Consider the following 205229-nt stretch of genomic DNA (forward strand, 5'->3'; position numbering starts at 1 on the left):
GTATGACAGAAAAAGGAAATTAAAAATATATATTTATATATATATTTTAAAAATATATCTTTATTGATTTCAGAGAGAGGGAGAGATAGAAACATCAATGATGAGAGAGAGTCATTGATCGGCTGCCTCCTGCATGCCCCCCGCTGGGGATCAAGCCCTCAACTCAGGCATGTGCCCTGGCGGGAATTGAAGCGCGATCTCCTGGATCAAAGGTTGATGCTCAACCGCTGAGCCACGCCAGATGGGCAGAAAAACGAAATTTTAAAAAGAGTTCCTGTGTGGAATACAGTGGATACCCTACAATATTCATTGTGAAATGCAAGTAAAGACTACAATTCCTTTTAATCACTTTTGCCAAATGGACTCTTTCCTAGAATGCCACTCTATGCAGAGAATAGGCCATTTGGGTTCCTGGGATATATTCATCTTATAAGCTCTATCATTAGTAGCCACTTACTAACATAATTCACATTTACCCACCCCTGAATATTGTGTATGTAAGTTTGCTCCTATAAAACCTACTGGTTCATCACACACAACCAGACTGGAGCTCTCAGTTGAGGTTCAACAGTAAATCCTAAAACACAGAAAAAATATTTCTTGATGTTAAGTCAATGATATATTTTGATAGAGATTTAAATTATTTTGAAACAGAAAAATATGACAAAACAAATGGCTGATTTAATGAAAATAATCCACCTGTTTAACTGGCATTGCATAGTAGACAAACACACTTTACAAAAACATTGATTACAAATTTTGTTTCCTACAGGTTGTGTTGGTGATAGTCTGGGAGGCAAGTATGTTTGAGAAGACATTGTATAGTAAGGAGAGGACTTGGCACAAAACCTGGGTCCCTAACTTCAGAGAAAATTGGCTTTTACTGACTACTGAGGATGATCACCCTCACGAAGAAAGGAAGAAAAACCGTATCTGTTTCTCTCCTCTGAAGTTCCACAATATCTCATCTCTGCCCCTCTTGGGGCCTTTGTCATTGGGCCGTTTCTAAGTCTTATCCCCAGGGGCTGCAAATTTTTAAAGATCTGGATACATGTTTGATTCATCTTTGAGTCCTTTGCCAGGATCTAGCACAATGCCTGGTATAACACACATGCTCAGTTAATATTTGTAATTGGATGAAGGATGGATGGATGAATTCCAATTGGTGCCTTGTCCTAAATGTCTGATACACGATCTATTTTACTGCAGTATACAAAGGAACTTTATGAAAAATCCATCACAGGGGTAGACAAGGTTTGAGCCTAGATTGTGATTTTAAGCATAGAAATATACTTTTGTCTTTTTCAGCTCTGTTATTTAATTAGAGATTGTGTAATTCTTGCCCAGAGTTCATAGCTATTTTGCTGATTTATAACTCACAATGTAATTAACTTGAGTAAGTCATCTTATCATGGACACCCACATTAAACAGAAAAACCATGGCCATGTTAGGGAGATTTGATTTGTAGCCAAATCTCCTTATAGCCCCTTGAAAACAAAATCTGGCAGAAATCCAACTGCTCAAGTCAAATAGACATTTAGCTACACTGTGCATTAGTTATGCCTGATGACCTCAGAAACACACACAAATGGAAATGCTAGCTTAGAGAACTATAACATGATTGTAGTGCAGAACAAAAACTTAAGAGCAGCCATAATCTCTGTATTTTATCTAATGTGTATTTGAAAATGTATTTTAAGCCTATAAAATTTCTAAAAGATCTGCTATGCTATTTACTAGGAAATAAAGTTTTCTTTTAAACATGTATTCAAAACAAATTAAAGACAGGCCTTTTTACCCTTTCTTTTTTCTTAGCCACTCTAAACCAAAGGTCATTTTAATATGTCAAAATAAATTATATCATAAAATTAGAAAAACAGGACCTGTGGCTTTTAGAGGACTCTAACCTAGGGTTTGTAGTAACACCTGTGGTTCCATCACCTATTGGACTAAAATTTCCTCTTCAAGCTGAGAAATTAACAAGAAATCTATTATTCTGAGTCAGGGATTGAAAACCTTTTTATTCTGCTTTTGAATTCAAATCCCTTACCCCCCTCCACACACCTCCACACCTCCACACACACACACACACACACACACACACCCCTTTTACAATCAGTTTCTTTTCCCTTTGGAAGCGATATAAGGACTGAGCAAGCCCTGCTTAGCATAATGCAATTTCTCAGTAATACGCAATTCCAAATCTGTGCCTGACCAGTCAATAGTCATCTCCCCTTTCAGCATAAATTTAGTGGGATTCTTTCCTGCACTGTGTAGGGGAACTGAGAAGGCTTTCAATTCTTAAGGATTCTTAGGTATTTTTCAAAGTTTATTTCATTTCTAAGACCCAAGATTACGCCCATGGATATAATTTAGGCACCCTCTTGTGGTCAACAGAACACAAGTAGGTCTCCTAAACATTACCTTGAATTATTTGAGCATAAAGGCCAATTTTCTACTTTATGACATAAATATTCTTTTTGCTTTCTGTGGTCTAAATCTTTAAGACAAATGCCTCCAATACCTGTATGTATATGGCTTTGCCCCATGAAAGTGCTATTTATAAATCATGGAATACCATGCAACTATCAGCTAAAGTATTAATTAAGGAAGCCTCAGATAAAAGAGTGGGGAAGGCTCATCTGGATTAAGTGTTTGAGGAAAACGTTATTAAAAACAAACCAAATCTAAACAAATTCACATTGTGGACATGAATACTTCAACTGGTAATGTAAATATAGGCTAAAGAGAATGTCGCATATTGTGAATATTTTAAATAAATAATTTAAACTTTAATCAGCATAACTGGGGAATAGAAAATGTTTCTATCACATTAGCAGAAATATGCTTTGTAATTCTTTTTCTTCAACAGCAAACTTCTGCCCTATTTTGGGAACTGCGCTAGGAGTACTGGTATTGCTAATGTTCAAAGCTATGTTGACATGATAGAGTGCTATAATTTTAACTTGTTATTGTGAGGCAGAAATCACCTCATTAATTTCTACTTCATTCAAAACTGAGGAACAAATCAATATTTACCAATGGGAACGAATCGAAAGGAGTAACACAAAGAAAACACAAAACACTTGTGATAAATCGTTAGTTTGAAATGTAGAAAAAAAATTTAAAGGGTTTTTAAAGTTCTGTTTAGTCAACAAAACTTAAAAATGAAAATCCATTTCAGTAAATTTGAAATGGATTTTTTTAGTGCATACTTTAAATTTTGATCTTGTTAAACCTGAAAAAAAGGGTTGCTATCTATACAATAAATAAAATGTTAGTATAAGATACTGTAGACGAAATTGCAGTATCAATGTTTTAATAAAACATGACTTCCTTACTACACTAGGTATTTATGAAACTAAGGTCTGACTCAGGCTTACTAGATAAACTACCACTTTAAATATATTGAAGAGTCAAATAGAAATGCCTTGACTTACCCATAATCCAGTTAATTTAAATATTTTAAAATATCACAGAATGACAGCTAGATGTAAAAGGGACATTAGAGATAACTTAGTCCCATCCCTTCATTTTATAAATGAGGATGATAGAACCAGAAGGAGTAAAACATTTGTCTAAAAATTTAACAGACACAGAGCAAACAAATCTGGCTCTTCTAGGTGCCTGAGTGTCAAGCACAAAATTAAATCTTTGAATGAAAAATAAATGTTTTGAAAAATCAATTCATTCTTTGCCCTATTTAATAAACAACCTAAGGCACCACCCATGATAATCACCCCCAAGTGGTTAGCGCCCTTCCTCACATTGAATCTGTAGCCAGAAGGCTACTGCTTTATTTCCACCTAAGTGAGAAAAGAAACACTCTGTTTTTCATCAGATAATACAACATTATAAAACAAATACTATTTTCAAGACACAGCACTCTGATCAAGTATAGAAAGCATTTTGTTAGAGCATCAAACCATCAGGAAATCAATCCGTAGAAAGGAACCACTTTAGGAAAACTAGGTGCTTGAAAAGGAAAACATGGCAACATTCAACCTATTGTTTCAAATAGTCTCCTGAAAACATCTGCCAGGATGCCCGCGCGGCTGCGTTTTGGGCGTGGGACTCATAGGACAGGGGGAGGGGAAGAAGGGCCCCATTGGGGCCTAAGCTGAGTCTGTCACTAGGATTCAGCTGTATTTGGCCACAACTAAGTGAGTGCAAAGCTGCTCTGGTAACCAGAGCCTGGTACCATGGGGGTGAAGCTGAGCACAGGGCTGTTAACTCCCCTGACTCCCCTCCAGGGTAACCCCAAGGGACAGAGAGAAGGAATTACCAGCAAGCTGAGCAGTAGCTTTGGAGCTGTATCACCAAAACCTTGATGCTCCGGGACCTCTTTATGAGAGAGCTTAACAAAGAGGGAGAAAAGCAGCTTCTTCTCTTAGCCTGACTGGACACGTCGTTCTGAGCAGAGGAGCCTGTGAATAAAGACTGTTTGGCACAAAGTTCAGCTTCCCAAACTATAAGACCCAAGCATACAAAAATGGCTGAGAGCTAAATAACCCCCTTGCTATTCTGCTGCTAATACTAAACACATTTTTCTTTTTAAATTCAAACCATGGCCCCTCTAAATTGGTGAGGAATGGAGACTGGGGGAGGTGGTCAGGGAGAGCAACAGATGCCTAAGATTTTCCTATTAATTTTGCCACTAAATAGGTATAAACATTTGGGAAAATCTTTTGATTGCTGGACCCTCAGTTTCCTTATCTGTAAATTAGGGTAGTTTGGTCCCTTCTTGAGAATTCCATGCTTTTATGTGAAAGGAGAAGTCTTTAAAATTTTTAATTATAAAGGCAAAACTTTGAGATTACAAAGGGTATCTACTGAGGGATAAACTAAGGTCCCCGGAATAGTCCATAATCCCCTTCAAATTGTGTGAAAAATTTTTGGTGAGTCTATGTATGTACAATATTTTTATTAGCGCCTCAAAGGGAAATGGGGTCCCTTCAACCATCTTTGGTTGAAGAACACCAGTTGAGACAGTAAAGGGTTTAGTTTCTGATTTATCTGGTTGCAGAGCAGACTGGCAGCAATCTTTACATGGTTATAATATCTGTCCCACAAAGCCTTCTGGAGTTTCTCATTTATCTTCATGAACTGTGCTTCTGTGATGTTTCATGAGCAGAAAGGCTGTTCAAAATCAGGAGTCCTTTTCATTAAAGATTTAAAATTTGGGGGATTTCAAGATTTATTTTGATAGTAGTGGCTAAAGGAGAACCATTTTACTATATCAGAAAATTTCAAACATGTAGCATCTTACACATTTGCCCATTCATGTTGAATTATTTTACGATTTTTTTTTTCCTTGAGTTAACTGACATGAAACAAAAGGCTTGGCTCCTCCTTCCAACCTGCTTTTCTTTTTCTTCTGATATTTGAGTCAGCTGTGAAATGATAAACTAACTGTGGTTCTATTTGAACAAGCTCTTTATATAACATTCTTAAAAGAATTAGTTGAAAATTAGAAGAAGAAAAAGACATTAGGGAATCTGAGGGGCTGAAAGAGGAAAGATGCACGTAGGAAAAAAATAAAAATCAAAGAGAAAATCTACATGATTAGATGCAGAAAGAGTATCAAATCCCTAAGCAGACACACAAGAAAAAAGGAGGAATTTTTAAAATGGGAAACAAATATAGCAACTAGAGAATACTGGATTTTTGAATACATTAAATGAAAACTACAAAAAAAATCATAACCGAGCTTTCAAGAACATCTTTTAGCTGATAATCTCAAGGCCTTACATGGCTTCTCCTTAATTAAAGCAGAGACAGAGGCCAGCAGAGAACATCACAGAAAGAATGGTGTTGCCAGTGATTCTCAGATAAATGCAGAAGCTCAGGGGAACAATCTTTTGTGCTAAAGGAGAAGTGCCAATTAGTGAGAAATGTTGATTTTTCCTGAGACAATATCAAAGCGGTCTAAAGTAAAAGGAAGAAAATTAGGCTTAAACATTGACCTTGCAACTATTTTAGGTAATCCCCGACGCTCTGTAACCGACTCCCGTTTCCTCACATATGACAATCTGATCAGAACTACTCCTAGTGGCTCCTAAATCCAAATGGAAAGGAAAGCGACAGTCGGTGCCTCTGTCTTCAGGCTCCAGGCTCCCGTCCCGAGCCCCGCAGCTTCAGGTCACAGGCCCGACTCTCCGCTAAACCCCCGGCGCCAGGGCAGCGAGATCCTCAAACGACCCCAGCCCCAGATGACCCTGGCCGGGCCCCTGTATTCACGGAGCATCTTCCTCTTTCGAGTAACTGCTCGGCTTTTCCCCTCGCTTCGCCCCAAATCCCATTCAAGAAAAAGACCTGGGATTTCAGCTAACACGCCCCCCCAGCCAGACGCCCCGAGGCCGCCCGCCGGCCCGGGGCAGGAGGGGAGCGCGCCCCCGACCCCGCGCGCGCCCGTTGCCAAGGGAACGCACGCGGCTCTGCCGGCCGAGGGGCGGGGGGAGGCGCGGCGGCGGATCCAGGGGGAGACGCTATCGCAAGATGGCGTCTGCCAGGCCGCGGGATGCGGAGTGAGCGGCCCCGCCGGGGGCTCCGCGAGGCTGCTCCTCTCCCCGCCGCCGCAGCCACTGCGACGCCGCCTCTCCGCCGGCCCCGCGCCGACGCCAAGCCTCCCCGCCCCGCAGGTACCGCCGCCCGCGCGCGCTCCGCGTTGCGCACCGGTGGCAGCGACAAGTGCGGGTCCGCCGAGGGCTAGCGGGTCTCCCCTTAGCCGGGTGCGTCTGACCGTAACGCGTAGATAACTTTTTCTTGCAGCGGCCCCCCGCGTCCCGGCCTGCAGCCTCCCCGCGCGCCGGCGCCCACCACGCCCCTCCGCCTCCCGCCTCCCGCCTCCCGCCGAGGTGTGAGCGCCGCGGGTGCGTGCGGTGACCTCCGGCCGGCCTGGGAGGAGCGCGTGGACCGGCGGGCGCAGCGAGCACTCGGCGAGCGCCTTTACAATGGCCCTGACCCTGTTCGGTAAGTGCAGCCCCTCGCCCGCGCCGCCGCAGGTGGGCCGCGCCCCGCAGCTCCGGGCGGGGACCGGGGGCGCCCCGGGCGCGGGCGCCTCGCGCGGTGCCCGCCGCCGGCCGGGGCCGGGGCGTTGGGCGCCCGGGGCGCGGGGCTCGGTCCCTCGCTCCTCTCCCATTGTTTCCTCTCCGGGTAGGGCCGATGGGCGTGTGCTCCCCTGGCCAGTTCTGGGACGGGAAGGCTCTGAGGTCCTGGGTGTTCTGTAAACGGAGGATTCTCCGAGATGCCAACTTGGGAGCAAAGTTGGCTGGTTGTTTCCCGACCTACGTTTCTCTAGTCGGCAAATAAAGATCCTGGAAAGTTTATTTATTTTGAACAAGATGTCTGTGCATCCCATCCTCTCTGGAATTGCCAAATGCATGTGTTGATTCCTGTTGGATTTGGGGCGGGGAGGGGGCGGTTTGGACTCTGTATATTCTGTTGGGAACTGGAGTAGGTGGTGAACTTAATATTTGTAAAATTGAAAATGTTTGCTCTAATATATGACAGACAGAAGAAAGTTGGTTATTGGAATAAGTAATCTCAGGAGATTATTTTTGAGTGTTTCAGGAAAGAAATGTTATTTCTGTGATGTAATTACTGCAACCCTATTGTTTCAGTGGTTAAGACTAAAAGGTGTTTGTTTTTCTAGAGTCAGAAATGACAATGGGTTGGAAAGAAGGGCTGAAAAGATATTCCTTTTACAGAAACAGATTAAGGTACATCTATATGTACCTTGCTCTCAGAAAACTCAGTACATTACAGTATGTGAAAATTTGCGTGTTCAAAGTATTCCGTTTTTTAAAGAAACAAAGTACAGTGATATGTAACTGATAGCTACAAGGACAGTCTTAGTAAGTTACTCACAATATCAAGTTTCCAGTTACGTTTTAATAATGTCATTTGATCAAGCATCACATACCACAAATGCCTCTTGATGTAAATACTTAAGAGCAAATTAATCTGCTGGAATCAAAGAGTTACTTTTACTTAACCATCTTATTTTATAAATTAAATTTAGACCCAGAGAGGTTTTATCAAGGTTATATGGCCCTTTTGTGGCAAAACTGAGCCTAGAACATAAGTTTGCCAGAGTTCAGCCTGGGGCTATGTTTGCTTTGTCAAAATACCCACATTACTAGAAATGACGTTTCTTATTTGGTGTTTTTTTCTGGATAGGTGCTTTAAAAAATGTTTTTTCTTTCTCTGAAAGAATAAAAATCTCACTGTTTTCCCAATACATTGTATCTAATCTGCATTACTTAGACCCATTTTCCTTAAGTGTGGATTTTTTTATACAAAGTTAAAAATGATGGAAGGCTTTACCCATAGTTATTTTCCTTTGAAGAAGCATTTATCTTACACTGTTGGAGCTATTACATAGCAGTAAGGTTTCCACAAGTAGATTTCTCTTTAAAACTGTTTCTGACTAAATTTATTGTCCTTCCTAAGAGATAGTCTACATTTTCAAGGTTTGTTTTTAAAGGTTATGTTTACAAGTTAACCACTTTTAGAGTAGTCACATTCTTGATGAGTAAAACAGATAAATTGAGGAGTATGTGATAAGGCTCTTTAAGGGATTCCTAAATTGCAAAATCTTTACCTGCTGAGTGGAGATGAAGAAAGAACATGGAATTTGACCTTTAGAAAAAGTTATAAGCAGCCATCCCACCCCTCAAAGTGAATAAAGTATCTTTAAAATTTTAAAGTTATCTTGTGAGAAAATATAATTTAGTTTACAAAATCCAATTTGGTTACAATTTTTAAAAACATTTCGGTTATAAAGCAAAGTACACCTGTGTGCAGAGGCTCTTTTTTTCAGTAATGATAGAGCAGCAGCTGCTCTCAAAAGTGTGGTTGCACTCCACTCATCAGTCATTTGAGATGTCTGTTAAAAATGTTGATTCCTTTGCCAAAAGACAGGCAGCATCTGCCTTTGGGGGGGGGGGGACGATTTTAAAGGGCCTCCCCCTGTGATTCTTATGCACACTTGAGTTTAAGAACCATTGTATTAAAGATAGGTACTGGATTTCCTCAAACTTGTCCAATTCAAAGTAGATTTTTATATGTTAGGAGCAGCCCTCAAGGGTTAGAAGAAATTGACTTTATTTTAGATAGTAAAACTATTTAACTAGTTGGTCTTAGTCAGAAATACCTCCTGTCCCTTCATATTTACTCTTAATGACCAATTTACAAGAGGAGCAATGAGATAATAAGGTTCTGTGAGTTGGTGGTGAAGAGAAGGTAGGAACAAGAAACTAGACAAATGTGACTTCTCAGTCTTCAAAGTCAGATCTCAATAGATTTCTCCCTGAGCCCCCATAAAGTAACCATTGTCAAGGGCCCTGTTTTGTGTATCATCTCTGTGTTAGTTGGTTAGGCCAGTCTGCTTGGATTGCTTTAGTAAAATACCATAGATTGGGTGGCTTACACAGTAGACATTTATTTCTTTTTTCTTTCTTCTTTTTTTAAAATATATCTTTATTGATTTCAGAGAGAGGAAAGGAGAGGGAAAGAGAGAGATAGAAACATCAATGATGAGAGAGTCATTGATTGAGCCCGCAACTTGGGCATGTGCCCTGACCGGGAATCGAACCCTGATGGCCTGGATCCCAGGTCGACACTCAACCGATGAGCCACGCCCTGCCGGGCCACAATAGACATTTATTTCTCACAGTTTGGGAGACTGGGAAGTCCAAGACCAAGGCAACAGCCTTGGTCTCTCATGGTGGAGAGAGAGAGAAATCGAAAGCAAGCTGTCTGATCTCTTTTCAGAAGGGCACTAATCTCATCGTGAGGACCCCACCCTCATTACCTCATCTAATCCTAACTACCTCCCAAAGGACCCATGTCCAAATACTATGACATTGAGGGTTAGGGCCTCAACATAGGAATTTGTGGGGGGGATACAATTCAGTGCATAGCAGCTAGCAATAGAATCTAGTGTTATTGCTCTGTGTTTTACATTGCCATCCAGGTTTTTTATAATTGTAAAGAGTGTTCTTTTTATAGGAAGTTAATGAAAGTTAGCTTCATTTTTAAAAATGAGAGCTTCTAAAATTATCTACTACAATTTTACATTTATATACATTAATTTTTTTCCCCATAAGCATGTTGTAGGACCTCAGTAAAGGAATTATCAAGTTAAATTAAAGAGTGAAGAATCTCTTACCTCTTGTGTACACTACTAATCACCTCCATGATGTGTGAAAGGATATTTTTAATGCACACTTCTGCTTTATTCTGTGATACAAGAACCAGTCTTTCCTGACTTTATAGGCTTATTTGAAGGTTTAGGAATTTTCAGAATTTTTATTCACTTTTCAAATAAACCCACCCCTCAATCATCAGCATTGTAGATAATATTTAAATCCGCATATCAAAAAATTATCCAAATGTAGTTCATACACTGCTCACTCACCTTGCTTATTCGTTCAACAAACATCTGTAGTGGTCTGCAAGGGACATGGTCCCTGTCTTAGATATTACCTTCCAGCTCTTAGGCCTAACCACCTAATTCTATATAGGCTTTGTTAGAACTTCTCTAATAATTGCTGGGCTTGAAGGAAAGTCTCAGATCATCATATTTAAGACTTTTTAGCTGGTGTACCTGACAGAACATCCTGATTGGCCACACCAATGGAGCCCTAGTTGACAGAGCTAGGTGAAAAAGCATCCTTCAGGTCATCTCTTGGCAGGAATTTCTGTCATTTATAACTAAGTGGAGCTGTGGTATACAGCCCAGGCCAAATCATGAGATTGGTAGCTCAGTTACAGTTCAGCTAGGCTGGCAGAACTCTGAATAACTCTCGTCTCTGTGTGGGTAGAATTCACCCTGGGGTTGACCCCTCTCCCTTCTTCATTTTTCTCTCATTACCATATAGTCACCGTCATCACTGCCATAGATCACTTCTCATACTAATTTTATAGGAAATTCCCACTTAAATATATTCTCTGCTGATAGTTTTATTTTTCAGATGTTGCTCATCAAAGAGGATGGGAGTGCGTTACCTAAGCAGCAGGGTGGTCCAATGATGAGAGCCCAGCTACTTTCCTAGAATGTCTCATCTTTTCAGCCATCGTTAAAATCACCACTCTTATTTAAGTACTTGTGCATATTCCTTCTTTTACTGGTGTCAAAACTTAATATTTCAGCTTTAAAGGTTTTCTTTTAATGTTCGGAGATTTGGTCCTATGTAAGAGATTGAAGAATTATAGTTGCTGTAATTCCCATAGTCACCATCTGTGTACAAGAAATGTTGGCGACGCAGTTTTTTGACTCACATCTGTCTCTGCAAATAACCATCCTATAGCAGCCTAGTCTTTGAAGATAGTGATGTATGTAATTATAAAAATTTGACATTTGTCAAGAAAAGTTTCTTGTACATCAGTAGTTCTCAACCTTTTTAAAAAAATTTATTTAATTAATTAATTAATTTAAAAATATATATATATCTTTATTGATTTCAGAGAGAGGGAGAGACAGAGATAGAAACATCAACGATGAGAGAGTCATTGATCAAGCCCGCAACCTGGACATGTGCCCTCACCGGGAATCGAACCCCAGTCACCTGGATCCTAGGTCCACGCTCAGCCGCTGAGCCACGCCTGGCCGGGCTCAACCTTTTTTTAAAAAAAAAATCACTCTCCAGCCCGGCCGGGCTCAACCTTTTCTTTAAAAAAATCACTCTCCAGCCCGGCCGGGCGTGGCTCAGCGGTTGAGCGTGGACCTAGGATCCAGGCGATCGGGGTTCGATTCCCGGTGAGGGCACATGTCCAGGTTGCGGGCTTGATCAATGACTCTCTCATCGTTGATGTTTCTATCTCTGTCTCTCCCTCTCTCTGAAATCAATAAAGATATATTTAAAAAAAAAAATCACTCTCCATAAGATGCCTTTTAAACCTTCTTTCCTTATAATATAATAAACTTTAATATAATAAAGAGATATATTATCTGTGTACAGACTGTATGTATATCTACTTTATGTTAAAAGGAGTAAGTTATTTTGATTCTGAAAAGTCAGCCTTTGCTCAAACCTTGAGGGCATTGTTACCACCCATTGAGAATGCATGTTTCAGCAGTCGTAAGGGAAATAGGCAGAAAAATATTGTTTGGTCATGCTTTGTATGTCATATAATATAGTTCTGAAGGAATGACATTTGTATAATAAGTTACACCTCAGAATGAGTAGTTACTATCACCTTGAGAACAGCCATGCCAAAGAGTTCCTTGCTGAGGTTGGGGTGTGTGTAGCTTTTCTCAAAGTCCCTCTAGTAATAATACCCTTTGATATGGGTAGTTGATGTTTTCTCAATCTTATGTGAAGTATCAATAACAGCACCTTTAAAAAACTCTATTATTTGTCTGCAGTATATAAAACCAAATGAAGTTATTGAACTTGATGTGCAAACACAGCGTAAGATAAGTCCTGGAGCCTGGCATTACAACCAAATTACCAGCTGTAAGTCATTAAGTAGAAAATGATTCCCATAAATTTTTATTTTTATTTATTAATATAATTCTACTATCCTAAAAGAACAGAATAGGAGGAGACTAGGAAAACAGGATGGCGTGACCATATTTTACATTGAAAAGTCTGAGAAAATAAAGTTACAAATACACATTTCTGATTTGGCTCCTTATTTTTAAAAACAGATTGAGTACTTTGTGAATATACTAAAACCACTACATTGTATACTTTAAAAGGGTAAGTTTTATGGTATGTGAATTATATCTGAATATAAGCTGTTACTAATTAAAAAAAATCACGAGAGTGTGGGGGCAGGGAACAGATTGACCAGAAGGAAACTTCACTTTGTGAAAAACAGAAAGTACTATTTTTAAAAGAGTGGTTTCATATCCGGGGACCGTTAGGACTTTTCATGGTTTTAGAAAGATTTTTCCTTTTTATTTCCCAAGGAACAAAAAACAAAAGTAAAAATCGATAGGTTAAAAATGCCTCTCCCTGTTTTGAATTGTTTTAAACTTAGGAAATTAAGCACTTCTTGGAAGAGTTAATTCGGACAGTTGAGTAATTGTGGGAGGAGGGAAGGCGAGTCAGGCCAAGCGGGCGGCCAGCTGCTTGCTGAGTGGCGTGGCAAGGCGCCATCGCATTGTGTTTTATCCAGCTGCCCTGAAGGTTGTTCCTTTCCCTTTCCACTCTCCTTTTACCTGTGGATTTCATTGCACCATATATTTCATGGTGTAAAGCAAGCAGATAAAGGATGTAGTCCACGAAATATCTCTCTGCTTTGATAGATTTTTATGACCACAAACGTCTGACATTTCAAAACCCGAATGGTCCTCTTTAAACTGCTAGTCTTTCCTGGTTTTCCCATTTCTGCCATTAGCGCATATCTTCAGCCTGTATAGCATGTGTGCCGTTACATAGAACTTTGTTGTTGTTTTTCAGCTCCTTAATGGCAGTGAAATTAGTTTGTCAGAGATAATTTTGGGATTTGAAGTGACTTTCGCGAGGTAGGACAGGTGACAGGCGAGTCGTATGGATGTCCATTTGAGTGATATGTAAACATTTGTCTAACTAAACTATTTCCCCTGCAGGCCTTCCCTGGTGAGTGAATTGTACACATTATATTAAAGTTAAAGCATGATCTTTAGCATGTTACCTATGAGGAATAACGTGCTAAATATAGATACTTATCTTCATATAGTATGAAAGAATGATTTTAATTTATGGCCTGAAGATCTTAAAGTAGTAAGACAGGGCAAGCATTCTGACTCAGAGCTACACCATAAGACAAAAGAAAGTGGCAAAAGTATTTATTTAGAGGTTGGGGCATTGCTAAAAGGGACCGTAGTGGGTATAAAAGCACAGTATATAAGCACAAAACAGTATAAAAGCACAGCACATTTGGGATTGAGGGAAGGAGTGGATGAACCATAGAGTGAGAGAAGGAAGTAGTGTAAATTAATTCATAATTTTTTTCTGAAGAGTAGCTCTGAGGCTTGGTATGTGTTTTTCTACCTTGTGATTTGTTTACTGATCTGTTCAGTGAATTTTGGGGGCCAGGTATATATTAGTTTCTGTGTTCAAGGAACTTATGTTTACAGTGGAGGGTGACAGATGATTAAAAAAATGTATAATGTGCCAGGTGGCTAGTGCTATGAAGAAAACCAAGCAGGCTGAGGGGGATGCGGCTAGCTCTGTGGCAGAGCATTCAGGGATGACCTCACAGCTAAGGTGGATTCTGAGCAGAGACTTGAAGGAAGTGGGCGAGTGAGTCATGTGAAATGGGGGAGTCACCTCATGGAACAGGCTTTGACGCAGGGATGTGCTGGGCAGTTTTGAGACTAGAAAGAAGGGTAACGTCGTTGGAGTGGAGTAAGCAGGGGAAAGTAGTAGGAGGCGAGGACGGAGAGCTACCTGGGGATGAGGAATATTGTGGTCACAGATTATGTAGGGCCCTATAAACCATGGTAAGGACTTCAGGTGAGTCCTTACCTCACTGAGTGAGATGGGAAGCTCGTGGAGGATGTTTCCATAGCATGTGGAATTAAATAATCCTTCCCCTGCCAAGTGTCAGCTATACGTTCCAGTCTCGTTTTCCTCATATGTAAACAGGGGTTATTAATTCTCTTCTCCCATTCCCACAGAAATAAATGAGATAAAGAAATGTATGTTAAGGTCTTTAATACCGTGATTGAAGATACATAGTAGCTAATATTGTCACTAATTGTTATTATAAATATTAGCAAAGATCCAAGATACCAGCAGAGTTTCTTCATTCCTTCATTACACAAGTCTGTTGACTGACTTGAAAAAGTAGTTCTGCAATATTTCTGTTTATGTGTGTGGCTCAATACATGCCATGTGCCATTGTAGACTTTGTCTGAGAATGCTCTGGTGGGGACATAGTTCAGGGATATACAGTGTAGACCGGATACACTTCTGATAGTGCTGGACACTTGATACTTTCTGCTGCACTCTGAAAATGTGAAAAATACACTGGCTAATAGGCAATGCTTACTTTCCTTTAGTAGGTAATCCAGAATGTAATCAGATCTAGCCCTGCCCTCTTAAAATACATCAAGAACTATGTGCTCAATGTCTGGCACATCATGGGTGCTCAGTCCAAGTTTATTGAGTGAATGAATGAATGAATGAATGAACATACAACAAGGAACTATCACTCTATATACTTAGCCTATGAATAACATTGATTCAGTTTAAATATTTGCTTTCATTTATCTTTTTTCCTCTATTATTTTGGGTTATTCTTGTTTATTATGTTAGAGTTCATAATTGGAAACTTAAACCTGCCTCTTAGAAATTGGCTTGTCTAACAGTTCACTTCCCTACTTTAAAATCCTCCAGTCAGTTCCCAGCTTGCATGTAAGGCTGTCAAGATAGGACTCCTGCTTACCTGACTGTCCTCATCTCTTACCCTCTCCTCCTCAGCACCTATACTTTAGCCATACTGAACTACCTCTAAGTGTCCAGAAGAGATTGTACTCAGTGTGCCTCTGACACCATCATTTCCCAAGCCCTCTTTGCCCTCACTCACCACTACACATCTTGGCAAACCTCAGCTTAAGTAGTCATCTCTTCTAAGTGGTCTTTGTGAGTTATGCCTTTTCTGCATCCCTAATGCCCTGTACACATCTCTGCACTGCCATTTCTCACGTGGTGATTTAATGGTTAGTTTATATTCTCCTGTCTTCCCCATTAGGTCAAGTTCTCTAATGGGAAAGCCATAGATGTCTTTGTATATTTAAAAACTGCCAGTGTCAGCCAGACTAATCAAGAAACAAAGAGAGAGGACCCAAATAAACAAAATCAGAAATGAAAGAAGTGAAATAACGACCCAAGAGAAATACAAAGGATTGTAAGAAAATACTATGAACAACTATATGCCACCAAGCTGGAAAACCTGGATGAAATGGATAAATTCCTAGAAAAATACAACCTTCCAGAACTCAGGAACAGTCAGAAAGCCTAAATAGGCCAATAACTGCTGATGAAGTTGAAGCAGTAATCAAAGGGCTCCCAGCGCACAAAAGTACTGGCCCAGATTGCTTCATAGTGTAGTTTTACCAAACATTCAAAGAAGAATTAACACCTATCCTCAAACTATTTTTAAAAATCCAAGAGGAAGGAACACTTTCAAACTCTTTTTACGAGGCCAGCATTAGCCTAATTCCAAAACCAGATAAAGACACTGCAAAGAAAGAGAATTACAGTCCAATATTCCTGATGAACATAGATGCTAAAATCCTCAACAAAATATTAGCAAATCGGATCCAGCAATATATTAAAAAGATCATACACCATGACCAAGTGGTATTTATTTCAGGGATGCAAGGCTGGTACAATATTCGCAAATCAATAAACGTGATACATCACGTAAACAAACTGAAAGACAAAAATCACATGATCATATCAATAGATGCAGAAAAAGCATTCAACAAAATTCTACACCCATTTTTGATAAAAACTCTCAGCAAAGTGGGAATAGAGCGATTATACCTGAACATAATAAAGGCCATATATGACAAACCTACAGCCAACATCATACTCAATGGGCAAAAACTAAAACCATTTCCCCTAAGAAAAGGAACAAGACAGGGGTGTCCACTTTCACCACTCTTATTCAACGTAGTACTGGAAGTCCTACCCACAACAGCGATCAGACAAGAAGAAAACATAGAAGACATCCAAATTAGAAAGGAGGAAACAAAACTGCCATTATTTGCAGATGACATGATACTGTACATAGAAAATCCTAAAGACTCCGCCAAAAATCTACTAGATTTAATAAGTGAATTCAGCAAGGTAGCAGGATACAAAATTGACACCCAGAAACCGAAGGCATTTTTATACACCAATAATGAACTCTCAGAAAGAGGAACTAAAAAAAAACCCCATTTACCATTGCAACTAAAAAAATAAGATACCTAGGAATAAACTTAACCAAAGATATAAAAGACCTTTACTCGGAAAACTACGGGACACTGAAAAAAGAAATAGAGGAAGATAAAAACAAATGGAAAAATATACCATGTTCAGGGTTGGAAGAATTAACATCATTAAAATGTCCATACTACCCAAAGCAATCTATAAATTCAGCGCAATCCCTATTAAAATACCAACAGCATATTTCACAGATCTAGAACAAACACTTCAAAAATTTATATGGAACCAAAAAACACCCCAATAGCCACGGCAATCTTGAGAAAGAAGAACAAAGTTAGAAGGATCATAATACCAGATATCAAGTTATACTACAAAGCCACTATAATCAAAACAGCCTGGTACTGGCACAAGAACAGACATATAGATCAGTGGAACAGAACAAAGAATCCAGAAATTGACCCATGCCATTATGGTCAATTAGTATTTGACAAAGGAGGCAAGAACATACAATGGAATAAAGACAATCTCTTCAAATAATGGTGTTGGGAAAGCTGGACAGGTACATGCCAAAAAATGAAATTAGACCACTAACTTACACCATACACATAATTCGAAATGGATAAAAGACTTAAATGTAAGACCTGAAACCATAAAAATCCTAGAAGAAAACATAGCAAAATCTCGGACATCTCTCATAGCAATATGCTTGCTGATACATCGCCTAGGCCAAGAGAAACAAATGAGAAAATAAACAAATGGGACTGCATCAAAATAAAAAGCTGCACAACAAAAGAAAGCATCAACAAAACTAAAAGGGAGCCCACTGTATGGGAGAATATGTTTGCCAATGACATATCTGATAAAGGATTAATATCCAAAAAGTATAAGGTGCTTATACAGCTTAACAAAAGGAAGACAATCTAATTGAAAAATGGGCAAAGGACCTAAATAGACACTTCTTTAGAGTGGACGTACAAATGGCTAAGAAACTATGAAAAAATGCTCAGTGTTGCTAATCATCAGAGAGAAGCAAATTAAAACCACAATGAGGTGTCACTTCACGCCTGTCAGAATGGCACCATCAACAAGTCAATGAACTACAAGTGCTGGCGAGGGTGTGGAGAAAAGGGAACCCTCGTACACTGCTGGTGGGAATGCAGACTGGTGCAGCCACTATGGAAAGCAGTATGGAGTTTCCTCAAAAGATTAAAAATTGACCTCCCATTTGACCCAGTGATCCCACTTCTAGAAATATATCCTAAGAAACCCACAACACCAATCGCAAAGAACTTATGCACCCCTATGTTCATAGCAGCGCAATTTACAATAGCTAAGATCTGGAAACAGCCCAGGTGCCCATCAGTAGATGAGTGGATAAAAAAGCTGTGGGACTTTCACACCATGGAATACTATGCAGCTGTAAAGAAGAAGGATCTTTTATCCTTTGGGACAGCATGAAGAGAACTAGAACGTATTATGCTAAGTGAAATAAGCCAGTCAGAGAAAGACAAGTACCACATGATTGCACTTACATGTGGAATATAATAAACAAAATAAACTGATCAACAGAATGGATCCAGAAACATAGAAGCATGGAACAGACTGATGGATCTCAGAGGGAAGATGGGGGGGAGCAGTGGGTGAGGAGAGATTAATCAAAGAATTTATATGTCTATAAGCGTAATAAATGGACACAGACATTGGTATGGGAAAAGCCTGGGGGTGGGATGGATGTTGGGTGGAGGGGATCAATGGGGATAAAAAGGGGACATCTGTAATATTTTCAACAATAAAGATAAAGAAACTTTAAAATAAAATAAAATAAAAACTGCCAATGTCTGATGCATACCAGCTACTCATTAAATGTTTGAATGAATGTTATACATTACAATAGTCCACTGTATTTCTTAAATTTGGGAGTTAATTTAAAAAAAAATTTTATTAATCCTCACCTGAGGATAAATTTTCCATTGATTTTTTTTTAGAGAGAGTAGATGGGAGGAAGGGAGGGAGAGAGAGACATTGATGTGAGAGAGAAACATTGATTGATCGCCTCCTGCACATGCCCCAAGCCAGGGATCTAACCTGCAACCCTGGTACGTGCCCTTGACCAGGAATGGAACCCATGACCCTTTGGTCTGCAGGCTGACACTCTAACCACTGAGCAACACCAGCCAGGGAATTAATTTTAAGGCCCAGATTCATATTGAAAGATGAAAGGGTGGTGGTACATGGACAGGCTAAATAGCCATCTCAGACAGGTGAATAAAGAAATATTAAATTTATTTCAAGGAGATGGGGATATCCAAAGGCGAGGGCTACACAGCACTGAGCCAAACAGTATTGAGTCCATGATGGCAGAAAAATATACTTGGGACTGTGAAACAAGAAAGAGCATAGAAGAAGCAATGGGAGAACCTAGGCTCGGCTGGTTTGGCTCACTGAGAAGTCAGAGAAGGGGGCCTTGAGGAAAGGTTCAGGGGGTAAGCCTGGGAGAGCTGCCGCTCCCCTGCTTGCAAGTTTTAGAGGGGTGGAGATAGTGCTGGTGTATTCCCTTGGTGGGGAGCACTCACTAGGTCCTTTGTTCTGAGCATATTTATCTCTTTCTTACGGGCAGGAATCTCAGGGGAGGTCTCCGGGGAGAGTCTTAATAGAATACTCATCAGCTTTCCAGGTGTACTCTTTCAGGATCTTGGTCTCCATTGATTGGTGGGTGCCAGGGCAGGGGTCATTAGTCAGTGTATCTGGTCCTGATCAGCCATGATGCCACTTGTCTGGTTTGGCTGCATACCTGGGCCTGGAGCTGAAATACCACTGAGGCCTAGACGTTATCTTTAGGGAGGAACCGCCCAGGGGGCCCAAACCACATGACTAGGGACATGCTAGGGGAGGATAGGTTACCCTGGGGACAAGGTTCTTGTTTTCCCAGTTTCACCCCTCAGCATCAAGGGCTCCCTGCCCTGGTGAGTTTTAGCACCTGAGTTTCTGTACCTGACCCACCTCTAACACATGGTACACTCCTTTTATTTTTCATTATTTTTTGTTAATTTGTTTATCTTTTTTTTTTTTTAATTCAGTAAATGTGTCATTATATTCATCCCTTGGTTCCATACTCTGACATGGATTCCCCAACTGGAAGCTCACAAAGGCTTGAATAAAATGGAAATCTCTCTGGGAGCAGATTCTTTGAGGTTTAACTGTAGCATTACTAACCACCAGCAGATGTTTGTAAATTATTTGACATAATTAGATAACAAATTCCACTTCATTAAACTATTGTTCCTTTTCATTTCAGTGGTACAAAGGAATCGCACATAAATTAGCTTGGTTTGTTCATGTTTTACCCTCACTGTAGGCAAGATAATCAGATTGAACAGGAATTCAATATGAAAATGGCTAACTTAACCTTCTAGAGGTCTGAAAATAAAAACAACATAATATTTCTCTCATAGTAATAAATTTGTGTATTACATGAACATTCCCTATTAGTTTTCATGTTTATTAGGAGAGCAGATGTAAACAGCAGTTTAATCATTCACATTTTTAAATGGATAAAAGAAATTTTTTACTTATTAATACCTTTCATTGCTCAAGAAAGAATTTGAGGTGGTTTACGGAAAGATACAATGCAAGAGGATGGAAAGCAATAAGCATGGGAATTGGTGTTTCTCTGTCTTGTATCATTAGTTTCTTCCTCTCCTCTGGATCACTTCCCTTAGGCTACAGCCTTGCTTTCCTGTTCTATGTGAGACAGCCTTTCCTCAACTTTGGAACCTCCCGAGCACCATGAGCACCATCATGAGCTGCTGGGGGCTCTCCTCTCACCAGAGGCTTACTGAGAGCATGTGATATGCCCACTTCCTGCAGGCCTGCCCCTGAACCCCGTCCACACCATCTCTTCCAGCCACCGTGCTCTATCATAATTATGTAGGAGGCATTTGGGAATGCCCTCGGGCTCTAGTGGAAAGAAAGGTGGGCAACTGTGAAAGAAAAAAATGTTTTGACACTTGTTAAAACAACAAGGAAAACGTTATTCAAGATGCTTTCAAATGTCAGTGCTTTTTCAAGAATAGACCTCCCTCTCTCACTTGGGAATATATGGGCTTTCAAAGTGAACTCTGTGTGGATGATTCGCAAGTCTCCATCTCCGGCCTTGCCCTTCCACACCCTCCAAATCTCCATCAGGATTTCCTGCAGACGCTTCAGACTCCATGTGCCCCCAGCCCCCAGTCCTTAGCTTGCATTCTCCCATCCTCTCTTCCCCTGCCTCTAATACCCAGCCAGCTGCTAAGGAACTCTGGCAGCTTGGTCTTTGCAATAGCTTCCATGTCTTTTTCTTTCTCTTTATTTCCAACTCTTGCTCTGCCCTTTTTTTCAGTAGTGAAATCCATACCACCCCTACCCGCCACTCTGCCCCTGCCACCCATCCAAAAGGAAGCTCTTTATCTTCTGAATTCTTTATCATTTTATCTGCGAATCTCCCTTCCTTTTATTTTTTTTATTTTTTATTTTTAAATATATCTTTATTGATTTCAGAGAGAGGAAAGGAGAGGGAGAGAGAGAGATAGAAACATCAATGATGAGAGAGTCATTGATCGAGCCCACAACCTGGGCATGTGCCCTGACCGGGAATCGAACCCCGGTCGCCTGGATCCTAGGTTGACGCTCAACTGCTGAGCCACGCCCAGCGTGTTCCTTTTAAAGTAGTTATGTATCTTTATGATGTAGAGTCATTCTTTCTCATTTCTGTACTCCTTACTGTACTAGGCGCAGTGCTTCACACATAGTAGGTACTCAAAAAATATTTAAGTGAGTAAAATAGTTCTCAAACCACAGAACTTCTGTAGTTTAACAATTCCCAGGACAGAAATATAAAGCATTCTTTAATTTTGTATAACTTTATAATGTTTTAATCAAGATAATAGTAAACATGTCTCAAAATCTCTCATATATTGTTTTTGTTGCCTAATGATCTTATTTTCATTCTTTAAAGGAAGAAATACATATATTCCTGCAATATTGATGCATGTCTAGGGCAGATATATCATTTACTTTGGGATTTGTTGCTTTTGCCCACTTGACTTTTTTCAAAAATTTCTGCTGAAATTCTGGTTGTATTTATATACTGCTTTATATTCTGTGAAAAGCCCCTTGGCCCTTCTTTCAACTTTCAAAGCAGAGAAGGGACACTAAGCAGTATCTGCAAACATGGCTTGTTAATCCAGGCTGATTGGCTGGTCTCTTCAAATTGCTGCATGCCCAGCACTCACCTGGAAACAGACTTCTTGTGAGACTGCACCATAGGTAAGGAAAATGTTGGGTGTGTCTTTTGATACCTGTACTCTGTTCTTTTAGACTTTTTCAGACCATTAGCAGGGAGATGGTGAAGGGCAGTCCTTTCTTATTCCAGCTCCCTTTCAGGGCTTGGTGGGTTAGGCAAGTTCATAGGATGTTGGCATATTATTCTTCAATTTAAAAACTGTCTTATTAAGTGTTTTTAAAGTCACTAAGGCCCAAATAGCTCATGTCAAAAGATTGTTTTCCAGAATATGGTGAAACCCTAAAAGAAAGATGAAGCCAGTGGCTTATAGGTCATTTCATGTATTGCTAATAATATTTCATTTCATGGAGAAAAAAATTTGATGAAATTGACTTTGCAACTCCTATAAGTTGTTTTTGGTGATGCTGCCTATTTAAGTATTTGGATGGCACTTGTTAATATTCTCAGATTTGGGTGTTATATCTGTGTGAAAAATATGTAAAGTTGAGAGCCATAAAAATACAAAGTACAATTCATGTTTTGGGTTTTTTTTTTTCCCTTCATCATAATGTTTAAAAGTTAACTAGAGACTTTAGGTTATATTCACTGAATAAGAAATGATTCTCAACTTGTCAGGTCACTCTTAGTTGAAGTTAAAAGGATACTATTTCAAAAGAACAAGAAAAAGGAACACGATGGATGAGTGATGCACTAAAAAGGAAGGCGGAAACAAACGAGGCTTTGCAAGTAAGGACACTTGCAGAATACTTAGAATCCTGTCATCCTGAATTTTCCAGACAGATGGCTCTGTAGTTCTCTGGGGAGATAGAAGCCCCTTTCCCCCATCTGCTGTTCTTAAGTCTCTCCAGATAGAGGAGCTCTTGCTCTCTTTTAGTATTTCTCTCTCTCCCTCCCTCCCTCCCTCTCTCCCCCCTCCCTCTCTCCCCCCCCTCCCTCTCTCTCTCTCTCTCTCTCTCTCTCTCTCTCTCTCTCTCACACACACACACACACACACACACACACACACACGCGCGCGCGCGCGCGGCTGCACTTCAGGAAGGATGGGAGGGAAGGAGCCGTGATTGCACAAACAGGTCTCAGGACTTGTTCCTTTGGTGTGAGACCTCATTCAGCTTAAGCTAATCAAAACTTTTCTCCTTTCATCTTGTTTTTCAACTACAATAGTTGACCTTAGGGAAAATAGAGGTATTTGAAAATTTAAAAGCAACTTTTTGAAATAATTTTAATTTAATGAAAGTTGATAAAAGTCTCAACAGAAAATGTCCAATATTTTCAGGTCTTATAATAAGCTATTTTCCATTACAAGGGGAAAAAGGAAAATTAATGTATGTTAAGTGTATCAGTGTTAAATCTGTCTCAAGGTAATTTTTTTCATTAGTAAGGTTACATTTAAAATAAATATGCAGTTCTAATATGTTGCTTTTATGTATTTTTAGTTGCCATAACTAGATGGCAAGGTATAATTTTTAAAATTTAAACGGAAGGCATATGGAAATATTCTTAAAATTCATTTAATAATCCCTAGATTTAGAGACCAGGAATTTATAGTAGGTAAGTTTTATCTAAATTTTTTATTGAGAAAAATGCAGCAGCTTTAAATAATAAATATTGAGAAGCACTTTTTCAAACTTATGATTTTAAGGCAGACTTAGAATTGGTAATATAAACTGAAATGAATGAAATCTACCATTTTAAACTCTCAAACTCTCATGTTCTGTATTTCAGATCTAGTTTTTAAAATTACAACTATCTGAAACTTTTTCCTAATTATTAAAATACATTGTTAATGCCGAAAGCATGGATGAACTGGTGCACCTAACACTTTTTGTTGTCACTTTATATACTTTCTCTTTTTTAAGAACTCAAACCAAAGATGAAGTTTAATAGGCTTCACATTTTATTTTCCAGGGCCTTATTATAGAAAGATTCCCTAAGAAAGATGCTGTAGAAATATTGTCTGTCATACCATCGCCAGGCAACTAAATATATTAGGGTAGTTATGTTGTAAATAATCACTTTTAAAACTCTAATATGAAAAAAATCATTAGCAACACTAGCAGAATGGTATGCTATGGGGTAATTTTATTAAAACAGATGTGGGAGGTTATAGAAACTTAAAATGCCATCAGAGCTTAAACCAATTTAGACTTCGACACAGTAATGTTCTCCCTCGTCTCCCCCCCAAATATTTTGTCTTTTTTTTCCCCTTTCGTGAAGTGAATGTCAAACCATAACACAAATCTTCCTCATTCTTCCAACCAGTGGTAGGCTTGGGCTTCCCTTTACAAAGCAGAAAGTTTCTCAGACTTTTGCACCTCAGAACATAGATTTAAAAATAATGTTTTGTAAACCTCCATCAGGCATTGCTGTATCATCAACCAGTAGCAGAATTTGGATGAAGCACCCTTAAGTAGAAAATTGGGGAGGTATCCTCAAGCAGTTAGCATTGCTCCCTGAAATTATAAGACATGAGCTTGGTTGCCGTTAAGCATCCCCCCCCCAAAAAAAAAAGAAAAGGGTACCAGGAGAAAGAACCCTGAAGAGAAAATTAGGGAAGTTAAAAAAAATGTAAACCAACGGCCACAACTTGGATGCCTATGCTGAGCAGGTAAGTAACATAGACAAAAGGGAGTGTTGAGGAATTTCCTAATTTTGAATGCTGGTAATTATTTTGGGTCTTTAAAAGCACTGTGTGGGCCAAAGAAGATACATCGTTTGGCTGGTAGGTGAGGCAACTTCAGGCCACTATGTAAATTAGAATATTAATATTTCTTCAATATTATATGAAAAATAAAATCATGCTATTTTTAAAGTCTATAGAGAGTCATGACCATGACTTTGGGGTATTTTCTTTTCTATTAGTCTTTTATTTGTTGTTGTTTTTTCATCTTCATATACTATATACCTTAACTCCTAACTCAATTTGTAAACTTTTGCTTATAAGATGTGTGCACGCACACACACACACACACGGATCTATGGATGTATCTATTTATTAGTTCCACTGAATTTTAGAGTTCTTGATGAGTTTTTTTAATTTAGGTTTTATAAACAACAAAAGGCCTCTATTTTTTAAGGCAATATTCTGTGACTTTTCTACACTACAAAATTAGAATCATTCTAACTTCTTCACTGAGTAGATGCTTTTTTAATTCCTTTGGTAAATAAAATTCTCAAGCTTCATTATTGTATAATATATCTCTCCAGGCTAACTCCTAAGGATGTTATAAAGGTTAAATGTGATGGTTTGGCTATAAATACTTCAAGTGCTCTAGGAGAGGAATCTTACCTCAGATCCACAAATGCACTTCATTGTGGCTATTGGTATTTGGACCCTTGAAAACTAACCTTTGGTGAATACTTTGATTTAAATTAAAGTAACATTTTGAATATGGAGAATATTGTATTGAATATTTATAATGATTTAGCTCTGGAACTGTACTGAGGGAAAACATTTTCTAGGGAATCCACAAGATGGCACTTGCTAACCTATTTCCTCTGTTTTTCCTTAGCTTAAGGAAATTTGATAATTTGAGAAGGAACATCTAAATATTTATGTATTTTAAATAATATTAAAGATGTCCAGAAAGCTTGACTCCTTAAAATTGATGAGGTTCAGTTTAACATTTTGAAAAGTGCTCATTTTTAGTATAGGAGCTGTGAATCTTTATTGAAGATTTTAAGGTTATTTTGAAAAAAGTGGGGTCTGTTTAATACTGAGGACTACCTCCATTCATTCCATTTGCCTTTAAACACTTGTCTTTAAAGAATATATATGATTTATGAACATGTGGCCTATATGCATAGTTTCGGTATATCTTAAAATATTGACATTTATAAGGACCTGGCCATTAGTAATTGTTCTAAAGTATTTCTGCTTTCTATTTAAAAACATAATTTCTAATTATGAGTGGGATTTAATAAGTGGAACAGTAGTGAAGGGCAGCAGGAATTTACCCAGTCATAATACGGATTACATTAGGCTTCGTTTTTACCTCTGGATATTTAGTGTTTCATTAATACTGTTTTACATGTTTACTCTTTACATTAACACTGTTGTCTGGGAAGGAACGTATGGAAAGTACGTTGAGGTTGGTAAGGGAAGTTTTATATTTGTCTATTGTTTTGTGAAATCCTGCTCATAATTTCAGTGAAAAGAGCTATATTCATAAAAGAATGAACTAAGAAAGTATATCCAGTAAAATTTAGAGCAAATTAGGTTTAGGTCTATAGCATTCCATAGGTCGGATTTTTCTCAACCTCCTCATACAAGTGGCCAAACAGTAGAATGAAAGGCATAGAATCGAATAAGAAGAGCAAAAGAAACTTTCTTTTGAAAATGGACTCAGACTTGAAAAATCTAAATTGAAGCTTATAACCAAATATTTTAGATGTTTGTGAAAGTAGTCATTGTTTTCACCATTCTTATGAAGGTTTGTGAAGAAATTATCGTATATATGAAGGCAGAATTGTGAAAGGTTTCTTTTTAAAAACAATTTTAGTATGGACTGGCTGTGCTTGCATGATATGTGTGTCCTGTGGGTGGACTGCACACTGAAGCCATTCCTTTGTTAGCTTGCCCTTTCCTACATCAAGGGTTTGTGTTGGGTTTCAGGTTGCTCTCATTTTCATCAGACCATTTTGCACAGGATCTCCTTTAAAAAGGCTTATAAAACAATCTCTTTAAAGTTCAGTAATTTTCATTAAATTTATGTAAACATAGAATTTAAGCTAAATTAGTTTCTGAGCTAAGAAACTTCTGGAGAAACATGCGTCAAATAAATGTAACATGGGAGCAGACGTTGGGGATGTACACGCAGCACACAGGGCTGATTCATCCATTGGCATCTTTGCAGACTGAGACTTTAGGATTTTATTTTGAAGGGGCTTTGATCATTTTTGGATTGGTAAATGGAAATTATGGTTTCAAGTGGGCCCATTTTCAGTTTTTTTGTTTTGTTTGTTTTCTAGAATTAAATTCCAAAAAGCTTCTGAAACTGAAGTGTTTTGGGTGAATCTTTTCCTTTGTGGGTCTTTTTCTTCACATCTTTAGAAATGTAGACATGTATGTAATTGTCCAGGAAAGGATTTGTCTTTTCAGTTGGTTGACTTTTTTCTGATTGCGTGAGTTCCAAAGCTGGAGTCGAGGCACAGATAAATTGTACTCACTTCTTCTACTCTCTAGCCATGGTGTGTTAAATGTGCATGAGGCCTCCCTGAGATTGTTTGGCCCATGACAAGCACTATTTGAATAGTCATTTACCCTCCTTACACTTGATCAGTAGAACTGGTGATGTATCCTAACAATAGTGGAACTGTAAGGAGCCATGTTTATTTATTCCCCAAGGGATTTTCTTTTCATTTTTAAAGTGTAACATACATACTGAAAGAAACACAACGCTTAGCCTATTTGAGTAAAATACACAAATAAGTAAATAAATAAGTAAAATACAGAAGTCATAGCTTGACGAATTATTACAAAATGAACACACCTATGTAGCTACTACTCAGGTCAAGAAATAGAACATTATCAGCATCCTAAATAGCCTTCTTTGGAACCCCTCCTAATCTTTATCTTTTTCTGCCTCCCTGAAGCTTATCACTATCCTGACATCTAACACTATACATTAAATTTGCCTGTGCTTTTTTTTTAACAGCTTTTTTTAGCAGTGGTGGTTAAATGCTTTTTTATATCAGAGTCTTTAGTAGAATCAAATTCTACTAAATTATATTGCTTTCCCTTTATATTTGAGCATTTCATTGTTGTTGGGAAAACATTTCCTACTAACATATTTGCATTGACTTTCAAAAGTATACCAAATATTTAAGTTTATGAGAAAACCGAATTTGATTTCATTATCACTTGTGAACTGTAAAAATTCATTTATTTTTATTATGATAATATAAGAATTTTAAATACCTTACTACAAATAATTCTTTCTCATAGACTGATAAAGTTACATGGAAATTGCTGTCTTTGTGCTTGATGTTGGTTGGAATCAGATTAAGTCTGTTTTCATTTTCCAATGAAGGACCTTTTGTTTTCCAATCTGTAGTTTTCGGCATCCTTGAGGGCATTCTAACAATGTTGGTCCAGTAAAGCATGTAGATAGTATTCTCAGCAGCATGCTTGCTCACAGCTGCGTGGCATAAATCACTCAGTGTTTTCCGAATAACAAATAATGTTGCTTGTTAGAAAGCTGCATCAAGTCTTAAACAAAAGAAGACTACTTAAATATTTAAAAACAAACATTATTTACCTTTTCATTTTGGTAAACCTATTGGACAATAGCGTTTCATGTGTGAGGTATGTTGGGCATTGGCACAGTATTCTTTCCGAGTCCTGAAGTAGAGTTAGGGGAAAAAACAAGTGATATCTATTAAATAAGGACATTTAGACAATTCTTTAAAGTGTGGTACAGTATCCCCCTTTCCCCGTTTTTTTACCCATGGTCATCTGAGGTCCAAAAATAATAAATGAAAAATTTCAGAAATAAGCAGTTCCTAAGTTTTAAATTGCTCATTAGTCTGAGTGGCATGATGAAATCTTGAGTTGTCTCTCTCCCTCCCACCCGGGATGTGGGTCATCCCTTTGTCCAGTTCATCACAGTGTACATTCTACCCACCCCTTAGTCACTTAGTAGCCATCCCAGTTACCAGACCAACTGTCACTGTATAGTAGTGCTTGTGTTCAAGTGACCCTTATTTTACTTAATAATGCCACACTCACATAACTTTTATTACAGTATATTGTTATAATTGTTCTATTTTATAATTGTTAATCTCTTAATGTGCCTAATTTATAAATTAAACTATTGTAGGTATGTATGTATAGGAAAAAAAACAGTGTATATTAGGGTTTGATACTATCCCCAGTTTCAGGCATTCACTGGGGGTCTCGAAATGTACCCCCCATAGATAAAGGGGGGCTACTGTATCTTGAGAAACTTCTAAGTATTCTGTTTACGTGGTAGTCCTCATTTCCCATTAGAGCTGGTAGGAATTGAGTTCTAGCTATGCTTGTATAAGAGTTCCCTTGTACTGCTGTACACTTCACATTTCTTCATAAAGCTTTAACCAGTAACTTTTCCCACTGTGCCCCATGCTTGATTATATATAGTATGTGTATATATGTATAATTGTCAGTATACAAACATATGTATTGTCATATATATGCCATATATATAACTGTCATGTGCATGGGGCTGAAATCATAACGGACTGATATTAGCTAGAATCAAATTGGACAACCTTGGCTCCACATCAAATGACACTTTTTGTTAAACAGTTTGCCATTCGTGCTATAGAAAGCGTTCAGTAACGTAGGAAATGCTCACTGAAGAATGACCAAAGGAATGTTATTCTGTAATGGCGTAGGCTCTGGCATCTTACATGTTCTGAATACTGAAAATCTTACTAGTGATAGCTATACTTCTTTCCGGAGAAATTTCCTTAATATCAGGTAACTCAAGAATCAAGTTTAAAAAAAACACTTTTTTTGCTAAAAATAATAATAACAGCTAATACCCATTTGTCCTGTTGACTTCCCACGGTCAGACTCAAAATTAGTAAGTTCTAGTAAAGTCAGGTTTCCAAACCCCCAGAGCCCACACTTGTAACCACTACCCTGGCATCAAAGCTAGTAGCACAGAGTGAGGCAGGTCCTAGTCAGCACTGAAATTCAGTCAGCCTGGTGGTCAGTATGTAATTCCTCTTCTTCCTAAGCACCCAGGGGTGATCGCTCAGGCAGCTTTGTTCTTTTGCTTGTTTGATGTGTTCATAGAGACATCCCAGAACATTGTTTCAGTCATTATTTTCCTGAACCTGATGGATATATTGTCATCTTCTGCTCCAGGTTTCTGCTTTTCCTAAGAAAATGTGTTTTGTGACCAGCCTTTGAGCAGCCTAAGTTCGCCCATTGCTGTCATGCAAGAAGACCACAGTGCTCTGTGCAATCTAAATTCGAATAACTGGGTTTCATATGCATGTTTTCTGTTTTATGATCTAGCAAAGTGCTGAGTCACTATAGTTCTGTGCGCCATATGTTGAAGCGTGGGCTGTGCAGGAAGGAGACATGATGACTGGACAGCAGCCCACTCGACTCTGGGAATACCAGAGGGCATAGCCACTATCCAGCATTCTCTTTCTGACCTTAGACTCTTAGTTTGATGACCCATGTAGAAGAATTTGTGGTTGAGGCACGAAAGGGTTCCAAGGCAGAAAATAGTGTTAGGGTAACCCTGGATCACTAATGAAGCTCTGAGAGCCCTCCTAATGTTCCTTGTATATTCACTGACATTAAATGAAGAGAGAGAGAAAAAAGCAGTTGTTGTTATCATTCTTCATATACCAGGAACATTCAGGACCTTCTTCACCAGAATTTTGAGAATATGTTTATAAATTCGTTTTTTTTCCCATTGCTGCCAGTATTATGCATAGCAAGAGGTTATATTTTTCGATTTTTGGTCTTCTATACACATAGCTGAGTCAGAATTTTTCAAACCTCGCAGTCTCAACTCTGAACACATTACACGTAGGTGAGCACCAGCCTGCATTTACGGCCCCCCTCCCTCCCAACAGAGTGAGCAGCCCCGGGATTTCACTTGCTTCCTTCGCCCTGCCTTCCATGGTTTGTCTGAGAGCTGCTGAAACGGTGGTGGCTGCTCTGCCACTCCCTTCACCACGCTCCTCTCTCGCATCCTAGGTCATCCTAGGTCGCTCATTTTGTGCGCATCCCTAGCAGAAGTGATTCGTGGTGTAAATATTAGAGGATGTGGAAAACTTCAGGATTGTAGGAAGTTGTTTGCATATTCTAGCAGGAATTTTAACTAGGGAAATTAGAAGTTGGGAAGGGATTACTGCCCTTGACCTTGTAGGACTCCTTCATAAAGTGCATGTGGTAAGTTACCTTCCTGTTACTAATCCCATCAGGACGATGAAGCCTCAGGATACCACCCTACTGTTGTGGGCCTTGGAAAGCGGGCCTTCTTGGAGTTGATAGATTTAGTGAAATGGAAACTCTCTTTGGACATGGGAGCCAGAGATTATCCTAAATATTTCCTTAAAGATTATACTCACGCTTGAGCTACAAGGAAACCAACAGTAGCAAGAAGACTTTAATAGCATCATGAGTGAACCTGGCCATAAGGATATCAGCTTGTTTGTACTATCCTTGGGTCTTGAAGCTAAATAGACATCTCAGGGCTTTTATTGTCCATTTTTCAGTCTAGTGGTAGTTGTACTCGTTAGTTGCACTTGAATTACTTCCTAAGACATCTGCATTCTGCATCTGAGAAGTTGTCTTGCTTTTCTTCTCACATGAACTGCCTTAGATTGTTTTTCTTCAATCTCCAAGTCAGTTGGCTTTATTTAGGGTTGGACAAAAGTAGGTTTACAATTCTATGGAAAAGAATACAATAATTAATAATAATATAAGAATAAACTTTTATGTTTCTCGTACTCAAAACTGTAAGCCCTCGTGAAGTTTACATTCTAGTGGGAAGAGACAAAAACAACATAAGTTGGTAAAATGTTGGTATTTTAGAGGTAAGTGCTAAAGAGAAAACTGCAACAATAACTGAGAACAGAGGGGATCTGAATTGTCAGGGAGGGCCTCACTGAGATGACTTTTTAATTTAATTTTTAAATTTTTCAATTACATTTGACATTCAATATTATATTAGTTTTAAGTATACAGTGTAGTAGTTAGATATTTATATAATGTATGAAGTGATCCCTGCGATAAGCCTAGTACCCACTTGACACCATACGTAGTTATTACAGTATTGTAGACTATATTCTCTATGCTGTACTTTACAGCCCTGTGACAGTTTTGTAACTACTAATTTGTACTGTGTAATCCCTTCACCCTTTTTCCCCAAACTGCTTCCATCTGGCAACCATCAGTTTAGAGAAAGTGACTTTTGAGTAAAGAACTGAAGGACATGAGGGAGCAGCTCACAGAGATACCTGGAGGATGAATATTCCAGTCCAAGGGAGCAGCTAGGTGGAGGTGTTCCTCGTATATTTGATGAATGGCAAGGAAATCAAGGAGACTGGAGAAAAGTCAGTGAATGGGAGGGAAGTAGGCGATAAACTCAGCAAAGTGAGAAGGACAACCATCTAAGGTCCTGTAGGTCAGCGCCCCTGAAAAAGCAGGCACATACCCATCACCTGGGAACCTTGTGAAAATGCAGATGCTGATTCGTAGATGGACATTCGGTCCTGCAATTTTGTATTTCTGACAAATTACCAAGTGCTGTCAATGTTGTCCTCTTTGAATAGCTGTACTGTAGGCAGTTATAAAGAGTTTGGCTTTTATTCTGAGTGGCAGAGGAAGCCATTGGAGAGGATGTGGCAGAAGAGTGTCATGTTCTGACTTATGTTTTAACATACTAGCTGTAAGTATTAATAACATATTAGGTCTGTAATCCCTTGTGCCTAACCCTTGGTAACAGATGTGTGTTATAATTCAGAATATTTTAGATTTTAGAAAGGTAATATGTTTCTCATATATAGAGTATATTTTATAATATCCCAGTAGTCTGAGACATCACTCTAATTACACATTAATATTTCTGCAGTGAAACAAATGAACAGTTACACTCTGTGGAATAAATAAAGACTGTAAATATTCTCTCATCTGTTCAGGTGAGGTTTCTGCCATCAAGTGAGTTATAAAGAATTTAAAAATAGTTTCGGATTTAGGTCAGACCAGAGTTTGCTGCAAAATGAATTACAAAAATACCTTCACTTTATAAAGCATTTGAGTTTTTAAATTAAGGAAAGGTGGGACTCTGTTACTCTTTTACTTTCAGTTAGCTGCCGCTCATGTCCCCAGACTGCAGGAAGTTCTTTAAGACAAATAAGTCTCATACACATGTTCATTTTAGGCCTTATTGAATACAACTGTCGGCAAGAGAGACCACAACCCCAGCTCTTTCGTGCCCTGGGCTCTTCTTTCAAAGGAGGAAAAATAGGTACCTATCAATTTGGAACACAAGTTCTCATTTCCAGAGAAGTTTTGCATTTTGGCAGCCTATACTGTCATGTGTGCAGTCAAAGCAGTTAATTAAAACATGCTGAGCATTTTATTATACCTTGGGACAGTTAGCATGTGCTTAGAATTATCCAACTGTGCTCATTTGTGGTTGACACAGTATTACTTCTCTGACTCCACTTTCTTTCCTACAGCTGTGAGCTGCCCTATTCCACATTTGGCTCCACATTTGGTTCCACATTTGGTAATCTAAAGCAAACTTCTCTGTGTTCTTCAAAATCCACTTTTTTTTAAAGTGACTGATTGGTTTTCCGAGAAAAGTCCAGTTTAAAAGAAGTGCTTTAGGAAGTTATCATGGTAAGATGAAGAATGTTGTGATCTTTCCCATCTCAGTTATCTGTGATGTCAAAGTACAGTCATCCCTCAACATCCTTTGGGGATTGTTTCTAGGACCCCCCCCCGCCCCTCCAGATGCCAAAATCTGGGGATGCTCAATCCCCTTATGTAAAATGGCATAAGATTTGCATATAACCTGTGCACATACTCCCGTATGCTTTGACATCTCTAGATTATAATGTAGTACAATGTAAATGCTGTGTACATCGTTGTTACACTCTATGGTTTTGGGAATAATGACGAAAAAAGTCTGCACATGTTTAGTACAGAGCAATTATCTTAGGCCTAACTACATAGTACATGTCAGCAACAACATAACATTTAAAAGATATTCTAGATCCACAGTTGGTTGAATCTACAAATGCAGAACCCACAAATACAAAGAGCCAACTATATTATATTAGTAAAAGGAGCATTATCTCTCTTTTTCTCCATGGAGTTTCATTAACGGGTTAATATATCCTATATTCTGGGTACCTGTCCTCTTGATAAAGCTTGAAAACACTGATGATGTAAGGCAAGACTTTGAATGGTTGTTGTTTTAATGTTTGCTGACAAAATGGTTTATCGACTGTCATCATTGGGAAATCCCAACTATTCTATGAATCTGTGTCAAAAATATAATGCACATTCTAATAAACATATTCTATTGCATACTCCTAAGCCTGAGAATATGGTGATAGATTCCTTTGCCAAGGGCAAGGATCCAAGTGAATCACTGCTACAGAACTGTGTTAGTGTATGAGAAATTCGTGGGTTAGTGATACTTCCTCCCAAAGGATGAATAATAACAAGGAGAAAAACATTGTTTGCAGCTTTCCTTCAAGAAAAGAACAAGGAGGATATATATATACTGTGTCTATTGAAGGTGGTGAGGGCATTGTTGACAGCTGAGTAGGACACTGAAAGTATAGTTTTAGTTGATTATTTTCCAGGACTCATATTTATAAAAAGTAAAAATTCTATACGGTTACATTTTTATATCTGTAATTTCAAGTGCTCTCGATGGTTAAAAGTCTAAATTGCTGCATTTGGGAAAAGTATTTATCAGATATATTCTTTGTGTGTGTGTGTGTGTGTGGTGAAGTGTATATACTATATGGTATATACTTTTAAGGATGAAATGTAAGAACTTCATAACAATTTGATTTATTGTTTAATTTTAGACATTTGAGATGTGGAGAAATCAACTGCCATTGTTGTGATTGTGTATTCTATTTTTTGTGGTAGAGGGTCTTAGAAAATGCATCATATTATTAAGATGAATTTTTATTTTTACCTAACTAACAAAATTCAAATGGAAGCCATTTGGAAATGTTGAGGTGTTGTTGAGAGGCTTGGCAGGAGCTAAATAAATCTCTTCTAGAAGTTCTCTGTTAGAAAACTTGTGGTTAAGTGAGCCTATCTGAGGACTTACTGTTAATATGCCAGCGTGTTAGGATAAATATTATCAGAAATTATCAAATCCTTTAAAGAAAAAAGCCTCTGATGTGACTTGTCTAGAAGAAGAAATAGGTTAGATAAGACTGTCAGCTGATTTCTCAGCAGAAACTTTGCAGGCCCGAAGGGATTGACATGAAATATTCAAAGTAATGAAAAGCAAGGACTGTCAACCAAGATTACTCTACCCAGCAAAACTATCATTTAGAATCGAAGGACAGGTAAAAAGCTTCCCAGACAAGAAAATGCTAAAGAAGTTCATCACCACCAAACCAGTATTATAAGAAATGTTAAAGGGTCTTCTTTAAGAAGAAGGAAAAAAATATGAATAATAAATGGCCATAAAAAAGAATAAAATTTTACCATTTGCAACAGCAGGGATGGAACTAAAGGATATGTTAAGTGAAATAAGTCAGACAGAGAAAGAGAAACACCATAGGATTTCACCTATATGTGGAGTCTAAAGAACAATATAAACAAATAGAAACAGACTCATAGATACAGAAAACAGATTGGTGGTTGCCAGAGAGGGGAGAGGACTTGGGGAATTGGGTGAAAAAGGTGAAGGGATTGAGAAGAGATTGGTAGCTACAAAATAGTCATGGGGAATTAAAGTACAGCATAGGAAATAGAGTAAAAAATATTGTAATAACTATGTTTGGTGCCAGTTGGGTACTGGAAATATCAGGGGGAACACTTTGTAAAGTATGTGATTGTCTAACCAGTATGCTGAACACCTGAAACTAATACAAAGTAATATTGAATATAAACTAATTTAAAAAATTTAAAAGAAAAAAAATTTTTTTAAAAGAAAATAGAAGTAGTAGGTTGGAAATAACCCTTACCTTTTAATTGAGTTGAATAAGTTCCAGTGTATAGCTTTTTGTTTCCAGGGGTACAGTGAAAAGATTGGAATAAGCAAGAGGATTTTGTTTGTGTAGTTTGCTTGCTAGGTCTGCCAGGCTGGTTAGAGGAAACACTGTTAGGTCTTTATTAAAAGCCAAGCTTGAGTTTTAAAAAGGAGAGGTTTCCAAGTTTGGTTCACATTACATTTAGAAGGCTTTGTTGTCCAAAGCAAGGGGCCATGGCAAAGAGTTGAGCACTGCATTTGCAGAAGATTTGTTTTGGAGATCTTTGAAGGAGTTACCTGTGAGCACTGTATTTGCACAGTCTCAAAAGTTTTTTTCCGTATACAACAGTTCTGGGTCATTATTCTCCAAAGAATTAAAAACAATTATCTTTGGTTTTAAAAATAGTTTATTTCTGTCAGAATTGTATCATGACACATCAGTTTTCAGCTTGGAACCATTTTAAATTACTTTTCCTTCTAAGGGTAAATTTTACTGACCTGATTTGGCCATGACTTTGCATAGTGAATTTTAATTATCTTAGTTGAAATGCTTGCTTTTCCACGTTTTGGATCATTTCCTAGGAAAGAAGTTTAGTCAGGATATGAGGTATCTAGAAACCTAGCAAAGCTATTTTTATTTGTTTCATCCTTTAGAATTGTATATGTTATTATGAGCATTTTAACTTTTGCTGTGAATTTTTATGTTCCAAGAAATACATTTCTTTTAGAGTAAAAAGTTTGATTGTTTTCTTTGTGACTCTTTCAAATATTAAAAAATAGTAATTGTTTGGTATTTATTGTGAATTTTATGCCCTTGTTCTTTTAACGGGTTACTTTGTAGTGAAATAGATTTTTGTGGTCACAAGCATGTCATTATTTTGGTATGCCAAATTTGGTACAGAAACAGAAAAGCAACAGGTGGGGATTAATCATTTCTGCCTTGCATTTTCTGATTAAAGCAGGACAGGGAATCTTTTGCCAGTTAGTTGAAAGGTGAGTCTTCATTTGAAGGAAAGAAATGCTCTTTCTGTCAATAAATACCATTCTTTTTTTCAGAAATCAAAATTGTTAATTTTCAAATCAGAGGCAATCTGAAACAAACGTGCTGTAAAACATTAGTCACATGGTTTTTCAGTGTTCCTGTGTCATTAGTGTAAACCACATTTAAAATGCAACACAGGCCTTTTTGAGAAAATCTATCATATTGTTAAAGAGTTATAAAAGCCTTTTTGGTTTGAGCCTAAAACAACAAATAGCTTAAATTTAACATTCTAGTCTTTTCTGGAATGAACTATTTATTTTTTTAAATAAAAAGTTAAGCAGGTTTAAACTTTACCAGAATATTGTTCTAAACCAAAAATTTATAAGATGTAACTATGTAATGATACAAAAAACTATGAAAACAAGAAACTTCCTTTGGTTTCAAAGGTCAGTCATTTTCAGTGACATCCATAGTTATACTGGTTATAAACAGGTTCTACTTGGAGAGAGCATCAAGATTTACTCAGTCATAAAATGTTTTAAGTTAATCTAAAAGTTCAGAACATTAGGGTATTTATACATACATTTAATCTTATCAGTCAATAAATGAACACTTTACCTCCCAAATAGCTTTAATATTATAAATTATACTATATTATATAATATCAAAGATACCCTAGATATATTTTACTAAGGTTTGTAAAATTATTGCCTAAAGGTACAGATAAATATCTTGAGATTTTTAATATTTAAAGGAAAAATGAATGTCCTGAAAATGCTAAGATTTAGAGAAAAAAAGGAGTACAAAAGGAAATTATAGGCAAAAATCTTTAATACTAAGTCTTGCTTAAAATCTGTATCTTTGAGTTTATAAAAGCAAGAAAAAATTGGAGTTATTTTTTATAAAAATAAAAATATAAAAGATTTCTTTGCCTCACAGTTCTAGCAATTACACAAAACTGAGTGAAAAATTTAAGAAACTATTGTCTTTTCCATAATGAGTGCTTGCCATTCAGCAGGTTCAGTTAGAACAGGGACAAGAGATAAATGAAAGACCCCCTAGGAGTCCCTGGATTTGTTGTTTCCACAAAGTCAAACTATTTTAATAATAATAGGACATTATTTGCCTTTTCACTGTTATTCTTTCACAAGTGTCTAGTTTAATTTTCTAGAATACATGGCGGGTGTTATTGCAACATATTAAATACAGAAGCAGATATGAGAATCTTGGTATCTTCAGTTACAACAGACATTAAAGAGATTTGCCAAATGTAAAACACATTTTTGTTTTGAAAAATAAAGTTATTTTCTTATAACAGTGTTATGTTAAGATACAATGGGTTTATTATTTTTTAAATAAGTTAGTAAATAACTTGAGTTCTCAGTTTAAATTTCTTTTGTTTTTTTAAAAATATATCTTTATTGATTTCAGAGAGAGGAAAGGAGAGGGAGAGAGAGAGACAGAAACACCAATGATGATAGACTCATTGATCGAACCCACAACCCGGGCATGTGTCCTAACTGGCAATTGAACCCCGGTCGTCTGGGTTCTAGGTCGACGCTCAACCGCTGAGCCACACCCGGCTGGGCCTCAGTTTAAATTTCTAACATGGCTAATATTGATAGATACTGAAAGCTCTTTGTAATCCAGGTTTTTTAAGTAAAGTTTAAGAGCCACTTGTTTAAAAGACTTAAGAGAACAGACTTTCTCACACATTACAAGTTGTTCTATTGTTGGGCATTTAGGTTGGATTCAGTTTTTTAGTTTTAAATGTAATATTGCAACAGTATTTTCTTAACATTCTTAATTATTTTACTGTAACTTCCTGGAGATAGAACTGCAGGGCCAAAAAGATATGCAGAAGGAACTGGCCTATTATGTAAATTCAGGGGCCAACTATGCACTATATTTTTTTAATTAGTGCTCCAATTAGTAGGAAATTCAGTATCTTCCTCTTTAGACAGCCTCCTTTTCCAGGTTTGAACCCCAGGAGGCTTACTTTGTCCCGAAGTGGCCCATCCTCTTCCCAGCACCAGAAAGAGAACAGTGTAACATACACTATTCATCTTCTCTTTATCATGTTCTGGTCAGTGTTAAAGACCAGCCCATATTGTTTGTTGATAGTTGCTTGTCTGACTGCTGCTAGGACGATGTTTCTGGTTAGATGTGGCCCAGGGCACAGTAGCGACCCCAATTGGAGGTCATGATTGCAGTTAGTTCGCACTCTTACACAGTGTACTCAACAATTCAGTGTCCCAGGGAAGCCGAGGTCAGAGACCTTTCTGGCATCCGCCTCATGCAGGGCCAGAATCTGTCCTTAAAAAACCTATAAGCCCTTGTGTGACCCTAGATCACTAGTTGCAATTAATTAGTCTTCAAGGCCGTTTTATTGCAGGAGTGTGTCTGCCTTTTCTTGCCAGTAGAACTTGGTTTGGGCTGAGTTTCTTCTGACAGAACTCCCTAACTTTGGATCTGAGGAATCAATGATTGGGATATTGTTTCTTCCCTAACAGAAGGATTTAGGGTACAGGAAAATTGGTCTCTCTGCCTCTAGCAACTAATTCTGCATATTAAGAGGTTGAGACATGCTTTTCCAAACCATCCAGCTTCCCCTTCCACTGGGCCCTTTCCCAGGTACCTAACAGTGGTGCCTGCCCTTTGCCTAGCTTGATCAACGGGAAGATCCACACTAAGGTGACCTAAGGTCTCTACCATTGAATGTAAGAAAGACTCACAATTTTTAAATTTCAAAGAGCATCTCACTTAAGCTCTGCCTTAACAGATGCCTGTTATACACTTTTAAAGTCTTACGTATCACCAATTGCTCTCCAGAGAGGTTATGCGAGTTTACACTCCCATCAGCAAAAAATGATTACTAGGAGTCAAACTGTGCTCTTAAATGTCACATAATTAGGATTGTTTTAACACTAAAGGAAACTCAACTTTTCTTCTGATAGTTCTTGGTTATTTGCTAAATACTCATTTTATTTGGCCACATAATTGTGATCTGTAGCTCCTTGAGTAACACTTCTGTAACAGAGTAGGTGTACAAGGAAGAACACCTGTGTAGTAGAGTAGGTGTACGGGGAAGAGCAAAATAGTAAGATGCACGGCTGAAGTCATTGACAGTGACTTCAGGCTTATACAGTAACATCATTGTGTTTTTACACTCATTTTTGGTGAGGCAGGAGAGGGTACTCATTTTCTAAAGGTGTCCTAAGTAAAAGGCACTTTCAGTATGATACCTAATTCAGTCCTCACAACAAATCTGTGTTGCCTCTGTTCCCATTTTAGATATTGCTATTATGTTTTATAAAAAAATTAAGATTCAGAGAAGTAGCAAATTTCCTAAAGTCACACAGCAAGTAAAGATGGTGGTTCTTCTAATAAAGTCCAGTCTAGGACTAGATACACAGTTCCTCAGAGACAGGACTTTGCATACGAGCCTCTTTCTTGCTTACCTTTGCCAGAGTCAAAGCAATCTGCAGGAGGCCCTCAGTGTTCATAGATACAGGGTTTGCAAGGAGTCAGGGCCAACTACAGAGTTAGGGGGCACAGTCCCAAAGACTTCCCTCACTTCTCACACCATCTGCAAGTTGGAGGGGTTTCCCCCAAAGCACCCTCAGGTTTATAATTTGCTGAAAGAACTAACAGAATTCATTGAACATTACACTGACAGTCATGATATATTACAGGGAAAGGATACAGGTTGAGATGAGCCAAAGGAAGAAGCACACAAGGCAGGGTCCAGGAGAAGTACAACACTCAAAGCTCCCCTTGTTCTCTCTCCGTGAAGTCAGGTACATATGCTTCCAGCACTGATGTGTGACAGTACACATGGAGTAGGTTTTTCATTGACATTTTTTGGGCAACATCGGTTAATAAAATTATATGGGTTTTAGGGCCTGAAAAAGGTGAAGCGATTAAGCAAAAACCAACAACAACCTTATAGACAACATTATGGTGATTACTAGCGGGAAAGGGGTGGGGGAGAGGAAAGGGTAAGGGGAATGGAAGGAGACTTGGCTTGGGGTGGTGAACACACAATACAATATATAGATGATGTTATAGAATTGGACACATGGAGTATTTCAAACCAAGGAAACTCCCAAGCCTTGAGCTCTTATTGGGGCTTTATTATGTACACATGGTTGATTGATTGTCCACAGTGGTTAATCTCACTCTCTAGGTCGGCTGATACCTTGTGACCCAAAGCCCCACTGTAAGTCACATTGCTGTTCTCTGGCCAGCCTGAGGCTCACAAGCAAATAAAATTACCTCTTAGGAGCTGAGGGCAAAACCAGACCTCTTAGGGTAAGGTTAAATTCTTTACTCTGGGCCCCAGCCTGGTTGAGTGCCCTTCCCGTTCCTGGTCACACATTGGTGTCTTCTACATGGTGGGTTAGGAGGTGCCTGGTCACTGCAGCTTATGCTGATCACACCCCGGAAAGGGGGCTAAGACACACATGGAATACAGGCAATTGCCGAGGGAGTGAATGTGTGTTCTCCTGTTAATCCCTGAACCAGGTTAGGATAGCATTCATGTGTCATCAATGAAATTGTAAATTACTTGAATGCTCACAGGCAAAACTTTTAGTATTAAAAATATATAACTGAATTAACTATAATTTACTTATTAAGACAAATGTCAATATAATTAAACCTCCCCCCACACCCTAGCAGAGTAAATATGTATATATATGTGTATATCACTGCACGTAGGTCATATTTCATCCTAATTTTATGTCATTACTAAGCCGATTCACCTGAGTTGGCTTTTTTCTTAAATAATTGCTCTTTCGTGTGTAGTTAATCCTCATTATTCATGATTCTGTATTTGCAGATTTGCTAGCATTTATTTGTAATCCTAAAATAAATACCTGTGACATTTTCATGGTCATTTGCCAATGATCGCAAAGTGACAAATATTTGAGTTGTATGATCTGCATATTCCCAGCTGAGGTCAAATGAGGTGACCCTCTGTCGTCTTTGTTTTAACTCTCATACTGTAAACAAGTGTCATCTTCATAGTCTATTTAGTGCCTCATTTTTTGCATTTTGTGGGGGTTTGATTGGTGATTTTGCTGTTTAAAATGGCCCCACGCATACTGCCAAAGTTCCCTCTGAGATGTATCTTATGGAGAAAATAAATGTGTTAGATAAGCTTCATTGAGGCATGAGTTATAATGCTGTTGGCTGTGAGTTCAGTGTTAATGAATCAACAGTATATACTAAATGAGGTATTTTTAAACAGAAACACACAAAAATACAGTTATGTATTGTTCGGTTGATGAAAGGATGGCCAGAGGCACACAGGAACCTAACCTTATGTTTCTTCTAGGAGCAGTGGTTCAGTATTTAGTCAGTCAGTGTTTGAGGTGACTTTATAGAACATAACTACTGTGAGTAATAAGAGTCAACTGTATTTGCTGCATTACTTTATTCTGTATTCATTTATTCATGTAATCTTTTATTCTTTAAGAAAACATTTGAACACTTCTGCTCGGTGCCAAGCAACTTCTGCATGACTTACACTTTCCCTTTTGTGTTCTTATGCCCATTAAGTAGTCTTGCTGTTGCCCAGTGACTCAAAGTATTTGTGTGGTTTATGATCACACATCATAGATGAAGTATCAGATTGCATTTAAAGGTTGGGAGTTGAGTGCTCAATGTTTTGAGACTGAGCATATTTACTTTAGCTGCATATGCTAGATTCAGACTTCTCTAGAAACTTTCCAGGAATTGTCTTGCCTTCTTGGAGACCAAGATTTTCGGCATCAGATTTCTTAATGGATTCGTGTTGGATGCTAGCAGAGCCAAGCGATGTGGCTGGCCACACCTTCCCACGCCAAAATGCTGTGTCTGCTAGTTTGGCTACGTGGCCTTGCAGGCAGAGTTTATGACTGGCTATGTTACTCCTCAGCGATGCTTTACTGATGAGAAACCAGACCAAACAGGCCCCTCTCCTCTAATTCCCCATCCCTCCCATGTGTTTGTATTTCCATCTCTTCCCACCGTCTCTTCACAGTGTCTCCTGCATCTGCACTAAGCAGAGGGAGGGGAAATGGACTTGAAGAGCAGATGTTCACCTCATGGTCTTGTGGCTCCCTGGATACACTGTCTTCCATGGAAATGTTTCTCATGTCCCAGCTTTCATTAGCCAGGATGTGTGCGGACTAAGATTTGTACCTTGCTGCTGCTCTCCTCCCCTGATGTTTATAAAACCGGTTATACTGGAATTCCCCAAATGTGATGAGGGGAATATAGAAATACATTTCTGAGGATTAAAATTGTTATCTGGTCAATTTGACTGAAAAAGAAAACTGCCAATGAGTTCAGGGATCTTTCAGTGAAATAATCATAGAATTAAGCCCAAAGAAGCAAAGACATTTTTGACCATTATTATCTCAGTAATCGTAAGAAATAAGTGCCAGCAGTAAAATTAATCTTATTTTTTATGTGATAAGTAGCTAAATACAGTAATTGTCTTTGAACATCATTGAAACTGTACTCCAAGAAAGTGAGGACCAAGACTTAAAAAACCTTTGAATGCCCGTTAGTGCCTAGTAGAATGCCTAGGACAAATAGACCTCCATGAGTATATATTAAATTAATTAATGATTAGAACTTCTCATTTTAAATGTAAATGTTCAGTAATGTTAATTTGATGTTTATTCTTTTCAGATACAGATGAATATAGGCCTCCTGTTTGGAAATCTTACTGTAAGTATACAAATAACTTTGAATTGTGTGGGTTATAGTGCTTTATAAATAATACAAAAATATTAGGATCATTAGATAAGGAGTCATTCCATTTTATACCTATTATTGAAAATTAATTCACAGCAGCATTCCAGAATAGCATAAAGTAATTTGGGGGAAACAGGAGTGTTTCCACAAGGTCTGTATATGGTCTGTACGTGTGGAATGCATCTCATCCTTCTGAGCTTGCATGGGCTGTCCTGGAACTTGAGACTGCTTGTTGACAATGGCTGATAAAACTAATGCACAGAGAAGCTAGCTAAGAATTCAAGCAATTTAATTATTTATTCTCAGATCCTGATTCTTTATATGAAGAATCTATTAATGATGTTAAGTCAGGAGGCTATCTTGATAAAAAGAATGGGTAAAAAGCAGCAAAGAAAAGTAGTCTTCTTTTTTAGAAATTGTCTTTCCAAATATAAAGGGAGAGGCATTTGGATTCTGTATTGTTCTTTAAACTTTGCAGTAGAATACAGATTTCTTCAAAAGAGTCTAGGTTATTAGTCTTTTATTTTCTTTTTCTTGTTTCCTAGAGAATATTATTTCATCAAGAAAAAGATGTATATTTTTAAAAAGTGGAAGTAAGGTTAAATATAAACAGAGTAGTTTTTAAAAAATTATTGATTGCACTATTGTAAAAGCCAGTACTGTAAGCTTTTGTTTGTTTCTATAGAGTTGAGTAAGCAGCCTAAGAAACCTGTATTTTAAATATAGATTATTAACATTTCAGAGATGTTGAATTACTCTAAATTTTAATATTGGTATGTTTCTGAAACTTGCTGACTGAAGGAGCAGCAGTTCAGATTCTTGTAGGTTTTATGTTCCCAGAACAACAGAAAGTTTTATTTTAATGTGTTGTTACTTTGGGCTAATTATAGTAAGCAAAATGTGAACAGTTTCTGAAAATATTGCCATAGATGCATTTTCCCCCACCCCTGCTGGTGCCTTTTGTTTCTGGAGAGTATAGTTCAAAAAATGTATAAAAATGTCTAATATTCTTTAACCTCTTAAAAATTTTGTCTTATAATCTCATTGGCAGGAAGCCTGTTGAAAAATTTCTGCAGTTTTTGGTTTTCAGTTTATCTTTGTTTCCTTTGCTCTGACTTGTGCCTTACACATTTTTTATGTTAAGAGCATTTATGAAGCCTCAGACCGTTACTGAATCATGGTGGTGATTTTGCTCCACCTGAGGAATATCGATTACTAAATGTAGTATATGCAGTGTTTTCTGTATCTTCATATGTCCTACGATGGCTACCATTTGTCTTTAAAAATGGCGTATTTTTTTTTTTGGTGAGAATACTGCTACTGAGTTTTATGGTTTCTTTTAGTGACTTCAATGCCTGAGCTCCCCCCCCCCATCATTTTAATAGAAACAGGGAGGAAACTATTAGAATAGATTATCTGCTGACCATCAAATGAAAAAAACTTCATTCCACTTGAAGGAAATTTTATGATTAAACTGTGTTAAGCCCATGTGGAAAAGGCCATTTTAAAAATTGGTCATTTGAATTTTTCTTATAAAATTATGATGTCTTCCAAGAATTTGAATATGTACAAATTTTAAATAATAAGAAAACAGATAAAGATTGCATTTTAACACAGAAGTAATCGTTATGATGATTATACAGATTGTTCAATGTGTTTGTCAAAATTCTCATCCTAGAAAAAAATTATGATTTAGGTTGATTTTTTTAATTTGCTTTTTATTTGTTTTGTTTTTGCTACTATCAGACAATTTTACAGGTTTTATTCAGCCAGCTGTAAATCATCTCCAGTAAGATATTTCATAGTATCTTAAGCTCATCTGCCCAGGCCTCTGTGTGTTTTAATAAGAAAAATTTTAAAGACTGACAAGCCCATGACATCCTTACTTCATTAACTGAGACTGGAATTTTAAGTAACTGGAGTTGTACGCCCTGGCCAGTACCCTTATTGAGCCATGACATTTTGTTTAATTCTGAGGTCAGACCTGTACATACCTTGTTTAGAGTTGATAATTGACAATAAATTCTATGACAGTATTTGGGACTGACTAACCATATGCATTCATCATTTCCTCTGTGATGTAAATTAAATTTTGTCATTAAAAATTTTTCAAAATGGTAATAAAATCTAAATGGATTGAGATTTTTAAAAAATGAGTTATATTAGTCCATGTTAGGAGGTAAAGGCAAAACAAAAACTACTCAAAATGTTTTGATTGTTAACTTCTAGTCTGTATTACATCTGTAAAACTAAAAGTGACAGTTAAATTTTAATGTTAAAAATTACAGCTTATTAAGGTGTTTTGTTTTGTTTTCTGTTTAGCATGGCGGGATCTCTATAGCTTTTCACAGTGAGATTCTATCAGAAACATTTTCACTGTGATTCTGTAAGGATCTTATTTTACCCATGCCTCTGTTCTTTTTCCCAGTTTTGGTTCAGTTAAGCTTGTGAAAATGTAATTTTAAAGCCTTACAAACACAAACAAATGAGAAAATAGAATTAGCAAGAAGTCTAAGTTGAGGACTCTCTTTAAATAAATAAAATTTTATTGCTTTTTGATAGATATTGCTTGAATTAAACCAGGGACCTAACATGTAGTAAGTGAGGCAAGTGAGCCAAGTGGGGACTGTGAGAAAAGAGCACGAACGCCCTGTCTGTAGGGAGTGGCCCATAATTAGCCCCCATATATTGTGGTCATTCACCTAAAATTCTTAAAGAGAAGCTGGAATTCTCTTTTGCTTTTATTGTTGATGTTAAAGCTCTTAATTTTTAAATGTTAAAAAGAAATTTAAACCAAACACATGTGAGCTGATTTTGACCTCAAGTTACCAACTTGTGATCTTGGAGCTTGATTGAAAATGTATTGCCTGTAGATACTGAGAAATTCATTAATAAGTATAAGCATTGACAGTTCTAAGGTGGTTGCAAAATGGTAAGTACTTTAATCATATATCTTCTCACTTAATAATTTATATATTTTTGGTGAATCAGTCAGTGATTGTGCAGTTTAAATTTCATCTGAGTTTTAGTTTAAATTGCCAAAAATTCTAAATTTAGAAGGGCCTGAATTAGTCTTTATTACTTGTATAGTTTTTAAATGGCCCTTTTGATATGTGTTCCCTGAAATCATGTTATATTCGGTTATACAGTATCCAAATAAATAACTTATTTATTTAAAACGATTCTTAAGGATAGTCTAACCATAGGTAGCCAGTGAGGAGGCATTTGTCTAAAAACTGATTTTCTCCATGAATGTGACTATAACCTTTAAAACTAATAAAAATGAAGATTGACATTCTCATCTGACAATATTGTCACTTTTTTTTCATACTGGCTTATCTTTTAATGTTTGCTTACTGAATAGGTAAATATTTCTGATGATAACCAGATACTAAAGTATTTGTTCTTTGAATTAAAATCACTATTTTTACTTTGTCTAATAATTTCTAATGTCCTTCTTTACTACCATTCATTTCTCATAATTGAGTTTCCATAGGTTGCAGTACTTTCCAAAGCATTTTTTTAACAAAGGAAAACAACCAATCTCTTGAGAATTACTGATCAAAACAGAAATGTGAACTGAATTTTCACATCTTAGAGTTATAGTTACCAATGTGGAGGAACGGGCTGAAGAATCCTCCCTTTCGTGCCGTCATGTTTTGGCTTCTCTCGGGAATGGCGAGTTACAAGTATCTCTGCCGATCCACGCGTGCGCTACTCTCAGGGCCAGGCAGATTTGGTTTCAGCACTCTCTCTGTTCCCTTCCCCACCTCAGAGTTCCTCTCTTCATTTAATCTTTTTAACCCATAAAAATATATTCACAGGAATATTTTTGAAAAACTGACAGTAAAATATAGGTATCTAAAACTGTTTTAATGTGCTGTCTTTCTCAGGGATTTTTGCAACCAGGAAGAAATAGCAAAAGAATACATTTCTATCAGTAGAATTTCAAACATTACTAAAGGAGGAAGGGCTTTGTTTATTTTTTGACTTTTAAGCAGCAAAGTTGTATCTTCTCTGTGCCTTTTCAGTTATAGCCTTACCATAGTATTGTTTGGGTGAACTAACTCAAGATGCATTCTGGTGATCAAATAGTAAAGAATTTTTTGTATTAATATCACTCACCTACATATAATCATAACTAATCTTTATTGAGTGTTTATTTTGTGCCAAGGACTATTTTGTCTTTTACATATAGTAAGTTATTTAATCCTTTCAGTATTCTATGAAGTAGAAACTATTTTTATCCCCATTTTACAAATGAGGAAAATGGAAGCTCAGAATGCAGTGTTAGTGTCTGAGCCCAGTGTTCAGACAAACCCCAGATGGTCTGGTTCAGGAGTTCACATTCTTAGATGCAGTGCTCTATTGCCTTTACCTAGCAATACAGAACAGTGATATATGTCTGTTTTCAGTATATGTGTTGTATGTATATCGATACACACACATACATATATATATATATATATATATATATAGTATAGCTATATATGTGCATATATATAGTTTAATTGTATGTATTTATATATGTTCCTGTGCTACATATGAATGAATACAATCAGAGGTGGAGCCTATATAATGATATCCAGTTAAAATCTGAGTTATTTATTATCTGACAATACCAGATGCCTGGGTAGTTTGATGTTACGGTGAAAACATGTATGTATTTAAATATAGCGTTAACTTAAATTCACTTATATGTGATTATGCATGTTGAAATAGAAAACAAATTCCCTCCTAGAGATAAATTTAGACATACATGAACATACTTTCTGTAATAACCACAAATTCTATTCATTTTTTCCCCATTTCTAATCAAAAAGCCAAAGAGTCTAGAAGGTATGGTATTGGTATAATTTTCACTGATCCATTTTTAAATAATCTAAAAATTATCCTCTCTTTGGCAAATTATTTCAGTGCCTGAATTTTTTTTCTTTTCGCTTTATTTGCCCACATTAAGTGGCAGTAACTTTGGCTTAGAAATTTTGTTTCACAGGGAGATTATCTTTGAAGATAGATGTTCACAATATAAATAGGGGAGAAAAACAGTGTATCTAGCCATTAAATTCTAATTTTTAGTTTCAAGTTTGACACTTAATAATGTATTTAAAAATATATAACCATTATTGGTTTGTATCAAAGAGAAGCTTTATGTAATATAGCCACAAAAAAACTGGGAAAATAAATGACCAGATTATGGAGAACAGAGCCAAGTATGCAGTACTGATTTGTTATAAGGTAGAAAGACAATTTTGTGGATTATGACTTTTCTACTTATGTTTGTTCCTGGGCTTTCACTAAATTTAGATTGGTTTGCTTTCTTTGCTTTGTTCATAAAAAATAGGACTGTACCACAGTTTTCTTGTGAACATAAAAATACAGTCAGTTTGTGATTCCTAATATACGCATTCAGAAGTTCTACATAAGAGAAACTGACATTTTTACTTTCTACCTTCTCGCAGTATATCAGCTACAACAGGAAGCCCCTCATCCTCGAAGAATAACCTGTACTAATGAGGTGGGTGTAATGAAACTATTACAATGAAATGTCTCTCAATTATTTGTTTCCCAAACTTTGACCTTCTTCAATGGCTTGGTTATTTGTGGGATTAACCGTTTATAGTAGTTGACATCGTAAAATTGTAACCTGAATGCATTTTCTTAACATTCTTCTCACTTGAAATAGCTGTCACTGTTTAGGTGGACTGTCTGGGAACACACTATAGAATATGACAGTATAGATTTAAGTGATGGTAATCTTTTTAGTTCATACATTCTTCTTCCATTTTTTGTTTTATTCTTTGCTTTTTAAAACAAAGTTTGAAGGCATTATGGAAGTATCATTGGAGTAATTTTTCCATTAAAAAGATCTAAATCATGATGTAAGAAGTAAGCAAAGACATACAGTTCACCAGAAAAATAGGACATATGACAATATATAGGAAAAGATGCTCAGTTTCATTAATAATAAGAGAAATGCAAATTAAAATACATAGACCACCCTCACCTTTTGGACTGGCAGAAGTTCAGAAGCTTAGAGTATACGTAGTTGGTAAGCCTGTGAGGACACAGACACTTATATATTGCTCATGGGAATGTGTCATGCTGCAATCCTATGATAATTTTGTGATGTCTAATAAAATTATATCGCATTTTTGGCCCACTTGTCCAAGGTATGGGGATTTACCCTGATGAATTACCTGTACAAATATGGAGTAACATATGTTAAAGTTTTTCACTGTAGTACTATTTGTAGTAGAGTATTGGAAAAAACCCCTAAATGGCCTTTTTTAAAAATGGCATACACTCAATATCGTTCTAATGATTAGATTTGTAAATGTAGATATTGAAAGTATTTATAAGCCACTATTGCTCACAGTCTACTTATTTTGAGCAATATTCAATCAGGTTAAATCACTATAAAACAATCAAATAACCTGGAAATCCATTGTAAATTAAAATAAAGGATTAATTAGAATAAGGTGGAACTAACCTAAAAATGCTTTTTGGAGAACGATCATTACAGTCTTACAAGTTTTGGTTTGGAAAAATTGAAGGTGCTTGGGAATGGTGAACACTACCAATAAAGACGTACTGCAGAACCACTAGATGTTCAACCTCATATATTTAACTGAGGTTTTAGGACATTAAGCACTTGGTGGACACTGTGTTTTAAAGGGAAAATGCCAGCGAGATTCAATTACCACTGATACAAGAGAGCAAAATAGAAAAATTAATGAATAGGTAAGTTGATGGTTGTTTGAAATAAAAGTTATCTGTGGGCACTAATTATATTATAGAAATGGATCCATTGACTTTGTCTTTAAGAGTATTTTCCGACGACAGTCAGGAAAGGGAGAACTGACCTTGGTCATTTGCATGTACACATTCCGTTCCATTTTCTCCATCCATAGCATTGTATCACAGATCGTATATTCAGGGGCTGAGGGATTAAGCCGCACTCAAAAGGAACATGCATATAGAGACTAGCCATGTATGTAACCACCTCTTTTGGTCTAAGCCCTTAGTTCTGGTAGTAAACTCCATGCTCAACTGAATTTCTGTAGTATTCTTGAGACCAAGATGAATAGTACCTTATTTTAAAAACTGAATTATTCAACTGTTAAATCATAATTTATTAGAGGCAGAACTCTAAAACATAATATATCTAACAGTAAGAAGTAACATAATTTGACAGAAAATGAAATGGTAACTAATGCATTTTTTTCTAATTTCAGCAAATTTTGCCAGTTGCCATTGTGAATGCCAAAACAGAAGATTTTTAAAGGGCTATTATTAACAGAAAATTTTGAAATTTTAAATATAAATAATCCTTTTTAAAGCGGAATATGTCTAGGTCCACAACTAACTGTTTTAGGCATGGCTTAGAACCACGCAAATACTTAAAGGCGGGAAAATTCTTAATGATGCTGTTACGTGATGCAGTTGTAGCTTATGGTAAATTCTGAAGTTAGCACAGTAAAGTGAAAGTCTTACATAATCAGAATTACCTTGAAAATCCCTTATCACCTATAAAATGTGTACAACTCTGTGTCATCATAAATATGTATAAATATATAATTCAGTGAAATGCTGTACATAATAAATATAAAATTACTTATGCCATTTTTAATTATGTCAAAAGTGATTTTGTTATTTTATATCAAGCACCTGGTTGAATTAGGTTGTGTGTGTGTGTGTGTGTGTGTGTGTGTAGAGACAGACACAGGTATAAATTACATAAGTATTTGAGATAGATATATACTTAAATATAGATATCAAAATAGTTCCGTATCTTTAGTTGATTCATACCACTACATGTAAGTCAAACCAGTTTGGTATTTGGTCATCCTTAAACATGGAACCTTGAAATGGGAAAGTAGTTAGAACTTTTTAAACACATAAAACCATCTCTACTCTCTGTGACACATTTTTGGAGTTGCTGTTGCAGGGAGCTGGATCGATTTTTGAGAACAGCTCCTCATCTTTGTTAGAATTGTGGTGGTGTTTTTCTAGGCAATGTGGGTAAAGCTTTAGGCTTAGAAAGCACATTCAGGCTGCAGTGTGGAAGATGGACATTTTAGAGGCAAAATACTGGTTTGTCATATATGGCCTTTATTATGTTGAAGTATGTTCCTTGTATTCCCACTTTGCTTAGAGTTTTATTATAAATGGGTGCTGGATTTTATTGAATTCTCTCTGTACATCTGTACATCTGTTGATATTATTATCATGTGGTTTTTATCTTTCATTTTGTTTATGTAGTGTAACACATTTATTGATTTGTGGATATTGTACCAACTTTGCATTCCCAGAATAAATACCACTTGATCATGGTACACGATATTTTTAATGTACTGTTGGATCTCCACCTCCTTCACCACCCCCAGTAAATGTTTCTTAAGTGAACCAGAAAATACTCTTTCAGTCTACCCCAGTACAGATATCTTAGAATCTTTTCTGCAGGGCCTTTCTTTATCTACATACAGCCAACATCCCTGCCATGAAAAGCTAGAGGAGATGAACTGTGCTGAGGGTACAGGTTGGTGGGAGAACAAAAGGGGGCAGGATTATATTGAGATACTAACAGAAGGGGGAATGTGGAGTATCAGGAAAAAGATGAGAGAGAAAGTCACAATATCTTATGACAAATGGTGGTATTACGTTTCTAGATGTCTTATTTTATTTTTGGATAAAGTGATGTAAATATTTTTTTCAGATTTATAAAATCCTAGAAATGAAAGATAATTTAGTCCAACTCTTTTTATAGACAAAGTGTTTTATAAGTAAGTGACCTGTCCAAATGGCACCATTAATCGACTGGTAGAACTGGAAATCCAGACTCTGATTTTTCTTTTTCTTAGTATATGCTTTAGTTTGTCACATACACAAAATGTTAATAATGTTCTGAACATTTGAATTATCACAAATATCTTTTTTTCTTTCTCAATAGGTAGAAAACAGACCAAAGTATTATGGAAGAGAGTAAGTATGGATTATCAGAAAACATTTTATAGACTGGCGTATGTAAAAGAGACAGGTAAATGGACGCTTTTAGTAAAAATGAAGGAGGTATTCAAGTTTGGATGACCGAAATTATTTTCTGATTACAAATGTAATTATTCCAGTTGGTGAAAACCAGAAAATAAAGATAAGTGTAGAGAAGAAAATAGCATGGGGAAATGTATGCAATAATGTTAAAATAAAGATACAAGCTATACAAGTAAATAAATAGTCCTAGATGTATATGAGGGGAAAAAAATATATATACACACACACATATATCTGTGTGTACATGTATATATTAAGCATATAGATATATGTACACATGTGTGTTGGAGTATGGGTGGGTTAGTCTGTATTTATACTTTTTGTTTTGTTATTTTTCCAAATTTTCTGTAAGTAGATTCATGCTACCCAGAAATAACTAATGTAAACAGTTTGAAGTATTACCTTCTAAAGATCTATTTTTTGAACTGTTTTTACAAAATAGAGATATACGTATTTTTGTAGCCTTATTTTTTCACTTACTATTAATAATGAACATTTTTATATTTTATGAAAAATGTTATAATCATTTTTAAAGTCCTTAATTTTTCTGACTATTAGAAAAAGGAAATATAGCCGTTTGGGGAAAAGCATAAAAATCACCTATAATCTCATCATTCCCCAAATAAAATAATTTGTTTTTCAAGACTTAATATCATATCAGATAATGTATATAGCAAATATTTAAAAATTATTTAAAATTCTGTTTAAGTTTTCAATAATCTTGTGAAGAGAACACGACACTTTCGAGTTTGGGGATGCCACTGGTGTTCTTTATGGTTATACCGTAATTGATTCATTTGTCTGCTTTTGGCATTTAGGTTGCATTTAAACACTGCAGTCATGTGCTGCATAGTGATGTTTCAGTCAGTGACAGATCACATACACAAAGTGGTATACCATATAGCCTAGGTGTGTAGTAGGCTATTCTGTCTAGGTTTGTGTAAGTGCACTCTAAGATGAAATCGCCTAATGATGCAGCTTTCAGAATGCATCCCATCATTAAGCAGTGCATGACTATACTATTAAAGGCCACACCATAAGAAACATCTTACTGCATAGAGCTTTTTTATGGGTTGGAAATTTTTTTTTTTTTTTTTTTATGGGTTGGAAATTTTGGGTCAACTGTTATGAATAGTTTTAAGATTTTTAAAATACCTTTGTCAATTTTTGTTACAAAATTTGCTTTTTTGAATGGCATTCTTCTTTAAATTGAGTTTTTTAAAACACATATTAAATTTTACTAACTTTATTAATTGATGGCAGGTAAACTTAATATATCGATATGCTAATCTAATGGTAGGGGATAGGTTATCATCATCTTGCTCCAGCAGAGTCGGGGTGGACCTGGTTCTGAAAGACTGAGGAATTTGTGAAGATTAGAAATTCCAGGCCATTGCTAAGCCTAGCTGTTCTAATTGTCATGATTTGAACATACCTACCATGAACAGTCTTAACTTAAATTGAGACTGACTATTTCCCTGAGGAAAAACTCCCCAAAAGTTGTTGCTTGCACCCTAGTAAGGTTTCTAAATTATTAAGGTACCATTTCAGGGTCTTTTAATAATAATATTCCAAATTTAAGAGACTATTGTTTTATTTTACCAGTAAAAGCAGCAAAGGTTCACTAGAGCAATCACTCCATTCTATTATTTTTGAGTTACTAAAAGGACATCATGTTATGTGTAAGTTCTCTGTAAATTGTAAGTCCCCATACAAATGTAAGGTAGTTTTATATTTTTAATATTAATCATCAGTCACCACTGACATACCTTTTCTTTTTCAGTGTTTTAGGCCTGAGTGTTACAGAAGAATCTACTGTGTTTGTGTTGAGTGTTTTCCTCCCTCCTTTTTTCTTCTTTAATCAAAAATGGGTTTTAGCAGGGAGTGAAAGCAAGTGTTACGGTTCACTGCTTGCCTTGAGTGCCCAGTGATGCAGATTATGCACATTATTGGACAATCATGCCAATTAAGGGCAACCCAGGGTCCTGGAAAAGTGCCAACATAGACTGTGAGCCAAAATTTTGGAGCAATGTTATTAGTATGAAGAAAGGAAATGGGACACATTTCTGTATATTTTTCAGCATGTCCATATGGTCAGACCAGCTACATAAGAAGGGCATTGTCCTCTCGAGAGGCGGTTGGTCTTCCTTTTGATGGATGTGAATTTTGATTTTGTGATTGTTAAATGAATTGGGTAGTGACTTTGGTGCAGTTTTTATCACCACAGAGAAGCTGGCCAGGGGCCCAGGCCTGGAAAAACACTAGCATAGTTAAACTTAACTGCTCCCTTTGATTATATGGGAGCACTGTCTAGAAAACAACAGGAAAGGTGGGGTTTGTTTTGTCTTGTTTTATTGAAAAAGGTGGAAGGCGTGCAGTTTCTGAATTGACTTCGTTTCTCAGGTTTCATGGCATGATCTCCCGAGAAGCAGCGGACCAGCTCCTAAGTGTGGCTGAGGGGAGCTACCTCATCCGGGAGAGCCAGCGTCAGCCAGGGACCTACACTTTGGCTCTAAGGTTGGTCATGGACCTGTAATTATAACTATGCTTCATTTAAAGCCCTCTTCATAGAGGGCTTTAAATTTTAAAAGCATCCAGTATGTAATTGAATTGGTTCTTGTTTTCTTGGGACCTAATTACCATTTTAATAGCTTCGAGACCCTTAAAAAATTCCTCATGAATGGTAGCACTCCCTGATTAAGAATTGAAGAACTCTTAGAGCATTTTTATCGTAGCTGCTTTCTTGTATTTCATCCTGTGTTCTTTCCCATTTGTCCTGCTGTGTCAGCTCCCATCTATTTCTTGAATGAGAAAGAGAACTGAGAGAAAAGATCTTTGTAGCTCATAAAATTAAAGCCAGTGTCATTTCTCTTTGGTTGGCTTTTGGTTGAAGCAGTTTTTCTTGGGAGCTCTCAGCTTTTTCCTATCAGCGGAACTTTGCCTAGTGTTTTGGCTGTTCTTAACTTACAGTACTGTGCCCAGAAACAGATATTTTCATTAGCCCTGCAGTAATAACAGAACAGTGATGTGTTTATCCTTTGGGCTTACCTGATGACAGGCCTCTAACCTCATTTAATCTTCACAACTCTAGGATCTGTGGACTGTTTCCTTCTCCACTTTACAGATAAGGAAACAGAAGCAGTAGAGGTTGAGTGACTTGGCCAAGGTTATACATTTAATAATTCGTGTAGCTGGTATTTGAACCCAGACACTCTGGCTTCAGAGCCTGTGCTCTTCTTAATCAGTCTACATTGCTGCCTCTCCAGAGGCCTGGAATAATTATCCGTTGTCTTTGTCCATCTCTTCATTTGTTCATCAATTCTTTGGAAAAGCCTTAAAAATAGAAACTTCCCAAGAAAGAGGTCAAAGAAATGTTTCTTTTTTTGGCCACAAAGAGTAGAAAGGTGAGGTGGTTGTTCAGGACTCTAATATGACCCTGTCTAACTTCTTCACTCACTGATGCCTATGTGAGTGAGCAGGGACTGCTCTCAGTCCCACCTGCCAGATTTAATATTCATCTTTTTGAGAGAAAGAATAATATAATTCAGTCTTATTTCATACCGAATGCCAAATTAATTGCATACTTGGAAAACAGCTTTTTATAGGATTTCATGGAAATTTGCTTTTTATGGCAAATTATGAAGTACAAGTCCTCCTTTAATTATTTAACTGGGTTGTTTTTCAGGTTTAGATTATAGCATACAGGGAAAAAAATCTGGGCTGGGAATTCAAATACCTATTTATTTTGCCACTGAATGAACTAGAAGACTGATTTGAGACCAACCACAGAACTCCTTAAAGTCAGTTTCTTCATTTTTCTACTAACATTTTATAATTTTAGGATTCTACAACATCACATTTCCAAAAACTCTGGTCATTTGAATGTCTGGGGTGATAAGCCTTGATGTAAAGGCTAGCGGGTCAGAATAAGGAAAGGAGCTACCGTGAGAGGCGGGAGAGAAACCTGCACAGCGCTCTTCCTTCCCCCTTTGTTGCTGTCTTCTTCCCTCCCCGCGAGACCACATAGTAAGTTACAAACTGGAATTTGAACTCAGTCTTGCCTCATTGCAGTTTTCGTATCTTCATTGAACCACATTGCCTCTCATAACACGATATCAGGCAGTTTTCACTTAATGACACCAGCAGACACAGTAGGGCCAGGATTTAGTTTGGAAAAAAGTAGCACCCAAACCCCCAAGGTCTTCCTCATTCCCATACCCTCGCTCTCTCTCATGCTTCATGCACCTGTGTTGTCTAAGAGTGAGGACTTTTTATTCTTGCTTATCTCACACAACCAGACCTAACAATCTTTTATATCTTAAGTTTTTCTCAAAGTTTTCCCTCCTTTTCAACTGCAAGCCACTTCCTTGACTAATTCAGTAACTGCCTAAGAAATCTTCCTGTATCCAGCCTTGTCCCTCCAGTATATCTTCCACAGTATCATAAATGTCAATCAATCAATCAATCATAAAATGTAATGCAGTGATCAGCGAGGTTGTAGTGTTGAGTAGAGCACAAGGTTTTAAAGATTACACCTTCTTTCATCATTGACATCTCCCCCATACTTGTGGAGGCCTAATCCTTCACTGATGATCTTTGTGACCTTGTAAGGTATTACTTAGGGGAGTATGTGATGTATATGTGCTGTCACAGTACCAATTGTCTGCAGTCAGAAAAGAGATTCTCATTCCATGACATGGAAGGTATTCTGCAGGTGACATTCTACTCTCCTCTTCAGCACCATCTTCTTCCATATTCCATCTCAGCCTAGATTTCAGGCCAGGCCTTGTCTGGCATTTCTGCCTTTGCCCATGTCGACCCCTTGGTTCAGGAAAAATGACTGTTGCTCAGTGAAAGGAAGCATATGGATAGGCATCCACATGGTTGGAGTGTGTAATTGAACATGCTAGACCAGGCATCAGATAATACCTCATGAAGAATTAGATGTTTCAAAGTGACTTTGGGATTTTCTGTATGTTTTTGACATTTGGATTAGCTATAGTTTAGTGAGATACTATCAGTATCAGTTATGTGTAAACTTAAGATAATTTAAGAAGTTTGATTGAAAACATTTTTGCCCGGCCAGCATGGCTCAGTGGTTGAGTGTCAACCCATGAACCAGGAGGTCATGGTTCAGTTCCCAGTCAGGGCACATGCCCAGGTTGCGGGCTTGGTGCCCAGTTAGGGGGCTTGCAGGAGGCAGCCAATCAATGACTCTCTCTCATCACAGATGTTTCTCTCTCTCTCTCCCTGTCCCTTCCTCTCTCTGAAGTCAATCAATAAAAAAAGAGAACATTTTTTATGATTTTTATAGTTTTAAAATTAATCCTTTAAAAATGTATTTTGTCATCATGTAATTTTTCTCACTAGAAGAAAAAATTATTACGTTTACTGTTGTACATGTGGAGTGACAAATGAAAAGGGATAGAACTAGTGCATGTTTTCTATGATCTTTTATTAAATGTTAAGTATATACAAAAGAATAACTTACAAGAAATATATAAATTATTAAATATGATCCTATAACTGTTGGGTGCTCAGCGTGTATCTTAAGAAACAGCCATTGCCTTGGAATCTCCTGTGCACTGTGTTTCCCTCCCCTTTTTCCACCTGCTTCCTCCTGTTCCTCACATTGGCAGCCTTATCCTGATTATCAGTCCCCTGCCTGCCTTTATAAATTTATAACATTTTGTATCCCTACACAGTACATTGTTTTGATTTGCTTGCTTTGAACTTAAAATAAATAGAACATGTAGAATGTATTGATTTTTCCCCACTCAACATTATGTTCCTGAGATATATCCTTACTGTAGAAGATGGCTATAATTTATTCATTTTCACTGCTATATAATAATCCATTGAATAATTATACAATGCTTTTATTTGTCTGACCTTACTGTGTATATTTAACCTGAGTTTTAGTTGCCTCTTGTAAAATGAGACCTTTTAAGAGTCTTTCATTAGCAGTATTCTGCTTTGAAGAATCAATTATCTATTTAGATGCTTCAGCTGCAGGTATTATCTGATACTCAAAATATGCAAACTCTACCTGCTTAAACAACAAATTATTTAGGTAATATCTCACATAATGAGAAATTCAGAAATACATCAGTATCCCAGTGATGTTACTGAGCACTTGTGATCTTCTTTCCATTTCTGGCCACTCAGCACCCGCTGCAGTCTCAGGCTGATGGTCCTTGCGGTCGGAGTGGCTGGCAGGAGGTCAGAGCTGTGTGCTTCCTTGTCTCTGAGCCTGTTCTCTCTCTGCCGCGTGCATTCTTCCGTCTGGGTTGATCGGGCCTTTCCCAGCCCTCGGCCAATAACAGTCTACAGGGAAATGCATGTACTGATTGCTTGTCCAACCAGTATTGGAGGGCCCTGGACCTGGAGATGGGGTCAGCTTCTACTGGAAGATGAGACTTTGGGAGGAAGTCTGGATGACCAAACAAGTTCTGGTTTTCTTTTCTTGTTTTAAAAGAAGGAAGAAGATTGGAGTTGGGGGTGGGGGGATGGATACAGTTACACTATTACAGCATAGTAGGCAGTCATTAAAGTAATTTCCAAGTTAGACAGTGAGGATAAGTCCATGGTGTAATTCTTTAGATATTTTAGTCTTGATCAATTTCTTATTAAAGTAGTATATCCAGTTTTGTTAATAGTAAGAAAATGTGGTATGAGTTCCACAGAAAGTTTTGTGAAGCCAGATACCAAAGTTTTATAAATTGTTTTGATGATTTTTTTGCCTATAGTATTTTTAAAACTTAATTTAAAATATTTTTCAATCTGACTTAAAATAATTTACTATTTTAAAGGTGATATGGAAAGCCTAATTATGTTAATGATTTTAGCACAATGAAATCCATTGTACTTTTGACTAATAATATTCCTTAAAATATTTATCCCTGGTATGTCACTAATATGTGTCAAGGCCTTTCATAGAAAGCAAGATCTTAGTCTTCATTGTTAAATTTGGAAATTAACATAATCTCCCAGATAACTGCATCAACAGTAGCAGCATTTATTGTGCTTCTGTATTCTGCCAGGGACTTTCCCAGTGGGTCAAGGAAGAAGACATTTAAGCTGCTGCTTAAAAGCAGAGAAGTTTGCCAGGTAGAAGGATAGATGTGATGAAAAATTAGCTTTTTTGGGAAGAAGAAACAGCCAAGACTGGAATGTGTAGAACAGCATAGAACATGTGGTGTAGGCTCCAGATTTGGCAATTCCAGAGACATTTCTTCTGAGTCTGATTCATTTTTCCTTCTGTAAGTTGGGCGAAGAACAAGATGACATATGGGCAGGAGTCGAGAATCCCAAATCCTGTATCTGGATATTCCAGGGCAGAATTGCACATAGTCCAGGGAGTACTTTACCACAGTGCTTGCACATCAAGACAAGAATTATGTGAAGACAAGTGTAGATAGTGGAGAACAAGTGAGAATTTTAAAACTGAGAAAGCGTAGTGTGACTCTGTGTTTGGACATGTTTATAATATTTTCTTTTAAAAATATATTTTTTATTTGATAAATTCTGAAACATATATAGCCTAAGTTAATCTGAAAAATAAAATTTATTATACAGGGCATTATGTATATTATCATACTACTTATATAAAGTTAGGTATCTATTGGGTATATATGTAAGTAGAGAGATGTCTAAAAGAATGATCACCAAAGTGTTCATAGTGTTCATCTCAGAGTGATGAATTTAAAGGTGATTTTTTAGTTCTTTGTACCTTCCTGTGTGCCTGGTTCTTTTTTACAATGCATGTATATAATTTTTATAGTTGACCAAAGAAATCAATAGGGCTGTCCTCATGTTGAGAAGTACTAAAACACTAGCTGCAGTCTTTAATCATAGTGGAAGATAATACCTCCTATATCTCTGAAGATTTGACTCTAAGTGGGATGTATTAATGAATTTAAATAATTGTTCAGAAGAATTGATCATGCTTGGGGGCAATAGAAAAGGAAGTCATAGAGAACAGTGTTCTAGAGTCCAGGGTCTGTGGGAGAGCAGAGCCTACACCAACACTGGCAGTGCTATTTCCAGTGTGGAGATGAATACAAGGGACCATATGAGTATTGTTAATATAACTGTACTGCATTTCCCAAAATCACACTTTGAGAAATATTCCATTAAACATTTGATTTACTCAGTTCCTCTTTCTCTGGACTTCACGCTCACCAAGCAACCTTCTAATTAAAGGCTTCCCATGTGGTCTTTCTATAGGGAGAGAAAACTTAAAATGTATAGGTTGAGTATTAAGAACCTTTGAGTTATTTCTCATTTTCAGTTAACAAATGAGAATTAAATACTGGAAGTTGAGGGGGGGAAAGAAGGGAAAAAATCTACCAGGTTTCTTCTGTTTGGTAAGTTAAGAGAGACATCTTTCCCATTTTTTCTCTTTCTTTTATACCTCTTTTTGATAAATAAGCCTAAAGGCCTTCTCACTAAAGTGTTAAATTGATAGATAAATTTTAAGGGCTGATTGCCTCACCGATTCTTTTTCTTCTTTTCTGATTTTTTTTCCTGAACCAAAAAAGATTTACTTCCTGTCTAAAGAGTGTTCTAAAACATCTACCTGTGGCAACCAAGCACCATTTTTATGTTTTAAAAAATTGCAATTTTTTTTCTAACTTTATTTGCAGGCTTGGCCTTTGCATGTTATGGTCTCTTACTCTTTTTTTTTTTTTTTTAAACACACAAAAAAATTATTTAGTTATAAATAACATACCAATTTATCCCTTTAAACTGTACAATTCAGTGGTTTTTAGTGCATTCAGAAAGTTATGCAACAAAATCCATTTTAGAACATGTAATCACCCTAAAAGGAAACTCCATACCCATTTGCAGTCACTTCCCATTTCTCCTGACCCTCCTGGCCTCAGGGAACCATTAGCCTACTTTTGTCTCTATAGAGCTATGCATCCTGGATATTTCAAATAAATGGAATCATCTATATATAATGTGTTCTTTTGTGACTGCCGCCTTTCCCTTAGTATGTTTTTAAGGTTCATTTGTGTTGCTGAATGTATCACTACTTTATTCCTTTTTATTAAGGAATATATAAATAATGCTCCAGTGTTTGCATGTATACCACATTTTGTTTATCCATTTATTGGTTGATGGACATTTAGATTGTTTCCACTTTTTGGCTATTATGAATAATGATGCTATTATGAATAATCCTACTCACAGGTTTTTATGTGGACATACATTTTTATTTCTCTTGTATATATACCTAGGAGCGAAATTGCTGAATCATATTGTAACTTTATGTTTGACATTTTGAAGAACTGCCAAATTTTTTTCCAAAGTGATTTTACCATTTTATAGTTCCACCAGCAATACATCCTGTAAGCTTAGCTTCAGGTCCTATGATGGGGGTCGATGATTGGTGATAGAATGTACAACAAGATGATAAAATGCGGCTCCTCTATGATATAAGTGCAATTGTGATTTATTGTGGCTTTGAGTTTAGAATGCTGGTAAGATTTTGTTAAGTAAAGAATTCCTGTGAGAATGTTATTTGATCTTTATTGCTCTGAAAATTTAGCATGAAGAAACTATTGCTACTATATTAGAAAACAATAAAATGCATTGAAATAAAAAGTGTAATTTTGCTAATGACTGAAAAAAAACCCCAATAATTTTTTGTTGAATCTCAGAATATTTGGTTGACTTTTAAAGTGAACTCAGCCAAAGAGTTCCTGGGTAAAGTCAGAGAATTACAGTGTATTGGTAAAGGAGCTTCCACATTTTAAAAATATGAACACTGGTTGAAAGGTTTTTTCATGTTTAGGCAGAAGGATCAAAAGGGTCTGGGGAAGGATTATGCTGCTGGTAGGCGTTGACAGGTAATGTACTGTGTGTTCTTTTGATCTGATAGCTCAGGATAGGTTTAGTTGGTTACCATGGTTTCCTTTCATTTCCTGAAACCTTCTTGTTGTGCTATTTGGAATGGAATAAGTGGAAAATAATGTTCTGTGGAATAATTTTTTAAAATGGTTTTCTGCTTCTCTTAGTTAAGATTATGAATTACCTTTTGGGAAATTCTCTGGATATGAGAGTGCGTGAATAGCACACATGGTGACAATAGAATTTAGTAGTCGTGCAATATTGGGATTGGGATTGATGAAAAGAATAGCATAACTTACTTGCAAAGGTAATACCATGTTATCAGCTCCATAAGCTTTTAAAAAATATTGGTATAATGATTCCAGTTTATATGAGACTGTCAGGTCAAGTATGCTTTAATAAAATAAACTGTTGAAAGTAATTGATACGACACAGTAGGGAGTGGATGGTTTAATATAAGGCTTCCCTTGAAAACAAAGATGTGTTTCTGAAAGTGGTCACAAATGGAAACATGTTGTAAATGTGCAAGAGTTCATAGCTGTTTTAAAAGATTATTTAGTTTTTTCCTAACATATATACAATACAGAAAACATTTAAAATGTAGAAAAGCTAAAGGAAAAGCAAAAAAAAAAAAATCACCTTTAATTCTACTATTGAGAGATAAGCACTGTAAGAATTGTAGTGTATGAAACTCTTAGTACTTTCCTGGGTTAAACACATGGTTCCAAACCAAGTATACTTTTCATGGTATACTTTAAAAAAAAAAAAGTACAGTCATGTTTTTCACAATACTAATCATATGGTCAAAAGTGGAGAAATTCATGGTATTTTTTAATTAGCTATATATCATGAATATTTTCCATGTCAATAAATATGTGAGAAGTTTGCTATTTGAATTAATTCTTCATAAAGTCAAGCTTTACCTCCCAATTTTTAAAAACTCTGGTTTTCACTTATATTATTTAAATTTAGGTCTATCATAAACTTGTTTTTTATTAGAATGTGCAGTGTAGAAACGGTAAAATGCAGAAATGTAGGAAAAGAAAAATATTACCTATAGTATCACTGGCCCAAAAATAAATAATATTTTTGGCATTTAAACAAAGGTATTTTTTGTTGTTCCTTTTTTATTTTATTTTTTTAATATATCTTTATTGATTTCAGAGAGAGGAAGGGAGAGGGAGAGAGAGAGATAGAAGCATCAATGATGAGAGAGTCATTGATTGGCTGCAGTCCGCAACCCGGGCATGTGCCCTGACCGGGAATCGAACCCTGATCACCTGGATCCTAGGTCGACTCTCAACCGCTGAGCCATTCCCGGCCCGGCAATGTTGTTCCTTTTTTAAAAATTTGATCTCAGAGGAAGGAAGGGAAAAAGGGAGGGAGGAGAAAATGGGGGAAGGGAGGGGGAGAGAGAAACATGGACCAGGACCCGCCACATTTTGTTGTACAGGACAATGGTCCAGCCAACTGAGCCACACTAGCCAGGTCTTTTTCCTTTGTTTAAAAAAAATTATAAAAATGGCTTCTCTGCCTTTTGACTAAGATCAAGTGTACTAAAAAAATTATGATACTCTTCTGGGTGCTGGGGATACAAGGATGAACAAGGGAGTCAAATCCCTGGCCATCAGGGAGTGAGAGGATTAGACTTTAATGAGATTGTCCCACATAATGTAGAGTTAAAACTGAGGCAAGCCCTGTGGAGGGCAGGGGACAGGAAGTATGGCTGTATAAAGGAAAATCTTGTATAAATTCAAGGAATGTAATATTTGTTTCATCATATTTTGTCTTATTTAGAGGTAGGTCATTCATTTTGGGAAATACTAAAAGCTGGTTCTTCTTCCCTGCCTCCCCCCCCCCTTACCACACACGTCTTTTTCTTCCTAGTCCCAGAAGAGAGTAAATTGTGATCAGTTCAGAGGAGCCTATTCTCTCTAGTTTGTCAGAGCTCTTTTTGTTTAGCAAGCTTTTAGTTCCATTGTAGTTACTTTTTGTGTTTTTTTTTTTTTTATCAAGTCATGTGTTTGTTTCCAAAATAAAAGTACAGATCTGTATTTCATCTAGCCACTGGACAGGTTGACGAAACTTCTCAAGGGATGCTTTTATCCCAGGGAGCTAAACTTTGAAGCCTTTCAGTTTTTTAACTTATCCTCCCGATAGAACTAGCGTATCTTAGAAATGTGTGGAATAAATACGTTTAGATTGTATATATATAGACATCTCTCATACACCACACACACAAACATGCAGGCACAGATCTCTTCCTCTGAAGATAATCTTGTCATAATCCTAAGGCACATATCAGTCTTTTGTCATTTATGCTGCCAGTGGCTGAAGGATAGGCTTCTGTCCTATTAAAATACAGAAGAATGAATGATTTTTCACTCAGAGTATAATGTACAAAATAAAAAAATGCAGTCAGTATACAAAGTGATTAAGATATTGCTTATTTCAGGAAAAAATTATCTTTTCCTTTAAATTTCAGTGGATTTCAGAAACTAGAACACCCATTTTGAATAAGAAAGGCCATGAGGTTCCAAATAATTATACAGCTTTTTCTAGTCAAATTTTCCCAGAACGCACAGATTTCAGAATTTCGGAACACACCAATTTTAGATTTGCCAGAATATAGCAATAGAAAATGGGAAAAGGAACTTCTCTCTTTTTTTGCTTCACTCCTCCCTCCTCTATTTTTCATATTTATTTATAAGCTATTTTACTAAAGTATATATATGATTTGAATGTCAATATTTTATATAAAAGTATAATTTATACATTATATGGCAGTTCTATATTATACAGCGTGTCCCAAAAAATGTATACACACTTTGACAGCTGACAGCTCAATTTTGAAAATGAAATGTATTTTAATAAATACTGTCTTTATAATTATTCAAAGTGTGTATATACATTTTGGGGGGACACCCTATATATATGGTTGATGATATACATTAGAGTTTAACTAGTTAAGTCTGACATTTGAACAACAAATATGAATTTTGAAGATGTGAAGAAAAGAGGTTTGTGGTTTCCTCTTTTACAAGCTTAATCTTCATCATACTGGATACATAGAGAAGTTAATGACTTATGTAGCAGTATTTAATTCTATCTGAGGAATGTAAACCAGGCTCTTTGTAAAGAGTGTTTTTTTTCTTACTAATTTTAGATTTGGCCTTTGTGACTTTTCATTTTTCAACTGATATGAATAAAAAATATTGAAGCCAAAAATAGTTGAAGACCTTATTAATGTCATGTAAACGTTCATAGATGTGACTAGAGTCCAGAATAGGTGTTATTTTTAGTTAATTGGTGAAGTCTTTTATTTTCCCTTGTACCAGACATGTTTCAGTGTCTAGATTCAATCACACTCATGTCTGTCCTCTACTAATTAAAAATGTTACTAAGTCTCCAATTCTCCTCTTGTCAGTAAAAATAATTTCTGTGAGTTGAGCTCAGGGGAAAATGGAAACTTTTCATATATATATGTATATAAAATGAATAATTATAGTAGAATTTTTCAGATTTCCGAATCCTCTGCCATGGATAGGGATAATTTTTCCAGTTGCCACATGTTATGGATGATAACCTCTGTTGTCTTGTATGCAGAGCTGTGCTGGATTTGCTGAGGAAAGAGTAGTTATGGGAGCTCCGCTGTACAGACGTCATTTCTCCCAGCTGTTCTGAGGATTCTTTCTCTGTCTGACTTTTGACAGTTTGTTTCTGTGTCCCAGTATGAGCCCTTTCACTGACCTTGTCGGAGTTCTTTGAACTTCCTGAATTTGGGTGTCCATCTCTTTCCTCTGATTTGGGACGTTTTCAGTCATTGTTTCTTCAGATTCTCCCTCTGTCCCTTCCTCTGTGCTGCCCTAAGTCCCTCTGGAGTTCCACTTTTCCTCAATCTTTTTTTTTTTTTGTGGTTCTTTCTCAATAATTTCAAATGCCTTGCCTTTGATTTTGCTGAGTCTTCTGCTTGATCAAGTCTGATGTTGAATATTTCTAATTATTGTATTAATTAGCTTCAAAATTCATTTTGTTCTTTTTTTATACTTTGTCTCTTTGTTGATTCTCTTGCTTTGTTCATGCATCGTTGTCCTGATTTCATTTCATTTAGTTGTCTATCTGTGCTCTGTTTAGATCAGAGACTCCCTAAGAAAACTATTTTGAATTTTTTGTCAGGTAATTAATCTTTGTTCCTTTGGGGTTGATCTCTGGAGATTTATTTTTGTTCCATTGATTGGGTCATGTTTCCCTGGCTCTTCATGTGATTTATTTTATTTTATTATTTTAATTAATTAATTTTTAAAGTTTTAAAAATATGTCTTTTATTGGTTTCAGAGAGAAGGAGGGAGAGGGAGAAAGGGAGAGAGAGAAATACCAATGATGAGAGTCATTGATCTGCTGCCTCCTGCAGGCCCCCATTGGGGGTCGAACCTGCAACCTAGGTGTGTGCCCTCACTGAGAATCAAACCTCGATCTCCTGGATCATAGGCCGATGCTCAACTGCTGACCACATTGGCCAGGCGATTTTATTTTATTTTATTATTTTATTTTATTTTAATTTTATTTCTGAGTTTTATGCATTTTTAAAAACAGCCACTTCTTCAAGTTTTTATAGACTGGCTTTTCACAGAGGAAGACCTTCACCAATCAGCCCAAGTAAAGAATTGGGGGGCCTCTGACACATTTTGCGGGGTGTTATGTGATTTCTCTGGGTTTGTGTGTGTGGTTTACCAATTAGAGAGGTTGTCAGTTTGTCGTAATCTCTTACACTATCTCGTGTCTGTGGTACTGCGGGCTCTCTGGTGCTATAAGGAGCAAGCTTCCCTGCTCCCCTTTTTCTCAGTAGCCCTCAGACATCCAAAGTATGCCAGCTCCCTATAAGCTCCCTAGATCCAGCAAAACAGATACCGGTCCCTGGGCAGCTCTCTGAAAAGCTGGACACATGTTCCATTCCTCTCCCTCCCTCATGAGGGAGAAGTGACAAGTTGGGCACCTTCTTCTGATTGCACCAAATCATGCCAACCTCTTTCCGAGACACCACAGGCGCGCTGATGCTGCTGCAGGCTGCCTCTGCTTTCCCTTGCTTCCAGCACCCAGACTCTGCCGGTTCCGTTAGAACTCTAAAATAGGCAAGACAGTGACCAGTCCCTCGGGCAGCCCTTGCAAAGCCAGATGTTAGACACATGTTCCACTGCTCTCCCTGCTCCTTCCTCCAGTACCCAGAGAGAAGCCACAAACCAGGCTGAGCTGTGCTGACTTGGGGAAAGGGCAATCATGGATAAAATGAAACAGCTCTTCTATTTCAGTGCACTTGTTCTTGGCTTCGTGCTTTCCTTGGGCACTACAATGTCTTAAGTGGTTTCTGGAGATGTCATACAGGAATTTTGGTCCATAGATTGTTAATTCAGTGTCTTTGAGGGGAACAGGGACGGGGACTTCCTATTTCTCCATCATGCTCTTATGTATGTTTCATAAGCATGACCCTTATCAAATATACTGAATGTTCCTTCTGGTTTGTCCTTCCTTCCACCCCTCCTTAAACTGTCCTGTCTTCCCTGAGTCTAGTAGAACAGATCTCTTAGGAATATCTCAGGTTATCCCCAAGCTAAAATAGCTGCCCTATGGCTCTTGTCATTGTTCTGGGTGAGTGTTCCTCCCTCCTCCTGCTGCCCATCTGCTGGTTTCAGACAATTGTGTTAGCTTTTGGCTCTGCTTCTGCTTTCAGGTGCAGTCATTCTGCAAGCTACAGATGAACTCCTCTTTCAGAATTTTTCCCAGGGGTTGCCAGGTTTTAAAGCTTACTTAGAAATCTATCCATGAGTTAGGTGTTTTTATTTTCATAGATGTCATAGGCTCTCTGTTGGAATATACGCCAACGTAAGTAGGCAGGACGGGTGGAGTTTGCAGAGTCAGAAAGATCAATCAGTAAATAAAAGTTTAAATGTAAAGGGAGATTGAAGACTCAGATAATTGTGAAAGTTCAGCATGGATGAGTGTGTGGGTGGTGGTAAAGGAATGGTTTCCTGAGGGGAAGGAGAGCCGAGAGGGTTGGTAAGTCTGGCTGGGGACCTGTTGAATTGGCAGTGCTGAGGGATGCCTGGGAGAACGGTGCGCATGAACTCAGGATGGGCTGGGAGGCTTCCAGGGAGAGACCATAAAGCAGTCCTTACCAGTGGAGAACCACCACCAATTTACTTTAAACGATGGATTGGGGGTTTTTATTTTCTTTTGTTTAGCCTATCTATTTTACTGAATCTATAATGTGAGGGGATCAGATTAGATGCTATTTCTCAAACTTTAAACCACATAGAAATCACCTCGGGATCTTGTTAGCAAGGCAGATTGTGAACCTGAAGGTCTGGGGTGGGACCCAGGGGCCTGAATTTCCAACAGACATTACTAAATTTATATTCTTCTTTTAAAAACAAATTTATATTCTTAAGTTTTATAGTGTAACACACTTGTAGGGATTCTGTTTCCTATTGCTTTTCTTACAGACCAAGATTGTTGACTGTCCTTTGGATTGTACATTCTTTTTTCTTTTTAAACAAAGTTATTGTAAAGTAAAACATACATATTTTTTAAATGTATTACATTTAAATATATGTAAATGTATATAATCCCTACTACATCAAAATATAATAGTAGTTAGAAATTCCCCATGTTTCCCTTATCACTATCTCTACCTTCCATATTATATTTAACCACTCTACTCACTTTGTAGTTATCTTTTAAATGTTTTCTTTATAGTCTTACTACACATATATACATTCTTCTAATGCAGTTGAATTTTGCTGCCTTTAGGCTTTATATATTTGAACTACATTGTATATATACTTTTGTGACTTGTTCTTTTTTCCTCAACATTTTAAAAATTCATCCATGTTGTTGAATGTATCTTTTCCTGGCTGTATAGTATTTCGTTGTATTAGGGTTCTCTAGAGAAACAGAACCAATAGGATGTGTGTGTGTATATGTTTGTATGTATATGTGTGAGTATATATGTATATGCATACACACACACATCTGGAAAGGGATTTATTATAAGGAATTGGGTCACATGACTGTGGAGACTGGCAAGTCCAAATCTATAGTGTAGTGAGCTGGCAGACTTGAGACCCAGGGGAGCCAATGGTGCATATAAAATCCAAAGGTGGTCTGCTGGATAATTCCTTCTTGCTCAGTGAAGTCAGTCTTTTTGTTCTATTTAGAAATAGCCTTCGACTGACTGGATGAGATCCACCCAATTAGGGAGAGCATCTGCTTTACCCAGAGTTCACTGATTGGAATGTTAATCTCATCTGAAAACACACTCCAAGTTGACATATAAAAATAACGAACACAGTATGTATACCACAGGTGTTTTTTTTAACTGGGAATTTATGTGGTTTCTAGCTTTGGGCATTTTGAACATTGCTGCTTACTGTGTGTGTGTGTTTTGTCCTAGTGCACATAATCACTGGCCTATCACCCAGGCTTTTTGGGTTACTAAATAATATAAAACCTTTGTTAAGCAATATGCCAGGTGTTGATTATATTAGATATTCTTGCTACTGCTTGGTATTGTCAGACTTGTTAAATGTTGCCATTCTGAGGATTTGATTTGCATTTACTGGACTACTGATTTATGTTTACCCTCTTGATGTGGGCATATTTTTGTTTATTGTGTAAGCTAGTGTTCTTCAGTTATGGTAAGTTTTCTTGAATTATCTCTTTGGTTTCTTCCCCTTCTATTTTCTCTGTTCTTTCTTTCCAGAACTCCTATTATTTAGATTAGGAGTAGGGAACCTTTTTTCTGCCAAGGGCTATTTGGATATTTATAACATCAGTCATAGGCCATACAAAATTATCAAGTTAAAGATTAGCTGTGAAAAAAGCTCCTACATTTATTGAATTTTGAGTTGCGCCTGCAGTTGTCTTGGCAGGGCCAAACCAAATGATTTCGTGGGCCATATACAGCCTGCAGGCCAGATGTTCCCCACCCCTGATTTAGATATTGGACTTCCTGGATTAATTATCTTATTTTTTTCTCATTTTTCATCCTTTTGTTTTTTTTCTCTTCAGTATTTTCTCAAGTTTATTTTTTATTTATCCTTTTAAGATTTTTCATCTCCTTGCATGGTTTGTTTCCTTTAGCTTGCTTTCATTCTCTGTGTCCTTCATGAGGGAGATGTTTCTTGGATGTCAAGTCGTCCTTGGCTTATGGCTCATATTTAAATTCATTTGGCACTAAAAAGCTCACCAGTAGTTCTGAGAGCTTGAGAGAAGCCTGCCAAGTATCATGTAATGTCTCTATTCTCAAGCCTTTTCAGTTGGGCTGATCAGATTTCCCAGAGAAGAATCTTTCACTCTCTTATCAGGAAAAATACAAACCTTCTGAGAACTTGGTGGGGAAGAGAGATGGAGGTCTCAGTCTTCAGCATTTAAAACTTCCACTTAATTTTTAGGATTATACCTCTGCCTTCAACTCTTTCCGGTGTTCCTCAGTTCAGCTCTCCTTATTTTATCCTATGTAGAAAACAGAACTTAAGTCTTCCATCAGAGTGGGGAAGGGGTTGCATTGGGGACAGGATTGGGGAGGGTGGGGGAAATATCTAACTGCTGATGCCTTTTTTTTATTTTATTGATTTCAGAGAGGTTGGTGGGGAGAGAGAGAGAGAGAGAGAAACATCAGTGATGAGAAAGAGCCATTGATCGGCTGCTTCCTGCACCCCCCACTGGGGATTGAACTAACGGTGACCTCCTGGTTCATAGGTCGATGCTCAACCACTGAGCCATGCCGGCTGGGCTCTAACTGTTTCTTAAATAGACCTTCAGCTAATCCTGTATCATTTCCAGTTCCAGAGCCACCTGGTGCTGCTTTGGAGGTTTAGTTAGGCACATGGGTTTGTTTCTTTCCTGAGATGATTTATCCTACCCAGGAACTATCCGTCATGAGTTCACATATTGTAATACTTTTGCCCACTTTACCATCCAAAATTATATAGCAATATAGACAAATGTATCCTAGTAACAGTTTTAGATGTAGAAAATATTTTAAAATTATATTTAGCTGTGTTCTCTCCTTAACCCTCCCTAGTCCATCCAAATTCATTTTCTGGTGTTTAAGTGAATGCCTCATCATATTCTTTTCTCAGTTTTAACCTTTCTTCTAAGGGTATGTTTATGATTAAATGAATTTATGAGATACTTGTATTTCACCATTAGATTAGCTTCTTTGACTCTGATAAACAATACACAAATATATATTATAAATAATTGTATGTTGGTTTCTGGAAATAGTTCTAACATTTTATTGTTAACTTAGACAAGTGTGTTGTATATGTTTTATTTTGTTTGTTAACAGAAAACATCTGTTAGCTTGGAGCTTTCCTTTGAAGAGATACTTCCAAATACTTTCGCCCAAATCAGAACTAATTCTTGCTTTTAAAAAAAGTAAAGTATAATCTCAAAGGCTATTTTTTATACATATTTCATCACTTTGTACCCCTAGAACAAATTTCTTGTGAGTATGATTTACTTGCTAAAAAATAGAAAGAATGGTATTAAGGGCTTTGTTCACTTTTTAAAGCTGATGTTAGAATTATGTATTTTGAAATTCATCTGAATGCAGCTGGGCACAGCATTAAACATTTTTTTAAAACATGAAAACCAAAACCTGGAACGCTGGAGAAAAGACATTCTTTCTAGAAAGTGGTAATTATGTGCAGCAGCAGCAGTTCAAAGCAGACTATCACGGTCTCTCTATTCTGTTTGTTAACTGTGGCTCATACTGTTGAACTCTGTCTGGGTGAGAGTTGGGCCTGTACAGTGTCAAACATGTTCACCAAAGAATAAACAGCTATTTAAAAGAAAGGGCAGAGGCAGATGAAATTTTTCTTATAAAAGTGGAGAAAATGGTTTAGCTTTAACAGTTTGTACAGATCAGTAGTCTGCAGTTTAGAATCAGCAGTCATCACTAGACCATATAACACGTCTCCCTTTCGGTATATTTACTGACCTTTGTCCTTTAAATTCAGAGACCTAACTCCCCGGGCACAGTGGTCAGCCCTGCGTGCTTCTCTCCTGCCGCCTTTGCGCTCTGTTGTAGTCCACTCTGTTCAACGAAGTAGCCCTTACTCGGGGCCCCCGGAAGGAAAGCTCACAGAGCTCTTCCTTGCCTGTTTCTTACTGTAAAATTACTCGGTGCAGAGGTGTTCCTGGACAACCAGTGTTACCAGTTATTTATTGAACCCCCTCAATACGTATTTACTGAGTGTCTTTTCTCCTTTACTTTATTGTTTGCTAACTCTTTCTGTCCCTGTCTGCAGTGGCTAAGCTAACAGAGGAGAAAGAACCACCACTCATTGAACCTACTAGATACTTAGCTTTGACTTAAATATTCAGTGCAGTCCTCACAACCATGTGGGGTAGAGTGATACTACTCCTATTTTCAAGATGTGGAATCTGAAGAATGATTTCCCCAAAGTCACCCAGCTAAGAAGTGGCAGGTTCAGGATTTAAAATTAACCTGTCTGATGCCAAAGCCCAGGGTTTTCCATTGAACCCAGGACTTGCCTGCCTCTGGCCAAACCCTATTTCAAGACTGCAAGGGGGCTTTTATATTTGGACATATGCAGCAGCTCTGAGATCTTATGTAAGCCGCGGGGGTTGCATGCTGAGATCTTACTAAGCAGTGAGTTTCTTGGTTTTCACAGTGAGGGAGATACTGGGTTCACTTGGTTTTATGAATCACTGTATAGAAATATAACTTTTCTATATAAGCACAAAGTTATACACTTTTAAAATCACTTTTTAGAAATCAAAGATGAACTTTTTAAAATTCAGCATTTCTTCTTGTCTTTGTATTGACTCGCTTTTATGTTTTTCTATTTCCCATTGAGATTATCAAGGAAATAGGAACTTTATTATGTACTATCTAATATTTAACATCGTTCGTGGTGTCTTATTAACTGTTTGTTGAATAAATGACAGTCTGTGAGTGGTAAACTTTTGTAAGAAAGGATTCTTTCTTTGCCTTTAGATTTTATATCTCCCTTTTATGGCTCCTCTTTGTAGAATAGACATACCCATTTACCACCTCGCTCAGAGATTTTTCTTTCATGCCTTTCACATCAGGGAAGGAGAGAAATCCCTGTGGGTCTGTCCTGTTACGCTGTTCTTTATGTAACTTCCAGAGCAGAAGAGAGGACAGTACAGAGTAGGCAAAGAAAGGGTACAGTTCCTTTGGTAAAAGTAATACAATTTTTCCTTAAAAAATTATAATTCCAAAATGGAAATTCATATTGTTATCCTTTGATGTTAAGTTTTAATCAACCTATATTGTAAGTTATTTTAGTTATCTCATCAGCTCCCTTTAGACTGGAAGTTTGATTGGCCCGAGAGCTGAGGAGGAATTGGGAATCGTGCGTAGGGTCTCTTGAAGTCACTGTGAGAAAAAGTGAAACTTAGTCTCTTTCACCCAATAATCTAGAGGTAGACAGGAAACCCTCTCCTTGGACAGATTAGAAATAGCCCCATTGTTAAGCACCAGGAAGTCTAACCCAGACTTCTACTCTTTCAGCCTAACCATCCCAGCCCAGGTGAGGCCAGTTCAGAGCCCGTTTCCCTTCTGCCCTATGCTCCCATACCTCTCAGATTTCAGAAGACAGTTGAGTGATAAGTGCCGACCGCCATTGATTGGATAGCCTATAAGTGCTATGCCCATTGTGGAAATTGTAAAAACATAAGTCCCTGCAGAAGTAAAATAGCATAATCCCTCATTGAAATGCCCCTGAATCCATCTGAAATATGGAGGGACTTCATGTTAAACAATGTTATATTTATTGTTGTAAGAACTTATAAAAACTATCAAATGGCTTTCTATGTTGATTTCTCGATAACAGATAATGCAAAGAGGAAATAATAAAGCAGCATATTAAACTGAAAAAAACTTTTATATTTAACTTTGGAGTAGAAATTTTACCTTCTAATTTTTTAGACTTACATTATAATGACAATTTACTTGGGAGAAACACATCTTTAACATTAGAGGAAAATGGAGAATGGGAAAGTGGAATTATGTGGATCATACACTTGCGTGTGAATCAAATTTAATTGCTTCTAAAGAACCAAAAAGTGAATAAATTTTATTTTAGAGAAATGACCAGCATGGATAGAATGTTGGGTTTTAGATTAAATAATTATTAAATTCTAATTTGAACTACATTAGGTATGTGTCTAATACCTCAGGACATTATAAAACATGATGCTTTAACTTTTTAAAGGACACATTAAAAGTAAAATCTTAAGTTTCTGACGCCTTTCCTTCAGGAATAAAATCTATACTAGAGGACTGTTTTGCATAAGTTCAAGGTTCTATTTAAATACTTTATTTTAGTATTAAACAGGGTATTATTTTAGTATTTTAGTTTGCCTCTGTTCTGTGTATTTTTAACAGTGAAATTAAATATATTCTTTATGATTTTTTTCCTTTTTAATTATGTACAGTCAAGGCTACATTTCAGAGACCACAATGCTAGTCCTTGGTGCCTTTTGGCGTCAGCTTTTATTAAAGTCAGTGCACGTTCTTGCCATTGTCTTGCAAGGACACTGGTGTTAGTTGTGCCAACTTGGATCCATTTCTGAGGTTTGCTGCAGGAAGCAAAAGACTGAAATTATCATAAAACTAAACCATTCTCTTCCAGATTTTAAAGTATGTCATTAAAACATAACTCAAAAGTGAGAATGGAATTTCAAGAGTCCAGTAGTTTATGACTTATTTGCCATATATATTGCAGATGTTTCATGCCCAGACTCAACAAGCAAACACAGAAAAATGACTGTGTAAAATGGAGGAGCGAGTCATTGACCTTTGGCTAGAAATAGCTAAAGTATGTTCCTCTTGCCATCCTGCCCCACTGTTTGACATAGGTTCTGGAATCAGTTCTACTTTAAATGAAGGCTGACGTCACGCTCAGGTGAGCTCTAAATGGAGCTTTCCCGTTAGAAGACAGTAATGCTGGTGTCTAAAGTGCATTGAATATTTTTATTGATCAACTTGAAGAGAACATGTTAATATAGAAATTTCATATATTGCAGAGTTGGCCAATTGAATATAAAGTGTGTTCTAATAGGATAGTAGGTTTATTTCCCCTCTTTTTTCCCTATAGGCATAATGCAGTGGCTTAAAAGATAAATAAGAACAAGTTTTTCCTTCTAGGGCAGACGTGCTATCCCTAGTTGTTGCAAGTTCACTCTTTGTGTTCAAAAGTTTAATTTTCTATATTCTAGATGATTCATAGAGATTAGCCACAGTTTATTTAACAAACAAAGACACACAGACCAATGGTTGTTGTTTTTTCTTTCAGAAAGAATTCACTTGCTTACTTTTCCTAAAAACATCTTTCCCATTTCATTGAGGCAGATTTGGAAGTCAAACCAGAAACTTCAGGCTCTACTACGATGGAAAGCACTTTGTTGGGGAGAAGCGCTTTGAGTCCATCCACGATCTGGTGACTGATGGATTGATTACTCTCTATATTGAAACCAAGGCAGCAGAATACATTGCCAAGATGACGATAAACCCAATATATGAGCACATAGGATACACAACCTTAAACAGAGAGCCAGCATACCAAAAACATATGCCAGTCCTGAAAGAGACACATGATGATAAAGATTCTACAGGCCAGGATGGGGTATCAGAAAAAAGGGTAAGCTACCATGAAACCACACTGTATCTTCTTCTCTTTGGGGTCCTTATAAGAAAGTCATGATTGCCAGCAGAGACTGACTTCTCCACAGCGCTTTGAAAAGAATACGTGTTTTCCTTAATGTCTAGTGTCAGTGGTCCTGAGCTTTGCATATATCTAATTCTTACTTAGTTAAAATATGTCAGGTGTATTTTTGTGTTCCTGATTATTTCCTGTTTTACCATTTTCACAGTTTTAAAAATATGTTGGGAAAACTCCCTGGTAAAAAAGTTAAGGGGTTCAGTTCAGAAGCATAATTTATGGCGAAGAAAAGCTTGCTATATTACGTAAGAGGTTGGTTATTTTTTGTTTCCTTTAAAGATAATTCCCCATAGGAATAGCTCTGATATTTATAAAATGTGATATATGTTCGTATTTTTAAAAATATTATTAAATTCAGTTTATCAATAACACACTATTTTGATAATCAGGAGGATGTATTTCATTGTGGACTATTAGGAAGTAATTTAATCAGGAAGATTTGCTTTTATTAATTATAAGAGAATTTAAGTTTTCATTTGTCATTTTTAATTATAACATACTTAAGGTTAACATCAGAGCTTTTAATTCCTTGCACTAAGATTATTTTACTTTGAAAATGTCCCTGCTCTCCCCTCCACCCCAAGAAAAAGAGTGAATTTCCTGATGTTTTCTATTGAGTGGGATTTAGTTGGTGGAATTTTATGTATTCTTATTGGAATCATGTTAATTTATTATATTTTTTAGAATCTTCAGTTGCTATATTAAAGAAATGCAGTAGTGTGTAGTGGTTTGAGCTTGGATTCTGTCACAAAATAGATTTGTGCACAGATCTTTCCATTTTCCCAGCTGAGGGAACCTTAGCAAGTTACTTAAGTTTTCTGTGCTTTGATGTGCTTATACGTAAAATTGTAATAATTATCAAGTTGTAAGGACTGATAGAATAAGATAGTATGTGTAAAACAATCACTCAATGCTAGGCACATAGTAAGCACTCAATATGAATTTGGTGATAATGTTGTTGTAACAACTATATCACCTCAAGGCAGCATACTCCTAAAATACTCCAGTTATCTTGGAGTATTCAGGTACAGAATGGAAATTTTAAATGTTCATTGTTCAGTCCAAATTTTAGTTTCTGGCAGGTCTTACTTAGAGTAGCATTTTGTGGCTACAGAGAAAGCAACATCTTAAATTATAGACTATAGAAAATTTGTAGAAAATGGCTTTTCATATACTCATTTGTTCGGAACCATAAATCTTTTTTGGAAGTAACCAGAATTTAGAATCCTAAGTGCATGCTGTATTTAATGTTCTTTTCACTCTCTAGTTCCCATTTTCTCACTTTGGGTTTTTTCCATTCATGACATTTTTCAATAATGCTTATATTTAAATATCTAAAACTGATAATTACATCTTATGCAGATGTGCTTGAATATTCTAAGTCAACATTTGTGAGATATTTAAAAATATGTACATGTGAGTCTTTCAAAGTTGATCAGCCTAATGATAACCTTCGCAGATGTGTTCTCTATATACTTTTCCTCAACAAGAAACTTAAGCTAAAGACACTTAGCTATATAACATTAACTTCCTGGGACCTGGGTGATCCCTCCTACAAAGTAAAAATAATATTCACAAGAGGCAAGAGCCTGAGGTAGATAATGCCTAGAGGACCCTTTTAGCTCTAGAATCCATGATTCCCAATGCATTCTGGCAATATTACATGTCATATAACCTGGATTTTCTCATGCTGATGGCCAGTGATAGCTACATAGAGTGAAACAGTTGGCACTGGAAAATATCTCTATCCAGCAGTACGTAATTAAGAATCATTTTAAAAATTACTCTTTGCTTTAAACTGCATGCATCTTAAGTCTAGTTGACTTAAAATCTACTTACTCAAAAATAGATTTATTTTATTTACAGGTGTCATCCAACAGGACAGGGATGATGACCTGTTGAACAGCTTGAAACATTGATTCCCTGTCACAGTGGATGACATTTGTAAGTAAAGACAATCATGTTTAACTGATTTAAAATACCTATTGACTCAAGTATAGCTTAATAAATATTTTACTGGGTCCTAAATAGCTGAAGCTCTTCCTGTTCATCACTCCTTTTCCTTAGAGGTAAAAAGAATTGTTTTGCAGGAGTTAGTATGCCATGGCAGAAAGGACACTGGTATTGGAATTAAGAGCTGGGTTCTAGTTCTAGGAATTGAACTAGTGTGTCAATTTGGGTACAGTGCTTTACTTCTGTGAGACAGTATTTCTCCACTTTTCATAGGAGGACTTTGGACTAGATGATCTCCAGCGTTGCTGTTATAGTGTATGATACCTCAAGGACTGCAAGTGGTGTAGGAGAGAGATGACACAGGACTAGAAAGAACACTGAAGTGTGGTACTGAAAGGAGAAATGTTTTTAGCTTATCCACCTATTAACTCTATGACCTTGGGATAATCTCCTAGCCTGTCTGGACTTCAGTTTCCTCATATATAAGACAAGAGGTTTTCTATAAAATATTAATTTTTTTGCAGCTGCATAGTATTGCATGGTGTGAATGTCCCACAGCTTTTTTATCCACTCATCTACTGATGAGCACTTTGGCTGTTTCCAGATCTTAGCTATTGTAAATTGCGATGCTATGAACATAGGGGTGCATAAGTTCTTTCTGACTGGTATGGAACTGGAGAGTATTTTGCTAAGTGAAATAAGCCAGTCAGAGAAAGACAGGTACCATATGATCTCACTGATATGTGGACTATAATAAACAAAATAAACTGATAAACAAAATAGATCCAGAGACATAGAAGCATGGAACAGGCTGAGGGATGTCAGAGGGAAGTTGGGGGTGGGGGAGTGGATGGGAAGAGATTAATCAAAGAACTTACATGTTTATATGCATAACCCATGGACACAGACATTGGTATGGGGAAGGCCTGGAGGTGGGGGGATGCAGGGTGGAGGGGATCAATGGGGAAAAAAGGGGATATCTGTAATACTTTCAACAATAAAGATAAATTAAATATATATATATTAGTTTTACAGGATTTTATTAAATACTTACTGGGGGAAAAAGGAGTTCTGTGCTCAAATAGGTTCAACAAAATTAAATCTCTGTTTTTAAAAAAACCTATTTCTTTTCTGTAGGCTTCTTGGCTTTGTTAATAACCTAAGATGCACTATGACTCTCCAGGAGTGCTCCTGGGCTTCCTGAGTCGTTTGCCTCCATTCAGAACATTTTAGAAAAGTAATGTTTCCTGAAACCCACTTTGGGAAATTTTTAACCAGATGATCTCTTAGGGTCTTTCCTTGTTCTAAAATTGAAGGATGAGAATTCCTTATATATATATATATATATATATATTTTCAGTCTTTAGATGTAATTGGGCATCTGAGCTTTTGTGGAAGGTTGGCAAGATGGTTTTATGCCATAAAGGTTTTTTTGCCGCAGGAAGTGAACCCTGAAGATTTGTAGTTGTCCCTAGGAAACCTGGGGCCTATTGTGAGGGGGAAATTTTTCCCCCCAAGTGATGTCTATGTCATTTTCTCATTTGCAATTTAAGTTGCTTCCTCTGCTTGAAATGCCAATTAGAAACGTTAAAAAAATCAAAAAATGTTGAGAGACATTTAATCTTAAAGTTGTAGCATGTTGAAAAATCAGACTCCTGTGCTTCTAAAATAGTTTAACTTTAGCAGCACAGGCTGGCCAAGAGCCTAGCTTTTATTAGTTACTTTTAGAACTGTATTTAAACAGTTTTTCTTCCAAGTAATGAATATAATATGTTTGGTTCAACAGATACTGGACCAATGGCTGAATGCAATAGTTTTTATGATAATTTTACAAAATCATGCTTTAAAAATGTCTCATACAACTGTTAACAATATAAACTGTCAAATAAAAGATATAAAATTTGCATTTCAGAAATTATACTGTGGGTCAGATCTCTGAATCTAGCCAGAACCTCTTTACTTCTGGATGTAGTTGTCCCAGCACAAAACCTCTCTTTCATGTGAGGATGACCTGTGATTGCAAGGGTGTAGAAAACCAATTGGTTGGTTTTATGGAGCTTCACCAAACGAAATAACCTGTATGTGCCTGTGTGTGTATTTTTTTCTTTCCCTGGAAGTTTGAAATGAATGCAGTACTCGGCATATTGTCATATTAATATATTTTTAAGGAATTTCTTTTACATTTAAATCCCATTTTTTAAAGACATCTTTAGGGATCACCAGATTGCATATGTGTTGAAAAGCTTAGTGAAATTTGAAGTTGAAGTGTAACTGGGGCCCCATCAAAAACTGCCATACTGCTGGAATTCTTTCAGTCCCTCCGTAAGTGCCAGGAGTCTCCGTCCCCTGAAACAGCGGAAGGAGCACAGGCAGTTTGGTCTGCTGATTGTCTCTCTCTCACGAAGCAGATCTGCTAAACGTTTTTACTTTGCTGAAAAAATAAGTAGCACATTTTCTGTATCTATATAATCTTGTGTAGAAATCGGCAAGAAGCACATACTTAAACTTACCCATTATAAAAGTAACAATAACAGAGGAGTGGGTGGCATGAAGCAGGCTGCGGAAAACTGTGTTTGACTTCCCAGCCTGCGGAGCCTCTCCTGTCCCTCCGTGCTCCTCCCCAAACTGCTCTGCTCTCGTTCCTAGACCAGCCTTGCCAACATCATCTCTTTGTCCTATAGTCAAATTTAATTGGTCAGAGTGAACAGGCACTTAGAGAACTGCCACATATGCCCAGGGGCAATTATTTGCATTAAAAAGCCAATTTAATAATTTACCAGAAAGACTACACCTTCCATACAGAACTTCTAATAGTGGGTTTGTCCTCTGTAAGCACCCTTCTTAAGAAATCAAGTAGAGTTTTAAAAAAAAAAAGGCTACACGGTCAGTTATAAATATATATTGGTCTATGTGTGTTTTTTCTGTTGTGCTCTTAAGTTCCAGTATGAGTTCTGAGTAATAAGACGAATTTGTTTATATAGACAGCTCATTAAAGACTTCAGAAAATAAAGTGTGATGATATAAAGGCAAAAGAAGGAAAGGGTTTACCCAACTGGAGATTTTTTTTAAGTGTTGATGTGACAGGTGACATCCTATTTAATGTTTTAGTTTCCCACATTTATGTGCTATCTTACCTTTATCTTTTATCTTTTTATGTATTATAAAAACATCGCCTTATTATCTTGAAATACTTTCCTTTTCTGATTTTAGATGTAGAATTTCTCAGGTCATATTTTTTTAGGGAACAATGAGCAACAAAGGAATTATTGGTGTGCAGCAGTGATTGCAAGGCACTGTGACTTGTTGAAGATTTCAGTCCTGTCCTTATGGCCTGCACACTATTTAATCCTCAGTAACGACCTCAGTGAGTTTGGTACACGGTGCGAGAGGATTCTTAAGGATGGGGAGGAGCTTTTCTGCTCTGCTGGGGTCTTGGACCTGAGCCAGGAGCACTCAGCAAGCGAGACCGGGCCAGCTCTCCTCTAATCACTGGCTGTCCCTGGGCCATTCCTCTCGGCATAGAATAGGTTCCACAGCAGGTGTTAATCATGGTCACAGCTGATGGGAAATTAGTGTCCCTGTTCTCTGAGTGTGAACTGTACCACACGGTACCAAGTATCACAATGAGAAAAACTACTATTTTGCTTCCCCTTCGTAGTCTGTTCAGGTGGGAAAAGGCTTTCCTTGTGGCTGTGGCAGGATTCCAGAATTCCCTATGGAACACCGCTAAAGAATTTCTTTTCCGCCTCATTGAGCTCAATAAGCCATTTAGATTTCTCTCCCTTGAAAGTGTGCAGATGCAACCCACTCGAGTCCTGTAGACTAGAGTTCCCCTTTCCCCAGTTCCAGGTGAAGAATGCCATTCTCTGTGTCACAAGCTCCCACGGGTGGACCAGGGGTTGTATACAATTCCTAGAGAAATGGTTATAACTTTTCTCCTTTCTCCCTCATAAAACCTTTTGGAATGTGAGTGAATGAGGGAAATGTTAATACAGGCAGAACCTTGACTTCCTCCTAATTTCTTAAAACTAGATTAACTCATTTGCATATTAATTTTAGTAATTTAGTAATTAATTACTAATTACTTCAGTGCACCTTGACTAGAGTAGGCCCTCTAGTGATCTGGAACTGCTCTCTAAGCAAGCACGCCTCAGGCTCAAAACTCTCTTCATATGACCCGCTTTTGGAGCTCTGCATAGTTCGTTGGCCAAATTCCTTGAGGCTGGGATGACTGGAAGTAGTGGTGCAGAGAAGAGAGTACCAGACTGTGCAAGTGGTAGAGAATTGTAGAAATGCTTTATCTACACTATCTAGATGCCCACGTTAGGCCAATATAGATAAGTGATATTTGTGAACAAGTCCCGTCACGTTACCTAACACTGCTCTTACAGGTAAAAAATGAATCATGTGTTGATGTGTTTAATTAATGAATTCAAGAAAGTTTTTTCCTAATCTTAAAGAAATACATGTTCTTCATAAATAATTTTTAAAATATGAAGTAAAAAAAAAGAAGAGAGGGAATTAGTCATAGGCCCACCATCCAAAGACAACTACAGGGTGTCCCCCAAAAATGTATATACACTTTAACAGCTGATAGCTCAATTTTGAAAATGAAATGTATTTTAATAAACACTGCCTTTATAATTATTCAAAGTGTATATATACATTTTTTGGGAAACCCTATATATGTTAACTTTTTGCTGGATTGGTTTCTTTCTAGTCTTCCTGTATATAGATTATTTTAAACTTTCATATCTTTACTGTACAAGTAATTCATGTTCACTGCTTACAAAAATAATAAAGCAGTGAAAAACAGTAAGAAGATAAAAAATCACATAAATCTCACTTTTGATGGATAACATAACCAATCATACTCTGTTGTTTATCCTTCCAGAGAGAGAGAGAGAGAGAAAGAGGGAACACATTTCTTCTATATAAACTACTTTATAATTTGCTTTACTATTAGGTTATAAAAAAATCTTTCCATGTGAATAAATATATTTCTGCTTTATTTTAAATAGCTGTATAATACATTGTGTTTGTATACAGCAGCTATTTAGCCAATATTATTTATTTGTTTATTCTATAAATATTTAGGGAGTAACTGATTCGGGCTACTGTGTCCAGTACTGGACAAGACAACCATGGATCTTCTTATCAAGCTAAATATACCCAGAATATTAAAAAGAAACTTAAAAATTTTCCTTATTATTTTCAATGATGAAAAAACAGGAGTATACCTAGAGAAGCTCATTTTGTAGTGCAGTCTTATTCTTAATGACCGGTAATCAGTGCTCTCCTGCCTGCTGCTCATGTCATTATTATACAGCTTCCCTAAGTAGTATTTTTAAAAAAACATTAAGTTAAAACTTTTTTTTTTTGCTTAGTTCAGATTACTCGAGTCATTTTAATAGACTTTCTAAATTCAAAATTTTGTTTATTCTTGCAAAATGGCTTTTTCCCCTTCAAGTAAAAGATTTGTTTCCAGGATAGTTAATGCTGTAAAAATCAATATTTCTTTAGCAATAAGGATAACCAAAAATTTAAGTTTATAAGTTCATTAACTTCAGGGATAAATTAAAAGCATATACAGTTGTTTTTCTTGGAATAATCTATATCTTTAAAATCTACAAAGCTTTTACATGAGAGAAACATTTCTGAATTTGTTGAATAGAGAAAGTTATACATTAGCTTAATATGTAATCATAGCCAAGCTTGTGTACCCTTTAGAATTACTCAGTTCTGAATTAATGAAGCTTTTTGAGGGTAAAGGATTTCCATAATTTCCATCTGCAGGGTGCACAGGGGCACTTAGCTGAAACCATTATTTAAAACAGAACTATTTGGTATCATTTGGACATAACATTGTAATTACCAATTATTTCAATGTGAATAGTGAATACCCTTTGTTTCTTGTAGATAAAGGCCCCCCATGCCTTTGCTTAATTAATGAATATGACAGATGCTTTTTTAAATTTTATTTTTCAATTACAGTTAGCATTAAATATTATTTTGTATTTCGGGTGTACAGCATGGTGGTTAGACAATCATATACTTCACAAAGTGTTCCCCCTGATATTTCCATACATAGTTATTCCAATGTTATTGACTATGTTCTCTGTGTGTAGCAGATGCTTTTATTTAGAAGCAGCATCCATAGTTACTGCGAAGGGGTTGATTTTGTTTCATTTTATATACATATATATGGTTTAAATTCATAGTGATATTGGATTATAAACAAGTGTTTTTAATATTTCACTTTTAGTTTCATATAAAAATATTCTTAACTTTTAAATTGAATATTTTCTCTCTCTATGACAATACTTAAATAGCATTGGATCTTTAACATTCGATCTTGTGTTAAGACTCAAAGGGAATTCTGTCTGTAGTCCTATATGCTAGTGTTTGGTCATAGCTTTGGAGCAGTCCACAGCATCTGGTTCAAATGCTTTCTATGCTATTCCTTTTCTCTCTTAATTCCTTATTTTTTTGAGATGTGTTTTCCACAAAGATCCACTTGACTCCTCAAATAGGAGCACTTCAAAAGGAGCTCTTATTAACTCATGATCTCCTGTTTAGCCAACCATTCCCACACCCCTCCCTCCCCTAAAACAACTAGTTTTTTCATTGGGCATCTTCTTGGAACAGTTCTGGATCCTTGTCTTGTGACTTGATATCATTGTTAACATGCCATTAACCTTGCTGGACCTAGGCTGTGAAATGAAGGACTCAGCTTTCATAGATGACATTCAGGTCCCTTCTGGCTGTCACGAGTCACTACCCATAAGTTGTCTTTGTTAACCCTCAAGAGGTTTTCAGAGGTAAGATTCTGTACTCTGAGAACGTACTCTTCTAAGAGGTAGAACAGGCTGAGAACATGCAGATTTAAGTATAGGCTTGGCTCTGCTCTGACTAGGATTGTGTCTTTGAGCCAGTCACATAATTTTCTTTGGCCTCAGAAAATTGAAGGTCTCTTCTAGCTTCCCAGGGTACATTGCTCAAGGTTATAAAACTAAGAATAATAACAAAAATAACTAACAATTATTAGGCCTCCATATGTCAGAAAATATACTAGGTACTTTACCACATTACCTGCTTTACTCTTTATAGCATACTTTTGAGGATAGGTATTATAATACGGGTATCTTTGGAGGTGATAGGTTTATGGTGAGTTATCAAGGGATTCTTGGGGGGTGTTTTAATAGTGCACCTTTATTTTTAAAAATGAAATCAGAGGACAGCCAGACCCTATTACCAAATGCCCCTTGGTGTCATTGTAAAAACTAAACAGTAGACTGTGTTAGTATGTAGCCTAAATGGATCACTGTATTTTGAGTAATTAGATTACTCCAAAGGGAGATGTCAGAACATTCTGGAACTTGTCCTAAGGAAGTTGCAGCATGGCTCAGATGGGGGCTGTCACCCTAGAACTGCAGCTCTTCTGTTCAGTTGTTTAAATAAAGTCTTATTAAATGCTAAAAGCATAAAAAGGTTCCACTTTACAGAATTAGAAAACCTATGATGATTGGATTTTTTAATATTAAAAAAAGAAACACAAAATTTTTCGTGATGCTGTAACTTCATTCTCTAATGGCTACTGTGTTAAGTGCAACCCTCCCTTCTTTACCTTTAAGTACCACAGAAATGTTCAAATTCAAATGGTTTGTTCCTTTCACAATAAAACAACAAAAATGAGAAAGGATTTGTAATTACACGATAGTGTAAATTATATAACTGTGCAGAGCTGTCAGTAATTTAATTCAACATGCGAATTTAAATAGCAGTATACTTAGAGTGAGATCTGGATAAATTTCTTTAAAGTGTTTATAATTGAACCCAGTTGAATAATTAACATAATTCATCTATGTATTAGAATAATGGTAACTAAGATTTATAATATAATAAAGCATGTCACATGTATTATATTTAAGATAAGTCAGCACACTTTTACACTTTCAGCAGTTGACTTAAATTCAGGCTGACATCTTCAGGTTTCCATCCGTTCAGTCTAAGTGCTTATTAGCATTTCACTGTCAAAGCTGAAGCTTACTTAGCTCTTTAAACTGACAAAAGACCTCTGAATTGACAGTCACCTCCTAAATAAACAAGATTTTTTTTAAGGCACTTGAAGTGTTTTTCAAATCAATACTGTAGAGACTATAAGTAAAACTTATTGTAGTGAGTTTCTTATCATTTAGAAGCAAAAAAAGAGAAATGAAGCAAACAACAAAACCCTTTCAGTGTTTTAATAGTTTAACAGTTTGTCATTTTCCCTGATATCTCTCAGAAGCAGGGAAGCCAATAACATGAATAAAGATTTGCATTTATAGCAATAAAAGAAGAAAGATACTACTGATACTACTTTTGAGAAATAAAATAGTGAAGAAAATGAAAAAAGTAACAATGTAAATAAACTTTTGTGAAGTTCTAAAATATGTAGTCAAAAGTAATTTTTGATTGAAGAGCCAAATTGGATCAGTGTTCTCACCAGTGAAGCTTTATATACAGTAGAGACACCTGCAGAAATTTCCATTCAGTAAAATCAACATGAGGCCAGACATATATTAATATATTTGTCTTTCTATATACGTGTGTGTGTATATAGAAAGACAAATACACACACGGGGGAGGGGGAGTCCTGTGGCACAGTAAATGTTACAACTAATGGGTTAGATCAGTGATTCTCAAACTTTGTAGACTCAGAAGCCCTTAACTGACACTTTAAATATTGTTGAAGACCTCAAAGAGATTTTATTTATGTGGGTTATATTTATTGATATATACTATATTAGAAATTAAAACAGATTCTTTAAAATATTAATTCATTTTTTAAAAGAATAAACCCATTACATGTTAATATAATATTATTATTAAGATAATATTTTATGAAACAAATTCGGTTAGAAGAGTGGCATTTTTTACATTTCTGTAAATCTCTTTAAGTATGTCTTACTGCTAAAACAGTTCTCATAAATGCTTTTGCCTTTGATCTGTGGTGATATGTTAATTTGGTTGAAGTATGTGAAGAAAATTTGACCTCATACAAATATGCATTTGGAAAAGAGAGGACTATTTCAATAGCATTTTCAGATAATTGTGGATATTTCTCTTTGATATCACACCAAAACTAGATAAGTGGTAGTTTTCTAAAGGTTACTTGCAATGTAGAATCTGAAACCCTATCAATTAGCAGTTCTTAATTCTGTTACACTAAAATCCTCTGGTCTGTTTTGAACTCTGAATGAATCTTTCAACTATGCATGGTCTGTAACATCATGCACTGGTCATTTGGAAAATATTGGTTCACTGAGTTATATAGGTTTTTAAACATTGACACATTCCCTTATAGGATATCACAATATTACATTTTTAATATAATTTGATCTCATCAGAAAAGTCATTTTAGTAGTGGGAACCTTTCAAGTTCAGTGTGGCAGATACAAATATCCAAAATTCTTATTTTCACTTGAAAGTTTGAATTTTATCATTGACTGTCAGTTGTTTTTTGTAAGATGGTAGGCTCACTTTTTTCATTTTTTAGAAAATGCCAAGTCTGAGTAACCAAAATTTATGTTAGTCGTTCTTCCAAGTAAAAAAATGATATTCCATGGTAAAAAGCAGCTAGGTCATCTAGCAACTCAATATTTTTCCTCAAGAAAACCATCCCTAAAAGCAACCCAGAAACCTATTACATCATTTGGTATGAGGCTCTTTCTCTTTTGGAGAGTTTCTCAGATGTGGAGGTGTAAAACTCTAAATTTAACATAATCTACAGCAGAAAAGAACAGAGGTGACAGAGTTAGGGGGAAAACTGTTGAAATGCGTGACCCACATTAGCTAATTTAGTAGGCTATCGTTTATTAAAATCAGCACCATTGGTATAAAATAATGCTTTAAGTTCTAGATTTTGTGTATCAAAGACTGGCTTCTTCTAAAAATGGAAACAACAAAAAAACATTATTTAACTGATGTCTTAGTTTGATATTTCTAACAGAGAAACACATAATGAAAGCATCCAGTTAAAAAAATCTACAGCTGATCTTGCAGGAGGAGATATTTTAGGCAAGTTATTTTTTTAACATCAAACTTCTTATTTTAATGTCTTCCTTATTAAGACATGCATTTGAAAATAGTTTTATCTTGCAATTTTATAGCAAGTTATGGGTTGGAGTTCTTAGGAAGAAAAAACATCAAACTTGAAATTAGGTTTACTAATGGTAGATTCTGCCCAAATCCCCTTTCCTTCTAACATTTTCTTGCAACTCATCATTACAGGTTTTTATTCATCTATAAGTTTTCATGGCACTTTGCACTATTCCTCCAGTAGTGGTTGTTTTGGTCCTGGGCATTAATTTAAACCACAGTGATTCAACAATCTTTAGAATTGAAAACTGCAGTTTATAAAGCCCAGCATCCTTTATCTTTCAGGTGGCACCTGTTTTCTTAACAGAACAAATGTTTTCAATTCAGTTTCATCCTTTAGTCAAATATGTTGCTAAGATACCTATGTTGTCACAGATTTTCTCTCTAACATGTTTCAGTTCATAGTTGCATACATTTGGCTATCAAATGAGGAAACAGTATTTAAAATGCACTTCTTCCTTGCACCACTGGCCAACCATTACATTTTAAAAAACTGATCTATAAGATACTTTAAAGAATGGTCACTATAAGAAAATGGCCATTTTCTTGGCATTAAATCTATGCTGATAGTATTTTTAGGGCAGGAGGCTGGACTCATTCAGAAGGGCACTTATCTATGTGTGGAGAATTCAGTGAGGCTTACAAATGTGCTATGGACTGGGATGCTTGTCCTTTCAAGACTTAGCATCTGCTTTGTGTTAGGCGATAAGGCTGATATGCTAATAATGACAGCAGTGTCTGTGCATGCTAGGTATTGAAACTATATGCTTTATAGACACTTCGTGCATTCTGTGTGTGTTATCTCTTCCTCCCAGCCACCCTTTCAGGTAGGTACCATCATCATTCCAATTTACAGGTGAACAAACTGAGACTTTTTCTAAGACCCCATAACTAGTAAGTGGAGGTGGTACTCTTTTACAGATAGTCTTTTAACCACTTAACTGTAGATAATACAGCTTCAGTTAAAATTTTTTAAATTGTTTTAGCTCTTTATGGAAAGGGTGGTTAAGCAGATTAAGGAGGATGGTTTATAAACAGCAGTTCCCCGTCTGCATTTTTTCAGCACACTACCCTGTGCTTTGGGCATTTTGAAGGCTTCTGAAGACACCTCCATACTGGAAGGAGAGAGAGATCTGGGGTGGAGAGATGTGTAGGAGTCACCTGTTACAGTCTCAGAAGGACCACGAGAGGAGGAAGCGCTTGGAAGGAGGCATGGAAATAGATTTCATGAATAAATTTAACCTTTGTTAGAAAATGTGACTATTGGGGTTATAATAGGATTGAAAAAAATCCATTACCCATCTAATACTTATCTCAAATATAATTAATCATTAAATATATATGTGTTTAATATCTGGTCCTTGTGAAAATAGCATAGGGTACTGTTCTCTATTTGCCACAATTTCACTAATGCCTAGAACATGGTAGATACTGAATAAAATATTTATTGAATGAAGACTATTTAGGAGAGCCTTGTATTGTATTTACAGATGGTCCCCAACTTACTATGATTTTACTTAACCAGTTTTTCACCTTATGATGGTACAAAAGTGATACCCATTCAACCACTCTGATTTTCACTTTCAGTACAGTGTTCAATAAATTACATGAGATAGTCAACACTTTCTTATAAAATAGGCTTTGTGTTGTATTATTTTGCCCAACCGTAGGCTAACTTAAGTATTCCGAGCACATTTAAGGTAGACTAGGCAAGCTATGATGTTCGGTAGGTTACATATACTAAATGCATTTCAGTTTATAATATTTTCAATTTATGATGGGTTTATCAGGACATAACCCCATTGTAAGTCAAGGAGCATATGTATATACTTTAACGATTTCTGTATTTTCTTTTTTTCAAAAAATATGTTTTTATTGACTTCAGAGAGAGGAAGGGAGAAGGAGAGAGAGAAACATCAGTGATGAGAGAGTCATTGATCAGCTGACTCCTGCACGCCCCCTACTGGGGATCAAGCCCACAATCTGGGCATGGGTCCTGATCGGGAATCAAACTGTGACCTCTTAGTTCATAGGTTGATGTTTAACCATTGAGCCACGCCAGCAGGGCTTTATTTTCTTTTAGTGAATTTGTGAGTATTTATACTTTCTCATGCCACATTTTTAGAACCCCAAATCCTTATTTTTTTGTACTATATTACTTTAAAGATAAAATATATCTTAATTATGTAATTACTCCCGCATTCGCCATTCTGGAATCTCTGTTATAAATATAAGACTTAGTTAATTGTTTACTCATGAGATTGGAGTGGCTTTTCACCTTGTAAATTATGTATGTCTGTTTGGTGAATTTTAATTTTAATGGAAAGCTTAATTACCTGTTTCTAAAGACAGCCTAATTAGTTGCTCAAGAGACTACTCTCTCAATTCCTTGGTTTGGAGGGTAGTTTTGTTGATTTGTTTTTATTTAAGGAACAGGAAAAACCAGCACAAAAACAAAAAAGGCACACAGCTCAGTAGTTCTCCTTAAAGCCCTGGTAGTCGGTTGACAAAGGATCTGCATGTATCTAAGCATGAGCCAACGTATTACTTTACCCACCACCATCAAAATCATGAAAAAGGCTTTTGAAAATGCCAGAAATTAATTACTAAGGCTGACTTCTCTGTATACTGTAAACCATTTGTCATGCTTAGAACTGAATTGGGGGGTGGTCATTGTCAGCTGTAAATGTTTCTGCTGACTGATGGACATGGGTCTTTGTGGCCCTCGTTCTTACGTAAGGCAGGAGTCAGTCTTGCCACATGTTGAGTGATCATATGCCAAGTCGAGGGAAGCACAGAGGAGTGGATAGAGGATAGGGTGTGCAGTCAGGGGGCCAGGTTTCCATCATGGCTTCTTTCCTTAACTATTTAACTTCCTCTGAGCAAATGCCATAGCATCGCTGAATCTTTATTCTGAAAAGCAGGAATGGGGTGATATAGTGACAAAGAGCTTTGTAGAATCTAAAATTCTACACAAGTGCTACTGATTTGGGGGCAGTGTAAGTGCTGGGCCTGTAATTTTTTTAACCAAATGGGAAGAAGAATATAGTAAGGTTCTGGTGAAGTGGGGGTAGAACAGTATTATTAAGGCAGTTACCTCACAGATTATTTCTGGCTGTGCAGTATGTGATAGAATCAGGCCTACTGCTGGAAGGGCTGGAAGGTCTCCCTCAAGGTCACCCAAGCCTGCTCTGTGGAATCTAGATTATGCATTTCCTGCTCCCCAGCAAGGATATGCTGAACCTAAAGATAAAGATGACACATCTTCCTAGAGCATCAGTTTTACTCAGTAATTGATTGAACACATTTTGTATTAAACATTTTTATGTATATGTATATTGTGGGGAGCTTAGGGAGCTACCCCGGGCCCCTGCATACCCTGTTCACTGTGGGTTGCTCTTGGGGACATTTTGGTGTTCCCAAGAAAGGGTAGTGAAATACTAGCCTAAGCTGGCCAGATAGCCTTAAATAACATTTCACTTTATCAACTTAAGATCTTCAGTTGCTTTTGAAGTGATCTCCCATTAACCTACCCTTTGTGGAGGAGAACAGCGGGGTGGATCCCTGTCTGTATTAATGTCACTGAGTTCGCCTTTCATCTTCTCTTCCTCCTCACAGGAAGTTGATTGCAGCCTGCCTTCCTGTGTCTTCTTTTCTAATGTTCTGATTATTTGTGGGCCTGGTCCAGATGCCTCAAATTGCTCTTCAGATGTCGAGTTCCATATGGGACACGGTATATATATGAATCTAATTATCTCATGTGAAGGAGAGCATTCAAGTTAGAGGTTATTAATGTTTTCTCTTAATTTCATTAGGATTCTTTGTACTAAAAGAAATTTCATGAAATAAAATACTGTAGACATATTATGAAAAGTTTATTTTAGAAAATGCCCAGATGCAGTTATTTTTTTAACGTCATTATCTTGATGTAAACCATGCTGTATAGCAGTGTCACCTCTGATTGGTGCAAGTCATCAAAGGCTTCATGGAGAGGGGGTGTTTGCATGGAGCTTAGAGGACTGCATGGTCTACTGCATGTACTGTCTGCTAAACTAGAGATCTACAGGTCTCAGTTACTGTCACTTTTCTTACCATCCACTGTTACTCATTGCTTGCTCTGTCTTACAGTCTATTGCTACTCCTCAAAATGGAAAAGAAAATAACTAGAGAAACTACCTTGAATAGATCAGAGAGAAGAAAACAACTACCCTCAGACTTCATCCAGTGTCCTCATTTAGGTGGATACAGCATAGTGTTGAAGAGCCCAACTCCTACCCACCGCCTGCTAGCTGTGCAGCTTGGGGAACTGGAGGCCTCGGTTCTTTCAACTATAAAATGATAAAATATATGCCTCCTAGGCATTTTTGTGTGGATTTAATGGGACTGTCTATGTAAAGTGTTTAACTGGGTTCCTGGGCCATAAGGACTTAATAATCAATAAATGACAACCGTAATTAATAGGTGCTATAACTCTCTAACACATATATATGGATGAGTGGTATGCATTTGTCTGGAACATCAGAACATTAATATTGGTTCTGAATTTTAGAGTGAGCACTTATGACTTGAGAGCTCTTCAGCAAAATCAGTGCAGAAATGTAGTTGCAGTTATTGAAGGCATAATGGTGACCAAACCCCCCCATTTGAGGGTAGCTGAGCTTTTTTTTTTTACCTGAGCTGTTCTCTTACCTCCTTACTACCCTGGGTAACTGCCCAAGTTGTAGTTAATCCAGTATTTCTTGATAAGGTACAAAAAGTGTTCAGGAGGAACAGTGTGATTCTGCAGAGCCTACCGTAGACTTTGCCTCTCAATAACAAATGTTCACTTTTACCCAACCATGAATTTTCTGGGTGACTACCACTAATACTTGTATGCTTCGTTTGAATTTTAGTTACTACAGCTGAAATACTCAGGGTGACCTATAATAAAGGCCCTGGATCAGAAATACTCAGGAAAAAAAAGTAGAAAGCTACCTGGGTTATATGAGTGATTGCTTTCTTTAACTTAGTAACTTAAATGTTGTGTTAAACATTGCGGAAAAAAATTACTGTTAAATTTGCCTTTGGCGTCTGTTTTTATCTGATGCCTACTGAGAATTGGGTAACTTCTCTTTAGGTTGTACATGACCGAAGAGTCAGTTTTCCTTTTTATTTTTAGTCATCACGTGAGCATCTAGGTCTAAGCTGAAGAGTAATTTAGGTTAGGCCAGGAAAATTCTTTCCATTGTATTTCCTCTCGGAATTTTTTGTCTCATATTAATTACATAAGAGTATATAAATATAGAATAAAATATCCATAGATGTAAATATTAACTTCTGCCTTTAGTTACTTAGAAATGTTTTTAAAAGAATAAACCGTTTTAAAAGAAGGGACTATATACTCAAGTAAATAAAAAAAAATTAGGAGATATTGAGAAAATTATTCACTCAGTATTTCCAATACTTAGCATGGTTTGAGGACCACTTCATGCCCTAATTAAACGAGAATATGCATTGAGCTCATACCCCCTACAGATTATGAAATCTGAGATAAATTGCACTAAGCAAATGGACTGAATCCATTTAAATATAGAGTTTTAGCTTTTTTAAATACAGTGTTATATTAGAATCATAATGGGTTAAACTTAATTACTATAGTATGAGGAAACTGATGGGAGATGTTTAGGGAACCAGTATGAGAAAACAAGGTTCTTATAGCACCTTAGTAAAAAGTATAGGTATTACTCTTAAATGGAGTGGATTTGTGTCTATTACCCAGCCACCCCCTTTCTTTAAAAAAATATATATATTTCCAAAATATTTTTAATGATTTAGTTTTAATTCTTAAATTTATTTTTAATTATAGTGGACATAACAATTTATATTAGTTTTAGATATACAATAGTGATTCAACATTTATACACCTCATGAAATAATCACAATAAGTCTGGTAATCATCTAATACCATACATAGTTATTACGATATTTCCTATGCTATACATTATATCTCCATGACTTACTTTATAACTAGAAGTTTTTCCTATTTAATCTCCTTCCCCTTTTCTGTCCATCTTCCCACCACTCTCCCTTTTGGCAAACATCAGCTTCTTCTCTGTATCTATGCATTTGTTTCTGTTTCGTTTTGTTTGTTCATTTGTTTTGTTTTTTAGATTCCACATATAAGTGAAATCATACAGTATTTGTCTTGTCTGTCTGACTTATTTCACTTAACATAATACTCTCTAGGTCCATCCATATTGTCTCAAATGGTACAATTGCATTCTTTTTTATGGCTGAGCAATATTCCATCGTACATATACATATACATACATATACACATACATACATATACACACCCCCAAATCTTCTTTATCCATTTATCTATCAGTGGACACCTAGGTTGCTTCCATATCTTGGCTACTTAGAAATGTTTTTAAAAGAATAAACCGTTTTATTCTTAGCTATTGTAAACAATGCTGCAATGAACATAGAGGTACATACTGTCTTTTCGAATTATTTTCATTTTCTTCAGATAACTACCCAGAAGTAGAATTGCTGGGTCGTATGGTAGTTCTGTTTTTAATTTTTTGAGGACTCTCTATACTGTTTTCCATAGTGGTTGCACTAGTTTACAATCCCACCAACAGTACAGAGTTCCCGTTTCTCCACATCCTCGCCAACACTTATTTGTTGTCTTTTGATAATAGCCATTCTAATGTGTGAGGTGGTAGCTCATTGTTGTTTTGATTTGCATTTTCCTATTGATTAGTGATATTGAACATCTTTTCATGTGTGTCTATTGGCTATCTGTTTGTCTTTGGAGAAATGTCTTTTCAGGTCCTCTGCCCATTTTTTAATTGGATTGGTTTTTTGATGTTGAGTTTTATGGATATTTAAATATGTTTTGGATATTAACCCCTTATTGGAAATATTTGTCATTATCTTCTCTCATTCAGTAGGTTACCTTTTCATGTTGTTGATGGTTTCTTTCACTGCACAAAAGCTTTTTAGTCAGATGTAGTGTCATTTACTTTTGCTTTTGTTGCCTTAGCCCGAGGAGATATATTCAAAAAATATCACTAAGACCAGTATCAAAGAGTTTACTCTGTGTGTGTGTGTGTGTGTGTGTGTGTGTGTGTGTGTGTGTGTGTGTGTAGGAGTTTTATGGTTTCAGGTCTTAGATTTAAATCTTTAATCCATGTTGAGGTTATTTTTGTATATGGTGTAAGAAAGTGGTCTAATTTTTTTTTTGCATGTACCTGTCCAGTTTTCCCATTACCATTTACTAAAGAAACTGTCTTTTCCCCATTGTATATTCTTGCCTCCTTTGTTATAGATTAATTGACCATATAAGCATGGGTTTATTTCTAGGTTCTCTGTTCTGTTTCATTGACCTTCTTATCTCTTTTTATACCAGTACCATACTGCTTTTATTACTGTAGCTTTGGAGTATAGATTAAAGTCAGGGAGCATGGTGCCTCCAGTTTTGTTCTTCTTTCTCAAGGTTGCTTTGGCTATTCAGGGTCTGTTGTGGTTCCATATAAATTTTAGGATTGTTTGTTCTAATTCTGTGAACAATGTCATTGGTATTTTGATAGGGATTGCATTGAATCTATTGATTGCTCTGGGTAGTATGGGCATTTTAACAATATTAATTCTTCTAATCCATGAGCACCCCAGCACCCCCCTTTCTGCATCAGCAAACATCCAAGGGTCCTTCCTGTAAACACAGTTACGCTATATTTGGGACCTGTGTACATGAATTATTCCCAACGCTCCTGTTATGACCTGGCCTCAAGCTCTGAGTGATGAACATTGGGACTAAGGATTAAAATATGGTTAGATCTCTTTAAGTATAGACCAACAACAGAACAACTCATAATAGGGATACAAAACTGACCACTTCGGGGTGTTAGCAGTATTACATGCATGCTCCTTGTTTTACATGAAAATAGAGATACCTAGTTAAATTCCTTTTCTTGTTCATCAAAATACTTATCAGCTTTTACTTATCTTTCATAAAATTTGCTTTTAGTTAACTAACCTCAGTCCATATGCACAAAGAAGGGTGTAGATCAGCCTTTCGTCATTTACCTGGCAGTGGTGCATTCTTTTTAAAACCTGGTGCTGCATGTTAATTTTCCTTTGCTTTTAATAGAAAACAGTATATTCCATTTTGTAATGATGCATGACTCAGTCATTGCTCATTGTCTTCCCGCTGTGGGTTTTTTTTCCTTGAGCCAGCAAGAAAATCTTACGTGAGAGGAGGAGAAACCGAGACAGAGTTGAGGAACACGGTACTTAAATACTGTCGCTCGCCTCTCATTGGCTCTCTCCTTTCTTACGGAGCCCAGTCCCACCGGCCTCCTGTCAGGGCCCTCCCCCCACCCGCCAGGGCTGCACCGGGTATCTGTTGCTAGAAGCTGGTTGCAGGCAGTATGTAGGCATCTTTCATTCAGAATGGACGTTAATATATTCAGTAGCGAAGAAGGCTTTTAGAAATGTGTCATTTGTCAAAATTGGATGGCTTCTAAAAAGGAACAGAGAGATGCTAAATGTTTTGTATGTTAGCACCGACTCTTTATTTCTGTTCAGACTCAAGTTTTCAGAAGCTTAAATATAGAGCCCTTTAAAAAAAAGGAAGAAGGAAGAATTTTTCTGGTTAGCCGACCTCTTTTTAAGAAGTGCTTCATCATCCCCCACCTCTGCGATGCTCCTCGGCAGCTCTCTGTAGGTTAGGGTTCTGTGTGCTGGCAGAATGCTCATTTGTTAGCTGAATAGAGTTCATCGGCAGACATAGATCAATATAGGTTTTATTTTTTCCTGTGAATTCCAAAAATGCCATCCAAAGAGTCTCGGTCGAGTAGGAAAAGTAATAGAGCTGCAGCTCGCAAATCAAAACAAGAGGGCCGTCAGCAAGATTTATTGATAGCAGCCTTGGGAATGAAACTGGGTTCTCAAAAGTCGTCTGTGACAATCTGGCAACCTCTGAAACTCTTTGCTTATTCGCAGTTGACATCACTTGTTAGAAGAGCAACTCTGAAAGAAAACGAGCAAATTCCAAAATATGAAAAGGTTCACAATTTCAAGGTAAGAATATTTTTTTAACCTTTTCTTGTAAGAAAGGAAATGTACATTACTTGAAATACACAATATTAAGGAATATCTGCTGATGTCTTTTTAAAACTAGGATGACCGGACTAAAATGTTCTTGCTATTTAAGGAATGAAGATGTTTTAAGCATGCTTTTAAGCAGAATAAAGCTAATAGAATCCAACCCCTTTCTCTAATGCTGATTTAGTATTCTGTTTAATCTGTGTATTTCAGTAGTAAAAGTATTGACTGATACTTGAAAGGTCTCATTTAATGATTTTGGCGTTTTTTTTATTTGTGATGCAAATATGTCTGTCTTTTTTCGGGTGTTTTGTGAGAGGATTAGATCTTATCTCTGTTCCTTTTCGGTAAAAAGCTTTGGCTATAAGAGTCATGTGCTGTTGCATCTGGATGGAGCAGATGGTCTGCGTTCCCATAGTTTCTGTCTTCCTCCCCCGTTAGTGAATTGGCCATGATGAAAGGAGACTGCCTGCCGTGGGAATGCTGCGGCCGCTCACACCAGCAGCTTCTTTTCAGTTTCTGAGTATTTGCTTCCACCTTGTGTGTATGTAGTTCTGAATTACTATGTTAATGTGTTTTTACCAACTATACTTTAATCATCTTTCATCAAAATGATGTGTAGTGTTGATTCAAGCTGTGTGTAGATCTTGTCTGTATTTTTAGCATGATATAATGCCTTGAAGTTCAGTCCTTTGCAACCTAATTCAAAGAACATATAATGTGAGGCCATGCGTGAGACCCAGTTACACTTAATGGGTGAGTGGATGCTCTGGCATTTCTATAGTAACTTCCCAATAGTTAAACAACTTTATGAGGAAGTTCTTGAAACATGAATAATTTTAGTTTAGGGTCAATGTCATTAGTTTTGACATTGGAGGTATCTGGTTTCAAAAGATGGTAAAGCTTGAAACCCTGTTCTTACATTTGTTTATTAACTTATTCAACATTCATTCAACAGATAGAATGCACCAGGCTCTGTAGTTGGAAATTTAATTCCAAATTTGCCATTCATCCTTATTTTTAGCAGCAGCATTAATTTTACTCAAATGCTAAATACAAAGCTCCCAATATGCTCTGTTTTTTTCATAGTGAGGAATAGATTATGATATTCAGATCATTTGGGGATGAAAGATAAATTCCACAATGTATGGGCTGTGTAAAGATGTTAATATTTCAAAATAAACGAAATAGCATTTTCTTCTCCCTCTTTAATCTTAAGGCCTCACCTTTCAGCTGGTACCTTTGATTTAAAGTGACACTGAGACCATTTACTATGTGTATTAAGCCTCAACTACATTGTCCGTTTATGAACCTCAACAACACATGCAGGTTACTAAGCCTCAGCTTCTTGCACAATATACAACTTGGTCTTACAGGATTTTTATGAGGAAAATGATCCCAAATAAGTCCTTTTGCAAATACAAAGTTTATGTGCTTGTTAAGTCACAGAAATAGCCATTAAGGTTCCTAAGCAAGAAACTAAGCATACTGCTTAGAAATAGCTGAGGTTTTAAAATATATTGCTAAAGATACACCCTCCGGTGTGTTCATCAGGAACAGACTGACCTATTAAGATGCCATTTTAGTGCTAAGTCAGGTTCACTGTACATGCTTGCTGTCAGTATTGGTTAACGGCAGAGAGTAGGTCTTTCCAAGGATTTGCATAGACAAGCATATATTCTCTATCTTTTGATTGTAGTTCAAGTAATTTCTCCATTTTAATTTAGCACATGGCTTTAATGAGGAAATTTTGTACAGCCAGAAAGTGCTGACCCTGGGACCAGTTGTGACTCTTTGCTTGGTACCCAAACTGTTTTAAAGATACTTGTCTTAAAAAAAAAAAAAAAGCACATTAAAAAGTAGAAGTCTGCTTCCTTCTCTGGAACTAAAAAATTAAAACCAGCTTGAGCATACTATGCTCAGGAAAGAGCTTGTGTTAGTGAGTTGCATTACATATTTTTTAGAGTTGCTAATAGGTCAGAAGCCTCAGAACTTGACTCTTTCCATTGAAATTACTCTTTGTTATTTAAAATATGTTTCTGTAGGGTGGCATTATGAAAAAAGAAAAGGGGGGGTTATACTTGGCTTCCAAGAACATTCCCGAAAGAATTTAGACTCTGTGGCTGAAGCAGTTTTCTCCCACACAGATGTTCACTTAGAAGGTCACTGCTGTGATATGTAAGTGTATACTGTTCAGAGATTTATTGTGGGAAAAACCCTGGGCATTTACATAATAAGGGTTCACGTGGCCTTGCCATTGACTGTTTTCTATGTTGGTAAAGTGTATTCTGCCTAACCGCAAGCCCACTCACCAAAGCCTCGTTTCAGTGTGGTTTTCTTTTTGCTCCTTGAACTGCCTTGTTATGTAACGTTGCTCTGTGGTGTTGAACAGCTGCCAAACCTTTTTCCAGAGAGGGAAGCCAAGAGTGTCCTATACCTTGGTGAAAGCATTCACCAAGGTGAAAGCCAAAAACTAAATAAAAAATCAGCTGGGCCTACTTCCAGACAGGTGTTTGTTTTTAAGATTTTTTGTTTTGTTTTGTTTTGTTTTGTTTTTAAGGAAGAGGAAAGAAATTAAACAAGAATGCTTCCCATTTTGCTGTGTTATGTAACGTGGTCTTTTTTTTCCTGTTGTTTCATAAGGATTTGATAAAGAATTGACTGCAAGAAAGATCATTGTCTCTTTTGGGGGGTTATCATTTTAAAAATAAATGTACCACTTTTTTAAAAAAATGATTAACCTGTAAGTTGTCAACATAACTTAGAGAGGAAATAATTTTAACTGTCTCCTGGATCAACCTCTCCTGGATCAGCCTCTCATTTTAAGAACTGCCCCCATCCTGACACAAGAAAGAGCGAGCAAGCGAGCTCATTTCTGGAGCAGACTTTAAACAAAAAAACCTCTGATATTAAAAGTAAGATGCAGGCACCCCATCAGCAGTGAGTGCACCCACATCTGAGGCTCTCTGGGCAGAATGATAACTGCCCCCGCCCTTGCCCTCAGGAGCTTGCTTATTATTTGTATGACTTTGGCAGATTGCTTCATCTCTCTAAACCTCTGGTTCCACATCAGAAAAATTGAGTTCCAGGTATATGTAGGTACATGGTATTCACTATTTTTGTTACTACAAATTACCCCTAAATGGATAATGTTTCTGAATCCATACCAAGACTCTTTTTCTTGCCCAGTTACAGAGGTCATGATGCAGTTGAGAACCCCGGCATGATTGTGGGGGCCATAAAAAGCTCTAGTTTCTTTCTTAAGCTCCCAGGCAGAGTTAGTTATATAAGAACAGTTGCATTTTCCTGCACCACAGAATATAGTGAAATCCTCAGTATCTCTTTTAGTCCCTCCAAATAAAACTGTTCAGTGTTTCATTTGGTATGTTTAATTCAGATAGCTCTATAAAATAAAATCAAGATTGCAGAAACCTGGCTACTTAGGCAAATTAAACAATTAAAAAGAAAACAACATTAAGAAGTTCAGTGAGTAGATACTTTAAAATATGAGTTTAGTAAGTGAATACTTAATCTTTTTAAAGTTAGTCTTGAAGTAGTGACTGGTTGGTTTTAGAGTTTCAGATACTTGCATTCCGCATATAAATGGAAGATGTAACATATTATATTAATAGATTTAATGTTGCCAAGATAATATGCAAGCAGCGAATCCCAAAATGTGAATTGATGCTGCAATTAAAACACTGACATGAACCTTGTAATATGTAGTAAAATTACTGATTCAAGACCTACTGGGATAAAGCAATAATAGTGAATCTGTCAGTCCCGGCCAACAGACCAGACATCGTGTGTTTTGAAAAACTGAAGGGTAGGAATCACCAGCACTCCTGCTGAAAGTGCTCTTTTCTTTTCTTCTGAGGATACAGACAAATTCAAGCTCTATGGTCTTCATTCAATTCACATATGAGAATTAATACAAAACGAACTGGCAAATAAATAGATATAGCTTGAAACTTAGAGTTAAACTATGTGATCTATAAGTTTTCTTATAGCTCTAAAATTCTCTGATTGAATTATAATGAGAAGTATTCAATTTGTTAATATATTGTTATCCATTATTAAAATTCTATTAAGGCCCGTATAGAGACCAAAGCAATCTTCAGCAATAAGAACAAAGCTGGAGACAGCACACTTCCTGATTTCAAAATATATTACAAAGCTATAGTAATCAGAACAGTATTAAAACAGACATATAGACTAATGGAACAGAACAGAAAGCCCAGAAAAAATCCATTCATCTACGGTCAACTGACCTTCAACAAGGGTGCCAGTAACAGCAAATGGGGAAACAATAGTCTTCTCAATAAATGATGTTGGAAAAACTGAATATCCATATGTAAAAGAATGAAATTGGTCCCTTATCTCACAACATATACAAAAATCAACTCAAACAGATTAAAGACTTAAATATAAGCCCTGGAACAACAACATAAATTAAAAAAACAACTAGACAAAAACATAGGAAGAAAACTTCTTGACGTTGGTCTGGGGCAGTGGGTTTTTGGATGACACCAAAGCACAGGCAGCAAAAGCAAAAAAAGACAAGTGGGGCTACATTAAACTAAAAAGCTTCTGCACAGCAAAGGAAACAACACAGTGAAAAGGCAGCCTATGGAATAGGAGAAAATATATGCAAACCATGTATTTGATAAGGGGTTAATGTCCAAAATATATAAGGAACTCATACAACTCAATAGCAAAAATCCAGATAACCCAATTTTAAAATGGTCAAAGGACCTGAATAGACATTTCTCAAAAGAAGATTATACAGTGGCCAGTAGGAATATGAAAAGGTGCCCACCGTCACTCACCAGCCTCACACCTGTTAGAGTGGCTACCAGCAAAAGACAAGATACCAGGTGTTGAAGAGGGTGAGGCGGAACGGGGAACCCTTGAGTACTGTTGGTGCAAATGTAAGTTGATTACAGCAATTACAAAAAACGGTATGGAGGTTCCTCAGAAAATTAAAAATAAAGCTACCTTGTGATCCAGCAATAGGGGTGCCTTTTAAGTCTGCTGATTGTTTCCTTTGCTGGGCTGAAGATTTATCATTACATGGAGCCCCCATGTCTGTTTTTGCTTTAAAGTTTGGTGAGAGATTTGGAAGTTTGTCTAGCTTTCTTGGAGGCTGTTAGTGGAGTTTATTGTGTGTCCTATTTCTTTTGTGGAATTAAAAAACAAACTTAAAAAATTAGAGAGTAGTTTAAATTTGGGGAGAGATTTACAAATTTGTCTTTCTCAACAAGAGGCTGTTAGTGGAACATTAAGTGTACTGTTTCTTTTATGTAATTAAAAACAAACCCCCAAAAAAACAACCAAATCTCAGGCCAGCCTTTGAAATTAAGATGCAGGGTTGCCACATTTAAACACCTAAGGAAGACCCTGGTGCTGTCACCAGAACCTACCCTGAGTCTTTCATTCCCAGGCAATATCTTCATTTGAGGCCCTCTGGCAGGCGACCGCAGGTAATGTGGCATTCATTCTTTCCAGCGTGGATAGCCATCCTGCTGACTTAATGTTTTAGAAGACTTGGTATCCCTAAAATTTCTACCAAAGTAGGGAAGCAGCCTGGCCTGTGACTTCTGACACAATGACATGTTAGGGATATAAACCCACAGGAACAACACACACTTTTAGAAAGTCACTTCTTCCAAAATTCTGTTCTCGTAATACTTTAGTTTATGTGTCAACACAATAATCTAATCCTCAGGGATTTTTTTTTTTCCCTTACATTTGGGACATGCTGGTACTTTAAAGGCAACTTTTATAATCACTTGTATCATATGTCCGTTCTCCCCTTCCAGATTTATCTGAGAATTAAGTCTTTTTTTTTTTTTTTTTTAGTATGTCTTTATTGATTTCAGAGAGACAAAGGGAGAGAGATAGAAACATCAATGATGGGAGAGTCATTGATCGGCTGCCTCCTGCACGCCCCCTGCTGGGGAGCGAGCCCACCACCCGGGCATGTGCCCTGACCGGGAATCGAACCCGATCTGCTGGATCCTAGGTCGACGCTCAGCCGCTGAGCCGCGCGGGCCGGGCGGAGCATTGTCTTAATTCTACCCGGCTTATTCTGTAAATTAATGGGAGAAATACATATGTAATACTTCATATCTCTATTTTTCAAAACCTTGTTTGACAAATTATGCTGTCATACTTCATCTTTGTGACCCACTATGTCAACATTCCTCAGAGGAAAGAGTCTTACTTAGGAGGGAGGCCTGCTGTGAGTTCAGTGAGATTGTCAAAGGATGTGCCTAAAAACTATGCACGTCATAGTATTTACCTCAGTTACTGTCTATACTGTCAAGTTCCCTCTCTCAGTGCACTTACTGTCATCATTAGGCAGCATTCATTATTCGTATAGTATAGTACCTGACACAAAAATGCCATCGCCTTCCCCAAAGAGCCCGAAGGGCAGAGGGAAGAGAGACATGAGTCTACAACAGAGGAAGTGGAATACAAGTCTAAGAAAGATATTTTAAGTAAAGAGAATACACGCAAATATTGGCTTTTCTTTCTTAAATATTTTACCACAGTAATGCTGGTATCTGGGAGATCACTGCAAATTATTTTCCTTTTCTTTTTGTTGGTTAACCCTCACCCGAGGATATTTTTTCCACTGATTTTTAGAGAGAGTTGGGGGAGGGGGGAGAGAAACATCAATGTGAGAGAGACACTTCAATTGGTTGCCTCCCACACTTGTCCTGACTGGGGCTGGGGATTGAACCTACAACCCAGGTATGTGCCCTTGATGGGGAATTGAACCCGTGAACTCTCTGTACACCGGTACACTGGCCAATGCTCTAACCACTGAGCAACACCAACAAGGGCCAAATTATTTTTTTGATAAACACCAATAGTTTTTTTTCCAGGTTTACTCTTGTTAAATTATCTTAAGATTCTTCTGGTAGCAAAATAGGAAAGCTAGAAAAGGAAGGGAAAATATCATTACTCCAAAATTCTATGACATTGCTTCAGTGTGTCTTTCTTAAAAATCCATTTGGAACCCATGACTGGTATTTACCATTTGATGGAACAGATAGGAGACTTTCCATTTCAAGTGTCTGCAAACTCAACCCATGGTCTCTAAGGCAAAAAAGGAAATTATTGGCTCACATAAGTAGGAAAAGTGTGGTGTTAGTTGACCCAGAGCTTCATAATGCCATCAGAACTCTGTCCAAGCTCTGTCTTCATTTTTAGGCTCCTACTGGTGACAAGATGGCTGGCAGAGGCTCCAGCTCTATATATTCTCAGATTCTAGTCAGCTATAATAAGAGACTGTTTGAGCAGAGGGTCTGGGCCTGGCAGGCATTCCCCCAAGTATTTTATATGCCCTTCTCTGAACCAGTAGCTTTGGTTTCAGGGGAAGAAAATGTGCTTATTGACTTAAATCTAGATCACATACTCTCCCCCGGAGCTGGGGATAGGGCCAGTTCCATACAGTTCACATAGACTGAGGACTGTTGTCCAAGTATAAGACGCTTATTCTGTGTGGCTAAAAAATAAGAAATGCCCACTACATTAACTGACAAGTGAAATAACCAGTTACAAGATCCTAGTATACAACCTACTGAATACGTTAACATAACACTTTGCTGGGAGAGATGTTCTTGTAGAGCACAGTGACAAGGATTCTAAAGCCATTCAGCTTAGATAAGGGACACTGAGAATTGCTGATTAACATTATTTTACACATGTAGAAACTGAAGCCTAGAGAAATCAAAGGTTCAAGCTCACATAAAAGATTAGTTTTAGAAACAAGAATATAGTCTGAACTTCCACTTTGGGCCTCAATGGAGGAAATAGATATACTGCACCTTCCCATCTTAAACAGCTAGCAAACCAGAAAAAGCATATAAAACAATAGTTAGACATTGAACATACCTGAAAGAAGGATCACAAACAAGATGAGTCTTAAGATTGCTCTTGCTTACTGCCTGAAGAGTTTCCAGGCCTCGACAAAATGGAGGGGGGATCAGAAAAAAAACCAGTGGTCTAGCTAAGTTGAGGATACGGAGATTGGTGTTTGGCGAGGCAAAGTAGCTAAAATTTATGAGACAGAGTACCTGGGGGGACAGAGCCATACACAGAAAAAGCTCTGGAGATCTGTATAAGAGTCTTCTGTAGTCTTTGAATACTTATCTACATATTCATGAGAGCAAATTATTGGAAAACCATCAGAAAGCAATAGGCTGAACAATTACTGAAATTCACCCAGGACTAGAGAATAGTTTTCCCACCAGTAGGAGTGGAAAGACATGGTAATACATGAGGCATTGTTTAGAGGTCTTAGAGGGGCATCTTAGTAGCATGACTAAATTAGCAGTAGACCAAAGGCGGCAGTGAGGAAAGAAATAGAAGCTATTTAAAATGATGCAGATGAAATCGCCAGAGATGAAAAATACACATAAAATGAAAAATACACTGGGTCTTACTAACAGCATGTTAGGCACCACAGAAAAAAAGATTAGTGAGGTGGCAGACATGGCAATAGCAAATATCCAAAATGAAGGACAGAAAGAATTTTTTAAAAAAGAGCACAGCATCAGTGATCAGTGGGACAATATCAAGCAATCAAACTTAAGTGTAATTGGAGTCAAAAGGAACAGTGATGGGGGGCCAGGGGACAGAACAATTATTTGAAGGTACAGTCATGGTTCGCTTAACAATGGGGATACATTCTGAGAAATGCATCATTAGGCAATTTCATTTTTGTGCAAGTATCACAGAGTGCATTTACATGTACCTAGATGGTATAGCCTACTACACACCTACACTCTATGGTATATATAGCTTATTGCTCCTAAGGCTACAAACCTGTACAGCATGTTACTGTACTGGATACCTTAGGCAATTGTAACAGAATAATAATTTTTGTGTATCTAAATACATCTAAACATAGAAAAGGTACAGTAAAAATACAGTATATAAAAGAGAGTGTGTGTTCACACATTGGGGAGTCAGGGGGAGGGCTGTGGAGGGAACTGCCTTTGGAGAGTAGATGTCAGGAGGAGGGAAAGAGGAAGGGAGAGCAGAGATCAAAAGAGACCTGGAGAGGTAAAAGAGAGAGGGAAAGGGAGGAACAGGGCTGGGAGTCAAGAGAGACAAAGAGAAACTGAGAAAAGAGAGTTTGTGAGCACAAGTGTGTGCTGATGTGCACACGCATAGGCAGGGGCAAGGCAGGTGCACAGTAACGCTGAGCTGCCTCATGTATTTAAAGCACCCCAAGCTAGCAGTAAATGGAACACTGTAGTTGGGTTCAGCCTTTTTTTCAATATTGAAAACAAACTTTTGCTTATAGTCCATTATAATCTTATAGGACCACCGTCTTCTACACAGTTCGTCATTGATAGAAATGTCTTTATGAGGTGCATGATTGTATAATGACCAAAATTTTGTAAATTTGCTGAAAACCACAGATACAAGAAGTGCAGTGAACTTCAAATAGAAAAAATATGAAGAACACAACACCATGGTACATAATCAAATTGTTAAAAACTAGTGCTAAAGAGAAAATTGTGAGAGCAGCCACAGAGAGACAGAGGGAAACCAGGATATGGGGGAAAAAGTGTTCTTCCTAAAGTGGTACTTTGCCTCAGCCTGAAAAGTGAAGTTGCTCATCCCTCGCGTATGGTAACAAAGTGTACAGAAGACGTTTTCTAGGATCTAGAAATTAAGCATGTGTCAGGTTTCTCTTGAATTTTATTTTCACATTTCAGCTTCTTAATGGATTTATAGTTTTATAGGATATTAAATATGCGTACACACACACAAGAATACTGTGTACAATTTTTTTTTTTTTTTTATCCTTACCTGAGGATACTTTCTCTGTTGCTTTTCAGAGAGAGTGGAAGGGAGAGACAGAGAGAGAAACATCGATGTGAGAGAGACATATCGCCTGGTTGCCTCCCGCACTTGCCCCCACCAGGTCGGGATTGAGCCTGCAACCGAGGTCCGTGCCCTTGGCCAGAATCAGACCGGGACCCTTCAGTCCTCAGTACGACACTCTAACCACTGAGCCACAATGGCTAGGGCTACAGTGTACCATTTTTTAAAGACGAGAAATTACTTTTATACTTGTTTTCTTTATTAACATCTTTAAAAATTACTTCAGTGTAGGAAAAATAAGTCAGCAGAAGAAACAAATTATTTTCCTTTGTCACTGGTACTCCTACATACCTTTAAAAAGTGGGGGAGAGGAGGATACATATTACATACAGATAAATAATGATAGCAGAATTTTCATCAGAAACTGTGCAGAACAATGGAGTGACATCTTTAAAGTAGTCAACAACAAAAAACTACCAACCTAGATTTCTATATCCAGCAAAAATATCTTTTAATAATGAAAACAAAGTAAAAATACTGGTTTTTTAAACAAAGAAAAGCTATAAACCTATCACCATGAGACCTGTACTACTAGAATATTAAAGGAAGTTCTTTAGACAGAGAAAAATAATACCAGATGGAAATTTAGATCTATACAAAAGAATAAAAAAACCAGAAATGGTGAAGATGTGGGTAAGTGTAAAAATTGTTTTTTCTTCATTCTAGTGCCATTAAAGGATAATTGTTTTAAGCAAAAATAATGATATATTTTATAGTTCTACAAGTAAAATGTATGATAGCAATAGCATAAAATATGTGGTTGGGAGACTGGAAGTATACTAAATTCTGTACCTGTAACCTGCAGGGCCCATTAGGCAGGGGCCACTCTTGCATGTACAATAGAACGTTGGCACCAGAAACGGGGTGTTGTAGCAAGTTCACATGTCTGCACCACAGCCACTCAGCTGTCATTTTAGAGATATTTCTCCCTCACAGGGATAGGGTTGATTTGAGGGGGCAGGTTAGGAGGGGATAGGTATATCCTCAAGGAAGCTATGAGAAAATTTAAATCTAGAATTACAATAAATGGGTTGTCTGAGTGGAATTGATAATTACGTATTCTTTACATGTTTACTTTAGGTACTGTTTTTTACACCAATCAAAAAACCTTTTTATAATGTTACTTATGTGGGACCAGAACTAAATTACTATGTTGCCCAGGTAGTTGCCCTACTAGCAAAGTAAGGCTAGTCTTGTTATAGTCTGACCATGTTCTATCCATTTTTTCCTGTAGTTATTTCCCCTGTTTAAGGGAATATCATTTATTTGTGGTACGACCAATGTATGTCTAGCAGGCTTTTATGGCTTCTACCTTGATTTTGAACAGTTTTCTCACTCTTGAAACATTACATTGCTGATTTTCTGTCATGTGTCATCTTTTTCAAAATGACACTTCTGACTGTGTTAACTACTTGTGTGGCGGTGCCTTACAGAGCCCCCATGAACCCCCCTGCGCAATGAGCGGGGGCAGCTTCTAGTTGTAGAAGCTCTTAGCACCTGGCCCCCTTCCAGCCGCCCATCCTCTGAGCACAGAGCCTCCCCCATTCTCACTGCTGTTGGCCCGTGGGTGTGCTGCTCCTCCTAGTCCTGGCACTCACCAGCTCCAAGCATTGCTTGAAGCCTTGTTTCAGCAAGTACCTGGTGCCTTCCTTCTGCCTTTCCTGCATCCATCAGGACCGAAGGAGTTGGAATGACCAGCAGGATGTCAGTGCCTGTGGCTTAACCATATCCAAACCGCACTGTAATAGCTTTTCCCTCAGGAATTAAGACCACTAGTAGTTCTGACTAGATTTGACTAAATAACAAGGAGGTATTGCCTTGATACTAAAGACACTCCTATTTTAAAAGTGCCCCCTCCCCACCTGTTTCAGAGAATTCCTACACAATTTTGTATTTGTTGCTAATGATCATAGCCAATGCTATGCATTCTCTTCTCATGGCTTAATAGTATAATCAAAATACTTTAACTGAAGTGACAAAATTAGGATCAAAATTCTAAATTCCAAATCCTTTGGATCAAAATTAAGCCATCTTGGTGAGACTAAAATTGGCTGCTTAAAAGAGTACGTTCTGGTTGCCCTAAAGATAGAAATGGAAGAAAGGGGGAAACGCCTTTCCTGCCCACCTGTCTGCCTACCTACATTTCTTTCGTTTTGGTTTTGATCATCTGTTCTCTGCCTTCATCACCCAATACCGTGCTGGAGAACTGACTCATCAGAGCCTCACAAATGAAGAGCGGCAGCTGAAATGTCATCCCACCTTCCCCAGCAAAATTTCACTTCCCCTAATGTTCTGTCACCTCCGACCTCGCTTGCATTTGCAGCAGGCTGTGCATGCAGGCGGTCTCTGCGGCTGTTTGTGTTCATGCTTGTTTCTAGAGGTAGTGATATGGCTTGGAAGGAGTGATGAAGATGGGCTGATTTCTTTTTCTCTTTCCATGGCATGCATACATTCTCGGCTCTATCGCTGACATTCAGACTGGAGATGTGAATGTCAGGAACATTATGAGAAGCAGAAGCCAGGGTTTTGGTTGGTATAACAATAGGTCCAGTTGAGAATGGCTTCGTTGTTTACTTAGGTTAGTACCCAGGAGACACACACCCTTGGCCTGAGCCACCCAGGCCCCTCAGTAGTCCAGTTGCAGAGGAGAAGAGGGCTTTAAAACCAGCTCCTATGCCCTTTGTTCATGAAGGTTTAATTCATGCCATGTACTCTGTTACTTTCATTTGTCAAGATGCACCAAAACCTTTGGAGGTGGCCTAGAAAAGATGTCTGTGGCCAACTTACAAGGTTGCTTTGCTCAGAAGCATCCCTGAACTCACTGATAATGTTTTATGCTGAAGCTGATTGTATTTTTGGATCTTATCCAAACACCCTCCCCAAAGAAATCTTTTTTTAGTAAATTGACCAAGTGATTCCTTTGAACAACTCTAAGGAAGAAGTGGTGGTGTTTCTAAAGGAATCAATGTTTTCCACCTTGTAAAGCCAGTGTATCTTATTAAGGCTATACAGTAAACAGAGGCAGCTCCTCCTTGTGAGAAACATTAACAAAGACTAGTGGATGTTATAGAATAAAATAAGATGCCACTAACACCTCATTCATTGCAAGACTATGCCCATCAACCTCAACTATAAGAAACAGAGGCAAGAAGCCAAAAGGTTTTCTTTGTTTAAAATAAGATCTCACTTATATGTTGAATCTAATCAACAAATTGATGAACAAAACAGAAACAGAGGCATGAGACTGACAGCTGTTAGAGGGGAGGTGGTAAGGGGACAGGATGAAAGAAGGTGAAGGGATTAGCCAAAGAACATGTATACGTAACCCATAGCCGCAGACAGCAGTGTGGTGATGGCCAGAGGGAAGGGGGGGCGGGAGCTGGGGGGAGGTGGGCAGACGGGAAAATGGGGGGGCATCTCTAATAGTGTCAACAATAAAAATTAAGTTTTTTTAAAAAAAGCCTTCAAGAGGAATACAGATGACACATTTTCTTGATTTACGTCCAGTGCTAGCCAAGTTCTCTTACAGATATTGTCATTCACATCTAAGAATCCACAACTGGAAAAGAGAGAAGGGGCTGAGGAAGGAGGGGAAAGAGCTGACAGCCTTGGAGAGGAAGAGACAGGAAAACTAAGAACTCATGAGAACACATGTCTGGGGCCATTTAGAATAAAAACCCTATTATAAATGACACATGGAAAATATCACTCAATGAGTGTCTGTTGGTTGTGTCTGTTGTGACGACATCAATAATTTGATTCCCTGAATGCTGACCAGCTGCAGATCACTAAGGGCTGTCTATTGCATTACGGGGCATCCAAGCAAAAGTCTCCCTCTTATAATCAAAGGCTTTGGCCTGAGCCCCTGGACCCCTCGAGACCACTCCAGACCCCCTTTCTCCCAGATGCCACCCTGGTTCTTTCTTAGCATCCTCCTAAGCAGAAAGAATCCCGAAGGTGCAACTTCTGATCTTTTATTATATTTTGAATGCCCGTTACATTCTGATTTAGTCATTTTAAGACAGGTAATCAGAATACAACCATGAAGAGTCAACAAAGTTTTCGGCAGGTGGCAGTGTCCTAGAGCCTTGTCTGCAGGAATAGCATCCTGTTGGCATCGTGCTAGACAGCAGTACAAGCGAAGAGCTGTTCTACATTGTATAATTTGTCCAGTTGATTTTTTAAGATATCTTTTTCTGAGTTGGTAAAATACATGATATAAACATCACTGGTTATGTAAAACTGCATGCAGAGTAAAACATTTAAAGCTCAAATTTAGCACAATCACCCTTTTAAAAAAAGGATCTGTCATTTTCCTTTAATGCACTTGACACTTTTACAGTATGACTTGGTGCCATTCAGGAAAGAAACCTGCTTCCAAGTCCAACAGCCTTTCTCTGAATTTCTGGCACATTCCAGTTCCTATTCCCCACTTTGCCCAAACTCCTCATTTGCTTAGTACCCAAACTGATGTCCTAAGGTACGGAGACTACAGGCTAGGAGTTCTTAGCTCCCTGGCCTCCAGGCCCCAGCACTCCTGCACAGCCCCCCTCCTCCCGCTTACTCTTTCTAGCTCAGAGAAGGGCAGAGCTAACTTTCCTCTGCCTCAGAGCTTATCCCTCTACCCTGGATCCCATCTCCATTTGCCGCCTTCAGAAACCGTACTCCATGAGTGAGTTCCCTCTTTCCCAAAAAATTTCAATTAGCCATTCCCTTCTCTCCCATTGTTTTCCTCCCAAACCTATTCCTCTGCTTTGTTCCTTATGCTAATGTCATCCTGCAGTCACCAAGCCTGAAACCCAGCAGTTAGCCCGGGTGCTTCCCATCTGCAGACCTTGCTGATTCCGCAGCCTCAGGAACCAGAGTTATCCCTTTCTCTTCACCACTGCCTAGTTCAGACCATGTCATCTGTTGCCTGGACCACTGCCATAGCATCCTACCTAGTCTGTCTGCTTCCAGCCTTCTCCATCAATGTGTCACTCTCCTTAAAAATCCTCAGCGGCCTCACATCGCTCAGTAGACAGTGTGCCCTGGTAGCATGGAGAGGCCCCGCCTGCCTCTCGCCGGCCGTGCCTGTCATGCCCCCACCCTGCCTTGGATTTCCTTGTTACAGCCTGTCCTATGCGCCCTGCACACGCACACCCTGTGGGCCACCTGCCTGGCCCCGCTCATCCCTGAGGCCTGGGCAGGGCCCCTCCCCCAGCTGCCCTCACACTTGGCAGACGCTCTCCGTGGAGCATTTTCACAGTGTATTTAATGGGAGCGACCTACAGTGCATTCCTTGGCCAGTATCCTTTTTATCTTTGTATATGTCATCACTTAATAAGTGTTTATGAATAATAAAAATAATTAATGAACAAAGTCTGTTTTTATGACCTCTAGGGGAATAAAAAGGAGAAAAAGGCCGCAAAACTCAGTTTTTTACAAATGCAATCCAGAGTTGTAGAGCCATAGAGGTCACAAAACAAAATTTAAGAAATATAAATTTTAGATATAAAAATTTGAAAGGGAATTCAGGTAAACCCTGTTATACAAATAGAAGTTTTATAAGCTTCTGGTATTTCGGTGCCAATTCCTAGAACAGTTTCTTGGAGAGCTGTATAAGCAACTTTCCAAACGGCTTAAAAAAAACAAGGCAAAATTAAAAACAACAAAAACCAGCCCCAAATGGCTCAGGATGCCTTTATTAAAAGCTGTCCACAAAGGAAATATGTAAATAATTTCCTAAAGATCGCTTTCTGAGATAACTGTGTGATCCTTTAATTAGAGAACATTGGGTCTGCTTGGACAGCTAACCCCTTTCTTCAGCATGTGTAATATGAAGAAATGTCCCAAGATTTGCAAAACGCCACATTCACTACTACTTTTGTGAAGGCAAGGAAGATAATTAGTTCTATTATAGCATCTCAATACTAGGTGCTATTTGCAAGAACCCTTTATAAAGTAATTTCACATGACCTACTCTACTTCTGTGCTCCTAGTGTAACATGAAGACCCTTTGACATGAAAAGACTGGCACCTACAAAACTGGGACCTCTTCCACACTTCAGTCGCTTTTTATTAACTGTACCAAGTTAAGTGAGACTGGACTGTCCTGAAGTCCAGCAACCTAGTGGCCAGTTTGTATCCTGGAGACTCCCTAAAAATAACTTCACCGTTCTGTAGCTGTTCGTGTATGTCACTCTTTCCCCTTTTTTGTGAGTCACTGCTGCCTGTCACTCACTCTCCTCAGAGCGAAGAAGGAGTGCATAGTTTATCCAGTGTCATTCTCTCAGGAACACGGGCCACCACAGAGACATCACGGTCTAGCTGCATGTTGATCTTGGGCTCTGCTTCAGGAACTCCAGGGCATACTTTCAGTTTACAGACTCTGAACATTGTTAGCAATCCAGAGGCAACTGTGTCTGCATTTCTGATGCTTTTCCATAAAAGACATAATCGGGATTATGGCCTTCTTTCCAAAATCAGCACGACATTTAGTATGCTCACGTGACAATAACCAGAGTTACCCAATACAGCCGTACATGGATATTTTTCTAATAGTAGTAGTTTGAATTCTGATACACCATGTTCCATTCATTCTAATACGTACTCTTGTTTCCTTTTAACGTCTCTGAAATTGGCATTTATCTTACAGTCAGTGGCTTGTCATAATTTAATTGGCATGGTTTTTCAAAATGGAATATACAGGGTGGGGCAAAAGTAGCTTTGCAGTTGCAAGTACTTGAAACAGTTTATTCTTGTATTATTTATTAATTGCTGTAAACCTAGTTTTGCCTCTATGTGTCTTACGTTTAGTGTCTTATATTCGGTAGCATCTTAAGTTTGACGAAATGAGTTTCATATAAATAAAATTATATATCTCTTAAAAATAATTTCCTTGGTTTCTAAGACCTATTTTATACATAAATAGAACAGTAGTAAAAATGACAATTTTAGCTGTGAATTTCATTATTTGCAATGACTGTTTCAACAGATATTTATGTTGGAATCAAATCGTCACACTCTGATACTCTCTTGTATTACTGTTTTCTGCAGGAGGAAATCATATATATAAGAAATTATCTCAAGTAAATGTAATTTGATACAGCTCAGTGGCTTCCTGTTCCCTCTCTCTTGTCTTTTTACTTAGTTCTGGAGTGCATTTTCAGCCAGTATTTGCTCAGAAATCTTGGAATATTAATTTTTTTCCTACTCTAATGTTTGGGGTTTGGATTCATTACTTTCCTGTGTTACCAGTACTTTTGACCTGAGCTCAGGTAGAATGCTTTTCCTTCCCTGTACATAAAAGTCTATAGGTATCTTAGCTCTGGGACCCTTTCTTCTTCGGGTTCCTTCCTTGGGGACAAAGGAGTCAAATGCAGTGTAACCTTTACGAGCTGGACCGATTACTAATTCCTGTGCTAATCAGGGTTCCTGCTAACTGTGGTTTCTAAAATATACTCATGCTCTTTGCTGACATTATAAGCATCAAATAGTTTTGAGCAGAAATTGGCCCTTTTTGATGATTCAGTTGTGACCAGTCACTAAGTATCACCTTCAACCTCTGTGGCCGACAGTGGTCACAGACGACAGAAGGTGGATCATCCAGCAAAATCCTTCACGTGCTCTACCTGCCCCTCCCCCTCTTCATGCCACAGAGCTCAGAAAATGCCAGTGCTTGTATAGCACACAGGTGAGGCTGTGTACAGCTAAAGGGAAAGTTGCAAAACTCCAGCGTAGGAGTTATTTTCAAAAGTAAATTGCAGAATATTGGTTTGATTTACCACCATTTCTAAAACAGAGGAAATCAAACTCTAAGCAATTTTAACTGCTTGTCAGTTCGACTCAATTAAGGTTTTGCCGAACGTAACCGTAACATACCTCTTCAGGACTAACTGACTCATATGTGTATTAGCACTTGAAGGGAAACAACCTTCTCACCCGTGCATTTCCCTCTGGCCACTTTGTCACTACTCTTTTTCAGGTCCATACGTTCAGAGGGCCACACTGGTGTGAGTACTGTGCCAACTTCATGTGGGGTCTCATTGCTCAGGGAGTGAAATGTGCAGGTAAGAGCTCTTCCCTCTCACTGCATTGAGTAAGCTGTGAAGTAGGCTTAAGGAGATTTGCTGTTATGCACACTGGGCTGGGTCCTGGCTTGCTCTTCACACACATGCAGTAGTCTGTATTTTTAGGCCACCACTTTGGAAATTGATGTTTTATCTGCCCTTAACCTTGTACTTAATGAACAGCAGACTAGGGATCTGGTGTTAGTCCATTAGGAAGAGAGAAGTCAGCTTGTTCAAAAAGCCTGATAAAAGGAGATAAAAGTAAGGCAGTTATATTTAACTGTTGACTTTGATGTTGCAGGAACTAAATTTATAAAAATGATTTTTTTTAAAAAGCAGTATACAGGAACCTATGATTGTTGCCTTGGAAACTGAATTTTAAAGATAACTTTTTAAGCTGGATTGTCATTGCTAAATTTTTGTGAAATGGAGATGAAGCTTTAAAAATCTGTGAATTTATCTTCAAAGAGGGTTACCAAATCTGAAAAAAACCACTTAGTCACTAGTATTTTATTTGTGACACTTTGAAATTTTGAATATGCCAGATCTTTTTTATAAAGTATGACCATAGTATTTTTAGATTTAAAGTTAGAAACTTTGAAGATTTACACATAAAGAAATAACCAACTCAGGGATTTGTTGAAATGCTTTGTGAAATAAGTAGTTATTCACATCACATGAAATTCATTGGTCTATAACTACTATACAGAGTACTGGCCATTTATTCAAACTACTCTAAATTCTGGCATAAGCTTAAAGATAACCACTTACATTTTAAATACATAGTGTTTGCACATAGAAGTTTCTTTCTGCTATTTAAATTGTAAAACTGAAAAATGCCTTCTTACATGTCGTTTAGCATGAAGATTAACATTAAAAATGTATACTAAGAATAAAGTATTTCAAGATGGCAACTATAGTAATTCTGTCAAATCTGTCACTGTAAAAACCCACATTTCTTTTGTAGCATGATTTTTAATGGAATCTTTTGTTTTCCATTATATGTAGAAACTCCTAGGGTCTGATTCTTCTTATTTCTAAATTGCATTTTCGTTAAACAACAAGGTGTGATATGCATTGCATGTAAATGTTCCAAATCACCCTTCTTTCAGTTCTTATTCCTGTAGTATTAAGGCACAGTGAAGTTCCAGGCACACATCACTAGCCAAATCCATTCAAGGGCCTGCTGCAGGGAGGTCCACGTGTTGACTTTGACCTGTGCAGAGGTGTCCTCTAAGGAGAGCCTCAGCTCAGGTCCAGTCTAACTCCTCCGTTGTCCTAGAGGGACAACAGCCCCATTGCAAGTCTCTGCTCAGCGAGTCAAGAAAAACAATGTTATCATTCTGGCCGGTGGCTACCCAGAGTCAGGATGAGGAACGGTCACTGGGAAAGCTGTTTGTGAGCTTTTGAACCTGCAATGGGAACACAGTGGAACGTAAAGTGTTGATGAAGTGATGGTGTTAGACCATCAACATTGTTGTGGTTTTTCAAAGGCAAATGGAATATTCTTTCTACCTGCTTAAGGAGTGATGGGCTCAATAAGCCTGGGTTGCCCTTATGACACAGTCTTGACCAGCTGAGACTCTGCAGCGGTTTCTTAAACACTTTAAGATTGTAACTAATTTAAAAGCTTTCCTTTTACTAGAGTGTGTATCGTTTACTTTTTGAAAGAGTGAAGGCCACTGCAAAAGAATTCTGAGTCAGCTTATGAGAACAGGTACAACACATCTGAATAATCTTTAGCAATATGCTACATTCCCAAATCATGTTTGAAAGAAATGCTTGGGACACTTATGATAGTCATAATACGAAGAAAAGGAGAGAGAAAATGACTCAGTCCATCCCCAGCCACCTGCATTAATAGCCCTCACCTCTTGGTATGAGCAAAGGGCAGGGACTGAAAGAAAAGCCTTGAGATTTTTCATTTTATGTTACATCTTGTCCTTAAAAGCATCATTCTGTGTGATTTGAACCGTATTGATGTGTAATATAAGAACAAGTCAGCTCGTTTTTTAAAATGTGGAAGGTTGGGATTTCAATTAGTTCTGTTTTTTATGGCAACTAATTACATTTGGATTGACAGTGGGATTCTCAGATATGAAGTGGCTCATCCTGACCTTTGAGCCATCCACTTTATCTCATACAGAATGCAAAGAATTAAGGCGTTAGAAAGAGAGACAGAGAGAGAAAGAGAACTGGTAGGCTGAACAATGGCTCCCCAAAGATTTCTATATCCTAATCCTTGGAACCTGTGAATATGTTATTTTTTGTGGCAAAAGGGACTCTGTGATGAAGTTAAGGATTTTGAGATGGGAGAGTCTCAGGATTGTCAGGTGGGCCCGGTGTAATCACTATCATGAAGGTCATTATAGGAGAGAAGTAGAGAGGCAGAGTCAGAGAAAAGATGGAAGGACAGAAGCAGAGGTCAGAAAAGAGAGATGAGCTATGCCTCTGGCTCTAAAGATGGGAGAAGAAGGCCACCAGCCAAGGAATGCAGGCAGCCTCTAGAATCTGGAAAAAGCAAAGGAAAGAAACAGATTCTCCCCTGGAGCTTCCAGAAGGAACACAAGCCCTCCAACAACTTGCTTTCAGCCCAGTGAAACTGATTTTGGACTTCTGACCTCCAGAACTGTAAGATGATAAAACCCATGTTGTTTTAAGCCACTAAATTTGTGGTAATTTGTTACAGCAGCAACAGGAAACTAATGCACTGGCTACTGAATATTAAAGATACTACTTCCAAAGAAAAATGGCAGGCTTACTGCCTGTCAGAAAAGAGATGTGTTTATCTGCCTTTGATCCCTAAGACAGCTTGCTTTGTTCTGGTTTCTTTTTTCAAAATCCACCAAGGCAGAGCTTGTCAGGAATTTTTAAAGGAGTGTTGGCCAAAAGCAGCAATTTTGTATCCCATCAACCCCCCCCCTTTTTTTTAACATTAAATAAAATGTTGGGTGGTGTTGCAGTCACTGGACTGGCAAAGTTGCCGTAGGAACCAGACTGAATCCCCCTAATAGCCGGTCAACTATCAAAACTCCAGACTTGCTGCTACGCGCTGCACAGCCGGCGGGGACAAGTGAGGGGCAGCAGGGGAATCAAGAGAACACCGGCCATTACAGACACGATCTTTTCAAAGCCCCTCAGCACAGGGTTCCGCAGCAGGTGTTAAACTCTCCTCTGCCGTGTCCCTTACATTCTTTATAGTGAGTAAAATGATGTTACAGGAGAGCATCTCACTGCAGCTTGGGAGTGGTGCTCCTCCTCCTCAAATATTTATGATGAAATAGGTAGCCTTTAGAAGTAAAGTTCAGAGGATCGTCATTGCTCAGATAGTTTCCCAAACCACTTTTCCCTTCTTTATGAAATGCACGCTCATAGGTTAAAGTAATCTATTATTATATAATCATTGAGATGGCCAAACATCCCTGCCACCAAAAAGACTATGAAAGCATTCCTGAATTGCTTTCATTGCAGCCTCACCAGAATATTCTAAGAAATTAGCTAGATAATTTTGTTGTAAATCAGACATATCAACTTAGTATTGGTTATTTATTAAATTGACTTCATTTTTTCAGTGTATTATCATTACTACCAGCCCCCAAAAGACAATAACAGCTGTTTTTTCCTAATAATAAAATGTTTTATTGCTTCAAATAGACAAGCATTGAACTTCTAGGTAAAAGAAAGGAGGGGAAGTAATGTCGTTTATTGTAACTATTGCTCTGATTAACTGTACCTAAAAAATTATATTTGTTCTGTAAGCTCAAAAGAAAATGGCTGGACTTGCTTAAAACTTTTATGTAGCCCCTTTCAATTAAAAGTAGTAATTTCATAAATATCGCAAAGAACGAGGTATTTGTCTTAATCCTTCTTATGTGACTTCTGATACATATTAGAAATAGATTATTCCCATTTTTCCTGGATGGAGGGTAGATGGGGAAGACAACTAAGAAATATCTTTAAAAATAGAACTTTTATTTGCAATTATTTAAAATATGAACACTCATAGAAAAGAATGAATATTATCTTTACTTTCAAAGCACATTAACATTACCCTTTAATCCTATCAATAGAGTGTAAGTAATATCAGCTGTTTATTTCAAAAAGCAGAATTCTGTGCTTGCTAGGTATAAAGCAGAAATTATATTTTTTAGAGAAATCAAGCCCTAGAAAATCTCAGTAACCTAAAGTTAGTAGTCTAAGCAATACCAATAGTTTATTAATAAAGGACAAAATAAAATGTGATTTGAATTTTTTATTCTTCCTTTCATATGTTTATTTTATGCTTATTAACTTGAATAATTGGGAGGGGGAAATGTGGTTTAATTGTAACATAAAAATAACCTACCAAACCAAAAGATGCAACAAATGAAATGATCTTTTATGGACTTATTTTTTCATTTATAGTATAGATCTTCCCTGGGAGAAATGGAACTATATAAGAGTTATATGACTTCAATAAATAAGTATGAAAACCAAATAAAGTCTTAATGGCAAACTGAAATACTGATATACTGCTAGTCCTTGAAGCAGCAATTTTCAGAACAAGCTCAGAGCTGGTATATTGCACTGTGACCTTAAGGGTATAAAGATGCTTTATTTCAATGACCTTGCCCAATCTGTTGGTCTTCTGAAGGACTTCTTATTCAATCCTGCCAAAATTTGGCCTTTGACATTTATTTATAAAATTGAGCACAATATATTATTTCATAGTTTAATTTTATTCAAATGGAAGAAAGAATATTAGTTTAAAAACCTCTTTCCTCTCCCTTAAATACCTAAATCTAAGCTTGGCCATTACTTTATCCAGTTTTCACTGAGTCACAAATTATTGGGGTATTAGAGAAGAATTGTGTGGGCAACAGAAAAGCCAACAACCTATAAATGCCAACAAGCACTGGCAAAAAATAATCCCAGGAAAAGCTTACTCTTCCTAGCTAAAGCCCTGGGAAAAGGGCAGCCCATCCGGAGAGAAATCTTGGGACTCTGCTGATGTTTAAAATGGGAGATAGCTTCAAACATTCAAAGGAAAAAAATTAATATCAGACCATTAGTGCCATTCAGATGTTTTGATATTATGTGGCTGCATCAAAATTTACTATTTTGCTTCCTACTGTATTTCCATTTAGAGTTTATGCAAAGGAAAAGACTATGACAAAGCAAGAATATATTGGATAGGTTTTACCACTGCTTTTTAAAAGTCTTTGCCAAATCAGGCATTTATATATACATATATATAAAATAGTAAAATATAGCAGTGTCTTTTAAACTCAAGTATATACACAAATAATGGGTACAATATACATTTTTGAACAGGAAGTTAAGAACAGCAAGTTCACCTTCAATGCTGAAAGCAGTAACTCGGAGCACATGGTGCACTGCCAGTGAAAGTGGCGTATCACTCGGTGGGGAGAGCACAGGCCTGGAGTCAGGAAGCCAAGCTTAAAGCTCAGTTCCACCGCTTGTAGCTGAGTAACTCTTTATTGTCTTTGTGAAATGACACTTGGATAGGTTGTTCCCAACAACTCTTTCCAGCTGGATCTGTGACTTCTGTGAACACACTTTAAAAGTGTGAGGCACATCAACATTATTAGATTATGAACCTCTGCTGACTTTGAAAATACTATGTCCATTTCTGGACATGATGAATAAATATGTTTGTTTTTTCCCCTTGCAATAATAACAACAGCCCGGGCGTGGCTCAGTGGTTGAGCATTGACCTAGGATCCAGGAGATCAGGGTTCAATTCCCGGTCAGGGCACATGCCCAGGTTGCGAGCTAGACAGCCAATCAGTGACTCTCATCATTGATGTTTCTCTCTCTCTCTCTTCCCCTTCTTTCCTCTCTCTGAAATCAATAAAGATATGTTTAATAATAATAATAATAACAACAAAATTCCCTGGACAAAATATATATATCAACTATTAGAGGGCTCTGAAAGTTAGAGAAAAGAAGGCAGGCTGACTAGAGACTTCAGGACTCAGGGAACCCAGGCATGAGTTGCCTCATGGTGTTTTGGGATTTGTTTTGTTTTCTTAACCTCCTGTGTATTCCAGCCTGGGCACTAGAGACACTCACAACCAATTAATGCCAACAGGCACAAACAAAAAATAATCCCAAGGAAAGCCTGCTCATCCTAGCGAAAGCCCTGGGAAAAGCACAGTTTAGTCGGACAGAAATCTTGTGGCCTTACCTACCGTTCTCCACATGAACACCATGAAAAAGCCACATTGCTACCCCTCCCCAGTGGGTGCGCAGCAGTGGTCTGGGTAGAGCCTTTCATGCCAATGAAGTGTTTTAAGAACAGTGTGGGTGAGGAAGCGTCCGTAACCCCAGGCACCCAAGTCCTTTTCAGGGCCTGGGCTTCGCACTTGACAAACAGGATGGGCCTGGAGTTCAGCTTGGCTTCTGACCGTAAGCTGGTTATGACAACGCCATCCAACAGCCCTGGACACCGCGTAGGAGGGGCTTCTCCAAATGTTTCAGAAATAACAGCATAGTCACGGTAAATACTTAGGATTTACTTACGTGGAAGCACTTCACATGCATTAATATTGAAGCCTTAGGCGAACCTAATAGAGAACAATTGATCTAATAATGGATAAGCACTGCCGTTCCTATTTTGTATAACTGTTATTCCTATTATATATAACATTCAAAATTGCTCAGCTAATAGAGTCTAGATCTAACTCTAAGTTACGGAAGTTATACAAAACATTAAAGTGTTCAGGGGAAACTTTAAGTGGACATTTTGCCATTGATTTGCCTTATGATTGAGTCAGAAATCTTATCTGTATCTAATATAGGTCTGAAGAGGAATTTGGGGTTTCAGTTATGTATTCATTAGGACATTATTTAACTCTGCAGAATGGTGTAGCATCGTTTCTTCAGGTGGTACAGATCAAGCTCTTTGCTCTGGAAGCCTTCATGTGTTCAAAGCAGCAGCTGTTCTTTAGCAGTGTTAATGTTTGGGTACTGTTAGCACTGGCCGAGCCATCTCCAGTGCTGTCCACTTACACACGTGTGCACAGGCTCCGCTTCCCTCTGCACCTGGCCTCTGCACATGGAAGTGCTCAGTGCATGTGAATTCCTCCCTTAGAGTCACCACAGGCCTCAAGTTCTTATTTGAAGTTGGCAGTGTCTATATATTTAATGAAAGAACAATTCCATTATATGTCTTGGCTAATTTTCCTTGTCTCTGTTCATTGTTACTGCCGTATATAACTAGGTTGCAGCGTTACTGAAAGTCATAATAATGAAGATCACCAGCATTTGTCTAACATTTATAATATGCAAAGCACCTTGAGTGCATTGGTTTGTTAATTCTCATAACAGTTCTGTGAGGTCAGTGTTATGCTCCCCTTTCTGCCAGAACAGCAAGCAAAACTGAAGCTTGGCCAACGACCACAGACAGTTGTCACGGCATTGTGTGAATATCAGTGGTTTTCTTAAATGGTTTATTAAGACCTGGTTAGAAACTGTGCATACCCCACTGGGATCAGATTTACAAGACGTCAGCATCAAGTTTTCATGAACTTAAGAACACACAGGTTATGTTTTGAAAACATAAAGATGACATTTATTTTAAACTATTCAGCTATGGTCTATCACTCTTTAGTCTAATTTAATGAAATATTTGTATTCCTCTCTGTTCCATATTTCTTGTTGAAAATAAATATTACCTAGAAAATATTTGGGTTCTAGCATCTTAGAAGTTATAACCCAGTAAAATTACAAAGCAAAGGAATAATTTCAGTAGAGGCAATATGGTGTAAGTGTTATAATCACAGACCTGAAAATCGCTGTAGGCTTGAATCTCAGCTCCCTACTTGGTCAACGCACGACCTTGGGTAAATTACTTAACACTCATATGCTTGGTTTTGTTAGGTTTATAAAATGAGAATAATAGTACTCATTTCATAGAGTTTTGTGAGTTTAAATGAAATAATAAATGTAAAGCACTTGGAATAGTGTTTGGCATTAGTGAGCTGGAGATAATAGTAACAAATAACTAGATCTATTTTTAGCTATTAAAATGCATTTATATCCCACATTAAGTATATTTTTATGTAACTTTAAATAAATAGATAAAATTTTAGTTGGCTGATTGGCATAATATTACGTTTTGTAGACATTTAATTAAGCACTTGTTAATTTGGTTTGTTTTGGTTTGGGTGGTTATTTTCCTGAGATCATGCAGGAAGTAAATGATGAAGCCTAAGCTAGAAGTTTGTTCTTTCGACTCAAAACCGAAAAAATTTTGCAGAAGAAGAGATGGGAAGAATAGGAGCTGCTGGAAGCTCGTCCCCTTTTAAACCTAATTCAAGCTGGAGTGTCTTTTGCTAAAATAAAAAGTCCAGATTGCTCAAAACTCTAAAACAATCATGAATTTTTTCTTTCTTCATTCTCGTTTTAGATTGTGGTTTGAATGTTCATAAGCAGTGTTCCAAGATGGTCCCAAATGACTGTAAGCCAGACTTGAAACATGTCAAGAAGGTGTATAGCTGTGACCTCACCACCCTGGTGAAAGCCCACATCACCAAGCGGCCGATGGTGGTGGACATGTGCATCAGGGAGATCGAGTCCAGAGGTGAGGCGCCAGTGCGCTCAGAGCGCCGCTCACGAGTGCGTGTCCGGGTGCTGTTTGTGTCCTCAGTGCACAACCCAGTTGTCTTTGAAAGTTTAGAGGAAATAATTTCAGATGGCAAATGATCTGAAAGTTTGAAATGAGTTAATTTAACAAATAATGAAAGAGCTCGATTTCTAGGTACATTTAGGTACATTTAACCAGTTATAGGAAGTATGCGTAAAAGTATATTTATGGGGATGTTTCCATAAATGTTTAAACGTTGACATGTAGATACCAATTCATTTTTCCATTTTTATATTTTTTTCTTGGTTCTAAGAAGCAAGGGTGTGATGCTCTATTAAAACTATCCTAGGCCAAAAACCAGAGCTGCACCCTAGGGAAAAATTGCTACAGGACTATTAATATAGTTTACCTCAGTCTTCTGTTATGTAAAAGAATTTATGGTATAATTGGGGTGATGAATTATTTCCCTTAAGACTTAACATCTTCGATCTAATTAGACAAAATGATGAGCCAGCTCACAAATATCCAGGTGGCAGCAGGTCAGAGTTAAAGAACTGTGAGTGAAATGGTTTATTTTAGGAGAAAAGTGTGAAGAGGTTTCTAAACATGTATAATTTGTCATTCTTTCTGACACGTTACTTCCCCAGTCTGAAGTATGGCAAGAAGTTAAAAGTTGAAGAAAAGGCACAATTCCGAGGAGACTAATTAGCCCCTTGCTTTATTTTTGCAGGTCTTAATTCTGAAGGACTGTACCGAGTGTCAGGATTTAGTGACCTCATTGAAGACGTCAAGATGGCTTTTGACAGAGGTATGTTCTTTAGCATGTCCTTAACTCAGGGCAGTTATACTCTTTGCCGAAAAGGCACAGCGCCTTATGTTATTATTTGCATTATTTTTCTAAACTATTGATGCCTGTTGTACCAAATAAAAAGACTTAGCTTATGCTTTTTTAAATTATTTTATCAGTTGTAAGTATTAAACTGTTAAATTTCAAGGTGAGAAAGAAGCATAAAATTTAACTATTGTACCTATATTTGAATATCCAAGGCTGGTCTGTGTTAACCAAAATATATGCAGAGCAATTCAGTTTACAAAAAAAACAGAGGAAATGGGAGTAGGGGGCTCTGAGTCATTGCAGATCTCAGATTTGCCAGGTTTGAGTGACCCATCTAACTGCCTGTCGTCCATGCACCCTTATCACCACCTTTGACTGAGTGGAGACCCAGGTCCTGACTCTTGTGTTGGGACTAGAAGCTGAGGAGCTGAGGACCTTCTGGCACAGGACCCATCCTGCTGTGGGAGGAGGGGCCCAGCCAAAGGAGAGCTCAGTGGGCTTATTGTCTTTAACACTAAGTTTAGATTTGTCCCTGTGGTTCTCCGTTTTGTCTTTAAGTACTGGAATAAGGTGGTACCAAAGAAGACCTGTCACCTTGAATGCAGGAAATGAAACAGAAAGATCCTCTGTGTTTTGCAAGTATATATTTCTAGTTCCATTACACTCCACTGCCATCACAAAGCTCGTAAGGCCAACAGAGGCAGACGACAAAAATAAATTATTATTACCAACCTGATAGGACATCTAGGCCAGCCCAAGTATTTGATAAAATCAAAGATGTTGAGAGGAGGTAATGGTATATTAAATCCAAATAAGCATCAAGAATAGTCCGGAATCAATGCCTAAATGAAGGTTAAAGAGGCTTTTTGTTTCCCTCCAGAAGGTAGCAACTGAGCATGTCCATTCCCAGTCACTGGCCAGGGTTCTCCCAAACAACTCACACTGACAAAGAAACTGAATGTGTCCATGGGGCCCAGAAAGCAACTAAGTGGCAGCAGTTTTCTCATTAAAAATACAAGACAATCTTTTTGCACCCTGAAAACACTAATAATAGATTTGAAAAATCTTGAAGAGCTTACCTTGGCTCCATATAGCCAACCCTTGGATCCAGGTGATCACTTCTGGGAGGCTTATTAACCTTGAAATAATGAGATCCATGGGGAAAAAAGGCAGGCTCCATAGAATGCTAGCATGAACTCATTCAATTCTAGTGTCAAAGTAAAAAGGCAGAATTTGGAAAATCTTCGCTCACTCAGGAGATAGTCACTGAATGGAACACTACTCCAAGGTCAGCATGTGTCATTAGAGCCTTGCCACGTTGTATCCGGGCAGAACGGCAAATATTTATGTACCCGGTACAGTGAGAGGCCCCTGGGAAGGTTAGAGCAAGTAAAAACCCTTGAGCCTCCCCCCCCGGAGAGCCCCAGTCTGAAGAGTCAGGGGCCGAAAGTAATAAAGCAGTCAGGGGACAAAGGACATTACAGTCTGTGCTGCTGCATCAGAGCCCTACTTAGAATGTAGTATCTAGAAATCAAATTACAGAACGCATTTATATTACTTCAAAGTACATAGAAGAGAATATATAAGATTCTTTTCAAAAAGCAGGTTTTAAACGAATCAGTTTAAGAATAATATGCCTAGCAAGTCCCAGAGTGTTAATAGTTTAGTCTCCTAGCTTTTTTATTTTTTATTTTCTTTATTTTGTTAACCCTCACCCAAGAATATTTTTTCCATTGATTTTTTGAGAGGTTGGAAGGGAGGAGGAGGAGGAGGGAGAGGGAGCGAAACATTGATGTGAGAGATACACATCGATTGGTTGCCTCCTGCATGAGCCCTGACCAGGGCCAGGATCAAACCTGCAGCCCAGGTACGACGTGCCCTTGACTGGGAATGGAACCTGTGACCCTCCGGTGCACAGGCCAGTGCTCTAACCACTGAGCCATGCTGGCCAGGACCTGGCTCCTAGCTTTTTAAAATCTACTCTCCAATGATTCATTAACTCAGAAACATTTATGTTACAGCTGCTGTGTTCTTTACTTTAGATACAGCAATTAACCATGTATACTTACTTGGTCCTTGAACTCATGGACTGCTCACATTAAATAATCACACAATGGTTACTGATTTTATTTTAATAGATGCTATAAAGAAAAATATTACTAACTGGGGAACTTAACCTAGCCTGTTAGGGTTGGAGGTGGGGAGGATGCTGGAGATCATAACAGGCTTTCCCAAAGAAGAAATATTTATGCATCTATGCTAGAGTTCAAAGGATGAATAGGAGCTGGCTGTATATTGGTTGTAACAAAGACCAGGATATATAAAGGCCCTGACAACAGAGCAGTCTGTGCAGAGGCCCTGAGGCTGACCTTGTCAAGACACTAAAAGGTACTGTGGCTCAGAAGGAGAGTGGACTGAGATGTAATGAACAAAATATTTTACCATAGAAAGAATTATCTGAATGGTAGAAGATTCTCAGGCCAACCTCCAGATTCTGTTTAACACTGTCCGGTAGCTGAACTATATTACCTTTTCCTTCCAGAAAGCACTCTATCCCAACTTGTACTGTCACTGCATTTGATTTCAACCCCAGTGTGAAAGATGGGCACTGATTATGTAATTCACACTTGAATGTGAGTGTCTAATAGGCCAAGGTATTTGCATTTTAAAAGAGGCTGCAAAAAAAAAAACAAACAAAAAAAAAAACCGTTAGAGTAGCTTTAGGTTTGCCCAAAAAATTGAACAGAAAGTTCAGAGATTTCCCATGTAATTCCTCCTCTCATGCTCCAGCCCACAGCTTCCCCTGTTGACATCTTACATTAGTACAGTACATTTGTTAGAGTTTATGAACCAGTATTGATACATTATTATTAACTAGAGTCAGTAGTTCACATTAGGGTTCACTTATTAAGGCGTGCAGTTCTGTGGGTTTTGACAGACGTGTAAAGTCATGTGTCTTCCTGACAGTATCACACAGAACCTTCACTACCGTAAAATCCCCTGCGCTCTGCCACTTCACCCCTCCTTCCTGCCCTAGGCCCCTGCAGCCACTGATCTCACTGACTCTGGTTTTGCCTTTCCCAGAATGTCATATAGTTGGAATCACAGGAGCCTTTTCAGACTGACTGCTTTTACTGTTTTACTGTAAAGTTCTGTGTCTTTCTTCACATGATAGCTCATTTCTCTTTATGACTAAATAATATTCCATTGTCTGGGTGCACCTCAGTTTATTCACTTCTTGAAGGACATCTTGGTTGCTTCCAGTTTTTTGACAGTTGTGAAGCTGCTATAAACCTTTGTGTCCGGTTTTTGGGCGGACATAGTTTTCAGCTCCGTTGGGTAAATAGCTAGGAGCACTGTTGCTGGATTCTATGGTAAGAGTATGTTTAGCTTAGGAAGAAACTTCCTCTCTTCCAAAGTGACTATTCCATTCTGCGCTCTCATCAGCAGTGAGAGCTGCTGTCGCTCCGCAGCCCTGCCGGCCTTTGGTGTTATCAGTTCTAGATTGTAGCCGCTCTAATAGGTGTATGGTGAAGAGGCTGCTGTTTGTCCATAGAAGTCTTTCAACCAAATGGAACAAAAGAAATTTAGCATAAGATCTAGCTCGGAGTAGATGCTAATTAAATCTTCAGTAGATTAAAATCCAGGTATTTTAACCAAGTAAAGTACTGAGTGCACAGGGGAGTGGGAGGGGCCACTCTAAAGGAAGGTAGCTCTGCTTGAGAGTCTCGGGGCCCAGCACCTCTGAAATGTGGCCTCCCATTTGTAATTCCTTCTCTTCTTGTTATTTCAACACTATAAGGTTTTGGTTTGGTTTTTTTTTTTTTGGTTTATTTCCCTCTTCTCACCACCTCCTCTACCCACAGGACTCAGGCAAGATCCAAACATTATGTGTGGGAGCCTGGGGTGGTGCAAAAGCACAAAGAATAAAGGCCTTTGGGGCTAGGGGGTCTTCGTAAGTTGAGTGTGCCTCTTATTTTTTGCATTCTCTATGTTTGCTTTAAAAAGGAAAAAAAAAATTCATATTATCCCCCTAGGAATTCTCAAGTAGCCATGAAATACAAAAATATTTCTGTTGACCCCAGTCCTCTTCTGAATTCCCCCTCTGTAAATAACATGGAAAAATAACTTCAGGATAGAAAATTCAAAAAAATAGAGTCTGCTTTTCACAGCATATCAATAATTTATATCACTTAGCACACTGAATTTGATGTTAAAAACTTAAGCATTGCTTATCTTTAAAAACAGTATACAGAAATGTCATTTATAAAAACAGTGCTGTGGCTCCAAATATTTCCTTTTCTTTCTTTTAACATCCTTCAAAGATGGTGAGAAAGCAGATATTTCTGTGAACGTGTATGAAGACATCAACATCATCACTGGTGCGCTGAAACTCTACTTCAGGGACTTGCCCATCCCACTCATCACGTACGACGCCTACCCAAAGTTTATAGAGTCTGCCAGTAAGTAAGCGGGCCCGGCCCGGGGGCCTGGCAAACTGCCTCTCCTGGGTAATCGCTTCTCCTCGTTTTCCGCTGAGCATCTTGAGTGCATTTAATGAACTGTTTTCTCCTCACCCTCTGCATGGTTAAGGTGCCCACAGGAATTTCGAGCCCCTCTCTAGCATAAGTCACTTGCGACCTCTACCACCAGAACTCTGTAACGTGCTGGCCCCCATTCTCCAAAGGCAGGCTGCTGCCAGCGCTCCTTCGATGTGGACCAACACCTTGTAAAATAAAATTAAAAACTGGAAAAATAAAATTTAAAAAAGATCAGCAATTTTGTTGTTAGGTACAGCAAGCGTAAAAATTACTGTCAGATTTCAGTAAAAGTTTCTAAATTCTTACTCTCAGTTTCCATACTTAACCCTGTGATGGACCATCAACAGTGTGTAAGCCAACACTGGCCCGCAGATCCTGCTTTCAGGAGTACTGCTTTATGTCAGGTTGTTCTTTTTTAAGTTAAGATGAGAATGAGGAAAAGCAAAGGCTCATTTGCTAATTCTTTTAGCAAAAAAAAAAAAAAGTCATACCTGCAATTCCTGCTCCATTTTTTTAAAGGGAATTCTGAACAGATTTTAACTGTCAGCATTACCATCTTTATCTTTAAATAATAACATTATTTCCTTAGTAACACTGATTTGCTTCTTGACTTTGAAATTTCATGAAGCACAAACTTTCCTTATTTTAATTGTTAGTTTTCCCGTTAGAGCTTTTGTTGAGAATTTTTGTGGTTAGTCCCATGGAGCCTTGATTTCTCCTGGGTCAGCTCAGCCCTCATGTCGAGAATAGCCATGAGAATTGCCCTGATTTTTACAGATTTGCTTGTTATGAGCCTGAAAGGCTCTAGATCTCTCCCCTGGGAATTTAACTCCTCTCATTTGGGGATGGATTTATTGCCGAGGTTCTTGTTTCGTGGGGCAGGCGTTTCCTCCCACAGAGATAAGCCTGATTGGCACTAATGTGGAAAGCACTGGACACACACTTCACTGAGGGCTATTCGGTCAGTCTGCAGTTTGCTCTGGCCCCAGGACAACACCGGGGCTCAACTAGATGGTGCTCCTGTCCCCATGTTGCTTGGGATAAAACTGAAACTTGGAAGGGCATCTAAATATTAGCAGAGAACACAGCAGTGATTAAAACCCACGTTCTGAACTCTACACACTGCCTCATCTACTTAGAAGAAAAATCCAAGCCCTGCTTGCTGGATTTCAAGGCCTTTTGCCCCACACCCCCAAATTACCTCAGCTGCTTTGCCCACACCCACCTGGGTGGCCGCGGCAAATCTCCCCTTTGTCCTTCCAAACTATTTGTCATCGTTCTGAGATTGGTGTCTGAAACAGACTTATCCAAAAAGCAGCAAGCCCCCTCACCCACCCCTCAGAGAGCTCTTGAAAGCACATCCTAAGAAAAATTTGCCTAAATCAAGGTATATACGTGTCTGAATTTTGTGTAGTTACATCCTATGTTTCTAATAGCCAATTTCCATAGTTACCAGACTCGAGACATTCAAGTGAAGAAACTGTGTGCTCTCCCCAAAAGCCCGTAGTATTGCCACATTGAAACTAAGCCTTTGGAAATCTGAGGCTTGAGCCTTAAAATATTTTCCAAGGCTGAGGGCAAGGATCTGTGAGAAAGCATTTCTTACATTTTTAAAAGACCAGCACAGTAGAATTAAATGAACCACTTGTACTAGTCGCCTATAAGTTTTTCTCCTTGGTGTTCAACTTGCTCCCTTAGAAATTATGGATCCTGACGAGCAATTAGAAACCCTTCATGAAGCACTGAAGCTGCTGCCGCCCGCCCACTGCGAAACCCTCCGGTACCTCATGGCGCACCTGAAGAGGCAAGTAGCAGACTGTGACGCTTATACTTTACTGCATCCAGAATTTAAGAATGAAATGAAATGAAACCAAAGGTGAAAGAAAGGACAAATGATCCATTGAGTGAATAAATAAATGCATGGTTATGTTGTCTTGTGCAAAATTGCACAAGTTGAGAAGGAATGCTAAAAATATTCTGCACTGCAATACTGAACGCACACTTGATTCAGACATAAACGTATTTACAATTCTAGCATCGGTTGGCAAATATGTTAGAAGTACTAATATTCTGCCAAGGACATGCATTACTTTCTGTGAAAAGGGACAAGATTGTTGCAGCTGTGGGGACATGAGCATTAGCACAATAGAGAGCAAAGCAACCTGCAAGCAGGCTCCTTCCTGCTCCAAAACCGGCACTTCAGACTTGGTGATAGGACTGATGTTGCCAACACTAAAAACTGCTGTAAAAAATGATGGAATCAAGTAAGGGGTAAAGGGAGGAATGGAAAATAAAATATTTCGTTACTCTGGTTTAATGTTTTAAAGTGATTGATGGTGATGTAGCTTCATTTCCCTGTTCAGTCACCCTCCATCTCCACCAGTTGAAGCAATGTTTTTAAAATTATAGGACCAAGATTTAGCGGTTTTAGGGTTTTGAACTATAAGACCAATCAACAACAAAAAAGATCAGAACTTGGCATCTATCTTGTATGCCTTTAGGCATGAGTTATCCAGAAATGAATATTTAATTCATGGCGCTTTTAATATTTACATGTTTCTCCTCTTTAAAAGCACCGTGAGTTAAAACTTTTATTTGCTTACAACTTCACTTGTAAATTCAAGTTTGCTTGTTATCTGGATGCAGTTAAGTACTCCACACTAAAACAAAGAAATAACTCTCAAATCATAGTCTCTGTGACTTCTCTGTAGCAGTAAAAGAATATAAACACTTACTCTCTCTCACAAGGTTGCTTACCCTGGGCCATTTCCTATTAATGTCACTACCACTTTCTCCCTAGACACTTGCAAAAATAATCTGTAGGAAACAAGATAGCCAAGTGAAGGGAGGAAAGGAGGGCTGATGGAACAATCAAGAAGACCCAGTTCCTTCTCTGCTATTTGCAGACATACCCCTGCAGCTCTAGGCTGTGGCCAGAGAATCCACAAATAGAACTGAACCCACACAAATCTTGTTTTTGTTTTAGTGCCAAAGCACAAGGCAGAACTACATGGCTTACACAAAGTCATACTCCTTTACTTGTATTTTTCAGAGTGACCCTCCATGAAAAGGAGAATCTTATGAATGCAGAAAACCTCGGGATTGTTTTCGGCCCAACCCTTATGAGATCTCCAGAACTAGACGCAATGGCTGCACTGAATGATATACGATATCAGAGACTGGTGGTAGAGCTGCTTATCAAAAATGAAGACATCTTATTTTAGGTTTTTAGTTTGAGGCGGAAAAGAAATGTTTTACAGATGAAGGAATGTTTTATAGTAATTTAATTGGCTCTTATAGCTGAATTATTCCTTGGTTAGAAGTTTGGGCATATAACCAGTTTAAAATGAAGGAACTTTCCATTTTTGTAGCACCGCTGAGCTGTCCTTGTAAAACTGATCACGCGCTTTCCAGTCCTAGTAACCCTGGGTGTTTATCATGTTAAGAGAAACTCAGGCTATTGCATGATTAGCCCCATTTGGCAAGGGAGTCCATACAAAGGAGACAGCAGCCTGCACCGCTCTTCGTCCTGGGTAGTCTGTGGTTGTAATTTGGCATGTTCGCAGAGTGAATCTGTCGTGACTTCACTTGGGTTCTATGTCATTGGTTTCTGACGCTTACGTAGACATGCACATCAGTGGATGACACAGCACCTGTGGCCGCTGCATTGCCATAGACTATCACATATGCCTACTTTTCTCCAGTGCTTTATTCCTGGGTTCTCTTAGTTCCTCTCTAACATAGTGCTTTCCAGCAAAAAAGCAAAATGTTTTCAGATTTGTTACTTTAGTAAATGATCCGCACCAATAAAAAAATCCAATGCAGAACATTTTCTGTTAAATTATTATTGGGTTTTAGTTGTAATTTTGTGGTTTTATCTGGCATGCATTTATTAACTTATTAAATTTGGTTTTTTGAAATTAAAAATATTGATAGCTTGCTTTTTTCCCATGACTGAAAATATTTAGAAAAATGTGTTCAGCCATTTAGGTAACACTGAGCAATCCCTCTCACCTCTTTTGTTTACTATTGAAAGTTTTGTGTTGAATTCCTAAAATAATAATTCAAATCTGCTTAGAATAGGAACACCCATTCATTGGATTTGTTTTTCTTCTTGCATATGACAGAAATCTAGAGTATTTTCTTGACTTGTGGGGGTGGGGGCACCAGCAGGAGTTCCTTCTAGAACCATCAGAAGAAGAAAAAAGTCTTAACTAAAAAGAGTGACTTTTTGCCCAGCCGGGCGTGGCTCAGTGGTTGAGCATCGACCTAGGATCCAGAAGATTATGGTTCGATTCCCGGTCAGGGCACATGCCCGGGTTGCGGGCTCGATCCCCAGTCAGGGGCATGCAGGAGGCAGCCAATCAATGACTGTCTCATCATTGATGTTTCTCCCCCTCTCTCTTCCTTTCTGAAATCAATAAAGATATACTTTAAAAAAAAAAAGTGACTTTCTAAACACTTGGTTTGTTGGATATGATGGTGTTGACACGCAGCTGAACTGACAGCGCTGCCTGAGATGAGTCGCAGATAGCAACTGACAGCTGGGCAAGAGTGGGCTGCAGAAACCCAGGGAATGGGCCTCATCCTGTCACTAGCCGCCCATGTGGCTTTGAGCAAATGACCCTCCAGACTGTTTCCCTGTCTGTGGACTGAGCATGTGCCCTTTCAGAACTACAATTCTGCCCTGCTTTAAAAAGTAAAAAGATAATACAAAACATTTCCATTTTGCCATTTCAGTCCTTGATACTTTGAAGACGATCTCAAAGAGAATGGAAACTGACAGAAATGGCGAGTTTTCCCATATTTTTGCCCCTTAGCTATAGTAGGGATTAAGTAGTATGTTTTAATGTTTATATTCAGAAAACTGGTTATTCAGGAGGTAGTTTATCCTAGCCACCTTCTTAGCCACAGTCTCCTGTGAATGACATCACACCAAGCAACATCGGGTGCACAGATGAACCAAATACAGAGATTTGTTTTATCTAACAAATTTTCTTTAAGATGGAGGCCACTGAAAGACACTGTACACTGAGGCAGAGCTTTTGACTCAGGAAATACATTTGTCAGAGAAATCTGACAACATGACTCTGTCCCTGGGTTAGGTAAACCAAGTGAATTCTATGTGCTCATGGCTGAAGTTCTTTTTGCACGAAGTTCTGTTTGAACAAAGTCTCCTTTTAAAGGAGAAGTTCAGTAAAGAAATTTGTAAAGAAATACGCTTTATTAGAATGTAATCACCTTGGTTTTTTCCTAAGAGGAACAGATGTGGTTGACTCGAGTAGGCACTTACTGGGATTAGAGGTATACCCAGAGCAGAAGCAATGCCTGATAAGAGCAAATATTAGGCAGATGTTCAGATAATATCTTGAGTACGTATCTAGACGGGTTACAGTTTATCAGGTCTGTGAACAAGGACACTTGGTAGGTATAGTTTTTTAATATGAACTGGGTATTTTTCTAAATTTTTATTGAATTTATTGGGTGATGCTGGTTAATAAAATGATACAGGTTTCAGGTGTACAATTCTATAATACATCATCTGTATATTGTAGTGTGTGTTCACCACCCCAAGTGAAGACTCCTTCCCTCACCATTTATCCCCCCTTTCCCTCCTGGCCCCCCCCAGCCCCCTTTCCCTCTGGTGTGATTTTAAACTGATGGATGTGTGCTTCATCCCCTCAGGATGTGCAGATAGCTTACAGCTGTGTCCTTTGTGAGCGCTCCTGGGCTGCTGGGTGACACTCCTTGGAATGAAGAAACATTTCCTAGTCACTCAGGGAGGCTCTTACTAACTAGCTGAGTCTTTTATACGTGTCTTTCTGTGACTAATGGGAGATTTCTGAAATCATGACCTTTCAATGAGGCCGCAGAGGTTTCTGTTTGTTTCCACCAGGGTCAGAAGGCGGGACCAGCACAGCTCTCCGTGAGCCCCCGCAGACTCACTCGCAGCGCTGCAGGCGCTCTGCCCTGAATGTCAAGTCCCTGTCTTCCCAGTGTTCTGCCTGTAGTTTTAAAGAAATTATTGAGAATTCAAAGATTTCCCCTTCTGTACATTTCTGTTAGGTTTTAATGCCAGTCAGTTATACCAGCTGACAGAGGAAGTCATTCTTCCTGAACTGAGTGGAAGAACGGATATTTCTCAAAATGTTTTGGGTTACTCGATGAGCTCAAGTAGAAGGCCTCTGGATGAATTAGGTTCAGGGTTCCAACACTTCATTTTAACAAAATATTTTAGAGTTTCCAGCCCCAGTGCTGGTTAGGTATATTGGTAAGTCCATTTAAAGAGCAAAAAGGTTTTTTTAATGCACATTGGAAAAGCAGGATACCCAAAACCCTTCTCCCAACTGTACACTCTAGTCCTCGGGAAGCTAACTTCCTATGGACTCTTCAAGCATCTCTATAACATGATTTGCCTGTAACGATACAGCATTCACATTTGCCTATTAGTGTTAAGTGAAAGGCATTGCCTTTTATGGGCTGACATCATAGTGATCCTTACATCTCATTTCCACTGAACATCTGGGCGGTTCCGACCCTCCCTGGTGTGCGTTTGGCGGGATGTAGGAGATCGTGGCAGCATCAGGAGGGACTGTCCACTTCCTAATTTGTAGAGAACTAGTTCTCACTTGCAGCCTGTCTCCAAGCCCAGACCCGCGTCCCTGGGCGTGTCCGCACGCCATGCCACACCGATTTCCTGCCTGCTCCCTGCCGGCCAGGCGCTGTGCTAAGCCAGGGAACAAGACCAGCTCCAGTTCTCAAGGAACTGACTGGTCCATCTGGCCTGGTCAAACGAAATTTCTCCTTTTTCTCATCATTTTATTTCTTAGGGGCCTCAGCCCTGGACGACAACCGAAAGCTAAAACACAACAGCATGGATGTACTTGCCTTTCTTTGAGGAACTGTGAGCACATGAAGCCACACTCTTAGAATTACATTTGATACTTTTAATTGACTGTAAACATTTATTTCACCAATAAGGAGATGTGACATGAAAATGACTTCACACATGCCCAGTGTGAGCTTATTTGGAAGCATCGAAAGATCTGAAATGGGACGTGAGAGAATGAAGGAGCCCTGCCATGTCATCCTCAACCACGGGTTCACTAGCCCCTAATTTCCCTCCGTCACAGGAAGCTGAGCAGCACTACCACCGTCCATTGCAGCCAGGTGCACCTGTCTCACTCTGGCCAGTGCCATGCACACTTGGTGTCATTCTGGATCTGGATCAAGAAATGGTCTCAACCTGACAGCTCAGAGTCTCACCACTTATCTAAAACAGACTGACAATCTTTACGTATCTTAAATAGTAATGATTGGGGGGGGGGGGAGTAGTTATTTTTCCCTGGTTTTGTATAGTCAAGGAATTAGGTTATAACTAACCCACCAAAGAACAATTAGCAATTTTATTGACGGAGGTTGTATTAATACTTTTATCATAGATTCAAACATTTGTTAGTTTTAACACATTTGTCTGCCTTGCTAAAGTCATTGGGACTTCTCAGCAAATGCTTAAGTAATTTTTAAAGTAAAATTATTTCACTAGATCCCCGGTTAGGGCACATGTCCGGGTTTTGTGCTCGATCTCCCGTGGGGGGCGTGCAGGAGACAGCTGATCAATGACTCATCATTGATGTCTCTCTCTCCCTTCCTCTCTCTGAAATCAATAAAGATATATATTAAAAAATATATATTTCACTAGACATGCAGATCACACAGGGATCTTGCATCAATTGCTGTTTCACAGATTAAAACCAAAAGTCAAGAGAGAACCAAGTTAAAAATTATGATTTATTCATCACCATGTAGTGTAAGGCAAAGCCTTATTTATGAGTTTTATTCTTCTCCACTGAAGAGATTATATTTTAATACAGCTTTTCAGTCATTATACAGCTCACAATGTAAATGTTTTCCATTGCTTTTTCCATCGAATAGCACAAAACAACACACGAAGTATAAGCCCCGTGTTGTGTACCTAGTTTTTGGAGCTCTGGTGAACATGGGAAGTGTTGGGGGTTTTATTATTGTTCAGATTCAGCCACAATTACATTGTAGCAGGAAACACCAGCATGTGAAGCTGAAAAATCTAGGGATTGTTCTTGGTAGTTACGAAACATAACTGCTTGACTGCCCATGTCACCGTGGTAACACAAAAAGCAGAGGAAGTAACGCTTAGAGATCAAAATGACTCATTGAAGGAAATTAGCAAAAAGGACTTCCTAGAGGTAAATGTGGGATGGTCTGAAAACATAAAAATCTTCTGGTTTTCAAGCTCAGACCAGTGAGTTCCCTCCAGTGTGTTTACAGTACAACTTGGGCACAAGCCGGGGCTGGTCCATGCGAAAAAAGCAAGGCCTGGCCTGATACTGGGGCGCTTCTCCATATGAGTGGACAATTCCTAAGGTAGTTTTTCTTCTTACCAAAGAAAATCCATAACTGGAATAATTTGCTCAAGTATTTTTAAAGTTATAGCCAAACTATGTGAGAGACTGACGACGTGAGTATACAGAGGTTAAGTTCAACATCAGTGTCACAAGATTCTAGGAACATGGTAACATCAAAAACATAAAATGTGGGCTGCAGGGAGTGGAATAAAAATGTGGGGCTTCCAGAATATGTTCAAGCTTAAATTCATATCTTTAACTGTTGCTGGTGGTTTTATGTAAGCCTCATGCTAATGACAAAGCAAAATCTATAGTCGATACAGAAAAGAGAAAGAGAGGAATCTAAGAAAATCACAAAATCGCAATGGAAGAGAGCAAGAGAAGGAACAGAGGAACTACAAAACAGCCAGAACACAATTAAAACTGCAATAAGAAAAGGGGGATATCTAATACTTTCAACAATAAAGATAAATTTAAATAAATAATAAAAAATTGCAGTAAGTACACACATTGATAATTACTTTAAATGCAATGGACTAAATTCTCCAAAAGACACAGAGTGGCTGGATGGATAAAAAAATAAGACCCATCTATGTACTGCCTACAAGAGATTCATTTCAGATGTGAGGATACACAGACTGAAAGTGAAGGGACAGAAAAGATATGCCATGCAAATGGTAACGAAAAGAAAACTGGGATAGCTATGCTTACATCAGACAAAACAGGCTTTAACACGAAGACTATAGTGAGAGACAAGGGTGGGTGTCATGGAGTGATAAAGGGGTCAATCTCATGAAAGACTATAACTTTTGTAAATATTTATGCACCCAGTGTAGGAGCACCAAATATATAAAGCAAATATTAACAGACCTAAAGGAAGAAATAACAATAAAATAATAGTATTGGACTTTACTACCCCACTTTCACAAATGGGCAGATCAGCTGGATGGAAAATCGGTAAGGAAACGTTGGCTCTAAACAACAGGTTAGACCAGAGGGACTTACCAGGCATCTATAGGCACACCTCATTTTATTGTGTTTCGCTTTACTGTGCTTCACAGATGTTGCATTTTTTACAAATTGAAGGCAAGACCTTCCACCGGCAAAAAGATTCCACTCACGTTATTGTGGTGGCCTGGAACGGAGCCTGCAATATCTGCAAGGTCTGCCTGCCCGTACAGGACATTTCACCCCATCAACAGAGTGCACGTTCTTGAGCACACACGCACATCCTCCAGGATAAGTCACGTTAGGCCACAAAACAAGTCAATAAACTCAAGAAGGTTGAAATCATAGCGAGCATCTTTTCCAACCACAATGGTATGGAACTCGAAGTCAATTATAAGACAAAAATGAAAATTCACAAATCTGTGGAGATTAAACAACACGCTACCAAACAACCAGTGGGTCAAAGAACTCAAAAGAGAAATTTAACGCCCTGAGACAAATAAAAGTGGAAATACAACATACCAAAATGTATGGGATGCAGCAGGTCTAGGAACAGAAGCAGCTGCAGGTCCACACCACACCTCGCCCAGCCGTAGCGCTCTCCCTTGCTGCCGTGAGTTCTAATCTACTTAGATTGTGTTATTAGCAGACTGTCTCATAATACCTTGGGGAGCTCCGTGTATTATTGGGAGTTATTTCAAGAACAAAGGGCTCTCAAGTTACATAAGCTTGGGAAACACTATACACCAACTTCACCTTTATGAAGATTGCGATCGTGTTAGCACACTAAAGCTTCTGGAAAGTTCTGCATTGAAAAGAACTTTACAAGATTAAACAAACTGGTGACCTGTTCAAGGGAAGCCTTGATTTTCTGCAAACTAACTCCTTTAAGAAAAATGTCCCCCTTAGCACCAGTTTTTAAAACATTAAAGCCATGAATGATTGATGAGCCCTGAAGGACTGCTGGCACATGAAGTGTCACTCTGATATCCTGGAGCTAACCGTGAGTGGGCAGGCTCCAGGCTTCTCCACTGCAAGTGCTCTCACCCCCTGCCCGAGCCTCTGTGCTGGGCCGGCTGCCCTGAGGAGGGGAGTTTCCACATTTTAATGGTTCCTACGTGATTAATGAGGGAGTGTTTATTGGAATCTACCAGTCTGTCTACAGAAGGCCAGTCCCTGAGGCACCGCCAAGCAGGGCGTCTGTCCACTGACAGCAGGAGGCGTTAGGACGCCCTCTTGCCCCGCATTCCCAAGGCCCCCGGCCAGGTGCTCACAGCCCAGGACCGCGCTTTGCAACAACGAGCCTCAGTGATGCTCCCCAGGCAACAGTTCCTACTCCTGGTCGCACTCCTGACAGGTCAGAGGAAATCCCCATCTCGGCCCTCCAAGGCCTTCTTAGAGATGGGAGACATCGGTCAGGCCGGCTAACTTCCCTGTGGCTCTCATTCTGGAAACACCCTGTTTTGTCCCAGATCTGGGAGAAATTAATTATCAGAGAATTTCAGGATCTAGTGCATTGTCTGTGAAATAGGTGACCGGGCAAAGGGAAGAATTGACCTCACAAAAGTCAAGGTTATTCAAATTACCAAAGAGCATTTTGCCAGTGCATTCCTTGACGTGTCCTCATTAAAAATTAATCAACATTAATATTAATTGCATTAATATTAATTACTCTCCCTCTCCTCCATGCTACTTCTCTGGCTTACTGCTTGCATCTTGGATTGTGTAGCTGTCCATCTGCAGAGGTCAGCCAGAGGTCTTCATCCTGCAAAATCCATGGTGCTCCAGGTCTACTGAGCTGATTTGAGGTTATACCAAAAATTTGTTTTCTTGCTTACACACCAGAACCACTCTGTTCTTTCTTCCTTTTCCAACTTTATGATGGGGGAAGCAGAGTTAGGTGGAAGGTCATTCTGAGGGAGCTGGGGATTTCTCACAAGGAGTAGATGCCAAATGGCCCTGCATTGCCCTCAGTGGGTGTTGAGAAGCCTGGGGAGTGATCCAGAGGAGGACTGACCCAGTTCAGCTTTAGCCCAAGATGCAGAGGAACAGCCTGTTAGGAAACACTTCCCCCTCCTCCACTTTGTATGTGCTCAAGAGCAAGGAAAAGGGGTAAAGGGGAAAAACACCTCTGTTATCCACCCACAACATGGATAGCTGCTCTCTTTCATGTATGTTTTCCTTGTGCCCTGGCCTGATCAAACATAATCCCAAGGACAAACATACTACACTCCCAGAGTGCCTGTGGCTTTCTGCAATGTTATGGGAAAAAAGACTTCAGGCCTGGAATTTTAAAACAACACTTTCTAATTATAAAAACTGCATTGCAGGAGAAATGAAGAGAATGCTGCCCAGCTCATGGCTCAGGGCCCTGAAACAGCAAAATTGCAAGCTTTCTTTTCTGTTCCCAATGCCCTGCAAAGCTCTCTATGTATCAGCAGGGGAAGGTGACTGCTGGGAAAGGTGGGCCTGCAGCCACTCCCTCAGGGCAGTGAAGATGGCCTTGTCACAGGTCAGCCATCTCTAAATGGGATATGAAAATGGTGCTGAGAACATACTTTTGAAAGAAGTACTTGTCCTGAAAGATCCAAGGGGAGGATTACATGGAAACTATAAGAGAATCTTGATATCTGTTCAAGGGAATAAAGATTAAGGATCTAATTTCTTAAGTGAGTTCTTGCAATTACCAAGTGGCTGAATTTCTGGTCAGTGCTCATAACTTTCGAATCCCATCCATTCATCCCATCACTTCGAACCCCTGAGAAGGCCTCAGGGGTCCTGCATTTCCCAGGATGATGACTTGCCCATAGTCCCCTGCCTCTCAGTGACTTCCAGGAAGAGCTGGCCCCCTGCCCCAGGTTAGATGGGTCTCCAGAAAGTTCCTTACAGACTAGAACAGAGCCCTCAGCTGTCAATCCTGGAGCCATCGAGCTACCACACAGTGGAATCATCTGGGCTCCATGTGTTTTCTGGGAAGGGCTGAAGAGCTGAGGCTTAGAAATAAGTGGGTGACCTCAGAGAGATGCATGGTCACAGTGGAATCTGGTTGCCATGGGAATGTGAGGTTTTCTGCTCAAGCTGTTTGAGAAGCAAATTTCCCATCATGTGTATGTAAACATACTGCAGCATCTTTAGTTTTTAAATTCATTTCCTTTTTCAAATAGCATCCAGTGTGGGCTCATACAGAAAAGAATTGTAATTTCATACAGAAGATAGTTTTCTAGGGGACAACACCTTGGAGGGTATGTGGGTCCCAGCTTTGTTTAAAGCTTGAGTGTAGGAAGGGTGGGGCTACTTTTCAAGCAGCAGCCAGGTCTACCCAAGTCACTGGGGGCGTCTCTGAGGCTGCACGGGGCCAACATAGGAGGAGCTCCAGGGAGAGGCCACGGGCAGCATTTTCTTCTCCTTCAACCTTCAACGAGGACATTTTACCTTGTGTTCTATCTTTCCTGGTACCCAGTAAATGACTTCACAGCCCTCTCTCCTCTAGCTCAATAAGCAGGAAGACATTTTTGAGGCTTAGTCAGTTTGGAGCTGCTAAAACAAATTTTCATAGACTGGGTGGCTCAAACAACAAACATTTAATTCTCACGTTTCTGGAGGCCGGAAGTCCGAGATGGAAATGCCGGCAGCTCTGGTGTCTGGTGAGCAGCCCGCTTGCTGGTTTGCAGATGGCCACCTGCCTGTCTCCTCCGGTGGCAGAGAGGAAGCAGGTTCTCTCATCTGTAAGAGCTCTGCTCCCAGCCACGAAGGCTCTGTCCTTACGACCTCACTGCCTTCCCTAGGCCCCACCTCCTAATACCTTTACTTTGGGGGTTAGGATTTTAAACACATGAAATCTGGGGGACATATTCAATCCACAATAGCCCTTTGGACTTTTTCCCCGGTGTGTAGTAAAATATATATAACAAAACTTACTATTTTGAAGCATGCCAGTCAGCGGCATTAAGTGCCTTCACAAGGTTCTGCAACCATCACCACTCTATTGCTAGAACTTTTTCATCGTGGCGACAGAAACCCCATATCCGTTAAACAATGACCCCCCATTCCCGGTAACCACTGTCCTACTTTCCATCCTATGCATGTGCCTATTCTGAGTACTTCATTTAAATGGAGTCACGCAGTACTTGTCCTTTTGTGTCTGCCTTGTTTCATTTAACACAATGTGATCAAGGTTCATACATGTTGTAGCGTGTCTCAGTACTTCACAGCATGTCTCAGTACTTACTTCCTTTTAAAGGCTGAAGAATAATTCCGTTGTACGTATATATCACAGTTGGTTTATCCATTCATCTACTGAGGGACCCGTGGGTTGTTTTCACCTTTTGGCCCTTGCAAATAATTCTGCTAACAACATGGGTGTGCAAATATCTGTTTGCATCCATATTTTCAATTCTATGGGACAAACACCCAGAAGTAGAATTGCCGGACCATATGGTAATTCCATGTTGATTTTTCTGAAGAACCCTCGTGCTGTTTTCCACAGCGAGCCTCTACAGACACATTCTTTCACCTAACGCATTCACTCACCTATGTTTCTCTGAGGGTTTCTACATGTCTTCTTAGTTCAATTGTCCTCTATTGACTGTTCAGGCTATAATGTGTTTGGGGGCAGCAGATTGATCTACTGATTGACCGATAGGCCTAGACTAGCAATAAGGTGGTAGTGGAGGGGGAGTTTAGGGGGGCACTCATCTTGGTTTTCCAAACCCTCCTGAGCCACTCTGCCGATCCAGCAATTCTCCGTTTTCACTACTCACCCACGGGGACCTGGGCATCTGGTCAGGCCGACCTCTTTGCCCTCCCCCAACACTCCATGATTTCCTGCCACCATCCACACCATCCTTTCCTTTATCACAACGCCCTTTCCCATGCCCCAAGCCTGCTTCTGTCTCCAGCCAACCCCTCCCTCCCAGGAACAGCAGAAGCAGAACCGCACCACACAAGCCTTCACAAAGCTCCTTCTCCTAAGACCTTCCCCAGCCCTGGAGTCTCTCTAGTCTGGCCCAGTGTTTTCACTGTTATTTCTAATGTTTTGCCCCACCAGTACCTGGTGCAAGGCTAAGCTCACAATAGAACTATAAGAGCACACTGATTTATGATCCTGGTTAGAGACTTGGACAAAGATCTGCCTGAGGCCCCTGCAATGAAGGAAGCCTGTAAGTACCAGAAGAGGCTGTTTCTAGGTGCAGAGGCTGGAAGATCCCTCTACTACATTTCACTTTTTTCTTCAACAGACACATCCTTGACCTTAGCAACCCTCAAACCCAAGGACACTTGGAGATCCTTCCACAGGAGCCCCTACCCCAGTTTTGGGGTGGCAGGGGTGGAAGAGATAGGGTGCAGGGATAAAAATCTTAGGGGCAGCAGGGACCCAGCGGCTTGTCACTGTTGCCCTGGAGCTGTGAACTGCAGAGCCCCAGCCAGCCAGTTATAAAATGGACATCAAAGCCTCAGGATGTTGCTGGCTGTGGGTTTCAACAGAGCCCAGGTGTCACCTATAAACTCCCTCTCTGCTCCCCGCTGAGCTGCACACCTGCCCTGAGCAGGGCCTCAGCACTCAGCCTCAGTGTAACCCAGCGGGGGGCGGAGCAGGGCCCTGAGGTCACTCTTGCTTGATCTTGCCAGCTGGGAGTGCTCATTCGGGCTCTGTGACTGGGGCCACCCCTGGAATAGAGCAGAGATCCCTACTACTCCTTTTAAAAACGTGCCTCATTACTACAAACTTCAAACAATGGAGCTAAGTACAGAGAAGAGCACAAAGGCATTTGAAATCTCACCACCCAGAAATAACCATCACACACTTTTGGTGACCATCATTCCAGATATCCTTCTGTGCAAATATACAGATGGAAGGATGGATGGAAGGGTAAGAAGGTGGATGGATGGGTGGATGGATGGGTAGATGGACAAAGTTATACCTTAATTTTAGGAAATTCCTACTGTCCAATGTAATTTGAAAATAAAAGTGTATTCTCTTTACAAACAAATATTTGTTGATTTCTTCTTCTAATTACAAGAGTAGTATATTCTCAGTGCAGAAATCTGGAAGTCACAGAAAATAAAATTCATCTGCATCCCACCACCAGAAGATTGCTATCAACACATCTGCATATATGTACATATACAGTGTAGTCCTCATTTATTAGTAATGTCTTTATCAGAAAAGCACGGCAACGCACCACTCTCACCACATCCCATGGCTCCCTCTTAGCTGTTCATACTGCACAGTGGCCAAGCACTCCCTGGCAATGCTGGTCTCCGGGTCCTAGGCTCGGCCAACTCAAATGACTCACCCACATAGAGCTCAATAATTACCAAGCTCATACTTTCCAATAAGGAGACAAAAGAAAAATTGAACCAGCCTTCACTTGTCAAATGGTAGGTGGCAGCATTTTTTCTCAGCTTGGCCACAAACAAATATGCACTTGAAGCCAAACAAAGCCGAACCTGACCAGTATGTATGGCCTTAAGCAGTCTATAGATCTGCATCACTCAATCCACAGAAAAGACCAACAATTTTTAAATAGTAACTATCACTGTAATTAGAATCTTATTGGGACAAAAACCTCTATTAATGCTCTCAGAGCACAGACACTGCAGCTCAAAGTGATGGCCTTTGGTGACTGTCCACCCAGACCAGATGTGGCAGCCCCCTGGTATGGTGCCTAAAAGCACAAGACAAACCAAAGGTTGAGACACGGTATCTTGTTTCCATCACTACAGGACCTTGAACCAAATTTTATTTATTTTAATTTTTTTTCTTTATTGTTGAGAGTATTACAGGTGTCCCATTCCCCCCCCCCCCCAATGAGCCCCCTCTACTTTGCTCCCACCCCCTCCCCAGGCCTTCACCCCATTATTGACTGTGTCCATGGGTTATGCTTATATGCATATAACTTTTTTGGTTAATCTCTTCCCACCCTCCACCCCCCTTGCCTCTTTCCTCTGAAATATGATCGCCTGTTGCATGTGTCAATGTCTCTGGATCAGTTTAGTTCGTCAGATTCTTTTGTTCATTAGCTTCTTCTTAAAGAAGACCCTTCAACTTTTCCTGTAGTGCTGGTCTGGTGGTGATGAACTCCTTTAGCTTTTTCTTATCTGAGAAGCTCTTTATCTGACCTTCAGTTCTAAATGATAGCTTTGCTGGGTAGAGCAATCTTGGTTGTAGTTCCATGTTTTTCATCACTTTGAATATTTCTTGCCACTCCCTTCTGGCCTACAAGGTTTCTGTTGAGAAATCAGCTGACAGTCGTATGGGTGCTCCCTTGTAGGTAACTAACTGCTTTTCTCTTGCTGCTTTTAAGATTCTCTTTGTCTTTAACATTTGGCATTTTAATTATGATGTGTCTTGCTGTGGGCCTCTTTGGGTTCCTCTTGTTTGGGACCCTCTGTGCTTCCTGGACTTGTAAGTCTATTTCTTTCCCCAGGGAGGGGAAGTTTTCTGTAATTATTTTTTCAAATAGATTTTCAATTTCTTGCTCTCTTTCTTCCCCTTCTAGCACCCCAATAATATGAATATTGGGCCTCTTGAAATTGTCCCAGAGGCTCCTTATACTATCTTCATATTTGTGGATTCTTTTTTCTTTTTGCTCTTCTGGTTGGGTGTTTTTTGTTTCCTCATTTTCCAAATTGCTGATCTGATTCTCAGCGTCCTCTACTGTTGATTCCCTGTAAATTATTCTTCATTTCAGTTCATGTAGCCTTCATTTCAAATTGGTACTTTATTATGTCATTGATTTTCTCAGTTGTTTTCATAATACTCTTACTAATATGGTTGAGCATCCTTATAAACAAAATTCTGAACTTTATATCTGTTAGCTTGCTTGGATCTATTTCATTTAGTTCCTCTCCTAGAGATTTGTTCTGTTCTTTCCTTTGTGACATGTTTCTTTGCCTCCACATTTTGGCTGCTTCCAGGTGTTTGTTCCTATGTATCAGGTAGAGCTGCTATGTCTCCTGGCATTTGTAGAGTGGCTTTGTGTAGTAGGTGTCCTATAGGATCCAGTGGCTCAGCCTCCCCCGTCTCCTGAGCTGGGCCTTCCATGTGCTCCCCTGTGTGGGCTGTGTGGACTGTCCTGTTGTAGTTGAGCCTTGGTTGCTGTTGGCATCACTAGGAGGAATTGACCCCCAGGCCAGTCAGCTGTGAGGACCAGCTGCAACTACAGCCAGAGAGCTGCTGTACTGGAGACACCCCTATGGATCAGGATTTACTTCAGTGGGGCTTTGGTGTTCATCAAGTGCGCCCCTTGAGTGTGTCACTCGTGGATGTGGTGGGGTTGTAATCCAGCATGGTTGAGTCTGAGCAACAGGTGCACTGTCTCTGGGGCCTCCTGGGAGGTGCAAAGTCAGCCTGTGCCAGTGCCTTGCCCAGGGCCACCCAGCATGAGCTACTCAGCAAACTGTAGTTGGCTGCTACTTGTGCTAGGCTTGGAGGTGTCCAGGGGAGGCCAAGCTATGAACCAGTGCAGGCTGCCACTAGTGCCAGGCCTGGGGACATTTATTAAGAGTTATGGGGCACACTGCTGCTTGTTTGAGAGATTTTAGGAAAGTCCTAAGCATAAGGCTCAAGAGGCCACTGGCACAGAAAAGCCACTGGAAATGGCCTGGATGAGCTGCAGGTAGGGAGAGGCGGGGCCTCCGGGAATCACAGGAGGAACAATGGCCTCTGCCAGCCCTTCTGCCTGGGAGGAAGCCGCCCCTCCACCTCTTGCCCAGATTTCAGGCAGGTTAGTTCCTCCCCGAGTGTCCCAGGTCCTTTCAGGCTGCTGCCCGGCGCTGGGCTCAGAGGGAGCGTCTGAGTGAGTCTGTGCCGGGCCCTTTAAGAGGAGCTGCTGGGGCTCCCGCAGCCTCCGCCACCCTCAGCGACAGTCCCTGCTGGTTTTCACAGCCCGAAGTTCTGGGGTCATCTCTTCTGGGCCTGGAGCCTTGGGTTGGGAGCCCGATGTGGGGCTGGGACCCCTCCCTCCAGGAAACCTCCCCTGCGGAGATGTCCTCCCGGGTTTAACCCGCGGCACTGGGTGTGGGCCCGCGGCCGCGCCTCCACCATCCAGCCCCGCCCCGCCCGCGTCTCCGCCCCTCCTCCCGCTCTCGGTGCTCCTTCAGCTCCCTGGTTGTGGGGCGTCTGTTCAGCCAGATCTCAGGAGGCTCTGAGTGACGGTGGTTCTGTGTTTTAGTTGTAATTTTGATGTGGCTGCGGGAGGCGGCGGGTACAGATGTTACCTACACCACCATCTTGTTTTTCCGAATGAAATTTTAAAACAAACCATTTAGGAAACAGAAACAGTAAATAAAATTCTTCTTATGTCTGTTCCCAGAACCAGCTGGGGAGCCACTTCTCCCCTACGAAGTGCGTTGGCCTCTGTGCTCCCACCACCATCTCCATGGCCAACACTCAGCCCAGGAGTTGTCTGGACCTGTTGTCAAACCCAGGGTCTCCTGAGAGGCTTTAACAGAGCTTGGGAAAGCCAGGCCCCATGCTTCTCGGCTTCTCCATGCTACAGAAAGGCTGACTGCGTCGATGTGGTCCCGAGGCCCTGTGTTGATTAGTCCCAGACCCAATCCCTCCCTCCTCACTCATCCCAATCTCCCTGGGGCTCCTTGTTATCCAAGAGCCTCATGTGAGCCCCACACACAGAACACACACCACTGAAGGCCCTCCCCATGCCCCTTCCATCACATCAAACTATCACCAGCTCTCATCCTCAGAACTGTCCCATAGCCCATCCTCAGTCATCCAATGGCCAGCTCTGTGGAGGGTCCCCAGCTGTCCATACATTACTGTTCCCAGGTAATAGGACTGCATTTCAGCTGGTCCTTCTGAAAGCAAGGCTGTATTCCAAAAACATGCCTCCCCCCCAAGCTACTGCCCTGAGCCTGACTACTGGGGCTCTGCTCGGGGCATGCCAGCTGTGGGGACCCTTGGAGCATACTGTGTAGGGGCCACCTACTCCCTCCATGCCTGAGACCAACTGGAGTCCAAGGAGTTGGGGGAAGGGAGAAAAGAGAGGGTCCCCCTCCATTCCTGTCCCAGCCCCTCTCTGTGGGAACGCAGAGCTCTCTCGCTCTGTTCAGCCTAGCCACAGCACCAGCTGGTGAGCTTGCGAGATCTTTTTCTATCCCCCATGCCACCTCCTCCTCTCACCTAAAACGGAAGGAGAGAGGAGGAAAGTTTTCCTTCTGTGCCGAATTTATCCCAACTGCAGACTGGCTGCAGAAGCTGGGGAGAAGAAAAACAGAAGTCTTGTTTTAATCTTTCAAAACCTCCCAGTGTTCTCCAGCCCACTCCTTTCCCTTCCTACCTTGTTGGGGGAGGAGTTCTGGCTTCTACCCCTCCATCCTACACCAGAAAGGTTGTCTCCTTGCTCATGGAGGCTCTCCCACTCCCCATGGGAGCTTTGAGCCCCAGATGAAGTCTGTTTCATATATTGGGACCGAGAATTTTGACAGGTGCTTAGCATTTTCTAACCAGTGCTCTGCTTTGCCTCATTCGCTACAGGCACACCTTGTTTTACTGAGCTTCACTTTATTGAGCTTCACAGGTATTGCGATGTTTACAAATTGAAGGCAAGACCCTCCACCAGCAGAAAGATTGTGACTTGCTTTATTGTGATACTCACTTTATGATGGTGGCCTGGAGCCTGACCCACAATATCTCTGAGTAATAGTCATAGTTGCCCCTGAGTTCCACCGGCCCCTGGCAACTTTCTCCAGGGCAAAGGCATATTCGATGTTGCCCCATATACCCCCTCTCACTGTGGAGGCACTGAGGAGAGAGATAAAATGGCACCAAGTGGACTCTCAGGCTTGGACACAAGGTGACTGGGTGGGTAGAGGGACAGGATCAGAGAACCTCCAAGGATCAGGATGTTGTCTCCTTTCATCCTCATGAAAGCTCATCGACAATTAAAGAGCAATCAGTAGTTTCCCTGCTAGAAATCGGGAGAACTGGCGTTAAAACTCACGCATATGGGTGTTTATCCCCTTGCGGTGGGGCACAGGCAGGTGGTCGGTCTTGACCATTTAGGCGCCCCTGGACCTCAGGGTGGAGCCAGAGCTGTGGCATGGTGAGGCAGGAACCTAGAAGAACTGTGGCAGAGGGGTGGGGTCCTGTGTCTGCAGGACCCCAAGGCAGTTGCTATGGCCACAGTGGCCAGGTCCAGCAGCCCCAGTACCTGGAAGAGCTGTGATGCCCAGTGGTCACCAGCAGGGGGTGCAGAGTCCCTGCAGGACTGGGGCTCTGGTGTGACTGCCTGTAGGCCTGGCTGTGGCTCCACCCATGCATGCCTCTGTTTCCCCAGCTTGTTCTCCAGCCCTCCCTTCATTCTGAGCCACCCCATAACCACTCAACACACTCCTTTTCTTTTTTTAAGTATATGTTTATTGATTTCAGAGAGAGGAAAGGAGAGGGAGAGAGATAGAAACAGCAATGATGAGAGAGTCATTGATCGAGCCCGCAACCCGGGCATGTGCCCTGACCGGGAATTGAACCCCGATCACCTGGATCTCAGGTCGACGCTCAGCCACTGAGCTACGCCCAGCCGGGCTCCTTTTCTTTTTCAATCAGCAGTGTGGTTTATAGGTGAGAGCTCCAGCAGACTCCCCAGGCCGCTGGGCTCTGATTCCAGAAATTTCCACCTTACTGCTTTCCACCAAATGCGTTCTGCCTGCGGAGCACCCCACATGTCAAATAGAAGGGAGAAATGCCTTTAGACCTGGCAGCAGCCCCGCAACCCTGCCCGGATAGCTGGGCTTCCTCCACCCCATGGCTGGGCTTTCCTACTAGTCAGTTGCAAAGATTGAGGGGTAACATGTCCTATGGGCAGCTGAGGACACCTGTAGCCTTGTAGTAACATGTGATGTCCTGAGAAGCCTCCATGCCAGCCTCCTTCCTGCATGGCTTCTGACCGTACGATTCAAGCCCAGCTGCTCTAGTCACAAGGTTATTTCTAAGTGGAACTTTGAGTCATAAAAACGAGGTGCCCAGAAGGTGGAGTACCTCTGCCAGCATTCCCGTTCACTCTTCAGTGATTAATAATCACCACAATCCCATCAAAATACGCATTTGAAAATGAGGCAAGCATTTCCTTTTGTGTTTGCCTGTTTGCACTGGTAGTTTTCTCTCTGCACATGCTTTCAGCACCCGCCTGGCAGCATTAAATATTTAAACTAAGGTATAGGTGGGCAGCACATCCCTCCGTGCTCTTGAAATGACCGGTTTGCTTCTGCTCTCAGGAGAGTCAGAACATTGGATTCCTTAAGTCCTTGGGGGGAGGGTCAAATAACAAGAAACAAAGGGTTTCTAAATCCAGTCAGATGTGTGGGAGGACGTTGTGGAGGGGACCAAGGGGCGGTACTTGAATTAAGACCTGGACGTGTCCCTTTGAACATCTCTGGCCTCAAAACAAAACGGTGATGCTCCCAGCCCAGAGGCCTCAAGCAGAGAGAAGCCGGTGTCTAATTGTTCGTCCTGGAAGACCATGTAATTCACCCACCAAGGGGGGCTCTGAGATCAGCAGAACATGTGGGCTCTTTGAGATGCCAGTCCCCCACAGTCCCTGGGATCCCACCTTTCTGGTGACATCCAGATATGTCACCATTTTCTGGGTCTGATTAGCTGTAAAATGTGCTATTTCCATGTTCCCAGGATTCATCTGAGTTAACTCTGCTGCTAATTGGGTTTGTATCTGGCAGTGGTGACATTGGAAAAAGCTTTTGTAGTCAATTACTTTCTCCTGGAACACACAGAAAAGGGTTGTCCTGTCAGTGCTGAAGTGGTCCCTACCTTAATGAACTGCCCCAGACAAAGGCACGAAAGGACATTATGGTCCCCAAGTTCCTGTCTCTGTGGCTGCTGTTAAACAAGCAGTTGAGCTCTACCCGGTGCCATGCGAGCCAGCATCCCTGCACCTTTGGTTCACCTGCTTCCCATGGAACACATCTGAATTCGATCAGGTGCGTTAGAGCCACTTTAAAAATCACCCTCAAGACAATGAAATGCACAAATGCTCTTCCTGTGGCCTAGTGACCCAGGATTTGGCTAAACTGCACCAGAGCCAGGAAATGGACACTTACTGGCTCCACTGCCCTCCACACAGCCACATGGCACACACCTGGGGGGAGAGGAATGGAATTCTTCCTGCAGGGTTTTTCTCTGGTCCAGAGCAAACCGGTCTTCAAATGCTTTAACATCCTGAGTGTGGGTGGAAGTGATGCTTACTTAGTCTCATGGAGAAGATGGTTGTTTATAGAAGGATCAGCTGGCTGGCTGTGGAGGCCACAGGAAGGGCTGGCCGTTGCTCAGGGAAACAGCAAGGCCTTGGCTTTTTTCCCCCCCTTAGGGTCTTGATGGGTCAACTTCGGCCACATTTTTAGAATACTGGGGGTTTCCAAACCTCTGCCCCAAGGACCTGGAGTCGCTTCCTGTTCACAGGGAAATGGATGTGGAAAGCTCCACATTACTGGCTCCGAAACAGGCCCCCAGGGCCTGGGAGTGGCTTGGAGGAAGTGGGCTCTCCATGGGGCATGCGGCTCCCTCTGGGCAGTGGGGAGCCCCAGGGAGAGTGACCTTCAGAAGAGGTGGCTTCAGTCACAAGCGGTGGTGGGAGTGAGCGAGGCTGTGGTCAGTCCGTGGTGAGCAGGGTTCTCTGTACAGCGGGCAGCACCCACACGAGCCCTGCCAGACCAGCCCGGGCCTGAGGTCGGCTGCCCTGTTTGCTTTCAGGATCCCATGACCATCCTATAAATGGGATACAATGTGGTCCAACCACTCCTGCTATGGGAACTGAAATTGCACATTTCCTGCCTTTCATCTAGACATGCTGGGGATGAATATGTCGAAATAACCTAACCACGGCACCGTCACTAGGGCAAGGGGCCGGGCTGTGGCTCTGGGGACGCAGGGAGGGCTCCAGTTGCGGTGTGGACAAGCCTCAGGCAGCAGTAGAGAGGAGACCGGGACTGTTGTACCAGCACCACCTGCCCACGCCAGGGCATGTGAGTCCTGCTGGCTGAGGACAGGGCTGTTCCCCAGACAAGGTGCCCGGCCTCTGTGGGACAGTGTGCTGTGGTTGATCAAGCCAGATTGCTAATTCTGGCTTATCTCTGGGTGGTGCTGGGAAAGCTGCACTGAGAAATTTTATCATTAGCTAGAGACCATGGGGCCCTCCCTTCATCTCCTGCCAGGGTGGATTTTTGGAGAAGAGCCTGGCTTTGAAAAGGCAAATCCAGAGAGCATAAAGGCAGGCCATGAATATGCCAAGCTAACTTTGGGGTAGTGAAATTGACTTTTTTTAAAATTTCAGGAGATAGTAAATACGGGGATAGTCAGGGGTCCTTGAAGAGCACGGCACTGCCTGGCTTGCTGAGTTTTCACCTTAATCCCAGTTTGCTTTCTCTCTGCAGCTCCCCACCCCCACCCCACATCACCATATCCACCCCACAGGCAGCAGGTTTGCCTTCAGCCTCTCATCCTCGAAAGCGTGGCTCTTTCTCCCTGATACTAGGCCTCGTGGAACGATTCAGGTCACACTCCCAGGAAGCTCCCTGGGGTGTCTCTCTTGGGTCTCTGACAAAAACCTCTCATTTCCAGAACCTGTCTGTGGTTCCTCCTTAGAATTAGCCCAGCCCATTTCCCTGGTTTTCTTAGCTCGGCTCCTCCAACTCTTCTTTGCCCTTCCTAAGCCATATGGTAGGAGGCAGCTGATCTTTCTCCACCTCAAGGATGAATCTCCACCTGCAGAGTTTCAGCCTTCATGCACATGGTACTAGAGAGAGCTACAGTTTAGGGCAGAAAGGGAAATACACATCCTGTCCCATGTGCTTGTCACAGAGCCAGACCCTGGAAACACGTTCTGAAGGTGACAGTTCCGATAAATGTTAACCAACATGCTGAGCAGCCTCTGGAACACAAGCAAACCCAGATGCACGATTCTCCAAATTTGTTAATTATTCTTCTCTTGGAAACAGACGTCAAAGATTAGTCTCCAGAAAAGTATATTTTTAAGAGGCAGAGCATGAGGGGCTCGCTGAGAGCGGTCAGACCCTTCCACCGTAATCGAGAATTAATTGAAATTGGGCCTGGAACTGGTCTGGCTGTAACCAAAGACTATCACATTCAGATCTCCAACTAGTGACTTCGATGGGGCATTTCTTCCCACCCAAATGTATCCTGAAAGGCCTCAGGCAGGAGGAAGGAGGAAAAGGCCAGGTCATGCGACAGCAGTGGTTTGTCCAGGACAGAGGCCCTGGTCATCCTCAGACCTCTCTACCCACTGACAGCCTCATGCTCAGAAAGGCTTCTCCTGCCTGCCTGGACTCCCTGAGTTTCTGTCATTTCCCCCATAAGAGGCTGGAGCTGAGGCTGTGTGTGCTGCTGTGCAAGTCACCACAAAGAAGTCCAAGTGGGCCCCGGCCCTGGCCCTGGCTGGGTAGCTCAGTTGGTTAGAGCATCGTCCTGATTCGCCAAGGTTGCGGGTTCAATTCCCAGTCAGGACACATACAAGAAGCAACCATTGAATGCAGAAATAAAGTGAAACAACAAATCAGTGTTTCCCTCTCTCTCCCTCTCTCTCTCCCCCTCCTTCCTTTCCTCCCTCTCTCCAAAATCAATTTTTTTAAAAAATGGCCCCTGGGCCCTACCTTCTGCTCTCTGAGTTCAGGCTCCCTGCACCAGCCAAGCTCGCTGTATCTTGCTGGAAATGAAAAGCAGTCAACATAAAGTTCAGTTTCACCGAAACAACTTCAAATACTTCTGAAAACAATTTTACAGAAAAAAGCTGACACAACCATATTGTCAGCCCAGTAAGAAAGGGGGCTGCTTTTATTCCTCTGACATTTTGTACAGATTGGGAGGAGAGGGTAAAGGCCTCGCACAGTTACAGGCAGGATGTATGGGACTGTATGGAATTTCCCCTGATTCCAGCAGGGCACGAACCCTCTGAAGAGCATTGTCTACAAATTTGGCACAGAACTTCACATGTGGGCTGTCTCTGTTTTGCAGGAATGAACCTCAGAGTTTCACTTCTCAAACGTGCCTGCTGAGGGAGCAGAGGAAGATGAATAGGTCCCCCAGGGGCCCAGGGATTGCTCACAGAGTCCACAAACAGCACCTCGAATCTTAGACATTCATGTGAATCTTGCATTTGTATTTATTTTCCCAGAAAAATCTAGCTTTAAACTCTTCTTTGGTTGAACCCAGTCTGTAGTCGTAGGAGTGAACCACGTGGACCAGGGTCAAGGGCGGGAACTCTCTTGCAGGCTAGCACTGGACCTGAGCAAGGCTGTGTTGCACACAGTGGACAGGCTGGTGAGGGGTGGGAAATACCATTAAGGGGTGCTGCAGATTTGTCCCCATCAAAGGTAGATACTTGAGCACCAAGAGTTGGGAGGCATCATGGCAAGGTCTGAGAGAGTAAAGGGGACAGTTCTTAGAGGATGTCACTGTGCCTCAGGGATTCTGCCCAGCACAGGCTTAGCTGAGGTTAGAGGAATCATCCTTATGGCTCTGTCCACACTCAGCTGGTCCAGGTTTTTTAGGATCTCACCTAACAGATGGGTCCTGCTCCCTTGGGTTGGAGGTTTCCTTTCCTCCCAATAGTCCTTGGAGTTCCTGTCCAATGACAGGGGACTTTGACAGGAGATAGGAGCAGGAGGCTTTGGGCAGCCTCACCTGGAGGACCAGGTGGGGCTATGTCCCATCACTCTCTCAGAACAAATGTCATATTTTTTCCTCAGCGTCATGCGTTGGTTTCTGGCTGGAACTCTAACAGCTAAACAGACACACTTCTTGGTCTACAAGTTGTTAGTCTATCACTGTAAGTATAAATCAACATTTGGTTTTTAGTCATAATATAGTTAATGCATAATTTTGCTTGCTTCACAGCATATTAAATAAAGACTTGGCAGCACATTAAATAAAAGATTAAATTGATTAAATTTTTTTCTCCTAGTTTCAAGTGAGATCAGAGCTCCAGGCCAATATACCTGTCTATCCAGGAGCTCCAGACACCCGGAGGACTGCCAACATGCCCGGGGCTGTGACAAAACTAAGTTAGTACCATTGATGCATCAAGTCAGGGCATAAAGAAGAGACACGTGCATGCTGGCAACTTAAATAGTACCTATGGTGGCCAAATAGGCTAATGTACTTATAATTAGTAAGACTAATGAAGTAGTGCTTGAATAGAAGTCTTGGCTGGCTAATCTTAAAACGTCTAGCTAGGTAATTATGGAGCTGACATGCTCCTTAATTTGTTGTGAGGCATCTATGACAAAAGGAGATGGTAAATCTCCATAAATATGTAAATACATCTCTCTACAATGAACTGCTAAGTAACTCTGTTGGTTGTGCAGTAACATACAAGACCCATCTTTGTAATCTGTAATTAGCCAAGTGGTCCCGAGACCAAATTACATAGTACTTGAGAAAATGATGAAAATGAGACTGTAGGCAAGATTCAAGCTGATCACTGCGCTTGGCACATGTGTGGTGCATGCTGCAGGCTGTCCCTGAAGAAACCCTCTTGTGCTCCTATGACTTTATAGGTTTTGGGCCTAAACTAGAGCATCCTTGGATTAGTCTCATGAGCAGAATCCTCACAGGATATTCTACTGATGTATCTGAAACCCTCACTGAATCTGCTTTGATCTTGGCCAGATTTTCACCCAAAAGTATTCAGAAGGCTTTACTCGCTTTGGAAAAGACCAAGGGCTGGCCCTAATATTACTAGCTTTTTAAAACTTGGCCACTTTTTAGCCAAAGGGATGTGTGAGTCTTTGTTAGAATAATGCACCAATGGTTAGGGGACAACTAGCACCATTGTCTTAGAGGCCAGGGGAGGGGAGAGGGGAGACTCGATTAAAAAATTCCAACAATATATTTTAATTTGTTGTACTGTCTGCTTTATAATACTCTGGGAGCCCTGACAAGCTTTTCTCTTTGGCAGGTTTTTAGGTGAATGGATTACTGCTCATCATTTTCACTGTGTAACTGTTTAGCTAGACAAGAGGCTTTAAGGCTCCCGACAGCTGCAGATTTCACTGCATTTCTTGTACCCAGGCAAGTAATCTACTGAAAGATAAAACCAATTCCATTGTGAAAAATGCAGGAGAGGTGAAAAAATAATATTTAAATAACCTCTTTACCAATGCAGTTGTTGCTCTGAGAAACATAATTTAAAAACAAACATAAATTTTAAATTAACAATCTTTGCTGAGAGTGATATTTTAAAATACTATATTAGTGCAAGTTTTTTTCTGAAGTGAGTTCTTTATTTTATTTTTTATAATTTCTATCCCCATGTCAACAGTACAATATTCTTGGTCCAAATTAAGGCTAATTGAGAGTTAATTAAGGAACACAACTGAGTTATAATGTTTAGCAGCACCTCTCAGAGCAACTCAAGGAGCAGACAAAAGGGAAGCTGAAAGGGATCCATGGTTTCCACTCTGCTGGTCACAGCAAAGGCTGAAGTTTCTGTCCCCAGCACAAACCCTGGGCCCTACCTGGCCCGGTCCTGGCACTGGCCCAGACCTGCAGAAAAATCTAATTAGGAACCAATCAAATCTATTCTGTCTCTTGAGAAAGTGCCAAAGGTGGGAGTGTGTTTGAAACATCCAGCAAAGCTCCTTAAAAGTGCTCTTGGGCTTCTGTCTCTCCGCTCCGGGCTCTCTCCTCTGCTCCCCCAAGGGCTCCAGAGACCAGGCCCAAGGCTCTTCGCTCTCCACTCCCTCCTCTCGCCTCAGTCCCAGCTCCTCCTCGGTCACTCAGCGTGGCCTCCCAGGCTTCACAGTTGTCCTCCAGATTGTGTTATCCAGACTGGGCAGGACCGAGAAAGTTCCAACCGCCCTGGGCCGGCGGCCGAGGAAGCAGTGGGGCGCCCGGGTCTGCAGGGCTCCACTTGCCCGATTCCCGTCCGTCCAGAGAGGCCGAGGAGCTGGCTGCAGAAGGGCTTTGCCTCAAAGCATTTCCTGAGTTAATCAAGTGGTTAGAGCCTGGAGCTGCGGGGCCAAGGCCTGGCTTTCGCTTCCTGTCAGCGTTGCCGAGCCTGAGATCACAGTTCACACTCAGTTCTGCCCCAAGTCCGCGGTGGCAGAAGGGACCTGAAACCATGCATCCGGTGAGAGGATTCTCAGAATTTTTTCTCTCATTATATATATCTATATATAAAATCTTTCACTTTACATATATATAGAGAGAGAGATCTTTATTTTTTTTTAATCAAAATGCAGTTGCTCTATATGAAGTGAGGGTGGGAGGCAGGAAGCACATCCTTTAGGCCACATGTCCCCATTCTACCTTCCCTCCTCTGGGGCCTCTCTGAGGGGCTTCTAGGAGTGCAGTTTGGATCTTTGGTGTAGTGAACACAGCACCATATTTGGAATTAGAAATACTGAATTGCTGCCGAGGTAAGCTCTGCTACTTATGACCTACTGAGCTTTGACACATTGCTGCAGCGCCCGCCCCACTGGGCTGCAGTGACAGTGAGTGGTGGACAGAGGGACTGGAGCAAATGGTGACTTCCTCCTGGCCCTTTATCTCAAGGGAACAAAGAAGGCAATAAAGCCACATGGGACAAATCTATCACTGCCCTGGGGGGGGAAAAAACACAACAGCACCAACATGGAGAGGACCCAGGAGTGGACAGCAACCTGTTTTGTATGTGATCAGAAGCCTTTATGTAATCCAGTGATTACAGATCCACTAATTCCTATTAGACTATCAGCCTGAACTGCAAGGTACTAAGCTTAGGCTGAAAAAAAAAAAGAAGAAACAAAGCAAGCTGACCATTTCAGAAGGAATGAGACAGTGACAGAGGCAGGTCAGCTGGTGTGATGGATAAGATCGCAGAGCCTGAGGAAGCCCAGATGTTCAGATGAGTTTCATATGGCTCTTGAGCTGTCTGCTCTGGAGTCCCTCGGAACTGTAAACCCTGCAAATGCAAAAGCAGAGTCGGGCTCTCTCAGGGGCTGTAAGCTGACCCCCGTTTCTCTACTCTTCTGAGGAGAGACCACTGCTCCTGGGGACCCTGGGCACGACCCTGAGCAGCCTGCCTCCCAGGAAAAAACCCACTGGCTGGCCTGCAGGGCTTTTTCAGGTGGACAGAGCCCTGACAGGCCCTGGGAACATTAGGCGGTGCACATCCCTAGAGGCACCCCATGCCCAGGGCCTCTGAGGCTCCTCAGCCACTTTAATAACCATCTGTTGCCACCTGCTGGCCACTGGGAGAAAGTGCTCAGACTGGAAGCTGGAGGGTTTGGCAAGGGGTAGGTAGTTGCATCAAAATATAGACTCAGACGGAGTATTTTCTCCAAAGGAGTGACCTTGGGAGGACTCACAATGATTTCATTAGTTAAGCCACACAAGAAGGAGGACTGTTATAAAAGCAATACACTTCATTCATGTATTATATACTTAATCAATTACAAACACTTTTGAAGCTATGTACCAGGTACCCTGCAAGGCACTGTCCAGTGATTGACAGTCACACCTCATTAATCCCCAAATGACACTATCCAGTGTGATCATCTACCTTGTTCTTTGAATTAAGCTTTTCGTTCATCCATTTAGTCATACACAATAAATGACTGAATGCCTGCTGTATGACAGGCCCAGACCCCAAAGCTGAGGAGACAGCAGTGAGCAAAAGCAGGTGCCATCTCTGCAGTCCCTGGTTTACATCTAGCGGGAGAGACAATAAGCACACAATCACACAAATGCAGCAGTGCACAACTGCGCTATGTATTATGGGAAAATATAATTGCGATAAGGGTTGGCCTAAACGAGTTTGATCCATTCTGAAATGGTGGTCTGGGCTATTTGATGTACATTAAAATGATTTAAAAGGCTTTCATTCTCTGACCCACGACTTGCACTTTTAGGAGCTTACTGAAGGGAGCAGTCACAAAACTGGGCTGGTTTATATGTATAAGGATATCTACTGCGTGATTGTTTATAAAAGCGCAAAAAAAAAAAAGATAAAAAGGGAACATTCAAATGTCCAGTAATGAAGCGTTAGTTAAACAAATTATGGTCCACTCAAAAAACAGAATATTCTGCAGCCACTAAAAATGAAAATGTAGAGGCACATTATTTGACTAGGGAAATATTTATTATATATTTTGCAAGTTATAGGAAAGTATTATAGTAAATCCCATTTATGAAGACATTTCATGAGTATTTCTTTCAGATCCCTGCTACACAGTCAATGTTTTATTGTTACTGTTGATTATTATAATCATCATGCAAATATGCTGTTATTTCTTCCATTTGAAAAAGGCAGAAAACAAAAACTTCAGTTAACTTCTATTGACCCTACTTCCCCACCCACTGTCACCTCATTTCTTCGTATCCTTTGCAGTAAAGCCCCTCTGACTTTTCCCCTCTTAAACCTACTACAGGAAGGATTTGTACATGTCAAGGTCACCAGCGGCCTTCGCAGTGCTAAGCCCACAGTCCCTTCTGTCATCTCCCGGGCCCCATTAGAAGCTGTAACAGCGGACCCGTCCCGGCTCCTAGCAGGACTCCAGCTGGCTGCCGGCGCCCACCCTCCCCTGCGCCTCCTGCCTCTCCCCCTTCTTCCCAGTGTTTTCGTGTTAGTTCTCTCCTCTCCTCAGCCTCTGCTCATGCCTTTGACCTTACCCAGCCTTGGCCTTCAGCACCATCCACCCCAACCCGCATCTTTCCCCTAAACTCCTGACTCATACATGCAACCATCTGCTCAGATAGCAAACAGACCCGCAGACTCATCACGTCCCGCACAGAACCCACGCCCCGCCCCGCCCATTAACCCTGCTTCATTCACGTTTGGCACCTAAATCTTCCCTGATACTCAGGCCAAAACCCAGAAACCCTCTTTAATCATTATCCTTTCTTTCTCGCACCCAGATCCAATCCTTCAGAAAATGCTGTTAGCCTAGGGTCGGAATATATTCCCAAATCCAACTGCTTCTCGCCCGCACTGCAACCACTCTGGTCCAGTCCACCACCATCGACCGCCTGGATTACTGAGCAGCACCTGACTTCTCTCCCTTCCAGCCTCTTCTCACCACCGGAGTCTGAGCTGTCCTTTTACAACATGTCAGATCACGTCACTCCTCTGCTCCAACCCCACGGAGGCGTCCCCCCTCACACAGAGTAAGGCCTACCAGGTGTGCACGCCCTCCTGCCCTGGCTGCTCCCTCACCTCATCTTCTAAACGCCTCCCCATCACTCACTCCGCTCGGGCCTGGCTGGCTTCCTTGCTATGTCCTGAGCACACGAGGCCCGTTCCCCTTCAGGACTTTTCCCGCTGTTCACTCTGCCTGGAATGCTCACCCCACAGATCTCTGCACCTCCTTCAAGTCTTTGTTCAGATGCCTCCTTCTCAATGGAGCTCACCCCTCTCCCACTGTCCTGGTCCCCCTCACCTGCTCTGCTTTTTTTTTTTCATAGCATTTTTCACCCAATAAAATACTAAACAATTTTCTTATTAACCATATATATATATATAATTTGTATATATATAATTTGTCCATTTATTTTCTCCAACTAGAATGCATTTTTCCTGAGGAACATTTAAAAATCTTAGTTCTGTTTACTGATGCATCCCAAATGCCTAGATCTATGCTTGGCACATAGCAATGCTCAATAAAAAAATGTTTAATAAGTGAAAGCATGGGGGGAATCTTTTCACAATGTATGCATATATTAAACATCACATTGTATACTTCAAAATCTTAAAATTTTATTTGTCAATGATACCTTAACAAAGCTGTAAAAAGATTAATCTCCTATAAATAGCATTTCCTTAGCAGTAGGTAATCCACAAAAACCTAAAAATTAAAGGAAATCTTTGGACTTTAAGTAATGTGAAACAGGGATTTGGGATAGTAAAATGCATATATATATGTATACATACATACATGGAAAGGGTCTAAATGGATATAAAATAACCTATTAACCATGGATATTTCTAGGTAGAAGGACAGTGGGTAAACTTTTTTTTTGGCCATCTGTTTTTAAATTTTTTATAGTAAATTTAAATTACTTGAATAGTAAGCTTCTTAATGGGGAAGAAAAAGCTTTGCTTCCGAGTAAGTTTAATATTTTTCTTAGTCTACTTTTCACCTCCAAAGGAGAATTAGTAAGACACTAGAAATGAGGAAAGGGCACCCATTTGCATCGCTGTGAGGACCCCCTGCCTGGACGGTGCAGGAAATTGTCTCGATCTGAGTTCCCCAGAAGCAGGCCCTGTGCAGAGTGTATGTGAGAGGCGGCGGGATGGGGAAAGCGAGGCAGAGGCGGCGGAAGGAAGCCAATGAAGGGAGGGTGTCCAGTCATTTCCGCCACAGGCAACAGGGACTCAGTCCCACAAATGTTCGGAAGAGAGTATGCCTCAGTTACCCCATTACAAGGGCGAGGAAGCTGGGGCATTTTCCCTCCCACAGTGGCTGAGGGCCATTTCTGGGGACATTCGCTCTCTTGAGCTTCCAGCTCGTCTCAAGTGTTCCTACAGCCAGAAAGAAAAAATACCCTCAGGCCCGGCCGGGCGTGGCTCAGCGGTTGGGCATTGACCTAGGATCCAGGCGATCGGGGTTCGATTCCCGGTCAGGGCACATGCCCGGGTTGTGGGCTCGGTCAATGTTTCTATCTCTCTCTTTCCCTCTCCTCTCCTCTCTCTGAAATCAATAAAGATATATTTAAAAAAAAAAAAAATACCCTCAGGCAGAGGGCTGCAGGTGTGGGCAGTAAGCAGGGTTCTCCAAGCAGAGGTGACCCATGGGGACGTGGTGGACACAGAGAGGATCTGCAGCAATTCCTTGATTAGACTCTGGTTTGCTCTCTGGGAGGACACCCCTTGTGGCTCCAGTGGCTCCTGGCTATGCCCCTGGGGGCCTCTTCCTTTTCCATTCGCCTCCACGGCCACGCCTGCAGTGACAATGCAGAGGGTGCCCTCTTGGGAATCCGTGCAGAGGTTGTGGCTTGATTTCTGCCCATGCATGTTTGGGGTACCCAAGAACTGTTTTAGGGCATGAAGCATTTGTAGTCCAGGTTCATGAACTCTCTGGCAATACAATTCCTTCAAATACTTAGCAAGTTTCTAAAGTGTTTGCAGTCATTTCCATGTGCCCATGTGCACACATAGGGTTCTTTCCTAGTCATAATTCTCAAGCTTGATTAACTGCTTGCATTGCAACCCCTATGCCTCCCCTTCAACTTGATGGCAACCATCTTGAAGCCATCTGGAAAAAAATGGGCTTAAGTGTGAAGAAAGTGCCCTTAAACTGGCCTTTGCTGCAGTGGTGAAACTATCTGTTGAATGAGAATTCTTAATGGGGCTTTTGTTCCTTGAAGCCTTTTTCCTGTGTTATCACTTATTCTCTGGGGCTCAAAACAGAAGGCTCCAGATTTCTAGATTCATCATCATATCCCTTTTCATTTCTGCTCTTAAGCCAGCCAGTTCTTTCTTGAGTTTCACTCTTCCTTGTACCTACTCGCTAACCAAAGCCAGTAAAAATCAGCGAGCACTAACTTTGGATTTCTGACCTCTTCTCCTGGAGCCACGGGCTCAGTAACCCTTTGCTCACTAAGTAATTAAGGAACAATATTATAAAATAATCCACTATTATATAACACGAGTCTTCATCTTCTCAGCCTCCAATGCCCATTTTCTTGCCTCCCTCTGCAGTGCTACATATTTTAGGGTTGGTTCTTACCCACAGGACCCCAATGCAAGGGAGTCAATTTTGTATTAATAATGATAGCATCAGCTGCCGAACAAAGAAACCCAAGAATGTGAACGGCTTAACACAATAAAAAGTTTTGTTCTCATTCGTGGGGAGCTGGCTGGGGACCGGGACAACGGGGTGCCCTCCTCCATGAAGTCACTCAAGATCCGGGATGTCAAAAGCGAAGCCCCCTTCAACACGTGGTTTCCAAGGTTACCCTGGGGGTCACGTCCGTTCCCAGCAGTCAGAAGACGAGAAGAGCATGAATAGCTCCAGTGGGAGGTTTGTGATCTCATCAAATTTCTTCTCACATTTTATTTTCTAGAAGTCCGTCCCATGGGTCCATCTAGATGAACGGGGAAGGTGTGTGGGGGGTGGGATAGCTCCTGTTGAGCGGTCACAGTGCCAGGCTATGTTGAAGGGAGACAACCACTTTTGTTAATGGACGATTACAAACAGAAAAATTATAAATGTGAACTTTCAGCTCTCTCCTCCACCCTCCAAGTCCTTCCCTTAATTATAGTGGACTTGTCAGAATTGGGGCTTGAGGTGAAGGACCTTCCTCACCTGACTTGATTTGGGGGGCCCTTCTCTGAGGTGGAAAGGGGACAAGCGGGGTAAGCTTACACAGCGCTCCTCCCTGTTTCGGTAAAAACACCTCTCAGGCTGAGCAATTACTAACTGCTGGCTTTTAGGGTTTTTTTTAAAAACAAAGGAATTGAAAAGCTGAAACTCTCTGCTCTTTGGTTCCCTGAGTGAGAGTAGGCAGAGGACTGGATGGAAAAAAGTAGGAATCTGGAACAACAACTTAAGCAGCGGGACCCTTTGCCATTAATTACTGCTCACTTGAATAACAGTATGTGGGGTGGGCAGTTTGCTCCAGCTAATGGCCCGCCCTGGGATTGCCTGTCGCAGAGAGAGGGGCTGGAACAGCCACCCAGGAAGCCAGGAAAACCAATTTTATGGAAAAAGCCTTCTTTGTTAAAAACCAAATCCAATCAAACCTGGCTCTCCAACAGCAGATTCAGTACCAACCACGCTCTTCTCAAATTCATGTTGTCACCAGAGCCCCAGGCTGAGAGCCTGGAGGGAACTGGAGCAAATGAGTTTTCCTGTGTGCACGTCTGTGATTCAGGATGATCTGTGTCAGACACAGAGCTGACTGCCTACTCAGGCCAGTGACCCTAATCAAATCAATCCACAGAGCTGAGGTTCTGGTTTTCACAAGAGGGGGAGGGTTGCTCACCATTCAGAATAAGTCTTTCCCTACTATAAGTTTTTTGTTTTCATTAAGATCTGACTTGTGGTGCATTCAAAACACAATGCAGTTCACACTCATCTTGCCAAGGGTAGAGCAGTTGTGTAAAGCGAGGCACTCTGTAATACGTAAGGCGCTCAGCGACTCCCTGGGCTCCAGGGCTCTGGGCAGCCCAGCTGTCCCTGCCGCAACAGGTGGTGTAAAACAATACCTCCATCGAGCCGACTCGCTGTCCAAACCCTCTAGCAGCCAAGTGTCCCGCCAGAGCGCCCGCGAGCAGCACAGGTCACCCACCAGTCTGCCACCAGTCCACACCAGTGCCCACAGCCCATGGAACCCCGGCTGCTCCTCCTGCTCCTTGGCCTGTGCTCAGGTAAGTGCCGGTGTTGGGGACTCTTCTTTGAGGCTGAAGCACCAGATGCCCCCATACCAGAGTCTTGCTTCTTTAGTGGGAACACGGAATGGCAGGCCTCAGCAGCCCAAGACCACTGTCCGTTTCTCACCAATGTTGGCTCGATTGGGTTTGTGGATAAAGAGTTTTAGTTTGTGTTAATCCGATTAAACTAGGAGTTGCTTGGTCAAAGGCTACAGAGTAGACATGCAGGTCTTTCCCTCCATCAGAGCCTGGCCTCCGACGCACTCCCATGATCAGATTCAGGGCCACTTCTCCCTTCCAGAGCAGCTTTCACATTTGAACAACCACAAAGACTTAAGAGCTACGTCTTACAAAGGCAAACAATAGGTTAACAAGCCCTTTGATCGCTCCTGGAGAATTCTGGAAATGAAGAGGATTGATTGACAGCTCCAGGTGCCTGGAGAGAGAGACCCATTCATAACTGTAATTAAATTCTCTCTGTGAGATGAAATATTTTGTAACTTTTTAAACTTCTGAAGTTAAAAAAAAAAAAGTTTATATGAACGCATTCTTGCCTCCTTTATTTTTTGAAGTACGTTACTATATGCAGGTTTGGGTTTGACTTGAAACCATGAAACCCTGCACAGCCCTTGGCCTGTATTCGGCTCTGGCATGTGTCACAGCACGTCAGCTGAAACGCTATCTGAATCCCAAACTTCCGGTAGAGGAAGGCAGAGGTTTGCTGGTTGCTTCACATAAAGGTTTACTGGTGATATCATCCCAAGTGAGAGAGCAGGCAGCTGACATTCTGTGATTTCTCCTCTCTAGTATTGCTCTGATAACACAGGCTTTCTGGGCAAAAGAGGTAAAGAGCTTTATTAATAATGTTTTTCAATAGCAGAGTTGAGGGAAATAGCCTGACCTCTAGTAAATTCAGATAAATTATATCCTGTGGGATTTGGGCTTGATCCAACCAAAGCTGGCCTGGTGGTGGTGGTGGTGGTGGTGTGTGTGTGAGTGTGTGTGTGTGTGTGTGTGTGTGTGTGTGCAAACACTACACACAGTGAAAATTCCTAAGTGATATGCTTATGTATAAAAATCCTTAGGAGATCTCTTAGGACACCAAAAACCTCCAAAAATGCATGTTTAAAAGGTATGTGATATGTATTAGATCAATCCTAGACTTTGCTAGTGTTGATTTACATGGGTGAATATAGAGCTAAGGAGGCATTTCAACATCTTCAATTTTGTATTATAGGGAAACTGAGGCTGAAAGACATGAACTGACCTGCCCAAAGCCACTTAATTTATAAACCTTGGAATATGCTCATGTGGAGGCTCCGTTTGTTCTGTGCACAGTCAGAAACCAGCCTGAAATTGCCAAAGGTGGCAAAATAACTCGGCACCAGGCTGAGATAGGCATCACCCAAGGTGACTAGTAACAGTACAGAACTCCTTTGTCCAATCCGGTGGGCATAAAAACACAAATCGGGCCAGTATGTACAACAGAACACTTTGAAATAGTAGTTGGGTTCCCCTACTAAGAATCAGTCCTTTGTGGGCAAAATTTTCATTCATATCAGGGACACATTTTCCTGAATTAGCTTAACACATAACGATCTCTGTTCTATTTACACAGCATTTTTTATTACAACCTTTCCTCTCTTCTGTCTCAAGAATCCCAGCTACTTTATTGCCACCTCTCTTACAGCATATTGCTTTCCACCTTGTTCACAGTTACTTATGTAAGCGACAACTGTCCGTCTCCCCGAGGGTAGGAAGGCAGGATTAATGTCAGATGCAACGCTGAATGCATCTCAAAGCTCTGACACAACGCTTTGCAAATGCACGAGTATTTGATGAACAAATTATGGTTACCGCCATCTGAATAAGGATGATTTTGCCCAAAAAGGAGGCTTTGACCCTAGTTATTTGTTCGTCTGGGTGAGTATTAATTTACACCCTGCCTTTTAAGGAAGGTATTTACTGTGATTCACTGACTCAGTGAGGAGTTGGTCCCATTCTCCAGACCATGCAGGAGTTAGGAACAGGATTATAGATTCTGCCGCAGGCCCTGTAAGTTTTCTATCACTCTGCCGTGCTTCGAGGAGGAAAGAAAGGACAGAGTACTAATGAACCCAATCTGAGAAATGGAGCCCCCTCGGAAATGCCTGAGAAATTCATTGCGGAAGGGCCCTGGGTGTTGGCGAGGCGGGAGGCTGACCGCGCCCGTCTCCCAGCGGGCCCAGGGTTGGCCTGCGTAGTTTTCCTGCTACAGAACGCTGACCATCTGCTTTATCTGTTGCTTTTTAGTATGTTCTTCCTGTCACGCCGGAATAAACTATCGCTTGAAAATAAGCAGCCCAGGACAATGCCAAAGGAACAGCTTCACATTCAGTAGCCAAGGCACTCGGTGACCTATGCCAGTCCCCTCCCCCCTGGGCTGAGCAGGGCCCGGGATAGACAGGCATGGGGGAGAGAGGATTGCCGGGTCCCAGGGGCTAAACGGGGTGACTACAAATGCTGGGTCTCTCTGGGCAGAGTTCCCTTGAAGAGTCCTCCAGTGCAGGTGGTTTGGGGACACGCCATGTGAAAGCTCTGCATGGACCCTTTTGGATTCAGAAAACTTGGGAAAGTAGAAGAGGCAAGCCAGGTCAGGGGTTCCCCACATGGAGTCCAGGGAGGTCATAATGAAGAGATGGAATTGAGGCAGGTGCCTGTAGGGGGATGGTGAAGAGTGGGAGCTAGTGCCAGATGCCCCATTCACAGTCCCGCCTCTAACTAGCTGGGAACCATGAACACTGCTCAAACTGTCTAACCTCAATTTTCTCATTTTTAAAACAGGGGTAAAGACTTCCCTCGTAGGACTGTTAGAAGGATTTAATCAATTAATGCAAAGACAAGGTCTTTAATAAAGCTCTAAAGACTAATTACAGAACACTTTTATGGGGATAAAAATGTTTCAACTTATTGCACAACTTTGGCTCTTTCAAGCTGATCCAAAGTTCTGGATGAGAAAAAGTGGCCAAGAGCAGGGCTTTGGGTTTGAATACCGGCTCCACCCCTTTTGAAATCTAGGCAAGTACTTAACCTCTCTGTGGCTCTGTTTCCTCATCTGTAAAATTAGTACCTACCACACCCTGTGATGAAGCTAGAAAAAGTTAGTGTATACAAAGCGTGTAGAAGAGTGGCACAGAAGTTGGATATGTCAGTTATTTTCATTAATAAAAATAGAAAAAGTAATTACATTTTACTTTATAATTATTTTGCTGACAAACTTTTTCAAACTTAAGATCCATGGAGAAAAATAATACAGAAAAAATAATAAGATGTAGTAGGTTAACACTACCGGGGAAAAGAGAGCATCTCTTTCGTTCCATTTTTAAAGTTGCCTTGGCCCAGGCAGAAGGTGTGGGGGTTTGGGCAACAAGCTGCGGAAAGGGGAGATCTGGTTACGTGAATCAAGGCAAACAGATCCTGTGTCTGCTTCCTCTCGCGGCCCTGAGCAGGCAATCCCCAATCCACGCAAGGCTTGAGTTACAAAGATTCCTCGCAAGGCACTCGCTGGAATCCGGAGGCCTTTTTCTCATCGGGACAATGTTGTGCAGTCTCCGAGACAGCCCACAGCACACTCCTGATAGTAAGAGTTGGTGCAGGAGCACGAGGCAGAGCGACAGGCTCTAACCCCAGCTCTGGCCTAGCCGCACCACCCTGCACAGGTCCGCCAGCCTCTCGGGGTCTCAGGTGAAATGCCAGCCTGCCTGTCAGAGGCCGGTGAGGACCACCTGACATTGGCCATGAAAGGGCTGTGAGTCCTGAGAGTGCTGATGATACGGCTCTTCATCCTGAAAGAAAACTCAGTAAAGATTCTTAGGAGTCACTTATGCTCCAAGTCAGAGCCCCAAACCTAGGCTAGCAAAGCATAGAGTTTTCACTCTGTCTTAACAATTTCACTGGCACATGTACCCACCAGCAGTGATTTTTTTTTTTTAATTATAGTAAAATACACATGATATAAAATTTACCATGGTAAAATGCACATTACATAAAATTACCATTTTAAAGTGAACTAATTGGTGGAATTAAGTACATTTAAAATGTTATGCAGCCATCACCAGTATCTGGTTTCAGAACTTTTTGTCACTCCAAAAGGAAACTCTGTACCCATTAGCAGTCACTCCCATGCGCCTGTCCCCCCAGTCCCTGAGCACTGTTAGTCTGCTCCCTGTCTCTCTGGATTAACCTATCCTGGACATTTCATATAAATGAAATCATACAATATGTGCTCTTTTGTGTCTGATTTCTTTCACATAGCATAATATTTTCAAGGTTAATCCATGCTGTAACATGTATCAATACTTTATTCCCTTTTTTTGGCTGAATAATATTCCACTGCGTGGTTATACCACAATTTGTTCATCCATTTACCTGGTGATGGACATTTGGGTTGTTTCCATCTTTGAGCTATTATATATAGTGCTGTTATGAACATTCAGGTACTAGTTTTTGTGTGAACAATTCTTTTGGGATATACCCCGAAGTGGAATTGGTAGGTCGTACGCTAACTGTATCTAACTTGCGTGAGTAACCACCAAAATGTTTTCCACAGTGACTGCGCCCTTTTACATTCTCAGCAGCAGCATCTAAGGGTTCCTGTTTCTGCACAGCATCACCAACATTTGCCATTTTCAACTTTGCTAATTATGGCCATCCTAATGGGTGTGAACCACCATTAATTTTTGGCTGTCCCTAGCATCTGAGGCCAGCCAATCCCGAGATTTCATTACACCATGACCAGGCTCTGAAATACTGAGACAGGCTTTTGTGGGGACCTTTCTTCTTGTTTATAGATGTTCCTGGCAAACATGATTCAGCCAGAAGTTGTATTAAGGAATGTGATCTGTCTAGAGTTATAAGTGTCATGACAATCTGGCACCCCCTCCCCCCCCACACTGAGAAGGGACCACACCGGCAGTGTGCTTGGAAAGGACTTTAGGCAATACTAGATGCATTTGGGAGCCCTTCAACAAGGGGTCCCTCGTGCCTTCTGTAAACTGGTCACGCCTCAGTTACTCGTGTTAGTGTACATGAAGTAGGGAGCAGAATCTAACAGCACGCATGTCGTCATTTGCTTCCTCAGCTGGCCTCGTTCTAGGCTCTGAACATGAGACCCGTCTGGTGGCAAAGCTATTTGAACAATACAACAGAGTGGTGCGACCAGTGGAAGACCACCGCAAAGCCGTGGAGGTCACCGTGGGCCTGCAGCTGATACAGCTCATCAATGTGGTGAGGCCAGGGTGTCCTGGGCTCCCCACTGCACCCACACCTCTCACTCTGGAGCATTCTCCCCTTGTCCCCCCTCTGCCCCCTAATGATGGGCTCTTGTCTTTTTTCAGGATGAAGTAAATCAGATCGTGACAACCAATGTTCGACTCAAACAGGTAATTCAGCTACACAATTGCATTTGTGTTGTTTGTATCCACCCCGAAATTTAACCTGGGCCCACAGTAAATCAATTTGGGTAAAAGGGATATATACCAAAATGTTCAAGTAAATATTTGGGAGCAGTCGGATTATGGATCATATTAATTGGTGTGTGTTTGTTTTTGATGTTGTGCTTTTTCTGTGTCTTAATTTGCTAGGGCTGCCCTAACAAAGCTGCATACTGGGTGGCTCAAACAACAGAGATTGAGGCCAAAGTCCAAAGTCAAGATGTCGATGGAAAGGGTTTCTCCCGAGGGCTGTGAGGGAGAATCTGCTTCAGGCCTCTCTCTAGCTTCATGTTCACATGGCATTCTTCCTGAATATGTATCGGTCTCAAATGTCCCCTTCTTATAAGGACACCATTCATATTGGATTAGGGCCACCTTAATGACCTCATTTTGACGTAATTACCTCTGTAAAGACCCTGTCTTCTAATAAGTTCATATTCTGCAGTACCAGGGGTTAAAACTTCAACATGTGGATTTTGGGGAGGCACAATTCAATCCATAACATTGTGTTACCCAGATTTGCTTCATTGGGCATATATTACTTTTATACTGTAGGGAAAAAATCTACTTTCAAAACATGATGCTGCCTGCTTGAGGAAAATGGTCCCAATAGGGTCATTCTCCTTTCCTGGGCGGCAGTGTGGCCTGATAGATCTGCCACCACCTAGTGGTGAAACTTGGAGGTACCTCTGCTTTCCCGTCTGTAAAATGGGGTCAATGATCACTCTTACCTCATGGGATTGTTGTGAGAACTAAACAGTCAATATCGGTCACATGCTTAGCACAGTGCCTGCATGTAGCCAGTCGGTGTGTGTTTGCTGGTGTTGCTAAAGGAAGGGAAAGCTGAATTCTGAAGCAAACCTTTCTTACTATAACATAGTTTCTGTCGCTACCTGAGTTATCATACCCAACAGCTCTTGATAACTCTAGATTGTTTTAAAAACTGTTTTTAGCTTTCTAACCAGCTAAGAGTCTTCATTTCTAGCAATGGGTGGATTACAACCTAAAATGGAATCCAGAAGACTATGGCGGCGTGAAAAAAATTCACATTCCCTCCGAAAAGATCTGGCGCCCAGACTTAGTTCTCTATAACAAGTAAGCAAAACCGACAGGCTGGGGAGGGCATTCCTGGGGGAGGGGGAGCCCTAGTGCCCTAACAGAAGGGACTCTCTTCTCGGTATGCTTCGGGAACCAAGAGCCAAGTTGACATGCTAGGGTGCCATATGGCGTCTCATGTTATGAAGAAAAACAATTATCAGAGCCAAATTGAATCAGGGCTGTGGGTGGGGGACATTTAATCCCTGGGAGCTCCTGAAGGGTGTATGGCAACTATCCAAGGAAACCAACCTTCCTATAATTGCCTTCCTGGGAATTAAATGCCCTTCCCACCGTTAGGCCTGGAACTCCCGGGGTTGTTATTCGTGGAGCCCTCATGGCATCCCAAGACACCATGCTGCCGATGGCCTCGGGGTGCCTGTGTTCCAGCCCACCCATGGGCTCCAGGACAGACTGCGTGTCATGAAATTATAATGTGATTCAAGACACTCTGCTTTAATGACATGTTCACTTTCATGCATCTTTCATTTGCCAGGGAATGTGCATTTCAAAGTGCACCCTTCCCGGGCATGGGGCATTCAACACTGGCCTGGAGGATTTGTGCCTGACGTTCCACAGCACGTTGGGCCTGCAGGCTGTGTGCTAGCAGACTGGCCAGGGAAGGTGGCCACGGCTAGTGAGTGGAAATGATGCCTTGTATGGCCGATCGCCCCTACTTCGATTTTCTACTTACATATTTTCCATTTGTAACTGGGATTCAAGCTTGAGCCAGATTATCCAGTCATTTGTGTAAACTTTTCAGACCATTATGCTAATAGGGCCAAGTGTCTTGTGTTAGATAAGTTTCTCTTCCAGTAAGAATGTGAGCAAAACAATTAGCTCCTCTGGTCCTTTGACAAGCATGTTCAGGGACATCTGGTGGGGGGAGAACCGAGTCTGACCAGCTTATAGGGAGAACCTTAGAGGACCCTGTGGCCCTCTGCTCCTTGATCAGGCCCAATAGCACCAAGTTTTCTGGATAGAGCCCCACCTCCATCCTGAGGACAGTTCAATGGGAAGAAAATCTCCTGACTTATGGAGTGAGGCACCAATAGATACGCTGTGCGTCCCTGAAAGCCCACCGAGGCAGACCCCACCCACCTGTTTCACACCTTGCCCTCCCTTTGGATAAGGCCTGGGACACAGGCTGTGTGCAGGACAAGCGACTGCTCACTGAGCAAGGCCTGCAGAAATGGCCTTTTGTTATTTTTAATATCTTCCATGCTGGATATTTTTAAATAAGAAATTAGTGCCAACATTTGAAAATTTGGAAATATTACATCAAAATCTGGGTTTTTAGCCTCTCTAGAAAACTCTAACATTCAAAAATATGGAAACTTTAGGTTTAAAAATGCAGATTTTTAGCTTCTGAGGAAAAATCCAAATACCTGGCAACACTGGGCCTTTGCTCCCACCGGGACACCACAGGCAGAGCTGAGTGGCACCTTCCTCAGAGGAGAGAGGGGCTGTCCCTTCACCACAGCCTCACCCCCTCCTCCTCCCTCCCCTGCCTGACCCTGGAGGCATCTGAGTTGTGATCCCACCCCACTGAGTCTGAAATAGTTCTCAAAAAGGTAATGGACACCTTCCTTAACCTGTTTGTCATAGTAATGAGCCACGGACGTATTTATTTAAAATTCCTAGGTTTTTCCCAGCTAACTTTCTAAGTATATAGGGAGGGGATAGATGGAAATTCTCACAAATACTACAAAGCCCTGGGAAGAAAAGGATCTGGGATGCAGTGGATCAGTGTTACCTGATATTTCTTTAAAACTGATTCAGTGCTTAGATGGTGCTCAGGAATCTATATTTTAACATGCACCCCAGTGATTCTTATTGTCAAATTTGGGGAACATTGACACAGGTAAGAAGCGACACTGCCTGAAAGAAAGCTTCTATAATTAGCACCTGAGTAATTACCAGCTGTCTCCCCCTTTGTCCCACCGTAGTGCAGATGGTGACTTTGCCATTGTCAAGTTCACCAAAGTGCTCCTGGACCACACTGGCCACATCACGTGGACACCTCCGGCCATCTTCAAAAGCTACTGCGAGATCATCGTCACCCACTTTCCCTTTGATGAGCAGAACTGCAGCATGAAGCTGGGCACCTGGACCTACGATGGCTCTGTGGTGGTCATCAACCCGGTAGGTGGTGACCTCATGTACTGAGGCTGGATTCAGGCAAAGTGTGACTCAGGTCTCCAACTCTGCCCCTTCATGATCATGGGCTCTCAACACCATTGAGAACGTGGGGGGATCATCTAGTTCGATGGTTTTCAACTAGTCGGTAAGGTTCCTGGTGCGCCTGTACATGAGAATTACCTGGGAGCTAAAATAAAGTCCCAAGAATTTGGATTTAATCCATTTGGGGTGGGGCCAGGGCACCCACTTATTTTAAGGCTCATAGGTGACTTGAATGTATAGCCGATGTGGAGAATCCCCTTGTTCAGACCCTTGTTTTACAGGAAGGGAACCTGAGATCCAGCAGTGGAAGTGGCCCAGGGTCCCACCGGGGTATGTGACAGCCCCGGAACCTGTGGCCGTGTCACAGGCGACCAGGAAACCCCACCCCTCCTCCGGGCGATGCGGTTGGGTTTTCAAAGTTTCCTTTCATCTCAGGAAAGCGACAAGCCAGACCTGAGCAGCTTCATGGAGAGCGGGGAGTGGGTGATCAAGGAGTCCCGGGGCTGGAAGCACTGGGTGTTCTATGCCTGCTGCCCCGCCACCCCCTACCTGGACATCACCTACCACTTCGTGATGCAGCGCCTGCCCCTCTACTTCATCGTCAACGTCATCATCCCCTGCCTGCTCTTCTCCTTCCTGACCGGCCTGGTGTTCTACCTGCCCACCGACTCAGGTGGGTGTCCTTGCCACGGCTCTGACTGCTCGTGCTAGCCGAGCCTGTGCTGCTATTTTGGGAAAAGCCAGAAATAACTGTAGGCTAATCAACCGGACGGGAGCCAGACCCAAACCGTCATCCCCGGGGGGACGCGCCCACCGAGAGGCCGCGCGCGGGGGCGAAAGGCCCTGTGGACGGAGCTCCCAGCTGGAGCCCTCAGAGCAGGCAGAGAGCTGAAGGTGACCCTGAGGATGCACATGCGTCGCTCAGTCTAGTTAATGTGAATAACCACCAATTCCTACCGTGTGCCCCGGAGCGTGCTGGGTAAGGCGTGGGTCACGGACCCTCCTCCTTGCCCCTTGCCCTATGCAGTCACTAGCTCTGTACTGACCAGCCCAGGTCTTGCCTCTTTTACTCACCCCTGGCCACTTGAAAACGGCTTTTCCGTGTCTGTTTTCCAGATGGCAGCGTCTTTATGCACAAGACCACACTTCCCAAGTGGCAGTGCCTCCTCACAGGTCAGCCCAGACCGCTTACCCCCACTGAGTCAGCACGCGAGTGACAGTCTCACCAAAAACAACAGGAAAAGGGCGTATACATGCCTGCCAGCAAGTCACTGCTGGAGCTACGGCGAGGGGGGCAGGGGGGGAGATGGTACAGACAGTCCTCAAACTCACGACTCAATTTTATCAAAATGACAAGGAGAAAACTCACAAGTCTAAACCCAACTCTCCCACAAGGAATAAAACCACTATGCGTTCATTCCCTCAGGCAACATAAGCACTTGCTGAGCAGCTGACGTGGCAGGAATACAGTGGAAAACAGGGCAGAATTCACTCCCACGGAATGGACGTTCTAGTGATTGTACTTGTTTTTAAACAGATGATCACGAATAAGTATTTTTTCAACTTTTTAATCAAATGAAACTTCTTAAAGTGAAGGGAGAAAACACTAAGTCGGGCAATACAGAAACTAATCACAATTTCTATACACGTTCAATGATTTATGCTTGGAAAGTATTTAAACACTGAGACACCTGATGAATGGTAGCTATTATTATTATCACTATTGTTAATCAAGAAATGTGATGTAACTCGATCAATATTTCATGTTTACAATTTTGTCTTTTTCACTTTTAAAGGCTTTTCTCCTCTCTAAGTAGAGTTCTACCCACTAGGTAGAACTGGAAATTTCTTGTTTGCACCTGACCTGTATCCTGTATATGCTCCTAGCTTCTGGAAGCATCCAGTGTGTAGGGGGTGGGGGGCAGGAAGCTCCATACTGGAAAGCAGGGTAACACAAGGGTCTCCCAGGACACACACAGCAAGACCAGCCAGAGGGAAGTCCCTCCCAGTGGCTCTCTACTGCATCTAAGGGGGTCACTCCTCACAAAATCATCCCGATGCCCTTCAGCCCTGCCCTTCTTGTTTGCCCCACCTGCCTAACGAAGACTGCAACCGGGACTTGTTCACCCTGAAATTGTAGGGCCTGGAGAAAGGAGGTGGGGCAGGGGACTCCCTGGTCCCTTAATATGAAAAACTAAACAAAAAACGATCATCCTCTTTAGATGAAAGTAAGTGGTGTGAAGTCATTGACTCTGTTTTCTCAGCTTGGGTCGTAAAGCTTGCTCCCATGATGAGAAATTATACATGTACCTCTGGACTGCCCAGCCCTCTGCAGGCTAACAAGCAGGCCAGGCCGAGGTTCAGTTATGTGAGGTTTATTATGACATTCTGCTCAGATGGAAAAACTGCCACATGGGGTCTAGTGTGCCACCCAGCTTGGTGTCACTTGGTTCCCTGGGCTCCATCAAGAAAGGGAATTCTGGGGCATGAAATGAAGTAGTCATTTTCTCTAAAGAAAACACCTACCACTGTGTCAGCAGAGTCAAGGTGCCAAGGTCTCATAGGAGATTCTGCCCCAAAATGTCCCCAGAATGATGCTTTGGGAAATGCCTGTCACATTCCTCTCACCCGGGGGGTTTCAGTGGTGTCTTGGTCTTCAAGGGCAGCCATAACAAAGGACACGGACTTGTAGCTTCAAAAACAGAAATTTATCATCTCATAGTCTGGAAGCTGGAAGTCTGAGATCAAGGTATCAGCAGGTTGGTGTCCTCTGCAGCCTGTCTCCTAGATGGCGGTCCTCTCCTCATGTCTTTACGTGGTCTTTCTTCTCTGTGTGTATCTGTGTCCTCATCTTCTCTTCTTAAGAGGACACCAGTCATATTGGATGAGGGCCCACCCTGAGACCTCATTTTAATTTAATTACCTCTTTAAAGGTATTATCCTCCAAACACAGTCGCTGAGGTGCGGAGGCTTAGGGCTTCAACGTATAGATTTGAGAGGAGCAACAATTCAGGCCATAACAGGAGGGTTGCTGTGTTTCGTCTTCATTTTGTCCAGGAGAGAAAATGACCCTGAGCATCTCTGTCCTGCTCTCCTTAACCGTGTTCCTGCTGGTCATCGTGGAGCTGATCCCTTCCACCTCCAGTGCTGTGCCCTTGATTGGGAAATACATGCTCTTCACCATGGTGTTTGTCATCGCATCCATCATTATCACTGTCATCGTCATCAACACACACCACCGCTCCCCCAGCACCCACGTCATGCCGGAGTGGGTGCGGAAGGTGAGTGAGCGAGGCCCCTGCAAGGTCTGCTCAGGGCAGTGCCCCCTCGGGGTCATCTACAGGGTTCCCCGCCCCCTGCCTCCCGGTGGCCAGTGGATCTGGCTCACCCCTGTGAGTACTCGGAACTGAAAGTCCTTTCTGGGCTCGAGGGAACATTCTGGAGTCTCTTTCTAGAGATAAAGAACTCATGTAGCTTCCCCAGAAAGAGAAGAAAAGAGAGTTAACAAAGCTCACCCCTAATTCAAGCTTAAAGAATCTCTTTGATTAGAGAAGATAAATAAGTCACTGTTTTTTTTACTCAAATGCTGAGATTTCTGTTTGTACATCTTCCAGTTTGTGAACAGATTGCTTATTTTTTGCTGGTAGAATCATCAGCAGAGAATAAGAGCTAAAGGTGGAGGGGAGGCTTGGTGAGAGATTGTCAAAAAGTGAGTTTTAATGGGGAACTTGGTCTCACATATTTACATTTTTGAAATTTAAAATGTGTTAACATTTCAAATATGTCAGTTTTTTAAAATAAAACTTCACAGAGACACAAATGACCAGTGTGTAAAATTCAAAAGATTTGTCATGAATTGACAGAGAAACAACTGCTCACAATGTATTTTTTGGAGAAGAAACAGTCCCTGTTTCTATTAAGACTGTTAAGTGACTCCTGACAATACCTATGTTGCATTTTTTCAAACAAGAAACAAAAGAAATAGTCTAGCTGTTTTGTGGGGCAGGACCTTATATATTTTTAGCCTGAGGGACCCTTTCTTTAAATATATGATCACGAGAACACATAGCCTTGAAAGAAGCAGGTCCCTGCCTGGGATCCAGAAGCTGAGCCTCATTGGTTCCACAGCTGCGCAGAGGCTCCCTCCAGTGGCGAAATGCTCACATGACAGGCTCGCCAATGTTAACCATAGTAATTTCACAGGCTGCAGGCTGCTTGTATGAAGGACTCTTTGAGATGTAGAGTCCTTTCGTTTTAAGTACAAAGAGGCTGAGGCCCCTAGGATCCCGGAGTTGGGGGTCCAATTCCCAGTTAGGGCACATGCCCAGGTTGCAGGCTCGATCCCCAGTCGGGGGCATGCAGGAGGCAGCTGATCGAGGACAATTTGCTCATCATCGATGTTTCTATCTCTCTCTCCCTCTCCCTGAAATCAATAAAGATATTCTTAAAAAAAAAAAAAAAAAAGGAGGCTGAGGCCCAGAGAAACTGAATGACTTGCCTAAAGTTACATTGCTAATTCAAAGTCAGAGTTGGATGCTTGCCCTGGTGGCCATTATTTTCATAAATGGATTTCTTTTTCATGTTAGGTTTTTATCGACACTATCCCAAATCTTATGTTCTTCTCCACAATGAAAAGACCATCCAGAGAAAAACAAGACAAAAAGATTTTTACGGAAGACATTGATATTTCTGACATTTCTGGGAAGCCAGGGCCTCCACCCATGGGCTTCCACTCGCCCCTGATCAAACACCCTGAGGTGAAAAGTGCCATTGAGGGCGTCAAGTACATCGCAGAGACCATGAAGTCAGACCAGGAGTCCAACAACGTAAGCTTCGTGCTTGAAAACCCACACCTCTGGGTTTAAATAATCAAGAGCTTGAGCGCAGATGGACGGGCTTGGCTTGATGGGCAGGTTGGGGTTTCAAAGGCAGCTACTGACCTAAGCTAAGCTTGGTGACTGCCTCTAGGCCACCTTAGTAAGTCATCATTGTGAATAATCTGTTCAAAAAATAAAGATCATAATGCCAGCCCACGGATGCTGAGGTCTCCTCCATCTACACATTAAATGGCTGTAGAAGATGCATAGCATGCATTGTGGGCCGAATGACCACCTTAGGAGATTCTGACACTTTCCTCTCTCCCAGGCGGCTGAGGAATGGAAGTATGTTGCCATGGTGATGGACCACATTCTCCTTGGAGTCTTCATGCTGGTCTGTATCATCGGAACCCTGGCTGTGTTTGCAGGTCGGCTCATTGAATTAAATCAGCAAGGGTGAGCCGAGCTCCGCCCAGCATCGGGCGGAGCAGAGAAAGGTGGGCAAACGGGAAGACTTGTCTGCTTGGATATAAGCTCACTTATCAAACATTTAACTTTCTGTATTTATGGTTAATGATAATAATTTACATTTACGTGAGGTTATGGCTTCAAAGTGTTTCCACATGGCTTCCCCCTTCATTCTCTGTCGGTCTGGAGAATGAACAGTTTTTAGTCAATGAAACAGGATCTCTAAAAGAAGTATCCATTCCCAGTGGTGTCTGGGAGAGTTTTGCCCAGAATAGCTGAGGTTTTTCTGTTGGTTTTTCTATTTTTATTTTTTAAGCCAGGTTTTTGCCTGCTAGGAAAACCCGATTTACCAGTCCCAGAAAGACAAAGCATTTGATTTGGAGAAAAAGAAGGCAGTAGAAAGGCTGCTAAAATGCAAATTGCACCAAACCCCCAAAATAAATGTCTAGAATTGGAAGGTGAGGGATGTTTGCCAGTCTAAGGCAGCACTTGGGTTTGATGCTCAGGATTTGTATTGGGTGGAAGGGCCAGGCATGAGGGAATCATCTCACATACATGATTTATTTCATCCTCATGGCTCTCATACAAATGAGAAAACTGAAGTTGAGGAGTGTTCTCATTGCCTAAATGAGAAGAACTGGGATTTGAACCCAGACCAAATCTGGGTTCCAAGCAGCTCCAGACTGGGTCAGTTCTTCTGCTCCTTGCTCTCCTGGCCATCCGTGGCTCGATCTGGACCCTTCTGTAACATTGGTCAGTACCTTGAGATCTTCAGTGTTAGTGTCAACCATCTTTCTGCCTTCCCAATGAAACTTCCTGCCTTTTTCCAGTTCTTATTGCGTGGAGAATATTCTTTTTCTCCATAGTAACCTTCTAGCCACAGTGTAATTCACCCAGAACTAGAAAATGTGCAGCCCTGGCCTCGGATCACCAGAACACATCTGCCCCACATCAGTACCAGGGGAGAGCAGGAAACCGCCCTGCTGGGCTGCCTGACTGAACCCAGTTGGTCTCAGTCTGCTTCTCCATGGGGTCCCTATCACATACCCATGGCAGGACTTAGTACATTCATTTTAGAGTAAACTGAAGAGGAAACAGTTTGGTGGCTCCTCAAAAAACTAACCATAGAATTCTCATGTGAGTCAGCAATTCCGCTCCCTAAAGAACTGAAAGCAGGGACTTGAACAGATACTTGTCTGCCCAGTGTTCACAGCAGCATTATTCACAAGAGCCAAAAGGTGGACACGACCCAGTGTCCCTCCGTGGATAAGCAAAATATGGTATATGCGTGCCATGGACTATTATTCTGCCTTAAAGAGCAATGAAATTCTGATACATGTTATAAGATTGGTCAACCATGAAAACATACTAAATGAAATACACCACACACAAAAGGACAAATATTGTATGATTCCACTCACATGAGGCACCTAGAATAGGAACATTCACTGAGATAGAAACCAGCATAGTGATTACCAGGGTTAGCGGAAAGGGTGAGTTACTGCTTAACGGGGGGAGTTTCAGTTTGGGGTGATGAAAACATTCTGGAGATGAGGCCAGGGTTGCATGGCCTCATCAGTGTACTTAATGCCGCTGAACGTATGCCGAGAGATGGTTAAAGTGATGAATTTTGTGTTATGAATATTTCACCACAATAAAAAGTGTTGTTATTTATTTATGTACTTATTATTTTTATTATTTTTATTTATTTTTTGGTTAATCCCCACCCAAGGATATTTTTCCCATTGCATTTTTAGAGCGAGTGGAAGGCGGTGGGAGAGAGACATCGATGTGCGAGAGGCACAAAGATTGGCTGCCCCCCCTATACCCACCCCGACTGGGCCAGGGACCCAACCTGCAACCCAGGTACATGCCCTTGACCAATTGAACCCGAAACCTTTGGGTGTGCGGGCTGACACTCTAACCACTGAACCACATGGGCCAGGGCAAAAGTGTTATGTTTTTACTTTTTTAATTTTTATTTTTAAAAAAATATATCTTTATTGATTTCAGAGAGAGGAAGTGAGAGGGAGAGAGAGAGAGAAACATCACTGGTGAGAGTCATTGATCGGCTGCCTCCTGCACGCCCCCTGCTGGGATCGAGCCCGCAACCCGGGCATGTGCCCCGACTGGGAATTGAACCGCCATCTCCTGGATTATAGGTCGATGCTCAACCGCTGAGCCACGCCGGCTGGGCTTTTTAAATCACAACCTGCTTCTTGCTTATCCTTAAAATTGTTCCCTGGGTGAGAATTGGTTGAAAATGGGACACTGATAGAGAAAATAGTTTCCCCTTGGAGGAATATTCCTATCACTCTGTCGGCAAACGTCTGTTCGGGGTCTAGCTCCCTCCTAGAACCAAGCCCCAACATATTTCCCCTTAGAAAGCCAGCTTGGAAGAATAGACAGGGAAACTGTCCCACTCAAGTTTAAATTACTTTGGAGCAAGTGGTGTACCCACCACCCAGGGAGCCTATAATGAGGGTAGAGCAGGGAGCAGAGTGAGGGTCTCCCTGTCTCTTCCCAGCCCTTGGGGCACCTCTTCCCCAAATCTTTCCCCACTTTCCATCAGCCACTGAAGGCCCTGCTAAGATGCTTTTAGTAGGAGTTAACTTTTTAGCTAGAAAAATAAACTTCTTAAACAATCTTTATTTTTTGAACATCAACTAAACATAGTGTTTTAAGCCTAGGTTTCCATTCTCTTTTCTATAGCCTTCTGCCACATGCCACTTATCACTTCATAGTATTTTCTTGTGTACCTGTCTGATTTGAACTCCCAACTTAGAATCTTCCCAAAAGACAAAGATTGGATTTTATTTGTTTATATTCTCAGGAATTAGGTAGGTGCTTAAAAATGTGTTGAAGAAATTAAGAGAGAAGTGAACAAATGGTTAGGCAACGCAAATTGTCCTGCGAGTCCCCTCGTTCTCTAATTAACATCCTGCCTTGGTACAGTGGTCAAATGCCGATGGCCTCAGCTGCGTCAATATGAGTTCCTTATACATCTCTGCCTGTTCATGTTTACAACCTGAGAATGTGCATAATTCTAGGAAAAGCAAGTCTGTGAGCACTTCGCACACATCTCTAAGGACAGCCACTCGCCCCGCAGCTGACCTGCATCGCTAGGACCTTCCCGCTGGTGAAGGCCCCTCTCGGAGGCCTGCGCCGCTGGCTGCCCGTGGCCAGGCTCTTCGGTTTCCTTATCACATACCTTGGGCCTGATGACCTGTGATGTCTGCTTCACAGATTACTTTATGGATGTCAACCTCCTGTCTTCAATGAGATTGTCCCTACCTGAAAAAGGAAGTCGGGGTCTTGCTATCGGTACTTCCTGTGGGATCTTGGGCAAGTTACTCAACCCTTCTGAGTCTCAGAGTAAAAATGCTGATGGTGACATCTTCTCCAGGGCACTGGGAAAGTAGCCAACACTCTGCTGCTTAAATAAAACCCTCCGGGGCAAAGTTTATGTCCTCAATTGCTTTATATTCTCCACCAAGCCCACGAGAGAGTTGAGTACCTATTGTGTCCACAAACATTTATTGAATTTTTCTCCATTCATTTTTTTTTAAAGATATTCACAAACCATGAAATTCACCATTTGAAAGTGCACGATTCAGTGGTTGTTAATATATTCACGAGGCAGTGTAACCATCATCACTATATAATTCCAGTACATTTCCATCAACCCATCTCAGTTATATTTCCTGAAAGCTTAATTTAGTTTCTAATGATCAAAGTACATTTTGACTATATCACACTAAATAGAATTATTCTACTTTATAATAATTGATAGTATTTACTAGGTGCCAGACACTGTTTTGAGTACTTTATAAATAATAAATCCAACATGGTAAGTTTTATCAGCATCATTATCCTGTTACTGATGAAGAAACTGAGTCATGGAAAGGACAGGAATCTTGCCCAAGATCACACAGCTAGAAGTGCAGGGATGGGATTTGAACCCAAGACTCCCTCAGCCCGTGTTCCTCACCACTCCTGCGCCCTCTTGACCAGGGCATTAAGATTTAACACAAACCAACCAAAAACGAGCAAACATAACCCTTAAGCATGAAGAGCCTGTTTTCTTCCTCCCATATTTATCAGTCACCCTTGGCTATTATTGTTTCTAAACATGAAAGAACTGTCTACTGCTGGCTCTAGGCTAGGCTCTGTTGGTGATGCAAAAGTCCAAAAGGCCTGGTCTTCAGCCTCCCAAAGTGAGTAGTGTGAGACAACAGGAAGGTAGAAGGTGAAACACAAACACGGGCGTTCAGACTTGGGAGAGTCGGCCTGGTGATGGCAGAAAGCTGGGACTTAGTTACAAAAAGAATCATAAATAATGAAATAGTTCTAGGAAGACCAAAGGAATTGTTTACCCTCTTTAAGATAAAATTCAGATTCTTAACATAGGTTGAATTTGGTCACAAATGAGGCAAATGTTCTTTCACTTTAAACTCTTTTCTATTATCCTCAGGTAGCTAAAAGCACATTGATCACTGTTTACCTTAATAATACCACCTCCCACACTTAAATGATTTATACACTGTGTTTTAGACAACAGTACACACTCTATTTGATGGAATTGGTGTGTGGATTTGATTTTTGTAACTCAAGTTTTTAAAAATGTACAGTTACTTGGGAGTTTGCTATGGGGAAAAATCTGTGGGGAAACCTTTAGCAAAGCAAGAAATCCCTTAAAATCATATAATTACTTGCTAAATTTCCCCCTAAGTTCTGTGTTCAGGTTTTTAGAAACCTGAATTTTAGCTACTTCCTAGTCCATTAATTCGTAAAAGAAACTGCACATCCTAAGTTTGAAGCCCGAACTCAGTCAACATCTCAGCTAGACTTTGACCCTCAGGAAACCTCGGGCACTTAGAAACTGCTGTTATCTCAGATTTGTTGCCTATTTATGAGGCTCTGGAGCATTTTTATAAGTAGAACTTCCAACACTGGGAAACCCTGAGTTTATTTAGGGCTCTGAAGAACCCTCCAGCCTGGTCTAGGGTATCCATTTATAAAACATTTTAAATGTTACCTTTTTTCTCCTACTAATCATGTAACTTAGAAGTTCCTTTTAGAAAATAATGCACCACAGATAATTTTATTGTATTGTGACAGGACATTTTTAGTTCGTGGGTTTTTTGGGGGGAAGGTGCTTAAAAGGCACAATATACTATAGTTAATTTGGGAAGAAACTGGCAAACCTAAAGAAATTGTTTTGGTTAAGTAAACTGGGCAGCAGCTCCCTCTTGTGCTGGAAAGTAAGTACTGCAACCATTGAATTAAAATGTGGGAAAGCAGCCCTTAATACACATGAAACTGGCTTTAATTAAGAGCTTTCCCCAAACGCCTTCAGTCTAAGAGAAGCATCGTAGTTAACTTTTAATTTTAACTGGAACATGCATTGCCATTAATACTTATTTAATTAATTCCTCAAACACTTATTGAGCACTTCCTGGGTGCCAATTGCTCACAAGGCCTGGTCCATCTAAATGCCACCTTTCTCAGAATGTTTTTCCTGGTCCCCTATCAACTGTGACCTTGCCTCCTCTGAACTGTCTCCTTTCTCCCTCCCCCAGCCCCAGAGACTGAGTCATCTCCACCTTCTTGGTTATCAGTCGTTTTCTTGTCTCATTGCCCAACTAGATTGTAACTTCTGGGAAGGCAGCAGCCACATCTGATCCACTCTTAGTTTTCCCACGGCCCCTCATGCTGCGAGGTCCAGTTGGTATCCAAACGCAATTTTTTTCAATTTAATTTAATTAAACCAAAACAGAAAGCAACAGGGCTCCAGAGCTCTAGAGAAGTGTATTTCAGCAGCTTTGTACACATAACTCTCAGAAATGGAGTACGTGGCTGCTGTTGTGAAGCTGCCAGAATGCGTGTTGAATTTGTCTCATCAATTCCTGTGGTACAACAAGGCCACCCATGAAAGATAAGATTGATTTTATCTGAGATTCCATTGTGTCAGGAAGAGCTTGCTCCATCCAGTCCCTGAGGGTTGGTAAAGGGCAATGGGTTGCAGGGGTGCTTCCTGCGGGCTCCAGGTCACATGCCTGAATGTGAAGCTCGCTCTGCCCAAGCCACCTGGGCGGCCAAGGTGCTTCTAAACCAGTTCTTCACAGATCTGGGGAGATATATATATATATATATATATATATATATATATATATATATATATATTTATGTATATATATATATCCACACGAGGATATGTTTATTGATTTTAGAGAGAGGAAGGGAGAGAGAGAAACATTGTGTGAGAAAGAAACATCAATGAGTTGCCTCCTGTACGTGCCCTGACCGGGGATTGAGCCCACAACCAAGGTATGTGCCCTGACCGGTAATAGAACCAGCAACCTTTTGGTGCACGAGATGACACTTAACCAACGCCCAGCCAGGGCTCATGTTAAATATTTTTTAAAACATTTTTCAGGTACTAACATGAAGTTGCCCTTTTTTAAAAAAATTATCATTTATTATGACCTTCATTTATGAAAAAAAAAAAACCAGGACATTTTAACACCAAAAAGTAGGAAGGTCATAATCTCAGAATAAAGTATTTTTATTGAATACATTTAACTCAAGTTCTAGACCACACACTTGGATCAAGAAATCCGAGAAAGAAAGTGGAGGGTAGACACGAGGGCTCACCCTTGACACCTGTCTCTGCTCGCTTTTCCTGTCGGGTTCAAGAGTTTCTTCTCATGTGATAATTCCCTCACTCAGTGTGCCTTGTAGTGTGTGGTAATGATTAAGAAATCATGTTCCTGGGGAACAGAAGCTTAGCATGGAAACCAACTGATGCCAAAACCCAAGCGAGGGTGGAGGCCGGGCGTCAGGTGTGTGCCCTCTCGCCTACCCTCCACTCTCTCCAGTTTCTTGGCCCCAGTACGGGGTTTGGTTGTCTGGGCAGGAGGGGAGTTTGCGGGATGGCCTTGGGGAGGGTGGGGAAAGAAGGACAAAGGAATCCACCCCACTTGCTGGGAGCAGATTACTCCTCTCCTGACCACCAGGGAAACAGCACAGAGTAGGAATGGGTGGTGGTCTCCAGCTTTGCTTTTACAAAAGCCTTTCAAACAGCCTGTCCTACCTGATCATGTCCACGCAAGGAAGCCATCTCATTCCGGGAAGGGCTGAGGTTGACTTTTGTCTCCCTCCCTCTCCCGACTCCTTAGGATGGGGAAAGGCTCTCAGTTGTACCTTCAGGGCATTGAAAACGCAACCCCTCCCCAGGACTCTTAGCTTTCCAATCTCCCCTTCATCTTTCCCCGAGGGGACCAGGCTGTCCTTAATCTCTTCAGCAAACCTCCAGGCCCTGAAAGGGTCTAGGTGTGTTCCTTTGTTCCTGAGCAGATCTGCCTTTCCCTCTGGGTTCCCGGGGCTCTGCCCCCCTTCCCACCACCCTCCCTCACCCTCACCCACTCCTCTGTCCCCCCCTTCTCCTAAGGCCAACTTCAAAATAACCCCCGTGACTACTGGGGAGAAACATTCCAGTGCAGCAGTTTGTTTATAGGAGGCACTCTCTTTAGTGCCATTAGTTGTAACAGAGTTTTCCATTTATAATTTAACTTCCGGTGACCCAATGTTCTTAAACAGAGTTGCCAGATATAGTATATCCAGTTAAATTTGAATTTCAGATAAACAACAAATAAGTTTTTAGTATAAGTACATTCCGTGCAATATTTCAGACAACCTTCTTTGCTAAAACTGGCAACCCTGTGTTAAGCAGATGTAACAATAAAAATGATACTATCACTCGTGGAGCACCTAGCATGTGCCCTTTAATTAGGGAGACCATATGTGCCACTCTGTCAGGGTCGCCTCGGTCGTGCCGGAGGTCCTGGTGTAATGATGGATGGCACCCCGTTCACGCTCTCAAGTGGCCCACTTTGGGTACTTATGCATCTTCCATTTTAATTTTAATCCCCATGATAACCCTAAGCAGGAGGTTTTATTATCTTCATTTTGCAGACGAGGCGATCGATTTTCAGGAGGCATAAATAATTAGCGTCAAGTCCTACAGGAAGCAAGGAAGCAGGCCTGGCGGACAGAGCCCTGCTCAGCCTGGACGCTGCCCCTCTGCGGAGGGAGGCCGTGGACACGGTGCCAACAGAAGTCCCCGACTTGCACAGGGACTCAGCCCCTTGAAGAGTCGCTCCCTTCCTTCTGGACTTGGAGTCAAAACTGTGCACAAGATTCTTCTCCAAGCAATGGGATCCCCCTCCCCAATTTAGCTGAAGTAGATGAAGGGTTGTCTGCTAACCTCGCAGAAAGAACCCAGCTGGGGTTTGGGGAGACTGTTCATACCTTAGGAGAACATGCTTCTTGTGGTGACGCCAGAGCCACCAAGAGGAACTGTGAGAACAGGGTGTTAAAGGCAGCAGTGATGTGGGAACAGCACAGTTGTCTTTCCTTCAGTCCTAGCGGCACAGTCTCTTGGGCCCAGGACAGAGAGAGGACAGGGAAGGGCTTCCCCTTTGGTCATCGTGTCTGTAACCACAGTATTCATCTGTCCTTTATCTGTCCACACAGTACACCTAGAATATGCACTCAGGATGTGGCAGGCAGAACACTAGACACTCTACAAACTTGCTGGTGAGCTAGATTGGAGGGGTAACCATCCTGGGGCTTAGGGCCTAGTGGAGAATCCGGTGAATCACCTGGGGAGGGGGCGGCTGGTTCACTCACCTGGCTCAGCCTGCCTTCCCCCCTCCTTTGCGGATAAGGGTTCTAACTGAGGGAGTGCCTGCATGTGGTGTTTGGACAGCAAGAGGCATTTGAGCCCACTAACAAGTGCCCACAGATACCAAAGCTGCTGGCCCACGGGTCACATTCTGAGGAACAAGGCTTTATGTCTCTGGATAGTTTGACTGCCTTTTTAATGCTCTGTTAAGCTTTTCCTAATGGCTCAGGGTGTCAGCAGTCATCATTTTAGCTAAATTTTATTAAGCACTTACTATACATCAGACCCTGTACTAAGTACTTTCCATGGATTATCTCATTAATTAAATGAAGTAGGAGACAATGTCCCCATTTTACACATGAGGAAACTGAGGCCTAGAGAGTTTAAAGAACGTGTACAAGGCCACAAAGCCAACAAGTGGCAACATGCCTGTGAAGGAGGAGGTGGGAGCCTTGCTAACTTATTCTGAATGTGGACACCACCAAGGTGGAGCATGTTCAACATTTTAGAGCCAGGCCTGGAAACCATCTGGTTCTCATGATAAAAAAAATCCCATGCCTTTTCCATCCCTCCCACCCCTAACCATGAACAACTGATTCCAGTAAGATTTCTTCCTTCAGGCAGATCTAAAGGCGTCCTTAACCAACCCATCATCATCCCCCAGGGACTTGAACTAACTTTCCTAGCTCAGCTGTCTCCCTTTGCAAAGTCCATTACTCTGGTTAGAGTCCCCAGAGGCCTGCAGCTTCTCAGGCAAGTAATCAGAAGCCTCCAGAGCTTCTGAAAGGCCCATGTACTGCAGACCAAAGTGCCTCTTCCCAGAGCTACTTATCACGAATTCAATCAGCCACAGCGGTGCCAGGTGCGTCAGGCCCAAGACCTCATGTGAACTTTCAGTGTCTCTAGGCAAAAATCCTTGGGCTAAGTTATTTCCCCATCGTCCCCTCTCCTCTCAGGTATTGTGCCCCTCCCTTCTTTACTGTGCATTCCTCTCTCCTTTTCTCAAACTTGGTTTCCAGAAAGGATTCTTTGCATTCTAAACTGGTGACTGATGATATGTAAACAATTGCATGGGAATTGGAATGGGAATAAAGAACTCAGATTCAGAAGATTCCCACCCTTCGGGAATTCACAGGTGAGGGAGAGTAACAGACAGAATTTCAGCGGAGAGGTAACTTCTCAGAGGTGGGCACCTCCAGGCCTTACACTAGGGCGGCCCAGAGGACTTATGGGAGCTATCAAGGGTGAATTCTGAAAAGGAGTCACAGGTATGAGGTGGAAAGGCATTCCAAGCAGAAGGAACTGCATAAGCAAAAGCACGGAGGCACGAGACAGCTCAGATGTGCCCAAGCAGTTCTAAGCTCTGGGCATAAAATGCAGAGCAAGGAGTGGCCAAAGAGAAGACAGGAGATTAAAGTAGGGGTAATGCCAAGGGAGTCCCCGAATGCCGCCTCACGGGGCTTGGACTCGCTCCTCCAGTGTTTCCCAGGTCGTGCCTCAGGTAGCATTTGGGACAGCCAAGGGTGGACAGACACCGAGCGCCCCCTGCAGCCGCCGCGGCCCCCCCTCCGCGCAGCTGTGCCCTCGTCTGCTCTCCTGTGGCTGCTCTGCGTCCAGAGATGCGTGAAACCACCGCTGCACCCGACGGGCAGCTTCTCGGGGGAACTCGGGGTCTCGGGGGTTAGGGACAGGCCACATTTGGGGTTTCCTCTAATTGGTGGATGGTGGGTGCCCCAGGAGTGCTCTCTCCGCACAGGCCAGGGAGTGGCCGCTTCCTTCCTAATTCCACCCCGCGAGGAGTGCTCCGGAGCCTTCCTCCTCGCAGGCAGCCGCGAGCCTGGCTGGCCTGCTGGCCCACAGGCCCCGGCCTCGCAGCCCCAGGGGCCTCAAACCCCGGGTCCACTCCTCAGGCCAGCCCGTGGCGGGTGGTCATCCAGCGACCCTTGATGGGAACCTGGAGAGCAACAGTATTGACAAGCCCCACGGTGTCGCAGGAGCTGAGCCTTCTCACGAAATCTATCCATTTTAGAGCTGTGCTGGCCTCCCCGGGCCCACCGTCACTCACCTTGTTTATTAAGAGCCTGCTGAAGGTGGTCTGGTCTTCCCTCCTGCCCGAGGAGCTGGCTCTTCCGATGCCCCATGCCTGCCGCCCAGGCCTGCCTGTCACTAGGTCAGGCCATGAATATTCCAGTTCTTTTACGCTGTCCGCATAAACCAAGGCCCTCTGTCCCTGACCACACTGCCGCTCCGGCTTCCTCGGCTTCAGAACTTTGGCCGGTGCTGCTTCCACCCCAGAAAGGCAACTTGGTACTTGGTCGTCCAGCACCGCCTTCCAAGGGAGTCACTGAGCCCAATAAAGTTTACTTTCTTCACGGGGAAGCATTGGCCCCGGAAGCTCCAAATATCTTGAATGTGCACAGTATCAATGAAAACGTTTGAGGATGCCCCCCCAATAGATTTATAATTGATTTGCTTATAGATTATAATCATGTATAACTGCAATAATCCATTATGAACATTATTAAACATACACAAAAATATAAATTAAAGCCAATGAGCTAAAGGTAAACAATATTTTACAAAGTGTTTTATTTATTAATGGTAAAAAAACTTTTACTCTCACTTTAAAAATGCAATGAAAGTATTCTTTCTGCCCTGGCTGGTGTGGCTCAGTTGGTTGGAGCCTCGGCCTGTACACCAAAAGGTCATGGGTTTGATTCCCTGTCAGGGCACATACCCGAGTTGTGGGTTCGATCCCCAGTTGGGGTGCATATAGGAGATGACAAATGGATGTTTCTCTCTCTCTCACTCTTCCTTCCTCTCTCTCTCAAATCAATAAGACATACCAAAAAAAAAAAAAAAAGAGTAAAAACAGTATTTTTTATAAGAGGACTATACTGGATATGTTCAATTAAGTTTTTTAAAATTAGCACACTGCTAACCACTATTATCATCACAGAAGAAAATAGCAAAGTTAGAACACTTGCCTTTTTTGAAAAAGAAGAATTATATACATTTAAAGTTTAAAAAATCTTTAAGCTTAGTAACATCTTTATGGCATTTACGCAGATAACAAATCTTTGAAAATCATAGATTTCCATAGCCACTCCCATCTGTCTAGTGTTTAATAATTTTATTATTATAATTTTGATGTTTTACATTTTACTATGTATTTTACTTTTTTAATTTTTCAAACCTTATTGTAGAAGGGTGAGTTCATCACTCTCTGGATTCGCCACACATTATCATTCTTCAAAACATTCTTGGGATATTTTAGCAAGTGCCCCCATCACTTTTTAAAGTGTTGTCTTCAGATCCATGATGCTTAATAGCATCTTCATAAAGCATTTAAAAAAAAAATCAGTGTAAATTTGCCACAATAACTATATTAAAATTCTGCATTCCCTGCCCCCTGCCAGTGTCCTCCACTTCAGCCGGCTTGAAGCCTGGAAACAACTGTGCAAACACACCCAGGCTTCCACAGGGACTTCCTGCAAATGCAGAGACTGGGAAGGGAAAGGCCCACCCGAGTCCTGGGTTCACCCCATTTCCTGGTTATGGTATTGAGGTTTCTCTCCTCCAGCAGCACTGCCTTGTCTCACTGAAGTGAGGCTCCTGAACCCTGTTATGGGAGGAGAATGACGTCTGGAAAACCTTGTGGCTTTGGAATCCCCTAAGGTCTTCGCAGGTACCTGCACTGGCACCTGGCCAAAGAAGCAAAGTTTGATCATGTCAGAGTCATCAGACTGAGCGAGCAGCACAAACCCCTTTTGTGTCCTTAGTCCATTCCCCAGATAAATAAAACCTGCAGCCCACATTTGCTTCCTGAGGCACTTACTCTGGAGCCACCTGCCAGCTGTGAGTTTAAATCCCTGCTCCTCCATCACTGGCCCAAATGGAAGCCCCTATAGAGGCACTATCAACTACTCGGGAATTGTGCTCCTGTCACCAGCCCTCCCCAACCCCTGTGCTGGAAATTAGGATTAACTGCCTTTCAGTTCCTTTTATGTGAAGGGACCATGGTGTCGTGTCCCCAGGAAATATCCCATCAGTGAATAGCTGTGCCTGCCCATGCTGGACAGTTTTTTTTTAACCCTCACCCGAGGATATGTTTTTACTGATTTGAGAGAGAGTGGGAGAGAGAAACATTGATCCGTTGCTCCACATATGCGCCCCAACTGGGGATCAAATCCAAAACCCAGGCATGTGCCCTGACCATGCTTGCACATTGGACAAATGTCCAAACCTGCAGGACATTTTTCATTCCCTTTAGTCCTCGGGGGCTGACCCATACCACAGACAGTCTGGTGGGTTTCATTGTTCTTTGGCTCCTGGCTAGGCTCACGTGATGAGTGAAACTGGCAGGAGAGGAGGAAAGTCAGGGCATTTATTCCTCTAGTCTTGCCCCACTTGGCATCATTCTGTTGGCGGCAGAGAAAACGGCCCCAGGTGTTAGACAGGTGGAGCCAGACTGGACCACAGTTCAGCAACCTCGGTACCTGAGTTCTGGCTAAGAAAGAACTCAGAGCCAAGATTCAAACTATAAGAGAAAGTTTATTTAGACAGTCACAGAGGTAGAAGAAGTGAGCTGGAGGAGAAATGGGGCCAGGAAACAAGTTACAGTAAAAGAAGGGCCCTTGGTGCCTGGGAGGAAGAAGGGTAAAGGTAACAGGCCTGAAAGGGGAGGGAGGGGAAAGGTGCCCCGTGCTCCAGGGAGGGAGACATGCGGGGCCCTCCTCTTGAGGGCTTTTAAGGGTGGGGATTTTAGATGAGGTCCCAGGGGAGGATCTCAACAGAATATTCATCAGCTTTCCAGGTGTGTCCTTTCGGGGTCCAGTTCTCCCCTGATTGGCTGGTGCAGGGGGTCATTCATCAATGCAGCTGGTCCTGATGTCAGCCATGGCTCTGCTTGTCTAGTTTTGCTGCTTTTCTGGGCCTGGAGCTGAAACACAATTAAGGCCTAGATGTTATCCCTAGGGGTTAATGCTTAGGGAGGCGTTGTGCAAGGGCCCACATGGGAGTTGAATGAGGCCACTCTTCACCCCTTGTTCTTGTTCCTCCTCTAAGGGGATCTACCACATGACCAGGCATATGCTAAGGGTGGAGGAGTTACCCTGGGGCCAGTCCTTGTTTTCCAGTTGCTAGGCACCCAGGGCTTTCAGCCCTGGAGATTTTCTGTATTAGGTCCCTGCTCCTAAATGCCTTTGCAAACTATTCCTTTAAGCTTTCCTGTATTACCTCACTTGAAAAGATGTGCCTCCTGATAGGAACTGCCTGCTATACTGTCCAAATAGCAGCTTTGGTGAAAATCTCATTCTTTGGTTCTCGATGTGATATTGAGTCAAACAGGAAAATGGGTGTGGTGATAACAGCAGTAATAATAATTAACTTTTCTTACTAAAAGTCAGACACCGTGTATATTATTTTACACGCGTTAACTCACTTTAATCCCACAGCATCTTCGTAAGGAGTGTGGTAGGCAGCCTCTAAGATGACCCCAATGACCCTTCCTGCTGATATTCACACCCTGTGTAACACCCTCACCCTAAGGATGGGCTGGATTTAGTGACTTGTTTCTAATAACTAGAATACAGCAGAGAGAGGGATGTCACTTTCAAGATTAAGCTTCCATCTTGCTCACTTGGAGGGAAAATAGTGATCATGTTGTGGGCTGTCCTGTGAAGACACCCACATGGCAATAAATTGATGTCTCCAGCCAAGAGGCAGAGGGGATTGAAGACTGCCAACAGCCCTGTGAGGGACCTCAAAAGCAAACCCTCCTCTAGTGGAGCCTTGAGACGACTGCAGCCCAGGCTTACACCATGACCGCAGCCTCGTCAGAGACACTGAGCCAAACACATCCAGCTAAGCTACACCCATCCTAACCCACAGAAATTATGAGATAACAAATGTGTGTTTTAAGTCACTAAGTTTTGGAGTAACTTGTTACACAGCAACTGATAACTATACAAAGAAATGTCATTATCATCCTAACTTTATATAATTATTTGTTTATTTTACCTTTTCATTGAATTTGGGTTAATGAAATTATATGGGTTTTAGGTATACAATTCTACAACACATCCTCTGTATATTGTAGTGTGTGTTCACCACGCCAAGTCCAGTCTCCTTCCGTCACCATTTGTCCCCCTTCGCTCTCTCCTGCCTCCCCAGCCCCTTTCCCTCTGGGAATCACCATGCTGTCTCTACGAGTTGTTTTGTTTTCCGTTTTGGGGGTGTTTGGGGTTTTTTTGCTTAATCCCTTCACCTTTTTCACCCAGCCCCACATCCTCATTTTAGAGATACAGAAACTAAGGCTTAGCCACCTTCCTTAAGTCATGCAGTTGGGAAATCAAAGAGCCAGAACCGGTAGCCAGACAACCAGACTGAGAATCCATGTCCTTAACCCTGACACTTACAGCGTACGAAGGGCATTTAAATGAAAAGACTAGCGATTTCCATTCCTATACTGTCACTGGAAGTCTAAATTGGTATTATCATTTTAGAGAGCAATTTGGCAGAATCTATCAAAAGGTTAAACCCTTCTCCTCTGCAATTCTATTTCCGGCATACTAACTTACAGGAATACATAGGTACATAAGAATTGGTTTGAATTATAACACATCACACAGTGAAAGACTATGTAGTTATGAAACAGAATGACATAGTTTTATATTTAGGGAAATGGAAAGATAAACCTTGATATCTATGGTAGGATAGTTCTGGAGACAGGTAAATCTCTTAAATATGTCGACCACCCATTGGGTACAAAGCAGCCAGCCAGCTGGCCAGGCACCTTTCTCCCCAAAACACCCTGATTCTCTGAACCATCCCCGGCGGAGCATGGTGCTCTTATCCCACATTGTGTTCCGTTTCCTCCCTATGTTAATTCAGAAGAAAGCACCCAAATTACTCAAGCCTTTAACCAAATCTACCTGAACCCCAAAAATTCTCTACCAAGATATATATAACATTTTCTTCTTTTGCTATTTGGCACCAAGGAATCTGGATGCTAGTCAATTCAGGTCATTCACACCAGCAAAAGCTCAATGTGGAACAAATAGGAAGTCAAGAGACAGTATACGCACAGTAGTTAGAGTAAGGGTATTAGTGTAAAATAATCTGGATTCTGAAGTTCACAAACTGAGTGATCTTGGGCAGGTTACCTTAGCTCTTCAAGTCACAGTTTCCTCATCTGTAAAATGGTGGCAAATATCTATTTCACAAAGTTGCTGTGAGAATTATACTTGATCTTAGCCAAAAGGCCGAGAAGTGATTACTGTGAGAATTACATGAGATACTATATGTAAATGGACCTACCTTAGTGCTTAGCATTCATTCATTTAGTAGTAATGAATACTAAGAATGTGCCAGGTGCTGGGAATACTATGGTGAACCAGGAAGGCAGTTCCTTTTGCATGTCCCTCCCACAAAATTTTGGCTACTGTCTATGGGACAAGACAGGCATTTAACAAGTAATTCCAATAAATAAACAAGTAGTTATTGTAAGAGGGTAGTTCTAAGGTACCGTAAGGCTAGTTTAGAGGTCAGGATAAGTCCCAAAATGGTAGCTATGAAATAAGCAAATATATAGGGTGTCCCAAAAAATGTATACACACACTTCGAATAATTATAAAGGCAGCGTTTATTAAAATACATTTCATTTTCAAAATTGAACTATCAGCCGCTAAAATGTGTATACATTTTTTGGGGACATCCTGTGTATTTAATAATATCATGCTCTGATAAATTTATCTTAATTTTGCCAATTGAAATGTCCTTCTATCCCCCTCCCTACTCCCGCTTTCCCAAGATCATTATAACATTGCTAACCTATCTTTGTCTTCAATCAGCATGCAAGAAGCCATTTCCCTGTTAACTCATTCATATCAAAGTGTACACAACTGCAAAGATTTAGCATAATACCTTTGCCTGCTACCACCTTCACTCAGTATCTTCATTTTAAGGTTTAATTTTGGTATAATAATTAGGGTATAACAGATACCTAACCCAAAAGAAGGAGGTATCTGTTGTAGATTTTTAGGCTTTGATCTTTTTTTAAAAAAAACTTTTTCAGCTCAAAATTATTTCAAACTTACAATTAAGTTGCAAAAAGAGCAAAAAATGTTTCTATGTACCCTTCACTCAGCTTCCTCAAATGATGATATCGTACATAACCATAGCCCACTTCTTGAAACCAGAAAATGATCACTGATAAAATCCTATTCAGGTTTTGACCTTATTGGACAGAAGTGTTGGGTCTAAGGAGAGAGAGCAAGGGGCATTCTGGACAACTGATGACTGGCCCTATGGGTGATTTAAAACAGTGGACTCTTCAGAATATCTTTTATTTTTGGCTTGCAATGATGAGATGATGGGAGAGGCATGTATTTTACCATCCTAATTTTTTTTTATGTATACTAATATAAAAATTTACGTGGATTCTTGAAAAACATAAACTCAAGAGAATTTTTTTTTTAAATATATATTTTATTGATTTTTAGGGAGAGAGAGAATCATTGATAAGCTGCCTCCTGTATGTCCCCTACCAGGGATCTAGCCCGCAACCCGGGCATATGGCCTGACCGGAAATTGGACCGGTGACCTCTCAGTGCATGGGATAACGCTCAGCCAACTGAGCCACACCAGCCAGGGAAACTGAAGAGAATTCTTATCCCAACAAATATTTAATCAATTCTTTAAAAGGTGCCAGGAGCTCTGCTGAACTTTGGGGAATCAAAGATACTTAAAGATTCCTGTTCTACCTGTGGGCCACTACTATGCTCATCTTGAGAGGGATTATCACATTTAATCCTTACTATAATCCTAGCTGGTAAGAACTATTGATATCTTTATTTGACTGAAGCAAAAACTGAGGCTTAGAGAGCTAGTAAGGAAAGCAGGAAGCTCCTGGGCTTAACTTACATGCCACACTATGATAAGCGCTATTGATTTATTTTCAAGTTTGAAATAATAAAAAAATTGGTATACAAAATAACTTGTTTACATTTTATAGAAAAACATAACATGTGCACAGTAGCATGGAAATGGTTTAAAAAGGTAAACATATATAGAACCTTTAAAAGATAGGTACATTTAGGGACGAAAGTTTGTCTGTCATTGAGAAGAGTTTATCCACCCTACTAAATCTCTTTCCCAGAAAGGTTATTGCATCTGTTAAGAGCATGTCAAGGTGCAAGTGTGCACTTGGAAATGGTGTCGGAACAGAGCTAGCCTGAAGTCAAGGATGAACAACCTCCTCTGCCTAGGACATCAATTCTGAAGTGCAAATAGTCCCTCCTTTTCTGCTTTTATTCAAAGGGACACACAGCCTAGATATTTAAATAAGATGATTAAATGGTTATTATACTGATTATAATTTGTTGTTCTTTTCAAACGCACATATTCTAATAGCCATGTTATCTTCGTGAGTGTTAATTTTACTTTGTGGCCAGGAGATGGAGGCTTTCAGAGCTGGTCAGAGCCTGGTAATAACAGTTAGCTCTAGCAATGGAGTAGAGCCTCAGCTTTCTCCAAATGTTTGCTGTTGATGCTAGCATATTTGAATATGTGGGGTGGCTGACAATAAATCTATTTCCACTTGTAGCAAACTACAAATTACTCAAAGAATCCCAACCTCTTTGTGGGGAAAACTTGCATCTTTTTACAGGAAAAGGAACACTGTAGTAGTCCCTGGGCTTCTGTGGTGTGAAATATAAATGGGGCCACTTCAAAAGGGAGTCAGAACTGCCATCACAGAGGAGCTGCTTTGCTCCTCAAACTTTTGGAATGTTTAAACTGGGCACAATAACCTTGGACTGAGCCAAACCAACACTGTATTCCAAACAACTATTTGCAAAGCTAACAGGAAAGAAGACATTCTGACTACCAGACTAAAAATTAAAGAAATTCTTTAGAATTAGCACCACCATGTATAGCTAAAGAATAACTCAGCTTATTTGCAACTATAGAAATTTCTTCCTTGACTTATTAACACCACTAGAAAAGCCTTCCTTCTACTTATGTAATTATTTCCTGTTCCTTTCTCATAAAAACAACAAAACAAAAAACCCTTGCCTTCACCCTGTGAACCAGAAAACTATTTAGGTTTCTGCCTGAAACAGTGCTTCATGAAGAGCTAGTCTTATGGATCTCAAAGAAATGCTTGTTGACTTTCACTTTGGCCTTTTATTTTTACATTAACATATCTGGTGTCAGAAGTGGGACCTAAAGAGGCCTCACCTTCACGGACCAGCATCCCTGGAACCAGGTACAGTACCCGCAGAGCCTTTTTTGCAATCACTGCTTCCACAAACTGTAGCGTTCCCAACCATTAAGCCCTCTTGAAATCCATCCTCCCTCCTTTTTTATTGAGGTTGGTGCCTTTATTTGGGATTGGAATGGGTTTCCCCTCAGGAGGGTGACTGCCCCAGGGATGACTGTCCTGGTGCCAGCACACTGCCACAGGAGTTTGCTACTGCATGAGGGATATTGTCCCTCAGGTAAAACTCTTTCACCTGGTGAATGTTTCCTGGGATGTGAGCAACTCAGAGCTTGCTACTGCATGAGAATCTTTTTTTTTTCAGGAGGGACTTTTCACGGCTCTCTTGCTTGTAAAAAGTTCCCTGGGTGGGGTGAACAATTCGCAGGAATTGTTTCCCTTTTGGGTAAGTACTCATTTTGTTGGGTGTATTTTTGCTTTTGTTTCCTTGCCTCTCTCTGTCTGTTGTATTCTTGTCATAAGAAAGAGATTTCATAGGGGAAGACACAGGCATAAATCCTATAAACCTATTATCCTGGTCAGCCCTTGCAAACTGACATGCTTGCGGAACTCATCAGGCTGGCTCTGTGTAAGCAAGCTTTACTGTGGATTACATGCACATGAGGTAAAAGCCAATGTAAGGGAAATTTGGAAGCCAATGCCACAAATTGATGGGCATGGATCAAGCATTTAAGAGTCATTAGGACACTTGCCATCTCAAACAAAGGCTCCTGTGATAGGATAAGCTGGTCACAGAACAGGTTAGATTGACATCAGAAACGTCAAGAAAAATGACAACCTCACCAAAAATTACATGCAATGAGAATTTTAAAAAGTGCACACACTCCCCAACCCCATGGTACATCCCTCTTAGGTCTTTGTAGGCTCCAAAAACCCCAAGGCTTAGTTAGCTAAAGCTGTTGATGTGCATGTAATTAAAAAACAAACACACAAACACGGAATTTTACTTTTATCCTAAAAATTCCCTTTTGATTCCTGCCATCCAGAAAGTGTATGTGCAGTTAAGCTACCTGTGGCTTTAGATTAATATTCTTTTGACTTTTTGTTCAGCCATAAAAACTTTCAGGGAATTTGTCTTTAACAAGGACATTCACCCTCTAAAATTTCCCCAAAAGTTCCTTCCTTGGGAACTTAGCAAGTTACATATACAAACATTTTGGTCTCTCCTATTGTGACTTTTTAAATAAAATGGACCAACTTAGCAAAAATAATTTAGGAAAACCTTTGTTTTAAGTCCACCTCAATGGCCTTCCCTTAAATAAAGAATTTCAAATATGTTGGGCACAATGGAATGCATTCTTTGATTGATATGTAGAAGCTTCTAAAATACAAAATGACTTGAAAAACAGCTCTAAAAAGATCCCAAAAGAAACCTTGGTCAACTGAGCAGGTAATTTTAACTTAGGCACTTACGAGCAAGTCTCCTATAAAAAGCTAATGAAAAATTGAAGCTATGAGAGGAACCTAAAACAAAAGACTCTAAGACCAACTGGTTTTTTTACCCTTTCTCTCCGGGGAATAGCTATTGCTGTCTTTTGTGTTCTAAGGGCTTGACGTAGCTTTCTGCTTGCTTCGGGACATGCAGGCTGTCAGTTCTTTCTTTTAGCTATCAAAGGAATGACTCTGGGAGGTTGTAACCTTCACATACTCTTGGGTCCATGGAACTGTTTTGCTGTCAAAAACATTTACTGTTTGTTCCACCTGAGACCTGACAAGGTAAATAATTTAATAATTCCATGATCAGAAATTTGTAGAATTAAAAGTCTGATCGAAAAATTTTTAAGGTTTCCTCAGCAACTCTCCAGGCCCTCCTGAGGAAAATCAGGAATGTAAACACAGTTCACAACTGCTTGTGACTGACCAAACCAAAGGGGGGAAATATTTAGGAGAGAACTTTTAAAAACACAAGTGGCAGAAAAGGTTCCCTTTGCCTAAGCAGCCCCCTCCCCTGCCTTCCCACCCTCATGCCCCTCCTTAAATATTGTTTGTCAAAGACAAATATAAACCTTAAAACTTTTCTCTAAAAACAGTAAAAGCCTTGCCATCCAAACGATTAAATTTAACTTATAATGACTACTATAAACTAGTGGGTTTTGCATTATTGTACCTTTCTCATGGCTGAAATTTTTTAATAGTTTATTGATTTTTAGAGAGAGAGAGAGAAAGGGAGAGGGAGAGAGAGAGAAACATTGATGTGAGAGCACATAGTCGATCGGTTGCCTCCTGTGCGCCCCCTTTCGGAGATCAATCCCACAACCTGGGCATTTGCCCTTGACCAGGAATCGAACTAGCAACCTACTGGTGCAGGGGCCAATGCCTCACCAACTGAGCCACACTGGCCAGGGCTCATGGCTGAAATTTTAAAAAGAAACCATCAAGTCCCTGGTTGAGTCTGTCTATATATCTGTATGTCTATCTCCAGGGAATATTACTAGAAATGATATTACATGTATTTACTTACTTATTTACTTTTTAATCCTCACTCAAGGATATATATTTATTGATTTTTTTTATTTTTTTTTTTAGAGAGAGAGGAAGGGGGAGAGAGAGAGAAACATCTATTGGTTACTAACTGGGGATCGAACCCACAACTTTTTGGTGCCCAGGATGGTGCTCCAACCAACTGAGCCACTCTGCCAGGGCTAGACATGTTTTTAGAGTTATGGTAGGCAGTTAGAACTAATGAGCAGAGCAAGGACGATCGGCCAGTTACAGAAGGTCACCAGGGTGGAAAGCCCCAGGTGTCTAGCAATGGACAATTGTAGGGTGGGACCTCACCCCCAGGGTGACCTTTCCTCCCCTAGCGTATACTGGGTCATACAGTTGAACCCCTTTCCTTTCATATCATTGGTCATTCGGTTTAGACCCCCTGACCTTAACTCCCTAGAGATAACATCTAGGCCTCAGTTGTATTTCAGTTCCAGGCTCAGAAAAGCAGCAAAACCAGAAGAGCGACTCCACGGCTGACCTCAGGACCAACTGCATTGAATAATGACCCCCACCCTGGCACCAACCAATCAATCAGTGGAGACCCTGACCCTTAAAAGACTTGCCTGGGAAGCTGCTGAATATTCTATTGAGACCATCCCCTGGGGCCTCCCCTAAAATCTCCATGCTTAAAACCCTTAGGACCCTGGACCCAGCATGCTCTCCCTCCCAGGAGCAAGTCTTCGCCTTTCCCCTCCCCCTACCTCCAGGTACATTACCTTTTCCTTCCTCACTCTCAAGCTCCAAGGGCCCTTCCTTTACCTCTATAACTTGCTTCCTAAGCCCATTTCTTCTACAAATTACTTCTTCTACCTCTGTGACTTTGCAAATAAATGTTCTCTCATAGTTTGAGTCTTGGCCTCTGAATTCTTTCCTAGGCAGAACTCAAGTACTGAGGTTGCTGAACCCAGGTCCGGTCTGACCCCACCAGTCTAACACCTGGGGCCGTTCCCGCCACCACCACCAAGTTATCAGTATTAAGTAGAACACTTTTATTCTACCTAGGCTTACAAATTTGTCAGCAAGAAAAATAACTCAGTCTGATGAAATTTTTATAATTAATCTAAATCTAATTGTTAAGAACTAATGAATTAAATAGATGTAAGTGGAATAAAAGGATTTTATTCCAACAGCGTGGCTCAGCTGTTGAGCGTCGACCTAGGATCCAGGCAATCGGGGTTCGATTCCCGGTCAGGGCACATGCCCGGGTTGTGGGCTCGATCCCCAGTTGGGGGCGTGCAGGAGGCAGCCCATCAATGACTCTCTCACCACTGATGTTGCTCTCTCTCTCTCTCTCCCTCTCCTTTCCTCTCTCTGAAATCAATAAAGATATATTTTAAAAAAATAGTTTCCCAAAATCTGTTGGGAAAACAGAAGCTTTAAAATTTTGCTAGCTAAATAATAAACATTTATTGGATATTTAGATCACGTCCAAATAAGAAATAAATTTGAAACATTAATTGCTAAATAAGTCTAAGTTTACCTATTTTGGGATTCTTATTACAGAGAAACTGAAAGATAAGTTTGGATCTGTTAATAAATACATCTTGTGCTTTGTTGAGAAAGCATATGAAATATGTTTCTAGTAAAAGAGCCTATGTTTGTAGAGATTGTGAAATGTATTTGTGGGTTTGTCAATCTATAGAATGATGATATGACTATTCATAATTGTTTAGTTTTTAGTTTTCACTAGAAATTAAGGTTTCTAAGGGTTAAAAATTCTAAATAAGATGAAAGAAAAATAATGTTCTTGGTAATACTGTTACTGGACTGTATCTGGGCCCGGGGTTAGTCTGCCTAGGGCCCGCCAGTAATGTGTGGGTTCTTGACTTTGTGTAGGAAAGATTTCACACTACGAGTCCAGGTGACTTTTGAGAGTCTGTTTATTAAACCTGGGGACAGTAAAACCAAGGGAGGGCTTAAGGCAGAAGAAGCAAGTCAGAGGAAAGGAGGCTTTGGAGACAGGTTCAGGGGCTTCGCCTGGTCGAGATGCTGCTGCCCACTGCTCCCGACAGCAAGTCTCCTGGGGACCCCTGGGGTTTAGGAGGTGCATGCCTGTGGAGGAAGGGAAAGGTGAGGGCGTGCTCCCCCGGGGAGAGCCCTCTGTGGATCTTTTGTCCTGAGGCTTTTTTATCTTTCCTTGGCAGGCTGGAATTCTAGAGGAGGTCTCAGGGGAGGGTCTTAACAGACTATCCATTAGCTTTTCAGGTGTGCCTTTGGATATGTTGATTCATCAAAATGTGTGTAAAGGGGCCAGGGTTATTTTCTAGTTAGTTTTAAAGAATGTTAGTGAAGGGGGACTGGGACCAAGGCCAGTCTGCCCTGGGACAGTCTGGAATGTGTGAACCATTTGCTCCTAAGTGTACTTGGTTAGAGAAGATATAACCTTGTGATTTATTAGCTGGCTGTAAATTGCTCAAATTATTTGGCCTTGTCTAAGTATTTTGTCTCCGTTTCCCTTATTCCACTTGTCAAGGAATTTCTCTGTCTTCTTAATATCCTGCCTCAACAGATGGTATAAGATATGAAGATACTTTTTTTTTTTTTTTGAGGGAATTTAAAAGAAAATGTTTTTTTTTTAAAAAAAATAAGTCGGTTATTTCCAAATGGGTAAGAGAAGAAGAGACAAACTAAACTGGACACGGAAAGTTGTAAAAGGGCTTCTAAAAAGGAATCTTGAGAAAGGAAATTTTATGTGTAATCAGGCTGAATGAGATTAAATGAACTTAGAATAAGCTTTAATATCAATACTTATATGAAACTAAATGTTTCCTTAATCTGCTAAAAAGATGTTTTCCTGTACTATTGACATGCTTTTTTTTTTAGCTTTGCAGTTCCAGAACCAAATTTCTATTTCTTCATTGAAAACATTTGCAGTACTTGACTTAAAATTTTTTTTTATTATTTATTTATTCCATTGCCATTTATTCCCCCATACCCTCTGCCACCTCCACCCCCTGATATGCTCTTAATAAGAGATTATAAAAAAATCAGAAATTTTGTCTTTTATTGAAAGAATTTCCTGTGCTCTTTATCATCAGATTTTTTTATTACTTAGGTAAATTGAGTCTTCTTAATATTAAAGGAGCTAAATTTTGCTTACAATTGTTTAACTTCCCGTATTTGCCTGCAAAATCAATTAAATTAAAATTAAAAATTACCGGGAAGTGAATCAGACAGCATCTGTTGTGGACAGTTAACCCAACATTCTGGACTAGGCTTGTATAATTTAAACCTTTCTTTCTGTTTTCTTTTCTTTTTTTCTTATTTTAGTTCCTTACTATCTCACAAATAATATGAGAGCCTAAGCACTCACAATAATAGTTATTGTTTCCTTTTCCCAAAAAATTTCTACCTGGAAAGATAACTCACCACTGGGCATCGTCTTTAAACCCATTTCACAGGTCAAAACATGCAACTCGGTGCACACATAACTAAGGGTGTTCAATTCCTGGTGACGTCAACCCCCACAAAGGTCAGATGTGAAAGAATACTTTTCCCTTGGGCAGATGTTGCAATGAATGCATGATTAGGAACTATCAAAACCTTAGAAGAAACTGTTGGATCTACCACCAAAGCAATAGTCACCCAAGAAAAAATCTTTAGATTCCCTGGGCAAGTTGTATTAGACCACAGAATTGCTGATGAAGGTGGGCTTTACTCTGTTGTTACTATCTCTTATTCTACTTGGGTAAAATGCCTCTGGTAAAGTACAAATGCAACTAGATAAAATCTGGGCACAAACCAAATGATTAACTACAGTGCCCACTGATACCCATAGTTCCTTGATATCCTCAGCTGGCTGTCCTCAGGTATTGCCTCCTAGTTCACATCTATTCTCCAAATTGGACTTACCATTTTGTTTGTTATTATAGACATTTTTGCTGTTATAAAACTTTGTTGGTTTTGCATAGCTTATAAAGACGCCACTCAGATAATAGTTGCTCAACATTTTCAGATGATTACTAAGGCTTATGGGACCTCATGCGAGAAACCTCAAGAAACTGCAGAAGATGTTTGCCCTTAAAAGTTCATGACAATAAAGCCCATATGCCCTGACCAGGAATTGACTCCGGAAACTTTTGGTGTGACGTTCCAACCAACTGAGAGCCACCCAACAGGGCTGTTCTGGCATTCTTGTTGCTCAAATGTGCCCTAAGGCTCCCAAGGAAACATCTTTCTTCCTACGCAAGTCATGACAAAACAGGAATGAGCCTTCCCAGCAATGTAGGACCAATAATACTTTTCAAAATTGATCAGTGTTGCTTTCCAATGGTTGGTCAGTGATGCTTTCAAGGAAAGATCTTGATCAAATGGGAGAAATGTGAAAAATAATATAAATGGACCCACCTCAAAATGGAGTGGGAGCTGCTACCCCAGAGGAACTGCCTTACCCATTTTATACTTCAAACCTTTGCAATGTTCAAATTGGCAAAATAACCTTTAGGCCAAACCAACACTGTTAGCCAAAGCTAACAGAAAAGCAGACTGAAAATTAAAGTCATTCTTTAGAACTATCATCACCATGTAAAGCTAAAGAATAAGCCTATTTGCATCTATTGAAATTCTTTCCTTAACTTATTAACACCAATAGACGTTCCTTCCTTCTATTCAGGTAATTATTCCCCTTTCTCACAAAACCCCCTGCCTTCACTCCCCTAGTGGGAACACTGGGTTTGTTTCTACC

General features: G+C 40.3%; 2 protein-coding genes across 4 annotated transcripts; both read left to right on the top strand.

Moving 5' to 3' along the window:
• The first annotated feature begins 6815 nt into the window (after positions 1–6815).
• CHN1 (chimerin 1) lies at positions 6816–133302 on the top strand. Of its 3 annotated transcripts, none has more exons than XM_087819757.1 (13): positions 6816–6973; positions 43511–43549; positions 49039–49094; positions 52530–52561; positions 55031–55144; positions 75891–76179; positions 97348–97425; positions 115325–115409; positions 123823–123996; positions 124730–124807; positions 129160–129297; positions 131074–131179; positions 132428–133302. In XM_087819757.1, exons 1-13 carry the CDS (start codon positions 6955–6957, stop codon positions 132597–132599), a joined length of 1380 nt encoding a protein of 459 aa, XP_087675883.1. In that variant the 5' UTR covers positions 6816–6954; the 3' UTR covers positions 132600–133302. The 3 variants fall into 3 exon arrangements, with proteins under 3 accessions (XP_087675883.1, XP_087675884.1, XP_016062065.1); XM_087819758.1 differs by having other exon boundaries at positions 43517–43549; XM_016206579.2 differs by lacking the exons at positions 6816–6973; positions 43511–43549 and having other exon boundaries at positions 52534–52561.
• A 31661-nt stretch (positions 133303–164963) lies between these two features.
• Positions 164964–180162, top strand: CHRNA1 (cholinergic receptor nicotinic alpha 1 subunit). The gene is made up of 9 exons (XM_016206380.2): positions 164964–165046; positions 170169–170314; positions 170425–170469; positions 171506–171615; positions 173565–173760; positions 174235–174472; positions 176857–177080; positions 178386–178625; positions 178945–180162. Exons 1-9 carry the CDS (start codon positions 165004–165006, stop codon positions 179074–179076), a joined length of 1374 nt encoding a protein of 457 aa, XP_016061866.1. The 5' UTR covers positions 164964–165003; the 3' UTR covers positions 179077–180162.
• The last annotated feature ends 25067 nt before the right edge of the window (positions 180163–205229 follow it).

The sequence above is a fragment of the Miniopterus natalensis genome, chromosome 8 (assembly GCF_054644295.1).
Source record: "Miniopterus natalensis isolate mMinNat1 chromosome 8, mMinNat1.hap1, whole genome shotgun sequence".
Lineage (NCBI taxonomy): Eukaryota > Metazoa > Chordata > Mammalia > Chiroptera > Miniopteridae > Miniopterus > Miniopterus natalensis.

What these genes read in the sequence shown, in the direction of transcription:
- CHRNA1 (XM_016206380.2), top strand. Translation starts at nt 165,004, where the DNA reads ATGGAACCCCGGCTGCTCCTCCTGCTCCTTGGCCTGTGCTCAG. An exon ending in TGCCGGAGTGGGTGCGGAAG is followed by an intron (nt 177,081 to 178,385) that starts GTGAGTGAGCGA and finishes TTTTCATGTTAG; the next exon opens with GTTTTTATCGACACTATCCC. An exon ending in CAGACCAGGAGTCCAACAAC is followed by an intron (nt 178,626 to 178,944) that starts GTAAGCTTCGTG and finishes CCTCTCTCCCAG; the next exon opens with GCGGCTGAGGAATGGAAGTA.
- CHN1 (XM_087819757.1), top strand. An exon ending in GAATAACCTGTACTAATGAG is followed by an intron (nt 49,095 to 52,529) that starts GTGGGTGTAATG and finishes CTTTCTCAATAG; the next exon opens with GTAGAAAACAGACCAAAGTA. An exon ending in AAAGTTTATAGAGTCTGCCA is followed by an intron (nt 129,298 to 131,073) that starts GTAAGTAAGCGG and finishes TTGCTCCCTTAG; the next exon opens with AAATTATGGATCCTGACGAG.